The 214,770-nt window shown below is 33.5% G+C and overlaps 24 protein-coding genes and 1 non-coding gene across 43 annotated transcripts; 13 read left to right on the top strand and 12 right to left on the bottom strand.

Moving 5' to 3' along the window:
- The first annotated feature begins 4,730 nt into the window (after nucleotides 1-4,730).
- Nucleotides 4,731-5,565, top strand: LOC11437009 (pEARLI1-like lipid transfer protein 1). Its single transcript, XM_003588735.3, has one exon. The coding sequence runs from the start codon at nucleotides 4,767-4,769 to the stop codon at nucleotides 5,229-5,231; it is 465 nt and encodes a 154-aa protein (XP_003588783.1). The 5' UTR covers nucleotides 4,731-4,766; the 3' UTR covers nucleotides 5,232-5,565.
- Nucleotides 5,566-18,346: 12,781 nt separating this feature from the next.
- On the top strand, nucleotides 18,347-19,375 carry LOC11421406 (14 kDa proline-rich protein DC2.15). The gene has a single exon (XM_003588731.3). The coding sequence runs from the start codon at nucleotides 18,410-18,412 to the stop codon at nucleotides 19,040-19,042; it is 633 nt and encodes a 210-aa protein (XP_003588779.1). The 5' UTR covers nucleotides 18,347-18,409; the 3' UTR covers nucleotides 19,043-19,375.
- Nucleotides 19,376-30,683: 11,308 nt separating this feature from the next.
- Nucleotides 30,684-34,451, top strand: LOC11429820 (centrosome-associated protein CEP250). Its single transcript, XM_024775256.2, has 2 exons — nucleotides 30,684-30,982; nucleotides 31,880-34,451. Exons 1-2 carry the CDS (start codon nucleotides 30,929-30,931, stop codon nucleotides 34,139-34,141), a joined length of 2,316 nt encoding a protein of 771 aa, XP_024631024.1. The 5' UTR covers nucleotides 30,684-30,928; the 3' UTR covers nucleotides 34,142-34,451.
- Nucleotides 34,452-35,803: 1,352 nt separating this feature from the next.
- Nucleotides 35,804-40,034, bottom strand: LOC11440775 (uncharacterized). 3 transcript variants are annotated; one of them, XM_013610343.3, is made up of 5 exons: nucleotides 39,916-40,034; nucleotides 38,298-38,665; nucleotides 38,111-38,202; nucleotides 37,541-38,014; nucleotides 35,804-37,043 (listed from the first exon to the last, which is right to left on the bottom strand). In XM_013610343.3, the coding sequence occupies exons 2-5, from the start codon at nucleotides 38,661-38,663 to the stop codon at nucleotides 36,080-36,082; spliced, it is 1,896 nt and encodes a 631-aa protein (XP_013465797.1). In that variant the 5' UTR covers nucleotides 38,664-38,665; nucleotides 39,916-40,034; the 3' UTR covers nucleotides 35,804-36,079. The 3 variants fall into 3 exon arrangements, with proteins under 3 accessions (XP_013465797.1, XP_039688045.1, XP_013465798.1); XM_039832111.1 differs by having other exon boundaries at nucleotides 38,298-38,671; nucleotides 39,916-39,967; XM_013610344.3 differs by lacking the exon at nucleotides 39,916-40,034 and adding an exon at nucleotides 38,745-39,846.
- A 2,362-nt stretch (nucleotides 40,035-42,396) lies between these two features.
- On the bottom strand, nucleotides 42,397-46,622 carry LOC11432857 (uncharacterized). Its single transcript, XM_003588728.4, has 5 exons — nucleotides 46,154-46,622; nucleotides 45,951-46,050; nucleotides 45,229-45,328; nucleotides 44,439-44,527; nucleotides 42,397-43,257 (listed from the first exon to the last, which is right to left on the bottom strand). Exons 1-5 carry the CDS (start codon nucleotides 46,332-46,334, stop codon nucleotides 42,927-42,929), a joined length of 801 nt encoding a protein of 266 aa, XP_003588776.1. The 5' UTR covers nucleotides 46,335-46,622; the 3' UTR covers nucleotides 42,397-42,926.
- A 778-nt stretch (nucleotides 46,623-47,400) lies between these two features.
- LOC11425698 (UDP-N-acetylglucosamine transporter UGNT1) lies at nucleotides 47,401-52,445 on the bottom strand. Its single transcript, XM_039832106.1, has 10 exons — nucleotides 51,993-52,445; nucleotides 51,714-51,790; nucleotides 50,281-50,442; nucleotides 50,046-50,179; nucleotides 49,119-49,249; nucleotides 48,976-49,020; nucleotides 48,797-48,894; nucleotides 48,186-48,293; nucleotides 47,971-48,027; nucleotides 47,401-47,881 (listed from the first exon to the last, which is right to left on the bottom strand). The coding sequence occupies exons 1-10, from the start codon at nucleotides 52,138-52,140 to the stop codon at nucleotides 47,807-47,809; spliced, it is 1,035 nt and encodes a 344-aa protein (XP_039688040.1). The 5' UTR covers nucleotides 52,141-52,445; the 3' UTR covers nucleotides 47,401-47,806.
- A 2,512-nt stretch (nucleotides 52,446-54,957) lies between these two features.
- LOC11431779 (agamous-like MADS-box protein AGL62) lies at nucleotides 54,958-55,671 on the bottom strand. Its single transcript, XM_003588723.1, has one exon. It carries the CDS (start codon nucleotides 55,669-55,671, stop codon nucleotides 54,958-54,960), a length of 714 nt encoding a protein of 237 aa, XP_003588771.1.
- Nucleotides 55,672-64,902: 9,231 nt separating this feature from the next.
- On the top strand, nucleotides 64,903-68,418 carry LOC11431344 (G-type lectin S-receptor-like serine/threonine-protein kinase SD2-5). The gene has a single exon (XM_003588721.4). The coding sequence runs from the start codon at nucleotides 65,782-65,784 to the stop codon at nucleotides 68,257-68,259; it is 2,478 nt and encodes an 825-aa protein (XP_003588769.1). The 5' UTR covers nucleotides 64,903-65,781; the 3' UTR covers nucleotides 68,260-68,418.
- A 1,434-nt stretch (nucleotides 68,419-69,852) lies between these two features.
- LOC11430592 (probable N-acetyl-gamma-glutamyl-phosphate reductase, chloroplastic) lies at nucleotides 69,853-75,255 on the bottom strand. The gene is made up of 13 exons (XM_003588720.4): nucleotides 75,026-75,255; nucleotides 74,794-74,907; nucleotides 74,399-74,506; nucleotides 74,093-74,179; nucleotides 73,882-73,932; nucleotides 73,703-73,774; nucleotides 72,973-73,092; nucleotides 71,643-71,703; nucleotides 71,460-71,540; nucleotides 71,092-71,171; nucleotides 70,913-71,002; nucleotides 70,508-70,636; nucleotides 69,853-70,418 (listed from the first exon to the last, which is right to left on the bottom strand). The coding sequence occupies exons 1-13, from the start codon at nucleotides 75,080-75,082 to the stop codon at nucleotides 70,311-70,313; spliced, it is 1,158 nt and encodes a 385-aa protein (XP_003588768.1). The 5' UTR covers nucleotides 75,083-75,255; the 3' UTR covers nucleotides 69,853-70,310.
- A 278-nt stretch (nucleotides 75,256-75,533) lies between these two features.
- LOC11432856 (protein WVD2-like 5) lies at nucleotides 75,534-81,061 on the top strand. Of its 2 annotated transcripts, none has more exons than XM_024775253.2 (10): nucleotides 75,534-75,732; nucleotides 76,295-76,341; nucleotides 76,607-76,878; nucleotides 76,960-77,205; nucleotides 77,418-77,458; nucleotides 77,564-77,635; nucleotides 77,765-77,861; nucleotides 77,968-78,039; nucleotides 78,123-78,233; nucleotides 80,196-81,061. In XM_024775253.2, the coding sequence occupies exons 3-10, from the start codon at nucleotides 76,612-76,614 to the stop codon at nucleotides 80,667-80,669; spliced, it is 1,380 nt and encodes a 459-aa protein (XP_024631021.1). In that variant the 5' UTR covers nucleotides 75,534-75,732; nucleotides 76,295-76,341; nucleotides 76,607-76,611; the 3' UTR covers nucleotides 80,670-81,061. The 2 variants fall into 2 exon arrangements, with proteins under 2 accessions (XP_024631021.1, XP_003588767.2); XM_003588719.4 differs by having other exon boundaries at nucleotides 76,602-76,878.
- An 8,823-nt stretch (nucleotides 81,062-89,884) lies between these two features.
- On the bottom strand, nucleotides 89,885-93,424 carry LOC11424506 (EIN3-binding F-box protein 1). Its single transcript, XM_003588718.4, has 2 exons — nucleotides 93,089-93,424; nucleotides 89,885-92,503 (listed from the first exon to the last, which is right to left on the bottom strand). Exons 1-2 carry the CDS (start codon nucleotides 93,111-93,113, stop codon nucleotides 90,597-90,599), a joined length of 1,932 nt encoding a protein of 643 aa, XP_003588766.1. The 5' UTR covers nucleotides 93,114-93,424; the 3' UTR covers nucleotides 89,885-90,596.
- Nucleotides 93,425-107,360: 13,936 nt separating this feature from the next.
- LOC11435981 (uncharacterized) lies at nucleotides 107,361-109,487 on the bottom strand. 6 transcript variants are annotated; one of them, XM_024778803.2, is made up of 5 exons: nucleotides 109,291-109,487; nucleotides 108,283-108,540; nucleotides 107,998-108,085; nucleotides 107,724-107,790; nucleotides 107,361-107,629 (listed from the first exon to the last, which is right to left on the bottom strand). In XM_024778803.2, the coding sequence occupies exons 2-5, from the start codon at nucleotides 108,497-108,499 to the stop codon at nucleotides 107,576-107,578; spliced, it is 426 nt and encodes a 141-aa protein (XP_024634571.1). In that variant the 5' UTR covers nucleotides 108,500-108,540; nucleotides 109,291-109,487; the 3' UTR covers nucleotides 107,361-107,575. The 6 variants fall into 6 exon arrangements, with proteins under 6 accessions (XP_024634571.1, XP_003588763.1, XP_024634561.1 ...); XM_003588715.4 differs by having other exon boundaries at nucleotides 108,283-108,547; nucleotides 109,291-109,485; XM_024778793.2 differs by lacking the exon at nucleotides 109,291-109,487 and adding an exon at nucleotides 109,174-109,250 and having other exon boundaries at nucleotides 108,283-108,547.
- A 5,711-nt stretch (nucleotides 109,488-115,198) lies between these two features.
- On the top strand, nucleotides 115,199-116,089 carry LOC11435980 (ethylene-responsive transcription factor WIN1). The gene is made up of 2 exons (XM_003588714.3): nucleotides 115,199-115,319; nucleotides 115,413-116,089. Exons 1-2 carry the CDS (start codon nucleotides 115,240-115,242, stop codon nucleotides 115,924-115,926), a joined length of 594 nt encoding a protein of 197 aa, XP_003588762.1. The 5' UTR covers nucleotides 115,199-115,239; the 3' UTR covers nucleotides 115,927-116,089.
- Nucleotides 116,090-118,061: 1,972 nt separating this feature from the next.
- LOC112419005 (uncharacterized) lies at nucleotides 118,062-119,243 on the bottom strand. The gene has a single exon (XM_024775680.2). It carries the CDS (start codon nucleotides 119,142-119,144, stop codon nucleotides 118,068-118,070), a length of 1,077 nt encoding a protein of 358 aa, XP_024631448.2. The 5' UTR covers nucleotides 119,145-119,243; the 3' UTR covers nucleotides 118,062-118,067.
- A 756-nt stretch (nucleotides 119,244-119,999) lies between these two features.
- Nucleotides 120,000-120,914, bottom strand: LOC112419499 (glutathione S-transferase T3). Its single transcript, XM_039829243.1, has one exon. The coding sequence runs from the start codon at nucleotides 120,912-120,914 to the stop codon at nucleotides 120,000-120,002; it is 915 nt and encodes a 304-aa protein (XP_039685177.1).
- A 3,044-nt stretch (nucleotides 120,915-123,958) lies between these two features.
- On the top strand, nucleotides 123,959-127,829 carry LOC11418657 (SPX domain-containing protein 2). Its single transcript, XM_003588712.4, has 3 exons — nucleotides 123,959-124,576; nucleotides 126,109-126,235; nucleotides 126,913-127,829. The coding sequence occupies exons 1-3, from the start codon at nucleotides 124,295-124,297 to the stop codon at nucleotides 127,326-127,328; spliced, it is 825 nt and encodes a 274-aa protein (XP_003588760.1). The 5' UTR covers nucleotides 123,959-124,294; the 3' UTR covers nucleotides 127,329-127,829.
- Nucleotides 127,830-128,310: 481 nt separating this feature from the next.
- Nucleotides 128,311-129,964, bottom strand: LOC120579610 (uncharacterized). Its single transcript, XM_039832085.1, has 2 exons — nucleotides 128,789-129,964; nucleotides 128,311-128,671 (listed from the first exon to the last, which is right to left on the bottom strand). Exon 1 carries the CDS (start codon nucleotides 129,764-129,766, stop codon nucleotides 129,260-129,262), a length of 507 nt encoding a protein of 168 aa, XP_039688019.1. The 5' UTR covers nucleotides 129,767-129,964; the 3' UTR covers nucleotides 128,311-128,671; nucleotides 128,789-129,259.
- On the top strand, nucleotides 128,482-128,554 carry TRNAR-CCU (transfer RNA arginine (anticodon CCU)). Its single transcript has one exon. It is a non-coding gene; the product is annotated as a tRNA-Arg (tRNA).
- A 2,234-nt stretch (nucleotides 129,965-132,198) lies between the features above and the next one.
- Nucleotides 132,199-140,695, top strand: LOC11424505 (DEAD-box ATP-dependent RNA helicase 15). Of its 2 annotated transcripts, none has more exons than XM_024775252.2 (12): nucleotides 132,199-132,313; nucleotides 132,419-132,534; nucleotides 133,463-133,563; nucleotides 133,884-134,194; nucleotides 134,288-134,519; nucleotides 134,619-134,737; nucleotides 135,350-135,406; nucleotides 135,501-135,685; nucleotides 138,766-138,910; nucleotides 139,059-139,142; nucleotides 139,667-139,730; nucleotides 140,268-140,695. In XM_024775252.2, the coding sequence occupies exons 4-12, from the start codon at nucleotides 134,057-134,059 to the stop codon at nucleotides 140,276-140,278; spliced, it is 1,035 nt and encodes a 344-aa protein (XP_024631020.1). In that variant the 5' UTR covers nucleotides 132,199-132,313; nucleotides 132,419-132,534; nucleotides 133,463-133,563; nucleotides 133,884-134,056; the 3' UTR covers nucleotides 140,279-140,695. The 2 variants fall into 2 exon arrangements, with proteins under 2 accessions (XP_024631020.1, XP_003588757.1); XM_003588709.4 differs by having other exon boundaries at nucleotides 132,205-132,313; nucleotides 134,022-134,194.
- A 3,466-nt stretch (nucleotides 140,696-144,161) lies between these two features.
- On the top strand, nucleotides 144,162-148,536 carry LOC11423194 (probable polygalacturonase At3g15720). Its single transcript, XM_003588706.4, has 10 exons — nucleotides 144,162-144,828; nucleotides 144,981-145,109; nucleotides 145,941-146,078; nucleotides 146,161-146,301; nucleotides 146,462-146,503; nucleotides 146,832-147,039; nucleotides 147,273-147,357; nucleotides 147,652-147,760; nucleotides 147,877-147,981; nucleotides 148,078-148,536. The coding sequence occupies exons 4-10, from the start codon at nucleotides 146,164-146,166 to the stop codon at nucleotides 148,306-148,308; spliced, it is 918 nt and encodes a 305-aa protein (XP_003588754.2). The 5' UTR covers nucleotides 144,162-144,828; nucleotides 144,981-145,109; nucleotides 145,941-146,078; nucleotides 146,161-146,163; the 3' UTR covers nucleotides 148,309-148,536.
- Nucleotides 148,537-148,597: 61 nt separating this feature from the next.
- Nucleotides 148,598-151,845, bottom strand: LOC11425697 (pentatricopeptide repeat-containing protein At4g21065). Its single transcript, XM_003588705.4, has 2 exons — nucleotides 150,843-151,845; nucleotides 148,598-149,885 (listed from the first exon to the last, which is right to left on the bottom strand). Exons 1-2 carry the CDS (start codon nucleotides 151,536-151,538, stop codon nucleotides 148,743-148,745), a joined length of 1,839 nt encoding a protein of 612 aa, XP_003588753.2. The 5' UTR covers nucleotides 151,539-151,845; the 3' UTR covers nucleotides 148,598-148,742.
- A 275-nt stretch (nucleotides 151,846-152,120) lies between these two features.
- LOC11431777 (AFG1-like ATPase) lies at nucleotides 152,121-178,900 on the top strand. 8 transcript variants are annotated; one of them, XR_003008732.2, is made up of 18 exons: nucleotides 152,121-152,395; nucleotides 152,680-152,816; nucleotides 152,914-153,053; nucleotides 153,317-153,462; nucleotides 154,205-154,284; nucleotides 154,467-154,724; nucleotides 155,228-155,338; nucleotides 155,538-155,660; nucleotides 156,877-156,998; nucleotides 157,080-157,149; nucleotides 157,819-157,911; nucleotides 158,135-158,262; nucleotides 160,758-160,899; nucleotides 161,306-161,442; nucleotides 171,622-172,028; nucleotides 172,463-172,641; nucleotides 177,183-178,183; nucleotides 178,727-178,900. XR_003008732.2 is itself a non-coding variant. In XM_024775248.2 (15 exons), the coding sequence occupies exons 1-14, from the start codon at nucleotides 152,215-152,217 to the stop codon at nucleotides 161,438-161,440; spliced, it is 1,866 nt and encodes a 621-aa protein (XP_024631016.1). In that variant the 5' UTR covers nucleotides 152,121-152,214; the 3' UTR covers nucleotides 161,441-161,442; nucleotides 161,777-162,052. The 8 variants fall into 8 exon arrangements, 3 of the variants coding, with proteins under 3 accessions (XP_024631016.1, XP_003588752.2, XP_024631015.1); XR_003008734.2 differs by lacking the exon at nucleotides 177,183-178,183; XR_003008730.2 differs by having other exon boundaries at nucleotides 177,183-178,900.
- LOC11431776 (uncharacterized) lies at nucleotides 164,042-170,216 on the bottom strand. 2 transcript variants are annotated; one of them, XM_003588702.4, is made up of 13 exons: nucleotides 169,924-170,216; nucleotides 169,715-169,854; nucleotides 168,290-168,574; nucleotides 168,130-168,210; nucleotides 167,925-168,025; nucleotides 167,354-167,429; nucleotides 167,105-167,212; nucleotides 166,620-166,748; nucleotides 166,450-166,527; nucleotides 166,236-166,295; nucleotides 165,340-165,466; nucleotides 164,652-164,910; nucleotides 164,042-164,570 (listed from the first exon to the last, which is right to left on the bottom strand). In XM_003588702.4, the coding sequence occupies exons 1-13, from the start codon at nucleotides 170,090-170,092 to the stop codon at nucleotides 164,498-164,500; spliced, it is 1,686 nt and encodes a 561-aa protein (XP_003588750.2). In that variant the 5' UTR covers nucleotides 170,093-170,216; the 3' UTR covers nucleotides 164,042-164,497. The 2 variants fall into 2 exon arrangements, with proteins under 2 accessions (XP_003588750.2, XP_003588751.2); XM_003588703.4 differs by having other exon boundaries at nucleotides 164,652-164,796.
- A 13,144-nt stretch (nucleotides 178,901-192,044) lies between the features above and the next one.
- Nucleotides 192,045-194,604, top strand: LOC11424502 (uncharacterized). 2 transcript variants are annotated; one of them, XM_024773958.2, is made up of 5 exons: nucleotides 192,045-192,230; nucleotides 192,747-193,607; nucleotides 193,722-193,781; nucleotides 193,924-194,074; nucleotides 194,182-194,604. In XM_024773958.2, the coding sequence occupies exons 2-5, from the start codon at nucleotides 193,554-193,556 to the stop codon at nucleotides 194,241-194,243; spliced, it is 327 nt and encodes a 108-aa protein (XP_024629726.1). In that variant the 5' UTR covers nucleotides 192,045-192,230; nucleotides 192,747-193,553; the 3' UTR covers nucleotides 194,244-194,604. The 2 variants fall into 2 exon arrangements, with proteins under 2 accessions (XP_024629726.1, XP_039687999.1); XM_039832065.1 differs by having other exon boundaries at nucleotides 192,045-193,607.
- Nucleotides 194,605-213,057: 18,453 nt separating this feature from the next.
- LOC11432852 (vicilin-like seed storage protein At2g18540) lies at nucleotides 213,058-214,066 on the top strand. Its single transcript, XM_003588691.4, has one exon. The coding sequence runs from the start codon at nucleotides 213,093-213,095 to the stop codon at nucleotides 213,825-213,827; it is 735 nt and encodes a 244-aa protein (XP_003588739.1). The 5' UTR covers nucleotides 213,058-213,092; the 3' UTR covers nucleotides 213,828-214,066.
- Nucleotides 214,067-214,770: the final 704 nt, after the last annotated feature.

Below are 214,770 nucleotides of genomic sequence, written 5' to 3'. Positions count from 1 at the left end.
TTGTCAATATATAGTCCTTAGATATATTGAAATTGTAAAACATGTAGTTCCTCTTTTTTTCCGTAATTTTATGAACTATATTGACTAAAGAAAAATATATTTGATGACTACCTAAAAATATTTTAATGATCAAAATAACGAATAGAAAAGACAGTTGTTAATATATTTAATATTTAAAAATATACTCAAACATTTTCTCAGTTGGTTAGAACAATGCATAAAATATGCAAGGTCCGGGGTTCAAACTCCGACCTCCAAAAAAAAAAAAGGTTATTTACCCTAAAGATTTTGGATAAGGAAATTGCTATGTACGGCGAAAACAATTTCACAAATTTATTCCGAAGCGTGTTGTTTAATTGCACACATGCACTACCTATCTGGTGGCAACAAAAACCGAAAATAAAATGTGAACAAGATTTTGTTGTCTTTGAATCTTTTTTAACTGCAACCGACCTTCGTGGATTCTCGTGAAAATTTAATTCACTTGATATAACATCACTCTTTTGATAATGTTTCGACGCGCTCTGAATATATAGATATTTGTTGCTCCCTTCGGATTGAACTATAAGCAAAAATGGTAATTTAAGAGTTGATGTATTTAGTTAAAAAAAATATATATAAAAGAGACTTTCCTAAATGCTCTTACTTGTTATTACAAGTTAAAGAAATCTATTCAATATAAATAATTACCATCTCCATCCTAAATTTTAAGTTATGTTTGGCTATTTCATTAAAATTAAGAAATGTAGTTAATGATGTACGAAAAAGAAAAAGAGATATTATGAATTAGTTTACAAAATTATTCTTCGAATGATAAATTGAAAGAATTTGAAGAAGAGAGGATAATAACTAAGAAACAATATGAAAGAAAAAGAAGCATCGGTGTTTGATTGATATTGTAAAATAATTTATAATTTGATACAAAATAATTTTTATAAATTGACTTATAATTGGAACCGAGGGAGTATTGTGTGCATAGACAAACATTAATAATTTAATACATTAGTAAGTTAATGATTTATGTTAGTTTACAAAGTTCGAGCCCTAAACCTCTTTGGGTGTTCCTCAACCCACAAACTGATTTATCTGCCGACCTTATGCAAGTTAATTGTGGTCAAATTAGTTTTAATAATAATAAAATAATATTTACATTATATTGACTCTTAGATCTTCATCTGTCACCCTCCAAAGGATGCTGACCTTGCCATATAGTCGCTGCAATCGGAACCTTGCCGACACAAAATTTGTACGCATGTGTGCTTTTTGCATGGCTCACTCACAAAATTGCTTACTTTGATTTCAACAATTCATGTTAAAAACCTAGCAATGGTCTGAAATTGGAAACAACTTGCAAAATATTCCAATCATAAATTGTCAATAAAAACAACTTGTCAATATGTATGTATTTCCTCATCCTTTGCTAATTCTGTTTGTTTCTCTACTATTTTCTTCATCTTCTTCGAGAAACCTTAACTTTTAACTAGTTAATATCTGTATTTGACTTTATGATGGAAAATATTGAAATTGATTTTGTCTCTTACTAATTAAACATGATTTTGGGAGAATATACGCATGATCAAAGGTTATAGTCTTTTTCTGGTATGTCGTGTCGAAGGCTCCCAACAAGAGCAAACTTAGCTGAACGAGGTATGCTCATCGGTAGTGGAGTTGGAAGTGTTGGGTTTGATTGTCAAGTTTCTTATATAAAGAAGGAGGTTAAAAAGTATTAGCTATTGGAGGAGTCCTACATCACTTAGTGTGGTGAAGTAAGGGGAAGACCTAGACTATATATTAGACTTAGGTTCTTTGTTTTTAGATGCACGTCAGTAGTGCTTTGAGCTTATATGTGACTTAGTTTAAATATTTGTTTTGTAAGAATGTGGTTGTATTGGAGCATTAAGGTGAGAGTGATAGAAGTCTATGTGTTGTAAAAAAATTCACATAGTAATATTTGGTGGCAATAGTTTTTGGGGAAGCATTAAGGCGTGCCTTGTCTTTTTATGAGTGGTTTGTCAATCCAATAGATTGTTTGACTAGGAAAATGGAAGATAAGAATTCCTATTTTTTTGGATGTGGGGTTAGTACCACTTGTGTTAGATTTCAAAATGTAGGAAGGTCAAAAAAATTGGTAATTGCTTTCCATTATCGTTAATCAATAAAAAAAATGCAAACATGATTTTAGTGAAAACTTCAGATACGTTTATTTTCAAGAAAATTAGAAACAAATATATATTTGATCACAAGTGATAAAAATGAACTTTGTTTTAAATTGGTAATTGCCTCTCATTACAAGTTGGCCCTAAACTAATTCATGACAAATAACAAGTTAGGCCTAGGCTTTGAATATTTTGACTAGGTTAGACATGAATCTTGTAAAGTCTAACTCGGTTCATCCTATTGCCATCTCTATCTAGAAGTGATTTATGTGTAGTTAGCTCAAATTTACATTGTGCATACCTTTCAAATATAAAATACTTAAATATACTTTTAGTCCTCTATATTTTGTAAACAAATTGAATTTTTAGGCCCACATTTTTAAAAAAAAAATATTGATATCCCAATTATACTTTTATTTCTTGAATTTCCCGCTCATATCGTATTTTTGGGGTCATTTTAGTTGAACAAACATATTTATTAATGACATGGCAACACTTATGTGGCCACACTAGATATTTCATTGTCGGCAAGAAAAAACGCAAATAAAGGTTGCCACATCATTAATGAATATGTCACATCAATAAAAATGACCCCAAAACAAGAAGGGAATTGAAAACTGAGAAAATAGTGAAATTGAAGAATAAAAACCTGTTTTTAAAATTGAGGATCAAAAGTTCAAAAAAAATTTAATTAAAAAGATAAAAAAAATGGCATAGTCATAACTTTTGTAATCTTGCAAATAAACTAATGTAAATATTTCACCTTTCATTTTTATCACACTGCAAGCTATATCCTTCGTATAAGGGGTTATTTCAACTTTTTTTTTTCCACTCTTTTCTCATTGCGCACAAATATAGACAATAATCATAAATAAAAATGTAGAATAATAAATTATTTTACCAAGTTAGCAGTTTGAGTCTGAATCAAGGCCTAAACGATGACTGGGTTTGAATATCCTCTTTCATAGGTCTAGAAGGATCATCGTATGAGTACCTCCTTGGATCACACTGAATTAATGACCCCTCTAGGCAATCTTGGTTATCTAGTCTAGATCTGATGATATCTTCTCACAATTTGCTTACAGTTTTCCCTTGAGGACACCTGTTCAAATAAAAGTTCAAGGGCCAATACCCTAAACTCACTATATAGATACTAGCTCAGGAGCATTGATCCAGATACACACACACTTTACATTAAATTACCTCATAGATCCACAACGCCCACTAGCTTAAGTGTTGGAGTGTATTAATAGCTACTACCCTCATTCGTCCAAGAAGAAGGTTGCTGATGAATTAAGGGCCTAACTCAACGGCCATTCAACACCACCATCCAGAGATATCAAGTCCGACAAGATCATTAGATTTATTAAGTATTGGTGTATTTGTCAATGAAAGGTTGACTCAGTTGGTAAGGAGTTGACCCGCCTGCAAGGTCGTGGGTTAAATTCTCGTTGTCGAGGTGATGACCTCCATGATGAGTGATTTGTAAATACCTCTGTAAGCGCTCTTTGAGTCTTGAGGCATGTTATGACCTGATGAACCCCCAGAACCCAACTCACCCAAACTTTATTGTTACCAAAAAATAATATTGATGTGTTTACCATTATCATAAGAACAAAGTAGAAGATATTGATTTGGAGTGATGCAAAATTGTGAAACAATTATTTTGATTTTTATTTGCAAATATAGCATGTTAATTAACTAATGACTTTGCAGCATTAAGGAAGAAAAGCAACAAAAAAAAAATCATATTGAAAAGAACATTTTAAGACTTTTAACTTAGACTACATAAGTTGCAAGCTATTTTTATATATTTGTTTCCTTAACTTGACCATGGATACTTAATAGCATTTTCGATGGGATTAATATTTTAGTGACATTCTAGATTGCAATATGGTTTGGTAAAATAAACAAATTAACCTTGAACACGAAACACAAATTAACACCATCAAGAGTAGTACCGTTAACATGCATTTTTCAACACTCTTTTTTTTTATTGACTTAAATAAAGGTGGGTCTCACACTTTAAAAATGGATTCCACTTAAAGTGGTGAGTCATACACTGATAGAGTGTTGAAAAGAGAGTTTCTTTAGTATACCACTTGCAAACATGTGAAAGGACTATTTATAGTGAGAGATGAGACGATTAAATAATGACCCTTCTATTAAAAATAACGGTCGTCAGTGAATCCCATTTTAAACATTTCATGTGCAACACTTCGTATGATGGTTTGTTTACGCGACATTCTTTTTCTTAATTTAGCCATTTCACCGACAAAAATTATTTTCATGGTGAGGACAAAACAAGTGAGAAATTGCATATTCAAATATACATATAAACATCACCACTAAGATTGTTTAAAAATAAAAACAACCACCAAGATATTTTATTAAAAAAAAAAAACCACTAAGATATGAAACCATTTTTACACAAGCTAGCTTAGAAAAGTCCAAATGAAACGTTATCAATACCAAACTCTCTTCCACTTCAGACCTCCAAGGATTGAACCTCAAAACTTTGCCTATAAAATGGTTCAAGTTCTCATTCTTTCATTCAACATCAAAACATACAAAACATACAAAAACAATTAGTGTACACATTTCTTAAGAATGGCTTCCAACAAGCTTAGTGCACTAATTATATTATTTTCTCTCCTTTCTTATTCAACATTTTCACATGCTTGTGGTTCATGCAAACCAACTCCAACAAGTCCTCCACCACCTTCTACAACACCTAAGGCTAGCCCTCCACCTAAGGCTAGTACTCCACCACCTTCGACAACACCTAAGTCTAGTCCTCCAACTCCTTCAACATCACAAAAATGTCCTAGTGACACATTAAAGCTAGGTGTATGTGCTGATGTTCTAGGACTTGTTAATGTTATTGTTGGAAGTCCTGCTTCAAGCAAGTGTTGTACATTGATTCAAGGTTTGGCTGATTTGGACGCAGCAGTTTGTCTTTGTACCGCTATTAAGGCTAATGTTCTTGGTATCAACTTGAATGTGCCTGTCACACTTAGTCTCCTACTTAGTGCTTGTGAAAAATCTGTTCCTAATGGTTTCCAATGTTCATAGAGTTTCATCTTCATGTGAAAGGTTCAAAGCCATACGAGTACTTATGTTACTACTACTTTCATTATCGTTTTTATTTTACTTCTTGTTTATGTGCACGATTGACTTTCACGAAATTATAGTATATAATTTTGTTGGATTTTGAATGCGTGGCTTTTGTCAAAATCATGGTGTATCACCGTGATTTAGTTAAATTCATCATCAATTCAAATATGCATTATATCTATTTTAGTGTGGGGTGTATATCATTTTAATAAATGGGGCAAGCATGTTTGCCTCATCTAGCAACTGTGTTCTTTTAATTTTAATGAATAAATTTGGCCAACTTTTCATTTGATGATTGTACTTGTTATGCTTAAATTTGTTCAATGCATGTATTATTATTTGATTAAAAAATTGGGTTTATTTGAGCTGCGGTAATTAGAGCAGGTCAATTTTTTTGGAGCAGATTATTTTTTTTGCCATAACATTTGTATGAAGTCTCCTCCACCTTTAGAATTGAATAATCTTTATTACGAAATAAGTGGTACATAAAAATTGGGTTCTCCTCTTCCAACAGATTTTTTTTATACGCATGAACAAGATTCAAACTCTTGACCACATGCTTAAGGAGATCAACTCTATTACCACTTGAACCAATCTATAATTGGTTGAGTAGATCATGTTAATTACAAAATTAGTGTAATTTGTCCACCAATAAAAAAATATTAAATGTATTGATTTTATGGGCATTATAGCACATCAAAACAAAACAAAACAAAAAATTTAAAGTTACTTCACTTCCATTTGATGGTCAAGATATAAGATGTGAACATGTTAAGCTTATAATTTTTTGGTGGTTCAAATCGAAGTTTGTCTTCTTTGATTTCCACTATAATGATTGCAGGCAAAACCCTTTGATGTGTCTCTCTGCTGTAACTTAATTTTCCTTTGGTTCTTGTTTTTCTCTTTTTTTTTTTTGGATTGTACTTGGATCTTTAATGTCTTCCTAAGCACACCTTGTGCTGGTTGACTCTTTTGATAGTTATATAAATTTCATTTTAGCATTTTCAAAAAAAAAAAAAAAAAAAAAGAACAATTATATCTCATTTCAGTGTTTGATGACACAACATAATATGACCAGTTAATCTTAAATCTTATCCTATATTGCTTCATTAGTTAAAATTCTTATCCTAAGTACGAGTTCGGTTAGAAACCAACATGAAAATACAATAAAATAATTTCAGGATTTATCCATATGTTATATAACTAAAAATAAAAAAATAAACCCGATAAAATATAATTTAAAACTAATTTCATATCAAATTTGAAATATTAATAATTAATTTTTTTTTACAAGATATTAATAATTAATTATTAAAATATATATTATTTTGTCACAATGGTAATAATTATGTAATTTACATAACCTAAATCTAAAATCTATTACAATTAGAATATTTAAAAGTAAACTAGACTTTCCACCCGTGCTGCCGCACGAGTCATATACATTGTGGTTCCAAATATATGCAGATGTTCGAATTCAACCTCAGACACCACACTTATTCACCTTAAAAATATTAATTTTTATCAATCGTGTCTTACTTCATTCTTTTGTTAAAATTATATGTCAATGTTATATTATTGGTATGTTACTTCATCTTTTTTTTTTTTTTTTTTTTTTTTTTTAGACAAAATGTTACTTCATTATTTTGTAAAAATTATATGTTAATGTTATATTTTGTTACCTAAAAATAACTCATTCTTAACCTCAACATGTAAAATGTTTTATTTAAATAATTTTCCTTTTATAGAATATTTGACATTTACCGTAAATGATACCCTTTAACTATTTGTTGAAATGTTTCTTCCACCTGTTTGTAATATTAACAAAAAAAAATGTTGCTATAATCTTTCAAAACCCTTTTATTCCGATATGGCGATTTGTTTTGTTGAAGAAATAGGGCGATTTGTTTTGAAGAAATAGGGGAAATAAAGCGATGCTGATTTGCTTTGTTCATGAAAATAGGAGATTAGGTCTGAACATTAGGGTTGTTCATGAAAATAGGAGATTAGGTGTGAGCATTAGGGTTAAAATAGTAAATTTATGCAATAGGTTTAGATTAAAATTAGGGCTAAAATATGCTTCTGTGTTAACTTTAATATATAAGAAGATGTATCGAGAAATTGAGAAGGGGAAAAATTCAATAAGGTTAAACAAAGGAATTTAGCATCAGGGTTAAAATAGTAAATTTATGCAATAGGTTTAGGTTTAAATTAGGGCTAAAATATGCTTATGTGTTAATTTTAATATATAAGAAGATAAGGTTAAACAAAGGAATTTAGCATCAGGGTTAAAATAGTAAATTTATGCAATAGGTTTAGGTTAAAATTAGGGCTAAAATATGCTTATGTGTTAACTTTAATATATAAGAAGATGTATCGAGAAATTGAGAAGGGGGAAAATTCAATAAGGTTAAACAAAGGAATTTAGCATCAGGGTTAAAATAGTAAATTTATGCAATAGGTTTAGGTTAAAATTAGGGCTAAAATATGTTTATGTGTTAACTTTAATATATAAGAAGATAAGGTTAAACAAAAGAATTTAGCATCAGGGTTAAAATAGTAAATTTATGCAATAGGTTTAGGTTAAAATTAGGGCTAAAATATGCTTATGTGTTAATTTTAATATATAAAGAAGATATATAAGAAGATGAGAAGGGGGAAAATTCAATAAGGTTAAACAAAGGAATTTAGCATCAGGGTTAAAATAGTAAATTTATGCAATAGGTTTAGGTTAAAATTAGGGATAAAATATGCTTCTGTGTTAACTTTAATATATAAGAAGATTAATTATTAAAACTAGACCATTGACCCGTGCTAACGCACGTGTCATTTAAAAAAAATAATATTCACTGAAAAATAAGACACTGTAGTTCGCGTGAATCTAAAAATTGTCGTGAATCAAAGCAAAATATCAATACCAAAGACTTTGTTATTGTTCCATAATTCTAGTACGTAGTTCGTGTTACTTTAAAATAACATATAATTTTGAAAGGGAAATTGAAGTTTGTTGACATGCAAATAGTTTCAATAAGTAAGAAAATGAACAGTACACAAAAAAGTCCTACACATTACGGAAAACTTCTCTGTGGACCACATTTGATGCAACATCGCTATCATTGCCGTCGTCGTCATTAATCAATATTTTTAAACCACCCCTTGAAGTAACCCGTGATATTGCGACGTACAATTGTCCATGTGAAAAAATAGGAGACGATAGGTAGACACGAACATGTTCTAGCGACTGACCCTGACTCTTGTTAATAGTCATTGCAAATGAGACAGATATCGGAAACTGCCTTCGTTTAAATTTGAAAGGAATTCTATTATCAGATGGTGTTAGCGATAACCTTGGAATAAACACCTTCTCACCGATATTAGAACCAGATATTACCCGTCCTTCGAGCTGATATGTACCCCCTTCTTCAACCATAGACCTGAACTTTGCCACCAAATCTTTTCTAGCTGTGGCGTGAATACGTCCACCCTATTGACGAAAACAACAACATTAAACAGCTGGTTAAATTACATAACTAAAAAACAACGATGACATTAATTTAATTTTAAAGCTAAGAGTGCAAACATGCAGAAACCTTTTCATCGACCAGTAACATGTTCATGAAAATGATGCTAGTGGGGATCTTCTTCTCTCGAATCAACCAAATGTGAGCAACTCACACACACATCATGAGATTCTTTCTTCCTCCAGAAACAGCTGAGATTGGAGTGTATTTGGCAGACATCATCGGCTTGTTTTTTCCTTTCCAAGAAAGAGGATGCTTATTTAGATTGAGATGGTTTGGCTAATAAGTTATGATATATTTATAGGAAAAAGGTGCAATACGTGTTAGTAGGATATGTCGGTTGAGCAATAAAGAGTATTAGTTATCAGGATAAGCACAAAAAAGTGGAACAAAATTAGGAAGTGGCCAACATTTTAGGATAAAGATTAATATGAATAAAATGAAATTAATATTGTTGATGGGGCACTTTGTTTTGCTTAAGAATTGGCATGTAAATAGGGAAGGGGCGCAGAACAAAGGGATGTAGTTGAAGTGGAATAAAATTATGCTCAACATTTTTGGATAAAGATTAATATGAATAAAATGAAATTAATATTTTTGATGGGGCATTTTTTTTGACTCGCCAAAACATATTTTAGAGATGTGGATTAAATCTCTTAGTTACTTGAATGAGAGAAATTAGGATTATGATTTTAATTTGTTTCCACCCAAAACATATTTTAGAGATGTGGATGAAATCTTTAGTAGTTACTTGAATGAGAGGAATTAGGATTTTTAGTTTATTTCCACACAAAACATATTTTAGAGATGTGGATGAAATCCCCTAATTATTTGAATGAGAGAAATAAGGATTTTAGTTTGTTTGCACCAAAAATTTACTTTAGAGATGTGGATGAAATCTCTTAGTTACTTGAATGAGAGAAATTAGGATTAGGAATTTAGTTTGTTTCCACCCAAAACATATTTTAGAGATGTGGATGAAATCCCCTACTTATTTGAATGAGAGATATAAGGATTTTAGTTTATTTCCACCAAAAAGTTATTTTAGAGATGTGGATGAAATCTCTTAGTTACTTGAATGAGAGAAATTAGGATTATGATTTTAGTTTGTTTCCACCTAAAAATTATTTTAGAGATGTGGATGAAATCTTTAGTAGTTACTTGAATGAGAGGAATTAGGATTTTTAGTTTGTTTCCAACCAAAACATATTTTAGAGATGTGAATGAAATCCCGTAATTATTTGAATGAGAGAAATAAGGATTTTAGTTTGTTTCCACCAAAAAGTTACTTTAGAGATGTGGATGAAATTTCTTAGTTACTTGAATGAGAGAAATTATGATTAGGATTTTAGTTTGATTCCACCCAAAACATATTTTAGAGATTAGGATTAGTAATTGTTAGTAATAATGTTACTAAGAGTGTCACCAAAAGGTAGTAATTGTTACTAATAATGTTACTAAAAACTATGCTACTAAAATGCTTCAATAACACAGCAATGCTACTAAATATAGTTTGAGGAGCACAAACACAAATATATAAATCAAAAACCAAAGGAAGCAAGGCTAAATTATTTATGAAATTCAAGGGATATTTGCTAAATTCAAAGACAAAAAAATAGATGCTTCCAAAACTCTAAGAAACTAAAACTTAAAATTCAAAGTGGAAATGTGTTGCACAATTTATCTAAACATGGACTAATTGTAAATAACATCAAGGTAGATGGTATCATGTGACCCAACTATCGGAGCACCCCCTCTGATCTTCACACCTTCACGGAGCCTGCGAGCTTCCACAAACCTATTCCAATGTCGTCCTATCTTGAAGTGTTCATAAGGAAAAGTTGCAAAAGTTAGCTCACACACCCATAAGTTACCGCAATCGTCGATAATATTCATAGTTGTCTTGAGTGTATCAAGCATCTGCGGAACATTGCCGGTGTAATGTAGAATCTGCAAAATTAGAAATCCAAGTAACTTATATCAACTAAACGGAAAAGGAATAAAAGAAGTTAAGGTGGACACGAAAAGTGTATCATACCATGCAACCTTTAGTAACATCATACTCAGTTAATTTTTTTTCGAAATCAAGAACCATGTCAGTGATATTGTGACGATAAGCGAGAAGAGATGTTATTGGGGGGAGATAGTCATCGAAAGTTGTTTGCAAATTCATCTTGTCAAGAAGGAAATGCATAGGGGGATCAAAAACCGGGGAGGGGATACTCTTGTGAAACCTATCAGTCAAGTGTATATCAAACTGTCCGTCACCAACAAAAACCAAGGTAATTCAGGCACCAAGATCGATTCCGTAAAAGTCACGAATCGCTTTCCATCCCTTTGTGAGAAAAAAATGCTCCGTTTACTCTGTCGACCAATACTTCAAACTTGTTGGACTTAGGATCAGTCAATATTGCATAGCGCCCAATTTGATCTCCAAAATCACCGCCAAACATGTTTGGCAAGCATACTGCACCCTAAAAAAATAACAAACAAAAACATCACAAACGTTGATAAAATAGAATGCAAATAATTAAGAATAGGTATATTTTGCAAAAAACAGATACAACATCAAGTCATATTCAACGATATATGATCTGTATTTCAGTCTCAACTTGTTGATTGCTTTGTCAAGATCGGAAAGAGGGATTTTCACCAACAGACCTACAAAAGATTAAAAGGGATTGAAAGAATGATTTATACTTTACAACAGTGAGGAATAAGAGCAAAAGTCTATATATTTAGTATAAACCAGAATGGAATGAAGATATGGTTATCAGTGAGGCAGTGGTATGACAGCAAAGTCTGAATGTTTCTGGAAGCCATGTTGATTAAGAAATTTCGGTTTAAGAGAAAGGTATGGTTTTAGAAAGAGATTTCGGTTTAGGAGAAAGGAATAAAATATATTGGTGAGGGTTTGGAGGAGGGGAGTTAGGAGATATGGTTTATGGAAATCAATTAGATAGGTTTTAGGAGGAGTGAAGTTAGGAAATCATGGTTAGGGTTTAGAGGAGGGGAATTAGGGAATATGGTTAGGTTTTGAAGGAGGGAAAAGTTGCTAAAATATTAGGTTAAAATTAGGGCAACAAAGCTTTGTTTAGAATAAGAAGATTACATCAAATTTGAATATTAATTTAAAATTTTTAACAAATTAAATAAAAAATTCAAGGGCTTATGTATAATTTACATTTAATATATTGCATATCTTTTTTAGCTTATCTAATATATATTTTTTAATTATTTAATTACTCGTGATTTTTTTCTTAAAATAATAATAATTTAATAGTTTCAACATTTTTTTATAAATTTTAAATCATTTAATTAAAAATGTTATTATTTATTAATTTTCGAAATTTTAAAATATTACAAAATATTTTTTTTAAAAAAATGTAACTATTTTACAAGGATAACTTGTTATTTAAATATAATATATATCTTACCGTAACATAAAATATGATATAATAAAATATTTTTATTATGTTTATTTTATTATATTTTCTGCATCAAACACATGGTTTGATAATTGTTATTTTGTTTATATCCAATCATTATCATGCTTTATATATCTTTTCATATCATGCTCATCAAACCGGTCTAAAATTCAACGTAATCCACAACTAAGAAACTCAAGTTTATAGGGTTGTATCGAGAAATTCACCTAAAAAATATAGGTTAATGGCTATATAAAATATAACTTATTTTATAAAATATTTCCTAAAAAAACATATTTTATAAAATAATAATAATTGACATAAAAATAACGTTTTTATGACTTTTTTTTGTTTGCCCTATGTGTCTTGGCTATTGTGAAAACATTGAGCACAATTTCAAGAACTGTGAATGAGCTAAACAAATTTGATACCTTTCTCCTCTAGGGTAATTTTATTCAATGGTTAAAAGATAGCATGCTCCTATGGAGGTTCTTAGCAGTTAGCATCATATCCATCATTATTTATTATAAGGTTAAATATGTTTTTGGTCCCTATAAATATACCAACTTTTTGTTTTAGTCCTTCTAAAATATTCATTCAACTTTTTGTTCCTATAAAATTTTCAATCACTGCTTTTGGTCCCTATTTTTAAGTTAATTTTTTTAATGAAATGTATAGAATATTGTAAAAAAAATTCATCAAAAAAATTATAATTTTTTAACGAAACATAAATTAATTATGAATTTTTAACCATAAAAAATATAAAAATTTATATTAAATTCATATTTTGTTAAAAAATTCTAATTTTTTTTGGGAGATGCTCTTATAATATTATGAATTTTTCTGTAAAATTTTGTTCAAAAATATAAATTCTACATCTAAGTTTACTTTAAAAGAGGGACCAAAAGTGAAGATGAAAAAATTTTGAAGGACTTAAAGTTGAAGGAAAATTTTAAAAGGACTAAAATGAAAATTTGATATATTTATAGGGATCAAAAACCTTTATTATATATGGTGGGAAAGGAATTTGAAATTATCTGAAGATAAAAATACCACTATTCGTCAGTCACAAAGAAAAATGCTTATAATTACCTAGTTGAGTGTCAACGAGACCTCAGCTCACATTCCACCAAAATCCAATCGAAACATATTCTCCTCTCCAATCTCATAACACCTTTCTGAGGCAAAAGTAGCTTCACATCAGCCCATAGAAACAACAACCAATTAGCCCATTTTTTAGCTAAGTATGCTATTTTAAATGGGGAAGGTGTTTAATACTTTCAGCTTTCCATTACACAATGTGTTTGATAAAGTTTCTCCTGGAGAGTTGCCACATACTATGCCAGTGTTAGAAGTTGTTTCCCCTGTTGCGCATGTTGATGTGCATTCTGAGACAGTAGAGAAGTTACATATGACATCTAGGGAGGTGTTGGAGAACCCCACGATGGATGATGTCTCTGGTTTGCTTTCAGATGAGGTGGATCACAATCGTTCGAGCCAGAGGGAGCTGGAGGAGAGTCCCAAAGGTTCTCACGAGAGTGAGCGCAATCTTTCGAGCCTGAGGGAGTTGGAGGAGAGTCTCAAAGTTCCCATTGAGAGTGCACCACATTCATCACATGTTGTTGAGCACCAAGAGGTGCATGAAGGGTCTGTAGAATCGGTGCAGGTTCAGACGGATACTGTTGTTGAGCACGATGACGTGTATGCTGGATCACATGCCTTGAAATCACATGTGGTTGTCGAACCATCCAGTGTTGTTAGTGGAAGTATGCCCACGGAAAAGGAACAATATGTGGTTCCACAATATTGAGGCTTGATTTCTTTCGAGATAAATGTGGATTTACTAATTACAGATAAATATTTTTCCCCCTTTTTTAATAAAATCTTTTGAGTTTGGCGGCATACGACGGAGGTCTCTTGAGGTGCCAACTTAGTTGGGATGTCGATGATGCCTCTTGATGTCTGTCCTCTCTCCTTGCTTAAAATAATAAAAAAAAATAATGGGGAAGGTGTTTGGATTGAAGATATTCCATATTTCTTTATACATCCTTTGGTACATGACCTAGCCCATTTGGACCTTTGATTTTTCGATAATATTTGTTTTTTATTAAGAAAAAAACACAAGACAGTAATTATAAATCTTAAACCTTGCTGATGGTTCCACGAATTTGGTCCCCATAATTATACTTGGTGATGGTCTACAATTATGTCCTATATCAGCTTCCAAGAAACCCCGTCTAGGGAAATATTTGACATTGAGAATGCGTGTAAGTAAGGAGCTAGGATATTTGAGAAGCTAGTACATTGTGTTTTCCCAACACTGGATTATGAAACCCCGACATATACACCAATATAACATGTTCTCAAAGTATTTGTTAATAATTGGAACATAAAATAGAAGAGAAAATTACAATATTCTTGCGGGGAAAAAAAAAAACTAGGATTACACTATGATCTGCTCTTACCTTAAACGAATCAAGTAAATACATTATGGGAGTGAGTTTTTGGCTTCTCTCTGTCAAGTGTAATAGGTCAATGAGTTCAGTAAAATTATTGGGCAAATGAAGTTGTTGTTGCAACTATCAAAACAATATGATCATGCCTGATCTTTATATATCCTCATAAAAATGAGTTTTTGCTGAATGTAATTTTCTTAAAATAAGAGCTGCAAAGTGCACACTGTTGTTTTTGGGTATATATGCTCAGTTTACCTTCAGCATAAACTATGTCTTAGAAATTAATATGTGAATATATCATGTCTCCTCGTGTTGTCGTAGCTTCATTGAAAGCATCAGATTAATCTATCCTTTTATATGATAATTATCAATTTATGATACTATGATAAAATAAAATAAAAAAATCTATTTATGATACTATGATCATTTCCCCCATCGATTTTTTTAACATAATAGGTCATTATATATTATATTGTATAATGTTTTAACTAGAGTAATGATACATAAACACCCTTTATTCTAATACACCCTTGTACACCTCATGTATTAGGAAGAGAGAAGAGGAGAGAAAAAAGAAAGTGTGCTTGTGCGGGGTCCACGTGACTACGTGTCAGATTTTTGTGTGGGTGTCAAAGGGTGTATTGCCACCTAAGGGTGTCTATGTATCATTACTCTTTAACTATCATATTAGTTGGTCATTTTTGTGACCTATGTATCTTTTGTTCCATTTGTATAGGGATGGAAACCGACTTCTTTTTTCAATTTTCTAAATTAGTATATACTGATCCAATATCACTTATGACAGCTTTTGGAGGTTCACCGATTGAAGTTTCGTACTTTCTATTTTGAGTTCAACTAGAATATGCGCAACAAAACCTATATCCGTGGTCCGAACCAAACTCAATTTGACGGGTTTTTCAGCTTTTGACTGAGTTTGAGTTTTCTCTGATTTTAAAACATGGGTAAGGGACGGGTAACGGGATATAGATGCCCACCTACAACCCATACTTAAACCTGTTTCAAAGTAGAAAATCAATTTAATATCCTTTTTATATAAATAGAAACTCAAACTCTAAATCATTTCAGTCCATGCAGTGAAATATAATTGGAATCGGCGGAGTATTGTGTGCATAGAGAAACATTAATACATTAGTAGTAAGTTAGTGGTTTATGTTAGTTTACAAAGTTCGAGCCCTAAACCTCTTTGGGTGTTCCTCAACCCACAAACTGATTTATCTGCCGACCTTATGCAAGTTAATTGTGGTCAAATTAGTTTTAATAATAATAAAATAATATTTACATTATATTGACTCTTAGATCTTCATCTGTCACCCTCCAAAGGATGCTGACCTTGCCATATAGTCGCTGCAATCGGAACCTTGCCGACACAAAATTTGTACGCATGTGTGCTTTTTGCATGGCTCACTCACAAAATTGCTTACTTTGATTTCAACAATTCATGTTAAAAACCTAGCAATGGTCTGAAATTGGAAACAACTTGCAAAATATTCCAATCATAAATTGTCAATAAAAACAACTTGTCAATATGTATGTATTTCCTCATCCTTTGCTAATTCTGTTTGTTTCTCTACTATTTTCTTCATCTTCTTCGAGAAACCTTAACTTTTAACTAGTTAGTATCTTAATTTGACTTTAAGATGGAAAGTATTAAAAATGATTTTGTCTCTTATTAATTAAACATGATTTTGGGAGAGCTGCGCGTCGTCAAATGTCACAGTAGTTTTTTGGCAATTGCTAAGTCAAAGGCTCCCAACGAGAAATAACAAGTTAGCCCTAAACTAAGTTCATGACAAATAACACAAGTTAGGCCTAGGCCTTGAATATTTTGACTCGGTTAGACATGGTCTTGCAAACCTAATTTGGTCCATCATATTTCCACCTCTGTTTACAAGTATTTTATGTATTGTTAACTATAATTTACATTGTGCAGATCTTTCAAATATAAAATACTTAAATGCATTTTTAATTCCCTATTTTTACTAAACAAATTGAATTTTTGGACCTTCATTTTATTTTTAAATATTGATCTCCTAATTATACTTTTTCTCCTTAATTTCCTGCCCTTATCATATTTTGGGGTCATTTTAGTTGAACTAACAGATTTATTAATGACATGGCATGCAGCACTTATGTAGCCACGCTGAATATCTCAATGTTATTAGGGAGAAAAAAAAGATTAAAAATGGTTGTCGCGTCATTAATAAATATGCCAACTCAACAAAAATGACCTCAAAACAGGAAGGGATCATTTTTAAAATTGAGAAGAAGAAGAAAAAATTGTTTTTAAAATTGGGGATCAAAAGTTCATTATTATTTTTTTACTTAAAAAGACCAAAAATGTATATAATCCAAATTTAAAATAAAAGTAGAATTTCATCGGTCAACTCTTATGTAATCTTACAAATAAACTAATACATATATTTTACCTTTCATATAATTAAATAAACTAATTCATATATTTCACCTTTCATTTTTATCCCACTATACAAGCAATCCTTCACTAAGGGATCTTTCAACTATTCTTTTCACTCTTTGCTTATTGCACACGGACATAAACAATATTTATAAATAAAAAAGTAAAATAATAAATAATTTTACTAAGTTGGTTGTTCCGGTCTAAATCAAGGCCTAAACTATGACTGGATATAAATATCCTCTCACAGCTCCAGAAGGACCGCCACATGGGCGCCTCCATGGACCGTAATGATCCCTTGAATTAGATCCATGACGCCTACTGGCTTAAGCGTTGAAGTGTGTTCTTAGGTACCACCCTTCTTCGTCGAAGAAGAAGGTTGATGATGATTGTCCTACACTCAACGGCCATTCAACACCGCCATCCAGAGATATTGTGTCCGACAAGATCATCAGATTTATTAAGTATTGGTGTATTTTTCAATGAAGGTTGGCTCAATTGGTAAGGAGTTGACTCACCTGCAAGATTGTGTGTCAAATTCTCGTTCTCGAAGTGAGGACTTCCTTGATGAGTGATCTGTAAATACTTTTATAAGCGTTCTTTGAACCTTGAGCCCTGCTCTGACCCTGATGAGCCTCCAATGCTTAACTCATCAAACTTTATTGTTAAAACAAATATTTATGAGTTTACCATTATCGTATAGGAAATTGATTAGGAAATGATACAAATAAAATTAATTAAAGAATATAAGTGACAAAGCTTAATCAATATTACAATGAAAGTGACATTTATTTTGATACGTTTTTTTTTTTTTTGCAAATATAACATGTAAATTAATGTCTTTAGAACACTAGTTAAGAAAGCAAAAAACATAAAGTAAAGTTTAGGCCAAATACATCTTTTGGTCTTTTTAAGTTTGACAAAAATTCCTATTTTTTAACAACCATTAATATTTCTCTTGAAATTTTTGATGTCTTCCAAAGCACTTCTTGTGTAGCTTGACATTTTTATTGTGGTAATATATTCCATTTTAGCCTTAAAAAAAACAACCATTAAGATTGTTTAAAAAAACACTAAGATATTTTAGTCACAAAAAAAACAACTAAGATATGAAACCATCATTACACAAGCTTACAAAATTAAAGTCCAAGTGAAACGTTATCAATACCAAACTCTCTTCCACTCAATTTCACCATAACCTCACAAAACGTTTGCCTATAAAATCGGCCAAGTTGATCATTCTTTCATTCAACATCAAAACATACAAAAACAATATTAGTACACACATTTCTTAAGAATGGCTTCCAACAAGCTTAGTGCACTAATTATAATATTTTCTCTCTTTGCTCATTCAACATTTTCACATGATTGCGCTTCATGCAAACCAACTCCAATTAGTCCTCCTCCACCTTCAAAAACACCAAAGGCTTGTCCTCCACCACCTTCAACAACGCCTAAGGCTAGCCCTCCACCTCCATCAACTACGGCTAGCCCTCCACCTAAGGCTAGTACTCCACCTCCTTCAACGCCTAAGGCTAGCCCTCCACCTCCGTCAATGCCTACGGCTAGCCCTCCACCTAAGGCTAGTACTCCACCTCCTTCAACGCCTACGGCTAGCCCTCCACCTCCTTCAACAACGCCTACGGCTAGCCCTCCTACTCCTTCAACAGCACAAAAATGCCCTAGTGACACATTAAAGCTAGGTGTATGTGCTGATGTTCTAGGACTTGTTAATGTTATTGTTGGAAGTCCTGCTTCAAGCAACTGTTGTACATTGATTCAAGGTTTGGCTGATTTGGACGCAGCAGTTTGTCTTTGTACCGCTATTAAGGCTAACGTTCTTGGTATCAACTTGAATGTGCCTGTCACACTTAGTCTCCTACTTAGTGCTTGTCAAAAATCTGTTCCTAATGGTTTCCAATGTTCATAGAGTTTCATGTGAAAGGTTCAAGCCATACCAATACTTATGTTACAATACTTTCATTATCGTTTTTATTTTACTTAATGTTTATGTGTATGATTGAAATTACGGTGGCTTTAACGAAATTATAGTAATACTATAATTTTGTTGAAGTTTCACGAGTTGTTTTTGTCAAAATCACACGGTGTCATTGTGATTTTGTTAAATTCACCCTCAATTCAAATCTGCACTATATCTTGGTGTGAGATGTGTTATTTTAATAAATGGGGTAAGCATGTTTGCCTCATCTAGCAATTTTGTTGTTTTAATTTTAATAAATAAATTTGGCGAACTTTCATTTGATTATTGGACTTGTTATACTTAAATTTGTGCAATGCATATGTAAAAATGGATTTATTGGAGTTGTGATAATTGGAGCAGGTCAGTTTTTTAACAGAATAATTGTAGCAGATCATGTAATTTCCTAAATTTGTTGAATTTTTCCCGCCAATAACTAAAAAAAAATTAAATGTATTGATTTTATGAAAAAAAATTCAAACAATTCAATCGTCAAAAAATTAAATGTATTATAGAAAATCTATATATCAATATTTGTATGTGAAAAGTTCAAACATAACATCTAGAAATTGTTTTTTAACATAAAAATCCAAATACAGCGTCTTAAAATAGAAGTTTTCAGATGCAGAAATTCAAATTTAAATTTTAATAATAAGTTTTTGAATGTAGAAAAATACAAATATAACATCACGATAACAAATAATAGATAATTATATTCCTTAAAAATAACAATAAATATATGGTAGTTTAAGGGGTAAAACTAGCCTATTATTATTGTTGAGCTTCTTTTTCAACAACAAAAAAACTCATGAAAACAAAACAAAAACTAAAAAACTAGTTCCTTAGCCATTGATTGGGCTCAATTGTCTAATAAGCTTCATCAATGATGGACGTTTGATAAAACCCGAGTTCAATTTCTGGATTGGAACAATTCTTGCCCATATATTATTTACCTCCCGACCGAAGTGTGTTTGTTTGATGTTGTTGTGAGGGATTTAGAGAATATGGTGTTTACCTGCCTTTGGAGGAACCTGGATCCGACTAAGGTGCTTGTCTTCTTGTTGACGTTGCTCTTAAATCATATTCCAACTCGTGTAAACCTCGTGTATAGACAAGTGTGAATGTGGATGCCTCAACTAGTTGTGTTCTTTGTGGCGGTGTGGAAGAGACTCCAACTCGTCTTTTTTTGCATTGTGATTTGATTTGGAAGGTGTTGACTTGGCTCCAAATAAACTTCATCACCCCTCAGACTTTATTCTTGCATTTGAACTGTTGGACTATGTATTGAGTTGAGGCCTATAAAGCTTAGGCGTGGTTAGTGGTTAATTTGGTACGCGGCAATTTAGGTGATTTGGAAAGAGATGAATGATTATATCTTTAATGATAATGACAAGGAGGTTGACGAATTGGTGGAAAAAATAAAGTCTTCTTGTGGCATTGGAGTCTTACTAGGTTGAAAATTGTGTCGCGTTTGTATTACGCGTAGTATTGGAATCCTATGGATTGTTTATTGAGGTAGTCTAGGGTTTTTAGTGTGGTGGTTTTATGTTGCTTGGGTGGACAGGCTGGTGCTATTTTCGTGTTTTGTCCCCCCGATGTTTGTTGTTATGTGTTGGTTGTCTGTTTTTGGGTGTGTGAGTATGTCTACGTCGTTTGTGTGACACGTGATTTGCGCTTTTGTTTGTTCTGTTTCTACTGGTTGTTTTTGTTCTTTCTCCCACCGCGGATCATCTTGAGTTGTTCCGACTTGTTTATTAATAGCATTTTACTGTTAAAAAAAAAAAAAAAACCAATAATAAAGAAGGTATGGACAAAATTGTTCCGGTTTACTTTTCTTTGGGATTAATTAGGTCTTTCGATTTTTTTTAGGGAATAAAATGAGTTTTCACTCTAAAATTAAAAAGAAAAATATATATAATAGAAATAATAAGGTCTACTCGAACAAACTTACTTCGTTAAGGATTATAAAATTACATGACACAAGCAACAACGTCTACCGATATGTAGCACAAGACATTTTATTTTTTTTACAAACAGCACAAGACATTTTTTATTTAATTAGAATGTTTTAGAAAAAAACATTTACTAGAAGTTTTACATGAAACATCATTGAAGTCATTCTTTTTTTGACTAACATGAAAGTGATTCTTACCTTTCTTTTTTGAGGGAAAGTCATTCTTAATGTATTATTAATTTTATTTTCTGTAGATTATTTTGATAAATATTTAAGATAAATTTTGCGTTATTTTAAGAAGGGAAAAATAATAAAAATATTTAAGATAAATTATGTGTTTATCTCTTTTATATGTTGGTGTTAAGCCTCAAAAGTCAGTGAACACGTCACCAAAAAAAATTTGAATTCTTTCTTAACAAGTGGCTTTAATCTATGAAACCAGTGAATCATTTATTTGTAAGTTTCGATAGACAATATGATCATTAATTTATTTGGTAGGTCACTTATTTATTTCACATAAATGATCCATTTATTCCTAATTGTTTTATATGTAATAACCTAAAATAGTCTAAAAGAATATGTCACGTATAATTTTCTTTAGGGAAAAAACATACAAAAATACGTCACGTATAATTTTTTTTGAGGGAAAAAATACGTCACTTATGATTAAAACACAGTTACATTTTAAAATTAAAGAAAAAATAATAGGAATGGATCCCTCAAAAAATATGGTGAATGAGGGGTATATTAGAAGACTAGTTTGAGACCCGTGCCTGCACGGGAAATATTTTACCGAAAAACTATTTTGTATATTTTAAGTAATATAATTTTTAAAGAAAAAATGCATTATAAAATGTACATAATTTTTTTTGGCAAAATTGACTATTAAAATTAAAGATGTCATATTTTTATTTTGGAAAAACTCATATGCATTTCTTTAGCTGTTCTTTACATGGTTTTTAACTTAAAATTCAATTTTCGTGGTTATTATAACTGATCTGTACTCCGAGAACATAGTTTAAGGATAAATCAGTTACGATACCCGTGCGATGGAGGACCGGTGCAATGGAGGAGATGCTTCGAAGAATTTCCCAATGATGGTTAGGACGAGCAATGACAGTACTTGCTAAATAGACATGCTCCACCACTCAAATTAGTATTTACTCTAGAGACAGAAAGTGTCCAAAGTTAGTATTCACTCGAGAGGCAAAAGTGTACAAATTTTTGCATAGAAACTTATGTAATTATTACATTTACATGTGTTTGACTTATGTTTTCGAAAAAACATTTCTCATAATAGATTCCTTAAACAATGTTCTTAGAGCACTTGTTAGCATAACCTATAAAATATTTGGTTGCATATATAATGAATTGTTAAAACTTTTCTAGAAGCTATGTCCGACACGTTTTAAATAAGATTATCTCCACTAAAACTGATCTATAGGAAATAAACATTAAAAACTTTTGTAAAAGCAAATAAAAATTGGTATTTTACTAGTACAAACACCATAATTTACCTTTATGCAGGTAATTAATATTTCAAAAATGAAAATTTTACGATAGAAATATCGTTCGATACAGTAATTGATATGTTCTATAATTAAGGTGTACATGTTTCTCCATATGTTGTCTAATTAAGGTGTTAGATATGCAACACTCTTAATCTTTACCCTACCTTACATCACATGTATATATATTCGAGCAGTCATCAACAGTTAGGCAATCCATGTACTCCTTCACTCTCTTCCACCTCCTCACTTTTCTCTCTCATTCTCTCTCTTTCTATTCTAAGAAAACTGTTTCACATATAGAAGAGAGTTCATTAATTTATGGATGGTCTTCTTAGTGGTTTTCCACGGCTTTCTTGAACTGTATTGCATGGTTTCTCAATGCAACATAATTTCAATTAGCGCAATTCAAGAAGGTCGTGGAAAATCACTGTGATGATCTGGTTCTTTTTTTCTATGAATTGCTCTTATTTATATATCATGTCCTTCTATGTCGTCCAATTCTAGTCTCTAGACACACACATATGTATGTATGTTCTATACACACGCACGAACATATCAATTTTTATGTTTTAGTTTCAGTTTTTGGTACATGAATCACTTGAACATAGTTTAGAACTGCACTTGGTCATAACTTATTATTGCACTTGCTCTCTCTCTCTACTTTTTATTTGATTTTTGGGGTTTTTTTCAAAGTTTTTTATATTTCAGGTGTATATTGGAAGCATCCTCGAATTACGGATCTGGATTCACAACAAACGTGCAGATCTTAGTCATTAAACAATGACCAGATGATTAGATGATCTCATCCAACGGTTGAGATCTCACTGCATAACGAAGAAGAACTCAATTCCTTGAATTGAATTTTTTGGAAATTATAAATCAACAAGCATCATCAATAAACATAATAAAAAATTGTTGAGTAATAATAATATTTATTTTTTTCTTCCTATTTTTTCTTCAAATTTCCCATCTATTTTCTATGATGTCAATAAATTGCCAATGTTACAGTGTAACCGGCAGGTACTGTGTGGTGTTAGACACTTTGGCTCAATTGCAACAAACATATCTTGTGACTCTGTCGTTAAGATTGTAATCTTCAGAACCAAACCTTTTATCGACTTTACACTAAAGAACAAATCAGAAAGAAAAAAATAACTTTGTTATAATAAGCCAAAAAATAATAATAATATCAAGCCACTACTTATGCATGTGTGGCTATATATAGCCATCATGGGCCAATGCTATGTATACGTAACTCAATGTGTGTAACTTTACAATTGCCACCTAAATATGTTAAAGGAAAACCTATTTAAAAAAATGTTAAAGAAATTAAGCACGAAACGTGTGTGAATGTTGAGCCAATTGTGTATATACTATACTAAAGTTTGGACCATATTATAGAACATAGAGTTGGATGATATTGGTGACATTGGCCAATCATAATATTTGTGTTTCTCTTTTTCACAAGCATTGTGATATTGTGATTAGTCAATATCACTCAACTCTATGTCCCCCAAGTGTTATCCCATATTATAACTGTTGCTCAAATATTAAAGTTGATATAAAATTTGGAAATATTTCATTTCTTTTTTATACCCCACATTTTTTATTATTTCTGAAAAAAAAAGTGACATTTATAGGAAGTTGAGCACTGAGATAATGCAGAAGTTTAAGATCACTCTGAGTGGAAGGTGACTCCTTGTGAGAGCTATGTATGAATATGATGATAACTGAAATTCAGATGCCATTGATCCCAATGCAAACTCAGAATCAGCAATAACAAACCAATCACTTTTCACGTTGTTGGAGTTGGACCACTATAGCAGTTATAATGAGACTTATTGTTCTGACTTCTGTATTGTTCGCTGTATGTTCTGTAAATAGGGAATTGAATCTAGTTACATAGTACTACTATAATAATGCAGTTCAAAAAAAAAAAACACTTAAGTAGTAGTAATAGCTTATTGATGAAATTTTAGTCATGTAACATTTATTCTTGTTTTAAATAGTTCATGTAGTATGTGTGTAATATCTATTCTAGTTCTAAAGTACCCCTCCGTCTTTAAATTATAGTCGTTTAAAGTTTGTGTACGATTATTAAAATAATGATTAATTGTATTGATTTCAATGGTAAAATTAATATCATTTACTAAATACAATTATTAATTGTAGTTAGTGGAGTAGTTAAGTTGAATGAAATTCAATAAATAAAAATATAATAATGGAAAAAAATAATAAATATTGCATTGATATTTTAAAGTGGCAATTGTTTTAAGAAAAAAAAAAAAAAAAAAAGACAATTATTGTAAGATGAGAGTAGTAAGTATTGGTGGGACTAAAACATATTACCATCCGTGTAATTTGCTCCAAAATTCACTAGGTTCCTAGGCCTAGGGCCGTTAATCGTATAAAGGAGTTAATACGCACCAAAATTGTCACTAATCTATAATACTCCCTTGTTCCTTTTTAATTGTCTCATTTTGACTTTTTACACATATCAAGATAATAAATATTTTTACTACTTTTGATATAATAAATTATCTTTTTTTCTATAATAACCTTAATTATTTAATATTTCATTTCATATATTTCACTCTCTGCAATAAATATATAAAGGTAATATAGGTAAAGCCACATTTAATGATACATTGAACTTTGAAAACGAAATTAAAATTTAGTATTGGTGACAGTTAATTAGAAACAAAAAATTTATGCAAAAGTGACAATTATAAAGGAACGGATGGAGTAATTATTTTCTATTAATAAACCTAGAACAATTAAAACAAAAGCAACCAATTGGACAATCGGTGTCCATGGTTTAATCGTCGGATCATATTAAGACATGGACATTTGTAAACGAGTTGTGTTATTTGAACATCCATGCATATGACAACTTTTGTGACAACCAAAATTTTACAAAGAAAATGAGGTAGTGACACAAAAATCAAAACAATAGAGAGAAAAAGTAAAAGGATAATGTGACTATGAGAGAGAAAGTTGTCACAAAAGTTGTAAAAAATGGTTGTTCAAATATCATTTCTCTTTGTAAACTCATGACGACTTTCAGGGAACAAGTTTAATGGGAGGAAATTAAATAGAAATAATTATTGTAGTTATAACAAATACTCCCTCTCTCACATTATATCTAAGCCTTTTTTTATTTTCACACATATTAAGAAAAAATGTATAAATGAAAGAGAGAGAAAAATAGTTTTGAGTGTCTTGTTAAGTATTGGTGCATTATTTCTTATCCTAAATGCAAAGTAGAATATATTGAATTGAGAGTGATGAAAGTAGTATTAACTAGAGTTATATTTGGAAAAAAGTAATTATTGTTGTATTGAAAAGTGAAATGGGCCAATTTTTTTGGGACAATATTTTTTGGCAAATGGTTCAATTATTACGGGACGAAGTGAGTAATAACTAGTGCAAATTGCAACAGTCGAGGTTAGCGGTCAATTGAAATTGGATAATTTATTGGACATCCGTAGACGCACAAAAATCATTGAGAACAAATTATAAACGAATTAAAACATGGGAAATGTTAACAAGTGTTCTTGGGACACTTGTTAAGAAGTTTAAAAAGGAAATTTTATCTTGGGAATGATGTATTCAACACATTGAAACTTTAAAAAATAACTATATCTACATAAAACTTGTAAATTATTTCTATATTTGAATCCTTAACTAGTGCCCTAAGGGCATTGGTTAACAAGACTCTTAAAACATATATAAAGTAATTGTGTTCAAATAGACCAATAGATTACACATTTCAAGTAGTTACAGAGAGGGTCGTCTTCATGACCTAACCCTAAAAATTTAACTACTCATGTTGTTCTAAACAAAAACAAAAGTATATGAATCGTAATCATCGTTAGTCGATACCTAGCCTCCGTACGCCTCCGATCAATGGTAACCTTCCTAAATCGTGATTTTCACCTTTCTCTGGTCGTTCAAGCGTGTTTTTCAAGTGAGGCAAGTCCTCGATATTTATAGGCGTGTAAATCCTAAATTTCTATAACAATATGTGTGCGACGTACACCAACTTCTGCATGTCGCGTCCATGGCAGTGGTGATCCATTTCACAATTCTTCATGATGGGGTGATATGTGGATCAAAGCACGCGTCACGTCATGGACAATAGTTGTACATCATGTTTTTCCTTCTTATCGTGCGACACATCACGTGGCTCATAGAACACATTGCGCTTCTTCCATTAATGGCTTCTCTGCAATTCTTCATCCATTGTCCCATTTCGCCTCACTAAAACGTTCGTAGTGACTATACCTCAAGAAATCATGTTGACATCCTTGTAAAAAGTATAGCATGACCACAAAGTTGTCTAGTTTGGATGATTTTGGCATGTTTCAACGTCTTATTCTTCATTTTGCTCGCCCATTTTTTTATTTACAAAAACTCAACTAAAACAATTGAAAACTTCCTAAAAAGACTCAAAACTAGCTCTTAAATGATGTTAAACTACTATATGAGATATTCTCATCAAGTATGTTCGTAGCATCATTCATGTTGAAAATTACTATAATTGATACAGCAATGATACGTTAACGCTCTTAATGTGTACACCCTTTGTACCGCTCTGGAAAATTTAAGTTAACCAAGTATATGGTTTGTGTTACCATATTTTTTGAGTTGCGTGACCACTATTTTTCTAGAATTTATTTGGTTAACTAAGTGGAAAAATAGTGGTCACGCAATTGAAAAAAATGTAGTCACACAGACCATATATTTGGTTAACCGAAAATTTTTAGAATAGTACAAAGAAGTGTACATATTAAGAGTATCTTCATTCTAATTGATATTTTTACTATTTTTGATATTTTTTTTATATCAGAAAATCATATGCGAACCAAGCTCACCTGTGTGAATTGAGGTGTATGTGAATTAAGTTCTTGTGTGTAAATTTATGAACAAAATTGTCATAACCTCGTTTATAAACATATCCACCTATAATACGTCGGAAAAAATTATAGCACAAAATGTGCAACAACAAAGAAATGGAACGCTAAAAATGGGTATGCAGAATGGGTTCGAATTTGAAAATGTGATGGAGAGAAAAACAAAGAAATAGGAAAATGAAAGGAATGGGGGATACAAAGAAGAGGAAAAGCAGTGCAAATATTCATTATGTCTTTTTGGAGTTTGTTAAGAAAATGCACAAATATAAAAGAGTGAATAATTAGTACAATAAATTGTAAAAGTTAATTATAGTGACCAACTCTCAAGGAGATTTTTTCTTTTAAAGAAACTCTCTAGGAGATTCCTTTATGATAACATCATGTAATATAATTGGAAACCATAGTGTGATTTTTGTTCTCTTATCTAATTATTAATTGGTTTCTCTTTTGCCTTTTTTCTATAAATACCACTATTTTTTTTTTTATGAGTGAAGCAAGAGCATGCAAAGACATCAAATTAAGTTCCAACATCCAAAGTACGCTGACGGATAGCACTTGTGTAACATAATGATATATACTATTGCCTAATTAGAATGTGCCACATGGCACACCCTTTAAAAAATATATCAAATAAAGCATTGGTAATGTAACATTGGTAGGTGGCACACTCTAATTGGCAAATGATATATACCATTGGTACCTTAATGGTACACAAGTGGGCTCAATAATCTACAACATGCTCAAAAATGTTATTAAAATAAGGGAAATGTTAACGAGTGCCTCCGGGACACTCTTTAACCACACTTATGTTGCAAAAACTACTCCAAGATCTGTGGTTGCCTCCCTTCCCATGTCGATAGGCATTCCGGTCACAACAACAGATAAATGTCTGTAAAATTTATCTTTCGAGATTGTACATTCAACTTTGATTTCATTAGGTTATATGTTAGGATTAAAACTCTTATACATATCAAAAACTATAACGATAGTTTTTATAACTTTCTTAATTAGTTATAGAACACAAGAATTAACTCTGTGATTCAATGATAGAGAAATTCATATATTTCCTTAATCTGTTTGTCACTTACCGCATATTTTACCGATTCTTAATCGACATGGTGAGCATATTTCCACGAAAGAGCAAAGTGGGTGATGAGATGGTATATACATAATCATCTCACCCCAAACTCTCACGGTGAAGGTTTAAGGCATCAACAACCTTTGGTTTGTGAACATTGATTACCACTTAGTGATCGTTGTCCCTTGGATCCTCATATTATTAGGTATGACCGTTTTGTATTCCGTAGGTGAAAAACAGTGTCACATTATCTTGTTATTAAATCTATAACTAAAATGACATAACATTTATATTTGGCGCTGATTTACACTCAATATCTTTGCACAAATCGTTAGATTCTACATTACATCATCCTTGACAATTGGATGAGCTGCAGTGCATTGAAAAAAACTAATCTCCGCGTATGAAAAAGATAAAACTTGAAAAGAATTTATTAGTTTCTAAAAAAAAAGATTTTCATACCCTTACAAACAAGTTTACAAGTTTTGCAAGAATACATTACAACAATATAAAAATTAGATAATATTATTGTGAATATGATCGGATATTTATAATTGTTGCATCAAAATAATGTTTAAGCGTGTCAATAGGTAGTTATAAACTATTTTTGTCTGATTTAACCGACTTATATAAAGACGATGTATTTCAAAATATTTCTAATGGCTTTTGTTGGAAAATCCTTACCCACAAAATTGAACATGGACAACAAGGTGGCATGGGGTCCAAGTCCAAGAACCCTGGCCTCTATTTCTTTCTTTTCTGGTCCTATGAATATGATAGCTCCACACAAGATAATTACAATATAAATAAATGCAATATTACATGCTTATTCATATCTATATATCCACAATGTAACCAAAAAAAATCTATATATCCACAAACAATCCATATATCCACAGTGTTACAATTACAACCACTAGAACACTAAGGGAAAGTGTAGATCAAGCCAAACCAACGTCAACGGATTGGTGGAATTACAACTACACGTGTTCGGGCAATGGTTTTTCTTAACGTCGACCAATTTCCACATTCAAATTGGTCACCATATATTTTGAAAACTCATTGTGCTCACATAATTTACTTCTTCTTCATTAAATTAATTTATGGTCGAAATTTGTCAACTACCGTATATGTGGTTGGTTAGATTTTAACTTCAAAAAATTTGTCAAAAAAAGTTAAGAAAAGAAAAAGCATAATTTAAGTGGTCTTGTAATTTATAAAACAAAAAAACCTACTCTTTATTTATTTGTTATTTTGAAGTTATAAAAATTACATTTTATTAATTTTTTTTTCTTTCGTACCGGTTTCCGACCCACCAAAGATGGACGGCTAATCTGACTCGTGAGTAGAGGCATGCGCACTGGCCAAGCGTTGTTTTCCCCGAAAATCGAACCCGGTATTCTCCGAATACGTCCTTGGAAGGAGCTCCTTGCCAGTGAAGCCCAAACAACTTGATTTACATTTTATTAATTTAAATATCATTAAAAAAATGTTTGAGATCATTACATTTCAAAGAAAATATATGAATATTTATTTTGTCACTTTGTTGTAAAGATATTTTTGTTAGAAGAAATATATATCCTATACCAAGTTTTTTTTATTAGATCTCCTATACCAAGTTATTAAAGTTTTACATCAACTTAAATCATCTAAATATATTTAGTAAATCACTCCTTTCAACCACATATTTTTCACCCTCTAAATTTAAACCTAAGATCTTGTTTAAAAGACAAGTTTAATTTCACTTAGATTAATGTTGGTGGAAGTATTTTTCTTTTTACACCAAATGTTGATGGAAGTATTAGATTTAAGTTTCACGTTAGTGTTGTTGAGGTTAGATCAACCATACAAATGAGAGAGACGGCATACTCTTACCTAAAACTTCAAACAATGGATTTAAAGATTCTTTCAACTTCTACTTTTCTATTCGATGTAGAAATGGAACGAATAATTGATAGGTAAGTTAATGTAGTGTAATTAAAATATAAATAAAATATGCATATGTTAATTATTTGAGGTGAGAAAAGGATAACGTAAATATGACAAATTATTTGTTTGTACAAGTGATGGATGGCTTTTTGGTGAGCAGGAGGGACACGTCAGGTTTTACTCATTTCTATCCAAAACCCCTCCCTCACACCTCACCTGAGAATTTTTTCTTCTTAATTACTACTAGTACTAAACTTTTGTGGCTCTTCTTTTTTCTTTTTCTATAATAATCCTTCACCATTACTTTTCCCTCCATCGACATACTTTTTTTTTTCTTTATTAACATTTCTTTTTCTTCGTCTCTGAAAACCAACGCTGGTAGCGTGCTGTTGTTTCTGGAATCTTCTTCTTCCTTCTGTAAATGCACTTTGCACCTTATTCGCTATTGCTATGACTTTCTCTGCATCTTCGCTTCGTCCTACCTCTTCTCCTTCCTATTCACAGGTTCGTTCCTCTTTTTCTATATACCTTTTTTTTTTGTTTCCTACGTTAGTTTTTATGTACGTTGTATATAATCGTAAATTTAACACTTTTGAGCAAAAATTTATGAATTTTTTTCAAGTTAATACTGTTTCTGTTACGGACTGTGTGATTTACGGCTACTTTATTTATATAATCTAATCTATTTGAATCTCAACTGGATTAGTTGTTAATTAATGAATACTTCATTGTATTTATTGATGTTGTAGATTCATTCAATAGTCTTGTTAAGATTTGTGCAAAATTCAACCGAAAAAACTGTAAAAATAAAATTTTAAATTAATAATATTCCTGTTACGGACTGTGCTACTGTTACTTCAGTTAGTGTTTTGTATCTGTCGGGACAAAAATTAATTTTGACTGAATTGATTTGTAAATTTGATTGATTCTGTAGAATTGACTCTAACTAAGAGTAACTTGAAGGTGAAGTGGTGTTTATGATTGAATACATTCATGCGAAAAAAAGAGTTAACAATAAATTTGAGTGTAAAAATTAATTCTTAGAATTGATTCTAGCGGCAAAATAAATTATTCTCGAGAGCAACCAAACATGTCAAAATCAACTTGTCATTCCACATCTCATTGTTCAAAGGGATTAATGAGTGCTTAATAAAAAAAATTAAGTTGTGAGATGTGGAATGGTTGTGCGTTATTTCTGTGAATTTATTGTGCTTTTAGGTTCTAAATTATGTATATTTATGGAGATTTGACCAGATTAGTGACTAAAGGTTCTATATTATGTATACTTATGGAAATTTAATGAGATTAGTGACTAATCAAAGTTTTTAATGCAAGTTTGATGCATAGGTTTGGAATATTAATGATGAATATTATTTGGAATGGTTTTGTTTGTGTGTGCAGTTGTTGTGCTCTCTTAGGTACAATAGGAAACTTCGTAGCCAAATAAATTTTGTTGTGACTCAAGGAAGAAAAGGTTGTTGGTTAAGGAATGGTGTTACTGTTAAATCGGTGTTGAATGACAATAGACCTAGTTTTAACAATTATGGAGCGCCGGAATCTGCTAGGCTTCTCGAGAGGTTGTTTGAGCAGACACAGAAGTTGGACAACCGGATGATAGGAGAGGAACCAGATCTTCGTGATTTTGAGTCGGATCTTTTGTCTGCGCTCATGGAATTGAAGGAGAAGGAGGATCATTTACAGGAAGTGGAGAGAACTGTTTTGTTGGAGAATGGAAAGTTGAAGGATGCTAAAGAGGAATTAGAGCGCCAAGAGGGTGAAATTAAGGCTGCTCGCGAGAAGTATGAGAGGCTTGAAGATGAGATGAAGGAGGCAATGGCTAGTTTGGTTTCTCAAGCTGGACAGGTAGAGGAATTGAAGCTCCGGCTTAGAGATCGTGATAGTGAAACTGATGGTTTACGGGATGCGCTGTCTTTGAAGGAAGAAGAGATGGAGAAAATGAAGATTGGTTTGGCTAAGAAGAGTGAAGAAGCTGCTTATGTTGATTCTGAGCTTAGACAAAAGGTTCAGCTTCTGAGTGAAGCAAATGAGGTCGTGAAGAAACAAGAAATTGAGCTTCAAGAACTACGGAGTGTTGTACAACAAAGAGAAGAAGAACTACGTCTATCCGTTGCTGCAAGGGATGTTGAAGGAGAAAAACTCAAGGTTGCAGAGGCCTCTTTGGAAAAGCAGGCGATGGAGTGGTTGTTAACACAGGAGGAACTTAAGAGACTAGAAGAGGAGGCTTCAAAGCATGCACAGGAGCGTAGTGAAACGCTAGAGGATTTCAGAAGGGTGAAGAAGCTTCTCAGCGATGTCAGGTCTGAATTAGTTTCGTCTCAGCAATCGCTTGCATCTTCTAGGTACAAAATGCAAGTACAAGAAGGGTTGTTGGAACAGCAGCTGGCTGAACTTGCAGACCAAAGGGAAAGTGTCATGTTGTACATGGAAAATTTGAAAGATGCCCAAATAGAAGTTGAGAATGAAAGAACAAAACTTAGTGTCGCAGAAGCTTTGAATAAAGAACTCGAACAGGATTTGTCCGTAGAGAAGGAGCTCATGAAGAAGTTGCAGGAGGAGCTGAAGAAAGAAAAAGCTTCTTTGGAGCAGGCTGTCCAAGAAATGGCTTTGCTTCAAGAGGAATTAGATATAAAAAGTGCTGAATTTAAGGAAAAAAGTGCCCTTCTTGATGTCAAAGAGTCAGAGCTTGTTGATGCTAAACTACAAATCCAGGAATTGAAAACTGAAAAGGCTTCTCTTCAGGCTCTCTTGGAGGAGAAAGACTTGGAACTTTCCAGTGCTAGGAAGATGCTGGTGGAACTAAACCAGGAAATCTCTGATCTTAAGATGCTTATGAATGACAAAGAAACACAGCTTATTGAAGCAACCAATATGTTAAGGGAGAAAGATGAGCATGTGAAGGTAATCCAAAATAAGTTGAATAATACAAGCCTGAAGGCTTTTGAGGCCGAAACTGTGGTTGGACGAGTTTTAGATCTCACAAACAAACTCGTTGCTTCCATTAAGAATGAAGACATCAATTCATCAAGACCGCTAAATGAATTGGGTGATCAATTAATGATGCCACTTTCGGAGGACCCTACTAGTGAATTGAGTTGGCAACAAAAACAGCTGGAGAATGTGCTCGAGTTGGCCAAGGAAAACTTAAAAACCAAGGAGATGGAAGTTCTTGCTGCACAGAGAGCTCTAACAATTAAAGATGAGGAGCTTAAAATGACTCTTGCAAGATTGGATGCAAAAGAGGAAGAGTTGAGAAAAGCTAAGGACATGGCTACAGAAGATGCTAATGATCATAAAATGGTGTATGCTATGACGCAGGAGAGAATCGCCGAGAAAACTATGGATGACTTGGCAATTGAGAAGCTTCAGCTTGAGGCAGCTCAGCTTGAAGATGAAGTTGAAGCTGCAACTAGCACTCTACAGAAACTTGCAGAAATGAGTCAACAACTTTTGAACAAGGCCATGCCGAGCGTTGAAGCTGATAGCTATACCAGTCTCATGCAAAATAACAATGATATTAACCTCAATTTAATCACAAATATCAATTGCATTGATTGTTTGGCTGTGGTAAAAGCAGGAGTTGCTCGTCTCTCAGCATTGACAGAGCAGCTTGTGATGGATGCAGGTCTTGCTGCTGCAAGCTAGAAGACATGTTACAGGACGCCGGTTGAAGAGGGACGTTGTATTTGTATGTTGTAATCTATTTTGCTAAAAGGCATAGCAAGGTTAACCACAAAAAGTAGGTTATAAGATATTCACTTTGTTTGCGGAGATATGTATAGTGATTGTATCTGTCATGTATTTGTGCAGGTGGAAACTTATTCTGTTGTACTAGTTACATTTAGACTGTAATTGTTTTTGACAACAAATATTTTATCAGTTTTGCTTAGTTTTTCTCCATTACACTAGTGTATATGATAGAATAAATGAAGAAAAAATATGCTCCATTTTTCTGCATTGAACTACTCTGGTTTCTATCCAATGACTTCTGCTGCTACGGAATTGCGTACAATTTGCTCAATTTTAGTTTCAGTTCTATGCTGAAAAATACAATTCTCACAACTAAAGCTAATGAACAAAAATAAGAAACATTACTTCAGGCACTTTTTTCCTTAATTACTTCAATCGAAGGTGCTGTTGCAAACTATTAATGTTTTTTTTTTTTGAAGAAACAAACTATTAATGTTATGAAACACATGGATTGATATGTGTAAGCTTTTTATACAGGGTGAACTTGCTCTGATCAGTTATTTGGCAGAACACATGCACAATATTATTGAAAATATACCAATCACGTTTTGCCACATGTCCGTGTATTAATTATTAACAGCGATATTTGTATTCATTGATTCACGTGTTAAATTTGTTCTCATGGTGCGATGGTGGAGGATGAATCTAGGTTGATTGTAAATGGTTCAGTTTGGACAACGTGTAAGGCATTCCATGCAAATTTGAAAAATGACATCGTGTTCGTTATAAATTTGGTTATAAATTCTCTGGTTTCTATCCAATGACTCCATTTCTCAAGTTTGAAGGCATTCCATGGCCACGAATACGATGTGCAACATACACAGCTCACCATAGAATATTGAGTATAATATTATTATACTTTATAACGTTTTTATTCAAAAACATTAAACTGTTGTTTATTGAGCTTAATAGATATACAATGCAAAAGAATTGAGAAATGATATGTTGACACTAAAATATGGCGTCATTTGGTTTTTGTGTATTTCCAGAATGCAGGTAAATTGTAGAAGATAAACACTAAGATAGAAATAAACAATTACAGTGTCACATACAATGTCTATATTTTGATGTTTAAATAACACAACTCAAGAATTACATGAACATCACCAAAATGTATAGATATATCTTCCCGCAATACTAAGATAAATGTAATTCAACATTTTTTCAAAAAGTATAATTTTCTCTTGTAAATACTTATTTTTTGTGCTTAAATGTGTTTTTGGTCTTCTTAAAAAAAATAGTCACGTTCAGGTGACTAAAGAAACCAGTGTGTTGGTAATATGCTTCCAATCCTCAGGACTTGTTTCTACTAAGGTTAGAAACTTCTCTTGTCCAAAGTTACTACCCATCCAAACGCTAGGAAAAACGGCGTTTTTTCCGTTCGGATTGGTAAATCCAGAGGGGTTTTTAAGAGTATGGGGTAAAAGTTGCTCTCAAGAGGAATTGTTCAGTTATAAGACTATTTCCACACCAATTCTGTCACAATGTTTCAAGAATCAATACACAAATGTATCTTGTGTCATAGCATATTTCACACTCAGCCTTCCTTTCCTTCAATTAAATTCAATAGGCATACCATGAGATCATCATTAAACACATTGCAAAGCATATGTTGAAACTATATATACAGAGCTAATCCTTTAAAGGATATTTACAATTTCTAGATTCATTCAGAGTCAGAACTTACATCATTTATGTATAATTACCATTTTCAACTAATGTTGTTCAACTTCAAACTAGTGTGAAAGTACAGCTGATAGAATTGCTTCACCGCATCAAACACTAGCTAATGATTAGAAGAAGATGAACACATTAGTCACTTAATATGAAGTGTCAAGCACCATCTTTAAAAAGGATATTGGCAACTGAAGGAACCCCCCATGTTGTGTTGCCATGGGTTATAATCCTTGTAGGACTGTTTGTGTTTTGACCTTCAACATATTGGTTTTTGCTTTCTACTGCTTTGAACCTCTTGCACCTTTTCACTTTGTTTCCAACTAATATGCCAAGTTTCAAAGCTGTAAATATGCCAAGTACAACTAGAACAGGTCTTACAGCCCAGTGATGATTCTCCACATGTTGATACTTTTCTACCATCCCAGGACAAGTGTTAAAATCAACAACTTCAACCTCGGAAGGATCGGCCAAGAAGGTGGTTGATTCATTCCCAAAACTCATCATCCCTGGAAACTTGACAACCAAACACCCATTTGGTAGTATCCATGAAATCCTCCCAGTAGCAGAGGCCCCTCCCCTTTTACGACGCCATTCGAATCGAGGGCTTAACAAGTTCTCTTTTGGCCTAACAAACTGGCCCACACAGAATGATTCTGCCATTTCAAGTTCTGAAGGGTTTCCATTCCAGAGAGTTTGCAGCCCAATAAATCCAACAGAAGCTCTACCATCATTGCGATTGATGGAATGTAGAATTCCCACCGGTGAGTGCTTTTCCTTTTCATCTTTCACGCGTACCCAATCACCAGCTGCCAGGCCATTTGCGACGCGTTCAAGAGTTGACGTATGAATTCTTATAGGGTCATGAATACCGTGGACCCTCACTAAAACAAATCCGTAATCTGCAGTACGTTCTAAGCCAACGACAGTTCCGTCTGGGACATTCATGTTTTGAGCTTTGCATGAGTTGGGAGGCTTTCTGGATCGGACCATGTCACCCACCTGAAGTTGATCCTTTGAGAGGAACCACTCGGTGTAGTAAGTGCTGCCTGATTTTGGAATTACTTTCATGTTTCCTTGATATCTCCATCCTCCTCCATCATTAGCCAGTTCATTCAGTGACCTGCAACATAGGCAGAATGAATAAGAATAAAGTAATATTCAACATAAGTTATTTCTATCTACATGAAGATAGATAGATATTAACTAAAAAGATAATCATGCTCGTGCACAAACAGCTTCATGCTTATTGACTTAGTTCTTTCAGGTACAGACATTATCCTGGATAAGAGGAAGCCAAAATGTAGACACTTCCCAAGATAATACATCACAGGAATACAGCTAATCTAGAAGGCTTTCATTTAGCCTTGAGCTCTAGTCCTACAACGGACCTACCCAATCTTGGAATATTCACAGGACAGGTACAGGTTCACCAATACTCGGTCATGATCATAACTCGTTACTACAGAAATTTCTTTTAAAGAATCTAAGAAGTTTTCATGTGAAGTCTTTTTTCTCCAATGTGAAGTGACGATTGAAAATTGAAACTACATGCTAAATTAAACAAGAATCGGCATACAAAAAAAAAATGGCTTCAGATTGATACATTTGCATACAAACCTTTTAAAGGCGCGCAGAACATCTACCATTAAAGGTCGATTCCTCATATCATACTCAAAACATGCACTTAGGATATTCTCAATGGGAGAAGGAAGGCCACTTGGGATATGCGGTTTTTCATGCTTTTCAACAACTGATCCGTATATTCCACCAACAGGACATCCATACCAAGGTTGACTACCAGTCAACATTTCAACAATGGTGCATCCAAATCCCCATGAATCCGTTTCAAATGACATAGGGCCTCTGACCTCTGGTTTCCATTGTTCTGGAGCCATGTAATTAGGACTTCCAAGCCTCTGAGCGATATCTGAGCTAACGAATGAAGAGCCAAGCAAAAGATTGGGAATACCAACATCTCCCAAAATCGCTTGATCGTTGTCATTGATAAGAACATTACACGGTTTAAGGTTCAGAACAAGGATCCCTTTAGCATGATGCTCTAGAATGCCTTGAGCCAGATCGATCCCATACCTGCCATTAACGACCAACACGTCCTTAGTATTGACCAGTAATTTTCCCTATGCTATATAAGTTAAAGATAATCATGTTTTTCTGAAAACACATCACCTCAAAACATCAGGTAGTGAGATCCATCCATTTCTTAGTCTAGCCAACTTGTCACCAATTGAACCCTCATACAATTTCATAATGATGCAGATCTGTGAATACAAACAAATGTGTTAGCTTGATAGAAGTCAAAAGGGTAGCAAACAATATCCTATACATTGAAATAAATGCACAGTCCAACTCTAACCCTTCCATTTAACATTGAAATTCCATGTAACCAGCAAACACTAGAAACTCCTTGGCACTTCAAGTATAATTCATTGAATTTCTTCAATACAATCTTCACATGATCCTCTTTGATTGGATGTAACATCTTAGCAGCAACTTCATGGTGCTCATCATAATCTTCAGTTGACTGATGAAGAGTTGCAAGCCAAACATCACCAAAGGGTCCTCGACCAATTCGGTGCTGAAGTTTCAATGTTTCAGGTTCAATCCATGGATTTGCGCGATTGGTCGGAACAGCAGCCGTTTTAGGGACGTCGGTATCTTTATCCAAAATTTCATAATCAAAAGAAGCAGCTGATGAAGAAGCCATGACTTCTCTAGACATTCCTGAATATAAGGTTGTGATACTCATTATATAGTTCAGAAAATTTCAAAGATCACAGGACAATCATTCAAACATTATTACCATTGAGCTTAGGAACATGCATGCACATGCATACAGCAGTTCACTTCTAGTTGAAGTAACCACAAAAATACATAATAAAGAAAAGGTGTTTACAAGTAACAATTTTGCAAGCCTTGTTGTCTCAGCAACAACAAACCAAATACATCTTCATTGACTTATTTCTACAAGCAAGCATGTCGACGAATTTGCATTATTCTGTTAACAAATATAACATTTCTTGCCTCGGAATAAATATGTAAATACAAAATAAATTGAGAAGTCAACAAATTACTATCTTCAAACATGCCACCCCAAATGAACTTAACACTCAACCATATATCAAAACTACAATAGCAAAACCTATGAAGTGATATCAAGTAAAGATACAAAAGCAGAACAAATCAAATATGAATGTAATAAAAAAATAAAATGCAAACAAAGGACCGCCATTGATACCCATGTTTACAATCCCGAAAGACATTTTCCCCTTCTATAAATAAAAAGATAATGTAGAAACATCACATGGCAAAAAATGGAGGGATGAAGTGCAACACAAGGACTTCCCAGGAGGTCACCCATCCTAGTACTACTCTCGGCCAAACACGCTTAACTGCAGATTCTGATGGATCTAGTGCATTACTACTTCTATGATCGTTGAACTAAACTGAGCTTAAAAAAACTATCTTTTCCACTCTAAGAAGTAACAAATACAAGATTTCAAACAATCATGTCAAGCATGTCTAGCCCCTGAACTCAAATCCTATAAAACACCCCTCAAAAAGAGAATTTTTTAAGCAATTGAGAGGCCCATTATTCATTTTTAACATAGAAACAAAAACAAATCACTCATCAACCACCAACAAGAAAGTCAACAGATACATGCATAACATTACAGTAAATTAAGCTATCATCAGCACAATCAAACTCTACTCAATCTTCTCATAATCATAGATATATCACAAAAACATGCAAAATTAATCATATTCAATCAACTATTTTACACAATCAGAGTTCAAAATAATAAAAAAATAACGAGCCAAAAGAACATTGGAAAAAAAAAAAATCACTTCATCTGAATACTAATCAGAACTTAACAGAAAAAGAAAATTAGTGTGAAAATAAGAAACATGAAGAAGATAGAAAAAAAGTTGATTACAAAACAAGTTGATAGAAAGAGTGTTAAAGAAACAACCTTTGTTTTGGAACAATCGAAATGGAATCTTGGAGAAACAAAGAACTAGGAATCCAATTTTAAGAAAGGAGAATTTTTTTGTTTTTTATTTAAGGAAAATTGAAAGGGTGATATGGTAATTTAGTTGGATGAGTCTCGATGTGACGCGGCTATTAATTTGAGGAGGTGACACGGATGACTTGATGTACGTACAGTTGGACTATTTATTGCAATTTTCCTAAAATTTTTGTATTAAAAAAAGTGGTTAATTAGTTTTTTATTTTTTTAAAGGTTTTTTCTAGATTACCTTTGAAGAATGGTGGATAATTTATCCACTAACTAATGAAAATGAGCAATCTGTTGGTGGGGTCAAGATAGTTCATGAATACCACTTAAAAATGTGTTTATGTGTATTGGTTGGGGTAAATTACCCACTATTCTATTGGTGTTCATTGAATGTGATATATATATATATATTTGTCTTAGAATGTATGATATATTTACTGTTGTGTTATTTGAACAACTATTATATTGATAATTTTTTGAAACAATCATTAATTTAAAAAGAAAACAAGATAATGATACAAAAATTAAAACAATAGAGAAAGAAATTAAAAACATAATGTTTTTTTTTTTTTGGGTCAAGTAGCCTAGTGGCTAGAGTTCACACAATTAAATTGTAGAGAAATGGAATGTCTGGGGTTCGAACCCCAGCCCCTGCATATAATATGCAATATCCCTACCAACTGAGCTAAGCTTACGGGGATGAAAAAAAAAAAACATAATGTTAATATAAAGAAAAAATTATCACAAAAAGTTATAAAAAAATAGTTGTATATTACTAAACTACACATGACAAAAAAATCAACACTGATATAACGATTAGATCCAAACATTTCAACAAGTGCTCAAAGAAATCGACTTTTATGATACAAAAATTTAATTTAAGTGTACCAAAAAAAATAATAAAATGCAATGTTTTTTTCTGAAGGATAAAATGCAATGTTATAATTTATAAAAAAGGGGTGAGAAGCATCTTTTAAAAATAAAAATAAAAATAGAGTGAGAAGCAAATAAACCGAAAACTTTCCGTTCCATTGTTTTGTTGCGTATCAAACTGCGAATGTTCTCTCAGGTCGTCCTATGCATTTTGTCATATGCTCTTTGACGTGTCTTAATTACAAGCTTCATCCTAAATTCTTGTGTTTGAATAGAAATGATGAATAGAAAATTATGTTTGGTTCAGTTTTGACAAGAATTGAATTTTTAAATGAATTAATTCGATAAAATTGATTTTGATTAAAAATAAGTTGTATTTGGATGTATTCATGTAAAAGTGAGTTGAATTATAAATTTGTATGTTAGAATCAATTCTAATATTAAACTTTAAGTAGAATTGTTTTTAATTCATAAAATTGATTTCTCGGAAAAAAATGTCAAACATAACTCGAGTTAAAATTGTTTCTGACACTTTAAAAACACTTATAAAACATCTAAAAGTCAAACCAAACACCCAAAATTTTGAGGGAGTGTAGAATTATTGTGGTTGGGGTTCATTAACAAATGAAATGTGTTGAAGAAAAAAATTACAAAGAGGTAATATAAATACTTCAAATTAAGACTAGATGTGACTGAAAAATTAAGATTAAGTGAAATGGTTGATCATCTATTTATTTGTTCTCAAAATGTTTGATATTTATATTGTTGAATGGTGTAATAAAAAAAATGTTGTGGTAAAAAATAATAGAGCAGTTGGTTTGTTAATTATAGCAGTTAGAAATATTTAAATAAATAAATAAGGAACGGACTTAATGTCGAACCTCATATTTTATTTTTACAAATATTTAAATGAAAAATGTCAGAAGAAGTGAGTGGTTGTGCAGAGAAACTAAAGAACATATTGTTTCATATTTTAAACTCAAATTATCCATGTCACTCTGACATGATGTCAGTGCTCTAAAGAGTGTCATGAAGACATTCATTATCATTTCTCTAATATTAAATATAATTGTTATTAGAATTTGTTTATATTTGAATCTAGTAAACATAATTTACCTTTTGGTTATATTTAAATCTAGAGAAATACTTTGATATATGATAACAAATGCATATGCATGTTGTTTTTTATGGTATGGTTAGTTGTAACTTGCAAATCAAGGAGTCATTTGTAGTTGTACCGTTGAGAAGTCAGAAGGTGGAGAGAAAATAATTGATATGCAAGTATATTCATTCATTTCAACCTTCCACTTTCCCACCATTCTATTCATTTCATTGGCTCTAGACAAATACTAACCATTTTGAAGACTATTGTAGCATATGAGATTGCTTGGTAGAGTGGAAGAGAACAAACACTCACTTTCAAATCTGGACTCGTTTTCCATAGCTTTGCATTACGTGCACTTCAAGAAATCACATAATTATTGTACTCAAGAAATTGGTACCGATGAGCCATAAGATCATTAGGCTCCTTCAAAAGGCTAACATTATTGAATAGATATGATCTAAAATACAAAATCAGATGTATTAAACTATTTTATTAGCCAAGAACAGAAGCATTATCTAGAAACTTTGCAACACAGTTGCAAAAATGCCCAAACACAGTTTATTATAGAACAAGAACCATAGTAATATCGGTTCAAACGTAGCTTTCCAACATAGCAACAAAAATAATCCAACACAATAAAGTATGGTATATTATTAATATCGTTTGACTGTCACTAGATTCAATTAAATCTAGACTCCAAAAGCTATATTTCAACCAACAAAACATCCAACCATACTTCTCTGCACAAATTATCATGGGACTACTTGAAATGTTGGAAAGCTTAAGTAAATACTCCGTCGAGAAATCCAACTCCAAACCCGTCTGTGTATTGACTAGAATCACTGGATTGAGAATATGCAATATCGACTATAATCCCAATCCAATATCAATCCAGCAATTCAACTTCAAATGCACACTTGGTTGCATGAGTCAACATTTTTACTAGGGGTCACAAATTTCATCAACTGCGAGCCATACCCAAATATTATCAGTACTGTCTCCATGTAGGATACTGCTGCCTCCTGCCAAAACATACAATCCTTTTGATCTTTCTAAGACCACCAATCAAACACCTGGAAATTGTTGACGGGAAGATCTGGTTTTGAGCTCTAGTTTTTCTCACAACTGCCAGTGGTGTGTATGATAACAGCTCTCCCACAAAGCCAGTGATCTTGTTCTTTCTAACATGCACTTCTTCAATGTGGTGCTTGGTCTCTGCATTCTCCAAGGCTTCCTCATCAGAAGAAATGTCACCATCATCGTCGTCCTCATCAGCATCACAGTTTTCTTTCTGTTTGCAGTAATTTGCTTGCGACAACCTGCACTTAAAATTATTATACCACTTGACTAGTGATCAGACTTTTTTTGCAGAACAATATCATATGCATTGCATGAGATGTTTATCAAAACCGTGTGCATATCAATATTTCTCCTTACCCTTTGAAAGAAAATATTCATTAGTAGTATGATTAGTCACTTGTAGAAAAATTAAAAGCTCCAGTTCAGCTTTTAATTTCAATTACATTTAAATTTTGATCAAAATCGTCTCAACTTTCCATTCATTTTGAATTTAATTCCTATAGAATTTATTTTCAAATCAATCTTAGGAGTTGCAAATATTCAGAATAGCCTCTATCGCCATAAAGCTGTCAGTTCAGTTTATGTCCATGTTTGGATTCACGGTGGGGTTGGCAAAATTACGGTGAGCCACCATGATTTTGCAAAAGTTTTTGGAAAACCTACCACTATTTCAAACATGTGTTGTCATGGTGCTTCACATGCAGCCTTTTCTGTGAAACATCTTGAAGGTGCTCCTGGAAGCACTCGTTTTTTATCTGCTATTTTGTTCAGTAGGTTCTCAAATTAAGTTTACAAATGTTTGATGCAGACTAAAATTGATATATGCATATAAAGAGCTTCTGCACATTACTTAATAATAATAATAATTGATGGAAAGGTAATAATTTGTAATCGGTGATATGATTGTGTCAGAAAGTTCACTACTGTTACAGTGACAATTAGGGTTCTAAGACTAAGAAGGAGGAAGATAAGAGAAACTAGTTACTACAAATTAAGATACTTTTTCTTCATTAATTGATTTCTTCCAAAAGAGAAGCTACATCAAATATAGTATGTCTACAACTAATGAAAGGTAAACCATCCATGAGTCAGAGTCTTAAGAGTCCTAAGAAAACTCTAAAAACATAAGAATTTAAAGTAGCATAGGCAATTAATCAAGGAGCAAACTCATACATCCTTTTGTATTGAAATCCTATTAAAATCTTAAATGCTTAAACGAAGATTTGTGAAGATACATCTTCTTTTTTATATCTCATCAGTTATATTTGACAAATTTTCTGACATACAAGAACTTCATGAACCAAGGCACAGGAAAGACTCTACTAGTGCAACCTGACAAATAGCAAATGGGCTTTCTAAGTCATGCACGCAACAGCTTCATATTTATAATTAACAAAAGAGATCATTTGAAAACTTGTACCTCCTGTGTTGTTTCAAATGGAAAACTCTTTTCTTTGACCGCTTTCTTCGAGCACCGCAATTGTTTGATGCATGGCGAATGAAATGGAGCTATGCATAACAAGATAAAAAAAACTTATAGTGATCATGCTAAAGGCGAAGTAGTTCTAACAATGATGAGATATTACTGAAACCATAAAATGCTAGAAAAGGAAACTTCAAATCTCAAAGATTATATCCAAGCCACCAACTAGTTTAGACTTGTGAAGATTATACTCTACCCTGATTAAAGTCACGTGATTCACAAAATTACAACCAATCTTTGTTTCTCAAAAACATTGATTGCATACAATACAAATGTGTTTTCTTCTCCTATCTACCGTGTACACGGATTATCTTTTGGATAACTACACACAAATAAATGCAGAGGACCTTGCCAAATGCACTACAAATCATAGTTCTAAATTGCGGTTTGTGACCGTAATTAAGGCCGCAATATAACTGTGATTGACGTTTCCGCAATCAGATAACAACAGTAATTTAAAACCATGCTACAGATAAATTCCACGTGCGATATTTCATCCCTACATACTAGTTTCTCCCAATTCCTAAATACTTATAAGAACATATTACAAATCAGTATGTCAGATGACAAAAAAACATATAGGGACTCCAAATTACAAGTATGAGATGGGATGGTTACAGAAGAGCATGGCTTGAATTCGAATGCAGTAATTTATTTAGCAAAGCATTTAAAATCACCGCAAAGGCTTCAACTAAGCTGAATGTTACAATAGCTAAAAGTTTCATACCTGGTCACTGTCCTTGACGCCATAATTTTTAAGGTAATCCTTCTCTGTAACTAGCTTCTGTCCATCATAACATAAGCAAAACTGCCCCCAAACATGTGGCCTTCACAAACCAAAATTAACTATTAATTATATATTTACGCAAAATTACAAATATATAATCACACAACAGAGTGTGGAAAATTAAACAACTTTTGCTAAAGAAGTTTGTCTATAAAATGATGAATTTCACTATTTTAAATAAAGACAAAACATAGGTCAGTTAGGTGGTATCTTGACTCTTGTTCTCTATCAAAAAAACATAATACAATATATGGACAAAAAGACTTTGTCTTATAATGGAATGTTTTTTTAGTGGAGAACAACACATAGGTTAGGTTACCATAACTTAAGGTAAGTTTTGTCCTTTAAATGTTCTAAAAAATGGAACATTGTAATTCCATTATGTTCAATCCCATCAATGGAACACCAAACACATACACAAAATATATTAATCCTGACACGTAGACACCGATAATAATTTACAAAAATTGAAGTGATTGAATGTAAATTACATACTGTATCGGTGTCAGAAAAGCCTTCAATGTGAAATGTGAATACTACATAACATAGATCTCCATCCACAAATCTAACCATACCCAATAAAATATCAATGGATTTAAAATTTAATAAAATTCCCCCAAAAAAGCAACAATATAAAAAAGACATAGTGAGTGAAGAAATACCATGAAATTTTGGCAGGACCATGCTGAGGCATGTAACTAAAAACACCTTCCACAGCATCCTTAAGCTCCGCAATAGTGGCATTCTTCGAAACATGAACATCTGAAAAAAACAAATTCCATTTTAACAAAAATAACAAAAACAAAAATTCATAAACTGCCAAATGATGATTATATAAAAAAAAAAAAAAAAAAAAAAAAATTACCAAAAGAAGTTCCGTCTAATTTGAGAACAGAAAGCCTTAACGGTTCCGAAGGAAGCTTATCGTAGAGCAAACTCTTGGTAGAAAAAATGGGAAGAGGAGAAGAAGAAGAAGAGGATGATGAAAATAGCGTAGTTTTCTTCTTCATGTTCGGAAGTATCAACGATAAACTAGTTTCCGCCATAGAAGCTTAGTGGAATGGTGATAAATAAGTGAGTGCGTGATTTAAGAGCGTAACTGAATACGATGATTAAGGGTGACCAAATTAATTTAATTTAATAAGTTTTGGTTTAAAATAAAAAAAGGAATAATTAGAGGACAGAGATACTTGGAAGAAAACAACACGCATGGTTAAAATAAAACATTTTATGAAGTGTTCTGTTCTGTCCTGTTATGTTTGTGTTAGGGGGAGATTCTACTAGCATTGTTTGCTTAAGCTGAAAGAAGAGAAAAAGTTTTTTTGGGAAAGAAAGAATGATTAGACTAAACCGTCAACGGTTACTTTTTGCTTTTTCTAGACTGGGCTTGGTCTTTTCCTTGGGCCTAACCACCATCAGATTTAAGACAATATTTTCTTTTCCCACCCTTAAACTTCTCGCACGTTCTCTATTTTTTTTCTTTCTTCATTTTACTCGTTTGGAATATATAATCTGAATCGTATAAACAAGCTTCAGAAGATAGAATCCAAATCCTAACCTAAAAACACTTAGAACAACGACAACGTGAGAACATGTTCTCTATATTTTATCAGTGTAGTTCGAAGGGACCGGTCGAGTTAGACGCTGCTTATGTGAGATATGTTCATGTTAATCATAAAAGTTTGATTCGGCAAGACATACAAAGATATTGGGGTGTGTTTGGATGAAAAAGTTTGTTTGGCTCATCTATGATCTTGTTGCAATTGTTATTGTTGTTGTATTATGTGCAACATCAACCAAGCCTGTGTCAAAATTATACAACTTTCAAAAAGAAATCCATGAAACACTCTCAATTCCTCCTTTTCAGAACGAATATCCAGTCATTGTCGAACTAGGCTCTATACTTTACAAAAACTGGATTTTTCAAATGGTGTATGCATTACAGAACTGAAAAACTGCTTTTCAGGTAACACCTTATTATGAACTAATCCAAACATACACAAGCAAAAAATACTCTTCTGTCATCAATTTTAGTAAGCAGTAACTCTGAGACATTCCGTTTGTACAATCATATTTGAACAGGTATTAGGAAACCAGAAAGAGAGTGCATGGTTGGGACATCATGAAATCAATTGATAAATTCTCTCCAGAAAATTCTTTCCCAAAGATGAATCACGGTTATAATACAGTGTTTGTCAACAGTTTCAAAGAAAGTAATGAACAAGATTCACAATTTGCAATGAGTAAATATACTACAAAATCAAATAATAAAGGTTTTATTACACTAAAGCCATAACAGTAGAACTATACTTCTTCCTAAGAAAATATCTGTGTCGTCAACTTGTACTATATAACAAAACTACCTAGACATTGGTCAATCACATGTTCCACAGAACCGAGTTTGATTCAGATTCTCATTTTTCAACGGAATCATGATGACCACATTTAAATGACTGAATGAAGTGTTTTTTCCTCATCGAAAAAGACTTCATGTTCGTCTAGAGAACTTGAATAAAAGTTATTTGCCAATGAGCTTAAAGTAAGCATATAAACCAGATCCAGTGAAACCGAGAAATTGTCCAATTACATTCCACTGAAATCAAATCAACGCATTCTCTAATCAGTATAAACAGCTCAATTTGGAATATTAAATCAGTCAGGACAAGAACAGAGAGTACTCACAAAATCAAATGGTAGCCCACCAAAAATTATCCAGCCAAATCCAATAGTAAATAGATCCTAGACATCAATACAGTATAATAATTAGAATTCAAGCAACAAAAAAACTGCATTCAGCAACTATGACATCAACTCTAAACATGAAATCATCAAAAACATCTCATGTAAATCGTAGGTGCATTATTTAAGAAAGGTAAAGCAACTGCCAGGGAACGAACCTTCATATTACCACAAATTGTCTGTGTTAAAGCTGAATTTAGAGTTGTGTTCAGAAATATACTGTAATTCAAGAAGAATGCCAGTATGCATGAAAAAAGCAAAATAACCTGCCCAAGAAAAAGGGAACAGAATAATCATTAAACCACAAAAAGGAGAGGTTTAGGGTTATGACTTATGAGATTCAACCCCATGTTCCATACACATATATAATGTATAACAATATGTAAGAAACATATAGTATAACCAAAATTAATAGATAAAGAAAATCATGGGAGAAAACATTGAAATATATTTCTTCTTCTGGTAAACTAATTTAATTTATCAGATAAAACAAATGAAATATACTAGTAATTACATGATTGTTTAACCTACACTTTTTCCAAAGAGAAGTGAAGCCTCTAATTTTATAGTAGCCTCACTGTCACATTGAATAAGCAAAAGAGTTAGAGGGAAGCTTCTAACTGTGGATGCCAAACACTTCTTGCATCACAAGCTCCTAGTCCTATTTGCTTTTAACTTTCCAAAAACTCGGTTTTTTAGCCAACTACCAAGAAAGTTCCAATTATAGATACCACTACTTATCGAAGATGAAAGGCTAAAGAGGACATACGAGAAAACCGGGTGAAAAGAGATAAGGAAAATCTATTGTTGTCTTCAAGTCTCCGCGAATAAATGTCCAGATGAGTAAAACTGGCCCACAAAGGATACCTATAATACAAAAGATAAGTATTTCACTAAAAAAGAAGATAATAACGTTTAATAGGCCACAATACAATCTATCAAGCTTACCATTGCACCACATAAGGCCAAAGCTATTAAGCCCGCTTGTTTTTCCTGAGAAAAATACATAAAGCCGAATAAATAAGAAAGTGAAGGTTTACCAGGAAACAAGGTATAAAATTCATACGAGAGTGAGGGAATAGGAATACTACCAATGCGGGCTATGGTAGCCAGATATATCGCTGTGGTGACATTTGCCAAGAAAACAACGGAATATCCATAAGTGTCAAAAGATAAGTCTCGAGCTCCCGCAACAAACGCACCAAACACAATCAAGCCAACACTGATAACAGCCTTATAAATTTCAGTTAAATGGAGGAATCAGGCTTATGCTTATTCAGAAAACAATTTAAACTTAACTTCACTGATTTAAAAATGCAAAGGGGGAACTAACACAAACGATGGTGAACTAGTTATGTTATTCACGATGCAAATGATCGACTTCTTTTAGACGTTCATACAATGGAACCATCAACAAAGTGTTAGTTTCCAATGTACCATGTACCAATTGCATAAATCATATTGGTTCATTTCTCTATTTCTCAATACAACAACAACAAACAATGTTTTTTCCCATCAGATTGAGCCAACTACATATATCAAATGATTAGTTTAAGTTGTACAATGAATATTTATCCATTTCCCCTTAAACAACTGAAAAGCATGTTTGTCTTCTAAATAATTAAATTTAAGCACATGGTAAAAATAGGCTACTCATCATCCACGCTTCAAGTCTAAAGGACTCTTATATGAGGAAGCATGTTCAAGATGTAATAAAAGCATTGAGGTGCATCTACCTAAAAGTTTAAGAATTTTGCAATTTTGATTCATGAAGGTCATAATCATCAAGTTGCTAATGACCATTTTCATCCCAGCAACTCAAATTAAATATACCAAAATAAATGATAGAAAAGGTCCAAGGGTCCTTAAATTGCAACCATATCTAAATATTTAACCGCAGTTGAATACTCCTAAGTTCAAACATCAAATTAAACATTTTAGATAAGTGGCTAAAACTATAGGTGTGAACAAATATTTATTTGAACATGCAATGAGGAGAATGGGAGGAAGCCATTTACCTGAAAACGACAGAGTGTGTATACCTCTGCCCCACCAAAACAAACTCTACAAGCATTGTAAATACCACTGTAGTCCTCCTCAAAGTTGTATACATTGGAACATTTACTCCCCGAACAGCCTCCATCGTGACTAGCTAAGGAGAAGTACAAAGGTGAAAAAAAAATAGTTAAAAAGGAAAGAAAAAAAATTATGAAGAATTTGTCATTGGGAAGAAGGTGGAAGAAAGACTTATACCATGTAAAGTAAATATGCTCCGGCCAAAGGAAAAGTGTGCTTCAACGTCTTGAGTGATACAAATTTTGTTGAATTATCTGATATAAGTAAAGATTCACTTGCTGTAAAACTAATTATCCTCCAGCGCCTCAATATATAAAGAAAAAAACATGAAGAAACCATCTGCATCAAATAGAAGCCTGTTTTAAAATGAATGAAATAGATAAAATGGATCTTCAACAATAGGTTGTTTATATTAAGGCCTCAACAGTCAATAGTAATGACAAAGCTAAGCATCGTAACTCATAAGCTTTTATAGTCAATATAATTCCTTTCTTGCACTGTTGCTTCCATGAAGTTGACTATTCCCTAATAACTTATTTTGAAGAACTTTACCTCTTAACAATCATACACTCAGTTTAACAGTAAGGAGCATCAAAGTGATAATTGAGTGTCAAAGGAGGAAGAGAATGCATGGAGTACACCAAAAGAAAAAAGATACCTAATATTACACTTTGTGACAAGGGAATCAAGGACTCTTGAGAAATTTTTAAATCAAACAAGTATTAGACATTTGTGTAGGATTAGACTAGAGGAGAAGACATAAAGGCGGCCATCAACCCATTGGAGAGGGATATGATATATGATAGAACATTATGGTGTCGTTTGATCAATTTAGCCGACGCCAATTAGTGGGATAGACCTTGGTTGTTTTTCTTTTTTGGTTGTATGAATTTTTTTGTTTACCATGTTATACAACACATGTCCGAAATTGTATGTAACACCGACAGTTCAAACTAAAGGCGTGACTGATTTCTGACATGTAGCAGTGCCGTGTGTCTTAGTTTCTGACACACACGATACTCACAGATGTGGTTATAAAAAATTCACAGAAAAGTGAATAAACATATCATTATAGATGAACCCACATGGATATGTATACAACAACAACCAAGCCTTTTACCACTAAGTGGGGTCGGCTACATGGATCAAATTATGCCATAATGTTCTATTATAAACCATATTTCGCTCCAACTCATTGATTTCCAAATCTTATAGTTTCTCTGATAGTTTTTCTAGGTCTTCCTCTACCTCTAGTGTTTGACTATCCTCCATCTGATCTACTCTCCTTACTATAGAATCTATAGGTCTTCTCTCTACATGTCCAAACCACCTAAGTCTGTTTTCCACCATCTTTTCTACTATAGGTGCTACCCCAACTCTCTCTCTCTCTCTAATATGGTCATTTATAATCTTATCCAAATTAATGTGGCGTGTTTTTATTCATTCAAATTTCACTATTAAATATGTTCAGCTACATCTTTGTCAAGCATAAATTGCAATGAGCCAATATCAAACATTTCTTTAACACCACATAACATATAAGAAGTAAACTTTGGATATAAAATGACAAGCATGAAATACAAAAAGAAAAAAGTGGTGAAATTACAAACCTGAAGAAGTGTGATTACATTTGCAGATGGGAAGTTATAAGATGAAAGAGCTGCTTTATTGAACATCACCAACAAAACTACAACACACAAACATACACATTATTTCAAATCATTGTGGAACAAAATGAATTATCAAAATTCAAAACCCCATTTCATTTTTTCACAAAAAAAAATATTTTTCAAATGTAAAATCATAAATTTCTTTCCACTTTATGTCTTCTTTTCAAATTTTTAATACAAACATATAAAGATGAAGGAAGTTAGTTAAAAGTTAGTTACCAGCGCAAGACATATACGAGATTGCAGCGTAGGCACCACGTTTGGTCATAGCAGAGCCTTTGAAAAGTTTGTCATCGATTTGGTTTTTGGGAGGATCCGATAATGGAAGCATCGGTTTCTCCGAAGAATTCGACGTTTTCAGAGACATGATACGATAATGATGATAATCTTACGAGGAAGAAAAAAACGGTTTTTTTTCGATTTAAAAAATTGCTGAAATCGAAGTTGAAGAAGGTGATGGAAGAAGATAAAATTGGGGGTTATATGAGGTTGGAAAATTGATTTGGAAGAGATTTTAGAGACGGCAATGAATGAGAACTCCGAACTTGACCCTGACTGACGACCTCGTCAACTTGTCTTTGCCATCCAACCAAACCACCACTATACCTTTTCTTTGTCTTGTTTATTGGAAAAAAATGGAACAACTTGGATAACAAAATTCTCTTTTCAGTTTAATTTATCACAAGTCACAAAAAAAGTGACTAGATTGTATTTATTAAAAAAAATATAGGGTCTCTTTAAATTATATTTCCTCTTGTCTTTATTACAAGAAAAATTTGATTTTATACTTGTAAACTAATCTATATTTATTCTCATGAGCTTACCTCGATTGATTGAGAGTTGAGATAATGCATAGTATATATAAAGTTCGAGTTCAAATCATGCCCACCACAACAACAAAAAAAATAGTCTATATTTATAACGAGATAAATTAATTATTCAATGAACTTGAAAAGTCAATTGTTTCCTATTATAAGGATGAGAGGGAGTACACACAAAGAAGAACAACACATGACAAATTTGTTGTTTAAAGAGAACATGTGATAAACTTTTGTGATATTAACAGTTTTTTTTATCTTATATAATGTTTGATGGACAAAAGACTATTTTGAAATTCTAAACAACTTATACAAAACGTTGTGTTGTAGTTCAGCAAGAACAAAAAATTCAATTTTTGTGTTGTTTCTTGTCCCCTAATTTGTCATGTCCCTAAAATAGTTTTATAATCAAACGTAATACTACTAAAATTGTCATGTCCTATCCCTTATTTTTTTAGTCGATCAAATGCATCCATAGATATTTTTTCGAAACATTATGTTTCGATCCTATTGGAATATATGTTTTGATAGGTCCCGTAATAAGAACATAATAGTTGTTTCTCATATGCGTGATATTTCTTTTAAAACAAAAAATTATCTTTTTACAACCAAACCATATTCTTTCTTCGAGTAATGTTAGCAATACCCATTTTCCAACACATTCTCTTTGATTGGTTAAAATTCACATGGCTTCCACCAAATCATGTGGGTTCCATATAAATTTGGTGGGCCTCATGTAAATTTTAACCAATCAAAGAGAGTGTGTTGAAAAATGTGTGTTAAAATATATTTGTTGACATTTCTCTACTTCCTTCATCCATTGATTTTCATCAAACAAACATCAAAATTATCGCATTTCTTGTCACATTTATTCTCAAATCCAACAAATAAATGTCAATTTCTTCTCATTTTGTGTTTGCTTAAGTTTAGGGGTTGTTTAGCATTTGTTTTGAAAAATTAGGGCATTTAGATTTATTTAAGCATTGTGAATATGAATTGTTCGGAACAAACAAAGAATTTAATTGAAGAGGATAAAGATACTCACAATGGTGGTGGGCTGGTGAAGGAGGTGCTCCAATGATGGAAGAGGCGATAGTTGGAATCTAAGGAGGATAAGAGGGTGTCTATTTAAGACACTCTGACGCTTAAGCTAGTGCATGAGCGTTAATAAGGGGTGAGGATGGAGGAATGCTTATATAGGCATCGAGGAGGCCTCTGTGTAGTAATAGAGATCCATTACACAAGACGTCCATCAATATTGTAACTGATAGTCATTATGAGTTTCTAGGAGTCGTAGAGGATCTGAGAAGAAATTTTTGATCATTGGACCTATGTTGAAGTGGGGCCCTAATTGGTGGTGGGTTGGACTCTTTACCAGACTAGAACATGGATATTTAGTTGTTGTTTGAAATTTCTAAATATGGTATTTAAATTTTATTTAAGAATGTGAGTGTATTTTTTGTGCTCTCAATGTTTGACAAAATGTTTAAATGAAAAATTTATTTAAATTTTTGTTGTTGGTTGTTTTATATATGGTTGAAGATGTTAGTAGATTATGACATGGTACGGAGGTATTGCATATTTTCGTATGCATATAGCATGAGAAAAATGATCCTCCAAAACAGGGTCGGATTAGGAGAGGTTGAAACTATGGCGAGACCTTTAATTCACAAGCATAAGAAGTCGATGGTGGGATGTAAGCGTCGTCACCACAAGATGTTGAACTAGTAGAAAGTGATTAGTTATTTCCATGTTGTCCCTTTGATGTGTTATTGTTGTCAAGATTTAGTAAACATGTTGCAGCCTGTATACTGAAAAGTAAGATTAATTTTAAAAGATGTAAATTGTGGCAGGCTGAAAGATGTATCCACATTTATGTCTAACATACCTCGAATAGGATTATCTTCAATGGAAATAAATTGTGGAAAACCAAAAAATATGTAAATTATCCCATAACTTTTAATTGATTTTAGCACAAATACTAATTGTTATCTTATGATCCACCTTTTTTACACTTGATCATGATTTTGAAACTCCCAACTGATGATTAAAAAATGATGAGGGAATGAAACAGATTCATATTGGATTTAAAAAGATTAAATAAAATTTTGAAGCGATATGAAAATATAGATAAATAAGATGCCCTTTATTCAAATAATAAATAATATAACACAAGTACAATTTCAACTTCCAACCAGATGACAAAGACAATGAAAGACCCAATAAGACCAAGACTCAGTGCTAACCAAGTCACATACGTGAAACTAGGTTAAGCTTGTGTGCTTGAAATAATTTAAAACAACATGAAACATAAAAACACAAAAATAATTAACACGAGCATCTTAAGGTGGATCTAAGGGCTCGGATCAAAAGAATCTGGAGGGTCCATATCCACCTCCTCCCCCCATATTGTTGAAACCAAACAGATGAGGTTGCAACATAGGGTTCTGAAAAAGTTGTGCTGGAAACATTTGAGTTTGCCGAGGATTTGGTTGATGATCGAGAGGCATGTTAGAGGATGAACCATTTCCAACAAAAAATGGAAAGGTTTGAGTAGGAGCAGCCTGGATTACAAGCCTGTTAGCATGATGTGCAACAAGTTTCTTAATCTCCTCCAAAGCCTTTTTGAAAACTTCAAGTTGGGCCCTATTCATCCCATCAACGGAACCAGCCCACCAAAATTGAGTCTCATTCGCCTTGCGCAAGTGGCTCAGCTCTTCATCACGTTTCTTCTCATTGTCCAGTAGCTGGTTGATCTGAGTCAGTTGAATATTCAGCTCGCGCACGTTGGCACTACGGTGAGCCTCAATGAATTGCATGGTACCATTGTTTTTGAGTGGGACTCGAGAGAGATAATGATCTATGACCGTATCAACATTGGGTTGGCCAAATGAAAATACCTTCTCCCCAGGTGAGAAAATAATGAGAGCAACATCTGCACCACAGAGAGTGCAAAGCTCACTGGCTTTCTTGAAGAGCCCACTACGGCGCTTCGAGAAAGTCACTTGCAAGTTGCTCTCGTTGCTCATTTTTTTCATCTCAATCTTTTGGCGACCTCGGCTTTTCCTTCCACTCGACATGGTTGAAGCAGAAAAAGAGAGAAAAGAAAAGGGTGGGTGAGTGTGTCTGTAAATTTAGACTAAGAAATGGTACATTGGAATTGGGCGTGAAGGAGTTATTTTATAGACAAATTTTGTGAGTATATTTCCGCTCAAATTTTGTGAATATATTTTCAAGACGCGGTTCTTTTTCAAACGTTGTGACTTTTCATTACAATAAAATATTTACTGGATTGAGAGATTTTCAACAAATCTCTTTTTCAAGTCTTATATGGAAGATAATTCATTGTTAAATTTTTTTTATTCTTTTTCCATTTATATATATTTGCTTATTCAGCAATTGTTAGATAACTTGTACCTGGATAACTTCAAGAATTTGAATTAATTATGTTCATATTATTTTATATATTTTAAAATTAAAAAGAAAGTCTAGTACAATGTTAACAATGGTGATGTTCTACATAGTTGAAGTATCCATTGTAGTTTTTCGTTTTTGACTTGACCTAAAAATAAAAAAAGCAATATATTAAGTGATATGATAATTTCTCATAAAAAAAAAAAGTGATATGATAAATATGATTTGTCGAACAATTAAAATTATTATTTAAGTTTATAAAATAAGAATGTTTCGCGAGATGGAAAATATTATATAGTTATTATGAATTTTCAAAAAATGAATTCAAATCATTTAATTTTTAATATCAAATCATCGGCCAACTGTAACTTACGAATCGTGATTATTATTATTTTTTGTTATATTTTTTAAATGGAAAAATTATTATTGATATCGCATGAGATTCAAACGACAAAAGGACAAAAAAATAACCCAGAAAAAGACCACTATTAGAATATTGAAGGTAATGCGCGGTAGAAGAGTAATTTTTTTTAAAAACAACAAAATTAAGAATATCATTAGGTAGATAATCAGTTTCATAGGTTCCTCCAACAATATATTGAGATATGAACAAAATGGTAAGGGGCCCTGGTGATATTCATTCTTGGTAGATATTGAACCTTAGTGCTATACTAAAAATTGAGTTTGAAACTGTGTCTAGTAGTTCTATAACTACCCTCATTGTCAACACATTACAAAGTTGGGGTGAGTTTTCATTCAACCCCAATCAACCCTTTTATAAATATGGATCACCAATATTATATTAAGGGCTTGTCGTCCCTCAATAAAGGCTTTCGGGCCCTTCGAGGAGCGCCTTTGGCCGTAGAAGGCGTAAACCACCTTTCCCAGCTTTTTTTTGTTTTTGAAAACTCGGTATCCGATCCAAGAACTTGTTGGAACAAAATGTGTTTCACAATGAACCTTATTAAGTTTTGATGATAACAAGGTATTAAAAATTGTCAATTGGTTATTACTAATAATTGTTCAAGTGTACAGGACCAAAGGCTACTCAAGTTATTTCAATAGGTCTTGGAAGAACAATGGAAAGAAAAAGAAATTCTGAGCATCTGAAGAAAACTGCTCCTGAAGCTAAACTGCTCTTGAAGAGATGATGTCATCAGAAGCAGAAAGTCATCAGAAGCAAAAGTTTTCATCAGAAGCAATATCTTCACCAGAAGCTACATTTGATCCTTTAATCAAACTGAAGATTCAAAGTAGCTGATTCTCAATTCAGTCTTATCAAAGAAGAACGAAGAATTGAAAGGGAGGTATCAACGGATATATGGATAGCACTGAGCTCTTGTCTCTCGTTAATAGAGTTGACAAAGTACAAGTGTACAACCACTACCTCCACTACTCTGTTTTCTGTCTACGCTACAAGACAAAACAACAGCCATGCCTGCAGTTTTGTACACTCAAGATGGGAATGAATTTGAAGCTTATTTTTCAAAGGACTACACCCAAATCAGGCAAAGGATCACTGGTGGATAATCAAAGGATTTCAAACGACTCTTTAGACGTGCTGATTATCTCAACGTCTCTTTCACGCCTCTATATAAAGGAGTGAAGACTTGAAGATAAAATATAGAGATACATAAGTTTAAAAGCGCCAAAACTCTGTCAATTTGATTCTACATAGCACACTGAATTTCTGCACTGATTTGATACATCTTAGAAATTCAAAGTCTAGAGTCTTTTCTGTATTGTATTGTGAACACCACTGATTGTATATCAAGTGTTCAATTCAAACTCAATTCTCTGTATTTTTGTTTGATTAGAAGTCTCTCGCCTGCGTGCTTGAGCATTAGAAGTCTCTTGCTTAGTGCTTGAGCATTGGAAGACTCTTGCGTGTGTGCTTGAGCATAGTTTTGTGAAGTCTCATACTTAGAAAGTATTGAGCAGTTGTAATCTTGTGATTATAGTGAAATCTCCTTGGAAGTGCAAGGGGGACTGGACTACTTCCGTGTTGTGGAAGGAACCAGGATAACTGCCTGTGTCTTTGTCTTTCTTTTCTCTGCTCTGTTCTTTTCCGCTGCAATCTGACTCTGATCATTTCATCAGAAGCAATCAAACTGCTTCTGAAGTTTTATCAGAAGAAGTATTTTTTAAGAGAAAAAGAAAACACAATTCAACCCCCCCTTCTTGTGTTTTTCACCTTCAGAACTGACTAATCCGAGGGGACCAATCCCTCCGCCCACTTGCGGGGGGCCCGTTTAAAGCCAAAGCAAGCTTGGACATAGCCCACCGAAATTGGCACCAAATGGAATCAAACCTGAGACCTTGAGAGGAGCAAAGATCCCAATCCAACCACTAGGCCAACCCCAAATGGGTTACCTTTCCCAGTTTATAGAAACTTCTAGAACGCTCGCTTGCTATCTTGGGGCCTAACTTACATAGGGACCAAGAAATGAAAATATAAGCTCAAGGAGGCTATAGATACCCCTCTTGAGAGCATTCTCAAGGCATGATCTAAACAGTGACTAACCCTAGCTTTAGATATCGTACTCACCGCCAGTACAGTTGGTGCCACCGTGGAGCCTCGGTAAAACTAACCTAGGTTGCACTCATCAAACAAAAACCCCTTCGGCTGTTACCAAACGATGGCCCCGAAAAATGATTCCCAATAGTGGCAGATCTTCATGGGAGCCCATGGTAGCCTTGGCTCCCCACATATATTTTATAAATATTATATTAGGTATAATTTATTAAAATAATTTATTGTGTCGCATTGGAAAAGAGATATGTTTTGCAACATGAAGTAGGCTCTTTCTTTTATTATTTTTCTGCATTTTTAATTTTATTCCCAATAAGGGTCTTGCCAAGACTTGAACCGGTGCTCATTAGGTAGCACTCAAGCACAATGAACCGCTTAACCACATAACAATATGTGTCAATCAAATGAAACAAGTTAAATATATATTCTACAAATATTTGGCATGCCCCAACAAAATAAGTTGTGGCAGCAGCAAAATGAAAACAATCACGCAGGTATTGGAGCGTGCAAAGCATATCCTGGATGATTGGTGATCAGCCCAACATATAAGATTGTGAAGAAAAGATGTACCTTTGACGCACCAAGACAAGTCTAGCGATGGTATTGTGGTGGAATGGTCGAAGCCGGCTTACGGTAGGTATAAATGTAACATTGATACCTCTTTTTCTTCTTCCATGAATATGGTGGGTATTGGGATTTGTTTCCGTGATGACAGGGGCGAATTTGTTAGTGCTAAAATAGATTGTTTTCCCCCTCTTTGTGATGTTGCTGTGGGTGAGGCCGTAGGTTTTCATACGAAGTTGAAATGGATGGCGGAGCTTCACTATGATAATGTCGACTTTGCTTTAGATTCCAAGATAGTGGTTGATCATTTTCGGTCTTCCTTAGAGGATGACAGTGAGTTTGGATGTATTATGTATGATTGTAAACAACTGTTTGAGATTAGTTTTCAGAACTCTCATGTCGAGTTCAATAGGAGGCAAGCCAATGGGGTCGCTCATGAATTAGTTAGGGTAGCCCCATCTCATGCTAGCTCCCATGTTTATGGTAATGTACCATCATGTATCTCTTCTTTGATTGATAATGAGAAGCAATAAATTTCTCCTTTAAAAAAAAATTAAAAAAAAAAGAGTCAAAATCCGCCAGATTCCCAAGCCTCGAGTTTCATCTCTCAACCATGCATCTGATGTTGTTTTCAACGCACCAACACCGAAGTTCCACATTCTGCGTCATGAATCCAATCACATCCGAATGTATTTTTCAATTAGATTTTGCATTCATGATAATTTAATTACGCATATATTTCTTCCTTGGAATAGAATCAAAGCATAAAACAAGTTTAGTGAGTTGTGCACCAACTATGTTCGTAATTGAATCGTCGCCTTTTTCATTCTTTGTTCTATTTTCTTGTCGAACAATCTCTAAATTGAAATTAATTAATAGATAGAAGCACTAATTTAATTGAGTATTATACCAGCCTGCATAATTGTTAACTAAAGCCATTAGAGTCATTGCTATTATTCGGCTAGTGTGTTTCAACAAAAACCATTACAATCGTTTCATATTAAAAATCATTCCATAATTGGTTGCTGCAATGTTCATTATAGTTATTTAACTTTGATTTGTATATTCATAACACTTTGGGATTTCATTACATATTTGTAGTTAAGTTTTCCTTTGTATTTTTCAGTAATTTGATAAATATTTGTTGTGCATTTACAATGGGAAAAAAGTAATCGACCTCATAAAACCATGCCCTAATCTTGAATGGTTTTGGGATGTAGGTGTCTAGTATATACTACTTTAGAAACACAAACTACAATCAAGTTAATCACGATATATGCACAACATTAACATAGAGGTAACAAATAAAGACCAACAACTTTCAGTTTAATCGGTAAACTACTTAGTGTGTGTTTGGAGAGGCTTTAAAATTTACAAAACCACGGTAGAATATCACTTTTGCAGTGAAGCTAAAAATTCTAGCTTCATAAAACCACGTTGAATCCTGCCTTGGGAAGTGGAAATCTTGCCTCCACCGCTAATCCAAACAGATGCTTAACCATATCCCCCAATGGCGAAAGACGATGCGACTATATGGTTAATTGAGTTCTTGGGAGTAGAGCCACATGCTAGAGGCTCATATAACATTCTCATGGCTTCAAGAAATTTACCATGATTATCTAATCAAGGCAAATCAGTATGAGATTGAGAAAAGGATTAGAGCATGTTTAAGATCGTCACATGATAGGAGTTCATACTATGTAGATTTCATGTACCTACACTACTTTCAAGACATCTCTAAAGTGAACTAGTGGTTCTAGGGTGTTGCGGATCTTGCACTTCCTTTACAATTATTTGGTTGATGCGACAAAGTTCAAAATAAAGCAGATGGTTGGTTATTGTACCCTCCTTCAATGATGAGACTCTGGAACGAGGACGTGAGTTCATGTTCTTTATATTTGGTCATATAGTTTGAAGGAACCGATTGAGTCATACGTCTCTTTTGTGATTTTTTTTTTTTTATTTTTTTTTTTATGATATTTGTTGATTATTTTCAAAAGAGTCTTAACCTTTTGCACCACATTTTTTCTAAAAATCTTAACTTACTCATTTCCGCTTAAAAATATTTTTATTCTCTTTCTTTTCCTTCGTAATTTCACTTTACTTCTCTAATTTAAATGAAATATATCCTAAGTAGATTAAGTGTGTGTTTGGGAAGGCTTTTGGAAGCTATAAACCACTTCCCAATGCACTATTCACACTTCCCAATGCATAAAAAATGTGAAAAAGTAAAAGCTCCAATTTGGAGCTTTAGCCAAAACGTGGTTTAAGTTTATTGTACCGCAGAAACAAACAGACTATAAGAATTCCATAGCAAAAAATAAGTTTCACAGTTTGAGTTTTTCCGAAGTTTCTAAACTAGAGATTGAGTTTTTCAGAATTCTTTATGAAAATCTCAAATTTTGGGTTTTTTCTACGTTGTTCCTTGATGATTTGAGGTGATTTACCATTTTCAAAGAAAATCTTCATTTTCTTCATCTTTATTTTTAAAATAATTTACCACTTTCATCTCAAAAACATCAAACTTCTTCATCTCCTTAATTTCGCATAAGATCTTCATCTCCTTCATTTCATTATCCGATCATATTTATTATTAGGGTTAATTTACCCTAATTCATTGAGGGTAATGTATTTTGGTTTTTTCGTACAATTAATTATCATTTTATCTCAAAAACATTAGGTTTATTCATCTCTTTCATTTAATATATGATCTCCATCTTCTTCATTTCAGAATTGACTCATATTTATCATTAGGAATAAATTATCCTCAATTTATAAAGGGTAATGTAGGCCTCACACAAATTTTTGGGTTTTAAGAATATACTATCACCTCAAAAAGAAAAAGAATAACTATATTAACCATATATAGTCTGTTTATTCTCTTATGGCGATTCCGTGTACTTCTGAGTTCTGACAGTCATTCAACCTCTAAACATGACGTAAGTTTAAAATAAATTACTAATATATGTGCCAAATTATATGACATGATTTAATTGAATGCATGTGTAAAATAAATTTACGATATATGTACATAAATTAAATTCAAAATATATTACTAATATATGTGCCAAATAGTAACTATTAATTTACGATATATATATATATATATATATATATATATATATATATATATATATATATATATATATATATATATATATATATATATATATATATATATATATTGGCATTTATTCCTTAAATAAATAAATAATCGCATAATTCCTTAAAAAAGATTATAATCATTAAAAATATAAATAAGTTACGTATCAGTTTTATCCTTATAAAAAGATAAATAAATCAGTAACGTAAAAAAAATCATCTTCATTAAAAATATAAATTGTATAGTCAAGTTACTACTATGTTAAGTCTTTATAAAAAAGATAAATAACTTTTGTGAAAAAAGGGTAAATAAGTTACTTGTAATCTTTCCTAAAAAAAAAAATTACTTATAATCTTTACAATTAAATATATCGAGTTATTAAAATTTAATTATTTCTAACTGTAGGGTACCGAGTGTAATTTGACTATTTATATTTTAGATATTTATGGGGTATATATTATAAATTGGATTTTTATCACCAATCCACTCCTACATTTGGTTGCCCTTAAACGATCCTAACAACTTAATTTTAAATTAGTATATCTATGGTGTTGGTTTACTTGTGTATGGGTACACAAATTTTACAATTTGTGTACCTAAATGTTACATGTCCACAATTGGTTGTACAAATATCATTCCTCTAAATATTCTATCTCTATCAAATTGTATACAGTAATTTCACATATATTAAGAAATGCAGTTAGTTTTATATAGAAAAGAGTAATTATCAATCATTTTACCAAAATATATTTCATTAATGATATGAAAAACATAAATTAAAAGAATTAGAAAAGATAAAGTAATAAATAGCAATAGACATAATATGAAAATAAACATTAATTATTCTTTTCTATTAAGTGGGACGTCAAATTAATGTTTTAAATTATAATTTTATAATAGATGCATATGTTGAAATTATTTGCTGAAAACATTAATTATTCCTTGGATGTATGTACAAAACTTTCGCAAGGATTTTAGCGAATATGTTGAAATTGATCAGTGTTAAAATCATTTCAGAAACTTAGACTGCATCTGTAAAGGGACGTCAAATTTTAGATGGAATTCTAATTGCAAATGAGATTGTTGATTGGGCTTATTTGGAGAATGTTACGTTGACGATGAATTTTCTAGTAAGTGGAGGAGGAAATGAATCATGAAATGTCTCGACTCCCAATCTTGGATTATTGAACATCTCCTTTACTAACGTACATGTAATCGACTCTTTAAAAAAATATATTTGAAGCCATTGGGTTAGGGAAAATGGGACTCTATTTCTATTTGCTGGATTGTATTTTGCTCATTATGATCTAAATCTCAAACGTATAAGTATAACACATTGATTGATTAGTGTGTTACAATATATTTTGCTTATAAAAAATTCTCCTACGAATTCACGTTATCCCCACTACACCAATTATACATATATAGTATAGGAAAGTGATTAGATGGCCCTACACTCCGACTTCACTCATAATGATATGAGACCAAGTGTCCATCTTGCATTGCATGACAACGTTTCACAAATCGCAACACCTAACAAAAAGATCTTCCAAATTATAATAGTTGTGGATCTACAAAATATATAAATGAACCATCACGAACTTGCATATATTAATTTAAGTTAAGGAGTATGACACGTGTATGATCGATATATATGAGTGAAACAAATGATGTATACTATAGCAATTAATTCATGCATTGTATAGATTATTATATAGATGGAATAACCTTATGAATTAAGGGATATGGCTTGTGAGGATTTCCATATCATCTCAAGAGATACTATAATAGTATTATTGACAAACAACATTGAAATGGTAGGATTTAATAAGTAGTATATATTAATATTAATTTTTGAGTGACGAATTTAAGGACATACCTGTCCTTCGAAATTATTTGTTGTTGCTGGTCCCTTGTCACATGCATATGTACCAAAACAAATAATCATAAAAGAAGGAAAACTATCACCAATTGTTTTGACTCACAGTTGGTGATCTTTCACTCTTAGTAATTGAATGTGAATTGTGGTTAATTATATATTTCATCTGATCCTTTCTATAAGAGATAAATAAACCGACAAAAATTAATGTATTTGATTCATAATATAGATTAAATACGTTAATATAATGTTTGGATGGACGTTTGGCAACATACTCTCCATTCCTTATGTAAGTTTAATCTGGATTTAAAGAAGCCAAAAAGTACAGAATCTAGTTAAACGTGCGTTTATGAAAAATTTACATCTGTTCCAAACACACTAAGTTTTTTTTGACTTATTTATCTCTTATAAGAAAGACCGAAAGAAGTAATATCTTAGTAATAAAAATTTTGTTTTAAAAATCCTGCATTCAATTTATTTATTACTTTTAGATTGTTTAATATGTGTTATACAAAGCAAGTTAGTGTATTTTGGAAGAAGTCTTAAGTAAGCCAAAAATTCATTGTAAAAATGAAGTCCCAAAGCTCAATATTTAGAGAAAAGTAAACACGTCAGTAGTGATTTACGTACAACATATGCAAGACTAATAAATTTTCAACCACCCATTTGCGGGTGCATTTATGTTTCTTTGGCGTATGTATCATAATAATCTTAGTCAAAGTGGTCTCAATTTTTTGCAATTTTAATTTCAAATTTTAATGAAGAAAAACAAAGCAAAAAAATCTATTGGCTTGCAACTATGTATGAATCTCACCTCATATCATATCATACACAAACAAATATCCAAGTGCCAGCCTTTCTAAGCTGTACATTCATTATCATATCATCATATTCATTCACATCATTCTTCTCTATTATCCTTCTTTTTTTTTTTTTTTTTGCATCACTTTGCTTCAAAATTGTTGTGAAAGATTCATGTGTTTCATCACACTTCACGTGCACAAATAATCCATTGTTTCATAGTCAAACAATCAATAGTACATTTCTTCAAATGTTCTTACCATAATCTTCTTGCTTAATTTTTCTGTTCTTTCTTCATCATGTGTGAAACCAAGACTCACTCATCATTTTGAGGTAAACTTTTGTTGGTCAATTCAAGTGTCAACAAAGTTTCTTTTCATTTTTGTGGTTTGATATTTTTCCACTTTCTTTTCTATCTTTTCTTTCTTCCATATTGCTTTTCCACTATGTAACCAAGATAACATAATTCAACCCTCTTCTATCATATTCATGAATTCCATTTTTTTTGTTTATGCCATATTGCTTTTCCACTATGTGGTCAAGGTAGAAAATCCACCTTAAAAAGTTGTTTTTGTTTTTTATACAAACTCATGTTAAAACATGTATGGCTATGAACATGTTTATGTCCTATTTCAACCCTCTTCTCTCTTGTTTATGAATTCCATAGTTTTTTTGCTTTGCTTCTTTATGATATATAAATACCTCATATAAGAACCAAGTAATTTCACAAAGGGTGGTTGATGAGTTTCTAGTCAAACAATTCTTCCTCACATAGAAGTACTAGAATTCGAACCTTGACTACAACAATTCTCGGTCATACTTTACTTATCTCCGAACTCTAAGACCGAAAAAAATCCTCAGATAAGAATTGGCTGTTGGAGTAGAACTACAAAACCATGAGAAATCATTGGCCTCTTTTCCATATTGTGAATACCCTATGGTTATGTTTGTGTATCATACTTTTGTCAGAAGTAGTTTTGGTTTCGGCTAGTATTCAACGGATTGGAAAGATCTCACCTGGATTTGAAGGCTCTCAAATGAATTGGATTGATAGGAATGGAAAATTTCTTGTGTCAAACAAACAAGAATTTGGTTTTGGCTTTATCACAACTTCAAATGACAACACATTGTTTCTACTTGCAATAGTCCACATGGATAGCACAAAAGTTGTTTGGACTGCAAATAGAGAATCTCCTGTTTCTAATTCTGATAAGTTTGTGTTTGATGAAGAGGGTAATGCTTTTTTACAAAAAGGAAAAAATTCAGTTTGGTCAACAAATACAAGTGGCATGAAAGTTTCTTCAATGGAATTACAAGACAATGGAAATTTAGTTTTGCTTGGAAATGATAGTAATGTGATTTGGCAAAGTTTTGATCATCCAACAGATACATTATTACCAATGCAAAAATTCACCAAAGGAATGAAACTTATCAGTGAACCTGATTCTAACAATTTCACCTATGTCCTCGAAATTGAATCACATTCTGGTAATGTTCTTCTTTCCACAGGTTTACAATCTCCACAGCCTTATTGGTCTATGCAAAATGATATCCGAAAAATACCTAATGAAAACGGCGACGAGGTAAATTTTGCAACTCTTGATGCAAATTCATGGAAGTTCTATGACAAAAGGAAATCATTGTTGTGGCAATTTATTTTTTCTGATGCTGCAAATGCAACTTGGATAGCAGTTTTAGGAAGTGATGGCTTCATAACTTTCACCAATCTTAAAAATAAAGGCTCAAGTGGTTCATCGACAACAAGAATACCTCAAGATTCTTGTAGTACACCACAACCTTGTGGACCTTATAACATATGCATTGGTGACAAAAAATGCAGTTGCCCTTCTGTTCTTAGCTCCAGTCCTAGCTGTGAACCGGGTTTTGTTTCGCCTTGTAACTCGAAAAGTTCCGTTGAGCTTGTTAAAGGTGATGATGGACTCAATTACTTTGCACTTGGATTTCTTCCACCTTCTTTGAAAACCGATTTGATTGGTTGCAAAAATTCTTGCAGTGAAAACTGCTCATGTCTTGCTATGTTCTTTCAAAGCAGTTCAGGAAACTGTTACCTTTTAGATAGGATTGGAAGCTTTGTGAAAACTGATAATGATTCTGGCTTTGCCTCTTACATTAAAGTCTCAAGAGACGGAAGTAGTGACACAGAAACAGACACAGCAGAAAGTAGAAACAGGAATGTGCAGACAATAGTTGTTGTGATCATTGTAATAGTAACATTGTTTGTCATTTCTGGCATGATTTATGTGGGACTAAAATGCTCAAAGAAAAAGGAAAATTTGCCTGAATCTCTGGTCGAGAATTCAGACGGTGATGACGATTTCTTGAAGAGTTTAACTAGTATGCCGATCCGTTTCAGCTACAACAATTTAGAAACTGCGACGAATAACTTCTCGGTGAAGTTAGGTCAAGGTGGTTTCGGTTCGGTATATAAAGGAATTCTAAAAGATGAAACTCAAATAGCTGTGAAGAAATTGGAAGGAATTGGTCAAGGGAAGAAAGAATTTAAGGTTGAAGTTAGCACAATTGGAAGCATTCATCACAATCATTTGGTAAGGCTTAAAGGTTTTTGTGCTGAAGGATCTCATAAACTTCTTGTTTATGAATATATGGAAAATGGTTCATTGGATAAATGGATATTCAAAAAAAATAAAGAATTATCTTTGGATTGGAACACAAGGTACAAAATTGCAGTAGGAACAGCCAAAGGACTAGCTTATTTGCATGAAGATTGTGACTCAAAGATTGTTCATTGTGATATTAAACCAGAAAATGTGCTTTTAGATGATAATTTTGAAGCCAAAGTTTCCGATTTCGGTCTTGCGAAGCTCATGAACCGTGAACAAAGCCATGTTTTTACAACAATGAGAGGAACAAGAGGTTATTTAGCACCAGAATGGATCACAAACTATGCTATATCAGAGAAAAGTGATGTTTATAGCTATGGAATGGTGTTGTTAGAGATTATTGGAGGAAGGAAAAACTATGATCCTAAAGAAAATTCGGAGAAATCGCATTTTCCTTCTTTTGCTTATAAGATGATGGAACAAGGGAAGATGGAAGATTTAATTGACTCTGAGGTGAAAATATGTGAAAATGATGTGAGAGTTGAGATTGCTTTGAATGTTGCATTTTTGTGTATACAAGAAGATATGTGTTTGAGGCCTTCTATGAATAAAGTTGTACAAATGCTTGAGGGTCTATGTGATGTTCCTAAGGTACCAAATGGGTCTCCATTAGGTTCTAAATTTTATTTAAATTTGCTTAGACCAACAAGTGAGAGTGGGACTTCTTCAGAACCAACAGAGGTGAATAGTGATGCATATCTCTCGGCTGTTAGACTTTCAGGGCCAAGATAACGGCGAAACACACATATACTAAGGGTAGAGAAGTGAGAAGTTGTAGGTTCGAATTAAATGTCCTTGTAGTCTTTTACCGTCTAAGTTGTACTTACGGGATGTTGTAATTTATTTTCATTAGTAGTATTTATTTCTTTCTTTTTGGTGTTAATGAGGAAATTGGTATCAACTCAAATTCATGAGTATAGATGGATTCTCTCCATATTTTGAGGGGAAATGAAAGGCTCTAGTAGTATGCTATAACGAACGATTGCACAATTGCGATCCATAAAAAAAGTTCTCTTATGATTACACTAATAAGATAAAATATGAATTTGAAATATGAATTACATTGGAACGTGTATCTAAATAAGTTTCTAGACGTAGCAAATTTAAATATAACATTTAAAATTGAAGTTTTCGTACGTAGAAAATCTAAATATCAATTTTTGTATGTGAAAAATTCAAACATGACAAAAAAAAAAAACTACAACAGTTTTTGAACCTAATTAAAATCCAAATATAGCGTCTTAAAATAGAAGTTTTTCGGATGCAGAAATTCAAATTTAAAATTTCGTATTTCCAATATAGCGTCTTAAATATAGCATATGTAGTTTTACAACCATTATATATAATAGCCATCGTTTTGAAAGGAAGCTACGCTTGAAATCCTCCTGGCTGAAACTTTTCTAGAACGGTCACCTTCTTCACTTTGATTCTGCATTCAAGAAAACTGCCAACCACCACTCGATCTCCCCCACTTCCACTTTGTGTGCAGTTACCACCTCAAAATTATTGACATCTTCCCACTAGCGCTAAGCTTCCAACGATGCTCACCGGTTAGCCTCCGATCACGCAACCTATATGATCAACAATATCTAGTAAATCTCTAGTTATATCTAACAAAATGTTGTGGGATTGTAAAAAAATGTGTTGTGCAGGTAATGTTACTCTTGGAAGTTACAATCTTGTCTCACAAAGGTGTCAATGTTTTTTGGAATGACATTTTTTGGGAAACAAATCAGGGGGTCGATAGTTCTTTTTCTCTGGATTTTCTTCTGCCTTTGAAAAAAAAAAGGTTAATTTACTTGACGCTTTTGACCGGTTTTTTATCACACTGAAAAACATAGTTTGATCGACAATGAAAGTGAGGTTGGTACGCCAAAGCCTTCTCCTTGTTGTGTAGAACTTTAAATAAACATATGCTTGAACATAGGAGAAATGTTAAGTCACACCCTCTAACACACACTTTCGGCACACCAATGATAATCAGCCATATCATCAAGTCCAATGACATCTAATCATCAATCGAAGTCATTACTCTACGACGCCTCCATCATCGTCTTGATCTCTGCATAACTTGGGCCTATAAAATCTAACGTGTTCAACCCAATCAACAAAAGTGATGCTGAACAGATTGATAAAGGGTAACCAACTTTTTTTTTTTTTTTTTTTTTTTGTAGTTTTATTTTCTTTCAATTGTTCAGCTGAACAGATTGGTTGTTGGAAGCTATCAATTATCCAAAATAACTGATGACACATTTTGAAAACCAAATCTTTATCACAAGACACAACAAAAACTCAACACTTAGCTTAATACAAACATACACATTATTGAGCAAACACACACATTATTAGATGGAGCAGAAAAATGAAGGGAATTCCTCAACCAAATTTTAGAACCTAATCTCCTAGCTACTCCAACAAATTTATCAGCCTTATGGTTCAAAATGTGTCATTACAAAACTACTTTCAAAATCATCAAACTGGTGCGTGAGTTCCCGTAAGTCCAAGAATCCCATGATATATGGCAGCAACCTTGTTAATGAAAATCCATGATTCTAAACATTTCGACTAGAACATCCATTATTAAGGAAGGTTACAACGACATTGGAGCTCTAGCCTAGACATTGATTTTGTAGCAGCATCCGCCGCATAAGCCAAATGCCAATAGAACAAACAGAGAAAACAACTGTAATAAGTTTACACGCAAGAATGGATGCCGTCGAAAAATAGGTTAAAAAGAAACATCTCTGGCTCATTCTTGTTGAACAAGATGACTACATCTAACCCTACGGAAACAGAGGCAGGTATTGAAGGCCCAAATTTTCTGGAAATCCCATTATCAAATTAAGGTTTTGTAAGGCTTGACCTGAAGCTCCCTTCACTAAATTATCAATCTGCAACAACATATCAACATGCTTAGAGCCTTTGCAATTATAATATCATAGTACAATTAAGTAATCCAAATATTTCACCTATAACATACCACAGATATAATGATCGCTCTTCCAGGAATTCGGTCAGGAAAAACATTGAATAAACAGTAATTTGATCCTTTAACACTATGAGTTCGAGGAATGACTCCATTTTCCAACAGTACAACAAATTCTTCATCCTAAAATCACCAAAACAAGTTCATTTAATAAAGTAATTAATGTTATGCATATTCCACAATCAAATGAAACCAGGCAGGACAAGGCCTTCAAACTCAGAGATCTTAATATGATTGCAAAAGGTCAATATTAAATTGTTTGCCTTAATAATGAAGAATAACCATTAATTGTTTGAATGTTGTCTGCATATATGCAAGTCATACTTTAAATTTTTGTAAACTAGTGCTAACGACATCTAAATGTGATGAGGTAAAAAGTAGCGAAATAAAAGGCTAAACCTCGTATGATAGTTGCAGTTGATGGCGCAAGTCATCAATTCTTACTCCTGGAGCCATTTCCACATAAATAGTTGATTGCATACCACGGCTCTGAAAAAGGGAAGAGAGAAACATTTGTCAGTTTGCCTGATCAGCAGTACAAGAATACCAAAGATATAAACTCTTAATGCCACTCTTACCATTGGAATCAGGTGTGGAGTAAAACTAATGGTTACTTTTGAACCTGCAGCATCAGCGAGTCCCTGCTCAATTTCTGGAGCTGTAATCCCCAAAATAGGATAGGTTTACTTATTCGAACAGAGGCATATGTGATAACTAAAATCACTAGCATATCAACAGATACAAAGCTTTGAACTATGGGAAAAACAGCTTAAAGATTCAAATTATCCAAACACAGTAAATGTTTTTCAAAGAGTTCAATGGGAAAAAGATTTATCACAAAATCACTAAAAAAAAAAACTCCTAATCCACTTGGTGGTTAGTTAGGCTGGAGTCTGTAAGACTTGAAAAGACATAAATCCAATTATATCAAGCAAACTAAACTTACCATGGCGATGCCGAGTAACACCATAAGAACTCATACCCTCGGTTACTTCAGTGAACAATAAATTTTCTTTCGCACTTCTCCCTGCAATGAAGTAATAGAACAACATTGAAATTATATGCTTGTTCTGAGAATGTCGTGATATACTTGTAAAAAAATACAAAAGATGTGCATCCAATTTCTAACCTGCTCCACTAACACCAGATTTAGCATCAACAATAATATTAGTAGTCTGAATAAGATTAGCCTGCAAGACCAAGAAAACTCATTTTCAAAGGGGATATAAAATACTTCAAGCATCATAAAATCAATAACTGCATAAAAATCATTTTCAAAATAGGAATCATAAAGCTAAACCTAGTCTCCTAGATAATGGTTCCACGTGTGAAATCAACCATTGTTTAAACATCTAAGTACTTCAGTCAAGGAAGACAGAATCCAACTTCCATCAATCCACTAGACAGCTGCATTAATAAGGCAGCAAACATCTCGTGATTCATGCCGGCCTTTTAATGCAAACTATTACTCAACTGTCCCCCTTCTGCCATGAACACTCAATTTGTTCCTTTCACCAAATAAATGCAAATATGCATAGGCCGCATTTGTTCACAATTTTTTCACAGTATCAAGGATCACGGCGTAGCAATGACCACAACTGCGGCTACAACTGCAATTTAAGACATTTCTACATACGGCACACTGAATAATACATAAACTGATCCTTTGAATGGGGACAAACCTCATCGAAAATATCAAAAAGATTAGTCCAACGGAATTACACAGCTGGGCAATCCTAACGAGGCAGTTTCAACCTCTGATGCGAATATGCGTAGATTTAGTATCTGTTAAATGTTATCGTTTAGAAAGAAAAAAATATATTAGGTATTTTGCTGTCTCATGTTGATTGCGCTTATTTTGTTTAGTTATTATTTTTTATCTTTTCAATATATAGATAGAAAATAAGAATTATCATTATTACTACTTCATCTGTATTTATTTAATCATCAGATTCTCCTTCCCCTGACCATCTGATGCATAAACTCCCCACCCCTCCTAGGTAGAGTCTTTATTTTGATAAATAAAGACCATGCAACCCACTAAATTGGTACAACATCAGCACAGAAAGACCAAAATACAAAGAGGCATCTGCTTAAACAAAAACTCTAAAGTGCAGCCACAATTTAATCTCTGATTTCAAAGAATCTGCAGTCCATAATCCATACTATGAAATGCACATATGCATATAGCTCTTCCTTTTTGCTTGCTACACCATTTTGAGCCATCAACGGGAAATCAGCTTAATGTGAAGGGTACACAAAGCTTAACACCCTAGACCATAATTTTCAAGCCACAATGCAAATACAAGTAGATAGGACTCACAGACACATGATTATTTTTAGACATCATAATTGTATACTATTTTTTGTAACAAAATCAGGCACCGAAAAAATAAAAAAGAAAAATATTTTCACTTATTCTAAATGAGTAGTTTAGAAAGCAAGGCAAAAATGCTAACCTTTATTAGTGGAACAAGAGGAAGTTGAATGGAAGTTGGATAGCAACCAGGATTAGCAACTAGGCGCGCATTCTTTATTTCCTCCCTTAAAACCTCTGTTAATCCATATATAGCTTCTTTCTGTATAATAACTAGAATAATTTAGTACGTGGAATAAAATGGGAAAACGAGATGGCCTGTTTTAAGGAAATTCCATTTGAATTGACTTTTTTGTTAGAGAATTTACAAAAGAAAAAATCAACATTGAGTTTCACAATATGAACAGAAATCAAAGTGAACAAATCAAATTCATGAAGTGATAGCATCTTATTTCATCAAATATATACCATATAACTCAAAGAGGTTCATTGGTTTACTAAGGGTGGGATTGGATTGACTTATTTGAGTTTATCTACTGGCATAAACACTTGTAAGACATGTCCGTAATTTGTTTTCAACTTATTTCCATAAATTCTCCAGAATAGTTTATGAAAACAGCTTATATAAAATCAGTTTAACTTTATTTTATCTTTTGTTCTGTAAATAGTTTATGTTTAGCACCTATATGATAGGTGCCTATGCGATAAGCGTTTAATTAAGTTGTTTATCCAAGTAGAGCCTAAGTTAGGTTCGATGAAATAAAAAACAAATTAAAATCCTTTAAGTTGACGATGTGTTCTGCTGATGAAGAAAACAAAAAGTTAACCTAGATAAATGAGATCCTTTTGTAGTTCAAGAGGACAAGTCCCACCTGCAAATCTGGTGCCCTGTGTGGCTGACCATACCACTCTTCATACTCAGAAACATCTCTTAGACGAAAATCCTACAAAATGCAAATTTACCATTCTGATATGAAGCAAGATTTCCTTTAATCTATGATGAAAACAATCTTTAATAAAAACAAAGAAACAGCAGTTATTGAAAACATACTGCTGAAAGATCAACAATCTTCAAGTGCTTCGGAAGGCCTTTAATTATTTCCTGGATGAAAGAGCATAAACTAAGAAATATTTTTATTTAAGCATTAAAGTTAAACTCTTTCTCTTGCTGTATATCTTATCTTCAGAGAAAGATAAACTAATTCATGTTCTCTGTTGGTCAAAAGATGGAACTACAAAACTCAAAAGACATAAGAATGAACCTGCGTAGTTCCATGTGGTAAACAACAGAATACAGCATCCACATCAGAAAAATTTGCATCCTTTATTGCAATCAAATCTGGCAAGTCCTGCAAAAGCATCAACACACCATAATCACAACATGACTATTTCACAAGAAAATTATGATTGAAAATTTTAAACTATCACCAACCTCCATGAACATTATGTAAAAGGCATACAAATTTCAGTCAGAAGAGATTGAGCAGATAGAATACCATACAGCCAATAAATAATGCTAGAAATTAAAAAAAATATATGTATGTCATCATATATTAAACCAACCATACTTGTGTGCCCAAATGAGGGAATACAGATGAGATTGCCTGTCCAGCTTTCCTATCAGCGGTCATCAATGCAACCCCAAATTGTGGATGATTTGCCAAGAGCCGAAGAATCTAATAAAAATGAATAAAAATCTCTTAACAAAGTTACACCAGATTTAAACAGATATTGAAACAAAAAACAATGAGTTGACAACTTGAATACAATACACGGAAAGTGGCAATGCAAAAAACTATGTTATTTATTTTTTTGAGGGATGGTAAATGTTATTAATTAGTTATGTTAGTTTTTTGCCTCCTTGATCCTCCGGGTTCGAACCTAGGAGCTCCAACATATTTCCCCATAGCTCAACAAAATTATGACTAGTGTTGATGTGTGAGTGTGAATGAAGTGAAATTACCTCAGAACCAGTATAGCCACTTGCTCCAAGAACACCAACACGAACATTGTTTTGTGAACTTTTGATCGAACACTTAATAGGCGACAACTTGACATTCTGTGGCTTTATCAAATCCTGAATAGCAACAACAAAAATTTAGGAATATTACTGAGGAAGTGAAGATAAAAAGTTTAATAGAATGAAATTAAAATTGTATAAATAAACAACAACAACAACAACAACCCATGAAAACCTTGTTGGAAGAGCGAGGTCTGTTAAAGAAAATAGAACGGAATGCTGTGGCGCTCATCTTGATTTTCAGAGTCGACGAGTGAGAGTGAGAGAAAGACAGACTCCACTACTGTTGTTTAACTGGTCGGTCTTAGATTTTTCAACAACAGAAACAAAAAATAAATAAACTATTATTACTCCACGACCAAGAATGTCAAATACCTTACACTTCCATTGTGTAGTGTACCCCTTTTTTCTCTTTTCTTTATGGTAGAAAAATAAAATTTGATTAGTATAAAAACATTAAAATATACTAATTATTATCTATAATAATATATCATTAAATATATGTGTAAAATAATTATATATCGATAAAATATACGAACTAAACTAAAATATGATATATATATATATGTGATGTGATTTAGAAAAACACGTGGTGTAAAACAATTTTTACACTATCAATTCATATTCTATTTTCTCAAAAATAAAAAAAATTATTATATAGTATTAAAAGATTAAAAGAGATAAATGTTTAGCAAGTTCTACAGTTTTCAACCATACGGATCTTGCTGCTGGAGCGTCAGTACTGTTGGATCCTCAGATCGTGATCTTCTTCTTCTTCTATACCCCCCCATTTTCCTTCATCGTTCTTCACGCAGATCTCTTTCTTCTCTTCACCATCAATGGTGTTCAATTTCCACCTTTTCATGCCATTTTGACTATTGGGTAAGCACAATTTCACTCACTGTTTGACTACAATAAAAATCTCATTTTTATTTATCTGGGTTTCTTCTCAAATGCTTAGATTCCTTTATTTTCTTGATTTGTTACTTTTCTGTTTATTTTATGTTGCAAAAATTGAACTTGGGTTCTTATTAGATCAAAGTTTCATACTTGGAAAATGGGTGATTTATGAATCTGAGTATTCTTAATTATCATATATAATCAATAGTAACTCAATGCTGTTAGTGTTTTTACTACTTGGTTGGTTGCTATTGCCAATGAGATGCTGAAGAAGTGATTCAAATTTTCTGAATAATAATCATGAGTGTGTTGTTTTTTCTCTATGCACTAGGAAACCAAGTCCAAGAAGTGATTAGTATTAGATTATAAAACTAAATTAGTCTACATCGTCATTATTGGTTTTGTTGATTATTATTTATTAATGTTAAATACTTCGAAAACAAGCCGTTTACTTTGAAAACTTCTGAATTATGATGATTGTGCAATGTTGCTTACAAGCTTATGAATATTTGACTGGTAAATAACTTATCACACAACTTTACAGGTCTATTGCTTTGTCATCAATATCCTATCTTTCTTCTTCACAAGAGGGTAAGTTACAATTCCACCAACGTCTGCATGATGATTTTTTTTTTCTTCTTAAAAGTTGTAATCTTTTGGTAATAAATAAATTGTTTCGAGAATTTGTCGACATACTTTTCAAAGTGGTTGGTTCGAGGGATAAGATAACAAAAGGAACTTAAGTTTTCATCTAAACACCGTAGGAATGACTAAGCTTGTTCATTTTGTGTCTTGTGGTTTTCTTGTGTTAAATCATCTCTAACTTCAATTCCTTGTGTCCGTGTAACTAGGTTAGTGTGAATGATGGATCCAGTTAACTCTTTGCCTGCTGATGGACTTGATGATGTCCACCAAAACGGTGTTCATGATGAACCTTCTAATTCGGGAGAGGACGCTGTTTCAAATGATTTAGACCCCCATGTTACTGTAAATACAGAAACTTTTGTTCCAGATGGAAATTCTGAAAATATCAATCAGTTGGAAAGCACTGCAACTGGAAACTCGGCTATGAAGGAAATCGAAGGATCGAATGACAACGTGGATGGCAGTAATTTGACTGTTTCAAAGGTTTGATGATTTTGCTTTTCTTGAGTTGGTTTCACTAAATCAGTTATATGATTTGGATCTAATATATTTGCTTTGTTCTAGGAAAAGGAAGTGAAAATAAAAGTTTCAACAGAACAGTCAAGAGCACAAAAGGGTCCTGTCAAGAATAAGAATGCAAAGGTTGGCAGTTCCAGCGGTGTTAATGCAAGTTTGGTGAAAAACAGCAAAATTGGAAAAGACAAACAGGCATCGCCCGCTGTTTCAAATGGCACTTCTGCTCTAGACTCTCGCCCAAGACAGCCTATTAAAAACCGCTCATCCAATGATCGGCAGTCTCAATTGTCCAAGGTAAACTCTGTTGTTACCTTTGTTTTCCTTCCCAAATGTTTACTTAGGAACTCGGTCTGACATGCTTTTTTTCTTTTGTTTCTTCTATTTGTTATATTACTTTAGTTAAGGAGCAAAATAAGAGAGAGTGATAGTTAAGAGACTAAATTGAATGTTTACTCTAAAATTATAGTTTGGCATTCCCTGATAGTTTTTTACTTTGTTCTCCTCAGCAACCTTCAAAGTCTGAAGCAGCGTCTTCTGATGTTGCAGTGTAAGTACTTCTTGCGTTTATCTCACAATGTTTCATGGTAAAAAAGATACTTATAAGGGATAATTGTTGTTAACAAACATGTGAACTGTGATTTATTGATTACAGGGAGAAGAAAAAGCCAAAATCATTGAAAAAGGGACCTCTTGATAAAGTTCAAGGAGAAGGAGAATCTTCTCTGTATCCTTTCTCTTATGAGTTTATTTATTCCTCCTAGTGCAAATGTAGACCTATGCAGTTTTCTTTATCACATAATGTATTATTGAGTATGATGATGTGTATTTTTGTGGTCCTTAATCATCTTAAAAGTACCAACAGAGAAGATACCAAACCTCGCAGGGTGGGGACACTTCCAAATTATGGGTTCAGTTTCAGGTGTGGTGAACGAGCTGAGAAAAGGAGAGAGGTAAACAGTTCGTACGTTTTGTTTCCACCTTTAGTATCATTATCCAGGTTTCATTTGAATAAGCTTCTAGTTATGAAAAAAAGTGAATTGATCTTTTTTTGAGCAGTTCCTCACTAAGGTTGAGGAAAAGATTCAGGCAAAGGAGGAGGAGAAGAGTAGCTTGCAAGCAAAATCCAAGGTGAGAATATTTGATATCTCGGCTGAATTGTAAATTGCAGAGTTTGCCTTTTAATCATGTCAGTAATTCTCACACTTTTATAGGAGAGTCAAGAAGCCGAGATTAAAAAGCTTAGGAAGAGCCTAACTTTTAAAGCAACTCCATTACCAACTTTCTATCAGGAGCCTGCTCCTCCTAAGGTGGAGCTGAAGAAGGTAAATCTCTCTCCCTCTGTGTGTGCGTGCTTGTGCAGATATGGCACATATATATGTGCGCTAGCGCGTGTGACTGTGTGTGTATACTTGCACAATTTTACACTTGTATGTGATTTCTTGATTGCATGCAGGCCTTGATATGGCACATATATCTGTGCGCTAGCGTGTGTATACTTGCACAATTGTACACTTGTTTGTGACTTCTTGATTGCATGCAGGCCTTGTTGTGTAGTCTTAACCCTTGAGTCTGCACTAATTATTTCCAGAAGATTTTTTGTTTGCTTTGAAGCGTTATGTAATGTATGTGTCTATGAGTATGAGAGGGACAAATCATATAAATATCTTCTGAAAATAGCTGTTAAAGAGCATTGTTTGCTGATAAAAGCTTTTTGCTCAATTTCCCGCTTGCTCCTATAATTGTCTGTCTTATTATGTTTAGCATGTTATGTTTCATGCCTTTTCTTAAACAACAAAATATGGTTTCCATGAAAAAAAATCAGCATCAATGATCTGTGCTGATATCTGCAAATACCCTATCATTACCAAACCTTTGATTGTTGCGTGTTATATATACATGCATTTGCTTCCCACAGGCACAAGCATGGTCTTTATTGTCTAATGCATAATCTGCAGATGCACTTGAGATATAAATTGGAGACCAAATCAATCATTTTGAAAGCAATGTTGTTAGCTCATTATAGTGATTTGGTATATAGTTCTGGCTTTGCTAAGGAATATTATATCGGTGGAGGTTGTAGGACCATTATTTGTACGGATATGAAATATAAGGTTAAATTGTTATATTATTTTTTAAGAATCCCACATAAGATAATCTGAATATATGGTTATAAATGGTGGTAGTCCTCACGGTTTTGTTAGGGTTGAGTTAGACTCAACACAAATTCTTAGATTGTATCAAAGTCTATCCAACATCCATTGGGTCTAGGATATCCAGTCCTTGGCACAAGGGAGGTGCTCTAAGAGTCCCACATTAGATGAGATAAAGCCTGAAAATATGTTTATAAGTGGTGATAGTCCTCACCTTTCAAGCTGGTTTTGTAAGGGTTGAGTAGGCCCAACCTGAATTCTAAAATTATTATATACGATAAGTTCAAGATTTAACTACGTACATTGATGTTATCAATTGTGATTTCAATTTCAGTTGGTAAATCTGAGAGTTTTTTTACAAAAGTTAAAGACACGAAAAGTTGTTTTACGATTAGTTCAAGATTTAACTACACAATTATTTGATTCTGCCAAAATCTCCTTAGAAACCTTCTTTTTTTAAATTGTGATTTGGTTATTGCGGCTTTGAAAATTATGGTGTTTTTTTTTTCTTTTTACAAACTGAGCCATTCAGATTCGAAAATTATTTCATTTAGTTCTAAATATTTTGTTACACTTTATTTGTTTTCTAGATGGTTTGTTCACCATATATCCACGGGTGATAATTCGCTGTTTGTGCGCATTTAAAACTAACACTCATAACAGTAGATGGTTTAGCGGGGCTTTTTCGACCACAAAGTTTTTGATGTGGTGTGCAAGTTCTTTTAATATCTGCTTTTATCAATGTTATCTGAATGTTATATAATTATATGAAAAGCTTTTCTAATGCCATTTTATTTTTACTAGAAAATGTTGGCAAAACTGTGTTTTTATGTCACTCATAAATCGAAGTTTTGTTCCTTGCACTGCTTATTGAACATATCGTTAGGAAAGGGATGATTTTAACCATCTTCTGATATTTTTTCCTTCCTGTTATCTGGACATTGATCCTTTACGTAATCTTATTTGACCGAGTTTTCAAATAGTTTCCTCTGCTCCCCTCATTTGAACCAAACATTGTGTGAAAATTCTTGGTGGGTTTAGCTTCCAGAAATTTTTTAAATGGGTTACTTTAGAAGTTTGGTCTTATCATTTGGTAAATCTAACTTCTTTATCCTCTGGACAATGCTAATGTAGATACCAACTACTAGAGCAAAATCTCCCAAGCTCGGTCGGAAGAAGACTTCAACAAATTCAGAATCTGATGGAAACGGTAGCTGCAGTTCTCGACAAGGTCGTTTAAGTCTGAATGAGAAAGTGTCACAGAGCAACTCCCCTACAGGAGTTACCCTTGCCCATCAAAAGAAGCCGTTACGGAAGTCCCTTCCTACTCGACTCGCTTCTGAAAGGACCAATTCAGCAGCTGCACCTACATCTAAGGCAACAAAGAAAGATACTAGCTTATCCAAAGGTACAGGGGAAGAGAAAACTGAGATTGTCACAGCCAATGAAGAAAACAGTACCTTGTCAAGTGACACAAATGTTGCTCTACCTCAGAATGCGGTTCCTTCAGATAAACCAAGTGAAGAATTTCATGTGAATGGGGACATAGTGGTTGAAGAGAATCCTCAGCTCGTGTTGTCACAAGAACCGATCATGACTGTGCATTGAGCAAACTACAGGTTATTGGAGAATTTGTTTTGTCTGTGAATGAATGTTATAGAAGCTTATGACTCGGATTATTTTGACAATGAAGGCTTGCAAATTTGCATTATGGTTTCTGTTGTCCTCTTGTCTTTGTCCAAGCGTCATTGTTTCTTTATCTGTTTACTCTCAAGCTTGTTGATTCAGTCCTCATTATTCTCTTTTTTTTTTCTTTCTTTTTTTTGCTTGCAGCAATGTATGTAACTATTCGCAAGGTCATTGTAGTTGATGGTTATTTTGAGTATGCAACATTTGTCTGTTTAGTGGGATATATATTATGAGGAAAATTTTGAGAAAGGTCTTGCTTTGTTAAACAAATTATATTGTTGGCATGTACAGGATGTTTGTTTTCTTGTGAACACACTTTTAGCTGATATATTGTTGCCCTTGAGTGGTTAATAAGCTACAATTAAAGACGAATTGTTCAAGAGAAATTGAATTCGAATTCTGACGGAAACAATCACTGTCTCGTGGGTACCCGTCCAAACCAAACCCAACTTGATGGGTTTTCCCCGTTTTGATTGGGTTTGGGGTATGAGTTTGGGTTTTCCCCAATTTCAAAACACGGGTAAAGGGCATATAGATATCCACCCCGAATACATACCTAAATCTGTCCCGAATGCATAAAATTATTTTATGTTGAACATGTCATGTTATTTTGTTTGATAATTGCCGTGTAATAAAAACTACCATTGATATTTAAAGTAGTAACTATTAATTGTAGCCCCATCCCCGTCCCCGTGAGCTTAGCTCAATAATTTATGCAGGGACCGGCCCACTTCTCCACATTTAATTGTGTGAGCTCCAGCCACTATGCTATTAGACCAAAAAAAAATCAATCGGTCTAACAAATGTTAAAATAAGCATATTGCTCGATAATGCATTACAACATTTATCTAGGGGTTGCAAAAAAACTTCTATTTTTTATTAAAAAAAATTATTCAAACGGAGACGGGGATGAGATACTTGAACCCGTCGGGGACGGGGATGAGGTTCAATTTCTCATCCCCGTTGGATATAGGTAGGCTAACGCGCAAGAAAATGAGAATTGGGTATGAGAACGGGGAATGTAAAACTCATCCCTACCCCGCTCCATTGCCATGCCTACTGTCTAGGCTTTAGTTAAATTCTCACTATCATTTTTATATCCAACGGTAAATATGACTTGTACCTCCCAAAGGCATGAGATTATATGACACTACTAATGTAAGAATCTTGTTAGTAGATAGGTGTACAAGTATATTTCTCCAAGATTTTGTTCAGGACTTTGCATGGCTTAGAAGGTGGAAAATACAGGGAAAAGAAAAGATAAGGAAAGTTATTTCATTTTTTAGAATAAATTCATAGAAATAAGTGAAGTTACGGAGAGTTACTTCATTCTTGAGAACCTTTATATTTAGGAATAATTTTTGTTCAACCTTATACAAAACATGTGTATAGTTATTTCCTAATCATATATTTTTGAGAATGTCATTCTTAAACTTAAAATAAACATCCTCTTATATAGACCAGAAAAAGGGCCTTTTGTGTTAGCTAAATATTAAAAAAAACAAGAAAAATATTGAAAAAGAGCAAATATGACATGTTGGTAAGTTTACCAAACATTGCATTCTACATCTCAACTACAAGGCAAAGTTTAACACTTTGCTCTTTTGTGTGATTTCGACCTAATCACCCCTCCAAATTGATATTCCTCCATTTTTAGTTAAATAAATGATTTTCATATATTTTCAGTCTTATTTCGTTTGTTTGTGATTTCGTCGTCTTTTCACGACTCTATTTGTTTTGATTTTCCGTCTTTGTGCGGTGTGTTTTTTTTTATTTCATGTCTTAGTGCGGTGTTTGTTTGATTCAGACTGAAAGATTAACTTTGAGCGGGTGCATATCCAATCAATGACTTTATTGCCATCAACGTTGCAGACCCGAAAACATGAGTATTATGGAGACTTGAATATAATCATATTCCTGGGCATAAAATACTTTATCATTTTATACTATTCATCATTTTTATTTTTAACGACTTTGAATTTGTATTATATTAATGTATTTCAGCAATGTAGGTTTTTTTCTTCTGAATCATACATATCAATGAAGTAGGTTTTTTAGGGAATAGCAATGTAGTTCTTTTTTTTGTTGAGAAAAGGGCAAAGTAGTCGTTGAGTAATTAAAAATCCGCATATTCATTTGCAAATATTATTAGAAGTTTTTTAGCATAGAAAAAAAACAAAAGATACTGAAACCTTTGTTAGAAGTTTTTTTTTAAGGAAATCTTTTGCTAGAAGTTGTTGTACCTAATTTTGTCCGACCAATTAAATAATTTTCAAAAAAACTATTAGACATAATATATTTAATTTTATAATATTAAAAATGATGACAAATATTATAAAACTGAATATTTTTTCTTAAATATTTTCCCTCAAAAATATTTAATTTTATAATATTTGTCATCATTTTTAATTTCCATCAATAATTTCTATAAAAAAAAAAAAATCCATTCAAAAAGCTCATTCCTTCTTTCCATTTGCATTCATACTAGTAATAAAAAAATAAAACAAACGATAAAACAATCTTCAAATTCAATTTTACTAGACAAAAGAAGCGTTAAATGAAGCACAGCTATGCTTGTTGTATTATGAACATTATTAAAGAACGGAATATTTATAAAGTAGTATTTGTGTTTGATATTTCTAAAATAACTATTGATCAAATTTTACTCATCAAAGAGGGGCGGTGAGTTTTTTCAGCTTTTCCTCTTTTTTATTTCTTGTGTTAGAGCATATATATATTCAACTATGTGTGTTCTTCATCACCATGAACTTTCTCTCTATTTTTCTCTACCCCTCTTTCTCCTTTTTTTTTTTTCTTTTTTTTCTTTCTTCTCATAGCTCTCCCCTTCCCTCCTTCCTTTATGGATGCGCTATTCTGTATCTAAAAAGTAAATTGTCTCTTGTAAATAGGATCGGAGGGAATATAAAATAATCAACCAAATGTCAACGGAAGAGTTGGAGTAAACATCATTCAAACATGGCAAATTATTGTTTTCCATATGATTGGTTTGGATGTTGTTGCCACCAACTTTTTGTTGGCCTCTGTTGCTTATTTTGTACTCTTAAATAATAGGTTGATAGCTTTTACTTGGTTGCTTTTAGTTTTTAACAATTACTCTAGTCTTTTTTGTTTAAGAAATACTTTAATTTATTCCCATCTTGGCTATTATTACAATGTGGCAGGTGATTAGTTGAACTTTTATAGTTGTCAATATCTCTTTTATGCTCTATGAGGGTGAAAATTTATTCCTATTTTGTGTGTGATGGGAGTTGCACACTAATCAAACATTTTAAACAAATTAATGAACCGAAGATTCAAACCAATATATTGGTTCAATTTCTTTCATGTTTAGATTTCTTAGGGGTTTAGTTTAAATTTTATAGCTTTCAATGCCTCTCTTGTGCTATACTATTTGTCATGTGGGGGACTCAAATTTGAACTAATGACTTTGTCAAATCCTATTTTGAACAAATTATCTTTATTCTAAAAGTGGTAAGAACTAAAATCAATGATCTGAAGATCCAAACAAAACCAATAAATTGGTTTGATTTTTTTCATGTTTGGTTTAGAACAACCATTATATTTTGGTTACTATATATTTTGAAATGCGAATCAAACCATTATTTTTAGTTTATTATACACTATATTAGTCGTATTATCTTAAAAGACATGATGTGTTCATATAGTCTTTTAATCATTTCATACTATCTTTCTCATTTTAATTTATGTATTTGTTTTATAGTGTAAAAAACAAATCGTATTCAGAAAAGAAAAAAAAAATTAGATATTTAAAAATAAAATTTGTAAGTGTTTTTTTTTTTCTTTTTGAGGGGAAAATTCGTAAGTTTTTAAAATGTCAACTTGATGAGCCAAATCAAACAATTTTTATTGATTTGGTTTGAACGAAAAGATTGCAAATATTAAATCAAATTAAACCGATATTTTGTATTGGTTCTGATATTTTCCTCAAATGACTTTATGATAATGGGATAATTTATCTTCTTTTTTTTTTTACAAAATTAATCCCTTCATGATATAATGCTTCAGCAAAGTATAATACAATATTACTAGATACCTCAAGCACCTGCCTTTACATTCTTATGTGGGATAGATATTGGGTGTTTATACTTTATAACATGGGTCTATATTGTCGATGCTATTTTATATAAGTAAAACTACTTCTAATTTTGACATTGAAAAAAAAAGGTAAATAGCTAACTTATTCCCCGTTTTTATTTTCTAGACAAATTAATCAAATATAATATTAAATCAGACAAATATAAACTAATCCAAGCTTGTTGCAGTTATAGCTTAGGGCAGTATTGCTTTGGCATGCAACTTTTGGACTCGAGAGAGAGAGAGAGATACAACGAATGTGTTAATTAGTTATAACCTTGGATCCATTTCCACACTCATGAGTATTTTTTTTTTATTTTTTATTTTTATCAATTCTCATGAGTAAGATTAATATCAATTTCCACCTACAAGATAGAAGGTAGTTATAACCTTGGATCCATTTCCACACTCATGAGTATGAAGAACGATTTGATGCAAATATATTTTGAAAGAGAATATTATATTTTTGATGCAAATATTCTTTCACTGAAGGAGGGAAAGAAAAAAAACGTATTTTCAGTGTGGTATTTGTTCCAAATTTATGAGTTATACTTTTACTATAAATATAGACCTTGTATCAGGCTAAACTTTGAGAGAGATAGAGGGGGCTGAAACAAGGGTTTATAAAGGCAACCACAAAACTAGGGTTTGTATAGAGTTTGTCTCTTTGGAACAAACACTAGGTTTTGAGGGTTGATTCACCTTTGGAAACACTATTAGGATTGAGTCTTTTGGTTACGGGAAGAGATTTGGACTTTGGGTAGAATTAGGCAGAGACTTATTCTTGTAACCCATTGATTTCTCTCTTGTAAAGTTACTCATCATATAGTGAAACGGATGGCTGCTCTCTCCCCCAGACTAGGTCAATTTGGACCGAACTGGGTCAACAAATTCTTTTGTGTTCTTCTCGCCGTTGTTTTCTATTTTTGACTTGTTTTTAATTGTTCCATACACTTTGTTTTCGTTGCTTGATTATCTCTTGCTTCACATATCAAGTTGTTATTGGTGTGATTTTCACAACGAATTCACAACAGTAGGGTTAATACAATATGAAAATGTGTTGTGATTTGTTACATAGAAAAAAACTTAAGGTGAAAGGATGGTGTTTCAGTTCAAGCAGTAAAGATCTTAGAGTTTAAAGATCAACCTTCGAGTATAACTGAGTCTCTCAAAGAAGCATATTGATAAACAGTTATGGACCTAGTATATATATATACGAATGAAAGAACATCCCTTTAGGACAAATCAATCTTTTGGTAGCAATTATTAAGGTAATTGGATTACCACTTAAAAAACAGTTTCAAAGTTTATATAGGTCAGATAATTCTAGCTTTTAATTTAAACCAGGCATATCAAATAATCAAGAATTATTCGTTTGTTTATAAACACAGATTTTGATGGAATTATGCCCTATGCTTTTCTTGTATGCTCTTCTAAGTCATTTTCAGTCGGCTGCTTACATCATATCAGAGTTTTTAAAAACTATAAATTCACTGTCCAAACTCATCAATACAATGAATTTATCTAACTTTCCATTCTTATGCTCGGATGCTAGTTGTGGTGGCTTTTATTTTTTTATTCAAGTCGATAAAAATGAAAAGTATAAATTAATGAATAAAGTCGCATCATTCAAGTTGATAGTATAAAACATCAAAATATTTATAAAAGTGATAAAATTAAATTGGTTGGAGCACACATGACTCGAGATCTGCAATGTTGACCGTCAAACTATCATTAGTTGCGGGGATGGTCTAATAAATTTATAGTAGTCGAGGCAATATATATACATATCATTTTATTTTTAAAAGTATAAATTATATATATCATAAATGTTCTTTGCGATTTTCGTATTATAAAAATATTAAATGATTTTATTATATTTAATGGCAACAAAAATGACACTCTCTATTGCACCAAAAAAAATGGCACACTCTATTAACCGACTAAACAAACGTTTAACTATTTATCATTCATGTGATTTTACAACAGATTTTTTTTAAGGAAAAAGATAGGTAGACACTTTTTTTCATACACCTCTTATGTACACCCTCATGTATTAGGGATATTTTAGTAATTTTACATCATATCACCACCCTTTTTCATCTCTTCTTTCAATGTTTTTGCCACGTGTCACAAATGTGTGTGGGTGTAAAAGGATGTATGTCACCTAAGGTGGTTCATGTATAAGAACTCGTTTGTTAATATATCAAATGACATTATTTCAGCATGTAATATTAAAAATTACTTTTAACAAAAAATATTATTGTCACTCTCCACTAACTTAGCATAAAGAACTGAAATGGTTTGTATTATATGTAAAATGTGAAAAATACTTCGATAATTTTAGTGTATTTTTAGATAAGAGAAAATGATAAATAAATAAATAATCAAAGTCATCAAACTAAAAGTTAACCAAATGGAACCCGTAAAATGCATGTAGTATTAAAAATAAAATCATCATCACAGTGAGAACTGAGAATCAATGCCTACACATTCCATGATTGGTTGAATTATGAGTTTTTTTAGAGGAGAGTTAATATGGTGTATATGTTTATTTCAAAAAATATATATATGCGGTGTATATGTTAGTGTTATTATATCTTGTGTGTGGATAATAAATAAAAAAATCAAAATCTCCTTATTTCCCTTCTTATCATTTCACCAGAATCACAACGTCGATCTTATATGCCTTTTTTATATTTGAGGTTTCTATTGAAAACTGTACACTCCTTCAAAAAAAAAAAAAAATCGAAAACTGTACATTGAACTCATATCATCTGAAAAATTTATTAAATATCATATAGGATACTACAATTTTGAAGCAACCACAATTTAAAAGGAATATAGGCTATATTTGGTAAAATATAGAGGATAACGTGAAAAGTTAATTCATATCTAATAAAATTTTTTTTTTGACAAAATTCATATCTAATCTAATAATTGATAAGTTTTTTTTTTTTTTTTGTAAGATAAGAGGAGTAAAATTGAGAGAAGAGGAGTTCTTCTTCAATAATTGATAAGTTATATGATTGAATTTTTTTTGTTTTTGATAAATTTAGTGGTTGAATTAGCTTTTATATATATATATATATATATGAAATGTTATCGTAGAACTATGTAGTTAGATTAACCTAAATAATTCAATTAATTCTAAATTACTTAGTAGAAGAATATCAGGAATATTCTTTAATAAAAAGTCATTTATTTATAACATGTTTGGTTCCACGTTTTGATTGACAATCTCACGTTTCAATACAAATATGATTGTGAGATTGAGAAGCTAGAAAATGGAGAGTTTGGAGTTAAGGATCTCTTTGTTGGACGTGCAATAAACATCATCATTTAAAAGAAAAGTAAAATAACTATATTAGGAAGATGACAAATTCTCCCACCTTTGATTGATAATTCAAGAATTGGTAAAACATTAACGATGCCTAACTTTGACTCAATCAAGGTTTTTTTCTTTTCTTTGAGAGGACTCGATCAACGTTCATTTGGCAAAATAAAGGGTGTCTAAAATTTATTTTCCAACATATATTATTACTGCGTCGTTATAAGAGGACCAGTTCAGAATAGAACCTGTCTAAGAAGATTCCCTGTTCTTATTTATCAATCGATCTCGATGTCTCCCACAAGAGGATATACATCAATTTCAAAGAAGAAAAATAAAATCTTTTGAAATTAATAAATTATAGTGACCCAAGTGGGGCTTGTGTTGTGTCCCAGACTTAACTTGCTGTTCCTGTCTCTATTAAACGTATATGGAAGCTTCGGTGTGGGTCATGTAGTGGGTGGTAGTACATGAATGATTGCTATACAATGATAATGCATGTGACATTGCATGTGTCATTTTTATGTCTCTGACAATGAACCATTGAACCTAAACCTTAATTTGTCAAATTTTTATAAGGAACACATATTCAAATTCAAAAATCTTCTTAAAGTCTTAAATTTGTGCAACATGAACCTCCACGATTCACAATATAAACCATGGATGAGTCAAGTACACATGCATAATACATTTATTCTTGGTTTCTTCTATCTAGTATTCTCTATTATAATTTTTTTTAATTATCAATAACTGTCTTGCTAACAAGTGTCCTTATATTTGTTAAAGATTCAAAAAATAGAAATAATTGATAAATTTTATATATAAAAAATTACTTTTTAAAATTTCAACGTATTAAATGCATCATTCTCAAGACAAAAAATTTCTTTAGATTTTTTAACAAATGCCTAAAAGGCAAATGTTAGCATTTCCCTTTAAATTTTAAAAAACGAACCCTTTAACATATAAATAGATTGTTTTTTCTATTTTGAAAGGAAAATTATTATTCTCTTCTTTCTTTTATGGTTAAACTAGATTATCTTTTTTATACATAAAATACTTTCATATGTTCAGTTGTATTATTACATTCCAACTTGTTTACTAAAGGTGTGTTTGGATGGAGAGTTTAGAAGAGGAAGGGAGGAGATGACTTAGTTTTCTTTTTTAAATTACAGATATTATAAAATAATTTTTAAAAAATCGAATTAACAATATAATAAATGATCATATAATACTTCAAAAACACTTAATTTATTTTGAAAAAACATTTTATATTGGTCGTAATTTAAAAGATAAAAATGAACCCTCCCCTTCTAAACCCTCAATCCAAACACATCCTAAGCAATACTTTACTTCTTAACCTGTACAAAGCATTATTAACTTAAACCACTTGCACCCGTAGAGAAAACCCTTGTAATAATAAATTAGAGTCAAGTTGCAAAGATATGACTCATAATTCACAATATAAAGTTATATTAGATGTACCACAAGCTTCTTTCGTATGCTGAAGATGACTTAATAAGAATGGAACCACCAACCAATTATGTTCTTCTCCACCAATGATAATAAGGTAATGTTGTTACACAACTTCATTAACGGGATAATTTTGATTATGACTTAATGATAATGGGATAATTTAGTTAAGAAACTTGTGAAATAAAATCAAAGTAAGGATGAATGTCAAAACAAATGCTTTTGGAAAGAAACTGCAAATTTTATTTCATCATTGTGGTAATATACCATACAACACAAAGGGGCAGATATCAGCATCAGTACACAATATAGAAGTTACAGTGACAAGTTCATAAAAAAATGAAGCCTTAAAAAAACTAGGGCCTGGTATAAAAAACAACCTTTCCCAATGGAAAAAGATTGTCATGGCAGACATGTATAACTTGCTGCCACAGCCAAGGCCCCCGAACACAAGGCATCATAACTCTGAACTAGACAACTGCAACAACCCTAACAAGAGCACAAATACCGATACCTCCCTTTGAGTCAAAACACCTATGGACACCGTGGTACAGATAACTGTAAAAACATAGACAGAGGGAACTAAGAAATTGTGGCAAAACCGATACAAAGCCGAGCTAAAAACATCAGGTGCCAACCCAAAGTAACAAAGATTCCTAACTCCAGAACCCGGTAGTTGTGTTCTCAGAGATATGCAGCCATTTAAAAACAGCAAACCAAATACATGGTGCCAAAAACAGAATTCCAATCAAAGGAATCTGCAAAAAAATATGGTTAAATGACTGCATACTCCGGAAAAAGGGACCCGAGTCGCTGGATGATGATCAAGACCCAAAGTTAATGGACCAAAAAACTACTATGCCGTGTAACTAGACTTCTGCATGTTCTGTATCGAGCCTAAATTGCCGTGTGAGATTAAATCTTGCAGTTCAGGAAAGGATGTCACACCTCCAAAGATGTTCAACAAGCATCTCAACCGCGCTGCTGCTGATTGAATTGCAATGCTGGATATTTAGTCCCAAAAGGGTGTGGCCCAATTTTCTCAAAGCGGGCAAACTCCTGTCTGTAACCAAAGTGCAACCTGACAAAGAAAGAATCTGTAGATTGATCTGTTTCGCATGTGCCAGGGCTGTTATCCCAGAATCAGAGATTGTGCACATGGAAAAATCAAGATCACAAAGCAATTGGCAATGTTCAGCAATTGCTGCCAAGCTAGCATTGCTGATGTTTATACAACCTTCGAGGTTCAGAATCTCAAGAGTCCAACCATGCAGATTGACCAGGGATGAAACAACTTTGTCTGTAAGATTTACGCAACCGCTAAGATTGACTTTGACAAGACCAGCCTCAGAGCTCTCGAGCAGTGGAAGCAACCCAGCATCTGTCACTCCCTTAAGTCCAGTCAATTCAACTTGTTGAAGCTGAGGGCACAACTTTCCGAGTACAGAAAGGGTGGCGTTGCCAAATCCAGGGCAATTACAAATTGATAATGAACGAAGTGATTCACAAGGAGATACAGGTGACAATTCCAAGTCCAGATCCTTGATCCCAAAGCAGCTTATCATAGAAAGAGCCTTCAATTTTGCACCACAGTTAAAAAGGACGCCGAAAAACCCAAATTGGGTAATTCTGTGGCACTCTTCCAATTGTAGGCTTTCAAGTGATATAGCAGCCTTGGTGAATGAAATCAATCCGTTGTCTGAGAGAAATGCACACTTATGAAGATGTACACTTTTCAAATTAGGACAGCCCTTTCCAACAGCTTCAATCCCAACATCGGTTACTCCTCTGCATGATGCAATTGTGAGTGACTTCAGTTTATGCAATCCATTAGCATTTCCCATAACCCAGAAGCCTCTCTCACTAACATTTGGGAGGAAATTAAGGACAAGATCGGTAACTGTTTTGCCATAGTGTCCAATAACAGCTAGAGAGAGATCAGAAACAGCCAGTGCCTGAAGCTTCACCTTTGTCAGAACCAAAGAAGTCGAAGAAAACAGGCCAGCGATTCCTTGATCCCCAACACCGGCACAGTCCTTGATAGATATAGCCTTAAGATTTGGGCAGAACTTTCCAATGGCTTGTAGACCTTCATTGCGAATGCTAGGACAAGACTCTAATGATAACTCGGTCAGATTCGGACACTTCTTTGCAACTGTGATTAAAGCCTTGTCGGAAATTGCAGGGCATTTGCAAAGGTCAAGCTTCTCTAGTTTTTGACATCCATTAGCAATCTCAATAAGGCCTTCATCACCAACAGAAGAAACATTCCATAAAGAAAAAGACTTTAGAGAAGGACATCCACTAGCAACTGCTTTGAGACCTAGAGTTGTCACGCCGCGTTCCGAGTTGCTTCCACGGATTGAAAGCTTCCCTAATCCTCCTCGTGATGCAGTTCCAACTGCAATAGCAGCAAGTCTGACATCGGTTGCCTTCTTTCCTTCCAAGCTGCGGGAAAGGTATCCCTCACCTCCAAACTCTTCGCTGTCACATTCCATTTTATTCTCGTCATTTGAGGAGGTACTTTTGTTGCTACAGATTTCACTCTTGCAAATATTGCTTAGAAGCATAAGCCAGCGTTTGGAAACACAAGCGGATGCACTCCTTTCTTCACCAACAGGCAACCTTCTAAAGATCTCAAAGAGGCACTCATCTGGCAAAGATTCAATAGATGTTTTCTGCTTCTGCTCAAACCATTCTCCATCGAAAACAAATGGAACACTGACACGTGATCTCTTCTGAGGTGGATAGTAGACATCAACTTGAGGGCCAAGAGACAGGAAGAAATTTGCTTCCTTGGGGTTTGTGTATAACCCACCATGGCAAAAGTTATCACCTGAAAACATAAGGCAAGATCATCAGGAAAGAACAAATTAAGCATATAAATATAATGATCTATGTCAATTATATAAGTTATAACTATCAAACTCAACAAAACTGCTTAAATCAAACCTATGCAGAATAAACTTCTCAAAGCAGAATCATAAGATATCAGAAAAGTAAAATTCTTAAAACAACTTATGCTAAAGTATCTTACTATCTCATTAAAATTATAATCTATTCATATCTCTAATCAGATCTTCTAATCAATCAAAACTATGTCATACAAACCCTCCCAAATACTAATCTTATAGATCTATAACACAAATACTATTACCCAGCTAAAATTTTACCTCTTAACCACATGATTATCCATACCACATAACATAATAAGAGAATTAAGATCAAACCCATAATTATTTCATATAAAATAGATCAAAATCATCATAAAAAATAAACTTTCCTATGAACATCAAAATCATCATCTCTAATCAAATATCTAGAACCACATGCTACTATTTTTGGTTGCAAAATTTAAAACACACCCACAACCTAAAAATCTATGAATCAAATAAAAAACGTAAAGGATCATTGAAAGTACCAGAAAAGCCGAAGACTTGAGACATGGGTGCAGCTGAAACAACCCTCCAAAGAGTGCAAAAAAAGCAGCAAAGAAGAAGAAGAAGACGGTGAATTTGATTTGTGAGTATTGAAGGCAATTATGCATAAGAGATTAGGAGAGAAAGAGAGGAATTGAAGGTATGAAATGGTGGAAATTGGAAACCCTAATTGAAATAGGGCAAAAAAAGAAAGAGAAAATTTGGGGGTGTTGAAAGAAGAAGAAGAAGAAAAAGAAGATGAATGAAAAATGAAGGGAAAAGGGAAGGTTTTTATTGTAAGAGACAAGTGGGAAACGGATTCCCATACAATGAATGGTTCATTAACACATGCAATGTATCTTGCATTCAATATGGAAAGTGGGGTTTCCTTTTCTATTTTATTCTTTTCTTTTTTCCCACTATCATGTTTTTTTTTATATTTTCTCTTTTGTTTTTTTATTTGTTTTTTTTACCTTATCTTTTAGTATAAGAATTGATAAGAATGGTAATCAATGAGTTTTAATTAATAATGTAATCAATGACTAATGACTTGCTTAAAGTTTAAGAAAGTTGAATGTTAGCTAAGAGAGACTATGTTAGAGATGGTTTAAAAAATGGATATGCTAATTTTTTTCCATGGTCAGAATTTTCCCATAGGTTTCCTAATTAGTGGGGAGAAATTTTCTATCATATGCTAAATTTACTAAGATAATATATATTCATATAGTAAATATACCAAGACAAGTTTTTTTACCGTAGCAAAACAATTGCATTTCCATAAGATAAACGATAATTTTTGTGAGCCTAATTCAATTGATAATAACAATAAAAATGGTATCGTAATCTTTGTGACAAGTGATCTTGCTCTCATACTATCATTGATGGCTTGACAAACAACAAATTTTAGATTGGTGGTTTGTATAGTCATGTCATATATTCATACAGATGAACTAGGGATGACAATTGAACTCAGGCCCGATGTGTACCTGTAAAAAAATACCTGCAACGTGTAGGGTAAACTCTGCTTTCATGGATCCAGACTTGGGCCCGAGTATTATCCACAAATTTAAACGGGTAAGGGTACTATACTGCCCAGCCCCGTCACCCGCACATACATATTTAATATTTTTTGTATATAATTAATTAATTTATTTAGCTATTTAAGTCTAAGCCTAAACTTAAAAAGTACTTAATACAATAATTGATCCCTTCGCTGGTATACAATTTTTGAAGGATGTTTTGGATGTTTTTTATTTTGTTAAATACTACGATTCGTACTCTTTTATGAGTTGATTTGAAATTTTTTGAACCATAGTTTTATTTTAACTATGATATTTTTATTGATTTTTCAGAGTTCAAGTGTGGGTAATGGGTGCGGGTATGGGCGCTAAGGTGCCCATAAGGGATGGGGAAGGACACTAAAGTTGTTGCCCGCGAGAGTATGGGATCGGGTACGAGTATTTTTTACAAACGCGTGTATGGGGAAGGGCACTGTAGTACCCTACCCATAGGGTACCCATTGTCATCCATAAGATGAACGATAGTCACATTGAGCATAGTTCAGTTGGTAGTAACAATACATTGCGACATTTAGGGTCCAAGGTACAAATTTCAGATTTTTCACTTATTCACTTTTAGAGATACATTTAAAGAATGATTTATCAGCCGAGCTTGGTTGAATATTAGTTCTTGGTTGTGTCCCCATGCAACCATCATGTAGCTCTTATACTATCATCGAGAGCTTGATAAACAACAAATCCTTGATTAGTGGTTTGTAGAGTCATGCCATAATCGATTAATCAAATATTTGGCTTGAAAAAAATGACATTCAGGCATGTCTTTGATGCATTGTTAATCATATAATTCATAACTTTTTCTCCAAGCGAATCATTGATCAAGATTCTTCTGAATAACGTCTCATTAAACATATGATAAAGGTTCAACCTAAACATTGTACAACTGAACTTGTGGTCAAGGTTTTGTCTAAACATACGTTTACTCTTGATGGTGCCTCAAACATCAATGGTATGTCCACCTTCACAATCTTACTATACATGCCAAGTGTTGTCATCTTGCGAAATTTGGTGCTTACCTTACTAACCTTGTTCTCGGTTTATTAGTTGTTTGTTTGGTTTATTCATTGTATATTTTGTCGAAAAGATGGTATTATAACTTACTTGCGTCTATGACAATGATCTCATTTTTTATCAAACGATTACGCTAAGAAAATAATTATTTTTCTTAGCTACGTACAAATTCCTAAACCTTTCCACACAAAAATTACGTCTAGTGTAAAATGGTGAACTATTACCTAAGGTTGCATAAAAAATCAAGAAAATGTGAAAAAGAAAATCAATAGAGATGACTAAAGACTTGTAATGGTATTTATAGTCTCAGGGTAACTAGGCAACCCATATTAACATTGTTTTCCATGTTCTTGGCTCACTGACTCACCCATTACATTATTTAAGATCATGGCTAACATAAGAATAAAGATAATTACCTCGTCGCCTGAGTTACAATCCAAATTTGTTTAGGATTTTCTAAGTTATTAACTTTCGCATCAACCAACCTTGTCCTCCATAATTTACTTTGGGAAATACGACTTCATGCATGTTCTAAACTTAGTCGACTAATATACTATCCATATGGCTTAATTGATGCAAAAACCCACTACTAAGGTTGATTGCTTGCCTTTTGATTGAGTATAACTACTTATGTCTTCCATATCCATATTTTTAGAGAGTGAATAGAATGTTTGAGAGGTGAATAATCAACATGAGAATAAAATAAACATACTAAATATGAGGATGTTGCACTGAATCTGTGGCAAGATAAAATATGATATGATCAAAGATGAAAATATTAGGGAGATTATGGATAGCCCCTATAGTAGAAAAGATGATGGAAAATATGTTTAGGTGATTTGGGCATATATAGAGAGAGAGAAAACTTGTAGATTACATAGTAAAGAGAGTAGATCAGTTAGAGGATAATCATGTCACTAGATGTAGAGGAAGACCTAGAAAAACTATAATCGAAACAATTACGAAATATTAGAGATTAATAATTAGACCAAAATAAAGTGCATGATAGAACATTATGGCATAATTTGATCGATGTACTCGATTCACTTGGTGGACTAAAATTAGGTTGTTGTTGTATCCATCCTCGATATCTAAAAAAGTGATTATATGGTTTTTTGATTTGGTGAACTCTATGTTGTAGTCTATTTGACTCCTATTCAAGATTACCATGAACCCAACAAAAGCAAACGACATTCTCCAAGTTCATCAAAATTGGTAGTCACATTCAGTATTCATTCATCAGTCGTCAATCTATTTTGGATCAGGTGATTGTTAGCTAATGTTTATTTAGCTCATAGGTAAATACTTCCACCGCAATCAAGTGGTCAATGCATGATCCAATCAACTATTTTTCGGTGTAAACAATTCTTAAATATATTGAAATAATTATGAGGATTAAAAAATATTTAACCATACTTTTTTAATATAATGGTATAAACAACCCGGCATATTTTTAACACTTGTTGAAAATTGATACTCCCTCCGATCCTAAATATAAAGAAAAGATTTTTTTTTTTTTTTTTAGAAATAATGAATAACTATGAATTATAACATTTGGTCTAGATGCCATACATTATTTATTCAATTACTCTTAAATGAAATCATAACACATGTAACGTACAATTTTTCTTTCACTGGATTGTAACTTTAAAAGACTAGGATGTTATAATAGATAGAGATTTCATGAAAAATACGTTTATTCAAACCACTATATATGAAAAGAAAAGAAAAAGAAAAAATGGTTGATTCATGAATCTGCAATATTAATGATGTGTAGTATTATCTATCACCCTAAAGTTAATAGTAACCTCTTTGATTTAGAACCACATTTATTTGATACCCAACTAGGGACGCAGCTAACTCCTTTTACGCGTTACCGTGAGACAAAGCGACAAACCCAACCTACCAAAATCTATATACAATGTAAGTAAACACACAAGAGGGTATTAATTGACCTAAGTTTCATGCCACTAACCATTGCTTAATTCATTTTAATTGCTGGCCCACCGTCCAAATATAGAAGCGTTTTATTGGGTCAAAAGCAGAGTCTTTAGTCTTAACCCCACAAAATTTAAAGTTTCAACTTTTAACAAACTTGCTTAAGGAAGGACAACATATATGCATGAATCATGATAAAGATAATTAGTGGCTTTTAGCATAGTTACATATGCTAAAATTTGTCTGCCATAGGCGTATGAAGATAATATCCTTGATAAAATATCAATTATGACTCTGTTTGGTAAAAATAGCAGATAGCTGATAGCTTTTAGCTGATAAGCTAACTGAAGTGTTTGGTAAAAATAGCGGTTCAACTAGCTGATAAATGTAAAATGACATAAAAGGTATTCTTATTCATAATAAAAATTATATCATTAATTTAAGTATTTGTAATTTTGTAAACTAATTTTTCTTTAAAAAAATACTTTAAATTTATTAATTTAATATATCCTATGTATTATAAATTAAATTAAATTTTATTCACTAAAATTTTATCTTATATTTATTATCATTTAAGTGTTTCCACTTTATAAAAAAAATAACATTTACCTCAAAAACAAAAAAAAAAGTAGCACTAATTAACAGAGAATAAAGAAAATAACACTTACCTCAAAAAAAAAAAATAACACTAATAGAATAATAGTATTTTGTTTCGTAAAAAAAAACGAAGGTATATATTTTTTCAAAAAAAAAAAAAAAGGTCAGCTGATATATATACAAAAATTGAAATAAATGGATAGTAGTCTTTATTACGTAGCTTATTATAAAATTATAATGGATAAAAATACAATTTAAATGAAATAATAAGGGTAAAATTGAAAGAAAAAGTGAGAAGCTATAAGCTATAAGCTCAAACGCTACTTGGAATAGCTTCTGAAAAATAGCTTATAAGCTCGTGAAATAAGCTATAAGCTCATGGTGAAAAGGTGTTACCAAACAGAGCTTTTTTTGTCAAACGAGCTTATAAACTATAAGCTAAAAGCTAAAAGCTCTATTTTAGGGTTAACTAAACAGACCCTATTTTTTTTTTTAAGGATTAAGTAGCATTTACAAGTGCATTCACATTTACCTTTCTTTAAGGTGAATAGTAAGGCTCACCTTTGAAACTTCTTAATAAAAGACATGTCTTTTTACTAGATGTGTTTGTTTCAAGATTATCACAAAAATTGGTGGAAAAGTGGGGTTAAGAATATAACATTTTTATGTTTGGTAAAATTTTATAAAAATTTGTTTCAAGATATTATTTAGAAAAATGTTACATAAACACCATTTATTCATACATTCCATTGTACACCCCATATATTAAGGATATTTTGGTAAGTTCATCTCACAACCACACTTTATCATCTATTTATGTGGGATCCAGATTGTCACGTGTCAGAATTTTATGTGGGTATAAAGGGTGTATTGCCACATGGTGTGGTACATGTATCACCACTCTATTATTTATTCCAAAAAAAATTACATACAACTTCTCAATTTTTTATCCATAAGCAGGAGGGGAGGGGCGGCCGCACAAGACACACAAAGGGATTGTTATCCCACATTTAGGATTTTGAATTTTGAATTTGAGACGTGGCATAAAGCCAAAGCCAGATCAATTGAACTGGAGTTTTGTCAAAAGCATCCACTTGCTCATTTCTGAATATGGTTCAGTTTTTCATAATAATTTATCAATACATGCATCTAAGAATATTATAAAACAATATAGATATTATTACAATCATGTATATTTAATACATAGATGTATAAAGATAAATTACTCTAGACATGAATAAGAAGAACAAATCCGTCAAATCGTGATAGCAATATTCTTTTCTGTGTATTTTTTCTGTACACAATAAAATCAAATTGGTCTGATCTGAATGGTAGCTACATCTGGATTTATTAAGCACGCCGTATTGAATTTGTTCTGTGGGATAAAGTAAAAATGAATTTGACATTATGCTTATTGAGAAATATAGGATTTTCTTACTAAATATTGAGAAATATAGTGTGCAATCTCAACAAAAAGAACGATTGCCTAAGATAGCTGTTGGGACTTCCGTGGAAGCCTTAAAATACTGAAATAGATCATTACATTAGATTAAGAGCAATCACATGTGTGTGAGTTTGATTATCATATCTTCATCTGGTCGTTTGACTATAATAGAGTATACACATTGTTTTTTGTGACAACACTTTTAACTCACACACTCAGCATATCATCATTTGATTTCCTTCAAAAGTGAGACTCTCTGCACCTTTGAACCAATTTAATGATAGTATAATTTGGGATGGAGGAAGTAACCAATAAGATCATGAAAGAAGATGTTGCTATCTCGATAAATATTATTTCAAGAAATATTAGTTCATTTTACTTATAATTCATTTTAAAGGAAATACTACTCTTAAACATGTTGGAGATCTTCATGAGAGAACTATTAATTTGTACAATTGAGTGTAGTGGATATTGCTTTCAAAAATATTACCCCCTTGCAAGTTACACATTTCATGATTTCACACAAATTAATAAAGTGTATTAAAGAATAGAGAGAATAGATTATGATCATGTGATATATTGATAATACGAAGAAAAGATGGAGATTGAAGAAGAAGAAAAACAGTGTGTTAAATGAGTGTTAGAAAAGAATGTATGTTCAAATATTATTGTTGTCTTTTAAATTACTTGAATCAACTATAAAATCATTGTTGTTATCATAAATGTAAAATGAAAATATTACTAACCTGCAAGAAAGATAAAGACTAAGGAATGTCCTTAGGTTATTGGTTAAGAGGATACAAATAGAAATATTATGTTGAAAAATAGTAAAAATGGATGAAATTAACTTTTTAAAAGTAAAAATATTGTTCTTCAAAAAATGTAAAAATATTGTTGAATCCAATACTAACATACTAATTTTGGTTTCCTTAAAGGCACTTGTTAGCATAATCCTTATTTATTTTATAACAAATTAGGGGAAAGACGAATACTCCTTTCTTTTTAATACACTAACATTTATAAATTATGAAACATGTTTTTATGAAATTTGAATTTTGATTTAAAGTATAAAAATTGGATGTCTGTGAATTTCAAAATCTAACAAATCCAACAAACTATGTTTAACTTTTTCAATATAGCAAACAATATAAAAAGTTTGAACATCAGTCCTTATTTGGAGTATTATTAAAATGATAAAATAATTAATAAAATATTTTAAATGAACGGTAAAATTGAAAAGAAAAAAAAAACCTAACGTAAATTGATGTATTTTCCTTATATATAGAATTGATAAATTAAATTTTACAAATGTGTCACACTTTGAAACCAAGGGAGAGATATAATGACAAAGTTTGCCTCCATCAAGCGTATTCATGTACGAGGAAATTATGTTGGAATTGTGTTGGTCGAAGGGGATGTAACTAATGCAAGTATTGGTTTTTTGTTTCCTTAGATTCGCATAGCATGCATGTACTGTTTTTAATTGCATCCAGGTTCATTGTTGAAGCTAAAGAACATCATCACCACCGCCATCTTCTTTAATTAATACAAATCCTTTTTTCCATCAAGTTTAATACTTTTGACCAAGAAAAAACACATGCTTCTCATTCTTAACTTTTTTCACTTTTATTCATGCTCTCTCCCTTTTAAAACATTGTATTTAGAATCTGTATTTCAAAAATGCAATAAACACTCTCTTTCTAACGTAATTTCTCTAATACTAATTTTTTTTTGGATGAAATTTATAAACATCTTATATTATAGAAATGGATTATGTGTAAAGTGATAATATCTACATAATTTCATTTAATAAAAGAATAAGTATTAAAAAAGTTAAGAAAATAGTGTTCACAACATTCATCTTATATAATCATAATATAGAGAAAGGGATTCTCTTTTTCCTTTAAGCTTGTCCTCCACTTGTGCTAATTACACATTAAGTAATGATTCGTAGCTCATTTCTCTGTTTCTAAAGTAATGTTAGAACTAGCTAGGATTTTGGATTTAGTTAGTGTATATTTGTTGTGATGCTGCCAACGCTTCCAAAGTTGTGTATTGCCTTATTTTTTATTTTTTATGAATGAATGGAATTTTCCCTCGTAATCGTATAGACTAATCTCTCAAATTGAATAAAAAGTTAATAAGCTTTTACTCCCTGTCATATAGGCGAAATTTGGTTTACACTCTGTAAAGAAAAAAAATTAGAGAATCCCCTTGTAATTTAAAGATCATTTAGTTTTGCACCCTTAGTGCATATGACTGAGCATAAATTTATGGGTTAATAGGATTTTACCCCCTAACTATATAGGCGAAATTTGGTTTACCTTCTGTCACATCAGCAAAAATGCACAATCATTTACACCAAAAGTCTAAAACCATAGACTCTTTAAATTACAAGGAGGATCTCCAAAAAAATTTACAGGTAAACCAAATTTTGCCTATTTATCAGGAGATAAAAGTCTATTAACCCTTGAATAAGAAAACACTTGTATCATTTAACTATGATCGCTACTGCATATTTATAGGATTCACATTTAAACTATGATCGCTAATCAAATAAGAAAACACTTGTATCATTGATCACTAATTAACGACGAAAGTATAAAGGTTACTCTAACTCGCTGCAAAAAATATCGAAGATAGCAAGCGAAATGCCTAACACCAAGAGCTAAAACAATAAAAACAACCAAGAAAAAGATGGTACAAGCAAAAGAAGAATAAAAAAGGATGAATACAAATGAAAAAGAAAACTACATAAGGCTTTGTTTGCGAGTTTAGAAGGGAAGAGATAGAGGTCTTTGAAAACAAGGAAGGATCGAATGGAAGAAATAGATGATATGAGAAGAGGAGAGCTTTGGGGGGTTGATTTTTCTTCCTAATACAAAATTCCCCTCAATTGGGTGGAACTCAAGAATTGCATTGTTCTTCAAAATATTAAATTTATGTTGTTATTGTTGGAACAATAATCAAAATTAGTTAAAAATATTTATCTGCAACCGAAGAGATTACTAGGTTGAGTCGCAAACTAGGTCGCTCTCTTTAAGACGTTTCGTGGCACTGCCCAAAATTGTGCAAGCAAACTATCAACCACGGCGCCCCCAGGATAAAACAACTCAGCTACAATCGTATCAATCCTATTGCACTATAGGGTCTGTTCTAGAAATACACATTCAAATATGGTGCTAAGACCATTCTAATATGGTATTGATACCACTCTATCATGATATTAAGACCATTCTTATATAGTTTTAAGACCACTCTAATATGGTGTTTCCACCGCTCTAACCTCTAACTTCTCCAAGGGCATAAAACATAAATAGGGGTTATATTCTTAAGATCAATCTTATTTTCCGAAGGGACACTTTATCTCGAAATGGATTATGATCTTAAGAATACTCTTATTTTCGAAGGGACAAAATTTACCGAAGGGACTATGCTCTTAAGACCATTCTTAATTCCGAAGGGACATTATTTCTCGAAGGGACTATGGTCTTAAAAACATTCTTTAAATCCTACGGGACAAAAAGAGAGGGAGATGAAAAGAATAACTCGTCAACACAAGCTAAATGAGGGAGAAGAGAGAAAAGTTTTTTGACAACTCAAAAGAACTTTTGGTGTGATCAGAAGTGAGGAATGAGAGCTCTATTTATAGGTGAGGAGCCAAAGATAAGTTACAAATTCAATGGTTAGGATTAGTTGGCCACCACAAAATCAATGACATGATATTGCCTCATAAATGAGCACTCAAAGGGATAGTTGACATGAGAATTTTTTTAATTCACATATTAACACCCATAGTGTTCCAACAATTATAATATTCTTAAAATTACAAATATATTAATCATAAATTAATTTATCATTCTCTAAAATATTAATCTTTCAAAAAAATATGATAGATTTATCTATTAAATCTATGTTGTTATAATATTCTTAAAATTAAAAATATATTAATCTTACATTAATCTTATATTAATCTATCATATTGTTCCAAAAAATATGATAGATTTCTTTCATATATTTCCCACCATTCAAAGACTTCTCTTCTCCTCCCCGCTCCTCTAAACACTCAAACAAAGCCTAAGATATAACATCCATAGAAAGCCAAAGAAGATGAAGGAACACTCCGCTAAATGCCTAACAAGAATGGCACATAGATTATTTTGTTGTCACTCGTAAAAAGTACCTCCTTCCATCACTCTTATAAACAAAAATCAACAAGTAGAAGTAAGTGTTCAACAATTGGTAGATTGTGATAACTTATCCTCAAGAAAGTGGTTTTTGGCCAAGTAATCGAGGCGTACTCTTACACACTGTCCAATTACTATTTATAAGCAAAAGTTTACATTTTAGATCCATTCAATAAATGATGTATATGATCTTTATTATAAACCACATACATCATTCAGTGAATGAATCTAAAATGTTGATATCTCTAAAGTCTAATATATAATGTGAGTATGAGAGAGAAAATTATCACAAAAGTTGTAATAAAATGGTTGTACAAATATCATTATATAAAAAATAATTAATTGACAGAAACTTGTATAATGAGACTTTTACCTTCAAAACTCTCAACATAAAGAGATTCGAGAGAGTTAAAACTTACTTCGAATATTTTTACCTTCAATTTATTTTCATGATCGAAATTTCTTTTTACGAATCATATCAATTTTCGTTACTTCATTTGAATACTTTTAATTTTTTTGTTACTATATTTTAAAAAACAAATGTTCCCTCCACGTAAAAAAAAAAAAAATCCGATGGTATCAACTCAACACAAGCGAGGGAAAAAGAACAAGTAGGGATGACTTTGAGCTCATTAGAAAGTGAAGCATCCAATTCCGCGAGCCAAATAGTGCAAGAGTTCCCTCCGCGTAAGGTATGAGAGAACACAACATTCCAATTTCTCGACATAAAGAACAAATGTTATTAATAAGAGGAGCATAAGGACGAGTAGGCACGACCATGTCCTTTATCAAAGTCAAGGAAATTTGAGAATATAACTCACAAATTATATCTCTAAAGTCAACGCATAAGAAATAACATGAAGCTCAACATTGATATTAGTAGTATAACCATACACCCCCCCCCCCCCAAAAAAAAAAAAAAAAAAAACCAGTAATTCAACCACTTAAAGAATTTCTGATAAAACCTCCAAATCTTGATATATCGAGGTTATCAATCAAACTACCATCAAATCCGCAATAGTTGTAAAATAGTTTTTGACGACTAGAGATGGGAGATGGTTTGCATCGGGTGTTAGGAGACGGTGCTGAGACTGACTTCTGGCGTGATTGTTGGTGTGGAGATGTTCCGTTTTGTGTGCGATTTAGACGGTTTTTTGTTTTGACAGTTAACAAAGTTGTCACGGTTAGGTATATGTTCCAGTTGGGTGTGGAGGCTGGTGGGGGGGCGTGGCAGTGGCGTCGTCGTTTGTGGGCTTGGGAGGAAGAGTTGGTAGAGGAGTGTAGGGTACTATTACTTACAGTTACTTTGCAAGATTCCTCTTCTGACAGGTGACTTTGGTTACCGGATCCGACTGGCGGGTATACGGTTCGTGGGGTATATGATATGTTGACCTCGCAGGAACAACCCATGTTACATCAAATTATGGAGTTGATCTGGCACAAACAGGTACCTTTGAAGGTGTCTATTTTTGCTTGGCGTTTGCTGAGGGACCGGTTACCTTCTAGACAAAATTTGGCAAGTTGCGGGGTCTTATCTTTGGAGGCGCGGTCATGCATAGCTGGGTGTGGGTTTGTCGAGGACGTCAATCATCTTTTTCTGTCTTGTCCGTACTTTGGTGCGTTGTGGCCGATGGTGTGAGCTTGGCTTGGTGTTGATGGGGTCGAAACTCAGTTCATAACAGACCATTGTTTGCAGTTTATTAATTATGCAGGTGGTTCGAGAGCACGACGATCTTTTTTCCATCTAATTTGGCTGCTGTGTGTTTGGATATTGTGGAATGAGCGGAATGATAGCGTTTTCAGTAATAATCATAGTTCTTTACCACATTTGTTAGATAAAGTAAAATCTTATTCCCTGTGGTGGCTGAAAGTTAGTAATGTAGTTTTTCGTTTTGGTATTCACAATTGGTGGTCGAACCCGCTCATTTGTATGGGTATCGACTAACTGCCTTGTATCTTTGACTACTCTGTGTTTCTCTATGTAATTGTTAAGGCACACCTTATGCTGCAACAATTACATCATTGGTGATAATATATTCCATTTTTGATTGTTCAAAAAAAGTTTTTGACGAAGCACCACATCAATAACAATAAGCATATAAAGAAATATCATGAGTGTACTAAACATGGTTATTAGACAACTTCCCATGCATAAAATTCCATGTAAAATGATGAATATTTGTTAGGGAGCTTAAGATTCCAAATTCAAGACCAACTCATAACCATTTCGGATTAGGTCTTAGTATAATGTTTAGTCTCCATCTCCATCTTAACATCTTAAAGAAAGATCTTTGATATGATATCCAAATTCCACACCTCGTGGTAACAAATGTTATTGATACGGAGATTAGTGTCGTTTTGTAACACATGAAAAATTCGCTTAAAAACACAACCAACAGAAATTCATTTGTCATACCAAATGGATATGTCACCTCTTGCCACACTTGTAATGAAATCATAAACAAAGAATATTTGTTGCTTTAACGATATAACAACCTGAATACGAGTCTCTTTTTAGAAGCCGAAAGAATGTGAGATTTATCAATAAATTTCCTTGTAAGTAATTGTACTTAAGGGTGTTTGCGGTGCAGTTTGGTTCGATTTTGAGGCTAAAAGTTATCCGAACCGCAAGATAAATAAGTATGCGATTTGGTTTGGTTCAGTTGACTTTTAAAATAAAATTCGAACCAAACCAATGTAGTTTGAATTGGATCAGTTTTGAACACATTTAATTGTACCTATAACTTATCAGGAATTCAGGATTCTGAATGAGATTCCAGACATGCTTTCCCAACATAGCCATAATGACAAGTCTAGCTTTTCTGATACCAATGTCGCCTCTTTGAGGTGATTTGGTATTAGTGTTGCAATTCACCCAATGTACAATATTTCCACCCCAAATACATTGTCTAATACTAGAATCAATCTTGTTTCATATGCCCTCTGAAAGCCAATAGTTATACATGGTGTAAATGGGTATAAAGCTAAGAATTAATTTTGCCAAAGTTACTTTCTCGGGTCTACTTGAAAGCCTAACTTTTCAACCAGCCAACCTCGAAGATCTAATCAATAAAATAGGAAAAATATGCATTGGTAACCCTTCCAGCAAGTAAAGGATAACCAAGATACTTACCAATGGAGTAAGTGTAGTTCAAGTTGATCATACACCTTCAAATTTCTTCAATTTAGAATGATCCAAATTTTTTTGCCGAGGAACTTAAACTTAATGCACATTAATCTTTACACTCAAAGATTTACAAAAAGAACCTCGGCAAAGATTAATGTAACATTAGCGCTAAAAAATACTACCTTCGTCCCTAATTATAAAACCCTTTTGAAAATTTTTTTGTCCCTTTTTATAAGAACTTTTTGGTATTTCCAACTACATTAATTATTTCTTTACATACATGCTCATATTTATTATACATCTTTTTTTACAATCAGCAATAAATAACATGTTGAAAACATAAACCAACTCTCTCTTAAAGGATAAAATTGTAAAAACAATAGTAATTACAAATATATTTAATACAAATGTTCATTATCTTAATTCCCGTTATTTTTTCAAAATGGCTCTATAATTAGGGACGGAGGTAGTACTTGATTTTCTGATATCAATAATAAAAGAGGTGATTAGCTAAATAAAATAAACATATCATTAAGAAGTTGGGTAAGAATATTGGTTAATAAGAAAATAAAAAAAACTTTGTTTGTTATGAACCAACCAGTCTCCAATTTGTCAAGATTAAAATAAAAGCAATGTGAATCTTTTATCTACGTATATGTGCATGTTGTGGTTTCTATTAATTTTTTATTTAAAGAAGTTAACATGTCAAGAATGCTTATTTTAAATTTTCGTGTCTTCTTTACTAAAAAAAGTGTCATCTTTATCATTAATTTAATTTATGTGATGCAATTGCAGTAATTATAAAAATTATATGGTTGATCAGTTGATTCTTTGGACCTCCTCGTTCGGTGTGTTTGGAAGTTTGTACGGAAATCTTGTAAAGGTTGCTGTTGGTGAGATCAACTTGATCCGTTAAAATCAATAACTGAAACCATATAATAATCGATGTTAACAAGTAATTTAACTACTTCCTAAAAAAAACTAATTCTTTACATTGATTAAATTTCTTGTTACCAAGTAATTAAAATCAAAATAGTTTGCAAGAGTTACACCATTTACAATTATCCATCCAATAGGAGAATGAAGAAATGTCTATTTTGCTTTATCAATCAATCATATAGACCCTCTTGCTCCCAAATATCAACAAGAAAATAAACCATTTCCTGTATCAAAAATATTATAATCAATCAATGATATGGTGCCATATTTTATTACTAGAATATCAATAATTGAAGAATAAAGTTCATAAAATCATACTCTTAGAGGGATAGGTTGGGGGAAAGGCTTGTTATTCCCAAGTATATCTTCATAGGTAGCATTAGAACTGTGTGGAACATGAACTCAGTAAGAAATTAACAAACACGTCGAAAATTACTTGATGTAAACATAAGATAGAAAACATACTCAAAACAATGCAATGTAATTATTAATATTGCGTAGAATTGCAGTCAAATGCGACTGATGCAGTCTCAATCGCAGTGGCGTCGCTGTTTCAGCAACATCAAAAACCTTTATCTCATACGAAATTTACCTTATTCGTGGTTCTCTAGCTACTGTCTGTCTCTCAGACCTTTTATTTCCAGCCCATTGTTGCCTTATCTGGTTCCATTGAACAAGCCCTGCATACACCAAACTTCTTTTGTCAGTGTGAGACGTCAAATCAAAATCATTTAAATCCGTGTTTGTATAAACAACTTAATTCTATAATGACAAATAAAGTAAAGTCAAATTATTTGGATATAAGCTATAAGTTATTTTCATAAACTATCCTGCAGAATTTTGAAAATAGGAAACAATGGAAATAACATAAACATGCCTTGGTTGACAGATTCAGGAGGACTAATTTGACTGCTCGAACTACTTTGAAGATCAGAAGAAATACTCATCGTTATTCCACTCGAAGAAACACTTCTCCGCGACCGAGCTTCACTATGATCCTTTTCAAAAGTGCTGCTGCTCCAGAAGCCTGATGATCCATCATCTTTAGTCACGGTTTGGCCTTGAATTATTTCTCCCTTACATCCCTCATCCATTGAAACAGTAGCTTGAGGTTTTTCGCGGCTTCTAAGACAACCTATGCTCTATCAAAAAACATGTTCAACAAAAAGTGTGACTAAGAATCATACAATCATGTTACAATCACGAAAAAAACTATGCATTCAACTACTATTATTTGTAACAATAAATTTAATGCAAATAGAATTGACATAAAACAAGTTTCACTCTCACAGAGAAAATTTCTTTGCATTTATGCTTGAATTTTTCCATGGAGATAATGACAAGAATGCGAAAGTAATAACAGCAAAACAGAAAAATTGAACTGCAAAGTTTCTTTATAGAGAATCTATCAAAAAGTGCTAACAAGCAACACCTAGAATACATATATCTCATGAAATTGAAAATCCTATAACCGAAGCAAATTCCATGTGTTGTGTCATATTATACCAATTTCAAAAGAATCCAATTAAAGAATGACAAAACAATTATGCTTGCTTAATAACAAAGCAAGTACAAGCAAAGATTCCTAAACATGATTTAAGAAAAACAGTGCAAAGTACATAGAAATAACCTTAAAATACACAGAATAGTTAAGAGAGTAGCAAAATTTGATTGGATGTTTTATATTTTACTTGGTAAGCAAGTTAATTAAGAGAATAAAATTGTAGAATCATTACTAATCAAAAAGGCATGTATAAAAGTTAATTACTTTGAGATTAAGTAATGAGTGGAACAGTTGAAAATAGTGGAATTGAATTGGTTAATTAGTCAATGTTCTTTTCAACTACCAAAAGAAGACAAACAAAATAGAGAGCAAAGAACTCACCCTATACACTTAAGGTTGTATTGTATTCACACAAAGTCAATGATGAGATTTTTCACCAATAATTATGAATCGTTGAACTTGAAGGAGAGGATTTATAGTCCCTCATGCACAATAATGATAAGAATAATAATGTTAGCAGAAAATTGAGTACAAAATGCCTTAATAAAGAATCAACTAGGGAAGCAAATATTCGAGTTGTTTGGTTCTCTTGAAAAATAATAAAGGATTATATAAAGACCTGTTTGGTGGTTTGGAAAATTATATTGAAAACTATTTTATTTAGAAAGCTGTATTGAAGACGTCTTGTATTGAAAACGTGGAAACACCACCTAATGGGTTTTGACTTCTTATGAGCTGTTTATTTTAGATTATTCAGAACTTAATGTATTAGTGCGTTTGGATTTATTTTATTTATTTTTATAAAAATAAACGATATTTATTCATTTAAATTGATAAATTATTTCGATATAGTACAAATTCAAAGTCACTAAAAATAAAAAAGATGAATCTGCGAACAAACTCATAGTATCCACGTTAATAGCATAAAATGATAGAATACTTATGCCTACAAATATGATTATATTCATTAAGTCTCCAGAAAATTCATGTCTCCGGATCTGCAACGTTGATGACGTAAAAGTCATTAATTGAATCTGCACTTATTCAAAGCTAACCTTTCAACCTCAATCAAATAATATCGTACTAAGACGGAAAATCCAAGGCATATAAAGACATAAAATCAAAGTAAACAAAGTCATATAAACACGACGAAATCACAAAAATAGTGTGTTTGGATGTTAGTGATGATATATATTATGATATGATATTATGTTTAGAATGTAAAAATTTAAAATTGAAAAAATGTCGTTATGAAATAATGAATAAAATAGGATAAGATGTAAAATTATGAAGATAAACCATGTTTTTTTTTTTTTTGACAAAAGATAAACCATGTTATTCTTTTGCATGACGGTTTGGAAGATAGGTGAAAATGACAACTAACATCTGATAAAGGTTATACTATTAGTGAGGTTCATCGTTTATTCACGACGGTGAAACCGATGCAACATAATGAATTTTACAATATAATTTGGAATATATTTGTTCAGTTAAAAATTTCGTTTTTTTTTTTTTTGCTTGACGCTTGTTACAAAATTGATCATCAATTCAAGATAATCTTGTAAAGTAAGGGATTCTTCAACAAAATGTAGGTGTTTATGTTTCTTTAAACATCGACCATTTACTTTTGGGATGCACAATTTTAGAAGCATTTGATTATTAGTTAGATAGTGGTTACCCCTTTAAAGCAGTCTGACTATGGGGGTTATTTTTTGGCACACTCGGTGGTTTCTCTAATAAAATTATAAATTGATTAGTCTATATAAGAGTCATCCGGAAGGAAAGGAACTATCGTTGTATTAGGTAAAGCGGATTCAATTGATCATTTGTTTAAAAAGGTAAAAAAAAATTATCTTTTAGGTAGTTGAAAGCAAAAAACTCAACTTTAACTTTTGATCTTAATCATTGATCCTTTGATATATTTGAGGTTAGCCCCCTAGCAGAGTTTCTTTGTTGTATTCGATTGTTTGATTGTACCTTGTAAGTAATTTTTGTTCGTGGTGTTCTCTATGTCCACATCTTGTGCAGGAAAGAACCTTGGTATGATTGATATATGTCTCATTTTAGGTTGTCTGAAAAATGACAAACAATGCCTTTCTAGCTTATAAAATAAGAGGTCTTACTAACGAGTGCTCTCAGAACACTCTTTAAGGATCTTACATTTAGAAATTATTTTTAAAAAGTTAATTAAATATTATAAATTTCAATGCATTAAATATATAAATTTTCATAAAAGCTTACTATCAAAAGTCCTTAAAGACGATCTTGGATGTACTTGTTAATATTTCCTTAAAATTCAAAAAAAAAATTAGGAAAAAATGCATCCTTCTTGATTCTAAATTTAATAATCTATTTTCCTCGTTCTTTCAGAAAAAAATAAAAATAATCTATTTTCTTCATACTTAGTGTACGGTATGTTGTCTTTGACCAGTAGAATAGTGTTTCTTTTTTTTTAAGGATGTAGAATAATCTTTAGAATTTCTTTGTATAATTTATGTTTTATTTCTCAAGTAGAATAGTGTCTTTGACCAGTAAAATAATCTTTTTTGTTGGTTACGTCGAATAATCTTTTTTATTTCTTTGTATAATTTATGTTTTATTAGTAGATGTATCGTGGACTACTTGAGATCTCAAAAATATATGTAGATCTTTTTTAAATAAAGTTTAATCAAAATGCAGTGAACTTTAATAAGATAGTGGCTTGGATGTGGTTCTAATTAGCTTTAGATTAAATTAAGATGTTGCACTACCTACACTATGAATGATGTGTTGGCTCTTTAGATTGTATCTCTCAACTATGTAAATTGTTATGGTGAGAGTTCTCTTGTATTTTTTCCATGTTTTTAATTTGCCTCCCCTGTGCCCTTGATAAAAAAAATTAGTTTCCCTTATGCTATCTTGTTGATCAACTAACTAATAGAGATCAACTATGATTCTCTTTTTGCTTCAAAAGATTACGTCAAAGAGGGATGTGAATTTCTTAACTTCTCCGAAAGGTGCGGAATTTTTTGTGAGCTACTAAAATAAGGATAAATTACAAGAAAAATATTGGTTTGATCGATTGTGTGTGTTCTGAATGAAAAATTATAGAAAAAAAATAATCTTACTCGCCAAAACATCTTGACCTACAATATTTAACCCTGACTCAACTCAATCGACTATTGTCGCAGGTAATACAAGTTTCTGCTAGTTGTTGGATGTACGTGAAACCTCACATTTAGCCTGATTTCCCTTTTTCTCATGACATTTTAGTTTCACTTTCTCATCCACGTGTGCATTACTGCTTTAGATTGTGCTCCATAAAAACATATGTTTATGTTAGTATACTACCTCCGTCTCTATATACTTTAAGACAATTTTGAAACAATTTATTGATTACTTTTTATAGAATCATCTTCAAATGTTTAACTAATTGTAAAAAAAATCTTGAAGTATTTAACTTTTTTTTATATATAGAAATCTTATATTTTTATCGAATACTCTTTAATTAGTGTAAATATTTTAACCAATAAGCAAATAGATAAACCCAATATATATTAATTGTTAATAAATTTAATAATAGTATTATGAATATAAAATTAGTTTCATGATTAGTGAGCTAGTTACAACTCTGTTACAAGTTAGTTACATTCTTTAAGAGTAAGTTACGGTTGTTAACTAGTAAGATAGTTAATCATATCGTTCATAAGCTCTATGTAAATATAGTTTAATTTGTGTATTCAGAATTTTTTCAATATGCAATTTCATGAATATCATTATGTGTAAATTTTTCATGATATATATATATATATATATATGGGTGAGGATATTTTGACTTCAAGAGTAAGTGTAATATTTTACTCTAAATCTTGACCTTTAATTCCAATATTGATTAATGGCTTAGATTAATTGATATGATAGACTTTAATTCAATTTTCTATTGTAGTCAACACTTATCACCACAAAATAACAAAACAATAAATGTCTTTTAATTGCATGATTTTTTTTTGTTTCACGCAAAAATATTTTTTGAGGGTTAAATTAAAATCCTTTCCTTGAAATAAAAATTTCAAGATTCACTCATTCTATTCCTTCAAAAAAATTGCATAAGAATTTTTTTTTTTTGCATATATGACATTATGTTAATAAGCAGAAAAGAACACTATACTTGCTAGTTTGGTGCATAGAAGAAAACAAAACGTGTTCAACTTCTGTTCTATTATCTTTTGTTTCAGGCCTTTTTAAGAAACTAAAACAAACAAAAAAAAAATAAAGATATTGAACAAACAAGAAAAAAGAGTTTTTAAGTTTTGTTCAATTTTTAATGATAAACATTTTTGCCATGCAAGAGTTTTTAAGTTTTGCTCTTAAGCCTCAAAAATTCTAGCGTGAAACAAAAAAAAAGTAATGGAAGAAGAAAAAAAATCAAGCAATTAAAAGACATTTATTGTTTTGTTATTTTGTAGTGATAAGGAGTTTTTCTACTTGCACCCTAGTTAATCATGGTTGCACCCCAAAATGACAATATTACCCTTTCATAAAATTTGATTTTCAAAAAGCCTATTCCTTCTTTTTTGGTTACACCCCAAAACCCTTCTTCCAAAACCATAATTCTCCAATCGATCGATTGTGTTCTGCAAAGATTTTCAAAACCATACTTTCTCACGTCCGTCCATTCATGATTTCAAAGAAATTCGAAGCAAATCAGGTTAGCAAGTGTTGTTCTTCAATCGATTGTGTTTTTCTTGTTATGGGTTCTCAGTTCTGATTTTGTGTTTTCCTTGTTCTGCGATTTTGTAAACTCAGTTTAAGTAGGTTCATGTAAACTCAGTTTAAGTAGGTTCATGTTAACTCAATTTAAGTAGGTTCATGTAAACTAAGTTTACATGAACCTATGAACCTACTTAAACTGAATTTAAGTTAACCTTGCCAATGTAAATTAAAACCGTAATCGTACAATGCATCATTGCAGTTGAAGGAAAAAAATTGAAACTAGCAAATAGAAGAAGAAATTCACTTACTTATATCCAATTGAGTATGGATGAAAAATATTTTGATTCACTCTTTAATTTTCATGGAGATTGATATTGAACATCAAATTGTTTGATCGATCGCTTTGTGGGGTGAAAGAGGGTGAAACTCACTGACAATGAATAAAATTAGGGTTTTAAGAAAATTTATATAAAAGGGCAATTTTGGTATTATAAAAAAAATTTAAGAAAATTTGGGTGTAACCAGAAAAACATGGGGTGTAAATAGAAAAACTCGTGATAAGTGTTGACTACAATAGAAAATGGAATTAAAGTCTATTATATCAATTAATCTAAGCCATTAACCAATATTAAAATTAAATGTCAAGATTTGAAGTAAGATATTACACTTACTCTTGGAGTCAAAATATCCCTACCCTATATATATATATATATATATATATATATTCATGAATATCATTATGTTCTTTCATGAATACAAATTTTTCATGAAAAATCATACTATAAATTTTCTTGAATACATAAATTTGTGTGTATTCAAAAAAGAACATATAAATGATATTCATGAATATCATTATGTTCTCCCAATTCTGTTTCTTATGCAGATCATATAATTTGTGTTTTCAGAATTTTTTCAATATATGCAATTTTTTAGGAGATCTTTCTCATTTATATGATCTTCCCCTTCTTGATACATTGATTACTAACAACTATTGATTCTAACACAAACACTATTATAAGGACGACTTGTTTTAAGTTGTTTCCCTATTTATTATAGTACTATTTAAAGAGAGGATGAAAACATGGAAACGTGACACAATAAATTTTTATTGTTGGATACACACATTCCTAAGAAAATCTTGTTTTTTCTTTTATAGTACAGCAAGCCTGTGCTGTTACTTTAATGGATAGAAAAATGCCAACTATAGTTTTTCATTTATTGAAGTTGCCTTTGGAAGCTAGTGACATGTCAAACTTGTGCAGCTGAAACTTTTAATGCACCTGTATGTATGTATGTTCAAATATTTGAAAAGAAATACTCAAGTACTATATACATATATATAAGTTGTGAACAAAAACATGGAATTAATTACTACTTATTATGAAATACGTAATGCTTATTAACCGGCCTCATAATTACAATTACATTATATTATTTACATGATGATTCACGCAAAGACTTTATACAAATGTTTAACCTATGATTGGACCAGTTCAAACAAATTTCCACCGACAATCTATATAAGTCTCGCAAGGTGCATATAAGTTCCACATTTGGCATTGTACTATATATATATTTCCCCTCATACAATACACATTCATTATCTGCAGATACAAAGGCATTAGGCACCAATCGATCATGGTACAACGTAACAAGTTCAGAGGAGTTAGACAACGACAGTGGGGCTCATGGGTCTCAGAAATTCGTCACCCTTTACTGTAATCTACTTCTCCAACACTATAGTTTCATTATTATAATGTTGTTATTTTCATAATTTCACACCATATCATATGGCTGCAAAATTTACACAGGAAGAGAAGGGTATGGCTAGGTACATTTGAGACAGCAGAGGCTGCAGCCAGAGCATATGATCAAGCGGCCATATTGATGAATGGAAAAAATGCCAAAACCAATTTCCCTATACCAAAGGATCAAACTGAAGATGCCAATTCCCTAACACCAAATTGTGATGATAATAATAACTCTTTCCACACTTCAAATGCTCTTTCTCATCTCCTTAAACAAAAGCTTACAAAATGTTGTCAAAAACAATCTCAATCACTCACTTGTTTGAGGCTTGATGCTGATAATTCTCACATAGGAGTCTGGCAAAAAGGAGCAGGATCACATTCTGACTCTAATTGGATCTTAAGGGTGGAGCTTGGAAAGAAACATGAAGATAGTCATGAATCAAATTATGTGTCATCATCAGAAAAATCAGCACCTAATAATAGTACAATTGTTGGTGATTGTGCTGAGAAAAATGGGATAGAACATGAAGAGGATATTGTTACCATGCAGATGATTGAAGAGCTACTTAATTGAAACTTCAAGTAACCTTCAGGAGTCTGATGTTACTTCTATAATATATAATATTAATAACATACTATTGTACTGTATTAAAGAACTCCTTTTTAGGTTACTCTGAAATCAATTTGTCTTCAAAGAACTCCTTTTCACTTACAGTATGAAACACTTTTGTGGACCATATCCCTAACTAAGCTCTAATCTTATTAAGATTTATCAATGTACTAGAGACAGTGGGATGTAGGAAATCTAAACTTATTCGCCGGATAAATCTTTAATCATCCAACATTTTTGTCAATCGTTAATATCATAATCAATTATAGTAACAACATTCATATTGGTACCACGTAACTGTGATAACAGTATGCATTCTGTTACAATAATCGGTTACGATATCAAGGAAAAAGAAAAATATTGGATGATTAAAGATACCGGTTGATAATTAATGTAGTGCGATTTCCTACATATGATCTAGTATTACTATTAATGCCCCTCAAAAAAGTATATTAGTAAATAAAAGTTTTTCTGAAACTTAACTTCTTAATTGTATAAAAAATTAAGGATTATTATGTATTATATGTCATATGTATGATTGCCATGTCTCTAATACATTCATAAAATTATGGATTTTTTCTACATTCTTGACCTCTTATCTCTCTCTCCTTCCTTTGTGTCTAATTCCAAATGGTAAATCAAGGGTGTTGAAAGTTTTTTTTCTTCTCATTTTTTATTTACTAAATTCTTTTCTATTCTAATAGTAAAATAGTATCATTATAATATGCTTCATGGGTGTCTTTTGAAATTCAAAAATTAAAAATAAAAATCATTGCATTACTATTATAAGGGTAAAATTGGAAGAAAAAGTGAGAAGCTATAAGCTATAAGCTCAAACGCTACTTGGAATAGCTTATAAGCTCGTGAAATAAGCTATAAACTCATGATAAAAAAGTGTTACCAAACAGAGCTTTTTTTGTCAAACGAGCTTATAAGCTATAAGCTAAAAGCTAAAAGCTCTTTTTTTGGTTTCCCAAACAGACCCTAAATTGCCCCAAGATGAATGGAGCAGATTATAATGTCAATATTACCGAGTCTACTCATTTTCTTATAAGTAGGAAGAAAAAAATTCATCCACCTTATAAAGGGTCCTCCTCCGTATCCGTGAGCATAGTTCAGTTGGTAAGGATATACATTGGGGTCGGGGTTCGAATTTCAAACACCCCACTTATTCATCCTGAAAAAAAATTTAAATTATAACCCCTAAATTACTTGAAAAAATAAAAAAAAATAAACAAAGGGTCCTTCTCCATGTATGTACCCCCATTACTAAGGTCAACTCTTAAATTTAAGTTGGTGTCCATACAATGCTACTTACTTTTTAATGTCGTTTTTTAATAAGTTTTTCGTTTCTTTTATTTATTATTTTTAATGTTTATAATAATATAATTATTGTTTGTCAAAAAATCAAATCAAGAGATAAAAAGATCAAATCAATATTCTTAACAAAATTAAAATCGAAGTGTTTTTTTTCTAAGAAGAAGACAAAATTGAATATATTAAAAACATGAGGTCCACACCCTCACAAAAAGTGTCAAGGTTAGGACTTAATATAAGTTATAGCCAATAAACAAAGAACAAAAGCCTTAGCGAGTTATACTAAGGCCCTGTTTGGATAAACAACTTATATAGATGCTTATAGCATTAAGGCTTATAGCATTAGAGCTTACATCATAAGACCATTTACAATGGTAAAACAAATTCAACAACCTTCAACACCCACTTTTTCAATTCCCAACACTCCACATCATTTTCTCTCTCTTAATTCAACACCCTTTCAATTTTTACCTCTCCAATGGTTTTTTATTCAACACCCTACCCCACCACCTTTTATTTCTTATTCTTATTTAATTTTATATTTTTGTTTTTATAATTATATAAAATTACAATTATCGATTATAATTAAATTAAAATGAAGAAACACTTAACAATTTTTTTTTTTTTGTAAAAACAAAATTTATTTAAATAATTTATTTTTATTTTCTTAACATAAATAAAATGCAATACAACAAACTAAGTACGGGTCACACAAATAGCTTAAAATGCAAGACAACAAACAAGCACACAACACACAAGTAATTTACTTAGTTCGATACAAATCATCTTCAATCGTGAAACATTCCAAACTTTGTCCATATGTGCTTCACTAGATCTGCTTGCAATTCGTGATGAACATTTGGATCACGCAACTCGGATCTAGCACGCACATGATTTGCAAAAGTGGGTAACACCTCGGTCGAGTATGGTTGTGCTGTACTAGATCCACTTCCCTCAGATTGCTCAAAATCGGTCCAACGTTGAGCATATGTATCTCGTTCATCCTCAACAATCATATTATGCAATATGATGCATGACCTCATGATGATACCCAAATCGGCTATGTCCCACAAGCGAGCTGGTTCACGGATGATTTTAAATCGAGCTTGAAGCACTCCAAAAGCACGTTCGATGTCCTTCCGACAGCTCTCCTGATGTTTTGCGAATAACTTATCAGGTTCACTTTGAGGAAGTCTAATTGATTTGACGAAAGTTGGATAAGAAGGGTAGATACCATCAGCTAGATAGTATGCCATATTATAGGGACGTTGATTCACAAAGAAATTCACCCGTGGAGCCTTTCCCTGTTCCACATCATCAAACACCGGTGACCGGTCTAGAACATTGATATCGTTCAACGTTCCTGGACATCCAAAAAAGGCATGCCAGATCCATAGATCATGAGATGCAACTGCTTCAAGAATAACTGTGGTGGTTCCCTTATCCCCCCTGGTGAATTGACCTTCCCATGCTTTAGGACAATTTTTCCACTCCCAGTGCATGCAGTCAATACTCCCGATCATCCCTGGGAACCCCCGCATTTCACTAACATGTAGTATTCTTTGAAGGTCATCTTGGTTTGGTGCTCTCAGGTACACTTCCTCATACAATCGTATGATTCCTTTACAGAATCTACGTAAGCACTCCAATGCTGTAGTACCTCCTATTTTGATGTATTCATCGACCGCATCTGCTGCCACGCCATATGCTAACATTCGCATTGCTGTGGTACATTTTGCTAACGGTGATATACCTTCTTTGTTGGCGGCATCAACTCGCTGGGTGAAGTAGTTATCAGTAATTGAAAGGTCTCCAACGATTCGAAGGAAAACATGCTTTTGCATCCGGTACCGACGACGAAACATTGCATCGTCATATGTAGGCTCATTGGCAAAGTAGTCGTCAATGAGTCTTTGGTTTGCCGCTGCATGATCTCTATTTAAATATTTTCTACTACGAGATCCACTACCTTCCTCTAATTCTTTTCGACGCTGAATAAATCGGTTGACGATATAAGTGTCTTCAATATCACGTTTTTGTTTGTAGGCTTCGATATCAAAAGGATCCATTGATAGTCTTTGGTGATATTGGAAATAGATAGGAATGAGATTTGTGATATTGGAAATAGATAGGAATGAGATTTGTGATATTGGAAATAGATAGGAATGAGATTTGTGATATTGGAAGTAGACATGAGTCCCTATATATAAGTACATTGTGTGGTGGACACTGACGGATTCGAAATAAGTTATTGTATTGTATTAAAGCAAACACTGATAATTATTAAAGCAAACAGTGACGACTAGACAACACTCTGATAATTATTAAAGGAAACAGTGACGAGTAGACAACACTCTGATAATTATTAAAGCAAACACTACGGACTAGACAACACTCTGATAATTATTAAAGCAAACAGTGACGAGTAGACAACACTCTGATAATTATTAAAGCAAACACTACGGACTAGACAACACTCTGATAATTATTAAAGCAAACAGTGACGAGTAGACAACACTCTGATAATTATTAAAGCAAACACTACGGACTAGACAACACTCTGATAATTATTAAAGCAAACAGTGACGAGTAGACAACACTCTGATAATTATTAAAGCAAACACTACGGACTAGACAACACTGACAAATATTAAAGCAAACAGTTGGGACTAGACAACACTGATAATGTTGACTGAATACAAACAAATATTTGATTAAAATTAATTTTCAAACAACTCACGCTCCAACTTCCCCAACAGCTCATTCTTCCGGTCATCGAGATGCTCTTCGTCCCTTAACTTTAGATACATTTTCATTTTTTTAGCTTGAGTCTTTTCTTGCAGCAACTTGTTTTTCTGTTGTTTCACCAAAGTTAACTCTTTCAATTGTTCAATCTCTTGCTCTTTTAATTCTTTGAATTGAACCCATTCCTTTTCCACCTTCTCCAATGTCTCGCCCTTGCTTTTCTTCTTACCTTTTTTTTTAGCTGCATCCCTACCCATTGGACGAGCACTAGATCCTACAGAGTCCTCGTAAGATCTCTTAGATCCACTACTTCCTGAGTCAACATTTCCTCCCACTTGACTACCATACCGTGGTTGATCTCGGAGAGCGCGCCATTCTTCCATTAAAGTAAATTGAACATTCTTCCCACATCCATATAATTCTTGAGCTTTTTTGAAAACATCATCTTCCGACCAACCGCTTCCTTGCATACGCTTAGCGCTATCATAAGCACCAACCCATTTATTTATTAATTTGTTCATATAATTAAAACGGTTTCGGCATGCAACTACATCGCGCGGAGAATCGAATGAGCAATGCTCGTTACAATACTCAGCAATTTTACCCCAATATGATTCACTTGTCTGGTTTCTTCCGACAACACTGCATGTTCCATATTTTATCCACCCACTAATTAACACCAAATTTTGTTCAGTGTTCCATGATGGTTGTTGGTTTCTCTTGCTCTTTGGAGTTGTATCCTCTGGAGTTGGACCAACTTCATTATCTCGTGTCATTCCACCACGATTTATTTGTGATGAAAATTCAGGATATTCACCAACACTCTGAAAATTTTCATTCACCATTGGCATATAACCATTAAATGGGGGTGTTTGAGATGAATATCCCATCATAGATCTAAAATATGGATTAAAGTTGTTTGGAACAAAGGATGGGTGATTGAAATTTGAGGCAAAACCAAAATTAGACATGTTTTGAGGATTTTGGTTGGGGAATTGATTTGGGTTTTGAGGATGTTGGTTGAGGAATTGATTTGGGTTTTGAGGATATTGGTTGGGAAATTGATTTGGGTTTTGAGGATGTGAGTTGGGAAATTGATTTTGGTAGCTAAAAGGGTAATCAGAAGAATTTTGGGTGTTGGATTGATTGTTAGTGGGATCCATTTCACTAATTAAAGACTAAAACTTCAAAAGAAATGCTAATAATAAGATTAAGAGAGTGAAAATTATGGTTTTTTTTTCTGTGTCCAAATCAAATGATCCAAGTCTCTATTTATAGAGAAAAAAAAATCACGAATTTTGGTGAAAAAAAAAAATTAAAAAAATTATTTGCAATGAAATAATTGAGTCCAAAGTATTAAGAAGATAAAAATCCAAGCCAGCCAACCAGAAAGCGACGCGTGGCAGCAACTATCCAAAACAGTTTCTCTCTCCGCGTCCCTCTGTCACAGACGCGCCTTGTCGGCGCGTGTAACGCACGCGCCAAAAAAAGCCCAATCCGAGCGCGCCACGTGGCTTCCGGCGTCAGGATTCAACCTATTGAATGTATTCATCATCTCTTTCCTCCAGCTCACTTTCAACACCCCCCTCTCCAATGGTTTGCTTGTTGAATATGGGGTTCAACACCCCCATTGCACATGGTCTAAGTTCTTATACTTGATAAGCTATTTATGTTTGGATATGTACACCAAAAAGTACTTACATAATTGAAGTGTTTGGATGTGACATTACATAAGCAATTATCGAAATTTTAAATATTTTTAATTTAACAAAAAAATCAGAGAATCAAACCACAATTATCAAGATTTTTTTCATAAAATTAATCAAGATGTAAAAAACAATATTATAATATATTAATTATAATTATATATATATATATATATATATATATATATATATAGTATAATCAATATTTGTCCTTAAAAAAAATTAAGTTAAGTTTGTTTTTTCTATTCAGTTTTATTTTGTTACGTAACAAAGAATAATAAAAATCTTCCTTAAAAAAATAATAATAAAAATCTTAGTTACGTGTGTTATTTAGTAAGATAACTATATAGCAATTTTGTTACTTATGCACCGCCAAAGATAATTATAATTAAAATATATGTTTTGAAAATGTGGATCCAAAGAGACTCGAAGGAGGTAACATAAATTCATAAGCTCCTTGTTAAGTAGGAGGGTAAGCTGAAAATTTAGGCTTATTGAAATATGACATAAGCAGCTTATGAAACTATAATAAGCTATTTTTATTTATTTACCCAAACACCTTTAAAAAAGCTTATGGGCGTAGATAAGCCCACATAAGCTCAAAATAAACCGATCCAAACGGGACCTAAGTGTCAAATTTACTAAGGTTCTGGCGTACATTGTCGCCGCTGCGACATATTTGCCGAGTTCAACGTAATGTCTTTTTTGCTTTGAGATCGTAATTACATTATTAATCTTTTACCTTATTGATTTCATAGTAACCCTCTCTCTTCATCATCGGGTGAAACTCATTTGAGGCCAAACAAATACCCAGGTTACATTGTTTTCATCAAATAGTTACCAATAAGTGGTGAATCAATAAGGTAACAATGCATGCGTGCCCCTAGGGCTGGTGTTTTTTAGTGGGACTGGTTTTGTTCTGAATTTAATGAATGTACTTGCCCTTGGTCAACATCTAGAATGAACAATGGTACATGAAGCCAAGAGACGTAATACTTGAAGATATGTGAAATTTGAAATTCAAGATCTGGTACGGAAAGATACATGTAAAATACTTGTATCTAATGTGGAACGAGTAAACATTATAGTCTCCAAATGTATCAAATTATAAAATAATCTCTAATTATCCACTTTGTTAATCGAAATAGTCTCTCGTGTTAAAATGTTATGTTAATACTGTTATATCAATCCTTCGATATACTTACTTACTTACTTACGAGGGTGGAAATAGGCTAGGCTGAGTTAGGCTTTGCAAGGTCTAAGTCTGGCCTACCAAATTTTTTTAAAGCCCAAGTATGACATGCAGCCTATCATAGACTATGTTGTAGGCTCCTGTTGGTCGACCTGACCTATTCTCATCCCTCAAAAACTGTGAAGCTCCGATACTTCAAAATAGATGACGTATCGTATCCCCTGCATATCCTGCACCGGTACCTGCCTGATACTTTCCGATACGTATCAGGAGAGTATCCGATAATTATCCAGCACTGACACCTGCCCCGATATTTCCCAATTAATGTTAACTAAAATAACTTAACTCTTGAGTACGAATGTGTTATTTTTTGGATATAGTGCTTCTTTTTCTGATCGATAAAGTATAGCACTAACATATATAGTATAGCACTGATGGTGCTCTTTTTAGGATATATTGTGTATGTAATTGGTTTCTTTTGTTTGTTAATATATTTGCATATTAAAAAAAATGGTTAATAGGTCTTTACCCCCTGTAATATAGGTTATTTTCGATTTTCCCCCTTGAAAATTATTTTTTTGATTTACCCCTGTAAAAAAAATTGTTTTAATTTACCTCCCTAATAGGCCAAATAAAAACGAAAATTCTTGAAAAAAAAATTGGTAAAACAATCTTTTTTATAGGGCGTAAATCAAAAAAATAATTTTACAAAGGTGAAAACCAGAAATGACCTATATTACAGGGGTTAAAGACCTATTAACCCTAAAAAATATTATTATAATATATTGTACATTTAATTATATAATGTTTTTTTATTAACATATCTCAGCCGTATCGTATCTTGATTTTTAAAATTTTCTGTATCGACATATTAGTGCAGTATCATATCCGTATCGTATCTCGTATCCGGATTTCAGAGCTCAAAAATTTATAAGTACTCGTATATTTTGTTATTTTTTTTAAAATAATAAAGTACTCAAAAGTATTGTCATATTTGGGTAGGAGTGAAAAGAGGTTGAGTTGAGCTGGTCTTTCCATAGCACGGGATAAGTAACTAACAAACAACTGTAACAAGTAGTACATCTAAAAGAAGAAAGACAAAAACCACCGATAAAGAAGAAGAAGAATACGAACAAGAATATTCCATTATTCTTCTCCATAAAGAATATTCTATATCCGAAACCATTTTTTTATTTACTTTTTTAAATCCGCACTTCAATTTCCATTCCATATATATAATTTTCACACTTTTTCTAATCCAAATTACTCATTATCATTATTCTTATTCTTTTCATTAAACCATCCAAAACACCGTTGCGTTTCGTAAACGCGATTTTCAGAATAATCGATTCTTTCTTCTTCAGAAGCAACGATGAAGTTCTGGAAGATTCTCAACAACCAGATCGAGCAAACGTTACCTGATTGGCGTGATAAGTTTCTTTCCTACAAGGATCTTAAGAAGCAGTTGAAACTCATTGTTCCTAAAGAGATTGATTCTTCTTGTTCTAAACGGCGTCGTTTGGATGATGATGGTGGTGCTGAAGGAGAGGTTACGAAAGAGGTTAAAGATTTTCTTAGGTTGTTGGAGGTTGAAATTGAGAAATTTAATGGCTTTTTTGTTGAGAAAGAAGAAGAATATGTTATCAAATGGAAGGTATATTTTTAACTTTAATCGATTATAGTTTACGATTTTTTTTTTTTTTTTTGTTGTAATACGGTGTATTGAAAATTAAATTTAAGATTTTTATTTGTGCTATGAGGAATATCAGAGACCAAGATTATATAGTTTTGTCAAATTTATGTTTTTTTTTTTTTTAAGTATTAATATGAATGTTTGCCTATGAAACACTGATACAAACACGACATGAACACTACACCTACACATGTTAATAATTTGAGAAAATGAGATAATTCAATGTAATCTGTGTCAGCGTCAGAATTCACATACTTTAGATCAGAATTGTCGGTGCTAGAAAGATTTGTGCAACTCCATTTCATAATCTATGATGCTTATGAAATCCAATGTATGATTATTTTTGGAGTAAAGTTGAGTTTGAAGAAATCAAGTGGTACCGTGATTTTGTTGAAATTTTTGCTACAATCACGGTGACACATTGCGATTCTAGCAAACTCACTGCAAATCCAATCATGCAGTTTGTGGATTAAATAGGGGTGTAATAACCTTGTGTGTTTGGATTGATGGTTTAGGAGGGGAAGGTTTACTTTTCTTTTTTAAATTATCAACTATATAACATGTTTTTCTAAAATACACTAATTGTGATTGAAGGAAGTATTATATGACTGTTTATCATGTTAATATGCATTTTAAAAAAAAAAACATTTTATAGTGTTCGTAATTTAAAAATGTAAACGAAACCCTCCATTCTCTTCCCCTCCTAAACCCTCCATCCAAACACACCCTAAATATCAATGAATGTGGAATAGAGGGGGCAACATGTTAGAATGTATGAATTTTAACAGGGGTCGTGGTTTGCTCTTGGTGGTTTAGAAGTCCTTTCTTTGTCAGCATATATTGTAATTCTGGAAAGGCATGCTTGACTCATATTTTTTATTTTAGCAATCTTTTCTGTTCATTGGGACTGTTGGTGGAAGGAAAAAATGTTCTAGAAACTTATCCTCGAAGTAAAATGGACTATTAAAATAATCTTATAATAATTATGAGTAATTTGAACAATAATATTCTGTTTTTCATCTCAATTAGTATAATTTTACCACCAAGGGCCTGATGCACCTTGTCTGTGTTGTAAATTTCGGAATGTTGAGTTTGATTCCTACTAGTAAAAAAAAAGTATAATCTTAGTGAAGAACCGTAAATGTATTTTAGCCGAGTGATTTTATGACTAGAAGCTAATGTAAACTGTGTTTAAGCTTTAGCTGACATATATTATTATGAAAGTATTGCTAGTGATAAACAATTACACATATATTGCCATATGTCTGCAATTTTCACCTTGTTCTGCATAGTTGCACCAACTTTTATATCGCCATATGACTGCAATTTTCACCTTGTTCTGCATAGTTACACCAACTTTTATATCGCCATATGTCTGCAATTTTCACCTTGTTCTGCATAGTTACACCAACTTTTCCATGTCAGAGACGTGACTGAGATATGGACCTAGCGTATTCCATTTCTAAGAACGACTTCTTATGTTTGCTATGCAGGAATTGCAAGACAAAGTTGCCTGGGCCAAGAGTTCTGATATCGAGTTGATGACAGTAGGGAGGGAAATAGTGGATTTTCATGGAGAGATGGTTTTGTTAGAGAACTATAGTGCACTTAACTACACAGGTAATTTTTGTCAGACCCTGTGCATGAATTTTAAGCGGCAGATTCCTTTTGCCTCATAGGATAGTGACATATGGTATTTTGTTTTTTTTGAAGTACACCTCATTTGCAAAGTATTATTGTACCGCATTTAAGTTGAGCATATGATTTAGTTCTTGAATTATTCAAATTTGTATTGTCAATCCCTATCATATAATATGAGAACCAATGAGAAATGAGTTTGGACCTCTAAGGACTGAATTATCATACAGTTACATTGAAGACTAAATTGCGAATGAGTTACAGTTTTAGGGGTATTAATTAATGGTAGTTTAGTCAATTAAGATGTATAGTCAGATGAAGCTATAGAATATCATGGATTTTACAGTCTTAATTCTATTGACTATCGTTTGCAACCATATTTTGCAAATAAGATGGCTACTGAACATTTTGTTTTAAAAAATGAGTTTGCATTTCTAAACTGAGTCAGGGTTTTACTGATACTCTTCTGATTGAATACATCAGAGTTATTCTTGTTTGTCAGTAGATGGGTGCATAAAATGAAGTGAATGGTTAAACACAATATAATCAGACAGGAAAACTAGGGTGTGTAGGACAGTAGGTGAAAGATGATTTCTTTGACTAGGTGGGTTTTTGTGATAATGAATGCTAAGCGTTTTCTTCTCTCATCCTGTGTGCAGGTTTGGTTAAGATAATAAAGAAATATGATAAGCGAACTGGTGCACTACTTCGGTTACCTTTTATCCAAGATGTCTTGAACCAGCCATTCTTCAAAATCGATGTGCTTAACAAGCTTGTGAAGGAGTGTGAGGTGATGCTAAGCATTATTTTCCCCAAAAGTGGGCCTCTAGGGCAATCCTTATCAACAAGTGAGGTTTTTGAGGAAGTTGCGCGTGAGACCACGACTGCAAATGAAACTAAGGAGACACTAGACCATGTCCCAAAAGAATTTTCTGAGATCCAAAATATGGAGAACATTTTCATCAAACTAACTACATCAGCACTGGATACTCTGAAAGAGATTAGGGGTGGAAGCTCAACTGTAAGCATATACTCATTGCCTCCTCTGCATAGCGAGACTTTGGTAGAGGATTGAAAGAAAATAACAGGATAGGTGCTGAGTTTAGCTCTTCGTCTTCGCGTGTTTCCTGTTTCTCTTCTGTGGAGAGATAGTAGCCAGTAGATCATGGCAATAACTTGTGATAGGTCCTGTCCAACATTGTCTTTTCTATGTTGAGAACACACACCGAATGAATTTGGATGGAAATTTGGCCTCCTTTTTGGAACAGTGTCTGATGGTAGATGGATGCAGCATGATTATTATTCTCCTTTTTCTAAATAATGTAAAATTTTCCCCAGGGTTATAGGTGTCATGCACTATCTTAAATTGGCATCTAGCTCGTATCAGTATGCTAACAATGTGTGGGTTTTATGTAGATAACTACTAGATTTTAATTTATATCAAACATTTGATTAGAAAGAGGGTGATTGGAATTTTGTAATGCATCTGCTAATTTTGTAACTTTGATATTACTTTGTTTGGAGAAATATTTCCTATGCATGGATAGCCACCTTGCCACTGTACAGGCAATGTCTATGTCTTGGCTCTTGGGCAAACCGAAATTTAAATTATTTGGTTGCAATAAAAAGGTGAAATTCCAATGCACCGTAATAAAATGTAGAAGTACAATTTCAGTCTAGCTTTGAGACAATCAGTTCTTTGAAAACCATTTAAAGACAATAATTTTTTGTTTATTGGGCAAATAAAAAACAAAGGAAATTGTGTATAGCTGGAGATGTTAGACTTTTATAATATGGTGAATTAAAGTTTGAATTTCGGTTGATGAGATACTAGCATTTAGTACACAATATTCTGAATACGATTGTCTTTAACCTTTGGTGGTGGGAAACTAAAAATTATCATTGTTCAAAGATTAACCCAATAATAAGAATAACCCAAGAAATATTATTTTTTTTTACTAATTTTTTTTCTCTGTAACAAACATTTGAGACAAACAAAATATACAATTTTTTTTTTGTTGACATTCCGATTCGCTAGGAAAGTATAATATGACCAATAATTGTTATACATAGGAATTTGAATTCTTCTGAACAATTCATTTTTAGTGGAGCTCGTTAACCACATGAACCCAATTATTTTGATTAAAATAAACAAAATATAACTTTTTTGCAAAAACAACAGTCAAAAGAGTAAAGATAATGTAACTTGCGGTAACAAAGAACAACAAGCGCCTGTAGCTCAGTGGATAGAGCGTCTGTTTCCTAAGCAGAAAGTCGTAGGTTCGACCCCTACCTGGCGCGTTTCATGTTTTTCCTATCAGTTTTTACTCTGTTCTTTTGTTTCATGAAAAAAACACCTTAACTTTTTTTAACTTCAAATGCTACAGGGCACGATTTGCATGTCCAACCTAACAAGACCTACAAATTGCAACCACCAAGAATGTATCAATCAACATTATCATAAAAAAACACAAACAATTTTTTCAGCTATGTATAAAATAACCTCTAAGTCATAATTCAGATACAGAAACTCACCACCTAGTACCACTTCAGTTTTGTGCAAGCAACAAAAATAAAATGTCCTTAATTGCAGAAGCACCAGAATTTCTTCAAGTTTTCTCAGATGGAACGGTGAAACGTTTCAACCCAGAAATAGCACCACCCTCATTAGATTCATCCAACAAATACAAATCCAAAGACATAATCATTGACCCTACAAAACCCATCACAGGAAGAATCTTCATTCCAAACAATCCAACCAAAAAACTCCTACCTCTCTTAGTTTATTTCCATGGTGGTGGCTTTTGCATTGGTTCCACAACATGGCTTGGTTACAACAACTTCCTCGGAGATTTCTCCGTCGCGTCACAGTCCATTATTCTCTCTGTTGATTACCGGTTAGCACCGGAGAATCGTCTTCCAATAGCTTATGAAGATTGTTACTCATCACTTGAATGGCTTGGTGAAAATGTGAAAACCGAACCGTTTCTACGACATGCTGATTTATCAAATGTTTTTCTCTCTGGTGATAGTGCTGGTGGTAACATTTCTCATTATGTTGCTGTTAAAGCTATTCAAAATGATGGGTTTTGTCCTGTGAAGATTAAAGGGGTTATGCTTATACATCCTTATTTTGGGAGTGAGAAAAGGACTGAGAAAGAGATGGAGGAAGAAGGAGGTGTTGAGGATGTGAAAATGAATGATATGTTTTGGAGATTGAGTTTGCCTGAAGATTCGGACCGCGATTTTTTTGGTTGTAATTTTGAGAAAGATGATGTGAGTGAGAGTGTTTGGTTGAAGTTTCCTGCTGTTGAGGTTTATGTTGCTGGAAAGGATTTTTTGAAGGAAAGAGGTGTTATGTATGCTGAGTTTGTGAAGAAGAAAGGGGTGAAAGAGGTGAATGTTGTTGAGGCTGAAGAAGAGAAACATGTGTTTCACGTTTTTTATCCTGAATCTGATGCAACTAGGTTGCTTCAAAACCAAATGAGTCAGTTCATGAAGAAATGTTTGCATTAGTGTGTTTGCTTCTGACAATTAGAAATTCATTCAAAATAAAAAAGGATTGTTATTGTGTTAAGTAACTTTTGCTTGTATTCGCAATTTGGCATAATTGATAGATGCGTTGGGGCTTTAATTTTTTGGTGCTACTGCCTAAAATAAAAATATTGCATTAGCTTTAGTTTCCATCCTCCATTTTTATATTGCATGTTGCTGGTTAAATTCGGATATGAATTATGTGCACCATGTAGATTTGAACTTTATATGCAAAATGGTAGTTTAAATTTGTCCCCATGTGTTTAGCTCATTTGGTAAGGGATGATGCATAATTTATGCAAAGATTGAGGTTCGAACCGCATACACCCCACTTATTCATCTTAAAGGTGAGCCACTAAACTATTTGACAAAAAAAATAATCTCTTATGTTAAGAGTAGCGTCAATATTGACACTAATGTGTTCATCTTTTTATTTTACTGTTGTATTTTTGGTTATACATTTTTTTTGGAATAACCAAAATCAAATAAAGATTTAAATTATTTAGACTTTGATGTAGGAATCCTTCGTTAGAGATGACAATGGGTACCTTATGGGTAAGGTACTACAGTGCTTTTCCTCATATATGCGTTTGTAAAAAATACTCGTATCTAAGTCCGTGACAACTTTAGTGTTCTTTCCCATAACTTATGGGCACATTAGTGTTCATACCCGCACTCATTGCTCGTACTTTAACTATGAGAAGACAATAAAAATATCACAATTAAAATAAAACTATGGTTCAAATTTTTTCAAATCAACTCATAAAATAGTATTTAACAAAATAAAAAAATATCCAAAACATCCTTCAATAATTGTATACCAAGAGGGATCAATTATTGTATTAAGTAGTTTTTAGGTTTAGACTTAAATAGCTAAATAAATTAATTAATTATACACCAAAAATAAACAAATTATTTATCATATTATATAACTATGTATATGCGGGTTGTGTGGATGGGCAGTATAGTACCATTACTTGTACTCATACCCATTTAAATTTGCGAGTAATACCCAGACCCAAGCCCGAACCCATGAAAGTGAGGTTTAATCATACCCATTGCACATATTTTTTGCAGTTATCGTCGGATCTGGGTCCAATTACAATCCCCACTTATCTAAAACGTGATAAAGAGAATGCGGAGGTGTGCTCGAACGTGATACGGTGCGTTGTTATTAGTGTGTTCCTTCAGACGTTGTACCTTAGTGTAGTAGATGTTTAGTCCACGTGTGTGCATGTGATTGGCCTTCTCGTCGGTCCAAAACACTTTCTTTAAGAATGGAAGGTTAACACACAAACACAAGCTAAATTACATATCCCTAACCTTAACATATTTGTCCATGTGACAAATAAGGACTTGTGATGTGACATAAGTGAAGTTTAAGAGTCCCACATCGGTTGAAAATATGATATATACGAGTGTTTATAAGTGGAGGTAATCCTCACCTCACAATTCGGTTTCATGAGGTTATGTTAGGTATAAATACGATTTTTAAGATAATATTAGAGCATTCTTTAAGATCCTTGTGCCACCTGCTATCAGATTTCCGCTATAACCATCCACCATGTATATCCATACACCACAAGCTCTTATTGACACAAATGCCACACCACAACTCTTATATTGTCACATGTACAAAACTTAACGCACCGTGTGTGGAGCAAATACACGTATTAGGAATTCAATATTGTCACATGTACAAAACTTAACGCACCAAGTGCGGAGCAAATACATGTATTAGGAATTCAATAAACATATACAAAACATAAAAGTTCATACTTTGATATATCTCTCTTTTGATATTGAAATGAAAATCTTTTAATACATTAACTCATTATGTAAAATAATCAAAGAGTTGTGTTATTTGAGTAACTAATTGTATGACAATTTATGTGATAATATAAATTTATAAATAAAAGTAGGTACTAACACAAATAAAAATATTATGTAAGTATAAAAAAGAAAGTTGTCACAAAAATTATAAATATAATTTTTCATAATAAAATACGAGTAAATCACCAAATTAGTTTTTGTATTTGTACCAAATTCTCAAATTGGTCCATGACTCTATTAATAACTCAAAATAGTCATTGTCTTTATAAACGATTTACTAATGGAGGGACCTAACTGAGAAACGTTTGACAAAGACATGAGTCATTTTGAGTTATTAATGGAGTCTGGGACCAAATTAAAAATTTAGTACAAAGATATGGACCAATTTGATGGTTTACTCGATAAAATACACATGGTTTTAACTAGTTTAGTAAAAAAAGATGACCTCGTAGGGTTTGTACGTGGGGTGCAAAAAAGATGAGTACGTGGGGTGCAAAAAAGATGACTCAAAAAGAGTACAAACATACGTACCCAGTACCCACACATGTGTGCCTATAAAATGACCTTCACAGTTTCACTCTTTCACTTTCATTTTCCCCCAAATTTTGATTTTTCTTTGCAGAATCTCTTCGGAAACCCTAACCCTGACAATCCTTCACTTCTCAAGCTTTCTCCAATTCCTTCTTCTCGCAGGTATTCATTCACCTTCTCTCTATCCCCTTCTCCCTCTCTATATGATTAAACCTTTGTTTGAATTTTGAAAATTAGGTTTAATTAACACTGTTTGATTCGTTGCAGATAATGGGTGAAACAAAGGAAGAAACATACGAGGAAGAGCTTCTTGATTACGAAGAGGAGGATGAGAAAGCACCTGATTCAGTCGGAGCTAAAGTTAACGGTGAATCTGGGAAGAAGTAAGTTTTATCTATTGATTTTGATTGATATGATGTGAATATTGTATGCTGAACTAGTATTTGTTAATTTGAAATATTGGGTTTATTTATATTTTGAATTTTGTGTTGTCTTTGTTATGTAAGATGAATTGTAAGCATATAAGGGCTGTTTGGATTGATTTATTTGAGGTTTTATACTGACATAAGCACTTCTGAGACTATTGTATGCTGTGCTAGGTTTGAGTAATTTGAAAGTTTGGGATTTTATGTTGAATTTTGTGTTGGTTTATTTGAGCTTATATACCTACATATAAGAGCTGTTTGGATCGGCTTATATGAGGTTTTATACTGACATAAGCACCCGTGAAACTATTGTATGCTGTGTTAGGATTGATTAATTTGAAAATATTGTGATTTTATGTTAGAATTTTGTATTGGTTTATTTGAGCTTATATACCAACATATAAGGGCTGTTTGGATTGGCTTATTTGATTTTATAGACTGACATTATGTTCAGGACAATTTCTGAAAAAGCTAATGACATGTTTATAGACTGTTTTCAGCTTATTTTCACAAGCTCTTCAAAACAGCTTATTGCTTATATAAAAACAATAACTTTATCTTATATTTTGTTATAGAAATAGCTTATACATAAGCAACTCATGCTATCAACTACAAATTAAGCTGTTTATCTTTATCCAAACAGGGCCATATTAATTTTTTTTCAGTTTGTTTTATTTGGGCTTAAATTGTCTTGTCCGTTATTTTATCTGGAATTGCATGAGAAAAAGAAATTCAGCATGTTTTGTTTTACTGTTTTGATGAAGTTAGATGTGTGCAGTTGCTAATTTTTCATTTCGGGGTCAAACTTTTCATTTCGGTGGAATTAAATTTGATGCTGTGTATTTTTGTTGTATTCTTTCTTAACATTTATTTTGGCTTTTTTCAGGGGCTATGTTGGGATCCACAGTTCAGGATTCAGAGACTTTCTTCTAAAGCCAGAGCTTCTTCGTGCTATTGTGGACTCGGGATTTGAGCATCCTTCTGAAGGCAAATTATCTGTACCCTTATATTTAGTTATTGTTGTTTTCTTGTTTGAGCTACTGTAATGATTTGGGAACTAGAGATCTAATTTTGTTTTGAATCTTTGTTTCAAATTATATTTTTTGTCTTGAGTAGAATTGTTGTCACTTGTTTTTTTTTTTCTTCACTTCCATCTTAACTTGTGTAATTTGATCCATACAGCTAACCCCACTTAGGGGGTTAAGGCTTGGTTGTTGTTGTTTTTTGATTTGTTGCAAGGTGTTATTAGTTAATAAAATCACAATTTCACTGAACTTGTGTATTTTGTTAATTTTTTTGTTTTGCAGGTAATACATCTATTATAATCTTGTTTTGGAGAACTATTGTGCTTTGGTAACTCTATCAAATCAAATTAAAAGGGTCAGAAAGGTTTTTTTACTGATCATTGGTTTCTTCGACCCCAATTTTCTTTGGTTCATCATCAGTGCAACATGAGTGCATACCACAAGCAATCCTTGGAATGGATGTATTATGCCAGGCAAAATCGGGAATGGGAAAAACTGCTGTTTTTGTTCTATCAACTTTGCAGCAGATTGATCCTGTTCCAGGCCAAGTTTCTGCTCTTATTCTGTGTCATACAAGGGAATTAGCATACCAGGTATTTATTTGGTGTTCAATAAATGAAAGTATATGGAACTTCATATTCTTGTAGCTTCTAACATAAGATATATGTGCATTATCTTTCTTGTAGATATGCCATGAGTTTGAAAGGTTCAGCACCTACTTGGCTGATCTCAAGGTTGCTGTCTTTTATGGTGGTGTCAACATTAAAGTTCACAAGGATCTGTTGAAAAATGAATGCCCTCATATTGTCGTTGGTACACCTGGAAGAATACTAGCATTGGCCAGGGATAAGGACCTTTCATTAAAGAATGTTAGGCATTTCATTCTGGATGAATGTGATAAGATGCTGGAATCACTGGGTATGTTTAATTGTGAACAGTAGTTCTTTTGACCTGATTCATTGTTTTTCACTTCCTATAATTTCATGGTTTTCATCGTCTACATTTTGATTTCCCCAGACATGAGGAAAGATGTGCAAGATATTTTCAAGATGACACCCCATGATAAGCAAGTTATGATGTTTTCTGCAACACTCAGCAAGGAAATTCGCCCAGTCTGCAAAAAATTTATGCAAGATGTAATGTCCTGTGGCCAGTATTACTTATTTGAACTCTCTTTTGCTCGATGCCCACATTTCCTGAGAGCATTTTAGATATTTAGGGTTCCATGGTTTCATCAACATTTACTTTTTATATTAGGGGTTCAGTTTGGGTAGTGCCTTCGTAATTCAACCAATTTTTATGGGAATAGCTCATGGGATGGAGTGTGGTTGTGTTGTGTTGGCCGGAGCTGGGAGTTCCAGATAGGCATGTTGTAGATAAGCTCTTAATTGTGGTTGTGGTTCTTCTTCCATATTTTTCGTTCTTTTATTTTTTTGTTGGAAGTTGGTTGTGTCAATTAGCCTTTTGTCTGATATGGGTTTTCACAGCTTAGGATACTGTCAAGTTTTCAATTTTAAGGGGAGGGGAGTTGTTAGTGTATTCTCGGTATGTTGGTGGCGATGTTGTTAGTGTTAATTAAATGTCAGTGTTTCTTGCTTGGGCTGACTAAAAAAAGCATCAGCAAGGAGACCAAATAAACGGATCAGAACTGTGATTCAGGGATCTGCATCCGTCATTGATTTCGTTCTGGATTCCATTATCTTAAAGGAGGCTCCTAATATGATTTACTGTGACATTGTTCCTTTCAGCCAATGGAAATTTATGTTGACGATGAAGCGAAATTGACCCTTCATGGTCTCGTTCAGGTGGGTCTTGTGCTATTCAAATGTTTTATTCCTTCATGTTTTCTGTAGTAATTTGTGTGAGCTTTGTGGTTTACGTTGGTTATTGAAATGACAGCACTACATCAAATTGAAGGAGGAGGAGAAGAACCGAAAGTTGAACGATCTTCTTGATGCACTGGACTTCAACCAAGTTGTGATCTTTGTGAAAAGTGTCAGCAGAGCAGCTGAGCTGGACAAGTTGCTTGTGGAATGCAACTTTCCATCCATATGCATTCATTCTGGAATGTCCCAGGAAGAAAGGTTTGTATTATGTGGCATCTTATCTTCATCAACACTTAATTGGTGATTTAATATAATCCATAATTTTCCTTTTGGTTTTAACTGAATTATATTAGAGAACTATCATGAGTATTATATTAACAGTATTTGCTATAGTTGTATTTTCTGCTGCATATTGTGTTGGATAAATGTAAAAAATGAAGGATATGTTACTAGCTTTGAATTCATGAAAGGCCAGTGATTTGATGTTTCTATCCAGTTTGACTTGTAATTTGCATAAGTTTAAGAATGTAGGAAACAGCCGATTCTTACGTGAGATTGTACTCCCTCCATACCAAATTATAAGAAGAAAAAAACTCACTTTCGTTGTCTTTTTACTTTTTCTCGTGAAATTAAATGCAAATTGCTTTCAATTTGCTCTCCCTCCCATTTTCTTCATAGTCAATAGCTAATGTTTTTACATCTTCCCCTGAAACTTATTCCAAGGAGAACACAAATAGCTATGTTCCAAATTATTATGCTTTAGTTTACTTGGATATTTCTGAACGGAACCTATCAGACACATGCACACACAATGATTGTATTGAATGTTTCTGTAGAAAGCACACACAGATAATGGTTACACCTCAACCATGCACAATTCCATGGCACTTAAGACTATGGCTGTGTTTGGTAACACAAAAAAGCTAGCTTATAGCTTGTTGGATTAGCTTATAAGCTTATTGGATGAAAACGTGATGTGTTTGGTAACAAGCTTTTCTCACGAGCTTATATCTTTTTTTGAGAAGCTATTTCAAGTAGCTTTTTAGCTTATAGCTGATAGCTTTTCACATTTTCTTCCATTTATACCCTTTTAAGTTTATTTTTTATTGAAAAAAACTACCCACGTTGTGTTAATGTTTTTTTACGGTTGCCTTATAAATTGCTTTTTATTTGAATTTTTATTTATTGTTTGGTTGGGAATATGGTTCTTAGGTTTTATTTTTATTTTTATACGGTCTCATGTTGCTATCTATTTGAATTTTTTATTTATTTTTTTAGGTGATTCAAAATATCGTTCAACCAGCCCCTTGCACTATCCATATGTACCACTCATGTTGTAGTTTTTTTTTTTTTTATAAATTTTCTTTGTTCACTTTTTTTTTTACGTTGCTTTTAATTCATACTCCCTCCGTTTCAAAATGAGTGTCGCTTTAGCCAATTGCACACAGATTAAGAAATTAAATGAAGTAGTCAAATGTCATAACAATTTTACTAAAATAACCTTACTTTATAAGAAAAATACAAACTTAAAGTTGTATTGAAAATTGTGAGAGAAAAGTTTGAGTATTTGTTGAGGGTAAAGTTGGAAGAAAAAAATTAAAGTTGCATTGAAAATGTAAAGCGACATTCATTTTGAAACAAATTTTTTTGGCTAAAACGACACTCATTTTGAAACGGAGGGAGTATAATATAATATATAATTTTAAACAAAATCTACAATAAATAGTGAAGTCATTTTTGTTAAATACAAAATATTAATTGAATTCATAAAACACTTTTATCATTTTAGAGATGAAATTAATTTGAAATGAATTTAAATATTTAAAAAAGAATTGAAAAAGTAAAAAATTATGTATAAAATTTTATTAAAAAAATACTCCCTCCGTCCCAAATTGTATGACGTTTTGGCCATTTCACACGTATTAAGAAATGTAATTAATTTTGTGTGGGGAAGAGAAATTATGAGTTGTTTTACAAAATTATCCTTAATAAATGGTATGGAAAAGATAAATGAAATAATTGAAAGAAGAGAGAGTAATTAATAGTTAAGGATATAATAGGAAAAGTAACATTATTATTTCATTGGTATTGTAAAGCGACATATAATTTGGGACAATTTTTTTTTACAAAGCGACATACAATTTGGGACAGAGGGAGTAAATAAACAAACATGTCCTTTTATGTCATTTTATATTAATCAGTCATTTCAACAACTAATTTTACCAAACACATTATTTTTAATTAGCGAGCTTTTCAGTCATCAGCTATCAGTTAGCTTATAGCTGATTTTTACCAAACAGAGCCTATATATATGTGGCTAAATGAAACTATGTTTTGTGATGTTCTAGATTCTTTTTGAATGCTCATGTTTATCTTGAAAGACATATTGTCATGCTTACGCGTGTAAAGCTCTCAGGTTGTGTATCTAGACATATTGTCATGCTTATGCGTGTAAAGCTCTCAATTTTTGTATCCAGACAAGCATGGTGGGTTGTTGTCTGCCCATGTGGGATTTACTGCATTGGAGTCCTTCAATTTACAGTATAATTGTCTACTTTTGTTGTTACTTTCCATGATAATTCACTTCAATCTACCCTCAGGTTGAATGGTGGGTTCTTGTCATGAATGATTCAGTCATTCTTGGATTGTAAATTGTGGCATTGCAATTCAGAGACACCGGTACAAACTTAAATATGCATGATTCTTATAACATGAACAGAATTCCAAGTCTCAAATAAATGCTGAATGCCAAGTTCCACCATCATTCTGCACCTTCATTTTCTTTGACACCATTCAGAGTGACCACTGAAACTGTTAGGGGAAGATTCTTCCTGAAACAGAAGAACCAGAGTCAAATAACTGGTCTGTCACATCACATGAACACAACTGGGTGCAATTCATAGCACCCCTCAATTCTTTGCACCCTCTCAATTCTTTTTTTCAATAGCTTAACCCTCTACTCTCTAGTTTGAATTCTTAAGTGGGAATGGTTGATATAGAGCAACAAGAAAATGCGGGTGAAACAGTGATACATGTAACATGATCTCACCAATTTATGATAAATATATGATCAGGCCATTAATGACCTATGTATTCTTGGACATGATACAAATCACTTGCCTGTCTTGATTTGAACTGCAATTTGTGCGATTTAAGCTACTATGTTACTGTTTATACTGCAACCTTTTGTTTCATTAACATAGGTCAATCAGTAATATAAAATAAAGGTCAATCAACTGATTTGATCTTCTGTTTGATTTTTTGTGTACGATCCTAAATTTGTTACAAAAAAAGTGGTAAATTAAGTTGTGCCTTATCTTGAACAATGTCTTGTGCAGGTTGAAGCGGTATAAAGGTTTTAAGGAGGGGCATACAAGGATTCTTGTAGCAACAGATTTAGTTGGCAGGGGAATTGACATTGAACGTGTTAATATAGTGATAAACTATGACATGCCTGACTCTGCAGACACATACTTGCACAGGGTATGATTTTCCCGATCTTATCTTTTTCTAATTTAATTGTAAAATTAGTTTTTTACTTCAAAAAAAATTGTAAAATTAGTTTTCATGTCCCTTTTTTATAGTCCATAATCCTTAATTGTCATTTTATTTTGGATGAAATTGTAAACAGGTTGGCCGAGCTGGAAGGTTTGGTACCAAGGGCCTTGCAATTACATTTGTTTCATGTTCAAGTGATGTTGATGTTCTCAACAATGTAAGACAATTATCCTTTTTCAGTTATGATTCGGTGTAAATCACTCAGGGCATGCCGTAAGAGTTGATTTATGGCGTCATGTGTTATTGATGGTGGTGCCGTCGCAGATGGCCTGCCCTTCATTAAGATGATTTGAATTTCCTTCTGCAGTTTGTTTTATTGTTGAACCAACTGCTGTTTTAATATCTCCAGCATTGCTTATTACTTACCGAATCATCGCGTTACCCATTATCGCACATCATTCTCTCCAATTACTTTCCAACCTGTTAAAAAAATCCATAATAATATCCAGCCTCTGCAACATGTGTCCAGTTTTCCTATTGTTTACCTGATTTGTAATGATCGCAACTTTAATATCCCCCCAAGTTTTAACAACATGAAATAAGTAGTATTTGTATTATTTATGTTATATGTCCATCATTTGTCCATTTATTGCAATACCATCTGCCATAAATCCGTGCCGAGCATTTGGCTTGCTTTCATCATTCAGAATATTTACATCTTTCAATTGTTGTTTATTCCAGGTTCAGTCCCGGTTTGAGGTGGATATAAAACAGCTCCCTGAGCAGATTGATACATCTACCTACAGTATGTTCCTTATCATTTCATTTTAGTTTGTTTTTTTTAGGCACATTCATTCTATTTTTTATAGTTTTTATTTAAGATTGTTTAATATTATGTTTTAGTTGAATCCTTCACCAAAAGGCCTTTTATAAAAACAATTTTTTCCATCACCAGATTTAGTCAGTTGTATGTATCCCATTCTAGTATTTTGGTAAACTGTATTTTGCAATAAATTGTGATAGCATGTTACAAGCTATTTCTTTTGGTATCTCAACAACTAGTGTTTCCCATTATACAACTTTCCAAATTGGAATATAATTTTTTTCCATGTCCATCAGTAATAATTTAATTACAAGTGGCCGTCGTACTTTATTTGTTTCTTAAGGCCTTTGATCATCTTCATGTATTATATTTTATGTCGTGTTTCCTTTTACACTTGCCCTTCGTAGGAATGTCAGTATTTTTTACCTTTTCTTTGAGGCCGCGTTTATGTAACATTGTGCTTCTTTCTGCCTTCAGTTTTTTGACCTTTTCTTTTTAATTTTTTTTTTTTTTTTGCAGTGCCATCATAATAACCTCTTGTGGTGTAATCCTTTGAATTAATTGGACTGTCTTTGATTATCTTACAATCCAGCTAAACAAAGCTCTTAGAACTGGGTGATTCACCTTGTCATTGTCCAGTTCATGTACTTCTATTGACCCGTGAGACCGTTTTGTCGTTGGAGATAAACTCGGTATTTGGATTTTGCAATATGACTGCTTCCAAATATGTGGATTAATTTACTGTATTCTAAATTATGTAGGTTTTTATTCCTAAAGGCTTATGTTTTTATGAATTTATCTTATGTTCAATTAATTAGATTGGTTATTTAAAATCGAGGATGGAAATCCACCAGTTGCTTTGATTCAACTTGTCTTGAATGCGTCAATGAATTTGACATTGGCCTCTGCTAATTATAAGATTATTCTAGTAATGTTTTTTCTATTCATTTAAGTGCTATATCCACCATCCCAATTTTAATCTGAATTCGCTGAGGTTTATGAGCCTAAGAATTATGCAATACAGTAGTAGTATACTTGGTGTACCTTCCACTCTTGTAGACACCCTTGTCGAATGAGTTGCTATGATTGGCATTTATAGTTTGTTGTTTATAGGTATGAACAAATCTCACATTCAAACAGTCACTAGGATAATACAATCACGATGAAGAGCGAATGGTAAACTAATAAAGTGTCTTAGACTTGGGCAGTCTCTGAACATGTCCCTCGTAAAAGTGTATTAGACTTGGCAGTCCCTCGAAAAAGATACTGCTAGAATTGAGTGTCAATGAACATCACTCCCAGTCCCTTGAATTGAAAGCCTCTACTACAAGAGGATTCTCTTTTGTTTTTCCCCTTCCCTTTTGTCTTGCTAGGAAAATCCCAACGTTTGTTCTTTTCTTTTCCTCTCCCAAAACTCTTGACACAAATCAATTAACGATTCAAGACTTTTTTTTATAGGAAAAGTTATTTATTTGTTAGGAGGAGGGGGTGTGAGTAGCAGAGATTGAATACTGAAGTGATTACATAATACTTGTTCGGTGTCACAGCCAAGTTGAGCTATTCCTTCGTGGCAACAATTAATGGTATAAACTTTGTAAGTGTAATAAGTGTAATGGGAATAAAACGAAGTTGATGTTCTCTCTTTCTAGAATATGATAATAAAAGTAGAAAGAATTGGAAATGAAAAAAAAGCAGCATCAACATGACAAGGTTTGCTAGCGTGATAGATGAAGTCTTAGATGGAAGAGTCACATGGGTTGAGAAGTTGAGATCTCTCCATTTTTTAAAATAGTTTTTTACTTCAGTTTGAGGAAAGAATGTCAAGGAATAATTTTTTAGGTTAACAATTAATATATCTAAACAAAAAATAATTTTTTAGGTTAACAATTAATGTATCTGGTCTATGAATGTGACCATATACATGATATAAATGCATATATTTTTAGAATGTGTGACATTAATACACTAAAATCTTATTAATGGACATTGCCATTTATTTTGGAAAATTGAGAGGATCTCTACTTCAGTTTGAGGAAAGAATGTCAAGGAACTTCATAGTTTAACATGCATAGACTAGGTTTAGATTAATGGAACTAGTATAGTGATCCGTGCGCCAAGCACGGGAAGTAAAACACTTTTATTAATTTTTTATATTATGTTATCTTAAAATTAAAAAGGGTGGTTATAATTTAAATTTGATATGGAAAAAAACATCATCTTAATTTTGTATATATTTTGAAATATTTAAACATTGCACATAACGATTAAAGTATTTGGATTTATACTTATACTAATTATTTGTAGTATAAGATGCACTCATTGATAAACTTAGCATATGTAATATTTTTGCAAAAATACGCCGACGTACTGTATATTATTATTTGTTGACATAATGTATTTTATTAATCATAAAAACTAAAAAATTTGTATTAATTTATATAATAGTCAATGTCAGATGTATATACATCTAGTTTGTGAATGCAAACGTTAAAATTTTTACCGGTGTGTATAAATATAGTTTGGGCTAAAGAAACGTCGATTGTTATTTGTTTTTATTTTTTATAAAACCAATGGTTTAATGTAAATATTGTATTTTAGGGTAACAACGATGTAAAAAAAAAAGTTCCACGTATTGTTATACCTGAAAAATGCATCAATTAAAAGTCAATGGCAGGAGGATCTGCTTATATAGAAATTGCATGTCCTACTAATGACCGGTACGCCTTACAAAGAAATTAAAAAAAAACGACTTCCAAACAATACGCAACTTTAGCTTTCTAAATTACGGTAGCAACTATCTTGCTCTTCCATAGATGTGTAACTGTCAACCTCGTACCATTACACAATCCATTTGCATGATCGATGTTTCTCATCAGCATAACTGGACATCCCACCGTTAGTTTCAATCGGTGATTTGGAATTCCAGAGCTCTTAATACCATTAAGAAATTCCATTGTGAATCTCGTTTTGGACATCAGAATTTTCACCCGATCGACAAATAGAATCAGAGCCTAAATACTCTTTCTCTTCACCTGGAATTAGTGACATCATATATTCGTTAACATGCTCAACTCAATAAAGCGTTGGTGCGAGTATTCCCCTTTCTTGGAAAAATAGCGGGTCACCAAGGTTATCATTCAAATCGGAATTCACAAAGTCTATAAGTGACATCAACGGATTTGTTGTGTTCGATATGAGCAAATCTTCAGGAATTTCTACCTTCATTTCACCATTCTCATTTGAAGCGTCGTTGCCGTCTCCAATTGAGAGTATCCACTTGTCAAAATTAGCAATTTCTTCATGCTCTGCAGGTACCGAAGATGCACCCAATCTCATATTAACAGTAAGCCTCGACACATTACAATATGCCTATATCTTTGATGAATTGATTGAAGCATCAACAATATCCTGCCTCGATCCTTTTCGGACAATGGGCAATATCTTCCTGAAATCACCACCTAAAACTACTGTCATTCCACCAAAAGTTCTAAACTCGTTTAAGGGGTCATTCTTGGACATGATATCACACATTGATCGATCAACTGCCTCAAAACACCATCGGTGCATCATTGGAGCCTCATCCCAAATTATCAACATTACAGCACGCACCAGGTCTGCCCCTAGGACTATCCTTTTATCAGTATGACCCAACACACCACAAATGAAACAGAGCTTACCCAATTTTTCGTATTTGACCACGAGCCTTATCGGGTCTCCTCCCTCCTTCTCAATCACCAATTCCTGCTGCAATGGTTCCTCCATATCTATCTCAACCCTTACACTGATACACGCATGAACTTTCTCCACGGTCCGTAGTTATTCTCTTCATCATATTTTACCATTCGACCGACATGGCTGCCCACCAAAGCTCCTACACTCTTCTCCATAAATCCGAAGGGTAGTTGATGAATCTGGACCCAAATCTCCGTTTTGGTCATAGGGATGGATGCAGGGTCCTCCCCCACGTTCACCTTTTTCAAAATCACCATATTGTTATCGACCAACCAAGGACTGCCTTCAAGAATTCAATCCAATTCACCCCTATGAACGTGGGGGAGGACCTTGCATCCATCTGATGTGTAGGTCGCCAGATCGGACCAAGTCTTCCTTCGATTGTGGAAATGTGAACAGGTTTGTTCACCACCACTTTTCCAATGAGATAAAGGTCAAGGAGTTCAGCTTGAGAAAATGTTGATTTGTTGTTTGATGAGCCACCGTCAGCACCGATGTTGAGATTCTCCATTATGATTAAAGATAAAATGAGGATAGATATGAACTTTGCTATTTTGGAAGACACGGTTTTGTTTTGCATTGATTGTTGTGCGTGAGTAGACCACCACCAGCAATATATAAATATAAATCCAATGACTTTGCCATTTGTTTGACAAATTTTCATCAATAAAGATGTTGGATTCATTCCATATCAAAGCCATACAAGGAGGGATACCAACGACACCCTTTGACTGGGTTGAGATATGCACTTGATGACTTTAAACACCATGACAATAATTTGCACATAACATTTCCTTCGTATGGTATTGCCATACAACCACCAAATCCACACCAATAATGGAAATGAAAAATTCATACTAATGACAGTATCATTTTCATCCCCATTAGCATGCCACCCATTCATTCATATTCATAGCATTAAAATTCCATATCGGTGATTTGACATAACAAATCAAAGATATTAAACACCAGATCAGCTCAATTCTTTCAATTAAAGTACCATTTCCGTTGACCCTTGCTAATTTCCAAACAAATCTTTCCATTGATGTACCATTTACGGTGATCATCAAAACAGAGAATGCGTCAAAAGAAAAAATTCAAATAAAGAAGAGAGATATTAAAAGAAAGAAATCACAAAACAAATCACACCCATGATCAGATTAAGGATAATCGATCAAACACAAGACTCCCACAGAAGGTGAAAGGGACCTTAGAAGAGAGAACAATTGAAAATTTGTTCTTGTTTTCCAATTTTCACTTCATACCTAGCTAAGACCAAGATGATTGGAAAACAAACGTGAATTGTTTATTAATGGGCGCTCAAAATCCATGTCTATATATACCATAGGTATAAGCAAGTATATAGCATTAGTTTTTATACACACTATTTGTTAGAAAATGCATACCATGGTTAGTGAGCATAAACATTATTCGTCTACTCATTTCATTGTTTACAAATAACTACTTCAATTGAATTAACATAATATATTCATCATGCAGGACTTGTTTATATCTGGTCTGTTGATATTTTCTATTGTATCATGCAACTCATTTGTTGGATTTAGTCAAAATACCTTTAACGTGCTTCAATATGGTGCCAAAGGAGATGGTACTTCCGATGATACACAAGTATGTATATAACTTTTCATGTTTTACTTTTCTTCCTTCAAAAAAAAAAAATGTTATAATTATTCTTTTTACAATACGTACTTTTCTTTTTGATATAATACAATGCTTAGCTATACGAAATAATATGTCATATTCTATTGTTTTATTGAGGTTGCTCCAATGGTTGAATGATATATTGTTCTGATTTTCAATATATGAATAAAGTATTCTTATTTGATATCCTTCTCTTGTAATTTAGAACAGTGATTTATCTCTATCTACAGAAATATTAAGCAGTAAATAAAACTTGGTGACAACTAGGATACCCATGGAAGAATGATAGGTAATTTACCCCAACCAATACACATTAGCCACATAAACACATTTTTAAGTGGTATCCATGAACTATCTTGATTCCACTAACAAATTACTCATTTTCATTGGTTGGTGGGTAAATATTCAAAGGTAATCTAGAAAAAACCATAAAACTTTGACCAACCAATATTTATTTATTTTGACTGAAAATTTTGACCTAGGAATTGAAAGTAATACTTCGATAAAAAAAAGTTTCAATATTTTTTTTGGTCAAAAAAGTTTCAATTTTTATACCCTCTCTAAAGTGACCTAATTTATTATTTAAATTCACTTTTAAAAAATAAAATAAATCGTCCTTACTTTATCTTTTTTACATTTAATATCCAAAAAATTCATTCAAATGCATTGATGTTTTTTTTTAATCGATTCAAATGCATTATTGTTATTATCTCCTTTATAAGTTTAATTTTTTTTTTTTTTTTATCTATGTTTTAGTATGTCTTCTCTAAATTAACCTTAATACTTTGTTTTGGAAAGGCTTTCTTGGAAGCATGGAAAGCTTTATGTGCAGCAAATCAAGGGACTCCAACCCTTGTGGTGCCAGCTGAACATACATTCTTTGTGCGTCAAGCAACTTTCCAAGGTCCTTGCAAGTCTCAAAATCTTCATATTCAGGTAAAACAAATTCTATTACAAATGTATACAATGGACTAAATTTTGATTAAATCTAATATTGCTAATTAATGATTTAATGCAGATTATGGGAAACATAATAGCACCTCATAGAGATGCATGGGGTTCATGTTCAAAAAGGTGGCTTTATTTCCTTAACGTACATGGGATGACAGTTGATGGATCTGGAGTGATCGATGGTCGAGGTGAAGCATGGTGGAGCAATGTAAGTAACACAAACATTTATTAAATATTTTATTAGAAATTTAGAACCAAGCATGAAATTTTATTTACTAAATTCCTGATTAAATATAATATAGTAGACACACAAATAATCTATTGTTTTAAAATAATTTAACGATACATTATTATTTTCAAATTTGCAGCTTAATGGAACTAAAGGATGTGCTGCGAACGCTCGTCCTACGGTTAGAAAGTCTTTCCATTTCAAAGTTGTTAAAAAGAAAATTATGCTTTATTTCTTTTAAGACTCACATTAAATGTTGAGAAACTGAAGATTATTGATTCAAACTTGCATCATTATATATAAAACGTTTCTGCAACTTTTTACCATTTAAATTATATTTACGGGATAAATAAACTGTTCCTTTAGAGCATGGATAAAATTCCAACACAAACATACACATAGTTTTTTTTGGGGTCAAATATATGTACAATGTTTTTTTGGGTCAATAATATTATGTATATTCCTCTAGAAAAAATAAAAATAAATTATGCATATTGTTGAATGTGCAGGCTTTACTATTTGAAAGATGTGATGGACTTCAATTAAGTGGACTAACTCATATAAATGGGCCAGCAATGCATGTCTATGTAGTCCATAGTCAAGATGTAACAATCTCGCATATTAACATAAGTTCGTCAAAAGATAGTTACAACACCGATGGAATTGATATCTCAAACTCAATTCGAGTTAATATTCATGACTCTATAATACAAAGTGGTATGTATTTAACCTTCATTCTTTAATTATCATTTTCTTAAATCAAGTGTCTCAGCTGGTTAGTTAACTTCAGCTAAGATCAAATTGATGAAGCGTACTTGAGTTTAACCTCTAATTGAAATAATCATTATAGAATTTGCTTACATCTATCTCCAGATTGTTAGCATGTTATTTCTTTTAAATATTGATTTAAGGATTTCAATCTTTGTTTACTCATGAATTTTACGATATAGGCGATGATTGCATTGCTATTAAAGGTGGGTCACAATTCATCAATGTCACTCAAGTTACATGTGGACCTGGGACTCATGGCATTAGGTATGTCAAAATACTCTAACATGTAAACATCAAGCTTCTATGCATAATTTATCTCTCTGATCCTATACCTGCCCTAGCGAGTTGGGTTTCAGATTCAACTCACCTAAACTTTTTTCAATTATGAAAATGTGCACAATTTGACATTTCTTCTTTATACACTACACTGAATAAAAAGATGTAATGAATTTTATTTGAGGCATGAACCATTGTTTGAATGATTAATTATTTATGTTTTCACCTAAAATTAACGTTTTACAAATGAATAATTAATTCATACCTTATATTTTGATGTAGTGTGGGGAGTTTAGGGGGTGGTGGAGCTGAGGAATTTGCAGATCGTGTGAACGTCAGGAATTGCACATTCAATGGAGCTGATAGTGCAGCAAGAATCAAGACATGGCCAGTAATGCTACAAACTTAATTGAAAATAAAAATACTGTGTAATTACTAGTATATGATAGATAGTATATTTATAATTGAATCTTAAATTTAATCAACAAAATTCTTGTGTTTTTTAAGGGTGGAAAAGGATACGCCAAAGCTATCATTTTCGATCATATCATAGTCAATCAAATAAGAAACCCTATATCTATTCAACAACATTACATGAGAGGTGGAGAACAGGTTAATATTTTTTCTCCCTTACTTCATGTTGATTGATTTGATTTTGTTAATGAATAATAATATGCCTAAATTTTGCTTTTACTTTTTTTATTGCAGAAGGACGCAGTAAAAGTGAGTGATGTAACATTTAGTAATATCTATGGAACATGCAGTGGTGATGATGCTATTTTTCTAGATTGTGCCAATATAGGGTGTGACAATATTACCTTGGAACAAATCAACATTACCTCAGTTGATCCAAAGAAGCCAAATTCTGCAATATGCAATAATGTTCAAGGCAAAGCAAATAATATTATTTCACCTCCCTTCCACTGTCTACACCAGTAAAGAGACTTGTAGGCCTCATATCACAAAAAATTATGTTACACGTAGGCTTAATTAACAGGTCCCAATAAGAGTTAATTGCATGTTTTGAATAGAATAAGGGTGGGGAAACTGATTTCCTTTATTCTAAATCAGTTTGAATAGAATAAGGCAAATAATAATAATAAAATGTTTTAGTCTTTGAGTTTTTAGCTTGGGTTGAAAATTTTGTACTGCTATTTACCTCAAACTTGATTCCAGAATGAAATTCAACTTTAAGTTAAAGTGTATACTAGTTTCAATAACAGAAAAATCAGCAACAAAATTTGTTTATATTTTCTAGCCTTTGTAGGATAAGTCGCCAACCGAGGACAACATCCATATATTGACATCAGTAGAAGACACCATTAATTTTCAGCAAATGAACACATAATTTTTAACTTTCTAATCGTTTTCAATTACCAAAAGTCTCTACAAGAGCACAAACCATTCTTGAAATGGTGGAAGCGATTGCGGTCCCTGACGACAATCTCTCGATTATAAACCTTAGATATAAACTTAGTAGCAGAATGACAATCTTCGCAGACACGCAAGTTCTTCACAATCCTAATTGATGTTCCAGGGGGAGTGTTCAAAAGAGCAAAAGCTATTGCAAGCTTTTCACTGTGTCTATACAAAGCATCTTCTTTATCTTCTTCATCAATGTCAAGCAACACTTGAGATGTTGTAGGCACATACCCTGCCTTTTTGATTTCCCTACCCATCTCATCCACCATTTCATATATCTCCTTATACTGATCATGAGACTTATCACCTGCAACAAACTCATACATTTCATTGTTTACCTCAATCATGGTACTCCCTGGAACCTTCTTCATCCCTCTCATATCCATCATCTCCCTCACCTTAGTCTTCTTCTCCCATTGTCGCAATTTCGCGTAAATGTTCGACAGCAAAACATAATTAGACTCATGCATCGGTTCACTTTTTATCAGCTCTTTGGAGATACTCTCTCCAAGCTTGAGTTCCCCAGTTGCATGACAAGCGGTGATTATGGTTCTCCATATGATCTGGTTTGGTTCAAAAGGCATCTTTTGAACAAACTCAAATGCTTCTTTAACAAACCCACCTCTACAAAGCAAATCTACCATGCATCCGTAGTGTTCTACCTTTGGCACTATGCTGAAATTCCTTTCCATTGAACCGAAATAGTATCTTCCTTTGTCGACAAGTCCTGAGTGACTGCAAGCAGAGAGCACCCCAATGAAAGCAACATCATCAGGTGTTATCCCATTTTCAACCATTTCATCAAATAGAGAAACGGCGTCTAAACCACGACCATGCATCGCGAGACCAGCAATTACTGAAGTCCATGAAACTATGGTGCGTGAGTCCATTTGTCTGAACAATTTGATAGCTTTGTCAACATTGCCACACTTTGCAAACATGTCTATCAGTGCGTTACAGAGTTCCACAGATTTTGGGATATTTTTCTTCTCAACATATGATTCCACCCATTTTCCAAGCTCAAGTGCCCCCAAATCAGCACATGCAGACAAAACCGAAACCATTGTGATCTCATCAGGGCAAACACCCATAACCTGCATGAACACACATTGATTGTGTGAGTAAGATAATGTTTGACAAGCAGGTCAGAACACATCAGTTTTTTTCAAGCTCTTTCTGTATATCAATAGTAAAACAGGATTACAAGAAAAGGATGTGATGTATTAAGTTTTTGTCTTTACTACTTGAGCATCTCGCATTGAGGTTCTCAACTCCTTTCTAGTGTACTTAATATGAATCAAGGACACTCCTCAAATTAGGCGTGTCCCGGTATTGGACATGCGTCTGTGTCTTTGACATCGACACATATGATTAAATTGAATTATGTCATTTTCTCAAATTATCATTGGTGTTGAAGTGTCAGTATCCCTATAGTGTTCCACATCCGTGTCTATGCCCGTGCTTCATAGGTACTACTTATGTATATGTTATTGCATTTGAATCCTCTTCATATTGCCTCCCTACATCTGAATGTATCCTCACTATCTCTTAATTTTCTAATCACCTCTCTCTCCACACTTTTGTTTTACCGGAGAGGCATGATAAAAAAGAGAAAATGTGTTCTATTATGTTTTTATTTTTGAAGGATATTTTATCATGTTATATGCCCATTCTATCTACACTGCCGTGCCTTATCTTGTTTTTTCTGCTGTGGAGGCCAGATGCAATGAGAGGATCGAAGCATGTCCTGTCTACGACACAAACACTTACACACAAACGCATGTAATCATTTAAGAAAATGGAAGTGATTGAATGTAATCACATTTGCCAATGTCGTGTTGAACACCTGCAAACAGCATATATGTCTTTAAACTAAAGCATTGATGCTACATTGTGTCGTGCTCGTGCCTATATCATATAAGATTTAAGAATCCAACTAATTTTTACTCAAACTGTGCAATCATTTAAGAATTCAAATAGGTCCCACAAGTAACCTTACACATTACTTTTTCAATTGATCATATAGTAGTATAATGTTTGAACTCACTCACCTGCATTTCTCTAAACAAGTCAACAGCACGTGAAGAACATCCCAATCTTACAAAACCAGCAATCATAGCACTCCAAGTAACGGTATCCATCTTAGGACTATCATCAAACACCTTCTCCGCAAACTCAAACCCATCTTCTCCCAAACAACAATACATATGAATCAACGTATTCAACACATGAACATCCTCTTCAAATCCAAACTTGACAACACAGCCATGAACACATTTCCCTAACCTCAAACTCCCAATACCAGCACACCCTTTAAGAACAAACGGAAAGGTGAATTTATTGGGTGTAACACCGTAACGTAGCATTGTTCTGTAAAAGAGGAAGGAATTTGATTTAGAATCGCGTGTTTGGGAATAAGCGCGGATGAGGGTGTTGAAGAGGAAGGCATCGTAGGAGGGGGTGGGTGTAGAAGTAGTATGGGAAGGTGGGAATAAGAATGAGGTGGCGTAGTGGATTGAGTTGAGGTTAGAGGAAGTTGAAGTGAATTTAGTGAGGATTAAGGGGTTGTTTTGGAGGCCGGTTTTGAGGATGAAAGCGTGGATTTGAGTTAGTTTTGAGAGTGTGTTGCAGTGGGAGTTAAGGAGGGTTAAGATGGTTTGTTCTGTTAGTCTTGTTTTTGGTGTGTTTATGGGAAGTTTGAGGTTTATCATGGTATTGGTTGATAGTAAGAATTTCGATTTTATCATGTACAACTTTTAAGTACTATCACTGTCCTGTAAGTTCATATAGAAAAGAATATTTTTTGACCCATAATAAGTTCGATTATAAATCATTTGATTTGATATACTGATGATGGGACACGATTTTCAACTCACAATTACATATTGCTACGTATGTTTAGACCTAAAAATATTTTAAGTTTTTGATAAAAGTTGAATTAGGATTAGCCTAATAAACATCAAGGTCATTCAAGTGTTAGAATTTATCAAAACACGTCAAGTTTTCAGCATTATAACTTCAATTTCGTATTTGTTAATCACATCTAAAATCGGCCCACTTGAAAGTTAGATAGTTGCATTCTTTGGGGTTGGATAAATCCATTTGTTTTTGTTAATATATTATATAAGATTTTTTTTTTGTTTTTGGAAAGAATATATAAGATTGTTAGAATGCTATATAATTTAAGAGGGATGGAGTAGCTAATTTAATTCAATATAAATGATTAATGAGTTTTGAGATAATCATATGTAAAATTTGGAAAAAAAATTGACACCGAAAACAACCTTGTTAAGAAGTTAGTTAGTTTGGTGTCCGTAATTGAATTTAGTTTGTTTTGGTGGTGAAGGAAGTATCCACGTCACGTCACTCAGCATCAACCAATTGTTTCTTTCTTTCTTTCTTCCAAACTTGTCATTACGATACATGCATCCAAGAAAAACAGTGAAATTTTCAGAATACGAAGAAACAATGAGAAGAAGAATCTGGAGTCTTCTCTCCAACAAAAACAAACTCACATTTCCAATCCCAATCTCCAATTCCCGCGTAATTCCGTTTCTTTCTTACTGCACCGATCCATCACGTATTCTCAACCATAACCATCCAGGTTCATCCCTCTTCTCTTTCTCCTTCAATTCAACATCAACAATTTCTCCAAATTCAATTTTACTGCTGTTTTCTTAGCAGAAATCATATCTTCAAAACACAATATATTAGATTTGACCACTTGGAAATCATGTTTATTTAAACATTATTCGGATGTGAGTTGCAACACCTTTTTATAGTCATTCGCTATCTACTAAACGCAACTAAACATATATTTGATATCTAATTTGGTGTCGAAATTTGATGTTGAATTTTTGTGTCAAAATAACACAACTCTATTTTCAGGACCGCTTGTGCAGTACAAAAATCTTGTTGATCAAGGGAAGTTGCAGCACGATCCTTACCAAGAAAGTGTTGCTACAGAGCTTCAGAATTTGTTATCAAGGTTGGAGAATTATGAGAGAGAAATGGAAGAGTATCATGTAAAATCTTAATCAGAGATGTTTAATTAATGAATTTGATTTCTTCATTGTTTCTGGCCTTTTGGATTGTGTTTGAATTTTTACTTGTACTTGTTAGGTTAATCTATCAAACTGGGAGAAGAAAAGGGAGAATGAGCGCCGAAGGATTCTTATGGACGAAGTTGAGAAGCAGCAGAATGACAAGGATTGGTGGAAACGCTTGAATAATAAAATCACTGAAAGATGGACAAACTCTAGGTAAATTTTGAGCCCATTTTACGTTATTTTGATTCAATTAGATTTAGATGCTTAAAATTGTATATTTTGAGTCAATTTTAGGTGATTTTGATTCCAATACATGCTTAAATTTGTATGTTTTTGATGACTATGCGATTTTTTTTTCCGTTAAAATAGTGTTTTTGGAATTAGGCTTGTGGTTCCTTGCTACGAATTTTGTTTTATTTAGGTACATTCTATAAAAGCTACATGTGTTGTGTATTTATTGTTTGTTAATGACTTAGGAAAAGACCAGAGAATGTGGATCCAGGGGTAGGAAAATGGGTTTCTTATCTTAAACGTGAGAAGAAGCTCGATTCACTGGTTGGTCGCCGTCCAACTGCTCCTCCAGCTCCCAAAGGACTTTACATATATGGCAATGTGGGCAGTGGTACTTACCTTCTTTTATTTGTCTTTTGGGTAAATTATCTTTTCCATTCCATCCTCATGATGATTAAATTTACATTGTCCTTTCCTCTGATTTTGAAAATCACACTCCCCTCTCTTAGAAGATGAATGAGTTACTATTTATTCCATTATTACGTAAACATGTTTTTTAGGGATTTTTTTTCCTGTATGCTAGTATCAACATTACTGATATCTAATTTTGAACCTCTATTGTCAACTGAGACTTAAGAAAATGAAACGAAGGGTTGGGTGAAGTTTCAAAGTTAATAGGAGGAGACTTCATTTCTTCTTGTTAAGTTATAAATTCAACAAGACATTCAAAATAGTTGTTATTTTTTTTTTTAATGGCATTCAAAATAGTTGTTATTGAAAATTGTAAAAAGAAGAAAAATGTCGGAGGGAGTTCATTTATAGTTGCTCACCAGTCGCAACTTCAAATAGAAGTGTAATTTTATAATCAGAGGGGAGAACAATATGGTTTAAGCAGCTCTCAAGGCAGAGGAGTGTAATCTACTCTTTTCTTTTTGGTTGGTTTTTGTGTTCAGCAGTAATGCTAATTTACAATGGTCTGATTCAATTTCTAATTATGATATTGCTTAAAGATTCTGGTTACTTCATTTATGTCGCTTGTCAGAGTCAATGTTATGCATTACCCCGATTCTCTATTTAGTCTTATTTTTCCACTTTCTTTTCTAATTATTTTGCTCGCATATTTAATGCTGAAGGGAAAACAATGCTGATGGACATGTTTTACAGTGCTACTGAAGGAATAGTTAAACATCGAAGAAGGTATCACTTTCATGAGGTGAGTGTTTTACTGTGTTTGTGGGCATAACCTGAATATTTATTTATGGTCTTAATGACATAGATGTCATCAATATTATTTTCTTGAATAAATGTAACATCTTTCTATAGCAAGACCATTAATCATTGTCGTGAACATATTACTGAAAGCGATAGACTTATACCTTTTCCATTCTTGTGCAGGCCATGCTTAGAATAAATGAGCATATGCACAAGACATGGAAGAAACAAATGGAAGAGAAGCCTTTGCAGTCAGGCATATCAAGTTGGATTATGAATCTTCCATTCGACACTAAAGCTAAGGAGTGGTTAGCTGCAGAAGAAAGATACAAAAAGGAGGTGCAGATGAAACACATTCTTCCAGATGTAGCAGATAAGTTTTTTCTGGATCGAGAAGGAGAGGAAAAGGGAGCTAACATTTTGTGCTTTGATGAGATACAGGTAAAGGACGATTATTACGCTGTGTTATAATGCGTTCCCCATATTTGTATCCTAAAGTAAAAGTATAGATTTCCATACCCCTATTCGTCAATTCTGATTTAACACTTGAGGAATATTTTCTTATTGAGTTTTCTGTTTTCGGTGACTACTGGGCACATCTTTCCCTATTGGAGCAGTTTTTCATGATTCATTTGAAAGGATTTTAGGAAGTGTGCATTTTGAGTCACTTCCCTGGTCTACTTTAGTATGTGTTATTTCGTCAAGTTTTTCCGTTACAAATATTTTACCCACCCATATTTTCTGCTCCAGACCATACTATCTGGTAGAAACTCAATGTAGGCTTTGAACACTTCTGTTGTAAGTTTGAGTTGCTTTGGTTTTTTTCCCCTCCTTGGCTTATTCTTAACATGATTGCTGAGCTTCCTCTGTATCATATCACTTTTTCTTTCATACTTTGGCTTGTAAGGAAGATTATGACTTAATATTTATGCTCTTTATTTCAGACCGTTGATGTATTTGCTATTGTGGCTTTATCTGGAATTCTAAGCAGATTGCTGAGTAGTGGAACTATTATTGTGGCTACAAGTAATCGAGCACCAAAGGACTTGAATGAGGTCTGTTCTTTATTAGTCAATCTTTTTACTTGATGTGTTATCCTTTTCCTTTGTTACTCGATTATGTTGCAGGGGGTTTATAGACACACTGATGACATCCCTGAAGATTTATTTTTTGGAAGATCTAGATTGTAGACCAATTGGAAAAGGGCCTCATATTTGTTTATTGATATTTTCTTCAAAAATGTTTTTTGTGCAGGCTAATATGGTACCAGAATTCTTCCAAAACCTTCTTTCTAATTTAGAAGAACATTGTGAGAAGGTGTTGGTAGGCAGTGAAATTGACTACCGTCGTTTTATAGCACAAAGATCAGAAAACCGGGTGAGAATTAATCTGTCACTTTCATCACATTTACGTAAACATGTGATGTCAGTATACTTCTCAGTGGTAGAATTTTATCATCAGCCATAGTAGCAGTGGAATTATATCCACCGATTATTTGATCTATTTTTCCTCAAATAGCTGTTTAAGATATGCATCTCTAGCAACTGCATTTGCAGTTTTGCTTGGTCATTGATTTCTTGCACACGCAAATGTGATGTCAGTATATTTCATAGTAGTAGAGTAATTTTGAGTTTGATCAGACATATTAATAGATAAATACCCAATAATAATTTGAATATTTTTTCCTAACCCAATTCTTTTTTATCATATGCATCTCTAGGAATTGTATTTACACTATATTGTGGCCATTGATTTCTTATATACATCATTTACCATACACAGTTACTGAAGTTATTAAAATAAAATGTAAAAGTCGATAGTTTGGTAATGAATATAATAGATAGAATAATCAATAGCTTAGGTTGTTTTCTCTCGGCTTTGTATTACCTACAAAGGGAAAAGTGAAATCTTCATTTCTGATGGTGAAAATGTGTGCATTGGCAACTTAGGGACACATGGAATGACCCAATATCGTTAAGGGTCCATCAATAAATTCATGTCATTGTGTATATACCCTAATTGATGTGCCCATTCCATATTATTGACTTTGATATTGGTTGCATTTGGTTTTCTTAAGGCGTGTAAACGTTGGCATGATAGTTGATTAACCATAAAAAAAAGTTGTGGCTCTTTAGTAGGTACTTGTACATCAATACAAAAAAAAAAAAAAAAGGTATCTTAGTAGTTACTTTGCATCATCTGTTCAGTAAAACAAAACAATGCATATAATTTTGTCCAAATTATGAAATACCAATTCAATGGAAATGTGGCTTCTTTGTCAATTACAAAGTATTATGATGCCAACCTTACAAATATTGTACAGCCAAAATTCTTCTACTCAACAATATAATCATAGGATGGAAACTGGAAAGTCCCCAAGTGAGGACACTTCCATGTTTGACATCACTGACAATTTTTTTTCCTATTATATACTTCTTTGGTTTTGAACAGTATTTATTCATGATACTTGTGTGAAAAGTCAACTGCATATTTCTATCCATGCTCAGTGTATATAGTTGCATGTCAACAACACATCCTATTATGCCTATTAGAACTCGAACATATGGGAATTTAAGTTGATATAGATATGCAGGTAAACTATTTATGGCCTATTGAAAGGGAAACCATCAATAAATTTGAGAAAAAGTGGCAGGATGCAACAGGCAGATTTGGAGGAAAAGTAATCTCCAACACCATCTCAGTGATGTTCGGAAGGTATTGGGTTTCCTATTTATATTTAATGCTGTCAAACAAGGATGCATAATATAAATGAATCATATAAGTTTTTTGTGACAGGACTCTTGAGGTTCCTGAAAGCTGCGAGGGAGTTGCCCGCTTTACATTTGACTATCTATGTGGTCGTCCGGTATGTTCTTTCTCTTTGTTTGGTTTCTGTATAAATTATTCTTTCCTAGCAAATATAGTTACGAACATATTGTTTGGCCATGAGGAAATGGAAGGGAGGGAATTAAGAGAGGCAAAATTCTTCCTCAGTCCATTTTTATTCCCCTCTATCATTGGGAGATTTGGAGGGGAGAGAAGATGGGTTTAAGATATTTCTAATATGTTGACTAAAATATCATTATATAAACTTTGTTCTTTTCATCAAGCATACACAGACATGCTATCCATTCTTTCTAGTCACTGCCGTCACTGTCCGACGTGACGAAGGATCTGTCTCCACTTTCTCTTCTCCTTCTTTTGTATAAACCCCATAACTTAGTTGGAAACAAATTGAGTTCTAAGTTTGAGTTTGATAATTTTTTGCCAGTGGTATTAAACTAGGACTGGTACTCGACTCGGTCAGGGTACTGGATTGATGGGTCACTAGTCATGCCAATGGGTTACTCGTTGAGCCACAAAAGTATATGTATTTTATTTGCAAATATTATATTATAAATATCCTATATATAACTTATTTATCATGACAACAATAGACTCATGCCTTAGTGTGGTGGTAAAAATAGCTAAAGCTAATATTTTGGGATGCCTGGAAGTAAGATCTCTCCCTCGCTCTAACTGTTTTGATTTTCAGTTGGGTGCAGCAGATTATATTGCAGTTGCTGAAAACTATCACACCGTTTTCATATCTGATATTCCAATGATGAGCATGCGCATTCGTGACAAGGTATTAATTAAAACGGGATGAGTTGGTCTCATGTGTTTATAATTGACTGATGTATTTTAAGAAAACAAATTGTTGGTTAAAAGCTTGCTTTCTTGCTGTGTCTACATTTTCTAAGTTATTCTTCATATGCAATGCTTGAAATTTACAATTTGATACACTTCTCTTTCTAGACTTCCCTATCTTATTTTGAGCAACAAAAAAAAAAACGTTCTCTACTTTTCAGGCACGGAGATTTATCACTCTTATTGACGAATTATACAATCATCATTCTTGTCTATGTTGCTTGGCATCCTCTTCAATTGATGAATTATTTCAAGGAACTGAGGAGGGCACACTTTTTGACTTGGAGAGGTAATTTTGTCTGTTTGTATGTGATTTATGATGCATGGAAAGCTTTTGGATTTCAAAGTATAAATGCTTTGGGTCTGCTGAAGTAGTGATGTGATAATTTTGTTTGCCTTTTTTATCACTTCACTGTCTATATTATCCAGTGGTTGATTCTGATGCTTGTTATGCCTTGTAGCTGGGAATAGGTAGTTTCAAATTGGAAACATATATATTAAATTCCTGATTCTAGATTATTTGTTGATGTTGTTGCTTGGCAAACTCATTTTCAAAGTAATTATTGTAAAAACTTATCATGGATATTTATTTCCTCAACCAACCATGTTAGGCCTAGATAGACAAAGATAGGACTTGGAAGGTGTGAGTTACAAGAATATTTAGCAGTTAGAGATGTTTAGTTAGGAGACGATGTATAAAGAGATGATTCAGAAACATTGTTAGGAGAATGAGTCTTTGATAAGTTTAAAATAAAAAACTTCACTAAACTGCACACAAAGAGCACACAAACTCACAAATCTGGTAGGTGAACTTTCCTACCGGTCTTAGAGCCATTTGCATAAACTGCACTCTATTGAGGCTGTAGAGTGTAGAATGAAGATTTTTCCTTTTATTGATGCTAAAAGTCCTCTCGTGAAATTCCCAACAACTTGTTGTTTAGGTAGTTTTAGTACTTGGAAGGAAATCAACTCAAAAAGCCTCTCTATATTCTTCCTTTACCAATCTATCTTACACTGCTAATTATTCAAAGGGATTTTCTTGTTCTTGTCCCCCGCATCGATCTATTAGAGCCTTCGTCAACTTATCCCCAGTCAAAATCTTATTGACCTCTCAGAGAAGAATAAACTAGACAATTGTTCCTCCCTGCATGCATAGAGACCGGGTCAAGTCTTGCCTTGACTTTTTGAAATGTATTTGAACTTCAAAATAAATATCAGCCCTGGTGATCCATGCTACAAGGTCTATTTTACCAAACATCGGTAACTCCACCTTTTCAATTGACATTTTCTACTTGTCCCAAGTTTCACCTTGTCGTTTTGTTGACCCTGGTTGATAAAACCTATCACCTAAAGATGAATCTCCAACTGAAGAGGTTTCAGCCCTTTTTCGCTATCAGTTATTGATCTCTCTCAAAACAGATCAATGATGCTGTAATTCAGCCTTCATCCTCTGATTGTCCTTCATATAAAATATGCAATTAAATGATTGCTAAAGTTGTCCTACCATATAACTACTGTATTGCACAATTAAATAACTACTACAAAATCGTCCTACCATATAACTGCCATATTATTATTATTATCATTATTAAATACAGACCTGTTATTTTCTTATTTCTCATAGTGTATCTGAGCCACAGTTTAGGCTTGTTAATAGCATGATCCACAAGCTGGCTCGTATTCTTCAGTTCTCAATTCCTGTCTCTCTTCTACATTATATTTCTATTGCTTCCTCCAGGGATTCTCTAAACTCTAGATCCCTAACAGACCATGTACAGTTATTTATTAGAGTCACTGTAATCCTGCAACAAATTTATATCTGATCAAAGTACCAAACAAGAAACCAAACATTACTTTTCCCATTATATGGCATAAAATATAAGTTATTCTCTAAACTCTAGATCGCTAACAGACCATGTACAGTTATTTATTAGTGTCACTGTAATCCTGCAACAAATTTATATCTGATCAAAGTACCAAACAAGAAACCAAACATTACTTTTCCCATTATATGGCATAAAATATAAGGGGGGGCCTTGGTGCAACGGTAAAGTTGTTGTCACGTGACTGAAAGGTCACGGGTTCAAGTCCTGGAAACAACCTCCTGTGTAAAAAATATGGCATAAAATATAAGGGGGGGCCTTGGCGCAACGGTAAAGTTGTTGTCACGTGACTGAAAGGTCACGGGTTCAAGTCCTGGAAACAGCCTCCTGTGTGAAAAATAGGGTAAGCCTGCGTACAATACACCAAAATGGTGGGACCCCTTTCCGTACCCTCCGCATGCGGGAGCTTTAGTGCACCGGACTCCCCTTTTTTTTATAGCATAAAAAAAATTATTTGGCAAGAAGGGAGGGTTTTTGCTCAAAATGCACCAGAGATCTATGTTAGGTTGCTTCCTTTTTTTTGAGTAAAGTTAGGTTGCGTAGAGCCCAAGATGATTGTAAAAGTGGTTTTACTGATTGAGTTGAGAAGTTGGAGACCATATCCTTGATTTAAAAGGTAAACTTCCAATGTGTTTCCAAACATGGCATAGAATGTAGTCAGACTTAAAATTAAGGAAATCGTCAAATTCCTTATAAACTAGATTTCTCTTGACAATTTGTGGTTATAATTAGTAGTTTTCATAGGTTCTGTTCTTTGGGCCAACATTCTTTTTATCGTAAGTTTCTCTTAATGATGTATTAACAGCCACTGACTGACAGATTTGCTTTTGATTGAAATTTAGCACTCTTAATTATATGATGCATTGGTAACTGAGCCTCCTCACTCTTGTTTCGGTTCCAGTTTCCAGTTTGAAACAGAGGCTGAAGGCAGCAAACTTCGCCGCGATGTCTTAGCAGAAGGCAACGTGGGCTCAGGAGGTACCCCTGTTGGCATCACATCCATACTATCTGGTCAGGAAGAGCTGTTTACTTTTCAGAGAGCTGTGAGTAGTTACCATTCCTGAATTTTAGTTGTGCAACAATATTTACAAAACCATTCATAACATTATGCTGAAATGGTTCCCTGTAGTATCTCTTTTTCCTCACTGCAAGTACTGTAGTTGCATTTCATAATGATTTTCCTTGATTTATTTTCCGTATATGTTTCCTACCTGGTGGCGAGTTTAACATATACTACATTCTCATATTTCATGATAAATGGTGCTGAACATATAATATTAGGATATATGCTGCTAATTAATTTCAAATGCAATTTATCTTGTAAGCTAAACTTCTGACTGACTAGTTGGTTCTAAATGTGTTGTATCTGTGTCTTGAATTCTTTATATTGCTCTGGAACATTGAAAGATCAACTAAGAAGAAAATGTTAACATTGATTTTTCATTGTAGGTGTCGCGCCTGATTGAAATGCAAACTCAATTATACTTGGATGGAGTCAGTAATGTCCACCCTTATTTTCAGACGCAACATAAAAAATTTCAAAAAAATCGCGACAACTTATTGTCTGAGTCATCATCAGTTTGAAAGTAAGTTTTCTTATTCTGCTACGTAAATTATTTTCTGACATCAAATTGACTTTTATACACTTTATGTAGATATTCAGGCAATAATTTACTTATTATCACCAATAAGCACAAGTATACAAGTGATCAAGTTAGTGATATTAGTATTGACCACTGATTGTTTATTCCTTACAGTATCCTAAATAAAGTAGCAATGCACGATAAATTGTACTTACGAAAAAGTTCTTAATGTACAAATGCTGAAAGGTTCAATCTTATTTGAGTTGTTGTTAGTTGCTATGATTGCTAAAGTTAAATAATAATTCTCGTGACTTGTCAAACGGTGTGTAATTTGCAGATTTATATTTTAAAGACAAACAAAACTGGATTAATGAATTATTAATGGAAAACAAAACAAGTGATGCCTACAGAAAACTTGCAATTGTATCACATAGTATGAATTGTTCCCATATATACTTTGTACTGATTGCCACTTTCTTCTCTCGATGGTGATTGGCTATGATTGTGATAAGTTGGAAAATGGAACAGTAAGCTAGTTTAAAAACAGAAATCAAACTCTGAGATTTTGGTTCTTCACCACAATGACAATTATCAATCAATAAATTTTTTGTAATGCTGACTGTAAGATTTTTTTGTCAAAAAAATTGTTTGATTAAGGTCAAATAGCTAATGTTGAGTATATTAGTGATCGGAAAGTGTATACCATAACCGTCCTTATTTGTTCAAGTCAACATAGTTAATGCGGTTAATAAGCATTAAAAAAATAATCAAACAAGCATTAAAAGGTAATTAAACCACCATTTGAAAAAGAAAAACAATTTTAATGGGCTATTGCTTGGTGATGTGACGAATCAATGGGAATTGAACATAAAAGTAATCTAGAAGAGACACTCAATGTCAGTTGGTCTTAGGGATGACAATTGGATCCAGACCCAATGGATACCCGCAAAAAATACCCACAATGGGTAGGATAAAATCCCGTTTTCATGAGTATGGACATGGGTCCGGATAATACCCACAAATTGTTATGGGTATGGGCACGGGTAAGGGTATTATACTACCCAGGCCCGCAACCCTGCATATATATATTTATATAATATTTTAAATAATTATTTATTTTTGGTGTATAATTAATTAATTTATTTAACTATTTAAGCCTAAATTCAAACCTAAATAAAAAAACTACTTAATACAATAACAACTTCATCTTGCCGATGTACAATTGTTTAGGGATATTTTGGATGCTTTTTTATTGGACCATAGTTTTATTTCAATTGTGATGTTTTCATTCCTTTTTCATAGCTTAAGTGTGGGTAATGGGTGAGGGTATGGGCACTTAGGTACCCATAGGGGTATGGGGAAGGACACTAAAGTTGTTGCCCACGAAGGTACGAACACGGGTATAGGTATTTCTTACAAATGTGGATATGGGGATGGGCACTATAAAACCCTACCCATTGGGTACTCATTGCCATCCCTAGTTGGTCTCTTACTAGTTAATAATGATTATTTTTTATTTATTATATAGTACAAAAGTTGAGAATATGCATTAGTGTAATTAAAAAACAAATAGATGGACATAAAATATTACTCTAAACGGTATTTTCTTTTATGAAATTATAATTTGCAATGACCCGGTACTCCTATATTTTAATTCGTCATGGTAAGTCACATAAAATTAAGTAGAAATTATTATACTATACTTGACTTGAAATTATATTGGACTTTTGAACTATTATTAGACTTTGGCAGCACATGCTCTACAATTTTAAGGTTTTGTATTTTTACTTTTTTTAGTTGTTTTAATTAAACTTGTGTGTTCCTTTCCAACTAGATCCCGTCAGAACAAAGCACAGAGATATTTTTAGTACATGCAAATATATATATATATATATATATATATATATATATATATATATATATATATATATATATATATATATATTATCTAGCTTTTACCCCTTATAAAAATTTGTTTGATTTTAGTCAAGATAATTATTCAACTTTTTGCGTTTTTGTAAAAATACTGAAATTTTGTAAAATTAAATACATGTATATTATTGTCACGGTAAGTCTCATAAAATTAAGTAGAAATTATCATACTCGGGGCCGGTATGAGGGTTAAGTCACTCAAGCAAAAGCTTTATGCCTCAAAATTTTGGGTTAAAAAAGGTCTCATAAAATGTCAATTTAACTATAAATATGACATACTAATAATCAATATTTATCTATCTTAGTTGATAAATTTTAAGTCCTCAATTTTTTTGGTCAAATTTTGAAATCTAACAAAAGTTAACTTTATTTTTCTATTTCAAAATACCGCATTATAAAATTTACTTTAAGTCTCTTGACATCAGGGGTCAGCCCTGATTATATACTGTACTTTTGAACTATTATTAAACTAGTTTTCGAGGGATAGAAATATGTTTCATTACTAAACATACAAAATTTCTTGTCAATCATGGTCCATCATAAAACATATTGAGGAGTGGTCCATGGAAGAAGCCGTCAAATACAAGACCTTAAAATTGTGGAGCAAGTCAAGTATAGTATAATAATTTCTGAATTATGAATTTAATTTCGGGAGGATTACGTAACTTCATTAAAGAAATTAGAACTAATTATATTTTTGGTGAGGCCTAATTCAGACCACATACAATAATTGCACCTAAAGTTTTTTCTTTCTTTTGGTCAATTAACTCTACTCATTTTTCTTGAGTCAAAGGACCTCCAATAGATTAGCTACAAGAATCTAAAAACTCTAAATAAATAAAAAATAAAAAAGTGATGGAGAGTGAAATTCACATCAGTCATAGTAGAGGGTTAAAAATATAATTGAGTCAAAAAGTCAACATATTGAATGACTCGTGATTATCTTAAACTCAGTGTGAATCCAATCGTACACCAAGTTAATGTTTCATATTCTCATCCATTTAGATACTTAGATGCGCTTCAGCAAGTTCCGCAAGTAAGATCGGATCTCTCCAATTATCTTAAACTCAGTGTGAATCCAATCGTACACCAAGTTAATGTTTCATATTCTCATCCATTTAGATACTTAGATGCGCTTCAGCAAGTTCCGCAAGTAAGATCGGATCTCTCCAACCATCTCATCAGCAAACAGACCATCCCTAAAAAACAAATTGTATCATATCAGTAAGAGCATCATTACGTTTCTAAATAAAAACTAATATAATACACTATGTCAATACCTGAGAAGAACCTCTTGAAAGTTCCTTATCGTAAAAATAATGCATTCCGCAGAAAGTCTTCTGTCAGACTTCGCTCTGGAATGCTCATAACATTTCTTCACATTATCCACTTGCAAATTTGGCTCAATAGGAACATCTTGCAAAACTTTATTTGTTTTTTTTTCAACAAGCAAAAATTTATTTGTTAATTTGCATAAAGCTACAGCCACATGTTCTTTGTTCGAAGCATCAAGAAGGCTGTAAACAAGAAAGTCTAGACCTACATATATAATAAAATAATTAATGCATGTGTAGTTAAACAAATATACTTGTATTGTACTACAGCAAACATGGCCTTTTTTTTCCTCTAAAGGTATAGGTCACAGATTAACCTGTCCATACACACACACACCACTAACATGTCCACACACACACACACACTTTGGTCACCCCAAGGTCTATTTCTCTGCATCCTCAATCACCAGATTCTGCTTCTTCGCCTTAATCAGAAACTCAGTCACCTAATCTAGAACAGAAAACCACATTACTTCTCCTGAGGTCTTACCTAACCCTCTTACCTTCCTTCATCCCAAAAACATTCATTGAAGACAAGAAAGAGAGGTCTGGTTCAACCAAGACCTCAGGAGAAGTAATCAATAATTCATAACAGAGATATTTACATCTATCAGCACTGAGCAGAAACACTTACCTCCATTATCACGAAATATTAGTTTGAAATGCTTTGGTACTTTGCTAAAGTGGGCAAGTGCCACCGCAATTCTCACTTTCTCCAGCTGACTTGACTCTCTCATTAAATTTAATAATTCTCCACGCACCTAACAGAATAAAAACAAACAAAACTTTAGGGTGTGTTTGTTTCAAGTTATAATTGTTGATTCCCGGGAATAAAATGATAGGAATGTATATGCCTATGTTTGTTACAAGTTTACTAAATTTTATTCCCGGGTATAAAATGTTCCTGGGAATAGAAAAAATTTCCCAAGGAAAAGGGTGGGAATAAAGTTCCCATGGAGATGGGAATAAATTCATAAATAATTTACTTATTATAATCCCTATTTTTATGGTTCCTAGGAATATATAAAGCTAACCAAACATAATTTTCCTAAATTCCTTGGAATAAAATTCCCATCTTTATATTCCAAGGAACGTTATTCCTAGGAATAAATTTAGTAAACTTGAAACAAACACACGGTTAGAATAAGCTAAAGATTAGTTACTTGTTGAGTCTTTTCCTTCCATATATAGCATCTGGCATAGCAGACTTTGTAATATAAAATTGCCTATTAAAAGCTTGTCCGGCTTTTGTATTGCTTGTTGTTCTGGTACAGTTCATCGACTTCCATCTTTTGCATCTCAACTAAGCCTATTGAACTGATTTTTTGTGACCTATGCGGACCTGCACCAATTGAATCCTCCTACGGATATACCTATTTTCTAACTTATGTGGATGCTTATTCTAGATACACATGGATTTATCATCTGAAACTTAAATCTCATATACTTCCACCTTTCAGAATTTTAAAACAATATTGAATTGCAGAATTGCAGTTAAATAACAAAACTAGTGTGGAGACAGAGATATACATGATGGTGATTCTTCGCCAGCTTTTTGATAATTTTTGCAGCCTCACTAGGATCATCATCCTACATCAAATAAAAAAATAATTCAGGAAAACGCAGATTTTTCACACTGGATCAAAATACATTTTATGATAGAACATTATGGCGTAATTTGATCCACGTAGCCGACCCCACTTAGTGGGACAAAGCTTGGTTGATATAGACATGAGATACTAACATAATAACCAAAAGTGCCTCCTTTCAGTTCCAAAATTGTTTCAAACCAGCCTCCAGTGATGAACTGGGATATTACAACCTACACGGGAAGAGAAAAAAAATTTGACCATCATTTACCTTGCTTTGAAATTGAAAAATAGTTTATTTAAATTTTCAGTCATATAAAAATACCTTATTGTTGACAAAATTGAAGAGAAGCCCACGAACTGCTTTCCGCATACCCTGATGTTGAATGTTGAACAGATCGAAAATTTTTGGTAAACAGTCCTCATCAACCATGGCCACTTGGTTATGAAAATCCTACATTAAATTTAAAAATAATATATCAAAAGAATAACAAAGCTGTAGCAAGCAATTTATCCACCAATTTGATGAAACTAGCACGGCTACAGTGCACAACAACAATCCAATTGAATGGAACCCCAATTCTTAAACGGCAGGGAAAAAAATGGAAATTGAATAACAGGGAAGAATAACACGTAGCAGCAGCAACCAACAATTCATATGCGCAGCAAATTAAAGAGGTTAGCACGACACAGTTTAAATTCTAGAATGGGAGTTCACTTTCGAACAACCATGCAGCAAGCACGCCACCAAGGATTAATTTCACAAGGAGATTTAAATAAATGGTAGTAGTAATAACAAACAGAATTTACCTTGCCTAACTCATGCAATAACCCGACAGTATATAGTTTGATTTGTTCGTTATCCGATTGAACCGTTTGCATCAAAATTGGTATTACACCAAGTTGAGCAAGTGCAACCTAAAACATTCATACAAAACAATTTAACACAATGGTTACATTCTTAAAGTCTAACATTCACAAGTTTGGTAACGCCTAACATTCTAAAAGTCATAGTTTATCAGATAATACGATTATGAATATATTGAAAGTAATGTCAACCTTGTATTTGCCCTTCCGAATGACAATCGTACAAAGGATACACAGTCCCAAAACAACCAAGTTTTCGTTCTCCTTTCTGTTTAAGGACAAATAAAGAGCAACTGTTATTGGAAGAAAAAAAAATAATCCTGCAATCCAAATCTGGAAATGAAAATATTGAGTCCATCTTTGCTCCATTTACCATCATGGATGTGTGACATGTGGCAAAATAAATAATCAAGGGTTGGGATTAAAAGGGTTGGAAAAAACATTGTTTTGTCAAATACAAGGCCACGCGCTTCTGTTTTTTTCTGTCATATACAGGCCTAACCATGAAAATGCTAACAATTTGTTAGCATTTTCATAGATAATCAGACTTAAAAAAGGAACACCAGTATCGAGTTAAATAATTGATGTTCAATACAGTAGAAACCTAAGCTATCTTTACAATTGATGAATTCCCCGCCGCCGTTGTATGAATGGAAAGAGCAGCGCCGGCACCGGCGCCGGCGAGAGGGAGAGAGAAGCATGGAAGTGGAATTGTATCTGACAGCAAAATCAGATGCACTCGAAAATATTATGCTTTTCATACCTGATTATCTTAAGAACGGATGTAAGGACCATATCAGTTGGGAAATCCATGTGATCTACTAAAGCAGGAGCAGAAACCGCTAAACTGAAAATCAACTGAAGCTGCAATAAAATAATATTTAATGTTCATATTAAATTATCATTGTGGATGGATGGAGAGAGAGAGAGAGAGAGAGAGAGAGAGAGTGAGAGAGAAATAGACATACAACAGAATGACAAATTTTTTCATCTTTGCACACCAACATGTCTGCTAAAGACAGCATAATCTTTGGTGCAACCCTACTAATCTGTAGATAATGATCAGATAAATAATATCAAATATAAAATAGCTTTATTTTTTTTATTACAAGAATATTAATAAATTACCTCCATAGCATTTTCTTCATTATGAAAGCAGAGATATCTTAGAGCATGGAGTGAAGATGTTTTCACTTCAAAATTTGATTTTGCAAAAAACCAGTGAACCAAAGGAATTCGATCATCTATTTTAATGCCCCCAGGGCAATCAATTAGACAAGCAATTGCGTTCATCACCACGCAAATTGTTTTGGTATCAAGAACTGCTGAGGAGGATTCCTGACGTTGACACATTTCCAGAATGTTCATGAGGTCCTTAATCACGCCGGAACCACAAATACATCGTTTATGTTGCTGCAAACAAAAAAAAAAAACAGAAATTCAGAGACAAAGTACCCTATCTTTTTTTAAAGCTAAAACAAAAGCACCAAAAACCTTTATGAATCCATGCTAGCAGCTAATATTTATCATGACTGTTAGGAAACATGGCATCCATGGAAGGAATGAGAGAAAAGCTATAAAAGTAACTTATTGATGGAAATGAATATTATTACAATTGGGAAAAGTTGGTTACAATGTGACACCTTAAGCCTATTTATAGGCACTAACTAACTAGTAACTATATGACTGATATATATCTCTAATAATGACAACAATAACACACTCAGTCATATTAGCCGGTATAAATGAAATAACTAACTATTAATAGAAACTGCATAATATATATCACACATACTACAATAAGGTAAGCATTGCAAATTTCATACTAAATTCAATATGATCAAGTCAACATCACTTACTAAAATATGTTGAAACCTATAGAAGAAGGAAGGGTATTAAATTCAATTTCGAACCATGCTTCTACAAAAGACAACTCAAAGCTTTGCATCATCGTAGTCTAGAAACTTACAAAAATGTTCATTAAAATGCTACCTTATCACAAAAGATTTAAGACTAGCAGTCCCTATACAAAAGGGAGGTATAAACATTTTATCCCACAAATTATCCATAAGAAGAGTAAAAAAAAAAATACAAGATGCAAGCATAAGATCAAACACATGTAGCAACATAAAAATATCAATGTCAATGTCGGTGAACTCACAGAACTTTGTCTATAACTATTCCCTTACCACAAAAGCATGTACATTCAACAAATTCTTTTAACAAAAGCCACAAGGAAAAAAATATATATTCTTTTATGTATATTGTTGCATGAAATGCTAAAATCACAAACCAGCCAGCATGTATAGATTGAAAAAAAAACATCTCATATGCATGGGGAGGAAATAAAAAATATTGGTGCTCCCTTGTTTGAAGCTACATTATGTTGCATAAAATGCTAAAATCACAAACCAAGCCAGCATGTATAGATTGAAAAACCATATACTCAACATGTATTCATTACATTCAGAAATTCAGAGATAAAGTAACCTAAAGCTAAAACAATGCAACCAAAAAACTTTAACCTATTCAGAGATGAATCGATAACATTACCTCCTCCTCCTCCTTTGGGCCCCAGTCGATCTGCGCAAGGGTTTTGCAGCAAAGCCTACGCATCATAACAGATGGCCCTTTAAGATGCATTAGTATATCTTCTATTATAGATCCAGCCGCAAGCATACCGTAGTCTAAACCTAAAAACACATAAAACATAAGTTAAATTTGATACAAAGGAAAAGATTGAAGAAAAATCTAAGATTTACCAGAATCTAGTAGTGTTTGGAGATCATCCATCGCTTCCAAGTATTCTTTCAAGTCCCTCATGTATGCAGTCCTGTTGCCAATATTAGCAACTCTGAGCGTGACATGGATAAGGTCAATACGTTCTTCGACAGAGCCACGTTTCCGTTTGCGATTTCCACGAGAAGCCATCAGAGAAGATGAATCGATGATGGGTTTTTGGTAGTGGTAGAAGACTAGGGTTTTGACTGTTGAAACTTCTTTACTCCGAGTTCGAACCAATCTCCTATGAGTCCTATCTCTCTCTTTTTTTTTTTGTTATTATATTATTATAGCAAATGAGAATTGTTGTTCCCACATTGCGGAAGGCCGTGACACACGAGTAAATAACCCTTTTACCCCTCGGCAGTTAACTGCCGAAGTTTTGGAAATCCGGCTGCAGTTAACTGCTGAGGAGAATCTCGGTAGTTAACTGCCGAGGAAATCTGCACTAAACCAGAACGCAAACCGGACTTCCCCATTTTCCAAAACTTCACAAAATTCACAAATTTTCTCCAATCTTCACCAAATCTTCTTTCACGAATTGCAAGCAAATCAACTGCGCATTATCACAAGTAAGTTGTGTCAATCATTTTAGGCTAAACTGCACTTTTTGCCCCCTATGTTTCATAATGTTGCGATTTTGGCCCCCTATTAAAAAAATAGCAATTTTGGCCCATTTCATCCCAAAATTGCTCAGAAGATGCCACGTGTCCCAGAAAATGGGTCATAATCGCAACTTTTTGTAAAGATAAGGGTTAAAAAAAACATATTTCCCTTATGTTAGAGGGTCAAAAGAGCATATTCCCTAAACATAGGGGTCACTTTTGCCATTTTTTTTAATAGGGGGTCAAAATCGCAACATTTTGAAACTTAGGTGGCAAAAAGTGGAGTTTAGCCATCATTTTAATCATAATGTTAATTTGTTTAGGTTGATTTTTTAAAAAAATTAGAGTAGTTTGTATGTGGTTAGAGTTGATTTTAAAATTGATAATTTGATGATTGCATGTGTTATTATGATGTTATAGATGAATGTAGTTGTTGTAATTGTTGTTTGAATGATTTTTAAGTATAATGTGGTTTGGAATGGAGCCAAATAAACACAATTTGAATGTTTTATACTTTGCACACAAAGTGTTTGATAAAATGCCTCAATAACAATTTTATTGATTATTTATTTAGTTTAGGTTATGGATATGATCTTGATTGTAATTCGAAAAAGTGTATATTGAATTAGGTTGAATGCATATTGAAAAAGTGTATATTGAATTAGGTTCAATGTGTATATTGAATTATGTTTTGTTTAGGTTATGTTTAGGTTGAATGTGTATGATAATGCATTTGATTATTTATGTTTGAATGTGAATGATAGTGTGTATGATAATGTTTAGGTTCAATGTGCTAATTTAATAAAATGGTTGAATTTGAAAGTTTAGGTTATGTTTAGGTTTAGTGTGTTTGATAAAGTGGTTGAATGTATAAGTTGAATGATGTTTAGGTTATTATGGAAATGATGGATATAAATTTTATTGTAATGATGATTATATTGAATGATTTTAGGTTATGGAAATGATGTTCATTGTTGTACTTTTAATGAGTTTGATTATGTTTATGTTTAGTTTAGGTTTAATGTGTTTGATTAGGTTATGGAAATGATGCTAATTTTATTATTTTTTGTGTAGATATGGCCGACCATGACCCCATTGATCCATCTAAAATGATTGGTGGTAGGCGAGCGATGACCCAGAGCCACCGGAGGGAGAGGTAGAGCGCCCACATCCCAAAGAGGGGTAGAGGTCGGAGGGGAGATGATTCAGGGAGTTCTCAGGCTACACAGCCTGAGGAGTCACAGGTTGTGGACCCGTCTGGGGTGGAGTACCTGAACTATCAGGATCAGGTACACCACGATACGACTGATAGGATCATATACCACAAGCAGCATGTAGGAGACGACGGTGACATTGCAGCAGCTGCTGCCCCGGATGTGTTACTTGAGGACCCTCCCTTTGCTGGAGAACCGACAGACTTATCTTTGCTGCACTCTTATGCCGGTCATGTGGCGTTGCCACTTTGGTATAATTCAGATAACGTAAGTGTAATTTTTTTAAATGCATTTTCTTTATGTTTAATTATTTTCTTTATATGTGTTTTTTATAATTCTTTTACTTTATGTTTAATTATTTTCTTTATATGTGTTTTTTTTAATTCTTTTAGTTTATGTTTAATTATTTTCTTTATATGTGTTTTTTTTAATTCTTTTACTTTATGTTTAATTGTTTTCTTTATATGTGTTTTTTTAATGTTTTTTCTTATGTTTAATTATTTTCTTTATATGTGTTTTTTTTTAATTCTTTTACTTTATGTTTAATTGTTTTCTTTATATGTGTGTTTGTTTAATTCTTTTGCTTTATGTTTAATTATTTTCTTTAAATATGTGTTTTTTTTAAATTCTTTTCTTTATGTTTAATTGTTTTCTTTATATGTGTGTTTGTTTAAACTATGTTTATTTTTCTATTATTTCAGGTTCGTAAGTTGCGTGTGGTCAAACCTATTAATCATGGGCCTAAGATCCTGAGTCTCGGACGCCCAAACGGGAATCAGGATTGGTTTTGGGATCCGCTTAGGCAGAGCAGGTTACATGACTTGGTGTACCTGGGCTACGCCACTGTGCCCCATGCCCTACTGATGACTCAGTGTGAGAGGTGGTGTAACACTCCTATTTCTATTAAAACACTTAAACATGCGAATAATACATTTATTCAAGAAATAGAGGCTATGCCATCATCCAAAATTCAAAACCATATAAACATGTATATAAACTTCAACAGTCGCATATAAACTAGAGTACTCAACATATACATGTCATAAATCAATTATTACATCAACATAGATGAATCTCAAAAATCCCAACATACGGGTAAATCTCCAAAAATAACAAAAGTCCAACAAAAGCTAATCTAGACCGACACAACGACGCCTAGATCAGAGCCAATCTAACTCTAACACCGATATCGGAGAAAGCTCCCGATATCCACCAAGCACAAAAGACTCACCAAGCAACTACTCCTGCACAACGTCTACTTACCCATACAAGCAAGCAGGCGGACAAACCATTGGGGGTGAGCATTACATCAACATAATCCAAATAACAATTAACATGGATATTTCAATATAAACATCATACACTTGATCAATAATATTCTCATACATATACTTACATCAAACCCCAATATCTCACATCAATAATCACCAATCACATGTGTCATGAACAAATATCAATTCACAATTATTCATACACAATCACCAATCACATTTCCAAATAAGACTCATGTCATGATATGCACCTATTGACACATATATGCATGTGGTACCAAATCACCTCAAAGTCGTCACCCATATCCAAACCACTAAGGGCCTCTGCAAGACCGAAGTCCACAAACTAGATCTCAAAAGATCTCTGCAAGACTGAAGTCCATAACTAGATCTCAAAAGATCTCTGCTAGGTCGGGGCCTAATAATGAATAAAACATCATATAAAATCTCAACACGACTATGATGCATGGACATGTAACAAGACTCGATAATGCGACAACAATCCACAACTTTCACCTCAATATATAGGACAACACCCAATTATATTGATTATCTCCACCACATTTGCATTATCAAGAAAACATGCCCATACACAAATAAATCATAATATTCACCATCACACATTAACATGATTATCAATAATCGACAATGTCATTCAACATCAACTATCACATATAGTTTCACCAATACAAGCATTTCTTACATCCTGAGTAAGATAGCATACACATCTCATGATACACATCATATTCAATACAATCATTCAGTCATACAACTTCACTTAGTCATATAAGAATGGTCAGAACAATTCATAAGACAATTGGCTCAAGAAACATTTGCGACCAAAGACCGTGTCAAGTGGCAAACGACCAATATTGACATTTCCCAAACAACATAGACAAGTTGAAGTTCTCAAACAACCTTAATCAATCATGTAGTCATGAGCTTAAGCTACTTACAAACTATTAGACATTAGTTCAAAGAATAGCTTAAGTTCGTATGAGAAAACCCAAGTTCACATTTTCCACAATCTCACCCGAAAATCAAGTTTGACATGATTAAGACATTGTACTAACCTTACAAGCCTTGTCTAAGTCTATAAGAACTGTAGACTAAGCTTGCAACCCCTTTTTGTTCATAAAAACCAAGTTTTGACAATTTCCGAAAAACCGAAATGACACAATCTCAAGTTTCAAACCATTTGGGAAATTGAAGTTTCGACAAAGCCAAATGTGTTCCAGTATAAAAGTAAGTGAAAACAGCAAAAGAACACTTCAAAACGATCGCCTAGGACATTCACACGTCCACCCCCAAGCACCCGAACACGGAGCAACAAGCATGTTGCCCTGTCTGGGGCGCCTGGCGCTAGAGGGGAGGCGCCCAACGCTGACTCCCTGACTTGTGGGCGCCTAGCGCCCTTATGCAGGCGCAGCGCTCCGTAAACGTGCGTTTTCACGTGTTTCGGCCGCGGGTTTTCGCCAATTTCGACCAAAAATCGAATGGTTAAAGTTCCCAATCATCAAAAGTGATCCGAGGCATAACCCGAGGCTCTAACACATCGAACTCGCTCGTTTCATGACATTTGTACAAGTTATGAAATTGTTTAAAATGATTTTTCTCAAAACAATAAGTCTTCAACAACAACAACAATTCATTTTAACGGTGAGACTGAAGGAAAATCTTAATGAGAATTCTACCTCAGTTTTATAGTTTGATAATAGTACTTTTTAACGGTGAGACTGAAGGAACATCTTTCAGATAGCAAGAGATAGCCTCTCATCTCACCCATGTTCCTATACTTTGGCTCAATCAGATTCTAGTTTTTACCATGTAAACCAATAAACTTGTCAAGAAATTTAAAATGTAAAGTTATGCATATACCAGCATCTGCCCTATGGAAAATCTAAGGGAGTGCAAATCCCTAGATGAGTTCATTTTAGTTGGTTTAGAAGCAACAAGCAACGTTTTGAGTTAATTTATGATTTGTACTTTTTAACAGTGAGACTAAAGGAACATCCTTCAAATAGCAAGAGTTAACCGCCCATCTCACCTATGTTTGCAGTACACGGTTAAAATTGTCAACCATGTATATGTAAATATAAAAAGAAAAATAAAAATTGACTATTCGGAAGGTCAAACTGAAGTATCCGTCTTTTTTAGGTGCCTATGCATGTCCGGTGATGCGTACCAGAAAAGAGAACAGTAAAATATAGCAGAAAAATAGTAAAGAAAGGAATGGAGAATTTTATTATAATGGTCAAGTGAATTCAATTACAGAAAGGGGAATAAACAATAGTTATCATACGTACTTAATTCCACATGCCTCAGTATTGGCTAAAGATTTTTCCCCTTTTCTATCTCCTGATGCAAGTTAGCTAACTTTTGCTTCTCTTTCTCAAGTTCATCTTGAAGCATATCCAACTCCGTTTTCCACACGACTCGACTTGTTGAATAGTCATATGCTCTATATCTAGTGCTTGTTGATAACTTGCCATTGAATTTTTAGCCAACGACTTAGCAGACACCAACTCTTTCTCAAGGACTTCTTTGCCTGGAAGAAGTGGCACTCTCAAGTTGCTTTTGATTATTTTCCATGGCATTCTCCACTTCAGAGATCCTCTTCTCAGCATTCTCTTCTAAAGATTTTCTTTCTTATCTATAAGCTTCAGTTATTTTTTTCAAAGATTTAGACTCCGCCTGAAGCTTGCGAAGCTTATCTGCTACCTGCAAACCTTCTTATTGGCCCAGTCATTCCAGCTTTTCTTGTGCTTGAGATACTAATTTCAAAACTTGTTCGTCCTTCTCATCCTGTGGCACATACTTGCCCGAAGCCTCATCAAAAGGAATACCAGCGCAGTAATTTTGATCCTTTTGAGTGGCAGAGGAAATGGCTTAGGTTTTGGTTTGGCTGTTTTCACTGTGGGAGAAGTAGACGTTGCATCCTTTGTGGGTAATTTTGCAGCGCTACCTCTTGCAATACTAACACTCCTTTTGTATTTGAGGAGCCATGTTTCATTTTCTGATTTGGAACTTCAGATGGTTGTTTTTTTTTTCAACAAACGAACCGCTTTCGCTTGTAAGCTTTCCTAATTTAACACCCACTTTTCCACAAGCTTTAGGTTCTTTCATATGAAAGGACTTCTCCCTAAGTACTGATGTATACTCTTTATGGTGTTTTCTGCTCTTCATCAGCTGAGAATTAGATTCTGATTTACTTTTCTGGGAGATATTAGTGAAAGTTGTCACCCTCATACTTCCAATCATATCAGATTGAACATTTAACTTTGGTGGGGGAACAGAAGACTTGTCAGAGCTTTGCTCGCTAGAATCACCACCACTCAGTTGACCTTCTGGTGCAATGTACCAGAAACTCCCACATTGCTTCAGTTACTGTTAAGGAGGGTTTTAGTTCCCGATGTACACCGACCATCTCTACCAAACTATGACGCAGTAACTGCTTTGTATTTTGAAATACAAAGTCTGCAGTATTTTCGGTAGCTTTCCCCTTCAAAGTATTCAGTGTATTGTAAACAATATTTGTGAGAGGGTCTCCTTTTGTGTATAAGAACTTCCTTGAAACGGCCATTTCTTGACTATAGCCTTCTTGACTTGTGAATTTTGGTGTTGCAAGTTTTATATTCTTCACTGTGGTATATGTTTGTTAAATTTTGAGTAGGAGCCTATGATTCTCAATTTGTTATGTTTTAGCTGTATTTGTGCAAGGCACTGTTGTGTGATACATGGTGAATTTTAGTGATCAAAGTTTTCACATTTTTCGGTATATGTCAGTTGAATTTGAGTAGGACTCTGTGGTTCTCAATTTGTTATGTTTTAGATGTTGCAAGTTTTATTGTTTGATACATGATAGTAGTGAATTTTGGTGTTACAAGTTTTATCCTTTTGGCTGCTGTATATATCTGTTGAGTTTTGGTGTTACTGCAAAAGTTTATGTTGACTGGTCATTACTGACAAGTATATATTTCTTTAAGATTGAATTGAAGATGGGAAAATGGGGTAATAAATATTTCTTTATCTCCCTCGTATTCCATGATATTATCAAATAAACAATAAAATACCCTATGTTCCTAAAATAAATAAATAAACATGTTTAGAAATCACCAACCTTACACTGTTCTATTGTTGTGATCTAAAGGGAAAAAGGTGAGGAATGTAGCAGGGAACTGTCATATTCCTTTTGATGTGCTTGATATCATTTCCAAAACACTAGATTTTGACGATCTCTTTCGGTTTGCCGGTGTGTGCAAGCATTGGAGGGTTTTTTATTGGAGAAATTTACTGGCATCGCAAGAACCGTTACTTCTTCAAGTTTCGTATAATCATAAGGAATCATATTCCTTTGTTAGCTTGTTTGACCAAAAGATTTATTGCTTGAAGATGATAGAGTGCTTCCTCCGCTCTATCTATGTTACGTCTTCTGGTGGATATTTTATCATGGTGGGGTATAATAATTCATTTTTACTAAGCAATCCTTTTACAAGAATAAAGAAGATAATCAATGTCTCTACCTTTGAAGTTAAGTCTAATATTTTTGCTAATCATGTCTTACTTGCTTTTGGCAAATGCTCGGATGAATTTGTCTTGGTGGTTTTATGTAAAAGTTCTAGGAGTTTGTGTGTCTATCAATCTCAAAATTGTGATTGGGTTACTTATTCGACAATGGGAAATCCAGGGAGGGTTGTTGACTTTATGGTTTCGCATAATATAATATATGTTGTTACTGACAAGGCCAACATAGGGGGTACTCAGCTTGAATTCTGCAGATATTAAATTTCTAAAACTGAAGAGTGTTCCCAACGTAACAACTTCCTGATACCTTAGATTAATTAACTGTGATGAGCAACTTTTAGTGGTTGATTCATCGTTGAAGGAGATAAGGAATGTATACAAGATAGGCTTCTCAACCATGAATTATGTCAAACTGGAAACTTTGGGCAACATTTCATTATTTTATGCTGATAACAGAAACTGTTATGAACTAAAATAGGTGGGGATATGAAAGAAACTATGTGTACACAATGTAATGTGTATTCAGGGGATGATAAAAAATTGCAAAAATGTAGTACGCTTCCAGCTCCTCCGTATGGAACAGATTCTCACATGTTGGATTGGTGTTTTAGACATCTACAATATGAGGTAGATTATTCTTCAGTTGAGTAACTGTATGATGTACACTGTGTTACTTGTGGTCTTTGTGTAGGAAAAACTTGTAATGTTTTGTAGTTTCAATATTAGGAAAGTATTGAGATTGAAGAAAGAATTGAATTCAGATGTGTATCAGAATTGAATGTGTTGACTGTGGAAATAAGTATCAGAAAATGCACTGTGTAAAACTTTGAAGCTATTAGCAGTAGAGGTGGCTCTGGTCCAGGAAGTTATCAACCGTTCCAATTAGAAATGGAAAGTGAAGCCATTCTTCTAATCATTCTAGGGAAGAAAGAAACTCTGCCTCTGGGATTGAGTTTGGATTAGGATATTCAATTCTATTTTGCTCATATGTGAGCTCATGTGTTATAAGCTATATGCTATTAGTTAACAGTTTTACCTAGCGAAATAAAGGCTATGTAGCAAGAAAAAAGAAGTTGAAAGGATAAAAATGGATGCATGTTTGTCTTTTTTATATTTTATTGAAAGGTTATTAACTTGCTGTTAACAATCATGGTTTTATATGCTTCGTAGTTTACTGAACTTCAACTTTCTCTCGAGTCTGAAAACCTCATCTCAGAGCTTGTCAAATTCCTTGATTCTTCATCGGTTGCTGCTCTCTCTGATCCATACAATGAACATAAAGAAGTCAGTGCAGTTGAAGCTCTGTCTGAGATTCACCGATATATTTCTCCGTCTCTTGACCAGGCAAGTTTACCGTTTCAGTCATGTTTCATAGGGTATTTGGACACTTTTTCGTAAGTGTTTATCATATAAGAGCTTATGTATACGTACTTTCTGTCGTAAGCCCTCAAATAAAGTATTTCAAACCCTCCTATTAACTTGCAAGCTACAATATCATTTAAGTTCTATTGAAGAGAGTGAGCAACTAAGAGTGCCTTATTGATTGTTTGTTGATTTGACAGGAAGTTGTTGACAATCTTTCCATTGAACTGCCAAAGGCTGTTTCAGAGTGATGAAGAATAAAATAGAAGACTCTAGGATACCAGAGAATAATGTGGAAGTCTCTCAGAAGACTACAGAATAATATAGAACTCTCTAGAATACTAGGGAATAATAAGGAAGCTACTAGATACTACTAAATATAGAACTCTCTAGCTCATACCCCAATTTTTAACAACCTACATTCATACACCCTCTTGTCACTTTTTTATTTTTATATTTATTAGTCTTTTAGTTTTATTTTTCCTTTTATTTACCATCTTTTAATTTTATTTTACTTTACATAATTTAGTTTAATTTTTTTTTTTTATTTTGTACTAGATCTATTTTATTTTTATTTTATTTCTTTTTAATTAATTAGTGTCAAAAAAAACAAAGTGTCAATAGGTCCAAAAATAAAATGTCCAAGGTCTAAAAAAAAATTTCAAGTCAAGTGTCAACTTTAACATTCTTTTTTCAAAATTCACCATAATTGTCCATCATTTCCATTAAACCAATTTTCCTTTTTTCATCAACCTCCTCACCTATAAATAGAGCCCTCATTCCACACAATTTCACACACCAAAAGTTCTCTTGAGTTGTCAAAGAACTTTTCTCTCTTCTCCCTATTTAGCTTGTGTTAACGAGCTATTTTTTTCTTCTTCCTCTTTTTTCTGTCCCTTCGGAATTTTTGTCCCTTCGGTTGTCCATTTCTTTTATTTTCTCATTTCTTTTTAGCATTTTTGCATTTTATTTTATTTCTATTTAGTTCCAGCAATTAGAATGTATTTAGGTCCAATGTAAATATAAATGAGAAAAGTGTGTGGGTGTGTGTGTCCTTTTATTTCTTTACCGCCATATATATATATATATCCAAAAAATGCAAAAAAAAATTAGATTAGGGATTTTGTGGTGATCCAACGTCACTACAAAAATCCACGCGCTTTTATTTTTATTGCTCCGTTAGTTTAATTTTCATTTAATATTCCAAAAAACAACAAAAACATGCAAATAATCAAAATCACAAAAATATTTTTATAATAAACCTTGATCAAAATCAAGTGACCGCATTTTTATTTTATTTTCTTAATCAAACTTCAATCAATTTAACTTTACTTCAAGTCTCTTTTTTTCAATATTAAAAAACACAAACAAATTCTCATTTGCCACTTGGCTTTTCAATTTAAAACCTTTTTCAAAACAAATAAAAAACACCAAATTAATCAAACGTCAATTTCTACCCCGAACTACAAGGTTTTGATCCCTTACGGGTATGTAGGCAAAGGACCATATCCTTCCAAATCATAAAAAATGTAGATAATTAGGTCTTTATTTTTCCACTTTAAGTCCTTCTTTTCAAAAATAATAAGCAAGTTATAGCACATTAATTAAATAAAATCAAGAGGTTCCCGTAGAGTACTACGGACATAAAGGGTGCTAATACCTTCCCTTTATGTAACTAACCCCCGAACCCTAAATCTTTTCAAATAGGGGTAGTTTGAACTTTTTCACCCTTTTTCTTAAAAAATTAAATGTTCAGTCGTGAAATAATATGTGAGTCAAAAGCTAATCAAATAGCCTTGATCTCCAAAAAATGACGCGACAGGCCCAATACAAATAATCACTAATAATAATTAAAATAAACTATTTCCAACACTCCCCCTCAAGCTGGTGAATGAATATCAATCATTCCCAGCTTGGAAACAAATTTTTCAAAGTTATTGTTGTTCAGCCTCTTTGTTAGAAGATCTGCAAGGTTGTCTTGGGAAGAGACATATGGAGTGCAAATTAGACCACTGTCTAACTTTTCTTTGATAAAGTGTTTGTTAACTTCAAGATGTTTGGTTCTGTCATGCTGCACTGGATTATGGGCTATGTTAATAGCATATTTATTATCACAATAGAGCCTCATTGGTTCATCAAAATCTTTATCCTCAAGTCTTTCAAGATGCTTCTAAGCCATAGTAATTCACATATCCCCTGTGCCATTGCCCTGAACTCTGCTTCAGCACTAGATCTGGATACCACACTTTGTTTTTTACTTTTCCAAGTCACAAGGTTCCTACCCAGGAAAGTGCAATATCTTGTAGTCGATCTCCTATCCACAATTGACTTTGCATAGTCCGCATCAGTGTATGCTTCAACTCCCACACTTCCATTCCTTTCGAACAAAATTCCTCTACCTGGGGTTCCTTTCAAATATTGCACAATTCGAAGTGCGGCATGTAAATGAATCTCCTTTGATTGGTGCATGAATTGGCTAACTAAGCTTACATCAAAAGCAACATCAGGTCTAGTATGTGAGAGGTATATAAGCTTGCCAACTAACCTTTGATACATTTCTTTATTAACTGCAACATCTTCTTCTGCATTCCCCAACTTCACATTTGGATTAATTGGTCTACTTGCAGGCTTGCATGCTGTCTTGCCAGTCTCCTACAGAAGATCTGTAATGTATTTCTGTTGAGATATGAAAATTCCTTTCTTAGAATGAGCCACTTCAATTCCCAAAAAATACTTCAATTTTCCCAAGGTCTTGATCTCGAACTCTTTGGCTAAGTGTTGGCCTAACAGTTTTTGCTCATCTTCATCATCACCTGTCGCTATAATGTCATCCACATATACCAGCAACACTGTTACTCCCTCTGTTTCGGAGTGTTTGACAAATAAAGTATGGTCTCCTTGATTTTCTTTGAAGCCCAAACCTACCATAACTTTAGTGAATCTACCAAACCATGCACGTGGTGACTGCTTTAGCCCATATAAAGCTTTTTTCAACTTGCACGCGGTGTTGGTAGTAGTATGTTCACCGTATCCAGGGGGCACATTCATGTAGATCTCTTCTTCAAGTTCTCCATGAAGGAAGGCATTTTTCACATCAAATTGGTGCAAGTTCCAGTTGTAGTTAGCTGCTAAAAATAATATCACCCTGACAGTATTCATTTTTGCAATAGGGGCAAATGTCTCTGAGTAATCTACTCCATAAGTCTGAGTGAATCCTTTGGCTACCAATCTTGCCTTGTATCTCTCAATAGAACCATCAGCCTTGTATTTTACAGTGTATACCCATTTGCACCCTACAGGTTTCTTTCCATCTGGTAAAGGAACCAATTCCCAAGTATTGTTCTTATTAAGTGCCTCCATTTCCATGTTCATGGCTTGTTTCCATTTCCTGTCAGACAATGCCTCAGATAAAGAGGTGGGTATAATGGTAGTGTTTAGGTTGGTGAGGAAGGCTTTATAGGTAGCTGATAACTGTTCAAAGCGTAGGTAATTAGATAGAGGATAAAGTGGCTTATTGGTACAAGTTCTAGGATCTTTTCTAAGGGCAACTGGAAGATGTAAGTCTTTAGAATCTATTGGTGGTACTTCTCTAAATTTTCGTTTCTTACGCTCTATTGGGCTGGATTCTGGCTCCTCGGGAGTGGATGAGTTAGATTCTAGTTCATGTGCATGAGAAAATTCAGAAATTGAGTCACAAGAATTTGAAGGGTCAAGCAAAGTTACCTCATGTAATGTCGGATCAGACTCTTGGATATGAGTAGATTCAGGAATGGTCTTTCTTCGTGTATAAATCCTTATATTTTTCCCATATCTTACATCGGCTTCAACATTAACATGATTTTCAAAATCAACTTCCGTCTCAACATTGTCACTTCCAGTTTCAACCTCAACTTCTGGTCCTAGATTAAGGTCATGAAGTAAAAGAGACTTATCTTCCTTACATGAATACTACCCCTGAAGATGAGTTTGAACAAAGTAACTTTCTTGTTCATGGAAGGTGACATCTCGAGAGACAAAGAATTTGTGAGGAGGATGATAACATTTGTAACCCTTTTGGGTGGAAAAATACCCTATAAAGACACATTTTAAAGCTCTAGGATCAAGTTTCCCTCTACCATCACTATGGATATGGACAAACGACGTACACCCAAATATTCTAGGGGTGAGATTATTAGAGGTAGACAAATCAGGATAGAATGAGGATAAAACTTCCATAGGAGTTTTGGTGTCAAGAACACTGGAAGGTAACCGGTTTATAAGATAAGACGCGGTTAAAACTGCCTCTCCCCAATATTTCTTGGGAATTTTATTTTGGAATAACATAGCACGAGTTTGATCCAACAAATGACCATTTTTCCTCTCAGCAATCCCATTTTGTTGGGGTGTTTTAACACAGGAGGACTTATGAATTATGCCTTCTTTTTGACAGAATGAATTTAAACTGTGATTAAAATAATCTTTGGCATTATCGGATCTAATCCGTTTAATGCTCACATCAAACTGATTTTTAATCATGGAGAAAATAAACCCAAGTAACCCAGGTGCAATCATCAATAAAAGTTACAAACCAACGAGCACCCGATATATTTGGAACATTAGAAGGACCCCACACATTTGTATGAACTAAATAAAATGGAAAAGTACTCATTTTATTACTGACTGAAAAAGTTACACGCTTGTGTTTAGCAAGTTCACACAGCTCACACTGAAAACTCTCAACATCTAATGTTTTAAAAAATAAAGGAAATAGCTGCTTAATGACTCTAAACGACGGATCACCCACGCGATAGTGGTACAAGAGAACCTTCTCCCTGTTGGTCTTTATTGATTCTAAAAAAAAAGTTGTTGCCAAGTAACTTTGGGCTTGAGTCTTGGTTATCCAAATAGTAAAGACCATTCCATTCTCTAGCAATTTCAATCGTCCTCCCCGACTCTTTGTCCTGAAAAACACAAGAGTTATTAAGCAGGTTAGTGGACAATTTTGGAATAAGAAGGATATTGTTTAGGGTCATGAATGGATTAAGTTGGACATTCCCTTGACCTGCTACAGTTATAAGGGTTCCATTGGCTATGGATATTTTTTTGTTACTAGGACAAGGTGAATAGGTAGAAAAGTGTGTAGGTAAAGGTGTCATGTGGTGAGTGGCTCTAGAATCTAATATCCAGTATTGTTTAAAGGGTGTATCTGAAGCATTAAGTTCAAAAGAAAATGGAAATTTACCAAAAAGGGATGGAAATGTACCTGAATATGCCAGAGAGCTAGTACCTATTGGTTTCTCCAACCTACTGAGGAAAGATCTCATTTGTTCTATCTCATCTTGGCTGAGTGGCTTGACATTTTTTGGACTAGCTTCATTAGCGCCTGCAGCCATGTGTGCTTGTCCTCCCTTCTTAGGTAAGTCTCCCTTTTTATCCCATTCTTTACCAGGTGGCTTTCCGTTTCCCCACTCTCTACCAGGTGGCTTTTCATTCAATCTCCAACATTTTTCACGAGTGTGGCGATATTTCTTGCAAAAAGTACAAAACAATTCTTCACCTTTCTTCTCCACATAGGTTCATTCCCCTTTCTTCTGGTCAGCCGTCACGCTCGAACTCTTCTCAGCTAGCATTGCTGAGCTTTCCACAATGGGAGGGACTACCAACATTAGCCCCCTTATACTTTCTTCACTCCTCACTGTAGCCACTGCCTCATTAATGCTAGGTACCGTCTTTTGACCAAGAATTTGCACTCTAACTTGGTCATATTCAGGGTTGAGTCCCACCAGAAAGTCATAGACTCTATCCTGCTCAATATACTCCTTGAGTGTTGATGTATCTTCTGAACACTTGGCTTTTATAACTCTGTACTGATCCAGCTCCATCCATAAGGTTTTGAGGTGATTTGCATACTGCGTAACATTTTTGTTTCCCTATTTAGCACCCATTGTTTTCACCTTCACATCATATATTTGGGCAGCATCTTTGGCTTTAGAATAAGACTCTTCTAATGATTTCCAAATGTTCTTTGTAGTACCGAGAAACATGAAATTGTCACTAATTTCTCCAGTCATTGAACTCCATAACCAAGACATGATGGATGAGTCTTCCTCATCCCACTTCTTGAACGTAGGACTTTTCTCATCAGGAGGATCATCAGTTAAATGTCCTGCCTTTCCTTTACCTTTTAAAGTGGTTTTCATAAGTTGAGACCACTTCAAATAATTCTTCTCATGTAATCTGTAAGATGAGGGTATGGTTGGTAATTCTTGAGATTTGGAATCTGTTGTTTCAGTTTTGTTATTGATCACCACCTCTTCATCCGAGCCGGCCATTGATGACGGATAATTCAGACAAATGAGAAGGAAACCAAAAACGGAAAGAGGATGTTCTGATTTACAACCTGCCAAAAAACGGCAGAAAATGGCGAACTGTAGGGTGGCGCGTGGTGTTCACGTGCGAAAAGATTGACCGGAGTGTGGTGGCGCGTGAGACGTCAGATGGCGGCGAAAATTTGGGTTTTGGCTGGTTTTGGACCGGCGATTAGGATGGTGGTGGCGGTGTTGTTTCAACCACGTTGCCATGTGGTTGCGTGAATAGTGACAGATTGAGTGTTTACGGCTGGGTGTGAATTGAGACACAGTGAAGGGAAAATTCTGCAATTAAGGCAGTAAAAAGGCCACAATTAAGGTGGCTAGGGTTTTAGACCGCAATTAAGGCGGCTAGGGTTTTCATGCGGAAGCGAAACCCTCAAGAACGAGAGCTCTTGGTACCATGTGAAAACTGAATGTATTTTAAAGTTCTAAATAATTTACAACCACTAATGTGTTTATATAGGCTAATGTAACTTGATGGGCAAGACTAATAAACAAATGGGCCCAATACAAATAATCACTAATAATAATTAAAATAAACTATTTCCAACAACTTTGTTTCTAGATATTGCTAATTTGTAATGGAGAGCCTTCCTAGAGTAGTATAAATAAGGCTCACCACCTAGTGTTTTGGCATCATCAAGCATAGAAACATTCAAATAATATAATATTTTCTTTGAGAATATTATAGAGTTTCTCTATTTTCTCTACCTTTCCTTTTGTCCCTGAGCCAGATTTGGCATCAGAGCCTAGTTATGATACCTCGGAGTTGAGTTCGTGCGAAAAAATCAACGTAAAGTGAGTTTTCAAGTGAGCAAGGAGTTGCCTTTGTAAAACTTCACTTTGCGGCCATTTTGTTCGCAAAACTAACACCGCCATTTTGTTTGGGAAGTGAAGAAAACCCTTGGTTAACAAGTCTTCACCACCAACAAAATCACCACTCACCATCAAAATCTTCACCACCAACAAAACCACCACCCACCACCACAATCATCACCAAATAGTTTGTTGAACTAATATCGTCAAAATGCCACCTCGAAAACAGAATGCAAGAGGTTTGCAAGAGATGGAGATGGAAGAAATGAGGCGATAAATTCAGGAACTACAAGAGACTGTCAATGCCCAACAAGCCATATTGGAAGCACAATGAAGAAGAGTTGATGATGATGGCTCCAGCAGTGACTCTTCATCTTTTAGAAGCAGTCGCTCACACCGACGTAAAACTCCGATGAATGATATCAAAGTAGACATTCCATATTTTGAAGGGAAGCTAGAATCTGATGAATTTGTGGATTGGCTACAAACTGTTGAACGTGTATTTGAGTACAAGGAGATTCCAGAGGAGCAAAAGGTAAAGATCGTTGTTGTCAAGCTGAAGAAACAGGCTTCAATTTGGTGGGAAAATGTTAAAAGGAGACGAGAGCATGAAGGGAAAAGCAAGATCAAGACATGGGAGAAGATGCGTCGAGAACTAACCCGTAAGTTTTTACCTCCTCATTATTATCAGGACAATTTTATTCAATTACAAAATCTTCGTAAAAAATCTTTGTCCGTAGAAAAATATACTAGAGAATTTGAGAAGTTGATGATGAAATGTGATATCCAAGAAAAGGAAGAGCAAACGATTGCTCGATACCTAGGGGGGCTAAACACTGACATTGCACACCCAGTCCAACTTCAATGATATTGGAGCTTGGATGAGGTTATTCGTCTAGCCATCCGGGTTAAGAAACAACTACCTAAAAAATCATCATACCAACCTTTTTCCTCTACCATAAATTATTCCCATCGCAACAAACCACCAACCCAAGAACCTAGCTCCTCAAGCAAACCGCCACAAAAGACCACCAAAGAGAACATTTCTAAGACACCTAAATGCTTTAAATGTCAAGGGATTTGACATATTGATTTTGATTGTCCAAATCGCAAAACCATCACCATCATCAAAGGGGAGATACATGAAGCTTCTGAAGAAGAAGATATTCATGAAGCACTAGAACAAGAAGAGATGGGCGAGCCAATATATGACGAAGAGTCTGTTCTTGCTGATTGCAGTGAATCACTAGTAGTTAGAAGAAGCTTACACACCACAATAGTCAAAGAAGAACCATGGCTAAGACACAATATCTTCCACACTCGCTGCACCTCGCAAGGCAAAGTTTGTGATGTCATCATTGATAGTGGAAGCTATGAGAATGTTGTATCCAACTATATGGTGTAAAAATTGAAGTTGCCGAAGGAGCACCCACATCCATACAAGTTGCAATAGCTCAATAAAGGTAACGAGGTTAGAGTCTCTATGCGCTGCCTTGTATCGTTTTCCATTCGGCAAAAGTACAAAGACAATGTATGGTGTGATGTCATCCCCATGGATGCTTGTCACCTGCTTCTTGAGAGACCTTGGGAATATGATCGTCATGCCATATACGACGGTCATGCAAACACTTACACCTTTGTGAAAGATGGTGCTAAGATTAAGTTGGTGCCCCTACCACCCAAGCATTTGATGAAGGCAAAAAGGATTCCAAGCCAATAATATCTCTAGTCTCAAAAGAACCATTCAAGGTGACAACAAAGGATATCCAAGACATGAGCTTTGTCCTAGTGGTCGAGTCCAATGAAGAATGCACCATTCCAAAGGAGGATGAGCATCTACTCGTTGAATTCTCAGATGTTGTACCATCATAAATTCCATTAGGACTTCCTCCGATGTGAGACATACAACATGCAATTGACTTCATCCCTGGAGTTTCCATTCCTAACAGATCGGCTTACAGGACGAGTCCAACAAAGCATGTCGAAGTCCAACGCCAAGTTGAAGAGTTGCTCAAGAAAGGGTTGATTCGGGAAAGTGTTAGTCCTTGTGTTGTGCCTGCACTTCTAGTACCGAAGAAGGATGGTAGTTGGAGAATGTGCATGGACAGAAGGATGGTAGTTGGAGAATGTGCATGGACAGTAGAGCTGTCAACAAGATCACCATTAAGTATCGATTTCCAATCCCCAGACTCGATGATATGTTGGATCAATTACATGGTGCCAATATCTTCTCTAAGGTTGATCTCCGAAGCGGTTACCATCAAATCAGAATTCGTCCAGGAGATGAATGGAAGACTGCTTTCAAGACAAGAGACAACCTTTCTAAGTGGACAGTTTTCCTTTTGGGTTATCAAATGCTCCGAGTACATTTATGCGACTAATGAATTAGGTACTTCAGCCCTTTATTAGTAAATTTGTTGTTGTGTACTTCGATGATATTTTGATCTATAGCAAAAGCAAAGAAGAACATTTATGGCATATTCGACAAGTGCTCCAAACTCTTTGTGAGCAAAAACTTTATGCCAACCTCAAGAAATGCTCATTCTTGACCAATGAAGTAAATTTTCTTGGTTACATCATCACTGCTAGAGGAATAAAAGTTGACCCAAGCAAGATTGAAGCTATCAACAGCTGGCCAACTCCAAAGTCTGTCCATGACATAAGGAGTTTTCACGGCTTAGCTTCTTTCTACAAAAGGTTCATTAAAAACTTTATCTCAGTTTCCACCCCACTTACAGAATGCATCAAAGGAGATAAATTTAGGTGGTCTGAAGAAGCTGATAAGAGCTTTAAGGAACTTAAGAAGCGTTTGACTGAGGCACCCGTGCTAGCCCTTCCTAACTTTGACCAAGTATTCGAAGTTAGTTGCGATGATCCGAACACTGAAATTGGAGCTGTTCTGAGCCACAAGGGACATCATATAGCCTTTTTCAGTGAGAAACTCAACAATGGGAAGCTCAGGTACTCTACATATGACAAGCAGTTTTATGCAGTTGTTCGTGCTCTTCAGCATTGGAGCCACTACTTGTTGAATAAGGAGTTTGTTCTTTACTCTGATCATGAAGCCCTCAAGCACTTGAACTCTCAACAAAAGATCAGTCGCAGACAAGCTGCTTGGAGTGAGTTTCTGCAATCTTATCCTTTTCTACTCAAGCACAAGGCAGGAGTCCAGAATGTTGTAGCAGATGCCCTCAGCCGACGTCATAGTCTACTTGCTACTCTTCAAACGAAAGTTATCGGATTTAAGATTATCAAGGATTTGTATCCAGATGATCCTGACTTTGGTAAAGTTTGGAGTTCTATTAATCCGCAGTCAACACAAGGTTATTACAAACATGACGGATTCTTGTTCAAAGGAAAAAGTATATGGATTCCACAATGCTCTCTAAGAGAAGCAATTATTTGGGAGACTCACAATGGAGGACTAGCAAGACATTTTGGGCGAGATAAAACAGTAGCCTTAGTCAAGGATAATTTATATTGGCCTAAGTTGGAAAGAGATGTCAATAGACACATCCATAGGTGCAAAATTTGTCACATGGCTAAATCCAAAAGTCAGAACACAGGGTTATATACGCCACTTCCAGTCCTTAAGGCACCTTGGCAAGATGTTAGTATGGATTTTGTCCTTAGACTACCTCGAACTCAGCGACAAAAGGATTCCATAATGGTAGTCGTCGACAGGTTTTCTAAAATGGCTCATTTCATACCATGTCAGAAGACTAATGACGTTGTCCAAGCTGCAGACTTGTACTTCAAGGAAATTGTTCGTCTTCATGGCAGCCCAAAAACCATCACTTCCGATCGAGATGTTAAATTCATAAGCCACTTTTGGAGAACATTGTGGAAGAAGATGGGTACTAAACTCCAATTTAGCAGTGCTAGTCACCCTCAGACAAATGGGAAAACATAAGCAATTAATAGACTTCTAGGGAACTTACTTAGAAGTTTTTTGGGAAAGAATTTGAGGTAATGGGATCTTATCCTTGCACAGTGATAGAATTTTTAGCAAGTGTACTAAAAATGTATCGAAGTAATAAAATAAGTTCGTATCCACGAGGACTGTGTTAATCTCAATTTAGCAATAAAGTAAATATTTAGGATGTATAAATTATTTTGTTTAGATTTGATTTGATTGCATAAAATTAAATAACATAAAATAAAGATTCAGTTAGAAAATATAGATTTGGTTAGAAAATATGAAGAGAGATGAGATCAGGTCTTTCGAATCATCTATGTTTTCCTAATTGGTATACTGCACCTATTCTTGTGAATGATTCCCTAGTTCTACGATAGTTAACAAAATAGTCCTAATCAATCAATTGAGTTAGGACCCTCTCCTAGGGTTACATCCCTTAATTCCTTAGGTGGTCTAATATCTGTCGAAGGTTTAAGCACGTTAACCTAATATCACTAATAAAGGATTATCCATTCCTAGACTAACCATGTTTATTAGAACAATTCAATTAGGTCTAAGTCGAACGTTATGGTCAGTAGTCATTCGTTCTCACTAAATCATGTTTATATTTGATCAGGATATGAAAATCATTAAGAACAATTGAATTGAATAAAAACTAGATTGTCATTCACAATAAATTGAGTTTCACAACAACATGAGTCAATTAGGGTTACAAAGAATCATCTCAGACCTAACCTCTAATGGATTTAGCTACTCATAATGGTGTTTACAAATAACATAATCATTAGAGGAATCAATACATACATGAACTGGTAAAAGGTTGAAGAAATCGCCCTTCTAGCCGTTTTGTAGTGTTAAAATCGCATTTTGCTCTCTCCAAATTGTAACCCTTGTTTTCAGAATAGTCTTTATCTTAAATAGGCAAGAACTGCTCCTAAAATCGTGGCACGATTTAAGTAAATCGTGACACGTTTTCTGCCTTGTGTAACAAACAACCGAAATTAGGGTTTCCATAATCGTGTCACGTTTTTGCCATCGTAACACGTTTTCACCAATGTCGAATGCATATTTCTTGAAAGCTCCAAATCATGTCACGTTTTTCAGAAATTGTGACACGATGCCTTTTTTCAGCTTCTTCAGTTTTATCTTGCTTTTCTTGCTGCTTAATCTTGCTTGTGAACTCAAAAATATTATAAAAAGACTCTAAAAATAGCGAATGACTGACTGTCATCACACAGATTGAGTTTGCCTATAATAACTCCACCAATCAAGCTACCGGGAAGTGTCCATTTGAGGTGGTTTATGGCTTGCGTCCTCTTAGCCCATTGGATTTAACTCCATCACCTAGCACTCAGCAGTACAGTACAGACGCGGAACAAAGGGCCAATGAAATCAAGAAGATGCATGAACAAGTTCGTGGAAGAATTGAAAAACAGAATTCAAGGTATAAGACTCAGCGAGACAAGCATCGCAAGTTGCACACATTTAATGAAGGAGACTTAGTTTGTATCCACTTGCGTAAGGAACGATTTCCTGACAAAGCAAATGCCAAGTTATCTCCAAGAGCTGATGGTCCTTTTAGAGTTACGCAGAAAATCAATGATAATGCCTACAAATAGAGCTACCAGGTGACTATGGAGTCTCTGCTACCTTCAATGTTGCTGATCTTTCACCATACTTTGGCGATGAAGAAGACTTTCGACTCGAGGACGAGTCTTCTCCAACCCGGGGAGAATGATGAAGAATAAAATAGAAGACTCTAGGATACTAGAGAATAATGTGGAAATCTCTAGAAGACTAAAGAATAATATAGAAGTCTCTAGAATACTAGGGAATAATAAGGAAGCTACTAGATACTACTAAATAAGCACTAGGGAAGTCTTAACTTTTCTAGATCCTTCTAGGCTTATGTACTAGAGTATCCATATCTCTAGACTTTTCTTTGTTTCTAGATATTTCTAGTTTGTAATGGAGAGTCTTCCTAGAGTAGTATAAATAAGGTTCACCACTTAGTGTTTTGGCATCATCAAGCATAGAAACATTCAAATAATATAATATTTTCTTTGAGAATATTAGAGAGTTTCTCTATTTTCTCTACCTTTCCTTTTGTCCCTGAGCCACAAAGTTTGCTGTCATTTCAAGTTCTTCTTTGGACATGGCAATTAGCATCATTGATCAGTTTATAGCGAAATGTGGTCCAAAGCTCATGCTTTTTATTCTCTGTTATGTGAGTCTCTGTCCTTGTTTATGATTAAATTTATACTTCAGTGCTTAAAAGATATACGCAAAATCACATTAGTCTTCCATTAATCAAATATATCAAATTGGTCCTTGTCCTTCACGGATAGTTAAATCCCATCAGTTTCATCCATTTAGGGACCCGATTTGATGTCACTGTAACAACTAATTTGATGGCATGAGGCATTAATGAGGGGCTAATTTGATGTATTTCTAAATGGAAGACTTACCAAGATGGCACATTTATCTTTGAAGTACAAAGTGAACATTTACTGATTTAACTAGATGCTGCTTGTTGTTTATATCTTCAAATATATGTTTGAATACTGCATAGGTAGAGTTGAAGTATGTAGGTTGAGTGAAATGTTTACTCTCTATCCATTGCATATATTAAAAATAAGTACAGATTCTCTTGCAATCATATCACAGTGCCAGCGTCATTTAATTTTTAATTATTTTTGGCTAATGTCTTCATCCTATGTTTCTGTGAATTTAACTGAAGCAGACATTAGGCCATGCAAGTAACTTAAGGCGACCAGCGCTGCCGCTTACATTATCCCTCCTTTATCAGGGCTCTCAAAGGGTAATTTTGCAGTGAATTTTTTTTAAGAGTAGTGATACATAGACCATCTTAGATGGCATGTACCACTTGTACACCCACACACAATTTTGAAAAGTGTTCTTGTGGTCCCCCCACACAAAAAAAAACTCACATGTATTGTCTCTCGCACACTCTCACATGGAATGGTACAATGTGTGTATGGAAAAAAGTGTGTACATGAAACATTATCCTTTTTTAATACTGGATATGATGTATTACTTTAATCTTGGTTCAATAAAGAGGTATGTCAGCAATCATATTGTCATTTCCTTGCTAATGTAGGGCTTTGAAGGATGGTGTTCTTTTTCTTTTTTCTTTTAGCATTTGAAACTCATCATTGTATAAAGAAAACCCCTTTTGGATATCAAATCATTAATAGTCTCGTTAGCTGTCGATTAAACACCAGATATTATTTTAGTGGGCTCGTCACGAATGGAGAATTTGTCTATCCACTTGAGCTATCAGGTTCAAGTTGAAGGCATCTCTGTTGATGAAATACAAAACCAAAATGCTAGTTTTGGGCTGAGAAGTTTTGTCTTGCACTTTCAATGAGTTGACGCCACATTCCTTGGATGTTTTCATACATACCTATTTTTTCATTTTCAGTCCTTATCTCTACCCAGATGCGTCAGTTTGAGCAAGTAAGAGCAGTTGTTCCTTCGATTCTTAATTCATTGAAGGTTGTACATTTGGAGACAGATAAAGCAATTGATGATGTCTTTGACAGAACTGTTGAGATTTCAAATTCTATATATGAAGTTTGCAGTAAGTTGGTGGTCTTCCTATTTTAAAACATTTCATCCTTTTCTTTTTTATGAGAACATAAATTATTGATTGATTTTCAACTTTTTTGCTGACATTTTTTCACTTATACGACAGGATAATGTTGCAAGAGAGAAACTCCGAGCTGTTCTTGATCTATATGTCCTGCAATGCTTGGTAGTTGCTCTTCACTACATTAAAATTTTATAATTATTCTTGAATTTTATTTCTTTCCTATTCACTTCAGTAAGTTCATTACTCGCTGTTTTATCTACCGTAGTCCGTAATATGATTTAATATGTTGCCATGCACTGTTCAGGCTCTTCTTTCAGGTATCAATATCTACGACGTTCCCAGTTACCATTCGTTAGTACTGCAACTGTCACGAATTTCATTGAATTGTGGTTTATCTTATCTCAGTCTAGTAACAACTTATGATGTTGAGGCTGTGGTTAGTACCGTTTTTGGAGGTAGTACTCTAAGGTTATAATGTGTCTGCTTAGCTGTTTATTTATTTCAATGTTTACTTAGCACCGTTTGTTTACACAATTTTTTTTCATCCGTGTCAATTACCCAGAAAATAAAGATGATTGTATGGGTTGTTTTTCTCATGCCAAGCATGGTGCTTGTGAGAGTTAACTTAAAATCAGAAATCTGGAGAATCGTGCCACGATGGAGAAGCTTTTCGCCACGATTGTTGAAGCAAGATTCTATGATCGTCACTGAAAAAATCGTGCCACGATTGAATTGTAACGTGGCACAATGATACACTAATGGATATTTTTGAAACGTATTTTTCAGTGAAGATTTGTTCCATATTTTAAGGGATACTTTCCACTATAAATATAAGCCTTGTATCAGATGAAAAAACAGAGTAGAAAACAAGGTTTATAGAGAATTTCTCTTGGCAACAACACTAGGGTTGAGATTGTTTTGATTCACCTTGAACAAAGCACTATTAGGATTGAGTCTCTTGGTCACGGGAAGAGGCTGGGACTTGGGTAGAATTAGGTTTGAAGACTGATTCTTGTAACTCAATATCTCTTTGTAAAGAAACTCATATCATTATAGTGGAACAGAGAGCTTCTCTCTCCCCCAGACTAGGTCATCATTAGACCGAACTGGGTAAACAAATTCTTGTGTTCTTCTTCTTCTTCCTTTTATCTCTTGTTGTTTACTTTGTTTGGATTAATTGTTATCCACTTGATTTGATTACTTGGTATTAATTTGCTCTACGCATCAAGTTTTATTTGTGTGATTTTCACAACGAATTCACAACAATTGGCGCCCACCGTGGGGCAAAGGTCAAATAAATAACCAGGTATCATGGGTTCGAAGTGGGATATTGAAAAGTTTTCCGGTAGTAACGACTTCGGGTTGTGGAAGGTAAAGATGAGGGCAATTCTAATTCAACAAAAGTGTGTTGAAGCATTGAAGGGAGAAGCACAGATGCCTGCGCATCTGACACCTGATGAGAAGACGGAGATGAATGATAAAGCGGTCAGTGATATCATTCTGTGTCTTGGGGATAAGGTGTTGAGAGAAGTATCAAGGGAAACTACTGTTGTGTCTATATGGAATAAACTTAATTCATAATACATGACTAAGTCTTTGGCACATAGACAATGTCTGAAACAACAACTCTACTTTTACCGAATGGTGGAGTCAAAATCTATAATGGAGCAACTGACAGAGTTCAATAAAATTATTGATGATTTGGCGAACATAGATGTTAATCTGGAAGACGACGATAAAGCCTTACACCTACTGTGTGCTTTACCTAGGTCCTTTGAGAATTTCAAGGATACTATGCTTTATGGCAAAGATGGCACTATCACTTTGGAGGAAGTTCAAGCAGCTTTGAAAACCAAAGAGTTAACCAAGTTCAAAGAGTTGAAGGTTGATGATAGTGGAGAAGGCTTGAATGTCTCAAGGGGGAGAAATCAAAACAGAGGAAATGGGAAAGGCAAGAATTCCAGGTCAAAGTCTAGGTCGAAGGGTGGTGGTAATAAAACACAGTACAAATGTTTTATTTGTCACAATCCAGGTCACTTCAAGAAGGACTGTCCGGAGAGAAAGGGCAATGGAAGTGGTAATCCATCCGTTCAGATTGCAAGTGAAGAGGAAGCTTATGAGAGTGCTGGAGCACTAACTGTGACAAGTTGGGAACCTGAAAAGGGCTGGGTCTTGGACTCTGGATGCTCTTATCACATCTGTCCGAGAAATGAGTACTTTGAAACGTTAGAGCTGAAAGAAGGTGGAGTAGTTCGCCTTGATAATAATAAGGCTTGTAAAATTCAAGGTATGGGTACTATCCGTCTCAAAATGTTTGATGACCGTGATTTCCTTTTGAAGGATGTGAGGTATATTCCTGAACTTAAGAGAAATTTAATATTTATAAGCATGTTTGATGGTCTAGGATATTGCACTAGAATTGAACGTGGTGTGATGAGAATTTCTCATGGTGCATTAGTTATAGCTAAAGGGTCTAAAATACATGATTTATATATTTTAGAAGGTTCCACTGTAATAGCTCATGCATCGGTTGCTAGTGTAGACACTTTGGACATAACTAAACTGTGGCATTTGAGGTTAGGTCATGTCAGTGATAGGGGTTTGGTTGATCTAGCTAACAAGGTTTGCTAGGGAATGAAAAATTGAACAAACTAGATTTCTATGATAATTGCATCACTACAAGAAATATGACATTTTGCCAGGGATTTTGACAAGGGTTTGGTACCCCTGGCAAATTTGCCAGGGAAAATGCCAAGGACAACACCTGGCATATGATACAAGGGTTTGCCCTCACAAAACCCCTCACTTATTGCAAGGTGGGAAATTGAAATTCAAGAATCTGCTACATGGAGGCTTGAAGTGACTAAAGTAGGTGGCTGTCAGGCAAAAACCGAGGGAATATGCCAGGGAAAGCCCCTGGGATGGGAAAAAATGTGATGAATCTCTGCATTGTTTCCTGTTGATTTGACAAGGCTCTGAAAAGCCTGTCCGGTCCAGTTGAGACAGGGGCAATACCCCTCGTTTATTGCGTGAATCCCTGGCTTTTTTCCTGTCGTTCTGCTGCTATCTGTTACCTAGCTATATGCTAGGATTTGACCAAGCATGCGAGGGGCATTCCCTCGGATAGGCCGTGGCTTTTTTTGCTCCCTATATAAATCCATGCACCGATCCTGTAACAGACTTCACAACACTTATAAAATTTTCTTCACATAAAACACAACACATTCAACATACTTCATTAATTATATGTTTTATCATGATATTAATTTTTACTACTTATTAATGTTATTTATTTTGTATGTTATTTGCAGCTGTGTTACTTATCTGCCTCCTTTGGTTAGCTATTGCTCCAACTCTTGCTGTTTTTGGATTGCATTGCAGATCTGCTATTGTAAAGCTTCAACAAGTTAGTGATTTTTTTCCTCATAACACAATAACTAATATACATGTTGATGATATGTTCTAAAATATGCTAGCTGTCCAATAAATTGATGTTTTTTTTTTCTTTACAAAATCTGAAGAAAACAAATTTAATTATGATTTTTTTTTTCGTTTTTTCATATTATGCATGAATTTTGGTTTATTTTATTCGAATTTTTCAATATTAATTGTCCAGAAATTGATGCTCAATATATGCATGTTGTTATGGGATATATGCATGTTTTTTTGTGATAAAATGAAATATATATGCATGCTGCTTTCTTTTTGTGATTGAAATATGCATGTTTTTTTTTTTGTGATAAAATTAAATATATGCATGTTGCTAAATATATTGTTATTAGGTGGATTTTTATATATTATCGAATATGGTTTATTTAGTTAAATAGTTTCTTTTATTTTTTTTCTAATTTAGGACTCTATTTTAAATTTGTGTAGTAAAACATAAATTACAACATAATCTGTTTTTTTCTAATTTAGGGCAACTCTTTTTTTGATATTTAAAAAAAACTATTTGTTAAACATAATATGTTTTTAAAAATTTATTATTTATTCAATTTTAAAAAGTGATTATAAATAATAATATATATGAAAAAGGAATGTATTAAAAAGGTTTATTGTTGGAAAACTGTTATTAAGTATAATTTCTATTTCATGCCTATTAATTAGACTTAGTAGTGTTTGAGTGACTAAACTTTATTTATATGCATTTAATTGTGTTTTAAAAAATATTTTTAATTCTTTTAAAAATATATTTTATTAATTAAATTGATTTTTTGAACCATTTATTTGTATTTCAAAAACAACTTTAAAAAAACGATTTTTTAATTAATTAGTAAAAAATTTGTTTTTATAAATAAACATTTTTTTTTAAAAATAATTTGGACGTTTGCCAGGGGTTAAACCCCTCGCATATCCCTGATTTTTTGCTCATCTGACTTGCCTTTCCGTCAATCAGTCACGTCAGTCAGCGCAGTCGCAGAGTCTGCAAAGTTGCAGACGAAAGTGAGGGAATATGCCAGGGGTTCTGCCAGGGAGAAAGCCTGGCGATATACCAGGGGTTCAGCCCCTCGTTTTTCTCCCAGGGGTGTAGCCCCTGGCAAAATGTTTGCGATGAGCGCTTTTGCCAGGCCATCTGCCCCTCGTTTTTCCCCTCACAAATGTCCCGTTTGCCAGGGATTTTGTCCTTTTGATAGGGATTTTGCCCCTGGCAAAAGGCAATGTTTCTTGTAGTGCATGTTAGGCAAACAGCACAAGGTGAAGTTTGGGGTGGGTGTGCATAAATCTAGTAGGCCTTTTGAGTATGTTCATTCGGATCTTTGGGGTCCAGCATCAGTTAAAACTCATGGGGGAGGTTCATATTTCTATTATTGATGATTATTCTAGAAGAGTATGGGTTTACATTCTGAAGAATAAAAGTGACACTTTTGAAAAATTTAAAGAATGGCATACACTTGTAGAAAATCAGATTAGAACTAAACTGAAAGTGTTGAGAACTAATAATGGCATGGAGTTTGTTTCAGAGCAGTTTAATGAGTTTTGCAGGAAAAAAGGTATAAAGAGGCATAGAACCGTGGCATACACACCTCAACAGAATGGTCTTGCTGAAAGAATGAATAGGACCTTGGGAGCTGGATTGTCCAAGAGTTTTTGGGGAGAAGCTGTTAGTACTACAACATATTTGATTAATAGATGTCCATCAACATGGATAGATCTCAAAACACCTATGGAGGTTTGGAGTGGGAGACCAGTAGACTACTCTAACTTGAAAGTTTTCGGAGCTTTAGCATTTGCTCATGTCAAGCAGGACAAACTTGATGCTAGAGCTGTGAAGTGTATTTTCATGGGTTATCCTGAAAGTGTGAAAGGTTATAGACTGTGGAAGATGGAACCTGGAGGATCAAAATTTATTATAAGCAGGGATGTTACTTTTGATGAGACCCGCATGGGGATGAAGTGCAAAGACCTGGACACAAGCTCAGAAATGGGGGAAGAGAAAATTCAGTTTGAGGTGGAGCCTACCACTAATGCAAGGGAAGGCGAGGATCAGACTCCAGTACCTGATGAGAGTGAAGGCCAAAAGATAATTAGTCCTAACTATCAGCTAGCAAGAGATAGGACGAGGAGACAAATTAATCCACCTGAAAGATACGGTTATGCTGACCTTATTTGTTATGCTTTGAATGCAGCTGAAGAATTGCAAGACTCGGAACCAAAGAACTCCAGGGAAGCATTAGAAAGCAATGAAAACAATGACCGGCTGAAGGCAATGAATGAGGAAATTCTTTCATTGGAAAAGAACCAGACTTGGAAACTTGTTTCATTACCTAAGAATCAAAGGGTAGTGGGAAGCAAGTGGGTGTTTAAGAAGAAAGAAGGTATACCAGGGGTCGAAGCACCAAGGTATAAGGCAAGACTTGTAGCAAAGGGTTTTACTCAGGTGGAAGGGATTTATTACAATGAAATCTTCTCACCGGTGGTAAAACATTGTTCTATAAGGGTACTTATGGCGATTGTTAACATGTATGATCTTGAGTTAGAACAGATGGATGTGAAGACCGCATTTCTACATGGAGATTTGGAAGAAACTATCTATATGCAACAACCAGAAGGTTTCGTAGAAGATAATACAAAAGTGTGTTTGTTGAAGAAATCTTTGTATGGGTTGAAGCAAAGTCCAAGGCAGTGGTATCGTCGGTTTGATGAGTTCCTAGTAAAGGCTAGTTTTGTGAGAAGCAACTATGATAGTTGTGTTTACATGATGAGAAGGAATGAGAAAGTCATTCTCTACCTTCTCCTTTATGTATATGATATTCTTATGGCAAGTTCTGACAGGCAAGAGATTCAGAAGCTCAAGGAAAGATTGAATGATGAATTTGAGATGAAAGCTCAAGGATATTGGTATGGATATCATGAGGGATCGAAACAAAGGTGAGTTGTTCTTATCTCAGCAGGGGTACTTAAGGAAAGTGGTGGAGCGGTTCAGAATGAAAGATTCTAAAGTCGTTGGCACTCCTCTTGGTCATCACACAAAGCTATCAATAAAGCAGTGTCCTCAATCCGATGAAGAGAAAAGCAAGATGGAGGGTACTCTGATGAGTCATTTATTGTCTATTTTAATATGCATTTTAGTTTAGTTTTATTTAGATTTTATATAATTTTATATTAGTATTATTTCCTTTTTAGGATAGTTTACTTTAAATTGCAATTTATTATATTTCAGGAAAGAATATTGGATGGATTGAATCTTGGAGCAAAAGAAAGGGATTTGGAGAAGATTGGACACAAAAATATGAAGATTGAGAGACAAAATATGTCTCCCACAATTCAGAAGCCTGGCACGGCCCGTGCTAGCCTTGGTACGGCCGTGCCACCCTCCAGAACGCCTTTTCCTGCTTTTGCTTGGATTCTGAGCTATTCTATTTTGGCGCACAATCTATCGTGGAATATTCTTGGAATATACTTGCTTAGATTTTAAGTCGAATGTGTACTATAAATAGAGTAGCTAGCCATCACAAATATTCATCTTTACTTGGAATACAATAAGTGACAATTGCTTTTCTAATTAAAGTTCTTTTATTTTCCTTTACTTTCTTGTCTTTTACTTTTATGCTTTCTCTCTTCTCCCCCATGTCTACGATGAACATGAGTGAGTAGACTTCTCCTTGTCTTGGGATTGTTGGACAAGTCTAAATGACATAATCCTAATCAAACCAAGCCCTAAGCCTTAATCTTATGTAACCCTAATTTCTTATCTGGATTCACCGTCTTAACATGGATCAACCATTATCAAACTGTGGAAACGAAAGTGGAGGGTTTGATAATTGTTTATCCATTATTCCAAATATCAATTCATAAAACGAAAGTGGAGCTTTGATATTCGAACAAGTGAATTCAAACAAGGATTGCAAAGTCAGCGAAATAGGCTTTGCAATCTTTGAGACATATAGTTTCGATCTTCAAGGGAACTAATAACAATCAAGTCAGCGAAATAGGCTTGGTTGTTAGAGGAACCAAAATCTAATAGTAATCAAGTCAGCGAAATAGGCTTGGTTGCTAGAGGAACATAAGAGAAACTGTCTTGAGAAATTAGGTCTAACATAACATTATAAGCTTATGGTTTTGGTTTGAGAAGGACTTGTCATTTAGAGGAAACCAACGATCCCAAGGCTCCTTTTATTATTATATTCTTTCAAACGCTTGAAAACCCCAACTTACAATTCTTTCCTCTCTTCTAATCATCTCTAAAAAGTTAATTGAATTGAACTACTCCCTGTCGGAACGATACTCTTTTATACTACTTCGGTAAGACCGTGCACTTGCGGTTTTATCCCATCATACTCCCTATGCAAGTGGGGTTGGAAGCATCATGTATGGTATGGTTTGTAGTAGACCGGACTTATCCTATGCAATAAGTGTGATAAGTCGGTTTATGGCAAATCCGGGTCAAGTGCACTGGCAAGCTTTGAAGTGGGTTCTGAGATATTTGAATGGATCTTTGAAAGGTGGTCTAAAGTATACAAGGTCACAACCAGGAAGGGATGTTTTGGAGGGATATGTGGATGCGGACTATGCAGGTAATGTAGACACTAGAAAATCTTTGTCAGGATTTGTGTTTACATTGTTCGGTACAGTAGTAACTTGGAAGGAAAATCAACAATCAGTTGTAGCTCTTTCAACAACTCAAGCAGAGTACATAGCCCTTGTTGAAGGGGTCAAGGAAGCCATATGGTTGAAAGGTATGATTGGAGAAATGGGGATTAGTCAAGGGTGTGTGAAGATACATTGTGATAGCCAAAGTGCCATTCATTTGGCAAATCATCAGGTATATCATGAAAGAACAAAGCACATTGACATTCGTTTGCACTTCGTTAGAGACATGATTGAGACAAAGGAGATCATGGTGGAGAAAGTGGCATCGGAAGAAAATTCAGCAGACATGTTCACCAAATCATTACCAAGATCAAGGTTCAAGCATTGCTTGGACTTGATTAACTTCATTGAAGCATAGATGAAGGTTGGAGAGAGCAGCAAAGTGATTGATGGTTAAATTGGCATCATCACTGATTTGAAGTCAAGGTGGAGAATTGTGAGAGTTAACTTAAAATCAGAAATCTGGAGAATCGTGCCACGATGGAGAAGCTTCACGCCACGATTGTTGAAGCAAGATTCTATGATCATCACTGTAAAAATCGTGCCACGGTTGAATCGTATCGTGGCACGATGGTACGCTAATGGATATTTTTGAAACGTATTTTTCAGTGAAGATTTGTTCCATATTTTAAGGGATATTTTCCACTATAAATATAAGCCTTGTATCAGATGAAAAACAGAGTAGAAAACAAGGTTTAGAAGCCAACATGCAAACTAAGGTTTATAGAGAATTTCTCTTGGCAATAACACTAGGGTTGGGATTGTTTTGATTCACCTTGAACAAAGCACTATTAGGATTGAGTCTCTTGGTCACGGGAATAGTCTGGGACTTGGGTAGAATTAGATTTGAAGACTGATTCTTGTAACTCAATATCTCTTTGTAAAGAAACTCATATCATTATAGTGGAACGGAGAGCTGCTCTCTCCCCAGACTAGGTCATCATTAGACCGAACTGGATAAACAAATTCTTGTGTTCTTCTTCTTCTTCTTCCTTTTATCTCTTGCTGTTTACTTTGTTTGGATTAATTGCTATCCACTTGATTTGATTACTTGGTATTAATTTGCTCCACGCATAAAGTTTTATTGGTGTGGTTTTCACAACGAATTCACAACAAAGTTAACGGGCCACTTGAATTGCTAACTGTTCCTAAACAGAAATATTTTTACCTGGATAGTGGTTTAATATTCAGGTTTCACAATTTCTTTTTGTGACAGGAAAGACGAACTACACTGGAGTCTTATCGAGGAGCAGTTTACTCAAGGTCTACAACGAATGGCTGCTTCCTTTGCAGACCCGAGTGACAGGTATAATGACGGACAACAAGAGTTTTATATGCGACCTAAGTCCACTTGAAATGGTGTTGTCTCGGTGTATTGAGCTTGTAGAAGAGAAGCTAAATCAAATCACATAAGCTGTCTTCCTGACCAAAGTATCTTTGAAATATTTTTTGGTACATGTAAGTTTTGAAATATTAAAGTATTAATCATCTCAACGATAAACATATAGTTTCAAATTCAATAGTAATTCACCTTGCAGGTGCAGTAAAATTGAGCACATTATTTTGAGTTGTGCTTTGAATTTACGCTGTTTTTTAGGAGTTGAACTTTGCGTGAAGTAGCGATTTGCAAATATCAACATACACCATTTCCTTGTCACCAAAGTCATTAAAATACCTTATTTGAAAGTCGATAAAATATCTGTAAAGGCCATTAAGTGTGGATTAGTAATGAAGAGTTACTTAGTTTAAGGGGATCATACTATTGTAATTTGTATGCTGTTATTCTTCAACTACTGCATATCTTAATCAAGTTTGCAACTTCACCAAAAGCTTGTACGGTCTTGAGCTAGCAAACATGCCTGGGTTGTGACCATCGTATCAAATATACCTCGATACCCCCCTCTTAAAATGACTTGGGTCTAAGGCCATGCAAATACAAGAGGGCCCAACATGTCTAGCATAAGGTTACATCAGTATAGAGGGCGGGATATTCAAATTGGAAGGTTACAAAAATAAGTAGTTTTTTTGAGGGGGCGGTTCTGGCTTAGGATAAAAGGGGGACATGGCTTCAGGATAAAGGGATCACTTTTACAAACACCAAGGACATATCGCCCTTGACGTGAACAATACCACCAATGATAGGAAGTAGGAACGATCGTAATTCTTGCAAGTACAGTTTGCTAAGCTTTTCACTTCCTTGTTGTCCCAAGGATATAAAGCTTTAGCTTCCATAGTTTGAGTTTGTGAATTGGAATGGTTCACGCACCCACTTATCTATAGTGATCAATATCTATTATCCTACTTGCAAGTGTATGTCCCGTTGGTTTTTTGTGTCAAATATCAGGCTGCATGCATTTGAATGTAAGTTGTAACCTGCTTCTTCGTTTGTTAGCAACATTAGTCCGTCGTACATGATTTTTATGCATTATGTATCTATTGTTACTTTGTAACAATTAATTATGAAGTTAGTTACTGTATCTGTATAATATCTATCTATTTACATATATAATATATTGCCTCACTCCAATTTTCGTCGTAGAACATAGCCTTGATAACTTCTTTGACATGGGTAGGGGCAACAAAATTGGATATCTTTTAAGTCTTGTGTTATTTAAAAGACCAATTTTGACCAATTGAAATGCTGAGAATGCAATGATTATGAATATAATAGCATGAGTGCCTATGATGCAATTATGAATGCAAAGACGGCAAGGATTAATTGACTGGGGAACAAACTGATAGGTATTACTGGGGAGGAAAAACGGTCTATTACCTTTAAATTGGTAAAGACGGCATTAAAAAAAAAATAAACACATGTCTATTACCTTTAGAATTGGTAAAGACGACATTACAAGAAATGAAATCATGCCTACTACCGTGAATTAGGTAAAGACGAATATACAAGGAAAAAATGATCATGCCTATTACCATGAATTAGGTAAAGACAAATATGCAAGAAAAGAATCATGCCTATTACCGTGAATTAGGTAAAGACGAATATACAAGGAAAAATGATCATGCCTATTACTGTGAATTAGGTAAAAACGAATATGCAAGAAAAGAATCATGCCTATTACTGTGAATTAGGTAAAGACGAATATGCAAGAAAAAAATCATGCCTATTACCGTGAATTAGGTAAAGACGAATATGCAAGAAAAGAATCATGTCTATTACCGTGAATTAGGTAAAGACGAATATGCAAGAAAAAAATGATCATATCATGCCTATTACCGTGAATTAGGTAAAGACGAATATGCAAGAAAAGAATCATGCCTATTACCGTGAATTAGGTAAAGACGAATATGCAAGAAAAGAATCATGCCTATTACCGTGAATTAGGTAAATACGAATATACAAGGAAAAATGATCATGCCTATTACCGTGAGTTAGGTAAAGACGAATATGCAAGAAAAAATCATGCCTATTACCGTGAATTAGGTAAAGACGAATATGCAAGAAAAGAATCATGCCTATTACCTTGAATTAGGTAAAGACGAATATGCAAGAAAAAAATGATCATGCCTATTACCGTGAATTAGGTAAAGACGAATATGCAAGAAAAGAATCATGCCTATTACCGTGAATTAGGTAAAGACGGATATGCAAGAAAAGAATCATGCCTATTACTGTGAATTAGGTAAAGACGAATATGCAAGAAAAAAATGATCATGTCTATTACCGTGAATTAGGTAAAGACGAATATACGAGAAAAGAATCATATGTCTATTACCTTTAGAATTGGTAAAGACGATCGTTTAGCGGGACCTGCCCCTTGAAATCAACTAGTGGTAAACTTTCAAACAGACATAATGAGGATGATACCCTTATGAGACACAAATGAAACAAGACATTGGGTGATAATGCAACCATGTATAAATGATATTTATATGCATGATGTGTACGCATGAATGAATGAATATGAATGAGACTTATATGATGGTATAACAAAAAGACTGTTGAGACAAGATTGGGCAGGTCCAAAAAGAAGTGGCCCGGCATTACAGCACAAACACTCAAAAATCTTCAACGGGAATACCATTACTGGAGATGAATCAAACGTTGTCGGGGTAAAGCTCTTCAAACATACCACTGGTGGGATAAAGCCCAATAATCAAAACACTAGCCGAATTCGCCATTTCTGGACCGAATTGGAGTACTTTCGCAAGCTCATGCTTCAAATAGTCATTGCTTTTTCTTTGGTATACTTTGAAATCCCTAACTTTTGCCTGGATCGCCCTTTCGGGTTTTTAATCCACCGGGACGCTTTTTTTTTTTGCCTAAGTCGCCCTTTCGGGTTTTCAACTTAGCGAGCTCTATATATTTTTTTTTTTGACAGAGGTCATCTCACAGCCTTTGGTCATGCTTACCTTGCAGAGTTTAACTGTCCTTGAGACGGATGCTGATGTATGTTTCACCTACTCATAAGTTCAAAGAAGATATATATGTTGTTTATGCTATTCAAAAGACATGAAAAAGTTTTAAAAGAATTTTTTTTGCTTTACATATTAACATCAAAAATAGAAGAAAATTTGCAAAATAGAATAAATGAGAATTTCAAATAGGCTCAAATTAATGTAAATGGAGTGGTGGCTTGCCAAAGGCGTGGCTCCACGGATTTTAAAAGGTTTGGAAAATGGTAATTATATGGAAAAGGTACATTGAACACAATAACCACCGTTCTCTCTATCAACTTTGAATTCCACTGTTCTGAGTCTTTGATTTGCAGACGCTTCAGATCGGAAGCCCTTTAACAGCTAAGATGCCCCAGATGAATCATATCTGATTTGATGCAATTGCCTTGCCATGAGTCGGAAAACTTTTGACGGTTGAAATGCCCCAAGTGAGTCATGTCCAACCAGATGCAGTTACTTTGTCATAATCCTTAACTTTTGCATAGGTCTCCCTTGCGGGTTTCAACCTATCAGGATAAACAATTTTTCATTCATTTTTTTTATGTCTCTAACTTTTGCATGGACCGCCCTTTCGGGTTTTCACTCCATCGAGACGCTCTTTTTTTCTTAACCCGCCTTTTCAGGTTTGCGAATTATCGAGCTTTTCTCATTTTAACAAAGTATTTCTTAACTGCATTGGTATTCACAGAACATACAAGGTTGTCACCATCCTTTATAATTAGGCATTCATTGCCCCCTGGAACTTGGTTAAATCAACTAGTATAACTTTGAGCACAAAGCCACTCTCTTGACATTCATGGGGATGAGCCTTCTCTTGTTGAAAACTTGCTTCATCCTTTTAATATAAATGTCCACGACATACGACAATAACACTTTTAAATTCAATCAAGCTTAGCTTTCATTGGAACTTTCGTTGACGAGACTTTGACCTCCATGTGGCGCACTGCCTTTATATTGTATACTGAGGGATGGTGGGGGGTTGCCCCTGTAAAAGTGTGCATGAATCTAGCATCTCGTGCCAGTCTTTGTACATGAGAGTCCTCTTTTGGACAATCTTTCTTGATATTTGCAGCTTCGACGGCCAAGATGCCCCAATAGGCAATATATCTCATTGGGAAACTTCTTCATCATACTCTTCTTCAGCCTCGGATACAAGGAACTCAAAGTTGGGAGAGAGTACAAGGTTTAAGTGTTCAACGGGTTTATTAATTATTGATATAAACATTATGATTATGCTGATATGTGGAAATGATTAAAGAAAAAGAAATTTTTGGTTTTTTGTATTACCATTTTTCCAGAAAAAGCACAAAATAAAACAAGGTCGGGATTGAGACGACCTTTCATTAATGATGAAAATACATAAAGCAAAAAGCCCTAAACAAATTCACTCTCGCCTCGGGTGGGACGAAAGGATTTTTTTAAAAAAAAACATAAAGCACCAAACAAACATATTAATTGGACAAATGAGTAATAGAAATAAACATCAGCAACGACTCAATTGCAGCTAAAACATTTCATGTGTCAAACTTAGATACCAAGATCTGATAGCGGATTAACTTGCACATTCAAATTCAAACTCTTTGAAAGGTGTGAGGTTTTTTCGGATCAACTTCTGAACTATCTTCTGCAATGCAAAACAGTGCTCAATATCATGACCAGGTGCCCCTTAAGCAATATGGGAAGCAAATCCGCGTATTTCACAGGAATTGGGTCGCACTGCGATGCTTTTCGGACCTGATTTTGAGGGATAAGCTGCTGAGGAGACTGATTTTGAGGGATAAACCGTTGAGAACCCTGTTGTCGAGGCCGTTCCATGCATATTGGCTCATAGTGGTTGAGGCCTTTGCTGAAAAAGCGGTGGATCCTTTGTAGCCATCAATGAAGATACTAGGCTAGTTAACTTCTCTACCTTGGCCCGAAGCGTTGTTACCTCTCCACGAAGCGCGTGGACCTCTTGCTCAAGTCGATCCATTTTTCCTGTTTGCATGAGTGTCTGTATATGCGAGCCGAACTTGGATAAAGACATCGAACCACTTTACTGACGGATTAACCTTTTGATGAGAAGACACAAGGTAAGACACGGACTAGAAACTATGAATGCAAAATGATGCATGATATGCTTATGCAAAAATATATAAATTTTTATTTTTGAAGGACTTATCGAAGTTAATTTCTAAACATTGTAGAGGAACATGGTTTCATTTTGAACATTGTAAAGACGTTGCAAACGGTTCCTTTTTCAAAAGCTAAGAACGAAACCAAGGAAAGAGTACAAAAGCTAAAGCTTAGTTAAGATTTTTGAAGTTGTATCTCTTGGTGTTCATTCTTACAAGGTCCATATCCGTGATGTTTACAAAAAACTTGTCTAAGCTCTTCAATTTTTGATGGAAAAATTTGTTTATGAATGAATGCATGTATGCATGGTTATGCTAAAGTACATAGAATACATGGTGAGGGTAAGTTCCACAATGTTGGAGCCAAGGGTAACAACGTCATTTGGTAAGGACTATGGTTTAAATTGCACTTGTAACAAAGGTTCTACCAAGGTTCCCAAAGTCCTTGACCACTTCCGAATATTATCATATACCGAGAAAATACTCGGTCCAACAACGTTCGTAGGAAAGTCTCATTTGAGTGTAGTATCGTGTGTCGACTAGTTCCGAGACAACACCCGATTAGCCACCGCACTACGTCCTAAAAAGGCCAAGATGGGTTAAGGGTTACTAAAGGTCCTTAGCTTCAACGGAACTTAAATGTAATAAAGTCAAAAACGTGACAACACACGCCTACATATATCACTTCAAGATCCTTGATGAGATAAAACCGCAAGTGGTAAAATAAGAGTATCGTTCCGACAGGGAGTTATGAATTCAATTAACTTTTAATGATGATTAGATGAAAGAGTTTTAGATAAAAGTTTGGATTTTTAATTACAAGAAAATAAATAAGATAAAAGCCTTGGAATTATTGGTTCATCCTAACGACAAGTCCTTCACAAACCAAACTTTTAAACTTATAACCTTATGTTAGACCTAACTTCTAAAGACAGTTTCTCTTTTGTTCCTCTAGCAACCAAGCCTATTTCGCTGACTTGATTACTATTAGATTTTGGTCCTAAGTTGCAACCAAGCCTATTTCGCTGACTTAATCACAACTTAGAATCCTTGAAGTTCGAAACTATATGTCTCAAAGGTTGTAAAGACTATTTCGCTGCCTTTACAATCTTTTTCTAAATTCACTTGTTCGAATATCAAAACTCCAATTTCGTTTTATGAATTGATATTTGAGATGATGGACGAACAATTATCAAACCCTCCACTTTCGTTTCCACAGTTTGATAATGGTTAATCCATGTTAAAGCGGTGAATTTAGATTAGAGATTAGGGTTACATAAGATTAATGTTTAAAGCTTGGTTTGATTAGGATTATGTCATTAGACTTATCCAACAATCCCAAGACAAGAGAAGTCTACTCACTAATGTTCATTGTAGACATGGAGGAGAAGAAGAGAGAAAGCATAAAAGTAAATAACAAGAAAGTAAAGGTAAACTTTTATTCAAAGAAACAATTGTCACTTATTATTTCCGAGAACAAAAGATGAATATTTGTGATGGCTAGCTACTCTATTTATAGTTTACATTCGACTTAAAATCTAAGCAATCACTAGAATGTTCCACAAGTAAACTAAAACAGAGTAGCTTAAAATCTAAGCAAAAGCAGCAAAAGTAGTTCTGGAGTGTGGCACGTGCCAAGCCTAGCACGGGCAAGTTTCTGACTTGAGGGAGATATATTTTTGTCTCCAAATCTTCGTATTTTCGTACCAAATCAGCTCCAAAACCCCTTTCTTTTGCTCCAAGACTCAATCCATCAAATATTCGTTCCTGAAATATAACAATATGCAATTGTAGTAAAATAGTTCAAAAAGGAAATAATATTAATATAAAATAAACTTAAATCCAATTAAAACGAAACTAAATAATATATTAAAATAGATAATAAATGACTCATCAATCCTCCGCTAAGTGTGGTTATATCACATGTGCCAAAACACGAGAATACTCTTGGAATGCCACTATGAGTCTACCACTCCTATTTTATATTTCCCTCAAGCTCGGGTGTAGAGCTTATCTCACTACTCACGTAATAAGGTAGACATGTAAGCAAATATTTACAAAGTATAAACAAATAATAAAGCACAAAATAAAGAAAGTAAGGTGAGTTTAACCCACGTAGGATTTAAGTCCCCAGTGAAGTCGCCATTTCTGTGCTCATGATTTTCGGATATCAAACCATTAATTGATTTGAATCGTCAATCTTTGAACTCTCGATTTTTATTCGTGGGAAGGGAAAAAATGAGTAAAAACCCTTAAGACTTTGGATTCGGGGGTTGGTTACACGAAGGGAAGGTGCTAGCACCCTAAGCGTCTACGGTATTCCGTAGGAACCTCTTATCTAAATTATCTTGTGCTAAATTGATTTGCTTATTTGAAAATTATTACCTAAAAATCTAAGTGAAAGAATGGAGGGAGAAGAAGTATGTTTTTGGTTATTTTTATTTGATTTGGAAGGATTAAACCTTTGCCTACATACCCTTAAAGGAAAGGGATCAAAACCAATGTAGTTCACCTAAAAAAGTTTCTTTTGGGTGGGTTGGTTGATTTTAAATTTTAGAAAATGGTTTTAAGAAGGGATAAGAGGCCTCAAGGCATGAGAGAAAATAAGGTGAGGTTGATCAAATTTTAATTACAAGAAAATCAAGTCTAATATGAATATTAATTCAAATAAGCATTTGATTAAGAGAATAAAAGAAAAAAAAAAACTTGGGTTACAAACCAAGGTTTATTAAGAAAATATTTTTGTATTTTTTGTTATTTGAATGTTTTTGTTATTTTCAATAAAACTAACGTAGCAATGAAATAAAAGTATGAGAATTTTGTAGTGACGTTGGATCACCACAAAATCTTTTTTTTTTTGTATTTTTTATAACATAAAGCAAAATAAAATAAAATAAAATACCTTGAAATCGAATGGGACAGAAAGGAATAGAAAAAGAAAAAAGACCCGTCAACACAAGTCAAAAGAGGGAGAAGAGAAGAAAAGCACAGGAAGCATCAACTGTGAATTTCCGTGTCCAGAATGCATTGTGTGAGCTCTCTATTTATAGAGAAGCTTTAGAGCTAATAGGTGAGAAACTTTGGGAACAAGTAATTCATCTAGTACAAAAATATGTCAATTGTTTACCAAAATATATCATATTGAGTACAAAAATATATTATTCAGTACATGAATATGTTATTCAGTACATAAATATATATTCTTGAGTATCAAAATATATTTCAGATCAAGCACGAAAAAATATATTAGATTGCCTACCAAAATATTTTAGATTGTATTCCAAAATATTATAGTTTGCGTTCTAAAATAATTTAGCAAAACTTTGGGACCAAGAAAGCACTTTTTAATAATGACCAAATTAATTATTTAATTTATCATTTCCAAATAAAAAAATTTCCTAGTGCTTACTTCGTTCACACAATTATGTACCCCCATTATATAATCTTAGGTCAAAAATTGGGGTATGTCAGCCGAAATTTCGTCTGAAACGACGAGGTTTTTCGGCGTTCAAAAGACGAGTAAAAACTTTTAAATGGTCAAAATTTGGGATATGACAACCTAATTATAAAATTTTATTTAAGCCTTTAGTCGTGTTGGGTTAACCCTTGTTTTTTTACATTAAAACTACTTTTAGAATAAAAATAATTTAATCTTATTATTTTCCCTCCCAATAGATTTACTTTATACGACATAATAAGATTAAATTAACCAACAAAATTAATAATTTTACCTATTTATTTTCTTCATGTTATGTTTAACTTTCAAAATTCTCATCCCGAGTCTTTCTCTTTCGAGTACATTAACGTAAACTTTGATTGCGGACTATAAATTTTGAGTTTTTTAAATTTTACCCAAACTAAAAAAAAAGTGTATTAAAATAAAAAATAAAAAACACACCCAACATGCTTAAAAAAAAAAATCACATTTTGATTAAAATAAAATAAAAGAATTGAAAATTGTATGCAATCTGCAAGGTGTTCTTCTCATTGATTGCGAGGTGATGAGAGAAGAATCAGTCAAAAAAAAAAAGGCTAATGTGAGGGAATGCACACATGACATGATTTGGTTCTAATAAGAATCATTAAATTAAAATGATATTAATGATTAAGATTTGAGATGATCTCAAAACCTCTTCATCAGACGTCTAATCAGTGACTATTTTAAGATTTTATAGTTTTAGTTGTTTTTAATGTTATTTAATCATTTGGCATCCTAAGTGAGGTGCCACGTGTCAAATTTTTATTTTTATTTTGCCTTAGGGGTTCAAAACTGCCAAAGAATCAAAACATAGGGGGGTTGTTTTGTATTTAAATTAGTTAGGGGTCCATAACCGCAACTTTTAAAAAGATAGGGGTCCAAAATTGCAATTAAGCCTTTATTTTTATATAGGCTGAGAGCACTCTTTTTCTTTGTAAAAAGAAAAACACTCTTTTTTCTAATATCCATTTTTTTATAAGGTAAGATTCATATTTGTCACACTACTTTATCTAAGTTTATTTTCAATGTGTGGTATCCAAAGTAATTTCATCAAATAATTAAGTGAATTTTTTTTCCTTATAATATGGGAGGGAAGAGTCCTACTTTACATATATTTCTATGAAGATATATTTGTAAAAACATTAAAAAAAAAATAAAAAAAAAGTCAAAATGAGAGTCATAGTTGAGTTCTTAAAATGAATTGGACTATGTGGCCGAGGATATCTCTAACTCTCTAATCATGGATGGATGGATGTGAAAAAGACGCGGAGGAGACAAAATAAGAAATTAGAAATGCAAAATGACAGTTATATCCATCGGTGAAAAGTTTTTAAAAGGTTGAACGGGGCCTAATTTTCTAACCAAAGTATAGTAGCAATGGTATTCATTGTGCCACCGAGCGGCGAAAAGTTTTCCTTAGACGTAAACCCTAACACCACCACTCTCCATCAGCTGAAGGTCGCGATCCAACAATTCAACGGCATGCCTGTTTCCAATCAGCGTCTCTTCTTTTCTCTGAGTCTCGGACAAAACGATTCTGATCTCATCTCTAACCTTGGAATTGGACCCTTCTCAACCCTAACCCTGCACACCCCCTTTTATGGCGGTGCCGACGATGACACAATCGGGGCAACCTCCAGTACCGTAAAGGATGAATTAGTCAAGGAGGTGGATTCTGATTCTGAGTCTGAGTCTGAGTCTGAGTCCGATGCCAAGGCCAGGGCGGACTCTGAATATTTGATTTACCCAGACTCAGATTCAGATGTGGATGATAAGATAGAAAAGAGACGCCAAAGTGAACTTTTTGAAATTCGTAGGAGGAGAAATTCTGCCAAATTTGAAGAACAACGCATGAGTATCTTCTTTAAGAATTATGAGGAGAAGTTCTGTGCTGAGATGGAGCGTTGGTGGGAAGAAGAAGACAAGAAGTTTTTAGAAGAAGAAAAGGAGGCCGAGGAGGAGCTATTGAAGGAGATTGAAGAGGATCGCAAGCAGGCCGAGGAGGAGGCTAGGAAGAAAGTCAAGAGGGCAAGGAAAGCCGAGGAGGTGGCTAGGAAGAAAGTCAAGAGGGCAAAGAAAGCCGAGGAGGCAGAGGCAAAGGCAAAGGATTAATGAATATTTCAAGAATTAGAGAAGGACTAGATTTGCACTATTATGTTTTTCATGATAATAATAATAATTGTATTAGTATGTTCTCCTTTGTGTGCCTCTCTCTCTCTCTCTTTGAGAAGATTGTTATGTTATCTCTCTGTTCTGTGGGTTGTTTTTCTGTTTTCCCAAAATACGGATTTATAATTATTTTGTATTCATTTTTTTCTTCTTCTAGTTTTTACCATGCTTTGGATGTTTAATGTTAGTGTTAATACCTTCCACATCAACTGCATTGGCTCTTATATGAAAAAAAAATGCCCCATACTTTTCTTTTAGACCCCGGATAGTCTTCTGAAATGAATCATCAAATTATCTGAAGCGATGGCGGCTTGCATGGAGGACTCTGAGGTTTTTCCTTCATACATTTCTATTGATTGATATATAGTTCTCATGGAGGCAAAATTTTAACTTGAATTCTGTTTTCATGCTGTAGGTTATTGAAACAACAAATGGATGGACTCATAACAAACTTTTCAGAATTTCTTTGAATTGACTTTTTAGGTCTGCACTTACTTGAAAAGTTATTCTATGCAATATGATGTGGATTTTACTCGCAGATGAAGATTCTTAACTCTATGCTTGTGGCCTTCACATACATGGTATGATATCACTTTAAATTTAATCTACATGCCATAACTGTATCCGTAAAGACTGAGAATATTAATGATTCATTCAATGCTACATGCTATACCCGTTGAGAAGAGATCGTACTTTGTCACGATCGATTGGCTAATTGGGATAACGTTAATAACCATGAAAGTGGAAATGGTCTATTTTTTTATTTTTTTTATTTTCCTTGTCCTCCTGAGGTAATCTAAAATCGCTACCATCACTCTGTTGGATATACCCCAACCTTGATTTCTGCGTGCCTAAGTTTGTCTGAAGCCAAGTCTCAACTTATCTC

The sequence above is a fragment of the Medicago truncatula genome, chromosome 1 (genome assembly GCF_003473485.1).
Source record: "Medicago truncatula cultivar Jemalong A17 chromosome 1, MtrunA17r5.0-ANR, whole genome shotgun sequence".
NCBI classification, from domain to species: domain Eukaryota; kingdom Viridiplantae; phylum Streptophyta; class Magnoliopsida; order Fabales; family Fabaceae; genus Medicago; species Medicago truncatula.
The sequence above is the reverse complement of the archived record's forward strand: the minus strand, read 5'-3'. Positions and strand labels throughout refer to the sequence as shown.

Bases quoted from the DNA above. Each gene is read 5' to 3' on its own strand.
- LOC11432852 (XM_003588691.4), top strand. From the start codon at position 213,093: ATGGTATTCATTGTGCCACCGAGCGGCGAAAAGTTTTCCTTAGACGTA.
- LOC11431779 (XM_003588723.1), bottom strand. From the start codon at position 55,671: ATGTCGAGTGGAAGGAAAAGCCGAGGTCGCCAAAAGATTGAGATGAAA.
- LOC11431776 (XM_003588702.4), bottom strand. From the start codon at position 170,092: ATGGCTTCTCGTGGAAATCGCAAACGGAAACGTGGCTCTGTCGAAGAA. The intron at 168,575-169,714 runs GTAATGTTATCG...TTTTGTTTGCAG, and splicing joins GCCCAAAGGAGGAGGAGGAG to CAACATAAACGATGTATTTG. The intron at 164,571-164,651 runs GTATTGACATAG...TTTGTTTTTTAG, and splicing joins TTTCAAGAGGTTCTTCTCAG to GGATGGTCTGTTTGCTGATG.
- LOC11432857 (XM_003588728.4), bottom strand. From the start codon at position 46,334: ATGGCGGAAACTAGTTTATCGTTGATACTTCCGAACATGAAGAAGAAA. The intron at 46,051-46,153 runs GTAATTTTTTTT...TGTTTTTTTCAG, and splicing joins ATTAGACGGAACTTCTTTTG to ATGTTCATGTTTCGAAGAAT. The intron at 45,329-45,950 runs GTATTTCTTCAC...TGGTTTGTGAAG, and splicing joins GGTCCTGCCAAAATTTCATG to GCCACATGTTTGGGGGCAGT.
- LOC11431344 (XM_003588721.4), top strand. From the start codon at position 65,782: ATGAGAAATCATTGGCCTCTTTTCCATATTGTGAATACCCTATGGTTA.
- LOC11437009 (XM_003588735.3), top strand. From the start codon at position 4,767: ATGGCTTCCAACAAGCTTAGTGCACTAATTATATTATTTTCTCTCCTT.
- LOC112419005 (XM_024775680.2), bottom strand. From the start codon at position 119,144: ATGTTTCGTCGTCGGTACCGGATGCAAAAGCATGTTTTCCTTCGAATC.
- LOC11424502 (XM_024773958.2), top strand. From the start codon at position 193,554: ATGATGTCTTTGACAGAACTGTTGAGATTTCAAATTCTATATATGAAG. The intron at 193,782-193,923 runs GTAGTTGCTCTT...TGCACTGTTCAG, and splicing joins TATATGTCCTGCAATGCTTG to GCTCTTCTTTCAGGTATCAA. The intron at 194,075-194,181 runs GTAGTACTCTAA...TCAATTACCCAG, and splicing joins GGTTAGTACCGTTTTTGGAG to AAAATAAAGATGATTGTATG.
- LOC11429820 (XM_024775256.2), top strand. From the start codon at position 30,929: ATGACTTTCTCTGCATCTTCGCTTCGTCCTACCTCTTCTCCTTCCTAT. The intron at 30,983-31,879 runs GTTCGTTCCTCT...TTGTGTGTGCAG, and splicing joins CTTCTCCTTCCTATTCACAG to TTGTTGTGCTCTCTTAGGTA.
- LOC11425698 (XM_039832106.1), bottom strand. From the start codon at position 52,140: ATGTCTCTGAAAACGTCGAATTCTTCGGAGAAACCGATGCTTCCATTA. The intron at 50,180-50,280 runs GTATAAGTCTTT...ACTTCTCCTTAG, and splicing joins GAGCATATTTACTTTACATG to CTAGTCACGATGGAGGCTGT. The intron at 49,021-49,118 runs GTAGTATTCCTA...TATTTTTCTCAG, and splicing joins GGCTACCATAGCCCGCATTG to GAAAAACAAGCGGGCTTAAT.
- LOC11421406 (XM_003588731.3), top strand. From the start codon at position 18,410: ATGGCTTCCAACAAGCTTAGTGCACTAATTATAATATTTTCTCTCTTT.
- LOC11435981 (XM_013610340.3), bottom strand. From the start codon at position 108,734: ATGGAAAAATTCAAGCATAAATGCAAAGAAATTTTCTCT. The intron at 108,548-108,695 runs GTGAGAGTGAAA...GTTTTTTGATAG, and splicing joins AATGCAAAGAAATTTTCTCT to AGCATAGGTTGTCTTAGAAG. The intron at 107,630-107,723 runs GTATGATTTTAT...TTTTTGATACAG, and splicing joins CCCAACCTATCCCTCTAAGA to GAAATGGTTTATTTTCTTGT.
- LOC11424505 (XM_003588709.4), top strand. From the start codon at position 132,422: ATGGGTGAAACAAAGGAAGAAACATACGAGGAAGAGCTTCTTGATTAC. The intron at 135,407-135,500 runs GTGGGTCTTGTG...TTGAAATGACAG, and splicing joins CCCTTCATGGTCTCGTTCAG to CACTACATCAAATTGAAGGA. The intron at 138,911-139,058 runs GTATGATTTTCC...AATTGTAAACAG, and splicing joins CAGACACATACTTGCACAGG to GTTGGCCGAGCTGGAAGGTT.
- LOC11440775 (XM_013610344.3), bottom strand. From the start codon at position 38,772: ATGTGCATGCATGTTCCTAAGCTCAATG. The intron at 38,015-38,110 runs GTGATGTGTTTT...CGTTAATGGCAG, and splicing joins TCACTACCTGATGTTTTGAG to GTATGGGATCGATCTGGCTC. The intron at 37,044-37,540 runs GTTTGTATGCAA...CCTATGTTGCAG, and splicing joins GTTCTGCGCGCCTTTAAAAG to GTCACTGAATGAACTGGCTA.
- LOC11435980 (XM_003588714.3), top strand. From the start codon at position 115,240: ATGGTACAACGTAACAAGTTCAGAGGAGTTAGACAACGACAGTGGGGC. The intron at 115,320-115,412 runs GTAATCTACTTC...AAATTTACACAG, and splicing joins GAAATTCGTCACCCTTTACT to GAAGAGAAGGGTATGGCTAG.
- LOC11418657 (XM_003588712.4), top strand. From the start codon at position 124,295: ATGAAGTTCTGGAAGATTCTCAACAACCAGATCGAGCAAACGTTACCT. The intron at 124,577-126,108 runs GTATATTTTTAA...TTTGCTATGCAG, and splicing joins AATATGTTATCAAATGGAAG to GAATTGCAAGACAAAGTTGC. The intron at 126,236-126,912 runs GTAATTTTTGTC...TCCTGTGTGCAG, and splicing joins TAGTGCACTTAACTACACAG to GTTTGGTTAAGATAATAAAG.
- LOC11424506 (XM_003588718.4), bottom strand. From the start codon at position 93,113: ATGTCTCAAGTCTTCGGCTTTTCTG. The intron at 92,504-93,088 runs GTACTTTCAATG...TTATGTTTTCAG, and splicing joins TCAAGTCTTCGGCTTTTCTG to GTGATAACTTTTGCCATGGT.
- LOC120579610 (XM_039832085.1), bottom strand. From the start codon at position 129,766: ATGCAAACATTTCTTCATGAACTGACTCATTTGGTTTTGAAGCAACCT.
- LOC11432856 (XM_024775253.2), top strand. From the start codon at position 76,612: ATGATGGATCCAGTTAACTCTTTGCCTGCTGATGGACTTGATGATGTC. The intron at 77,206-77,417 runs GTAAACTCTGTT...TGTTCTCCTCAG, and splicing joins GGCAGTCTCAATTGTCCAAG to CAACCTTCAAAGTCTGAAGC. The intron at 77,862-77,967 runs GTAAACAGTTCG...TTTTTTGAGCAG, and splicing joins GAGCTGAGAAAAGGAGAGAG to TTCCTCACTAAGGTTGAGGA.
- LOC11430592 (XM_003588720.4), bottom strand. From the start codon at position 75,082: ATGAGCGCCACAGCATTCCGTTCTATTTTCTTTAACAGACCTCGCTCT. The intron at 73,933-74,092 runs GTTCATTCTTAT...TCTTTCATCCAG, and splicing joins TACCACATGGAACTACGCAG to GAAATAATTAAAGGCCTTCC. The intron at 70,419-70,507 runs GTATGTTATAGG...ATGTTGTTGCAG, and splicing joins GAGCGATCATTATATCTGTG to ATTGATAATTTAGTGAAGGG.
- LOC112419499 (XM_039829243.1), bottom strand. From the start codon at position 120,914: ATGGGATATTCATCTCAAACACCCCCATTTAATGGTTATATGCCAATG.
- LOC11431777 (XM_024775248.2), top strand. From the start codon at position 152,215: ATGCATCCAAGAAAAACAGTGAAATTTTCAGAATACGAAGAAACAATG. The intron at 152,396-152,679 runs GTTCATCCCTCT...CTCTATTTTCAG, and splicing joins TCTCAACCATAACCATCCAG to GACCGCTTGTGCAGTACAAA. The intron at 155,661-156,876 runs GTGAGAATTAAT...ATAGATATGCAG, and splicing joins CACAAAGATCAGAAAACCGG to GTAAACTATTTATGGCCTAT.
- LOC11425697 (XM_003588705.4), bottom strand. From the start codon at position 151,538: ATGATAAAATCGAAATTCTTACTATCAACCAATACCATGATAAACCTC. The intron at 149,886-150,842 runs GTGAGTGAGTTC...GTGTTCATGCAG, and splicing joins ACTTGTTTAGAGAAATGCAG to GTTATGGGTGTTTGCCCTGA.
- LOC11423194 (XM_003588706.4), top strand. From the start codon at position 146,164: ATGGGAAACATAATAGCACCTCATAGAGATGCATGGGGTTCATGTTCA. The intron at 146,302-146,461 runs GTAAGTAACACA...TCAAATTTGCAG, and splicing joins GTGAAGCATGGTGGAGCAAT to CTTAATGGAACTAAAGGATG. The intron at 147,040-147,272 runs GTATGTATTTAA...TTTACGATATAG, and splicing joins TGACTCTATAATACAAAGTG to GCGATGATTGCATTGCTATT.